Source organism: Erythranthe guttata, chromosome 11 (assembly GCF_056151865.1).
Source record: "Erythranthe guttata isolate IM_541 chromosome 11, IM_541, whole genome shotgun sequence".
NCBI classification, from domain to species: domain Eukaryota; kingdom Viridiplantae; phylum Streptophyta; class Magnoliopsida; order Lamiales; family Phrymaceae; genus Erythranthe; species Erythranthe guttata.
In genome coordinates, this window is record NC_142543.1 from 3,417,396 (window position 1) to 3,696,413 (window position 279,018).

Consider the following 279,018-nt stretch of genomic DNA (forward strand, 5'->3'; position numbering starts at 1 on the left):
CATAAATAGTTCAACTTTCGTTTCGTGCTCTCTAGCGGGATTTGCTCGATGCAAATTCCGCTCGCAACTTTCGCATTGCAAATAGTTCAACTTTCGTTTCGTGCTCTCTAGCGGGATTTGCTCGATGCAAATTCTGCCCGCAACTTTCATATTGTAAATAGTTCAACTTTCATTTCGTGCTCTCTAGTGGGATTTGCTCGATGCAAATTCCGCTCGCAACTTTCGCATTGCAAATAATTCTAACTTTCGTATCGTTCTTTGTAGCGGAATTTGCTCGATGCAAATTCTGCCCGCAATTTTCATATAAAACTTTCATGTTTTTCCAAAAAGAGGCCGCTTCATACTTATACTCGTAAATTCAAACAGCATTCCTACTTCTATTGGTATGACAGCTTCCGATCCGTACACCAACGAGAACGGACTTTCTTCGGTCGCCTCTTTTGGCGATGCTCGATACCCCCAAAGTACCACGTGTAACTCCTCAACCCAATTTCCCTTTGCCCCATCCAGACGCTTCTTGATTCCCTCTAATAGTACTCGATTAATCACCTCGACTCGCCCGTTCGCCAGCGGGTGAGCCACGGTTGCAAACCTCTGCTTGATACCCAGTCCTGCGCACAAGTAATCTGCAACAACTATTAAGAATTTTCGCTGCCCCTTGGCCAGCGGCATGGGGCCCACGATATCTATCCCCCATTGTGCAAAAGGACAAGGGGAAGTTATTATCATCATATCCTCTCCTGGCGTGTGAATCAGCGGGCCATGCCTCTGGCATTTATCACATGTCCTGACAAATTGGCCCGCGTATTTTCTCAAGGTGGGCCAAAAGTATCCTGCCCTCTACACTCGCGAGACCAACGCTCTACCTCATGCATGATCCCCGCAGCATCCTTGGTGTATCTCGCGTAACACGTAGCGGCCTTCCTCTTGAGATAGGCATCTTAGATGCGACCTAGTGTATCCTCTTTTATGAAGTATGTCCCCGATTAAGCAAAAATTGCTTGCTCGTTGTTCCACGATCTTCTGCGCGCGGCCACTTGCTAACATTTTTCCTTGCAGACACGCCCTTATCTCCGCACGCCAATCTTCCCTGCTTGTCACTGTTGAAACCCGCTCCTCGCCCAGACGGCACGGCTCCCCCATTAGCAACTCTATTTTTCTTGACTCGTATCCTACCGCCATGCTTCCTACTTTCGCCAGCAAATCGGCATGCTGGTTCTCCTCTCGGGGTATTTGAGCTAGCTCGCAGAATTCGAGCTCGCTCATGATCGATCGCACTGTCTCGCAACAAGCCATCATCCGCTCAATTTTTATCTCGAATTCACCTTTTACTTGTTGTACTACTAGCTGTGAATCCGAAAATATGCTTATACTTCTGCCCCCGGCCGAAGATACCAGCTTCATCCCATGTATAACGGCTTCATATCCTGCTTCATTATTTGAAGCTCTGAAAGGCAACTTGATCGCGTACTCCAATCCTTGTTTGTCGGATATCTCCTGCTCGTCGGCGAGATCCTGTTCGTCGAAGGTATGCTGCTCGTCGGAGAGATCCTGCTCGCGGATATCTCTTGCTCGTCGGCGATATGCTGCTCGTCGGATATCTCCAGCTCGTCAGGGAGATCCTGCTCGTTGGCGAGATCTTACTCGTCGGCGAGATCCTGCTCGTCGGCGAGATCCTTCTCGTCGGATATCTTTTGCTCGTCGGAGAGATCCTGTTCGTCGGATATCTCCTGCTCGTCGGCGAGATCCTGCTCGTCGAAGGTATGCTGCTCGTCGGAGAGATCCTGCTCGCGGATATCTCTGCTCGTCGGAGAGATCTCGTTCGTCGGATATCTCCTGCTCGTCGGCGAGATCCTGCTCGTCGAGATATGCTGCTCGTCGGAGAGATCCTGCTCGCGGATATCTCTTGCTCGTCGGCGAGATCCTGCTCGTCGGATATCTCCAGCTCGTCTGGGAGATCCTGCTCGTCGGAGAGATCCTGATCGTCGAAGGTATGCTGCTCGTCGGAGAGATCCTGCTCGTGGATATCTTCTACTCGTCGGAGAGATCCTGTTCGTCGAAGGTATGCTGCTCGTCGGAGAGATCCTTCTCGCGGATATCTCTTGCACGTCGGCGAGATCCTGCTCGTCGGATATCTCCAGCTCGTCCGGGAGATCCTGCTCGTCGGCGAGATCTTACTCGTCGGCGAGATCCTGCTCGTCGGATATCTTCTGCTCGTCGGAGAGATCCTGCTCGTTGGCGAGATCTTACTCGTCGGCGAGATCCTGCTCGTCGGCGAGATCTTGCTCGTCGGATATCTTCTGCTCGTCGGCGAGATCCCGTTCGTCGAGATATGCTGCTCGTCGGAGAGATCCTGCTCGCTGATATCTCTTGCTCGTTGGGGAGATACAGCTCGTCGGCGAGATCTTGCTCGTCGGCGAGATACTGCTCGTCGGATGTCTTCAGCTCGTCTGATACCTCCTGCTCGTCGGCGAGATACTGCTCGTCAAAGAGATCCTGCTCGTCGGATATCTCTTGCTCATCGGCGGGATCATGCTCGTCGGAGGTATGTTGCTCGTCAAAGAGATCCTGTTTGTCGAATATCTCTTGCTCGTCAGGGAGATCCTGCTCGTCGGCGAGATCTTGCTCGACGGCGAGATACTGCTCGTCGGATGTCTTCAGCTCGTCTGATACCTCCTGCTCGTCGGCGAGATCTTGCTCGTCGGCGAGATACTGCTCGTCAAAGAGATCCTGCTCGTCGGATATCTCTTGCTCATCGGCGAGATCCTGCTCGTCGGCGAGATACTGCTCGTCAAAGAGATCCTGCTCGTCGGATATCTCTTGCTCATTGGCGAGATCCTGCTCGTCGGATATCCTCAGCTCGTCTGATACCTCCTGCTCATCGGCGAGATCCTGCTCGTCGGAGGTATGCTGTTCGTCAAAGAGATCCTGCTCGTCGGATATCCTCAGCTCGTCTGATACCTCCTGCTCATCGGCGAGATCCTGCTCGTCGGATATCCTCAGCTCGTCGGATATCCTCAGCTCGTCTGATACCTCATACTCATCGGCGAGATCCTACTCATCGGAGGTATGCTGTTCGTCAAAGAGATCCAGCTCGTTGGATATCCTCAGCTCGTCTGATACCTCCTGCTCATCGGCGAGATCCTGCTCGTCGGAGGTATGCTGTTCGTCAAAGAGATCCTGCCCGTCGGATATCTCTTGCTCGTCGGCAAGATCCTGCTCGTCGAATGTATGTTACTCGTCGGAGATATCCTGCTCGCCGGATATCTCCGGCTCGTCAGGGAGATCTAGCTCGTGGGCGAGGTCCTTCTCGTCGGATATCTCCAGCTCGTTAGGGAGATCCTGCTCGTCGGATATCTCCAGCTCGTTTGAGTTATTCTGCTCGTCGGAGGATTTCTGCTAGTCGGACTCCAATACATTCGCAAGTTAGCGGAATGTCCAACACTGTGAGCTTTTTCGAGAAATCCCACTAAAGCTGAGCTTATTCTGAGGAAAATCCATCTCGCCAAGTCCCTATCTTTATAGAATAATTTGCGAGTTATTCTACTCTATACCTCTAGCGAAATAAATTCAAGTCAGCCCCTGTACAAATTTAAAGTTTATCATAATTAAGCGAAAATTCAAATTACGATTATATTTTCATGTATAATCTCAGTTTAGAAAGCATTGGATCGGTGAATTTTAGCTCGACGAACATTGAGTCGGCGAGATTCGGCTCAGGAACTTCGGGTCGCGAGACTCAGCCCGGCGGACATTGAGTCGGCGAAATTCAGCTCGGCGGACATTGAGTCGGCGAAATTCAGCTCGGCGGACATTGAGTCGGCAAAACCTGGGCCAGAATCAGACAATTGAGCTCCAAGCAGTAAATATAAACTTCCGGAATTCATTTCGAGAGAATACTGCGTGCTTGAAAAGCTTCAAGCCAAAAAATAAATTTAGGAAATCAAACTCCCATGAATCAAGCTCATTAAAGCAAATCAACTTCGAGCTCTAAAGAGTCCTCCAGATCCAACATCTCTGATTGAGGTTTTGGGTCGGTTTATGTACCCAGGTCTGCCTCATATGTATTGAAATCGCACAAGTAAAACAAATATGGTGATGCAGTGGATTTTAAGGAAAGCCCAAGAAATCTCCCTCAATTCACTAACATCCACTCCCACAGGTGTTTTGCTTACAGTAGAAGTAGTTGAAAAATCGACGTCTTAACGCTCAATTTCCCACAGACGGCGCCATTTGATCCGGCTGGACTCGTGGTGGGCTGGTTTAGAAAGTTGAGTAGGCCTGAACTTGGACCGGAGCCTACGATAAACCTACAAGAAAGAAAAGAACCGGACTTAGGCCGGAGTTAGCACTCCGACGGCCAAGTCAGTAACTTCCTGAAGAAGATATTATGCTTCTGTATGTAATTGATGTATATGATTTCGTTGTGGTTTTCCTGTATTTACTGCCCCTATTTATACTAAAGAAAGGGACGGACGTCAAATATTCTTCAATTTAATTTACCTGTCCCATCGCGGTAATTATGCATCCGGACCCCAAATTACCTTCAATTCAGTTTAATCTGTCATTTCATTGGCGGCTGCAGGTGCAAAAAGTAGGGGGGCGAAACGACATTCCCCTGCTCTTGTCAGTGGATTGGACGTGCATTAAATACCCCATGTGCAGCAATGATCATCTCCGGCAGGTCTGGCGAGAAGCTTGGCGGAAGGGTGAGTTAGCGAGAGGCTTCTCGCTCTCGCGGGCTACCCGCGACCCGCTGGTCTCTCTCGCCTATCGAGTACCAATTTAATGGGTCTTCTTCTCTTAGTGGGCTTAATGGTGCCTTTTGACCTTACTTGGGCCTTTGGTCTTTACTGGGTCTATCAAGCGGTAATGGGCTGGAGCACCTTGACGAGCCTTTGCTCCTTATTGGGCCATCTGGCTGGCCATGGCCGGATCATATAGTCAACTAGGTAATTCGACTAATTAGTATGATCAACTAGGTATGTCGACTAACTGTAATTGAAACGCCTAAGTGATATTGAGGTAGAGAGGATCATTAGGCAAAGGGTTAAATTCCCTTTAATCGAGTCGACTAAATTGCCGTTCTTTTGCAAAATATTTAGGTGGTGTTTGCAAATACTTTTTGAAAGTGATTATGCGGTTTATTTTTCTCCTAATCTATTTTCAGGTTTTTGCAAATTTAACTTTTGCTTTTGCTTCTCTTAAAATAATCTGATTTAAGCTATTTTTCTAAAAACACCATTAACCCTGTTTTTTCTATTTAAGTTCATTTTCTGGAATATTTGCAAACACCCCCAACTTTTGAAAATAAGCACTTAAAACTAACTTAAATTACAATCACTAACTTCTGCTTTCAAATAATCATTTGCAAACACCACCTTAGTCATTGACCGTATTTGCCTAAATAGATAGTCTTTTTGGTTAACTAACTTCACACATTTAATTTTCAGTTGAATGGTGTGTTTAAACACCTCCATAATTTTAATGATATTTTTTTCATATATTACTTTCATAATTAAATATGTTAGATAGTTTAACCGACTGATGAATTTGAGAAAACAATTTTAATTTGATTAAAACATTCTATTAAAATTAAGTCGAAACTCAAAATTTCCAACATTTTATATCACCAATTGCTATGGTGGAGCAAATTAACTCAAACTCATTTTTTTTAGGAAATTGATTTTTCCTTGTTAGAACTAAGTTGAAATGAGAAGAGTAGTGGCAAATTCGGACAATACTTGCTCTTTTCCTTTTAGATTCCAAGCCATCCATATTTGGATGAATAAAACAAGTTCCCAACTACAATTCAAAGATAGGAACTTGTGTGTGTGTGTGTGTGTTTCACAAAAAACGTGACCAAAAGTAAAAAAGAATCGGATTCCATCCTATCAAGAAACAAAGAGAGCGACTATATAATAAACAGAGAGAGAAAGATAGATTATTTAACAAAAAAACAGAAATGGAAAAGAAAAGCAACACAAAGCACCAAGTGCGTAGGCCACGAGACCACGCGTACGAGCAATACGAACTCGAGCACATGCCACACACATTAGTAGTGCTGGACAATTCGGTTCCGATCGATCGTGCTAATAAAAAACCTAGTTCATTACACGGATCATCAAGTGGGCCCCATTGTAATAACGAGACGGTTGTGAAACAAAACATAGATGTTGAGGCGGAGGCGTTCATCGCATTGGAGCATCGGAGGTTCGATGGGGACAGATGGATGTCCATGAATGGCTAGCTTTGATCTTAATTCTACTTATTACATAATAATTCCGTAATTACTAATTAGCCCTTGTCAAGATTATTGCTAGTGTATGTATTATGTATATGTTATAAATTAATATACTGTACATTATATTCATTGGTCTAACTGTGGCATACACAACTTTTCAATTTACACACACAACACACAGTAACAAACCCAAATTTCTCCAAACACACACAGAAAATACAAAACCTTTAAGACGAAACTGCCCTTGTATTATATATGTATTTTCTGCTAAATTAATATATGAAGGGAATTAATGAACAAAAAAATAATAATTAAAACCCTCCAAAGCAGACTACATTTAATTTTTTTTTTATTTTTTTATTTTTTAAATTCAGAAAATGGAACGGCAGAGAGGGCAAGACACGCGCTGCTTATCAAACCACTTGTCGAGACAACCTTTGTGGAAGAAATGCTTGCAAGAAAGCTCACTCACTTCCTCCTCCGCCTCGAACCTATTCAAGCACACACTGCACTCCACCGTACTCGCCCACTCACCGCCGCCGCCGACGCGCCGACCTCTCTGTGCGCACCTGCACCGGTTTCTACATAGTGACTCGTAGCGCGTGATGGACACTCTTCTGGCCCTCGAGTCGTCGCCGCCGGCGTAGTAGTACTCTTCATCGGAATCTTGATCGCCGCCGCCGCGGAGGATTGACCTAATCTTGTTCTTGACGAGAGCAACTGACATCACTGTGTTCATTACTAGCATTGGTAGCACCCCTTCCGCTGGGCTTGGAAAATTCGATAGCCCCATAATTTTATTTATTTTTATATTATTTTTCTAAATGAAGAATTCTTCAAATTCAAGAAACAATTGAAAAACCTGCCACGAAGCGTATATATATATAGAGGGGTTGTAAACTGGTAATAACTAGTAAATAAAGAAAATATATTAGGGTAAATTACGAAAATCCCCTAAACTTAGGCTAAATAATTAAAAAAACCCCGTTTATGTGTAATAATCAAAATCCCCATCTGATTTAACTGTTGATCGAGTTTTTTAACAGAAAATGTGTATCGTCTATTATACCTTTTATTAAATAGGTGAGAAATAAAAGAAAATATCTGAACTTGTGTATAGTCTATTCCCTATAATATAAAAAAATCCGTGAAAAAACACTGTACGGGGTTGGTGTAAGACGGAAACAAACTTTAGGGGTTTTTCGTAATTACGAATAGGTGTAGGTGATTTTTGTAATTTAATCTAAGTTTAGGGGGTTTTTATAATTAACCCAATATAATATGCCAATGGTGGGGATGGTGTAGGCACGTGGCAACACGTGTAAGGATCCTGAGGTTGTTGGTGATTGGGTTAAACGGTAGGCCATTTTAGATTGGGGGGTGGTCGAGTTTACAGGGCCACGCGTCCACACGTGATTTATCTGCTGGCCAATGAGGTGGTGACGTGTGGCAGCGCGTGGGGCCCCATCGAAGGTTCTTTGATTTTCTGGAGCGCGTTATAAATAACCCATGATTGGTTCAAGTAAACGCGTTTATGGTGCAGATTAATTAAGTGGATGTCACCATCACACAAACAATGATGACGCACGCATTTTGACTTTCGTGGAAAATAAGGTCAACTAAAGAGTCATCAAATTTAATGACTTGAGAAAATATCAAATGCCTTGTGGGAAATCCACGCACTTGGTGATTCTTCACGCGCCTAGTAAAATTTACGTGTAAAAGTAAAAATCTATAAAACAAAGCAGACACTAGGTGACTCACCGACGATCGTCGTCTGACGCTCAAGGCATCGAGCAATAAGCCAACAAAATGTGGAAAGCTTTAAGGTCACTTAGTTTCAAATGAATGGTGAGTTTCTCTATATGTAATGATGGACTAATCTTCGTGAGCTCGTAAATGAGGTTTTTCAATCGGCCCCCTCGTTTGATAAATCATAAACGCTACGAAACGTTGCGTGGTTGCAAATAACATTGATTAAAATGTTAAAAATATAAATCTAAGCTTGTGATATTAGTTCTTTACTTGATAGATAGTAGGATATAGGGGCTAGTGTGTGTGTATATATATATAGATGGTAAATTACAACCACCCCTGAGGTATAATTAATTTACGAAAAAACCCCTTCTTATTTGGATAATTACATTTACCCCCAACTATGATTTTTTCCTACACCTCCACTCTTATGGTGTCAAATTCTAGTTTGTACTCGTTTTGTGCAAAAATACAGTTTCTGATGCATCACAATCTGATATATACAAGCCAAAGTATACAAATTATGATCATCTTGCTTCAAAATGTGGAGTTCGAACGGGATAAAACGAGTACAAAAGTGCTAATATTCCATATAATCTCGTAAATTCCACTAAATTTGAAACCGCAGGGGTGGACGTGTAAAAAGATTTATAGTTGAGGACGTGGTAGTAATTACCCAAACAAGAGGGGGGTTTTCGTAACTTTACCATACCTCAGGGGTGGTTGTAATTTATCCATAAAATAAAATAAAATAAAATGACTACGATTTTGTTTAGTGAAACAGAGAGCAGGCAGAGAAGTTTCAAGTTCTAATAATCCAAAACTAGGGTTTAAACAAAACCAGAGACAAAAAAAATTGTGATATTAATCAAAGAAACTGCCTTTTGCTAAAAGTATAATAATTAAATTGAAAAAAAAAATGTTAGCAATAATTCTATCCTAAGGCAAAAGAATTGTGGTTTTTTTTTCTACTTAAATGATATTATATATAATCTCATCTGATCCTAAAAATCTTCTATCTATGGTGAACTGTGAAATTGGAAGGATCGATTCCGATGGATTTGTAATAAGATTTTTCGGCATCCTCCATTCGAACCCTGAAAAGTTCCCACTCTCTTCTACACCTCTGTCTCACCTAAACGAACCGCAAAAAAAACAAACGCATTTCAATAACATTGTTAAATATTATAAAGTCTTGGATTCATCTTTCGATTATAAATTCCTTTTACCGGATGATGAATATAGATTAACGGAAATAAGCAAGTATTTTTTTAGAAGTTAGATTAGAGACTACATACCCCTTGCCATGGAGCCTCTCCGTTTTCTGATTTCCCCTGATTTCCGAGTGATGGAACCGTTTGATGAACAATCCATTGAGCATCTACCACTCCGATTCGTTCATGAGCAGGCTAATTACGATAAAAATAGTTGATTTTTAGCAGATTTTGTAGCATATGTGTGTGTGTGAGAGAGAGAGAGAGAGAGAGAGAGAGAGAGAGAGAGAGAGAGAGAGAGAGAGAGAGAGAGAGAGAGAGAGAGAGAGAGAGAGAGAGAGAGAGAGAGAGAGAGAGAGAGAGAGAGAGAGAGAGAGAGAGAGAGAGAGAGAGAGAGAGAGAGAGAGAGAGAGAGAGAGAGAGAGAGAGAGAGAGAGAGAGAGAGAGAGAGAGAGATACCTCGACGCATTTCTGGAGGGCTAAGTCGAGACCCCATCCATGTATCAAGTCATTCTACAAAAACATTCGTATAAAGTCAAAATAAATTAATAGACTAAAGGAAGAAAAAAATTGAAGTAATTCTTACAAATTTCTATGCTGCAAGAAAAGGGAAAAAGGAAAACGAAACACCACCTGAATCATATGCCACACGCAGCGCCATGCATCTCGAGAAAACACAGGAGCCATGATTTCGACAAACCTGCGTAATTATCCATTTTTCTTTTTTATCAAAATATAGAAAACACAAAATAGAATAATAAAAACAAAAAGAAAATTAAAAACACATAGTAAAACAAGTTCATACGCAGCACACGGGGGCAAATGTGGGTCGGAGCACCATCCCGGCCTCTCTTCCGTTTCCCTGCAATTCACAATAAAGCATAAAAAATGCAAAAATAAATAAATTGTGTATGTATATATGTATATATATATATATATATATATATATATACACTTACATGTGAACATCGCGATCGTTTCTTCTCTTTGTCATCTCCCAAGTAGTTCCTCTAGAGGGGTCCAAACCAGGCTGTGAAATTTCCAAACCATACTTCCTCACAAGCTTTATATATCTACAATTTTGCAATGTATAACACAGAATAAATTAAAGCATCGAGCAATTTCCGAAAAAAAAAAAATTAATAAAATTAATTTGACTTACTCTTCTGCGTCAAAATGCTCGACTCCAAGGTCTTCGTCCCAGATAAATATGTAGTCGTAAGGGGCAACAATGTCCGGGTGCAGAAACCTTTTCGCATACCACCTTAACAAAAAAAAAATCGAAAAAATTCACAAATGTAAAATATTCTCAACACGACTTATAGAAATAGTAACAAAAAAAAAGTTTATATCGTTTACCATTTTGTTTGTTTGATTGCGCTAACATGAATAGCTCGTTTCGACCACTCGAACTCGTCCCATTCCGATGTTCTTCCGTCGTAATGGAACAGAAGAATTGTAAAATTCCCTGAAAACTGCAGCAATTATATATACTTAGTGACAGATTATAATAATAATAAAAGTAAATAAAAATTACGGGCCTACGTGGAAGAAGCATTAGAGGGAAACGGACCTTTTTCACGGCAGCGTCGATGTTGTTTCTTTGATCATAACCAACAGTAAATGTCACCAGATAATTCGGTTTGCTCGTCAAATCCTAAAAAGTGACAAGTTAATTAGATTAAAATTTAATTTAATTTAATCTTCAAATATATATATGAAGAATGATTATATACCTCACTAGGTTTACCCCACAGTCTTCGAAGATATAAATCTGATTCGGATGCAACAATGCCTGGCGGCAATCTTTCTGCACCTTTTGGATTCGACTGAACCCAAATCTGAACAAATATACAAATTTACAAAAAATAAATACTAAATAAAAAATAAAAAAATCATTTCAGCATCCTAGAAAATATGGCGTACGTATACGCAAAATAGAAAGAGAGACGGAGGGCTCGTTCAAGATTGAAATACGAAGCAAAAAAATTCGATTATCATTGTTGAACACACATATGCCAAGAAATGCGACCGATAGCACGAAATAAATAGACTTCGAGACAAAATTAAACACAAACCTTCGATACATCGATCACGGTTTGATTTGCGGTAGAGCTTTTGTTACTACTATTATCGGTAAACTGAGCTGCGCTTTTGTTCCCGATTATCACAAAATCACGAAGAAGAGCAGAAGTAATATTTAGCTGCCAAATAACAAAGAGTCAAGAATAGGTTATTATTACCGATACAAAAAAAAAAAAGCATCAATCGGAATAAAAAAGAATATACCTTTGTAAACGGGAGGGATGGAAACGACACTCCAATGAAGAATCCAAACATTATTCCGACACAGATTGTAATAAACACCCTCATAGTTTCGTTCGGCTTTTTAGCCAGTGTGCTGAGAAAATCAAAAGTTATGCAAAATGTTATCACGTATCCGTTTTTGCTCGTGTGCATTAAATCAAGATTTACGTACCTACGGACCACGGTACCCTTTCTGTACACCATATCGGAATCCATGTTCATACTTCTAATTAGCTGCTGCTATTCATTAGCCCAATTAATTAATCCCTGTCGAAGAAATTGCACATGTGTCTTAGAAAACCGTTTTCAATGAAAAGACGAACGAGAATACGAGCTGGTTTTTACAGATTACCAAGAGAGAGAGAGAAGAGAGAGATAGTTAAAGTTTTGTTCAACAACAACAACATTATATTTTCTGTAATAAGAAACCTCTCTCCAACAACCAACACCAAGAACATTCTAGTAAGAACTAATCGAACCCGAATAGAAACGTAAATTCGTATCCCAATCGTGGATTCTAATAAGAACTAATCAAACCCGAATAGAATCGTAAATTCGTTTCCCAATCATGGATTCTAATTGTGCAATCCAAACATTTAACAGTCAAAAGATTATATACCCACAAAACACACACACACACACACACACACACACACACACACACACACACACACATCTAATTTTTTTTGTCCATAAAATCATTTTTAAACAAGGCAAAATTACAGTAGAATTTTTACACCAGATCACCTTTCATTTTTTGGTTTTTTGAATTAACTTAAGATCAATTTTAATCACAAATCAATTCAATTTCCACAGAGGCGGGCCGTGAAAACAAGAAACCGGGCCGAAAAGCAGCCAATTCGGGCCCACCACCGTCCCTACAATAGCTACGCCACCCATAAGTGATCGGAGAAATTTCCGGTCAGAGAAAAACATAAACACCCAATTAAAGCTACGCCACAAAATCGATTAAAAAAATTAAAAATCAATTTCGAGTATGATCATCAAAACGTACGTATACAAACACGTCACAACAGCGCTCAGCACAAACAAGAAAAAAAAAAAAAAAATCAATCAATCACGCTTCCATACAAAAAAGTACCTTCAAATTCGAAATGAAACAAAACCCAGAAAATAATCTTCGAGAATTGGCGACGAATTTTTTTTTTCTCTGCGAAAGTGAATTTAATAACAGAGCCGAGAAAAAAACGTGGGTAAAGTATTTAACCCTTGAGTAAATGCATGAAACTGATGCGCAGAGAGAGAGAGACAAACTTCCTCAGTAATTAAAATCGTGAACTGAAACAAAGAGATTGTGTGAAATAATTACGGAGAGAGAGAATAGAGAGAGAGAGAGAGAGAGAGAGAGAGAGAGAGAGAGGGAAAAAAGTAACGCAGGAATCAGATTTTGTGTGTGTTTTTATTTTATACCCTTCTCTTTCAAAATCTTCTTTTCATCATTTTTCTTACTATATTCCAATTTTTATGTCCAGTTAATACTTACCTTTTTTCCCATTATTATTTTTTTATTTTTCATTGATTTTGTGAATTGGGGATTTAATTAGGATTGTAATTGATTATTACTCTTTCTCAATTGGATTTTAAAAATGGAAGTGATTATTTAGTAGTTACCAAAATTTCATTTTGCCAACTGATAATACTTTTTTTTTAACGAAAGAACTCGCAGCCAAATCAGCACACTGAGTAAATATACACTGTCGTGTCTTGTAAATCGTACGAGAGACGTAAACCGGCTGACCGTGTGTGACGAATTGGAGATTTAAATGCTTACCTTACAAAAATTGATGTTGATTGGAGAATTTGTATTTTTTTTTTTTTGTCATTTTAGAATTTCAAATTAATTATTGTTTTCTAAATTTTGCACTTGTTTTTAATTAGTTCAATTTTTTTTAGTAAGAGTAAAATTGATTTTGTATTTTTATTTTTTATCATTTTAGAATTTCAAATTAATTGTTGTTTTCTAAATTTTGCACTTGTTTTTAATTAGTTCAATTTTTTTTGTTTTTTAAAGATTAATTTAATCACATCATATATTATTATATATATTTGATTTCTGTAAAATCAACACGTACTTGAATCCAAAACGAGGAGGTAGTGGGTAATTAGTGCTAATGAAGGCTTAATTATGTGTTGACTCTTTGAAAAGTTGGTACAACATTGGTGGTGTGTCTAATTTTAATTAGGGTGATTAATTATGTGGATTAATTTAATTTAATTGGATTCCTACACTTAAGAATGTCTTGTATTTTTGTCTACTGAATTTGACTATTGGATGCCGGCTTATTTGATATTTCCAAAGTCGTAACTCAATATAAACTTTTAAATTATATTATTTTATCTATATAATATATAAAAGTTGAATTGCATAGCTAATTGATTGACATTTGGCAATTACAATTGATGACATGTAATCAATTTCATCCCAAGTGGCGAATTGATTGGTGGAAATAAATCATCAAAAAACATGTCATCATTTTCCAAAATTAGAGGTAATTAAATATATTTAATTATTTTATTAATATATTTATATCCTACCATTTATAAAATGCTCTAAATATATCAACTTTCTTAGAAACCCTAAATAAATTTATTTTTTTTATTTCATTTTATAATTAATTTAATTTGAATTTAGTCAAATTCGATTTAAAATCTTCCCTTATTATAATTGCATGATTGGTGGCGTTACGAATTTTTTTAATTTTAATTCATAAAATTGGATTTATATTAAAAAAAATATTGCAGAATAAATTATTTGATATTATACATTTTACATGAGCATGACAAGAGAATATGTATTTTTTTTACTAATTTAATATTATATATTAATATTATCTGTAAAAAAGAAAGATACATGTTTGAATTTACTATCTTGCAAAAATTGACACTATTTGTTATGCCATGTGTAGAGTAATGTACTCCCAAATATGTACCATATTGAAAATCATACTACATGAGTTTCATTTTATTATTTAAATAACTATTTTTTCTTCACTGAATCCAGTGGCAATAAATTTTACGATTGATTTAACCTTTTAAATTATATACTAATTAAAATACAAATTTTATCATGATTATACTAATATATTGAATAACCTAAGTGAAGCTTAATCAAATCATAAAAAAATGAATTGATTTTATATATTTCAAAATATAATAATATATATCTATATAATATATAAAAGTTGAATTCCATAGCTAATTGATTGACATTTGGCAATTTTAATTGATGACATGTCCTCAATTTCATCCCAAGTGGCGAATTGATTGATCGAAATAAATCATAGAAAAACATGTCATCGTTTTCCAAAATTAAAGGTAATTAAATATATTTAATTATTTTATTAATATATTTATATCCTACCATTTATAAAATGCTCTTAATATATCAACTTTCTTGGAAACCCTAAATAAATTATTTTTGAATTTAATTTTATAATTAATTTAATTTGAATTTAGTTAAATTCGATTTAAAATCTCCTCTTATTATAATTGCATGATTGGTGGTGTTACGAATTATTATAATTTTAATTCATAAACTTGGATTTATATTAAAAATAATATTTCAGAATAAATTATTAGATATTATACATTTTACATGAACATGACTAGAGAATATGCATTTTTTTAATAATTTAATATTATCTATTAATATTATCTGTAAAAAAGAAAGATACGTGTTTGAATTTACTATCTTGCGAAAATTGACACTATTTGTTATGCCATGTGTCGAGTAATGTACTCCCAATTATTTACCAAATTGAAAATTATACTACATGAATTTCATGTTATAGTTTAAATAATTATTTTTTCTTCACTGAATCCAGTGACAATCAATTTTACGATTGATTTAACCTTTTAAATTATGTACTAATTACAATACAAATTTTATCATGATTATACTAATAAATTGAATAACCTGAGTTATGTTTAATCAATTGATAAAAAAAACGAATTGATTTTATATATTTCAAAATATAATAATTCTCTTTGGTATTAAATTCATTTATCCACTTTATTTAATGGCTAACATTAAGAATATCAATTGTTTTGTTTAAAATGTATAATGGTCGTATATACTATATATTGTATTCCACTAATAAGTATTTCATTATAACTCTAATAAATATAGTTAAATATCTAGAGCAACACTAACCCAAAAGTATCAAAATGAGTTTGCAAGTATTTATGTGCTATTTAATATTTTATTTTGATATTTATCTAAATGTATTTGCTCCAACCATAGGTATTAAATAGTTGTTAATTAAATATATCTAATTGCCATATGTTATTTTCTAAATGGACACTAAGATGGTTAAATTCATAACTCATGTTTGATATTTTATACTCCATGATTGCATAATGTATTTTTACATTCTGAAAGATGAAATATCAAAATACCTCATTTCATAACTCTATTAGAATTAAAAATTACTATTTTGGAGTATAAAAATGGTGGTTAAATGTTTTGATAGCTCATTTAATAATGCCACTCGAAGTGCTCTTGCCGTAAATAGTTTATATTAATAATTCCCCTAATGTTTGTTTCCGTCTTACATTGACCCCCTTATGGTATGATTTTTCAAGGAATTTTTAATCCTTATTATACCCTGCACACACGACATTTCTTTATGGTACTTTTTAAAGACAAAAATTACCCTTAGGTGAACTTTACACGAAATCTTTATTCTTCTTAAATAACACTTTCACAAATTTTTATTATTACCATAACCACCCATGAGGGTAACTTTTGAGTTTAAAATGTACGATAAAAGAAATGTCACGTCTGCAAGGGTAGACTCCATATTTTTTGGGACATTATATGGAATTAAAAAGATTCCGTAAAAAAATCAACCATAAGGGGGTCGTGTAAGACATAAACAACCATCAGGAGAATTTCGGTAATCACCGATAAGTTGGGGTGTTTTCTGTAATTTAGCCTAAGTTCAAGAGGATTTTCATAATTTATCTTATTAACAATGATTATTGTTCTTTTACGTCTTAACGTTTGCTTATACCCTTATAATATTTTAAATAATTTTAATGTCAGTTTGATAATATAATAAATATTAATTTCTAATATATTTAATATGTGTTTTTTTATGGTTCATGCAGCTACCACACATAAGAAATTTGATATAAATGTTCGAGATTGAATATAATTATTTATTTATACTAAATAATAGATCATTGCAAAAACAGATCTGTAAATTAGAATTTGTGATTAATATTAGTTTTGGAATTAAAATTATAATTAAGATTCTTTGAATTAGTAGTAGTAATACTAGAAATGGGATTCATACTGTGATTAGGATTATTATAATATTAGATTATGATTAATATTAGTATTAGAATTATAATTAAGATTATGATTATGCTTAGTACGATAATTAGTGATATATATTAGTATTAGGAATATGATTAACATTAGGATTATTGGAATTAGAATTATAATTAAGATTAGAATTAGAATTAACATTAGCATCATTAGTATTAAAATTATTAGGCTTATGATTAGTGTTAGGAATAGGATTATGATTATGATTATGATTCGAACTATGATTAGTGTTATGAATAGAATTAGGAATACGATAAGGATTTGGATAATATTAGAATTACAATCATAATTAGCATATTTAGATTATCATTAGCATCAAAATTAGTATTAGCAATAACATTAACAATATTAACATATTAGTATTAGTAACATTATTAATAATAGAATTAGTATTAATATTAGTATTAGTAATAGTATTAGTATTGGTATTAGTATTAGTATTAGTATTAGTATTGGTATTAATATTAGTATTAGTATAAATATTAGTATTAACATAAGTATAAGTATCCGTATCAATATTATTATCGATACATGTATAAGTACCACAATATGTATCAGTACCACAATATGTATCAGTACCAATATCAGTATCATTATTAGTATCGGTATCAATATCAGTATCAGTATCAGTATCAGTATCAATATCGGTATCGATATCAGTTTCTGTATATATGTATATGTATCATTAGCATTCGATCATTAGCAATAAAATTAGTTTTAGCATTTATATTAGTATTAGTAATGATATTAGTATTAATATTACTATTAGTAATAGTATTAGTATTAATATCAGTATAAGTATCCATATCAGTATTAGTATCGATATCAGTACCAATATCAGTATAAGTATCAGTATCGGTATCAGTATCAGTATCAGTATCAGTATTAGTATCGGTATCAGTATCAGTATTAGTATCAGTGTATGTATCAGTATCGGTATCAGTTTCAGTATCAATATAAGTATGAGTATCAATATTAGTATCAATTTCAGTATCAATATCAGTATTAGTATCAATATTAATATTAGTATCAATATTATTAGTATAATATTAGTATTAGTATTACTATTTTTATAGCATCAGTATCAGTATGAGTAAAAATATTAGTATCAGTATTTGTATGAGTATCAGTATTAGTAATAGTATTAGTATTAATATTAATATTAATATTACTATAAGTATGCATATGACTATCAACATCATTATCAGTATTAACATCAGTATCAATATCAATATCAGTATCAGTGTCAGTATCACTATCACTATCGGTATCAGTATCAATATCAGTAAGTATTAGTATTAGTATTATTATTAGTATTAGTAATAATATTATACTAATTATACTGATATGAATACTAATATTGATACTAATACTGATATTGATACTGAAATTGATACTAATATTGATACTCATATTAGTATTAATATTACTATTTTTATCAGCATGAGTATCAGTATGAGTAACAATATTAGTATATGTATTAATATGAGTATCATTATTAGTAATAGTATTAGTATTAATATTAATATTACTATGAGTATCAATATGACTATCAACATCATTATCAGTATTAACATCAGTATCAGTATCAATATCAGTATCAGTATCAGTATCAGCATCACTATCACTATCACTATCAGTATTTGTATCAATATCAGTAAGTATTAGTATTAGTATTAGTATTAGTTATTAGTATAAGTATTAGTATTAGTATTAGTATAAGTATTAGTATTAGTATTAGTATTAGTATTAGAATTAGTATTAGTATTAGCATTAGTATTAGTATTAGTATTAGTATTAGTATTAGTATTAGTATTAGTATTAGAATTAATATTAGACTATTAGTATTAGTATTAGTATTAGTATTAGCTTTAATATTAGTATTAGTATTAGTATTAGTATTAGTATTAGTATTAGTATTAGTATTAGTATTAGTATTAGTATTAGTATTAGTATTAGTATTAATATTAGTATTAGTATTAATATTAGTATTAGTATTAATATTAGTATTAGTATTAGTATTAGTATTAGTATTGATATCAGTATTAGTATCAGTATTAGTTAGTATCAGTATTGGTATTAGTATGTGTATCGATATTAATTAGTATCAGTATTAGTATGGATATTAATTAGTATAAGTATTAGTATCGATATTAATATCAATATTGGTATCCATATTGGTATCGGTATTGATATCAGCATTGGTATCAATAAAGGCATATACATCTTATCTCTTTTGCAATATTTATAAGTTGTATTGTTGTTTGAGTAATGTGCATCACTAATTAAACGCGGTTAGTAATAAACTTACAGGTTATTTGAATATTTATTGTGTTACTTCTCTGCTACCGTGTTTGTTGTTAAGTTAGTTATTTTGCAAAAGATTGACACTGTGTAGTAGGTTGCATTCACCTCAAAATAGAGTTATACCATATGTTTTAAGTGATTTCACTTAATCTTCATATCGTGTTTGCGCGCTTCACGTTGTCTTCGTTGTAATATTTAATTTAATTTCATATGTTAAAACTCTGAATTAAGAGATAAAGTTTATGAATTTTTTATTTCCTTCCATTTTGTTTTACTTGAATTGGTGTTGTTATAAAGAGATAGTCGTTTACATATTATTATTTTTCTCATTTTAAAACTGACCTCCGTGCAACGCACGGGTGAAGAACTAGTTAATATATATAATACAATATGAATAATAACATTAAAATTCATAAATTACTTTTTTGTAATTTTAGACAATATTGTATCAATATTGGATACCTTCATTTGACTTTCTGGTCATTGATTAAGGGATTTTATGTTGGTGGAAGCTATTAATTAATAAGAAAAAATAATTAGAAAAAACAAAAAGCATCTCTACTAAAGATAAAAAGTGAAATATTTCATTGCAGAATAATTGAAGAGAAATAGGAGATTGTGGTTGAAAGAATTTCAGGTGAATTTTGAGCTTTTAATCGCAAAATAAGATAATCTTAAAGAATTAGGCCCCGTTTGGTTGCCAAGATAAGTCATGATTAACTAAATAGTTGGACTTAATTTGATGTTTGGTATCCTCAATAACTTGTCGGGTCGACCCGCCAAAATTATATAATCATGGCTTATCTTGGCTTATCTTGCCTTTTAATGAGTTTTTTTTGTTGGACCTTTCAAGCTCCAATAAAATAATTGGTCTCATTAGATTATTTACTCTTATCTTGGCTAATCTTATCTTGTCAACCAAACGGGGCCTTAGGAGATAAAATAATTAATAAATGTGTAATTAAGGTTTTTTAGAATTTCTCTAGCGTTTGTTATTTTTATATATAAGAATCAAAATACGCATAATAGATGAATCGAATAATATGATTGGTTCAATCGCACAAACGAAAATTCAATATTTATTATTCGAACAGGGCATGTTACTTACGACGAAAATATCATAGTTTTACAAATTTAGTGCTTCGTGCCAATATTTTAGGAATAAAAATCTATTCATAAAAAAAATAGTATTTGAGTTAAGCGATTTTCTTAGAAGTTTATTGATAATTTTGGTGAAATGTATTTTCAAAAAGCATTTTTAGGGTAATTAACCTCTTGTTTAAGGCATCAAATGGCTTAAGAAAAGACCTTTTTTTTTGCGATTAATTAATTATTAGTCATTTTGAAATTGGAGTATGTACAAATTGGGGAAGATTAATTTATGAATTGACTAAGAGGGAAAACATAAAAAAACTAGTTTGACTTTGCGTCATCACAAAGTTGTTGGTACCCTCTTTGTTAACCTAATTATTCCATCACTACCTAATTAAATTTAATTATCATTAGTTGTTTTGCATGTTGTGTTATTATTATATGTTCTTGCCATGAAAATTTACAAATTCGTTGCATCTTAATCCACCATCATCTATGGAACACGTAAGCTTCAATTTCTTAATGTATAAGCGTTTCGGACACATTTTGTGTCAGATACTCGAGAATTCAAATATTTTTGTTACTTCCCTAATTATGTACATGACTTAATGGACAATCACAAATTTTATAGTTGATAATCATATTTATTTCGAATATATTTGTATGAAAAATATATAAAAAGAATTTATAGTATATAAATAAAAACTCATATATGTTCATATAACATATTTATAACTATATCTCTACAATTTTAATATTTACACGTTTCCCACAAATTTTTGTATCCCTATTTTCTGGACATACCGTTTCTCCATTTTTCCGTATTCGTTACCGTGTCCGTGCTACATAAACCGTCATCCACCCAAGAAAAGCCACGTGGAGCTAATGGGAATTCACAAAATTGTGACCAATTCAAAGAAGATTATGAAATCGTGAATAAAGCTTAATTTGGACGTAATAAGAGAAGTCAACGTCAATGGGGAAAAGTCAATGGTTTTGGGAAATTACTTAAGATGCAAACCAAAGTGGGGAAATCGACCAAATATGATTTTTTTTGTAGGCTTGATTTTGGTGAACAAATTCGAAACCAACTCTATAAAATATGTCGGTTGCAAAATTCTTGTGAATTTGGGGATTTATTTAGGCCCACAATGCCTAGGGTTTTTAATTAGATGTTGATTTGATATTTAAAATTAATTGCAAAACTTAGGAAAAAGTGGGGTCCTATTAAAATTTAGGGGAGTCATTCATTCTCTGACCCTTCACCGACTTCTCCACTGAATTTATCCTTCAAAGTTATATCTCTGGTTACGTCATTGAATTGAAACATATATTTGTTACTTCATAAAAAAATTATTTCAAAAGGTAGTCAAATATTATAGAGAAGTCAAAATAAACTTTTCAAAGATCAAACACCAAAACTTTGTTAGAAAATATTTTTAAAAAAACTAAATAACGTGACATAAATAGAAATATAATAAATAAAAATAAATAAATGGTTTAGATATTGGACTAGGCCATCAAGGCCCACATGGAACTTGTTTCTTAATTATTGTAACTTTAGAAAGCCCATTTCAAGCCCATCGTTGCGACAAAGGAATTGTTCTGATTCTAGAAACTACTTTTCGGCCAATCTCTGAGGTAATGTTAAATTATGAAAAAACTTTTTTTATTTAATAATTGCATTTATCCACTTAATTATGAATTTCCATACACATTCATTCTTACGGTGTCATTTAGACCTGGTTTGGTTGGAGAGATTAGCCATGATTAACTAAATAATTGGATTTTGTATGATGTTTGATATCCTTAATAAGGGTCGACCCACAAATATTATGTTATCATGATTTATCTTGCCTTCTAGGCATGTTTTTTATCGGATCACTAAAGATCCAATATATAATCGGGTTTCATTAGATTATTTGATCTTATATGGGCTAATCTTATCTTGGCAACCAAACGAAGCCTTAGTGGATTATATGAAATTACTCTCCAGTTTGTACCTATTTTACTCCATTCGAGCTCCACATTTTGAAACAAGATGATCATAAGATCTGTTTCTTTACTTGTAATTTAGTAAATATCATATTGCGGTGCATCAAAAACTGTATTTTTACACAAAACGAGTACAAACTTTAGAACGTTCCACATAATCTAGAAGATTATATTGAATTCGACCCCATCAGAAGAAATTAGAACATTAAAGAAAAAAGACAACATATGAATGAATCCCAAAAAAAAAAAGAAGAATCTTCAATCTAGTTCCAATCAAGAGGAAATAGATGGCGGCAGTATGGACAAACACGATTCTCACTCAGCCATCTCAAGATACAATCTTCATCAAACATATGACGGCACGGCAATTGAACAACACGCGCCCCCTCGCTAAACTCCTCCAAACATATCGAACACTCCGCCTCCACCGCCACACTCTCAATCTCTCCGGCCAAAGACCGTCCGGCGGTCTTCCTCACCGCCTCCGTCCTGCCACGTGGTTTCCCGATGGCTCTGCGGTACTCCAAGTTGAAATTCGGGCAAACCCGCCTCTGCTCATCGAACCAAGAAACCCACCACCGGAATTCCTCTTCCGGCACGAACACCGCCCTGTCGATGTCCAGCGTCGCCGCCACCGAATCCCGATCTGCATTCTCCGGCTTGCCGTCCACCAGAAGAACGAAATCCAACAGTTTCCGGGCGAGCTCGTCTTCGCCGGAGAGGGCGGCGGCGCCGCCGCCATGAAAACTGTCTTCGATCCAAACGAAAGAGTCCAACGGGAAGGGGACGAGATCTTTGTCTAGGATATCGGAAACCAATGATTCTGGGTGGTTTTTTACGTCGGATGATTTTCTTGTTGCTTTTACGGAGAAGCCGGGGAAAGGGTTGCGCCGCCGTACGTCGTTGTCGGAGAAGAAATCAACGTAGACGTGACATACGATGGAGAATTGGCGTCCGGCGGTGGCTTTTTCGTAATTAACGGGGGATGTTTCAGATTCGCGGATCTTGACGTGGGTTATACTGTTTGGATGGGAATTTAACGGCGGAAGCCACGCCGGCGGAGCCATTAAGTTAGGACTCTAATTTTTTGGTGTAGATTATTAGTGTTAATGGCGGCTTAAAGAAAAGGCATATTCTCTATTTGTTACATATAAATAACACTTTTGAAAAATATTTTTATTTCCTATTATTTTTAATTTAAAATTTCCAATTTTGCATTAAATGCATATTTTCTAAATAGTAAATTTACCGACCTTTTTATTTAAGATTTTATCATGAGTAAAAATAGTTTATTTGCAGCTATTTATCCACACACTTTAAAATTTAATTCTAAAAATAAAACGTAACAGCTTACAACTCTTAAAATAATTTGCATAAGAGACCTTATCAACTGATTAAAATAAGCTAGATATGACCACGGTTCATGTTTGAATCTGAACTGGCTCTAAACCGAACCGGGTAAAAAGGCCGGTTAACCGGAAGCTGAACACTAAGGGTTAGTTCAGATTCGCCTGTATGTGGAACCGCCAGTTCTAACCGAAACATTACAAGGGAAACAAGCAAATCTTTGATAGCCTAAACCTAAAAGATTCATGGTTTCGTTTTAAGTACACACAAAAGACCGATCCAAACTTACAAATTATTATATCCATTGTTGTCAATCCGCACTCGGAATGTTTGTAGCACAAACTTCTTTTACATCGAATACATTACATCCCGAGTAATTGTGTCGATGAAGTGAAACTTTAACATGATACACATTCCACCTACTGTAGCATACCTATGGAGCCAATGCTCACAAATGTTTAAAGCATTTCGTCGGCCATAGCTAATGAGGGAATGGTGTGTGATTATTACTATTATGTACAGAAAAAACATGCAAGCCAAAAATATAAAATTTCTAAAACTCGAAAGCTACGAGACTATATGATATCACGGATTTAACCATTTGAATTTAACGAGTATGGTTGAGAATCATTACAGCTGAAGAGAGTTGCCGTGGCGTTTCACTTTTCAGGCACAGCTCTGTGTATCTGAGGATGATGATGTAGTAGACGAGAAAGAGGGAAGCCAAATCTCTAGACGGGTCCCACCAACTCCGAAGACTCCATCTGTGTTTCTTGGAGATATAACGCGAACAACACACCCGTAATTCTCCAGTATCTCTCGAGCAACAGTCAAACCTGCAATGAAGTTCCAGGTCATGTTGTCTTCTATCCTACCTTCGCCAGATAGATCTGTCCCAAATGGTGTAAGTGCATGCATTTGCGTCTGCAGTCAATTCGGCAAATAGATTTCGATTTCACAGTCAAAAAATTAAACAGGCTAAAAATAAAAGAATATTTGCAATAAAAAAAAAAAAAAAAAAAAAACCGGTTGACTCAAACTTTGATTACCATATAGTGCATGTCAGGCCCATCATCATCAATGATGATGAGGACCCCACCTGCTGGAGCTCCAGTGGAGACAATTTCGATTCGTCCTCCGACTTCTGTTCTCAACAAAGCACCCTCGATTAAATTGCTCAGAGCTTGACGTAAAGCAGGTTCTTCAACCGCAACCTTTAAGGAACTTGAAAGATCACATAGTTCCACAACTCGTTGTTGCTTATGCGCAAGAGGTTTTATCGCTCCAACCAAATCTTGCAGTACGTCGGAAATTGCGCATGGTCTTCTGATATAAGATGGTTAGTAAGAAACGGGGCTCCACTACAGAAATATAACAATCAAACTATCTGGAAAAGTGGTACATGTACACACTAGCTATGATATACTAAATCATGTAGCAAAACAATCACAGTACAAATAATCCAATGCTTTTAAGAGGATTGGAAAACTAAGTAGAAGGAAGGAGAACAGACGAATATAACAAAGACGGGAACATCAGAAATTAGCATTTTATTACGAAAGTACCTAATTCCCTGTTCATGTGAAGGAGCAAGAGCAAGAGGCGGCATGGGAAACTCTGAATCCTTGAAAGTTGAACTAATAGACAATTGACCAGAGTCTTGCATCTTTGTGATCGAAGTTTCCATGGATAGGCGGCTACTAGATAATTGAGAACTCATTTCCGGCTTTGCGTTCGACGACTGTTGCGTGTTCTTTAACGTTTCATTGTTATAACGCATTATATTCGCCTACGAAGAAAAAGCAATATACTCAGAGACACAGTTACTAATCGAAGTGTTCGAGAAAAAAAAATGACTTAGCAAATCAAAAAATGCAAAAGGGCCTAATCCAAAGAAAAAAATTCAGAAATGAATATTTATGTGTTTGTCACGTGATAAACATGAAAACTGAGATATTCCTAACAGGTGATATGATAACCGATAAGTAAATATTTTCTTTGTATAGGAGGTAGTCAGCACCTTTGTCAAGTAGACGGCATCTTGTAGCTGCTGAAGAGTATCTCTCATATGATCACCCTGCACAAGAATGTCTTCAACAATATCGTAGGATATCTGCATGAGAAACGATAGAAGGCATTTAAAACTTGTCCATTCATTTTATTTAAAAAAAATTGATGTGGTGGACTCACCCACCTCACTTCTCTTCAAGTGAAGAGATAACATTCTGCTCAATGTTTGAATGCTGGAAAGAGGACCTCGAATCTGCAAATCAAATACAGAAAACATCATAATATGTTGCAAATCATATGGTAACAAATTGCAAAGTAGCAAACCTTACTTGCTCAACCAAATTATTCATCCTAACGTTATTTTGCCATGATGATTGCTGCAATAGCATTGCTTTCTGTAGAGTTATATAGAAGAGTTAGTTTCTAAAGATTAACAAAAGCAACACGGGTTGAAACCAAACTAGCCACCAAAAAAAGTTGATATATAAATAACATATTGAAATGTAATGATCCATGCCTACCTGATCCATGACATAAGCCATGGCTAGTGAACGGGTGATATTTATGGCATTTAATTTCTGTTCGGTGGAAAACTTTGGCATGTCGACCGAGTGATCCTCGAAAGTTTGTACATCCAGTGATTGTGGATCCATGCTACGGGGCAAGGAAAAAGATTTTGCAGTAAACGGACGCTCTTCTGCGTCACGCCATTCTCTCTCTAGACCCACCTTTGGAAGCTCAGCAACTAAGAAGCCCACAACAAATGGATGTGTTACCATGGGGAAAACTACAGCACCAAGCTCGGGAAAAACCTCTGCCTAGAAATGAAGGGAACATCTATTAGTAACTTACAAACAGAACAAACGCACCAATTTGTTTTAGTATCCAACAAACGGGGAACACAAATCCTTGCCTGTTGACTTGAAATCGCCGCTTCTGCAACTCTTAGTCCAGCTGGCATACTAAAGTTACCAACTAAAACCACAATATCAGCCGCATGTACACCAGGATAAGAAGTCACACGACGCAACTCCAATCGATCCATGACATAACTACCAGCTGGTCTGACATAGACCTGTGGTTAACTTAATCCTATTAGAACCTACTATATGTATCGGGCCTAATTCAATATTGTGGCAAATAAGCTCTCCTCAAATTGACAGCAGAAACAAACTAAAATTTTGACAGCAGTAAAATAACAAATTTAACAAACCTAATTTGTAAAATCACTTGTTTGTAATCAATGTAACCTCAATCATGATAATACATCTTCAATTCACGAATTGCATGATAAAATTTAAGATAACGAGCCTTCAGAAGAAGAACATGATCTCAACATAGTATAATCAAATCAACTATACCGAGAGAAGAGCATCGCGGTCAACGATGCGGCGGAAGAGATCGAGCTGCTCGAGACAAAGCCGCTGAAAATCCTGACTCGGCAGCACCAAAGCTTTATTTTCAGCGGCGCCGCCGCGGCTGCCGCCTTTCTCAATCCTCTGGACGAACTCCACCGGAGAAGTGGACGCGGCGCGTATGGCCGCCGCCAAAGCAGCTGCAGATGGCACCATGGAGTCCTCATCCTGCGATTTCTCGTCGTCGTCGTCGTCGGAAGTGAAGCTGACTTGTCGGAGGGAGGTGGATGCGGTGGCGGCGAGGAAGAGGGGGCGATGAGCGGAGGTGTTGGCGGTGGCGCGGCAGGAGCAGGGAGAGTGAGGGTGGGGTTTGGTGTAATTGGGTGGGAAGAGAGGGGCAAAAGTGTAATTGGAAAGGGTAGTTGGGAATGGAGTTTGTGGAGGGAATGTAAAGAGCAGCATTTGGTTGGGTGATAGTGATAAATGGAGTTTTTCTATTTTTCTTTGGTTTTTTCACACTAATATAAATAAAGCAGCTTCCATATAAATAAATGGAGTTGAGCTCAAATTTCCAGAAGCTATTGGGCTTTAGTGGTTTTATCTATCCTACACCCGGTGAAGGTTACACCCGGTGATTTTCTACCGTTGATCTACACATACCAATGTGGGTGTGTGTGTGTTTGTGTGTATATGAATGGTAAAGATCTACCCGGTGTATTTCACCCGGTGTAGGATCTCAAAAGCCGGCTTTAGTGGAGTGGATTTTAGGAGGGAAATATTTTCTTCAATTAAGTTCTCAAAATGAGAGCTTCATTATTTAAAGATTAAAAAATAATATAAATAAATAAAAAAGGAGGTATCCAACAAAAAAATAGATGTTACACCGGATGATTATTAATAGTAGATCTGCACATAATCAAACACACACACTCATGTATATGTTTGTTTAGTGGACGGTTATTTAATTTTATTTACTTATAGTTAACAATCACCTGTGTAAGTAGTCCATCCGGTGCAACATCTAACTCCCCGCTTACGGCGGCATAATTTTGTGTTGTGATCTTTTACCTATTTCATTACTTGTACAAGGAACCAATGGTCCTACTAATTAGTTAGTCGTTAGAGGATTCATATAATCCAATCTAATTCAATCTATGTAACTCAACAAGACTTAAGGCATTGTTTGCTTACCTATATCGGATTAGATAAGATTGGATTAATTCTCTTTCGATTAATAATATGCTTGGTTTGCTAGATAACATGTTGTATTAAATTTGTTACACTCTGTTATTATATGTGAATTGTGTATAAAGACTTGTATTTAACAAAAGCAAGTTATTGTTTTAAGGACAAAATTGTAAAATTTTCATTTCAATTACCATCTACAAATTAATTGCAGAGGGGTGTTACTAATTTCATGACATAGTAGCACTTAAATTGTGGACTTGAGTAATGTTGAATCTTATCAACTAAACAACTTATTAATTCCTACTATTTAGTCAATCGAACTTAATAGTAGCAAGCAAACGCAGAACTAAGTAGATTAAAAGAGATCCATTCTTTTGTCACGCAAATTATTGCATGTAATTATTATTTTGTTGAGAATTTTTTTCACCACAAAGTAAAAAAAAAATTAAAAAAGAAAAGAAAAAAAGCCCTAATAATTAGTTAGTGCATGTGACAGGCCTTATTCAATGGAATTGGAGGGTCCGAATAAGCACCACTAACAATTTGATCAAAAACCCATTTATTAGCAGCCTCGGTGTAATGCACCCCATCCCAATTAATCGCAACCGTTGGATCCTTGCATGATTTTCCCACCATGATTTCTTTACCATGTACTTTGATCTTGCTCCCACAACCATGGTGCATGTTGAAGTTGTACTTTCCTCCATGCCCACAACATGCTTTTAGTGGGTGCACAAAACCTGCCATTCAAAATCACAAACACTTCAACAAGACAACCGAAACGAGATTTATATTATGCTATATCGGGTGAAATACATTGAGTAGATTTTTATTATTGATATACACACAAACATATATATACCAACGTTAGTGTGTGTAAAAATTCACTCACTGTAGTATAGAAATAACCCCAAAAAGATCAGCAAAAACTACATTGCATTTTGTCCGGAATAACTTATAACACCGGTCTTTCCTTGAAGTTTGGTCTAATTACGCTCCCTAATATTCAAATACCTAATCGAATCATCTCCAGTCAACACTTAACTTTCATCTGATCTTTGACTTTCTGGAAATCGACAATCTTACCAAAGAGAAACTGACTAGAATTCTTTTTCTTTTTTGCACTTAATAAAGTCCAGCGTTTAATACGACAGCAGAAAATTCTTTTAAGTTTCTCAAATTATCTTGTTTTTTGTGAGAAATATGATTTTTTTTCCAAACACAATGCAATATAAGTGTACGTAATTAGACCTAATTAACACTATTTTTACCCTTTTGTCACCGTCACGCCCTAAAAACTCGAAAATTTTGAAGAAAAAGGATATTATTAATTACCATGTTTTTTGGCTTGGCTAATAAGCTCATACTTGACCGAGTAAACATCAACGTATGTAAAAGCTGCAGAAGGAAGATCCTTCCTCAACTGGACAACAGCTTCCTTTAATTTGAGGTTGTAATATCGAGCAACCTCGTTGAAAGGAGTCGCGCATCCAACCTTATCCACTTGTCCGGCTGTGATCGGAACGCGGTCCATCACGTACGGCAAACAACCTACCGGCCCTGTATTGTGTATCCAAAATGACCTTCCTCCGTGATCATATATATACTGCACACAAGCTAATTAATTAACGTGCAAAAAAAAAAATTACGAGACATTAACTAATATTTATAATTAACCAAATTTGTGTTGTTGTGACGTTTAATTTTTTCTTTTTTACCTTAACAACGGTCTTGAATTGGTCAAGTACATCGGGAACGTATTCTCTAACTTGGTCGGTTGTCATGTTGAAGAAATAGCCTGCTGTAAGATCGTTTTGACCGATATCGAATGTGTATAAAGCGTGCGAGAAATCTTCTGCATTTGGCAATAGTCGTGCGAAAACTCCCCCTATTTACGAAAATGGTTCAAAATTCGAAAATTAGGCTTGTAGTCTTGATTTGCTTAGATAAATGAACGAGTTATTGTTATTAATTAAATATACCTTGGTTGCGTATGTATTGAGATCTTCGTTGGAAATCGTTGAATTGATAGTATTGTACGTTTAGAGAAAAGGGGCTGAAGCCGCTCTGATGTAGAGTCATGTTTTGGGGTCGGATCGTCGATCCGGCGGTCGCGAAATTGGCTCCATTAGTGAAGTTGGAGCCTAACGCGTCAAGGTACGCACTTAGATACGGTAGCCCCAAGCTTTCGGCTGTATTTTTATTAAGAATTGTTATAAATATGCATGGATTATAGAAAAAATAAAAGATAAAATAAAATAAGACTATGTCATTCTCACTAATTTTATTTTTTTTGAGACCTAATGTTTGAAATAATTTATGAGTAAAATAATAAATTTATTACTAAAATTCTAAAGTGACAGATAATCATGAAGATCGTCTTTTATGACTGCATTTGTACTACTACTATATACCATAGTAGCAATAAACATGTCAAAATTGAATATATATATTAGAAACACTATTTTCCTACTAGTGAAAATATATCTTACCAATAAAATCAATGACTAGTCGGCCATCAGAGTACCGACCGGCCGGTCCGTGGAAGTAGGACTCGCCGTTGGGGGGAGGAGCCTGGCCGAAAGCGGCCGACAAGCCGCCAGTGTCGGAATTTGAGTCGCCGAAGTTGAATATGGCCGGAAAATGACAAGGACCACCACCACCACCGCCTGTAGCATATGCTAGCTGGGGTACTACTGAAAAGCAGCTTAGTGAAAATAGTGAGAAGCAAATAGTGAATAGTAATTTTGTGTAGCAATTAGGAAATTCCATTGCAGAGAAAGTGGAAGAGAAGATAATTCTAAGCTAAGGGGATTTATAAAAAGAAAAAATAAAAATAAAAATGGAGGAGTAGAAGGCATATTTATGCTTGTCCGATTCACGTGTTTGGCTAATAAGCATGGTCCACTACAAAAAATGAAAATTATAATTTAAAAAAAAATGTAAATTACGGCCACCCCTTAGGTAAAAAAAAACCCCTCGTGTTTGGGTAATTACAACCTCCAATCATCTATGAATCTTCTTACACGTTTACCCTTGCGGTGTCAAATTTAGTGGAATCTTTTAGATTATGTGAAATATTCTCTAGTTTGTACCTGTTTTTATGTCAATTTTTGAAACAAGATGATCATAAGATCTTGGCTTGTACATATCACATTGTGGTGCATCAGAAACTTCATTTTTGCACAAAGCGAACACAAACTAGAGAACATTCCACATAATCTAGAAGATTCTGTTGAATTTGAAACCGTAGGAGTAAATATTAAGAAAATTTATAGTTGGGTCATTGTAATTATTCAAACATGAAGGATTTTTTTGTAATTTAATATTATCTCGGAAAGTGGTCGTTCAAACTAATTTTATGATAAGCCTTATCATCATGTTGTGAATGCTTCAACGATTTCAGTTATCAGATGACTTATATATAACGCAAGTTGTAGTGTAACTATATATATTCTAATTGTAAGAAAATACAATTAAAAGTGACTACATTTGCCTTTTTCCGCTATAAATAACAATTAAAAATGCGGCTTTTTTTCCCAAGAAGTGATTATTTATTTGTGTGTAACTGATTAAAGTTAGTAGTCATTGGGCGACAGGTGGCATTGTGGGTTGGTTTGTACTTTTGTTTCTTATCATTGTCTCTTTCTATTTTTGGAGATTCTAAAGATAGCTAACCATTTTTTGTAAAGGATTTTGAGTATGGGTGTTCGTTCGGTGAAACCGTACTGCAATTTCGGTAAACCAAAAATTTGTGAGGTTTATCGAAACGAACTATTCGATTCGGTTCGGTTCTTACAGTTTTTTGCCGAATTAATTTGGTTTTTTCAGTTCGGTACGAGTAAAATCGAAAATATATTTTCTTATTTTTAAAAAGTTAAAAAAAAAAAAGTGACATGCATATTTCAATAGTCGGCCCTAAAAACAAAAGGTGATTACCGATAGAGGCTAATTTGTAAATAATGGAAAAACTTATCAATCTTTAAGTATTTTATAATTCCTTATAATTTAAAGGATTTAAAATAAAATAAAATAAAAAGATAAATATATATTCAATATTTTGGTATTATGTACGGTATAGCATGCATCAATATCATATACCGTACCGAATACCGAAATTCCAAAAAGAATATCAAAATTTCGGTTCGATACGATTTGGTCGGTTTACCGATCGAGTGAACACCCCACCCCCTCCACTACTCATTCAGTGCCAAAATAATTTTCGCATAATATCTTTTCACTTTAGAATAACGTATGTTTCTCGATTTTGCTATATTTGTCATTTGAAAGAGAATTAGCTCATGCATAATTACTGACAATCTTAATATACGGGCGTCAATAACTCAAAGCGACAGATAATTTGGCACAGAAGGAATAAAAAATAGAGCATAGCTATAAATATATGTAAATCCATGTATAATAATACCACACCATATCTCTTGAGATCCGAATTGGTATAAAGTTTGTAAGATAACCAAACAAAGGGCAAAATCACTTTTAGACAATGATTTGAATCACTAGCATGCGTTGAAAACTTTATCCGTGTCCCCAAATTGTATTTCCACAAAATCAAATCAATTAAATAAGTGGATACAAAGACAACCACTTTTGATGCTATGTAATAATCTCACATGAAAAGAAATTAATACACAACAGAAATTAATGCAGTAAGTCAAAACAAAAAATAAAGATTTAAGACAATGTGTGCATTGCATTACATTGAAGTACCTAATTAGAACAAACAATACAAAAATATAAGATCCTAGTGAGAGAAACAATTTTTACAAATTATGATCAATATGCAACAATTAAGGCAAAGAGTATTCCTTTATGCCAGCAGGCAGCATTCAACAAATGCTAGTAGATTTTATATATCCCCTCCTCACACCAAAATTATAACAAAACAAAATACAAGGAGATGCCGGTGCGTTATTGTAGTCTCTAACTACGTGGACGAAAAACAAAAAGAGAACTCGAAGAATCCACAGTTGTCAGTCAATGCTGTTGTTCACCACCTTGAACCCGACCTGCCAATTCACAATTCAAATCAATCAATATATATATATACACACAAACAATGCCACAAACTTAAAATGATTTTATTACTGATCTTCAACAGTGGAATAGCTAGAAGGAGGGCAATTTTAAAGATTAGAGCAGAACGATCAAGATTTTCGTCCGTTAACCTCAAGAAGAAACAACAACCAAGAAACCCATCCCATAACTCGTAAGATACTCGTAAGATTTTAAGGCTATATATTTATACAAAAAAAAAAAAAAAAAAAAAACCCGAAACTAATAAAGGATGAAAAAGAAAGAAAAAAGAGTACCTATCGACATCTCTGCTGCCAAAAAATCCTCTTCCACCACCACCTTGAGTAGCCCTTGTGTCGTCACTGGGTCTTGCCCATGAATTAACAGTGCCACGCGAACGAGGCCTCTCAACAAAGTCAACACCTCTGTTAGGATCTTGATATGCTCCAGTAGTGAAAGAAGAAGATCTTTGAGGGAAGTTACCTCCTCTAGACTCATCATAGGCTGATCCAGGCCTGGAACGGGGCCTATCACGAGAGCCGGGCCGAGAGTGAGGGTCTTCATAAGCTCCATGTCGAGACGGAGGCCTTTCACCCTGTGATGGAGGTCGATCCAAAGCGGCTCTAGGATTCTCGTATGCTCCACCTGCAGCAGAACCTTGTCTCTCGAAATTTTTCTGAGTGTATCGGATTTTGTCGTCCAATTGAAGGACCAATAGTTCCAATTCTCGCTCCTTTTGGAGTATAAGATCGTTTATAGTGGTTTGGTCGTCGTCAGATTTAAGCAGGAGTTCCTTTTTCAACTGTTCGATTTCTTCCTTCAACTTTCTTTCTTCCTCTGTCTCAGACCTGATACAAATTATTACTTTTGGCAGTCAGAAATAATATATCACCAATTGGCTGTATAACACAGTTCAAATGCATTGACTCAAACACTCAGACAGAAAATTTATAAACAAACAGTAGAAATTTGATCATGAATTTGTAACTGTTTGCTTATGTATCTAGCAATCTACTTCTCTTGTAGCCTGTACACAACTAAGTGGCCAGCGCGTCAAAAAGGGTAAGTTTCCAAAGGGCAATTTACCATGTTACTTAAGATATAACCGAAGATGCAAACATATCGACATGAATAACTGTTGACCAGAAGAATATGGCTACCTTTTTTCCATCCCTGCTCGATATTGTTTAACCTATATGCAATATAGTGATTCAATCTTGGCATGATTTTCTTCTAAGCTACTCATGCAACTTCTAACCAAAATATGTAGGCAGCTACAACAATCTCAACAAAAAGATTTGTATCGACTGTGAGGACGAGTCAAAACATCAACTAGGGAGGGCTGCGTTGGGAGCATTTGGTCAAAAGTGTATTTCAAATACCTCTTGGTTCAACTATGAGATAGTACAAACATTCTTAGATCTACCAAGTCTCAATTAGGATTTGTAAACTTTGTTACAGTAACAATAGACCTAGTTTGCTCCCAACATTATCACAAGGTTTAAAAATGTATTTTACTCCTTATTTCAGACAATGTTATCAAGCACTGTATATCTCTGTCCTTGGATATGGTGGTGGGACCATTGGCAAATATTAGGTAGGTTATCTCTCTCTCTCTCTCTTCTCACCCTCCATCTTCCTTCCATTTCTGCAATCCTTTTCATTTTGCTTTTGAAGCCTCAACAAACCCCAATTGGAGACTAGTAACTCTTATCTTGAAACTTTTTATAGGTATCTCTTTATGGTATATCACCTCCAGCATACAAAGTCAACATACTAGGCTATGTTTGTTTACGTTTTCAAATTCTTTTTTCATTGGAGAATACATAAATTAGTGTTTCTTTACCATTTCAAAACTCCTCCCAGTTTTACTTACTCGCCAAACCGTAAACCAAAATCATCGAACATTTTAGACATGATTTGGCTGTGACACTAAAAAATGTCTCCTACTTTATTTCAATTTCTTCTCACTATGAACCTTCTTCTATCACAACTTTTCAGACATAAAGACCGCTACAGCTACAGTAATAACTTTATTCTCCCAACACATAAACAAACGTTACTTTCATTGTCAAAAGAAAACAAGAAAAATAAAAAATCAAAACAGAAAGACTTGAAAGAACAATGTTGAAGGACTCGGCAAATAATTAAATGAAAATCTATCTAACCCTAAAATGTAACCAAACATATCTTAGAATTTCACAACCCATATAGTTCGAAACACATAAATCAACATCACTCACACCCAACAAATGTAACAATGGAACTGGGTCCAACTATATCTCGCATCCGAACTACATCAACTTCCTATGTACATATTGCTGAAAGAGCACTAGTCAACGAACCTAACACAATTTGACACCTGTATTTCTACATCCAACGCATCCTGCATACATTCCCTTCTTAATGCTCGCACAAGTAAGATTCCTTTGAGAAAATGATGCTCATTCTCACTAACGCTATTGACATCTAACATTTTTGTTAACCACTCGTTACAATTTCTTAACACAAAATATACCAGCAACGCTAACTGCAGTGAAGACTAGTTGTTCCTATTCCTTCAATTACACATCCCTTTCCAAAAATGAAAAGAGGATGGCAACATAGTATGACATTAATGGAAATATTGTATGAAGATATGCTAAAGAAAATATTTAAAGTCGGTGGACGAGGAAGAGCAACCCAAAAACCAAAACAGTTATAGCATCTCAACTAAATGACTTCTCAATCCCAATATTCAGCCGAAAGATCTTTGCCTGATCTTTAAACATATTTACTACAAATAGTACTTGATTAATTGATAGAATTAGTCAAGAAGGTATACCCATTAATGATACACTTCTGATACAGAAAAGTCCCTAATTAGCAGGTAAAAATGTAAAGCGGATAATATAAACGCTGACGTGATGAGGTATGATACTTCAACCCTCTGCCTTATGGAAACCGAATGAAACCATCTAAAATTTTTCCAATCTTAATTAAAGCACATAATTAATCTCACATAAACTCATTTGTTTAGAACTTCTCGAATTTGTTTATAATCTAAAGAAACAAACTGAAGAAACTTCATAACTGCCAATTCTAGACATGTCATATTAAAAGCAACCAGTTGTACATTTATTTAATCAAGAGAATACTCATCATGTGTCCAAATTTTCAATGACATCTATATAAACAACCAACTCATCTGCATACTTCTCCTGGCCCTCCTCCTTCATCAAAGACTTACAAGGACCTCAACAACCAAGACCACCCCCCCCCCTCCCCACCCCCACACCCCCAGTTGCCACTTTATCCAACAGATAGTCAACAGTCTAAACAACCAACACTGCAACACATTTGCTCCAGTGTCCTTTACCAAAAACTCCCAAGCACCTCACTCTCATCCCCACCCCAACAAAAGAAACGGGTAGCTACATTTATCATTCCACGCACAGCCTATTTGAATAATGCTAAACACACTTCCTACTAACCACTTTCAGTTAGAACTTACATCACAGCAACAGGCATCGTGACAGTTTTCAGTAGCAGTATGGAAGCTAAATTCCCGTCTTACACTCACCCAAATCATCAGACACAATGCAGTTGTAAATGTGACACGACTATAATGCTTCTACTCCAAAACTCAGAGATGGCTGGCTACACTCAGAAATGCAACTCTTTCTTTCATGGCGAAAATGGTAAATAAAAGATGTGTTAACATCATAGAGTAATAGGAGCACAGTCAAAAGATTACCTCTCAACTCGACGATGCTCCAATTCAAGATCAATCTTCTTCCAATCCAAGCCTTTCTCCTGAAGCAAAACTTCCCTAGGTTTAGCATCTCCAAATGGATTCACCTTCGGTTTTTGCTTCACTGCAACTTCACCCTCTCCTGCCGTCAAAACTGGACTCTCCGGCCTACTCGACTGCGAACTGGCGGGCTTCTTCCCTTCAGTCTCCAAATCCATCTTCTTCCAATCCAATCCCTTCTCCGCCAACACCTCCTCCCTCGGCCTAGCAGCCCCAAACGGATTAGGCTTGTTAACTTTCACCACCACATCAGCTTCTATTTTAGGAGAATCCAAAACCGATCTTTGTTCGTTTCGAGTCCAACGATCAGACTCGGGCCTGGAGTAGCCCGAACCGAAGCTTGACGACCTACTGCCTTGTTGGTGTGGTTGAGGAATTGGTTTCTTAGCAGACGCCCAGCTGTCCACCTCATCGGCCCGTGAACCAGCTCCAGGGCTTCCCCCTGCGCCGAGTGAGCTGTACTTACCCCCGGGTCGGGCTTGACCCGAATTGAACTCGGGTACGATTGGTTTCTTCATGGAAGCCCAATTATCAACCTCATCGGCACGCGAGGGTTGATTCATTTCCGGAATCCTAGGTTGAGGCGGGCCACCACGGCGTTCATCTTCCTGAAATCCGTAAGATCTCCGACCATCGTACTGCTGCTGGTCGCGGCCCTGGTTGGGGCCTGCGGATCGGGTTCCGTAATTTGAAAACCCGCCGCCCAATCTGCCGTGCTGCATTTCGTCGGGGGAGCGCTCCTTAGGGCGGGTGGGGAGCCGGAACATTTCGTCGGGCGTGAGGCCGCGGCTCGGAGCCGAGCCGGAATAGGGGGAATCCTGGGTCCGGAACTCGTGAAGGGTCATTTTGGTCTTTTTCTTCTGCTTCGTGGCGGTGGTGACGGCTTCCTTCAGGCTGGGGAAGCTGGGCGTCGATTGGGCGGCGGCGGCGGCGGCGGCCTCCTTCTCGGCGGCTTCGCGCTCCTCGGCCTCGGCGCGCTCCGCCTCGGCGGCCCAGTTCCCGACGTTTCCCCATGGCGATTTCGACATTTTTTTTCGCGAAAAATGAAATCTGTAATTTCACAGCAAATAGCAATAACTGTTTGCCCCAATTTTTCACGAATTGAAGATATTTAATTAATTAATTTAATTAATTAAATATAGAAAGAGCAAATTAATTTCTCTGTAGACGAACTGCTCCGAAATTGGAGCCGTAGGGGGTAAACTCGGGATGGCATAAAACACGAGTGTGTTTGTGTGTGTGTGTGTGTGTGTGTGTGTGTGTGTGTGTGTGTGTGTGTGAGAGAGAGAGAGAGAGAGAAGGGCATAAAAGACTAAAAGAGTAAAAGACGACCGCAAATGCAATAAATTTTCTATTAAATTCTTCTCTCTTTTTCTTGAAAAAAGAAAAGGGGAATATCACAAACTCGATAAAAGAAAATCTAAACTATTTTTAATTTATATCGCACCCCTATTACTATACGATACTAATTAATTGCCCTCAAACTAATTAAATCGTCAAGCACCACCCTAAACTATATACCTTTTCGATTAAGTACCCACTTAAATTGTTAAAAATATTTAATATCACTTAACCTCAATAAATTAATTGAATGAACAAAAATGGCCTTGTACATATCTTTTGTTATATATAATTTTATTATTAGTTAAATTAAATGAAATTGATGGGCGTCAGTTCGTCACTTTTGGGCCGAGCTGCCCGTACTCAAGACTAGTGGGCTGAAGCCCAACGGAGAATTAAAGATAAATCTGTAATCGAGGTGACCCGTATATCGAATAAGCCAAATCCTAGCGAATAAGGAAAATCGAGATAAGCCAAGGTATTCGTCGGAAAGTGAGCACATAGATACGGAGGCCAAAAAGCTCGCACAACTGGAAAATCATTATTACACTTCACCTCATAAGATGTCAGCTCGCAAGATAGAAGCGAGAGTGGTGGCGAGCTCAACAGCAAGCATTATGTGGAGAAGATTGGAGTGTATTTTCTATAAACAAATAAGAAAAATGCAAATTAACGACTGATGATTGATTGATCGATAGATAATGTAAATTAAGGTCGGATAAAAAGGTCCTAGATCAGGAAAACAATCGTATACACTTCCCTACATAAATAAACGTACAAAACCCCTATTAGGGTTACGCATACAATTAATAATACAACATATACTTTCTCTTGTGGAAAAAGTGCATGCAGCAAAGGCAAAACGAATACAAATATTCATAGCTAACGACGAAAATTCGTTCGTCGCGAAATTAATTGTAGGAAAATATCACATAAGACAGTGAAATTACATAATTTAGGAATATAAAAAGTATAACATAATATTTTCTTAGGTTATAATTAAGTGCAGTTTAGGACAAAGAGAGCACATCCGTGGGTTTCGATTTGTGCGGAGACGGAATCTTTTACATCTCCGAAATCTTTCCGACTCCATTCTTCTCTGCTTTTGCACGAAGCCTTGTCGAAATTCTTACCCGGAATTGCCTTGCCCAAATCTGCTATCTTTATCGATATATCGGCCTTCTGATCATTCAAATTGAATATCGCGACATAAATTTCTCCTGATAAATGAAAAAATCGATCGTTACGTATAAATCTGCATATTCGAATTACTTTAAATTCCCAAGAAGTAGTTGAAGATTATTAGTAAAATAACACCGAATTTTAGAAAAAAAATAAACCTTTTCTTCCGGTTGCAATCCAAGCCCGAACACCGGTGGAGACGGAATTAGCTGCATTGTAGTGAAACTTTTAGCAATTATATGTAACAAAATAACTACTAAATAATCAATATATATATATATATATATATATATATATATATATATATATATATATATATATATATATATATATATATATATATATATATATATATATATATATATATATATATATATATATATATATGTATGAAATGACCACCTTTGACTGTCTTCATAGATGCACATAAACCCGAGTAGCTATTCATCAAGGTGCCGTTGTGAGTCAACTCCCACATCTGTCGCAACCGAAATAATTTCGTTTTCGAAGTATTAAAGAAACGCGATCCACAATTTAACGAGCGAGAAAAATGCAATCCTCGAAATTAATTACCTGGTTGGCATGAAATCCGCATGGCGAAAACGGACCCCTTTTCGATTCTTTAGAAGTAAGCTTTCGATTTGGAGACGCACCTAAACAATCCGACTTCTCCCTCTCCAGTAAATGAACTTTATCTCTGCATCCAAAATTAAAAAATATAAATAAAATTCCTCAATATAAAAAATATAAAAAAATAAAATTATTACGATGTCGGAATAGGCTTTCGTTTGTATAGGCAAAAAGGCTCTTTAAGCCCGTTTCTCGATTTCTCATTCCAGCACACTTGTCCTAAATCACTAATCGACCACCCTCTCGCATCGACATCGTTGCAGCTAGTGAGTCCCGGTGTAGTACTACTCCCTATGTTCGAAATTCTCGATTGGGAATTTCTTATTCGACCCTTTTTCGTACTCGAAATATACGGAAACTGCGATGTTGTTTTTTTAAGACAAGAATTAGAATGAAAAAAATTACGTTAACGAACATTCGATAAAAATTAAAGTCAAGAAACACGCCTCTTTATTGTTTGAGCTGAATGAGTTGATCTCCAAGAGAGTAGGATTAGTGATTAGACTCAGTGTCGACTCGTCCAGCTGTCTCATATCTCCTCCGAACATGAAAGGCGACTTCGCCATGGCCCACAACGTCACCTGTAATATTAAGCACTCACATCATATATATATACATATATAACATACTCGCACACGACTAACAAATATACCTGAGATCTTTGTTCATCGAGAGTAAGATTGCCTTTCCGATGAGGGCCTTCATTCGAACCTAATCAATATATCACATCAATTATTAACTAATTCGATACCGATCTTAAGAATAATATAATTTTCGATATATATATATATATATACCTGCATTAGAAAGCCATCCGAGTGGAAGCATATCTAAATCGGGCCACGATTTTCCGCGCAGTCCCCTAGCACCGATCATATTAGCAGCGGCAAAATCCCTAGTGTAGAAAAATGCGTGCAAGAAATATAGAAACATTCGAGTTAAACGAAGAACATTGTAATAATTCAAATATAAAAAAAAATATTCCAAATAAAATCAACTAATTTTAATTTACCGAGAAACGTCGAAATGGGCAGCTACATCTTTCCAATTATCCCAATCATCCCCCGTAATTCTGTACATGTTGACAAGGGCACTAACGTCTTTTGCCATGGATGGAGTCGCACTAGTTCCGGGCGATAACGAATACAGGATCGTGTGATTAAGCTCCGTTAAGACCTGCATCATTTTTACAAAGATGATTAAATTAAATAATAAATTAAAAAAAAAAAAAGGGATACGAATAAGTTGTACCTTCGACACGTAGGTTATCTCATCTAGATCAAAATCCTCGCCAAATACACAGTCGTGTTTAACTGTTTACAAACGAGAAAGTTAGCTAGTGGAATATTTATTTTCGTATACGAACAACTATTTAACTACGCGAAATGCGTAATATTATCTTTTAATTCATATATATACATTCTTCGACTGTTTGAATCAAAAATCAAAAATACCGAAATCAACTCCCCAATCAGCATATTGTTGATAAAGCGACCGAAGGAAAGCTAAACCAGCTCCCGATTTCGTATTCACACTCATAAAACCGTTTTTCATCCACGCGCAAGCCCTCTCCTTTATTCCTACGTCTTTCGCTCTCCACGTTCGACCCGATTCTTCGTAAGCTTTTCCCTATACACACACAGGCAATCAATATATTTCGATTTTAACCCCAAATTCTTAAAAAAAAAAAATCAAGAAAATACGATAATTAGCAGCATTAAATATATGTACCGTGGTAACGTCGAGGATAGGGGTGTTTGCGTTGAATGCTTGTGTGCTAATGCCTCTCATTACATGAATACCGAATTTCAAACCCATGCTATGAACTTTCTTGGCCACTTCGGCGAACCCTTTTCCGTTCCGGGTCGAAGGCCAACGAACCGGGTCGGGTACCATCCTGCCCCATTCATCGATAACATCGAACCCGAGAGAATTGGTATTAGCACCTTCCACTTTTCTTCTGTACCAAAGAAAATCCACCACCACATACTGTTTTTGCACACACAAAAAAAAAACATTAAAAATTTTCACTAAATAATTAATTAATTAAATTAAAATTAAATTAAATAACCTCGTATCCATGATTTTTCAGGCGCTGAGAAACAAGTTGGGCGTTTTGGAGGAATTCTTCTTCAGAAATAATCCAGCTGTACGAATCGTACGAGTTCCAACCACGGGGTGGTGAGCTGGCATGCTCTGCTTCTCCTCTGATCAGGCTAACACATTATTCCAAAGATTCAATTTTTAATTTTCTTTTTCCTTTTTCTTGAAATTAAAAATAAATAAATAAATAAATTAAATAAATTCAGGAGATTATTGTTGTTACCCCAGAATAAAGGAATCTTTTCTCAATGTGTATAAGCAGATCAAACCCAATTATAGAAGTAATTCTTGAAATAAGTGCCGGAGTGTAAACATTTTGCCTCTAAATTTAGTAATTATAAATAATTCTGTTGGTTTCTTGATTCCAGAAATGAGTTGGGTTATCAAGAAATTAATTGAATTTTTAATTACCAATTAAAAAAAAAAAAAAAAAAAAAAAAAAACTGAATTTCAAGAACTGGGTCTCCATTAAACACACACAATACTACAGAGTGTCTAATTTCACACACATGCAGAAGAGAGAAAAAAATATTCTAGAGAGAGAAATATTCTAGAGAGAGAGAGAGAGTACCTTTGAAGGAAAAGAGTGGAGAGGAAAGTGAGGATGAGGAAGGTAAGAGAAAAGGCTCTCATCGTATATATCAAAATCACTACTATTACAATATTACAAATTCAAGAAACAAATTATTTTTTCTTTCTTGCAGTACATATATATATATATATATAATATTATATATGCATATATTTGTGCGTGGAGTGTTGTATTAATGAGGACGATCCTTCCAATATATATATGTATTTATGTGTGTGTGTGTTTTGAGCGTGGAGTAGTGTTGGAATATCTGATACTGGGATCTTTATCACTTTTCTTTTTTTTTTTTTTTTTCTTTTTTTAATTATGATTTATGATGACGGTGGTGCATGTAGTTTCGACGGCGGCGGTTTAGCATTAATATTAGAGAGATCGCCTTTCCGGTCAACGAATTTTTTTCTCCGGGAGTATATATTATATTAATATCAATTAATAAAAGGCTTAATTCCATTTTGCGCCCTTGAAATATAGCATTTTTGGCACTTTGCACCCTTGAAAAAAGTTAATAGCACTTTGTACCATCGAAACACAATAAATCATTTATAGTGCAGTCTAGATTAAATATTAAAAACTTAATGAGAGCAATTTTATATTTTGTTGGTCTTTTTATTTATAGGGTGCAAAATAATAAATTAAATTATTATTTTCTTCTACATCCACCTAATTTTGAGGGTGCAAAGTGCAAGAAGAAAAAAAATTCAATTATTAGAAAATATAATATATTTTCTCACTAAATTATTCGTTTGATGAATCTTCTATTGTAACTAGTAAATATATTTGGTACAAATCTTTGAAGAAAAAAGATAATTTTTTTATAACAAAATAGCTGAAGGAATTTATTATTTTTTTTTTAATATCTTTTTGTGATAAAAGATCTAATTTTTAAATATGTTGATGTAAAAAATATTTCATTTTTTTTCGATTTGTAGTTTCGAAAGAATTGACGAATACAAAAGTTTTTGATTTGAGATTTGGCATCCTAAAAAATACCACTAAAAATATTAAATTATTTTTTTAGATTTAAATATTCATTCGGTGCATTATGCATGATTTATTGTGTTTTTAGGATTCAAAGTGCTATTACTTTTTTTCGAGGGTGCAAAATGTCAAACGTCTATATTTCAAGGGTGCAAAGTGAAATTAAGCCATTAATAAAACGTGTCTTAAAAACGACGACGTGACATGGTGTAAAGGTTGTTGACGTAACATTTATTACTCGATTGTTTAAGGAAGACACGTAACAAACATTAAACATATATGCCTGGTTGCATGTCTCTATATATATCGTAATAATATTTCGAAAAATAAATAAATAAATAAAAAGCGTGAATTATATGGTTAAGCCTAAGAAAATATAGTTAAATCAAATTGAGTAAATTGTGAGCATTAATTTGACATTAATGTGGTATAAATAAGATAACAGTAGTGCTAATTAAATTGGTATGACTGGTAGAGATGACCAAAATAGTAGTAGCACTATATCCTCTTGTTAAATGGCACGCTACCCAAATATTTTATTTTATTAAATAAAATAATTAATATATATAGAGAGAGTGTTTTTTATTGAAATATTTTTTTATAATTAATGATGTATATTATTTATTATAAATGAAATGTTAATTGTAATATAATAATTATTCATTCTCTTTATTTATAATAATATCTATAAATATTTTCATCATGTTTTAACATATCTACAACTATTTGTGGTATTGTAATTGTCTAATAACCATAGTTCGAGGGATGTGGAGACAAGTTATTATAATAACAATAACAATAATAATAATAATTATTATTATTATTGGAAAAAAAAATATTTTCACAAATCAATTTCAATTCAAGCAACTACGAAAAAACGAAATACAATAAAAAAAAAAGTTATTCTAAAATTGAAAATTATCAAATCAAAATAAACAAATTTTAGACATTCGATTGCAAATTTACAAATTCCCAATTCGCATAAGGTTGAAGGATAGAAAAGGCCAAAATAGGGGTGTAGCGCCAGTTTTGAAGAGCTCGAGCTCAAGTTAGAACCTCGAACTTTTCGAGTATTGTTTTTTTGGACTTGAGCGAGCCAATGTTGTCGAGCTCGAGTCTGAGCCAATTTTGTATTTTTTTTAATAATAGTTTAATTAGAATTTTATTATTATATATTACAATTAAAAAAATTTGAAATTAAAATGACTTGTAATTTTTTTTTAATTATTTATATGAATTTATTACTTAATTTTATATTAATTATATTTGAATAAAATAATAAAATAAATTGAAAAAAAATATTCGCGAGCTCACGATCAACTAAAAATGAAGTCGAACTTGACTCAAGCCAGTAAAGGGCTTACCGAACTCACGAGCCGACTCGGCTCAATTACACACTTGGGGCCCTAGGCCAAAGGCCGAGCGCGTGAAACACACATCCACCAAAACCCTTGAAAATTGAAACCCCCATTCGAAATCCTGAATCTCAATAGAAACGCAAAAATCCCTACAGAGAAATGATTCAAGCGGCGGCGAAGAGAGGCGCCTCCCTCCTAGGGTTAGGGTTAGGCTCACTGAGTTGTCAGCTGCAACAATGGCGCGGCATCCGGGTCAAAGTTCGGAACAACAATTTGGATCACGCGCTGCTTATTATGCAGAGGAAGATGCAGTCAAGCGGGATCGAGCGGATGATTAAGATCGAGCAAACCACCCACATTAAGAAGTCCGAGAAGCGCGTTTTGGCTAAGAAGACTCTTCAGTGCAAGCTTCGCTCTCAAGACCTCGCTCGCAAGCTCAAAGCCATTCTCGTTCAGAAAGTCAGGTAATTTGAATTAACCCAAAAAAAAATATATATATATTTCAGTAATTGTTTGAAAAATGTTGTTATGGTGGATTGAAATAAGCTTGATTTGGGGTAAATTCATGTGATAAAGATGATTTTTTTATGGCGGAATCGGAAGTCGGAACTGTGGGCTTTTCGTAAACAAAGAAATAATATTAGGAATGGGGCCATTGTGTATTTGTGTTACAGATATTGAGTTCATCCTTTTGCTAATTTGAATAGAAATGGAGGATGTAACCGGTGGCGAGTCGAGAAATTTGGTACGGGGGCTTAAATTTTTGTGACAAAATCAAAAAATAGGAACAGTAAAGGAAGAAAAAGAAGAAAAAATTAGAGTTCTTTTTTTGCATTAATTTGAATTTTTGGGTGGGCTAATTAACAATAATTGGGGCTTCTTTTGTATTAATTTGGATTTTGGGTGGGCTAATTAATAAATATTGGATTGAATTAATTGATATATATATATATGTATAATATAGGGAAAATTTAGAAATTGAGGGTGGGCTTGAGTCCACCCTGCCAAAGGGGTGGACTCGCCCCTGGATGTAACTAGGTGAGGTGAGCTGTGATTGAAAGAGTCGAACACGGGTTTGATATGATTGAGAAAATGTGTCTTTTTTTTTTTAACGTTGTGGAAAATTGGCGACGTTGTTACATCGTATGAATGGTGAATTAGATTGCGTGTGAGTGTTTCCGAGGGGAGGAAGTTAGATTGTTGTCTGGATTTAGTGGAAACTAATTAAAGAGTCTGGGTTGCAATTAAACGTGATGATATTCAAACTATAATCGATCGTTGTAGCTTCGAGTTTGAGTTCTCAATATATGATTTTGAAAGTGTTGGTGTCTATAAACAGAAAAAGAGAATGAAAGAACCCCTGGATTTGTTGATCGACCCCTTTCATTTTCGTTTGTTTTTGGGTATATGCTATTTGGTTTGGGGAGCTTGTACTATTTGTGGAAAATTTAAGGAAGTTTGACTGAGATTCTTTTATATTTACGCATTGTCTACTTATTTGACATTTAATTTCGTATTTTTTTCTATTTGATTGTTGAATCTGTCTCTCCTGCTGAGTGACGAAAGGAGTCGATTGTTGTATCCTGTTGTTGATCGTTGGTTTATTGTAGTTGATTTGGATTTTGGAACTGTGCTATAAGCCCTGCTCGTAAAATCGGGAAGTAGACACAAACAATTTTTTTTTTTTTTTTTTTACTTTTCAAATGAAGAAATAAGGACGTGAAGAATGAACACAAATACCAAGAAAATTATTTGTGAATATCAAGTGTCCTACAGATAATGGATGGCGAACAATCTCCTCTGTCGAGCAACTAGAGGGGGCTACAGTCATCCATATATTTATTTTTATTTTCTTCATTATTTTGTCACGGATACATACTGTTACTTAACTTCGATGAAGGGGAAGATGCAATAAAGTAGCCATTCTTGATTAGGTCTCATCTTTCGTCTTCTTATTTTATTTTCTGTTTGACGAGCCTGTGTGATGTGCTGCGATTTGCTTATATTCTCTCATGAGATGGATTAGAGGAGGCCATTTCCTTCGGAATTCGCAAAATAAGCACATCTTAAAGCAAACGATTTATCGTTCTTAAGATTATTTTGATCTTCAGTAAAAAAAAATTCTCTTTCTTTTACTAAAGCAAACCAAGTAAGGAATCGTGGCCGTCTCCATCTTGATAGTCGTTGCAGAATCTTCTTTAAGATTGTCTATCTGTAAAGACACTGTCTGCGAAATCTTTCTTTGTTGATTGGCTTGCATATACCTATATTCTCTTTAGCTTCGTTTTTTGTCGTGTTTTATTTCCACTCTGTCGTTAGTTTCGACCAAAAAAAAAATGGTTTCTTCATAAACTGACATATTCATCATTGCATTTCTTGCAGGGGTCTATGAGATTCTATTTTGAAAGACGGTGCGCCCTGTTGGTTAAAGTTTCGCTCTACGTCGAAACAAACCTCGTGAAAATAGACAATGGATCATTTCTAAAGGTTTGTAACCGTATAATAATATCGTACTCTTTGTTTGTTTTTCAAGCTAGCAGAAGGCAATCTATCAGACGATTGTAGTTCTTCTTCGACATCGATTTTTCTGCTCCCATTGTGAAGGATTTTTTTATTTTCTTTTCTTCCCAGAGTTTCACTCTCTATTATCATGTACAGAGTTTTTGGGAAATTTAATTTTGTTCTCAGTTATTGAAGATTGCAAGAGAGCATCTGATAGTACAATATGAAATCAAACAAGTACAAATTGTAAAAAAGAAAAGAAAAACTTAGCCTAATTCATTTAGGCTATCTTTAGTGCATTCATCATCGAATGGTTCATATAAATCATAAATAAACAAATTAATATATAAAATAAATAAAATGAAATTCTCGTGCCTTTAAAATCCGATATTCTGGAATATATTATTTCTCATATTAAATATTTTACGACATTTTATTTTCGGTATTCGTTCGCATATTTAATGTTAAAAAAAAATCAAATCAGATCAAACATTTTCTTATATAATTTTCGTCAAATCAAATTCGAGTAACTCTAATTGCATTACTTCATTTTGGTCATTGTCTCATTGATACAATAATTATATTTTTTTGGGTAAATTACAAACACCCCCTGAGGTATGATCAAATTACAAAACCCCCCCTCTTGTTTGGATAATTATATCTACCTCCCTCAACTATGATTTTTTCTTAGACCTCCACCTTTATGGTGCCAAATTCAACATAGTCATCTAGATTCCGTGAAATGTGCTCTAGTTTGTACTCTTTTTGTGTAAAAAATACAGTTTCCGATGCACCACAAACTGATATATACAAGCTAAAAATCACATATTATGGTCATCTTGCTTCATAATGTAGAGTTTGAATGGGATAAAACGGGTACAAAAGTGATAATATTCCATATAATCTCGAAGATTCTACTAAATTTGATGAGTTGAGGGGGGGGTTGTAATTATCCAAACAAGAGGAGTGTTTTTGTAATTTGTCCATACCTCAGGGGGGTGTTTGTAATTTACCCTATGTTTTTTAATAACATGTTATTACGTTGTAAAGTCTACAAAAAATATAGTATAAAATACCCTTCACTTTCTCCAATTCCATAGCATTCTTACTCAACACATTTTTTTTTACTTTCACAAGAAAGTTCTTGTTGCACATTGTCATGTTTTTTTTTTTAATGTAATAATTGTGTGATATTGTTTGTAAAAAAAATCATTTAATTTGTTCTATGGATGTTGTTTGTTTTATAGTTTTGGCTTATGTTTTATTGGCATATTTGATTATATAACTTGAATCTAATGTTACTTACTCTTTTTTTTTTTTTTTTTTTTTTTTTTTTTTTTAAGATTCATGGATAACATCGTAAGTGTGTTATGTGCCGACATATCGGCAACATAAAAACCCTGCAACATTGGGTATCATGCAACCAGCAACCATATGATACCCGATAGATTTTTACAAAATTTCACTTCTGCTTAGACTCGACATGCAATTAAGGCAGTTGTTATTAAACACATTTTCAATAATTGATTTTTGTCATATGAAGAATTTGAATTAACTGAGTATGATGTTTGTGCACATTAGGACCAAAGATGTACTCGTTTTTTGTATAAATTTTTATTTTTCGATATTCATCCTTTCTCACCTATTTTCGCTTAATTAATTACTTCCCCCAAATATAATCCTTTAAAAAAAAAAAGCACTTTTTTCTACTACTTTGTATTGCAGATCAACTTTTTAATTTTTTCAATAAATTTCAATTTTTATGACCAGTATCCATTAAATTTTAGTTTTCCCTCTAATCTGAATACCAAACACGCCCTAAGCGGACAGTAAAGAGGTTTTGGAGTCCACCTGTCCGTCTCTCTTTCCCGGAGGGTTTAAGAATCCCACCTTCACACACACACACACACACACACACACACACACACACACACACACACTCTCTCTCTCTCTCTAAAACCACACCTAGCTAGAGAGAGAATTGGGAAAATAATTGCATGCGCGATGGAAGAGAAGAGCAGCAAGAGGATCCGGCTGGTATTCAGAGATGACGACATTTTGACCGAAACCCAGAAATCGGATGGCCTGAATCGGAGCTGGGTTCTGCTGAAACCCTACCAAAACGACACCGTTTCCGACGTAGCCTCTCATCTACTTCACGCTTTCCAACTCCACCAATCCTGCCCCCACGGCCTTCTCCTCTCTGTACGTCAAAAAAAAAAAAAAAAAGAAACCCACTTTCTTTTTTGTTTCGTTTTTATGTTAATGGGTTTATTTATAGCCACATTTTATCTCCTTTTGATGGTCTTCTGTTTGGGTTTCTGCTCTTTTTTTTAAAAAAATATATTGATTTTGTAGTTTATTTACGACAGGTATCGGGCTTTGTGTTGCCGCCATTTGAATCCACTGGCATTTTAAAGGATGATGAAGTTATAAGGTTAGTTTTTAGATTGTTGATATTGTTGTGAGCATAATGTGTGGGGAAGGGTATGATTGACATTTTAAATTTTGTTGTGGAATCAGAGTACGGAAGAGAAGAGAAGTTCTATCTATAACAGGAAACAATGCCGTTGCTGACGAAGTCGAGAAATTGAGAGCTGCAGAGAAGCAGCCTGTAAATAACGGTGTGTTGCTTTTAGCCAACGACGAGTTTGAGAAAGAAAAAGGTGGTTACGAGAGTGATGAACCCGAAGAGGAGCTTGAAGAGGATGTTGAAGCTCCGAAGAAACGAAAACGAAAAGCAGAAGAGAAAATTGAAGGCTCTAAGTATGGGCTTTTTCTGCCTTTATTTTACGCGGTTTTTATTCGAGTATGTGTGATGTAGTTGTGCTGACTTCTTTAATGCGTTTTGGATTTCAAATGTTGTTTCTTTTAGGAAGAAGAAGCGACGTTCTGAGGCTACTCGAACCGTTGAGGACAATGCTCCTACAGAAGAAAAGATTGAGAACTCTCATCATGCGGGAGAGCATTCAAAGAAGAAGAAGAAACGTTCTCGTAAGGAGATAAAAGATGGTTCTGATGCAGAAGATAGAGTGGAGGAAAACGAGAAAACGGATAAATTAAGTGACGAGAATGACATGTATGTTTTCTTTCTGGAAACTTTGTTTTGCCCAATGGTTAGAATACTAGGTTTACGAGAAGTCTAGAACTAGAAAACCTAGTATGGATTTTAGCATGTCAAGGACAGAAATTATTTCCAAACGAAGAAGCCCGCTTAGGGTTGTGCCCTTAGGTTGAGGAATAAGGAACATTCTTTAGAAAAAAATATACGAATTGTTTTTATTTTGTAATTGCTGCCTGAAATGCTGGCATTTCTAACCAGTCAGTACGAATCTCAGGCTGTTTGTTTAGTATTCGGTTTGCCATTTAATTGTGCTGACTGCTAATCAATGCCTGTATCGGTTCCTTCTTGTTCTTGTTCTTATTTTCCTCTATTCAGACAACATGCTTTCTGTATTTCAGCGTTTCTTTCTATGGGTATATTATATATTTCACGACCATTCTTTTTTACAAATATTTGTCGTGCACGCATATCTGTAGAAATGTCGAAGTTCAAGAGAATGGGAAAGCGACTGAGAATGGCGACGTTGCTCCTAAAGAAACAAAAAAGGTATATCCATGACACCGTCGATGGAAAACATAGTGGTTGTTGTTTCTTGATCTCTTCTCGATAAGTAATCCCGAAAAACTTTATGGATTTACCTCGAACTTCTTCAGGGTCCAAGTAGAAGCGCAAGGCGAAAGTACGCCAAGAGGAAGTGGTTGCGGGAAATGGCGAAGATTCAGAAGCAAAATGAAACCTGCGAATCGGAGGGTCTTGTAAGCTATCAAATACTTATATCAATGTGAACAATGAACTAAATCTAATCTTACATCGAATTTTGCAGCGGAACTGGAAAGAGGATCAAGCTAAGAAGGCTGGAAGAAAAAACGTGGATGGCCAATTGAAAGTACAGGTTAGTTATCGTACTTTCCTTAATCCCTACAACTTGTGAAATAATAAAACTGAATAACAGATTCTTACAGCAGAAGTGGAAGAAACAACAAGTTGACGCTGAAATAAACGAGGTGGATGACCAACCAAAAGGACTGGTGAGTTATCTTGTTTGTCCGTAGAAAGTCTTTCTTCGTTCTTGATTTTTCTAGTCTGCTATGATTTTGAGGTTCAAAATTTCTCTTATTTCCAGCTGCACGTCAAAATATCTCCTCAAAACAATCGGTTTGTTAAGGGAAAAAGGCATCAAGAACGAAATAAACGTGACCACTTTCTTACACGCCCAACTTATGTGCATGAATTGAGAAAGCGAAATGGCAATGAACACGAGCATCCAACTCAAAACGTTGATGGAGTTGAGCAGCCAAATGAAAAACAGGGTGATGTACAAGAACAACCAGGTCAAAAAAGTGATGTCGTAAAAGAACTTCCGAAGCAAAATTTTGATGCACCGAAACAGTTAAATGAAGAAAGTGACGAGGAGGGTGAAATTGTTCCCGTTGTAATCAGGCCTGGACACATCCGCTTTGAGCCTATGGGGAAAGGTCCTGCTTTTTTCTCTGTATGCATATCTATGTTTGCTGATCTACGTGAATCTGATATTACGACGCTTTTAGTTAAATTGAATCTTTATTTATCCAGTTTGGTGAATGACAGATATACGATTCGCAAAAATCAATTCTTTAGATTTAAAATTTAGAAAAAAGTTTTGCTGTCCTTCTGATTTATTCCTAGGAGGACTGGCATTCTTTCGAATTTTTTTCTTCACCCTTTGTTCCTAAAGTTCATATTGTAGAACACATAGTGAATTATATTTTCATATTTCTTTACTTCGGGAAGCCCAAATTTGCCTGCGGACAGGAGTTAATCGACATTTTATTTGTGCATCAACTTCAGCCATCTGAGCAATTTGTGAGTAAAAACAACCACGAATAAACCGCTACTACTTTTAAGATGATTTTCCATATTTTTTTTAACATCGTGTCGTTTCTCTTTCTAAATTTGGGAGTAAAGTTGCCCTTTCAGTCTTGGATTTGCGTTATTGCACTGTGTGATATTGCAGATTTCTCACCTATGAAATCTTTTTTATTTGATGCAGAACAAGCAGCCGTCCAGCAAAATGACGTACCTTCAGTAAGTTTTATTGGTTTTATTGCATATTTGGATGTTGGTTACGACAATATATTTACACTGTTTTGTCTCTTTCTCGAGTTAGGATCATATTATGAAGTTTTTTGTTTGTTTGAGTACATTAGTATGTATTTTGCCTTAAAAGTCGACCCTTCGTAAAAGTGTGCATAGTTGGTCAAACTTTTTGTCATCTCACAAGGTTAAGAATTTTTTTTTTAATAATTTAATCTGACATCGTTTATCCACCTCTTGTATCATTCTTTTGTAATTACGGCTTGGGGGTTTGAACGAGTAAGAAAACGATTATTGAAAGACTTGTATAATTTAAAAGTCCCCTCGTTTCCTGTTTGCCTTAGTGATGTTTCTCAATTAAGTTGGGGTCACGTTTCCTCTCTGATGACACTGTGTTTCTCCATCAGGAAAACTTCCAGTGGAACGGAATAACCAGCAAGAAAAAAGGCCAACAATGGGGGAAGGAAAATCGTTCATTCACTCCTCGGAACGAGTACAAACTTCCAACCAAAGAGTACTCTCAAATATCAAGCTTCGAAAAACCGAAACAAACCGATGAAGTAACCGACTTTGATAAGCTCCCACCTCTTCCAAGCATACCTAAGGTAGTTCCTCGTTTTCTTTCTCAAACTGGCATTTATGAAGTTATTCGATGATTTTTTTTCGTATTACGAATGTTAAATGTCAAATTTTTGTCGTTATTTTGCAGGAAGGAGATGTCATTGCTTATCGTCTTCTTGAATTATCATCATCCTGGACCCCGGAGCTTTCTGCCCATCGAGTATTAAATCAATTATATTCGTCTATAAATTAAATCTTATTTTTTCGGTGCAATATAAGTTATGCCTTTGATATATCTTCTTTTGACTCAGGTTGGAAAAGTATTCTCTTTCAACCCTGAATCGAATCAAACGATGTTGGTGCCTGTACCAGAATACCCCATTGTTGCCAAGATTTCTGACGAGGATGCTGACGAGGATGAAGACGTACAACCAGATAACTCCCTTTATAAAGAAGATGGTTCATTGGAGGTATAAAGCACTGTTCTGTTGAAATCATGAAATTAATGATTTACATCTGTGTTAGAAAAGGCTTGATTATAATAATTATCTGCTGCTTAATCGTATTTGCAGATTGATTTTTCGTTGCTTATTGATGTTCGTATACTCAACAATGAGGATTCGGAACAAGGAAACAAATCCGTTAGTTTGGTGAGTGAAGGTTCTGTACCCAATGAAATCGTTCCAGAAACATTCTTGCCTAGCGGCAGTGACAAACAGGCAGTTGTACCCAGCCCAGGTACTATCGATTTCCCGGGATTTACTTTTAAATTTATTTCGGTTAATTTTACTTCTAGTCCTGTAAGTTGGTCTAGTTAGGGATTTTTAGTCCTAAAAAATGCTCCCGAAATTTTGAATTTTCTTCGTTGATCACCGACACGCCAAACAAACTCCTCCGATTTAGTTTACGTAGATACTTGCAAAATCGTGGCATTTTGAGGTACCAAACTAACTTTGCAAGATTGAACTAAACGTACAATCTTAGAGAGAATAAATAATTTTTTAAGTTTTTATACAATTAAAAATCTGCGATTTTGACAAAAGAGGACTAAAAACGCTAAATTTGCAAAGTTACTGCATGTAAAATTAATACGATACAATCTAAAGGATTAAACTCCTAAATACAACCCCCACTTCTGCAGGTGGTTAAAATGTTTCTTCACATAACATAGTTCATTATTTTCATTTGTTTGGATTACGTTTGACACTATTTATTGTTGTTGTTGTAGAAACCGGTGGCGCGAGCATCTGGGACGAATTCAGCGAGGCTCTAAATGCAAAGAAGGAACAGCTATCGAAGGAGAATGGTTGGGGCATAACTCCAAAGAAGGTACAACCATCTCAGGATAATGGTTGGGGTAGTAACGCCAAAAAGGTACAACCACCATCACCGGAAAATAATAGCTGGGGCAAGAATGTACGAAAGGTACAACCACCATCACAGGGCAATAATAATAATAATCGGGATAAGCAGAGTTCAGGTGGTGGTAGATCATGGTCGTATAAAGGTCTTAGAGGCGGTGGTCTTGCCTCAACAATGGCTATGATAAGATCGAAAAAGGATGTGTGGGGTTAGAAATTAGTTTTTACTCGACCGTGTATTCGTTCGTGTTAAGCTTTTTATGTTTCTAAGTCGAAACTTCTTTGTTTGGTTGTCTTTCTTTTTGTAGTCAAGCTTTTTGAAGTATGTAAAATGGTGAATCTTTAGGTTTCTTGTAAATTGCAGAACGGGAAGCTGACGAAAATTTGTAATCTTATGCTTCGTTTGGTTGGTAAGACGAGTCACGGATAACTACAAATGAGGTCTTGTTTGGTGAATAACTTATTATGAAATTTTATCTTGACTAATTTTATTTAGGGAATCAAACGAGCCATAAGGATTTTAATTGTATAGTTGGATTATTAGGAGTTTTTTTGGTTATCCATATTTGATTAGATTGAATTAGATTAGTAAGAAGTTCGGTTTCTTAGATTATATCTTCTATTAAATTTGTTAAATTCAGTTATTTTATATGAACTGTCTATAGAGTCACTTTGTTAACAATAATAATATATAAAATTTAAGGATGAAATTGTTGTTTTCTTGTTTAGTCACCCACTAATCACAAGCGGAGGGGTGCTACTAAATTAATAAAATAGTAACATATAGTAGCGTACTTTAGTTTTTATAGTGGTTTTGAATAAGTACAAATCTTATCAATTTAACATGTTATCAACCCTTGCTATTTAGTCAATAGAACCTAATTGTGGTAACCGAACGACCCCTTAATCAATTTTCTCGTTCTTTGTTACTGATTAAACCCTTTTATGTTTTCTCATTTATTCGTGTGTTGGTTCGGAAAAAAAAAACTCCCAAGGATACGTATATAAGTCAAATTCATCCTTAGTTCCGAAGATACGTGAAACAGCTGCCAATCGGGATCTCCAGTATTCGTCCATGGTCAACCAACCGGTCAACCGGTCTAGTTCAGGACTAGTGACTTTACTACATATATCAACACAAGCTAAACTACTCAAGAATCAGAAACTAGTAGTAGTAGCCAGCATTTTATTTATCAAATCACATCCTATTTTCATCACAATTTCTGTGTTCAACAGGAAATTAAAGCTGGATTATAGGTGATCTTAATCTCTTCAATTCAAGAATATTACACGTATACGGGAAAAAAAGAGTTTAGAAACTGCGAAGTAACAAAACGGCAGTTAATATTCCTTTGCAGAAAGGCGCTGAGTCCCGATCCACTCTTCGTTCGGATACAAAGTGATTTCAGTCTCCACAGCAGCTGCCTCAACACAAACCATCTGCTTATACTCTTGATCTCCTAAATCAGCTATTGAACTTGCATCAACTTCCCATGGATTCCACACAACTACAAAACAAAAAAATATATATATAATGCACGTTTTATTAAATAATTCGTTGCATATAAATACGACACTATCAAGTATATATATAAAAAAAACCTTACCAATTTCAGGAAGAGTTGCATCTTTGTGAATGGTAATAGTTCTTCTAAGTTCAACGTCCCTAATACAGATCTCATGAGGAGTGTTCAGATATACCCTGTCCAACTAAAACCGATATTAAAGTCAGGTTCATCAAAAGATTATAGCTAATTAATTACACAAACATAATAATTTATTAAACTTAGGTAATTAAAATACATCTTTATATTTATATATATACTTCGTCTCCAAAAGTGATTGCATCAGCCTCGTCAGTGAATTGATTGTGATCATTCAGGTAGTCCCGATAATCCAACCCCTGCAATCCTTCAATCTGAGTTGCACTGGAAAATGGATTATTAATTTAGTTAATTCACTGTTGCTATTATATATTTAAAAAACACATTTATAGAATAATGTCATTAGTATATATTAATTTACCGGATATTTGAGACGGAGAAGTAGGAGTGATAGGCAAATTTGAACGTGAAAGGCTCCCCATTAGTGTTGACATTTTTTACACGAGTTGTCATAGTCAGATCTCCAGTGGGTCCCAGGATAACACGTAAACGGAGCTCAAATCTACAACATTAATTAAGACAGAGGAGATACATATAATTTCGATTATGATATAGTTGTATATATACCAAAATTATTAATTAAAGATTAATTGTAAAGTACTTATGATTAGGCCAGTCTTGGAAGTCGTCGGGTTTATGATCGAGAAGAAAATCAACGTATGCATTATCGGGTGTTGGAGGGGGAAAGGCTGTATCACGTGCCAAATTCTCGACTCTCCATGATCCGATTCTAGCAAATCCATGTCCCTCCATGTGTTCTTTGTCGAAAAACTGATCATGCATGATTAATTATACAACATTTTATATATGAAACCGAATAAACGCAATTTGGCAAATGGATTCACAACGAATAAAAAGAAGCAAATTAACCTTTGGGAAGCAAATTGGGATGCCTCCACGAATCGGCTTTGGAGGTCTGTAAACGGCCTGGAATGCAAATAAAAATATGTTATTCGTTATCATTTACGAGAGTACTAAAGAAGAAAACATCCATCATTTTCGACAGTTCAAGATAATCTTTTAATTAATGGAAGAATGAAACAGGCAAATCAAGAATAATTTGATGTACATATCAATCTTTGCAGAATCATAATTAAATTACTCTTTGACATCAATTAATTAATTCCCTTACTTAAATATATATATATATATATATATATATATATATATATATATATATATATATATATATATATATATATATATATATATATATATATATATATATATATTCATGCATGATTATATATATACAGTTAAGAATAGTAAAACAGAACCCGAATTTAATTAGGCCGGTGATTAATTACGGAATATATAACAAGTTCGATCATCTCACACTAATTAATAGCATAATGCATTAATACAATTCGGAAAATAATTTATGTCACAGAAAATTAAACGACTGGTAATTAATTAAATCAGAGGAATTAAAAAGTACCTGTTTACTGAGAAAAAGTAACTCTTGTTTATGTTCATTCTTCCACGATACTACTTGAGCTCCATAAAACAGAATCTACAATTGGATCAAATTCAAAACACAATCAATACAGTGAAACCCTAAGCCCGCACCATTTCCGTAATTACTAAAAAAAATCAAATTAAAATAAACTGCGTTAATCAATTAATTACGTCGGAGCAAATCGGAGAAATCTGAAAATATATATACCTCGGCGGAGTAGCCACCAGGTTGGCTGAGAATGACGGAAAGGCCGCCGCGGTTGGCTCGGTTTGACATTTTACACGTAGGTCCCCGCACCGGCGGCGGCGGAGGAGCCCTGGACGAAGATACCGTTTCCGCTGACATGTTCACCACTGCCAATTGCGCAATCACACAGCAGAATGTGTGTGTGTGTGTAATGGATGGAAGAAGAAGCAGTGGGATGATTTATGTAACCGCTACAGATCAGAAAATTGAAAATGGTGTTTTTCCGCCTTCTTCACACCTTTTATACTAAAATAATAACAGAATCTAGTTTTGGCTCTAACTGAAATCGATAGAGACAGCTTTCCGGCGTGAAATTACCTCAATACCCCCGTATACTCTATTCGTGTTCTTATTTCTTTTAGTTAATTGTAAATTTATTTATTTTTCTAAAATTTTCAGGACCTCAATTTTGGTAAAATTGACATAATTTGATTAAATCTTGATATATTGTTTTGTATTTATTTTATTTAGATAGAAAAATGAGACAATTTTTATATACCAAAAGAGATATATTTACACACACACATATACACATACAGAATATATTTATTTATAATTAATCAAATACATAGTTCATCTAAAACGTGTTTCACTATTCTTTAATGGCTAAACAAAATAAAAAAAAAACGTATATTATAGCACATTTTTTTTAAATAGCTGATATAGTCAATATTTTATTGATATTTTTTAACAATAAAATATATAGTATAAATAAACATTTGTCAAAAAATAATTTATCTAAATTAGTACATTTAATAATTCTAGTTGTTTATTATTAATTTATCGAGGTTCTACCGTAGTAAGAATCTCACACAAAACCCAAAAGACAACCCATGCTCAATCTCACTAACACTTCATAGAGCGAGTACACGACGTATTCATCATTCTCTTTCCGAACTCTGAATCAGTAAAAAACATAATTTGTTTGATTTTTATCTATCATCAATGTGATTATTATACGTCGTCTCCGGTAAAGAAGCTATAGTAACCGAAATAAGAAGCCTCGTAGTTTCATCTTAACTAAAAGCATAAGCTATAGTACTCAAGAATCAGAAACTGCAGTTAATCTTCAATTCAAGAATATTACATGTAAAGGGGGAAAAAGAAAAGGAGTTTAGAAACTACATTTAATATTCCTCGGCAGAAAGGCGCTGAGTCCCGATCCACTCTTCGTTCGGATTCAAAGTGATTTCACTATCCATAGCAGCTGCCTCAACACAAATCATCTCCTTATACTCTTCATCTCCAAAATCAGGTATCAAACTTGCATCATCTTCCCATGGATTCCACACAACTACAAAAATATACGTATATAATACACGTTTTATTAAATAATCCGTTGCATTTATATATAAATACGACACTATGAAGTATATATATATATATATATATATAAAAAAAAAACCTTACCAATTTCAGGAAGACTATCATCTTTGTAAATGGTAATAGTTCTTCTAAGCTCAGTGTCCCTAATACAGATCTCATTGGGAGTCTTCAGGTATGCCCTGTCCAACTAAAACCGAAATTAAAAAGTGATAATTAATTGCACCAAACATAATTAATTAAACTTACGTAATTAAAATACATCTTTATATTTATATATATATATATATATATACACACACACACATACTTCTTCTTCGAAAGTGAGTACATCAGCCTCTTCAGTGAATTGATCGTGATTCAGATAGTCCCGATAATCCAACCCATGCAATCCTTCAATCCGAGTTGCACTGGAAAAGGGATTATTTATTTAGTTAATTCACTGTTGCTACTATATATTTTTTTAAAGACATTAATATAATAATGTCATTAGTATATATATATTAATTTACCGGATATTTGAGACGGAGAAGTAGGAGTGATAGGCGAATTTGAACGTGAAAGGCTCCCCATTAGTGTTGACATTTTTTACACGAGTTGTCATAGTCAGATCTCCGGTGGGTCCCAGGACAACACGTAAACGGAGCTCAAATCTGCAACATTAATTAAAACAGAGGAAATATATATAGTTTACCAAAATTATATATATATATATATATATATATATATAATTTTGGTATATATAGTTGAATATATATACCAAAATTATTAATTAAAGAAATAACTGTAAAGTACTTATGATTAGGCCAGTCTTGGAAGTCATCGGGTTTATGATCGAGAAGAAAATCAACATATGCATGATCGGGTGTCGGAGGGGGAAAAGCTGTATCACTTGTCAAAATCCATACTTCGGTTCTAGCAAATCCATGTTTCTCCAGGAATTCATCGTCGAAAAACTGATCATGCATGATAAATTATAATACAACATGTTATTTTCTTCTACTTAGTCAATAATCAATATACACACACGTATATGAAACCGAATAAACGCAATTAGGCAAATGGATTCACAACGAATAAAAAGAAGCAAATTAACCTTTGGGAAGCAAATTGGGATGCCTCCACGAATCGGCTTTGGAGGTCTGTAAACGGCCTGGAAATTAAATAAAAATATGTTATTCGTTATCATTTACGAGAGTACTAAATAAGAAAACATCCATCATTTTCGACAGCAAATCAAGAATTAAGTTGATGTACATATCAACCTTTTTGCAGAATCATGATTAAATCACTCCTTTTCATCAAACTATAGAACAATTAAAAAAAAAAAACAATTAATTAATTCCCTTACTTAAATATATTCAAGCATGATTATATATATATATATACAGTTAAGAACAGTAAAACAGAGCTCGATTTTAATTAGGCCGGCAATTAATTATGGGAATATACAACATGATCGATCATCTCACACTAATTAATAACATAATGTATTAATCACAGAAAATTAAAATTAAACGACTGGTAATTAATTAAATCAGAGGAATTAAAAAGTACCTGTTTACTGAGAAAAAGTAACTCTTGTTTATGTTCATTCTTCCACGATACTACTTGAGCTCCATAAAACAGAATCTACAATTGGATCAAAACACAATCAATACAGTGAAACCCTAAGCCCGCACTATTTCCGTAATTAATTACTAAAAAAAATAAAATTAAAATATACTGCGTTAATCAATTAATATATATACCTCGGCGGAGTAGCCACCAGGTTGCCTGAGAATGACGGAACGGCCGCCGCGGTTGTCTCGGCCTGTAAATCTACGCGTAGGCCCCTGCACTGGCGGCGGAGGAGGAGCCGTGGACGAAGATGCCGATTCCGCTGACATGTTCACCACTGCCAATTGCGCAATCACACAGCAGAATGTGTGTGTGTGTGTGTGTGTGTGTGTGTGTGTTTATGTAACTGCTGCAGATCAGAAAATTGAAAATGGTGTTTTCCGCCTTCTTCTTCACACCTTTTATACTAACTGAATCTAGTTTTGGCTCTAACTGAAATCGATAGGTACAGCTTTCCGGCGTGAAATTACTTCAATACCCCTGTATTCTCTATTCGTGTTCTTGTTTCTGTTAGTTACTTAATTGTAAATTTATTTCTTTTTCTAATATTTCCGGGACCACAATTTTGGTAAAATTGAACATAATTGATTAAATCTTGATATTTATTTTCTGTATTTCTTTTATTTAGATAGAAAAATGAGGCAATTTTTATATACCAAAAGAGAGATATATATATATATATATATATATATATATATATATATATATATATATAGAGAGAGAGAGAGAGAGAGAGAGAGACACACGTACTAATACAAAATATATTTATTATGGTAAATTAAAACCATCCCTGAAATATGGTTAAATTATGAAAAAACCTCTAATGTTTGGATAATTACAACTATCTCCCTCAACTATAAATCTTCTTACACGTCTACCCTTATGGTGTCAAATTCAACATAATCTTCTAAATTCCATGGAATGTTCTCTAGCTTGTACTTGTTTTGTGAAAAAATGCAGTTTCTGATGCATCCCAATCTGATATATACAAGCCAAAAAACACATCTTATGATCATCTTGCTTTAAAATGTGGAGCTCGAACGGGATAAAACGGGTACAAAATTGAGAATATTCCACTAAATTTGACACCACAAGGATAGACATTTAAGAAAATTATAGTTGAAGGATCTTTTCGTAATTTAACCGTACCTCAAGGGTGGTTGTAATTTACCGTTATTTATAAGTAATCAAATACATGGTTCATCTTCCATCAAAAGAAAAATACATAGTTCATCTAAAATGTGTTTCACTATTCATTAATGGTTAAATAAAATCATAAAAAAATCGAATATTATAGCACATTTTTTTTAAATAGCTGATATACTCTAATAATTATTGATATTTTATAACAAATAAAATATATAGTATAAATAAACATTTGTCAATAAGTACTTTATCTAAAATTTATTTTACTAATTTTTTTAATAGTCAATCAAAATAATAGAAAAAAACATCATATAATATCGGAGATGATATGAGAAGCTCAAATAGTAAGAATTTCACACAAAATTCGAAAGACAACTCATGCTCAATCTCAGCTTACCCACTAACATTTTATAAAGCCAATATTCGTTTTTTTGTTCATAATTTGTTTGATATTTATCTATCGTCAAAAAACCCCAATTTCTTTGCGTAGTGATGGTGAAGGGGTGGATTGAATAGCAGATTTTCGAGATCGAACTAGTAGAAATGGGGGATGGATTGAAATTGGTTCGGTGGTGGTGGTAGTGCGGCGTACGGATCAGAAGCTGTGGTGGGTGGTTGTCTGATTTGTGTGTGGTGGTGTGTCTGTGACGAAGATGATGGGTATTCAGTATTCCCCTTTTTTTTTTTTTTTTTTTTTTTTTCTTTTCTTCTTTCTTTCTTTTTTCCTTTTTTAATTACTTATATTTATTAAAAAGAAAATGAAGAAAATGGGTGTAAAAGGAAAATACTAATTTACCCCAGCAATATTCACGTGATTTGAATTCCGATCAATTTTGGCCAAAAATGGACATTTTGGACGCCAGTGCTAAGAAAAATAATGAAGTTCAGGTATGTTCGTGCGGATTCCTCCTTTTGCTCCTCAGCCTACGGGGTATTAGCAGCCGTTTCCAGCTGTTGTTCCCCTCCCAAGGGCAGGTTCTTACGCGTTACTCACCCGTCCGCCACTGGAAACACCACTTTCCGTCCGACTTGCATGTGTTAAGCATGCCTTTTTTCCGTTCAGAGGGTAAAGCGCAAAAACGTCCAAAGTTTAGGGGAGTTTTTGCAGTTAACCCTTAATATTATACGTCGACTCCGACAAGAAGCTATTTTTCTCTACAGGGTGATTATTAGGATAGCAGCTCCGCTTTCTTTTCGGTCGTTTACTCAGATAAACTACCACTGCCCTAAGCTAATATAGCTTGCTTCTCACTAGCCCTACGTAGATAGATATAGATGGTGGATGTGACCATATATTCGGCTCAATATCAGAAATAAAGGTGGAACGCCTGCAACATGGCATGAATCGAGGAGAGGCCCACTTGCGCGAGAGCTAGGAACGATTGCACGAGCGGATTATCTCCATTTAACTGATTCAAATTGCACGGAGCAAGATAGCCTGACTCAAACACAACAGACAAACACAATTCGTAGCAGTCACACCACTTTCACGTGTTCTGAAAAAAGATAGGACAGTGGACCCACCACCCCATCCCTACATGTATAAATACAATCTTGAAGCACAAGGGAAAGACGACAGCCATATTTCGACACAACAATGTCGATTTTTACCGAATAAAAATTAGTGTTGATTTCTCAACATTGGCGACAACATGTCGTCGATTTTTGTAGAAAATATTGATTTTGTTTGTAAAATAAAAAATCTACAGGAGTCGTAATTAAACACCATTAAATAATATATTGCAACTATAAAATAGAACCAGATTTTTATTAGGTGATTAATTAGGGAATTAATAACATAATGTATTGATAATTCGGAAAGTAATATATGTCACAGAAAATTAAAATGAAACCACTGATAATTAATTAAATTAGAGGAATTAAAAAGTACCTGTTTACTGAGAAAAAGAAAATCGTGTCCATGTTCATTTTTCCACGATATTACTTGAGCTCCATTAAACAGAATCTACAATTGGATCAAATTCAAATCACAATCAATACAGTGAAACCCTAACCCCGCACCATTTCCGTAATTACTAAAAAAAAAAATCAAATTAAAATAAACTGCGTTAATCAATTAATTACGTCGTCGGAGCAAATCGGTAGAAATCTGAAAATATATATACCTCGGGAAGCCCAAATTTGCCTGCGGACAGGAGTTAATCGACATTTTATTTGTGCATCAACTTCAGCCATCTGAGCAATTTGTGAGTAAAAATTTCCATTTTTAAGATGATTTTCCATTTTATTTTTCAACGTCGTGTCTTTTCTCTTTCTAAATTTGGGATTTGCGTTATTGCACTTTGTGATATTGCAGATTTCTCACCTATGAAATCTTTTTTATTTGATGCAGAATAAAAAAGACAATTAGTTTTATTGCAAAATGACGTACCTTCAGTAAGTTTTATTGCATATTTGGATGTTGGTTACGACAATATATATCTACACTGTTTTGTCTCCTTCTCGAGTTAGGATTATATTATGAAGTTTTTTGTTTGTTTGAGTACATTAGTTTGTATTTTTCCTTAAAAGTCGACCCATCGTAAAAGTGTGCATAGTTTGTCAAACTTTTTGTCATCTCACTAGATTAAGAAAAAATATTTTATAATTTAATCTGACATCGTTTATCCACCTCTTGTATCATTCTTTAGTAATCACGGCTTGGGGGTGTTACGTTTCAGATTGTGAAATTGGAATTATATTGAATGGGTGATCTCCAATGAAAAATTACAAAGGATTTAATCCCCAAAATATCTAGCATGGCCCACATGAATTCAGCTCAGCTTCTATTTATTGATTTCAGCTGGATTTAACAAGCTAACGGCTACGCCACGTGTCGTCCTCTGATTGGTGAGTTTTAATCCTCCGTAGCCTCCACAAGCGCGTTTCTCTCCTCAGCGTTTCTTTAAGTGAATCTCCATTTTCTCCCTACAACGTTGTTTCTCTCTCTCTCTTCTTCATGCACGTAACAATCCACCCCCCTTGAAAAACATGTCCTCATGTTTGAAAGCTAGGGAATCTCCTAATCATTTCCTCAGCATCCTCCCACGTAGCCTCATCGGCCGGCAGATGGGCCCACTGGACCAACATCTGCCCCACCGCAGCATTGTTCCTCTTCACTATTCTTCGAGATAGTAGCTTCACCGGTTGCAGAAAGAGCTCCCCATTATCAGTCAAGGGAGGAAAATCATGCACCACCCGGTCTTGCTGCCCACTTGCTTCTTAAGCAGTGAAACGTGAAAAACTGGATGAACCTTAGCATCCTGTGGCAATTTCAACTCATAAGCTACCTCCCCCACTCGCTTAACTACTTCAGAGGGGCCACAATACTTAGGCATAAACTTCCATATGGGGCTCTTCTTAAGACTCAACTGTTTATACAACTTAAGTTTGAGATAGACCCAATCTCCTACTCCAAATGCCCTTTCACTCCTGTGCTTGTCAGCTAGCACCTTCATACGGTTACTGGCTTCTTGCAACATATCCTTGAGGTGTTGAATCATCTTGGTATGGTTAGTTAGCCTTTGTTCCACTCCAGCTGTTCTTATCTCTAACCAAGGGTCATACCCTAATTGAGGGGGCTGATACTCATAGAGAGCTTGGAATGGAGACATCTGTATAGCTGAATGATAGCATGTGTTGTACCACCACTCAGCTAAAGACAACCACAAACTTCATTGCTTGGGAAATTTGCCACACATACACATCAAATAACTTTCCAAGCACTGATTGACCCTCTCACTTTGCCCATCTGTCTGTGGATGGTATGCTGTACTCATCTGCTGCTGGATCCCCAATGAAACCATCAACTCTTTCCAAAACACACTTGTGAATATCTTGTCCCTGTCTGACACCACATAAGTAGGTAGTCCATGCAATTTGTACACAGTATCCACAAAGACTTGAGCTAAGGAAGAAGCTGTCATAGGGTGACTTAGGCTAATAAAATGGCTATACTTAGTAAATCTATCCACAATGACCCAAATAGTATCCTTCCCTTTAGACACTGGTAATATCTCTATGAAATCCATAGTAATGTATGCCCAAGCTTGCTCTGGTATGGGTAGTGGTTGTAGCAACCCAGGTATTCTATTAGTCTCATGCTTGTTGAGCTGGCAAATTCCACAAGAACTAACCAACTCTTTCACTTGTGCCTTCAGCTGAGGCTAGAGGAATACACTTTGCACCCTTCTCAAAGAATTCTGGACCCCAGAATGACCCCCCACAGCTGATTCATGCATGAAAATGAGGATTTGGTGCCTTAAAGTGCCAGTACTGCCCACATAGATTCTGCCTCTAAATTTGAGTAAACCATCTAGATATTCAAATTCAGACACATCCCATGGTCTGGTTGTTAAGTGTGCAATAGCCTCTTGCACTGCAGGATCACCTTCATAACTCAGCATCACTTCATCTATCCACATAGGTTGCGAAACACTGATGGCAGACAATTTCCCTTGGAGTAATCCCTCAGAATCTCTTCTAGAGAGAGCATCTGCAGCTTTGTTTTCATATCCCTTTTTGTATTCAATCCTATAGCTGAATCCCATCAGCTTGGCCAAGTACTTTTGCGGATTGGAGTAGTAATCTTCTGCTCCAACAAATATTTCAGGCTTTTCTGATCAATTCTGATTAGAAAAGTGGTGTGCAGCAAGTAATCTCTCCACTTCTGAATAGCTAAGAGGATTGCTAGAAATTCCTTTTCATAGACTGATAAGCCCATACTCTTTGGGCCCAGAGCTTTGCTCAAATAGGCTAGGGGGTGCCCTTGCTGCATAAGTACAACTCCAATTCCAGTGGCACAAGCATCAGACTCTAGCACAAAGGGAAGAGAGAAAACTGGCAATTGTAACACTGGAGTACTACCCATGGCTTGCTTCAGTTGATCAAAGGCTTCAGTGGCAGAAGCACTCCACTCAAACTTACCTTTCCTAAGTAACTCAGTAAGTGGTTTAGCAATGATCCCATAATGCTTGACAAACTTTCTATAGTATCCAGTGAGACCCAAGAAACCCCTCAATGCCTTCACATTACTAGGGATAGGCCAGTCCATGACTCCCCTAATCTTTTCTGGATCAACTTCCACACCAGCTGCAGAAATGATGTGGCCCAAGTAGTCAATCCTAGGTTGACCAAAGCTGCACTTAGAAGCCTTGGCATAGAGCTCATGTTTCCTCAGAATAGATAGGGTGATCTGCAGATGTTCTTGGTGGAGTGTTGCAGTAGTGCTGTAGACCAAGATATCATCAAAGAAGACAAGGATGAATTCCCTCAAATGAGCTTTAAAAATCTGATTCATCAAGGCTTGAAACGTGGCTGGAGCATTAGTTAAGCCAAATGGCATCACCTTAAACTCATAATGACCTGAGGCTGTAACAAATGCAGTCTTATTGATGTCCTCCTTCTTAACTCTGATTTGGTGATAACCAGCTCTAAGGTCAATCTTTGAAAATATCTGAGCTCCATGTAATTCATCCAGTAGGTCATTTATGATAGGAATAGGGTAACCATCTTTAACTGTGATAGAGTTCAATTTCCTATAATCAATGCAAAACCTCCAAGTTCCATCTTTCTTCTTCACCAAAAGCACTGGTGAAGAGAATGGGCTGACACTAGATTGTATAATACCACTTTGCAGCATCTCATCCACCATCTTCTCAATCTCTCTTCTTTGTATATATGGATACCTATAAGGTTGCAGCTTAAAAGGAGCCATACATGCCTTAATGGTGATTGAGTGTTCAGTTCCTCTCTCAGGTGGGAGAGAGGTAGGTGTGGCAAACACATTTGCATAATCCTCTGGGATAGAGGAGAGGTAAGAAGGTGTTGTTGTGGTGCTGGGTGATCCCTCTGTACCAGAAACCATGCACACACATCCAATCATAATCTTGTTTCTACTGATGAGCCCCTCCATCTTTTCTTCTGTGATGGCTTGAATGGACACACTAGGTGCAGGACCTTGTAAGGTAATCTTTTGCCCTTGTAAATAGCCAGTCACTATTTGCTGAGTAAAGTGAAAAGTAACTGGTTCCAATTGCCTCAACAGATCTACTCCAATGACTAGGTCACACCCTCCCCCAATTCCAAGATCCTGACCTCAGTGACAAAGGAGTACTTGCCTATTTGCCACTGAAAAGAAGAGCATTTGGCATTGCTCACAATTTTTCTACCATCTGCTACAGTAACTCTCATCAACGTTGTGGGTTCTAGGAGACACTGAACTCTTTTGGCTGTACCAGGATCAAGGAAAGTATGAGTGCTACCTGTATCTACAAGGATGGATATGGGGTGTTTATTAACCCCTCCCATGAGTTTAATGGTTTTGTCACTTACTTGACCTGCTAAAGCATACACAGAGATTATTTTATAGACCTCCACTTTCTCTCCACTTCCACTTCCTCTAACTCTTCCTCTCCCTCACTGATCTCCTTTCCCAAAATCATGAACAATCTCTTACACTTATGGCCATAAGTAAACTTCTCATCACAATTAAAGCACAATCCCTTCTTCTTTCTTTCTTCCCAATCCGCATTTGATAACCGTTTAACAGGTGTAGGTTTGTCTTCAATAAGAAGAGGAATCTGTTTGTTAGAAGACTCACCAAAGGTGTCTTTGAAGCTCTTAGCATGTGATGCATTCATCGATGGCTTGGGGTAACTCCTCATGCTCTTGTGCAGTTGATCCACAACTCTCTCTTGAAGTTTAGCTTGATACATAGCTTCTTTCAATGTCCTCGGTTTTAGCAATTTCACCATGCTCTTGATTTCTTCCTTCAGTCCACTAATGAAGCTGTTTATGAAATAGGATTCAGATAGTGTTCGATTCATGTTTAGCATGAATGCCTTGAGTTCCTCAAATTAAATTTGTCCCTGTACACTTCCACTGTACCCTCCTGTTTCAGTTTATTGAATGTTTCCACCACACTATCATCATTGTCTTCTCCAAAACGCTCCATCACCATGTCAACAAACCCTACCCAATCAATTGCCTCACGTCCTTCCACATAATCCGAATACCAGTGGTCGGCCTTGCCCTCCATATACATTGATGCATAGCCCACCCTCTCGTGATCTATCATCCGTGTAATAATAAAGTATTTCTGGCATTTACGCAGCCATCCACGAGGATTATCGCCATTAAATCGTGGAAAATCCAGCTTCGGAGCTCTGTGACCCCCATTTCCCCCATACTGATTCTCAGTTTATCGATGCATGGGAATCGTATAGGGCACATTCCCTTCCGATCGTGCACGCGCCGTCGGCGGTGGTGGATTTGCCATGGATCCACCGCTTTGCAACTGCTCCTTTCCTCGATTCGTTGTCAACATCCGCCCTAATTCATCAAATCGTTTGAACACCTCTTCAAACTTCATATTTGTACTTTTCTGAGCTGCTGCAATCTTCTCTTCCAGATCGCCCTGCAACTCCGATCTTAGGGTTTGCTGTCCGCCGAACAAGCTCGCCACATTCTGCTCCATTGATTTCATCTGCTCGTCCATCGCCACCAATTGCTGCTCCACTGCCTCTACCCGAGTACTGTTAACCTTTGCCATAACCAATTCGATCGTGCGTGGTTGTTAGGATCAATGCCCTGATGGCCAATTGTTACGTTTCAGATTGTGAAATTGGAATTATATTGAATGGGTGATCTCGAATGAAAAATTACAAAGGATTTAATCCCCAAAATATCTAGCATGGGCCACATGAATTCAGCTCAGCTTCTATTTATAGATTTCAGCTGGATTTAACAAACTAACGGCTACGCCACATGTCGTCCTCTGATTGGTGAGTTTTAAACCTCCGTAGCCTCCAAAAGCGTGTTTCTCTCCTCAGCGGTTCTTTAAGTAAACTCGCACCGACCGTTAAATATGCGGTCTAACTTCACTTCCTATTAGAGTTATAGGGGAAGCAGCCTTGTCTTAATCCTCTTCAACCCTACGACGTTACGATTGTTTCTCTCTCTCTCTCTTCTTCATGCACGTAACATGGGGTTTGAACGAGTAAGAAAACGATTATTGAAAGACTTGTATAATTTAAAAGTCCCCTCGTTTCCTTTTTGCCTTAGTGATGTTTCTAAATTAAATTGGGGTTTGATGACACTGTGTTTCTCCATCAGGAAAACTGATACGATATATTATTTAATATACCGTTTAATTATTAGTTTAGTTAATAGTTTATTATTAATTAATTATATTAGTATATTTATGATATATATATATATGGCCGTGAGTTAGGGTTAGGAGAATTATTAAGTATTTTCTTAGTTTAGGTAATTATCTTTTCTAGTTAGATTAGGATTCTAGGGTTTTCTTATATTTAAATAGTCGTCTTGTGCTATGGTTTTAGAATGAAGAGAAATAATAAAGAAGAGTTTTCTTACGTTTCGTAAAGAAATCTTATGATACACAAGAGATCGCATCAATTGGTATCAGAGCGAAGTTGCGATTAACACCAACGCTTCGTTAGCAAGGCAGCGATTATATCAAAGCTACGCTGGAGCAAAGTTGAGATCACATCAAAACTTTGTGAAAATTATGATGTCAGAAACAAGACGGTTGGAGCGATTGGAGAAATCCGTTGAGAAATTACGGATTGATTTTCAGAAATTGCTCGAACAAAGTCACAGACGACGTCAACGCCATCACAAAAGCCGAAGGGACCGCCGCCCATCACCGCCAACGCCACCGCTGCCGCTGCCGAGCCTATTGCCAGAGGAAGAGGAAGAGGACGACGATGATTTTTTCAAAGAGCCACCGCCGCCGCCGCTACCGAGCCTATCGCCGGAGGGAGAGGAAGAGGACGACGATGACTTTTTCGAAGAACCTCAATTTTTTGTGAGTTCGCCGAAAGATGAATTATCAGATTCACTTGAGGTAATTTGGGACGAAGGTGAGGAATTAACTAAGGAAGAGAACGAAGAACTGCAGTGGATATTAGAAGAGTCCCGCGATATTCAAAAGAAAGGAGACGAACAAGATTTGGTGACTGTGAATGAGCCCGGATCTGTAAAGATGACCGAGAAAAATAAAAGCATGATATTGATTGTGAAGGAGATGAAATTTGAAAAGACAATTGAGAAGGTTGATTTGTCGGAAAAAAGATTGAATATTTCCGCTAAAGTAGCCTTTGGAATTTCATTGGATCAATATGAGCAATGTGTTAAAAACCTTGGTCGTTCATCGTGTTTTTCGAAGTCGGAGTCAATCGGGAAGCAAGTCGATGATGTCAAACATAGGTGGAAACGCAAAGGAGAGGGATCAAATTGACACGAACCTTGAGGACAAGGTTCATTTCAAGAGGGGTGGTTTGATACGATATATTATTTAATATACCGTTTAATTATTAGTTTAGTTAATAGTTTATTATTAATTAATTATATTAGTATATTTATGATATATATATATGGCCGTGAGTTAGGGTTAGGAGAATTATTAAGTATTTTCTTAGTTTAGGTAATTATCTTTTCTAGTTAGATTAGGATTCTAGGGTTTTCTTATATTTAAATAGTCGTCTTGTGCTATGGTTTTAGAATGAAGAGAAATAATAAAGAAGAGTTTTCTTACGTTTCGTAAAGAAATCTTATGATACACAAGAGATCGCATCAATTGGTATCAGAGCGAAGTTGCGATTAACACCAACGCTTCGTTAGCAAGGCAGCGATTATATCAAAGCTACGCTGGAGCAAAGTTGAGATTACATCAACACTTTGCGAAATTATGCCGTCCGAGAGAAAACGTTTAGAGCGATTGGAGAAATCCGTGGAGAAGATACGGATTGGTGTCCAAAATTTGCTCGAACAAAGCCAAGGACGACGCCATTATAAGAGTCGAAGCGACCGCCACCGCCGGCCAACAACGCCACTGCCGCGGCCGCCGAGCCTATTGTCGGAGGAAGAGGAAGAGGACGAAGATGACTTTTTTGAAGATCCGCCGCCGCCACCAATGCCAAGACTACCGCAAGAGGCTGAGGAAGATGACGACGATGAATTTTTTGAAGAGGCTCAAATTTTCGTTAATGCTGCGAAAGAAGAATCACCGGATTCGGTAGAAGTAATTTGGGACGAAGATGAAAATTTATCTAGGGAAGAAACCGAAGAATTCCAATTGATAGTTGAGGAATGTTGTGACGCGGAAAAGAAGGACCGTGTACATGATGAAGCTGCATCGAATCAAAATATCAAATTAGAAATTTTCTATGGTGATGATATTGCTGTGAAGAAATTAGACCAGTGCGGAGATCAAAATATTAGGTCGGATTTTATGGTCAAAGATCTGACCTTTGATATGGCGAACCATGGAAATTCAATTAAATTAATTCATTATTCTATTAAGAAAAATCACAAGTTCTTGGTTCATAACTTCGTGGCTGTAAATTTTGTGGAGCACCATTTAAATGCCAGTCAACCCAATAGGAAAAGGAGTTTGGATTGGAATACGAAGACACCATTCATGTACCAGGAGTTAAGGTGTTCAAGTATACATGCATTCAAACATAGGTGGAAACGCAAAGGAGAGGGACCAAATTGACTCGAACCTTGAGGACAAGGTTCATTTCAAGAGGGGTGGTTTGATACGAAATATTATTTTAATATATTATTTAATTATTAATTAGTTAGTATTTTATTATTAATTATTTAGTATAGTATATTTATATTGAAATAGTCGTATATTAGTTTAGGGTTAGGAGATTAGAATAGATATTAAATAATTTATTAGTATAAGTAATTATCTTTCCTAGTGAGATTAGGATTCTAGGGTTTTATTCTCTTTAAATAGCCGTTTTGTGCTAGGGTTTTGATAATGCAGAGAAATAATAAAGAAGAGTTTTCTTACGTTCAGTAAAGAAATCTTATGATACTCAAGAGATCGCATCAAAAACTTCCAGTGGAACGGAACGGAATTACTAGCAAGCATACCTAAGGTAGTTCCTCGTTTTCTGTGTTAGAAAAAGCTTAATTAATTATAATAATTTATCTGCTGCTTAATCGTATTTGCAGATTGATTTTTCATTGCTTATTGATGTTCGTATAATCAACAATGAGGATTCGGGACAAGGAAACAAATCCGTTAGTTTGGTGAGTGAAGGTTCTGTACCCAATCAAATCGCTCCAGAAACATTCTTGCCTAGCAGCAGTGACAAGCAGACAGTTGTACCGATTTTCCGGGATTTACTTTGAATTAATTAGGTTATTTGGGTAAATTTTAATTCTAGTCGTGTTAGTTGTCTAGTTAGGGATTGTTAGTCCTCCAAAATGCTCCCGAAATTTTGAATATTCTCCGTTGATCACCGACGCGCCAAACAAACCCCTCTGATACTTGAAAAATTGTGGGATTTTGAGGTACCAAACTAACTTCGCAAGATTGAATCTTTTCATACAATTAAGATTCTGCGATTTTAAACAAAAGAGGACTAAAAACACTACATTTGCAAAGTTACTGAATGTAAAATTAATACGAGACAATCTAAAGGATTAAACTCCTAAATACACCCCCCACTTCTGCAGGTCTTAAAATCTTTATTCACATAATAGAGTTTATTATTTTCATTTGTTTGGATTATGACAGTAATTAACGTTGTTGTAGAAACCGGTGGCGCGAGCATCTGGGACGAATTCAGCGAGGCTCTAAATGCAAAGAAGGAACAGCTATCGAAGGAGAATGGTTGGGGTAGTAATGCCAAAAAGGTACAAATCACCATCCACGGAAAATAACAGCTGGGGCAAGAATGTACGAAAGGTACAACCACCATCACAGGACAATAATAATAATAATCGGGATAAGCAGAGTTCAGGTGGTGGTAGATCATGGTCGTATAAAGGTCTAAGAGGCGGTGGTCTTGCCTCAACAATGGCTATGATAAGATCGAAAAAGGATGTGTGGGGTTAGAAATTAGTTTTTACTCGACCGTGTATTCGTTCGTGTTAAGCTTTTTTATGTTTCTAAGTCGAAACTTCTCTGTTTGGTTTTTTTTCTTTTTGTGGTCAAGCTTTTTGGAGTATGTAAAATGATGAATCTTTAGGTTTCTTGTAAATTGCAGAACGGGAAGCTGACGAAAATATGTAATCTTATGCTTCGTTTGGTTGGTAAGACGAGTCACGGTTAACCACAAATGAGCTCTTGTTTGGTGAATAACTTATTATGAAATTTTATCTTGACTAGTTTTATTTAGGGAATCAAACGAGCCCTAAGGATTTAATTTTAGTAGGAGTTTTTTTGGTTATCTATATATGATTAGATTGAATTAAATAAGATTCGAGTAACTCCACTAATTAATTATTTAATTAGTAAGAAGTTCGATTTTTTAGATTAGATCTATTAAATTTGTTAAATTCGGTTATTTTATATGAATTGTCTATACAACCACTTTGGGTGCTACTACATTAATAAAATAGTAACATATATTTTTATAGCGGTTTTGAATAAGTATAAATTTTCAAGAACATGTAATCAACCCCTACTATTTAGTCAATAGAACCTAATTGTGGTAACCGAACGGCCCCTTACTCAATTTTCTCGTTCTTTGTTACTGATTAAACCCTTTTATGTTTTCTCATTTATTCGTGTGTTGGTTCGGAAAAAAAAAACTCCCAAGGATACGTATATAAGTCAAATTCATCCTTAGTTCCGAAGATACGTGAAACAGCTGCCAATCGGGATCTCCAGTATTCGTCCATGGTCAACCAACCGGTCAACCGGTCTAGTTCAGGACTAGTGACTTTACTACATATATCAACACAAGCTAAACTACTCAAGAATCAGAAACTAGTAGTAGTAGCCAGCATTTTATTTATCAAATCACATCCTATTTTCATCACAATTTCTGTGTTCAACAGGAAATTAAAGCTGGATTATAGGTGATCTTAATCTCTTCAATTCAAGAATATTACACGTATACGGGAAAAAAAGAGTTTAGAAACTGCGAAGTAACAAAACGGCAGTTAATATTCCTTTGCAGAAAGGCGCTGAGTCCCGATCCACTCTTCGTTCGGATACAAAGTGATTTCAGTCTCCACAGCAGCTGCCTCAACACAAACCATCTGCTTATACTCTTGATCTCCTAAATCAGCTATTGAACTTGCATCAACTTCCCATGGATTCCACACAACTACAAAACAAAAAAATATATAATTATATATATATATAATGCACGTTTTATTAAATAATTCGTTGCATATAAATACGACACTATCAAGTATATATATAAAAAAAACCTTACCAATTTCAGGAAGAGTTGCATCTTTGTGAATGGTAATAGTTCTTCTAAGTTCAACGTCCCTAATACAGATCTCATGAGGAGTGTTCAGATATACCCTGTCCAACTAAAACCGATATTAAAGTCAGGTTCATCAAAAGATTATAGCTAATTAATTACACAAACATAATAATTTATTAAACTTAGGTAATTAAAATACATCTTTATATTTATATATATACTTCGTCTCCAAAAGTGATTGCATCAGCCTCGTCAGTGAATTGATTGTGATCCTTCAGGTAGTCCCGATAATCCAACCCCTGCAATCCTTCAATCTGAGTTGCACTGGAAAATGGATTATTAATTTAGTTAATTCACTGTTGCTATTATATATTTAAAAAAAAACATTAATATAATAATGTCATTAGTATATATTACCGGATATTTGAGACGGAGAAGTAGGAGTGGTAGGCGAATTTGAAAGTGAAAGGCTCCCCATTAGTGTTGACGTTTTTTACACGAGTTGTCATAGTCAGATCTCCGGTGGGTCCCAGGTTAACACGTAAACGGAGCACAAATCTGAAACATTAATTAAAACAGAGGAAATATATATAATTTGGATTTTGATATAGTTGTATATATATATCAAAATTATTAATTAAAGATTAATTGTGAAGTACTTATGATTAGGCCAGTCTTGGAAGTCGTCCGGTTTATGTCTGAGAACAAGATCAACGTATGCCTTATCGGGTGTTGGAGGGTAAAAGGCTGTATCAGGTGAAAAAATCCACTCTGCGATTCTAGCAAATCCATGTCCCTCCATGTTTTCTTCGTCGAAAAACTGATCATGCATGATTAATTATACAACAGTTTATATATGAAACTGAATAAACGAATAAAAAAATTAACCTTTGGGAAGCAAATTGGGATGCCTCCACGAATCGGGTGTGGAGGTCCGTAAACGGCCTGGAAATTAAATAAAAATATGTTATTCGTTATCATTTACGAGAGTACTAAAGAAGAAAACATCGATCATTTTCGACAGTTCAAGATAATCTTTTAATTAATGGAAGAATGAAACAGGCAAATCAGGAATAACTTGATTTACATATCAATCTTTGAAGAATCATGATTAAATTACTCTTTGACATCAATTAATTAATTCCCTTACTATATACAGTTAAGAACAGTAAAACAGAACCCGATTTTAATTAGGCCGGTGATTAATTATCGGAATATATAACAAGATCGATCATCTCACACTAATTAATAACATAATTAAAATTAAATCAGAGGAATTAAAAGTACCTTTTCACTGAGAAAAAGTAACTCTTGTTCATGTTCAGTCTTCCACGATACTACTTGAGCTCCATAAAACAGAATCTACAAATGGATCAAATTCAAAACATTTATCAATCAATACAGTGAAACCCTAACCCCGCACCATTACCGTAATTACTAAAAAAAAAATCAAATTAAAATAAACTGCGTTAATCAATTAATTACGTCGGAGCAAATCGGAGAAATCTGAAAATATATATACCTCGGCGGAGTAGCCACCAGGTTGGCTGAGAATGACGGAACGGCCGCCGCGGTTGTCTGGGGCTGTAAATCTAATCGTAGGACTCCGCACTGGCGGCGGAGGAGCAGCCGTGGACGAAGATACCGATTCCGCTGACATGTTCACTTCCCGATTAAGTGTGTGTGTGTGTGTGTGTGTGTGTGTGTGTGTGTGTAATGGATGGAAGAAGAAGCACTGGGATGATTTATATAACTGCTACAGATCAGAAAATTGAAAATGGTGCTTCCGCCTTCTTCTTCACACCTTTTATACTAACAGAATCTAATTTGCGCTCTAACTGAAATCGATAGATACAGCTTTTTTCACGTGAAATTACTTCATTACCCCTGTATTCTGTATTCGTGTTCTTGTTTCTGTTAGTTAATTAATTGTAAATTTATTTCTTTTTTCTAATATTTCCGGGACCACAATTTTGGTAAAATTGAACTGATTAAATCTTGATATTTATTTTCTGTATTTCTTTTATTTAGATAGAAAAATTAGGCCATTTTTATATACCAAAAGATATAGATAGACACACAGGCGGTAATACATAATGTATTTATTTATAAGATAAATTACAATCACCCCTGGAGTATGATCAAATTATGAAAAAATCCATAATATTTGGATAATTACAACTATCTCCCTCAATTATAAATATTCTTACACGTCCATCCTTATCGTGTCAAATTCAACATAATCTTCTAGATTATGTGGAATATTCTCTAGTTTGTACTCGTTTTGTGAAAAAAATGCAGTTTCTGATGCACCACAATCTGATATATATAAGCCAAAAAACACATCTTATATTCATCTTATATAAAACGAGTACAAAATTGAGAATATTCTATATAATCTAGAAGATTCCACCAAATTTGACACCGTAAAAATAGACATGTAAAACAATTTATAATTAAGAGGTCTTTTCATAATTTGTTCATACCTCATGTGTGGTTGTAATTTTGCCCTTATTTATAAGTAATCAAAAATACATAGTTCATCTTCCATCAAAAGAAAAATACATAGTTCATCTAAAATGTGTTTCACTATTCATTAATGGTTAAATAAAATCATAAAAAAACCGTATATTATCATTTTCTTTAAATACTGATATACTCTAATATTTTATTGATATTTTATAACAAATAAAATATATAGTATAAATAAACATTTGTCAAAAAGTACTTTATATTAAAATTATTTTACTAATTTTTTAATAGTCAATCAAAATAATAGAAAAAAACATCATATAATTTAGGAGATGATACGAGGAGCTCAATTGCCGTGAAGCCAAATAGTAAGAATCTCACACAAAACCCGAAAGACAACTCATGCTCAATCTTACCTTACCCACTAATTTCGTAATTTCGTCAATGTTAATATTATGTGTCGGTACCTCACTTTTCATTAGGAAAGCAGCTCCGCTTTCTTTTCAACCGCTTACTAAGATAGACTATCACTGCCCTAAGCTAATAGCTTGCTTCTCACCTAGATAGATATAGATGGTAGATGTCACTATATTCGGCTCAATACAGAAACAAAGGCAGAAAGCTTGCAACATGGCATACACCGAGGAAAGGCCCACTTGCGGCAGAGCTAGGAGCGACCGCACGAACAGATTTTCTCCATTTAATTGATTCAGATTGCATGGAGCAAGATAGCTGGCCCTAAGCAGACAAGCACAACTCATAGTAGTCACACCATTTCCAGTGTGATCTGAACAAAGACAGAACAAAGGACCCACCATCCCATCCCACGACATGTATAAATATTAAATATAATCTTGAAGTTCAAGGGAAAGACTACAACCGTATTTCGACACAACAATGTCGATTTTTACCGGAAAGAAATTAGTCTCGATTTTTCAACATTTGTCGATAGCCTGACATTTTTGCGGAAAATATTGATTTTTTTTTTTTTGTAAATTATGCCACTACAATGTTGTTTTTAGTGACATAAATCAACCTGTACACGTCGACTATTTTGTGCGGGATTTTTTTTTTAAAAACGACCACCAAGCTAAGAAAGTACAATATTCCATACCTTATTGTGTTATTCGACCTTCGAATCCTCCATTTTGATGTTTGGTAAGTTCAAAATGTTCTCCTTTACAAGTTTTGGTACGATTTGAGGGCTTTGTGAGCTGATAATTTATGGAGAAGGTGAAATATATTTTTTAGGAGAAAATGTGTGTGATGGCTTTGTGAAGAAGATAGAGTGGGTTTTGTTGGTGCGCTCTTGCACAAACGAATTTGTGGAATTTTGTGATTGTGTATTTTTTTAATTTTAGTAAAGGTATAATAGTCTTTTAATAATTCAATTGGTGGAAGATTAGATATAATCTTTATTTCAAATAGTCGCCGCCTTAATTAGCACAATCCATAACAGAGAATAACAAAATTTTGAGTTGAAATTTGAGGAACTATTGATTATATAACAACAGATGAACCAAAATAACATACTGAAATGCAGCCACATATCACAGCATTTAATTAGGGTTTTTTCACTTGTAATATTTCTAAATCCTCAATATACAGAAACTTATGCCCTGTACAGTTGCTCTCGTCTACAATTGAAAACGGGGTTCTTGTTTTTCCTTACATCTCACGAGCAAGCAGAATCGCGTGTATGGCCAATGAAACTCATTAGAGCTACTACGGCCGTAAGTTCAAAAATCGAAACATCCTCAAATTCAATCCATGTATGTACATTCTCAAGTATTTTTCACATCACATCCTATTTTATGAAATATTACATGTTTAGAAACTGCAAAGTAACAAAACTGCATTCAGTTAATAATATTTCATTAAATCATATCAGAATATTCCTCGGCAGAAAGGCGCTGAGTCGCGGTCCACTCTTCGTTCGGATTCAAAGTGATTTCATTCTCCATAGCAGCTGCCTGAACGCAAACCATCTCCTTATACTCTTCATCTCCTAAATCATCTATTATACTTGCATCAAATTCCCATGGATTCCACACAGCTACAAAATAAATAATATAATGCACGTTTTATTAAATAATTCGTCGCATATAAATACAGACACTAATATTTTTGAACCTTAATTACCAATATCAGGAAGACCAGCATCTTTATGAATGGTAATAACTCTTCTAAGCTCAAGGTCCCTAATACGGATCTCATCGGGAGTGTTCATATATACCCTGTCCACCTAAAACCGAAATTAAAATAAAAAGTGATTATAGTTAATTAATTACACCAAACTTAATATTAATTAAACTTAGGTAGTTAAAATACTCTGTCTTTGAAAGTGATTGCATCAGCCTCTTCAGTGAATTGGTTGTTGTCCACCCCCTCCACATAGTCCCGATAATCCAACGTCTGCAATCCTTCAATCCGAGTTAAACTGGAAAAAGGGATTATTAATTTAGTTAATTCACAGTTGCTATTATATATATATATATATATATATATATATATATATATATATTTTAAAAACATTAATATGATAGTGTCATTAGTATATATATTAATTTACCGGATATTTGAGACGGAGAAGTAGGTGTGATAGGCGAATTTGAACGTGAAAGGCTCCCCATTAGTGTTGACGTTTTTTATACGAGTTGTCATAGTCAGATCTCCGGTGGGTCCCAGGATAACACGTAAACGGAGCTCTAATCTGCAACGTTAATCAAAACAGAGGAAATATATATGTAGTTTCGATTTTTTATACAGTTGTATGTATATCAAAATTATTAATTAAAGATTAATTGTAAAGTACCTATGGTCAGGCCAGTCTGGGAATTTGTCGGGCGTAAGATTGAGCAAAAAATCAGCGTATGCATTATCGGGTGTTGGAGGGGGAAAGGCTGTATCATGTTTCAAATTCTCGATTCCCCATAATCTGATTCTAGCAAATCCATACTGATCATGCATTTTATTTTTTCTTTTAATTAATCAATATATTTACATACGAAACCGAATAAACGTAATTAGGCAATTGGAGTCGAAACGAACAAAAGAAGCAAATTAACCTTCGGGAAGCAAAATGGGATGCCTCCACGAACCGATTGTGGAGGTTTGTAAATGGCCTGAAAATATAAATATGTTGTTCGTTATTATTTACGAGAGTACTAAAGAAGAAAACATCGATCATTTTCGACATTTCAAGATAATCTTGTAATTAATGGAAGAATGAAACAGGCAAATCAAGAATAATTTGAGATGATTATTAAATGACTCTTTGACATCAAATTATAGAACAATTAAAAAATAATTCTTACGTTAAATAATGTATTGCAACTATAAAATAGAACAAGATTTTTATTAGGTGATTAATTACGGAATTAATAACATAATGTATTGATAATTCGGAAAGTAATATATGTCACAGAAAATTAAAATTAAACGACTGGTAATTAATTAAATCAGAGGAATTAAAAAGTACCTGTTTACTGAGAAAAAGTAACTCTTGTTTATGTTCATTCTTCCACGATACTACTTGAGCTCCATAAAACAGAATCTACAATTGGATCAAAACACAATCAATACAGTGAAACCCTAAGCCCGCACTATTTCCGTAATTAATTACTAAAAAAAATAAAATTAAAATATACTGCGTTAATCAATTAATATATATACCTCGGCGGAGTAGCCACCAGGTTGCCTGAGAATGACGGAACGGCCGCCGCGGTTGTCTCGGCCTGTAAATCTACGCGTAGGCCCCTGCACTGGCGGCGGAGGAGGAGCCGTGGACGAAGATGCCGATTCCGCTGACATGTTCACCACTGCCAATTGCGCAATCACACAGCAGAATGTGTGTGTGTGTGTGTGTGTGTGTGTGTGTGTGTGTGTTTAATGGATGGAAGAAGAAGCAGTGGGATGATTTATGTAACTGCTGCAGATCAGAAAATTGAAAATGGTGTTTTCCGCCTTCTTCTTCACACTTTTTATACTAACGGAATCTAATTTTCGCTCTAACTGAAATCGATAGATACAGCTTTCCGGCGTGAATTTACTTCAATACCCCTGTATTCTCTATTCTTATTTCTTTTAGTTCATTGTAAATTTATTTCCTTTTCTAATATTTCCGGGACCTCAATTTTGTTAAAATTGACATAATTTGATTAATTTTTTTTTTTTGGTATTTCTTTTATTTAGATAGAAAAATAAGGCAATCTTTATGTACCAAAATAGTTGCTAGGCATGTGATCCTTCAGAAAACAGTTGCGTTGATGACTTTGGCTTCCGGTGACCTGAAAAAGAGAAAGCCGGACTGATGCCGGAGTTAGCACTCCGACGATCAAGTCAGTGATAGCGTGATTACTGTATTTCTTTAGGATTTGAGATTTTTTGTATTCCATTAAGTAAAAGAAAAACTCCCTTTATATACCCTTCGACCCGGGACTCGAAGGGCCCGGGAATTCCGCGCTAATTGCAGATGGCAGTCGTCCTTCCCCGAGCGGCCCGGGCGGCCGGGGTCATGATGACTACCCCAATAGGTCTGCTGACCTCGTTCGGTACTTAGCCGTTGAGCCACGCCTGGTCATTCTGCCATAAATGCCACTGTCAGAATATTAAATGCGCCGTCCCGCATTTATGACCCTCCGACCTGTGAAAGCCCCTCGGGAGAGAAACCAGTTCCTCCGTGGATGGGCCCTTATGCCAACGGGTTGGGTGATCCCTTGGGCCGTTGGTACTGAAGAGCCCACCTTTTGATGGGCCTTGATAATTGGGCCCTTGGCCCTGGATCGGGCTAGGATAGTTCGGGTCCGGATCAACTAGTCCCCCGGGTTCTATCTCCGAGTTTAGGACCCGGAGTTTACTCGGTTTTATTTTACCTAACTTGGGCGACGTTCAATCAGCCGCGTCTTTCAAGTTAGCCGCCTGGTCTTCTGCGCCTTTCACACACAATCCTAGGTCCCTACAGCCCACGCGGGGCTCCTCGTTTTCCGTGCGCCATTACTGCCGGCGGCTCTTCGACTTTATACCCTGCTTTATTTTTTGAGAGGCGTCTTCTCTTCCCCACTTCTAATCTTCACACATCCCCTTCACTCTCCCTCTTAACACCCTTCTTCCATTTATCGAGTGACTCCGCCAGGTACATCCTTATCCATTTCCTTTGTTTATACTGCGTTTGCTCCTCCTCTGACTGGTTCGACCATGGTTTCTCAAAACACATCCACTTCCTCTTCTTCGGAGAGGACGGGTTCCGCCGTCCCCTCCCCGGTTCCCCGGCGCGGTCGCCGGCGACCGGCTCCCCGTAAAACGGTAGCTCCTTCCTCCTCTAGGGCGGGGAAGAAGAAAGTAGCGGAGAAACCCACCCACTCCTTGGTCGATAAATTCGACCTTGAGGCCCTTTATGTTACCCAAGGGATGGATCCCTCTTTCCACCTCATTGTGCCTTCCCGTGATCAGACCCCTTCGAACCCCCCTCCGGGGTACCTCACGTGGTATCTCGACCAATTCAAAGCTGGCCTTTCGTTCCCTTTACATCCCTTTTTTGTCGATGTAAGTCGCGTTTATAAAGTTCCTCTTCACTTATTTCACCCCAACGCCATAAAATTCATGTCCTGCTTTTACATTGTCTGTGTGGGTACTGGTGTTGACCCACGCCCCGAGCTCTTCTTTTCCCTATTTACCCACAACCGATCACCCTCAGGCTATTTCCATCTCTCGACCCGAATCGGCCGTCTTTTCGCTGGTCTGGTCACGAAGATCGATTCGTGGCAACGGCGTTTCTTTTTTGCCCGTCCGCCCTCTCCGTGGCCATTCGATCCTTCTCCCCCCGCCAAGTCCCCCAAGCGTGCTGCCTTGGACGTAAATTTCGACGAGGAGACAGCCCGTCTCCTCGCTCGTGTTCGTCCTCGCGCTTGGAATGTGGAGAAGGTCGTTAGCACCACTCCCCTTTTTTCCCGTGCCGGTCTGTGGCGCACCCCCTCCTTCGACCGCCGGCCTTGGGGTATATACCAATTTTGCCTCCCTTATTCATCTTTACTTGTGCAGTGTTCCCCCCCCCCCCTTTCTCTTTTGTTTTTTGTTTGCAACGAGTATTAACATTTCCGTTTTGTCAGCCGAGATGATGCTTGACATGTTGATGGAGATGGCGGAGGCCGAAAAGAAAAATACCGGAGGTCCGTCAGCACTTCCTCAGGAGACCGGCACTTCCGTTGCTCCCGAGGCATCTCCCCGTGGAGCTGAGCTTCCGTCGCACAGTTCCAACTCTCCCTCTCGCGCCGCACCACCCTTTCCTGACTTGCGGCTGACTGCCCCTGATGTCGTGATCGACCTCTTGGACAGTGAGGCCGAGGCACGCGACCCGGTGGTTTCTCCGGGCGGCGACCCCGGGTTTGAAGAGGCTCAAGGGGAGTCGGCGGGGGCTAGCTCGAAACGACCCCTGCCGAGCGACTCCACCCCGCCGCCCAAGAGAGCCCGTCTTGACTTGCCTTCCCTCTTCTCTGCCGATGACTCCGAGGAGTCTGTGGACTTTGCTCTCCGTCAGCTGGCCAAGGTCCAGGCCGCCGGGGATTCATCCTTTCTGAGCAATCTGCCTCACTCAACCCGCCGTGCAAAGTTGGCTCTTTGTCTGGCTCAGGTATGTATTTACCTTCCTCTTCCTTATTATCTTACCTTATCAATGGTATGCATTATTTAATTTTAATTTATTTATTATTATTATATACATTTTTTTTTTTTTTTTAAGGCGAGTTCTATCGTGGCTTCGGGTTTTGGTGAAGATGACCCCTCGGTTCATGATCAGGCGATTCGTGAGCTGTCTTCGCAGGCCGCCAATGCTCGGACTGCTCTCGAGCGAGCATCTTCCCGGATATATGCCTTGATGGCCGAGAACGGGTCATTATCCAGGCAGTGCGAGCTTGCCGAGGAGAAGCTTCAGGACGTCCAGTCAAAGTTAAGCGAGACGAAGAGTGCCTTGGAGGGGCAGATTGCGCGGGCGCATGAGGAGAGGGACTCCGTCGTTCGGCAGCTGGAGGCGAAGGAGCAAGCATTTGAAGAAGAACTCTCACGCCGACTCGCTGCTGAACGGGGGAAGTCCCTAGGAGAGCTTTTGGCGACTGCAGAGGGTTTGTCGGTTCTTGACCAGTACCGGGTCAAGTTATTCCAGAGGTACCCGCACACAAAGCTTTTCTTGAAGGATGCATGTCCCATTGGCATGTATTACGTGAAGCAGACCATTGCTGCGTGTGAAACCTTGGCCTCCGAGCAGCAGGCAGTCGTTCGATACGAGCCCACAGCTGTCTTGGGCAAGATTAGCAGGACGTTTCCTTTGTGGAAAGGCGACCCTCGTGAGCCAATCGATTACGCCTGGTGGCAATCCATTACGGACGATCTGATCTCATCAATCGGCTCGTCTTCCGCTCCTCAGCTTCCGGAGCCATTAGTCACCGATCCGGCGGGTGCGGCGTCGTCGGCCACCGCTGGTCCCCACCCAGCTCTTTCTCTGCCACCTATCCCCGCAACTAATCCTGTTTCCGCCTCCTCTGCTCCTCTGTCCGCTCCGTCCGTTGCCGCTGTAGTCGTTCACCGTTCTTCATCTTCTTAATTTTAAACTTTTGAGAAAACTTTCCTTTGTTATTTCCTTTCCTATTACTACTCATTGTATGTTTGAACTATCTTGATTATTCCCGTATTACCTTTTTGTTATGTATGTCTATTATTTACTTCGTGTTTTATCCTGATTATTCCGTATTACCTTTTTCTTTCTTTGACCCGAAGCTCGAGCTCTCGGGTTTTCTATCGGTGAGGTCGAGCTCGATTTCGTTCCGAGGAACATACTTGGAAAATTTTCAATTTTTCCTTAGCGTTCCTCGCGATCGTATATTTCTTTGACCCGGAGCTCGAGCTCTCGGGCTTTCTGTCGGTGAGGTCGAGCTCGATTTCGTTCCGAGGAATATACTTGGAAATTTTTTAATTTTTCCTTAGCGTTCCTCGCGATCATATCTTTCTTTGACCCGGAGCTCGAGCTCTCGGGCTTTCTGTCGGTGAGCTCGAGCTCGATTTCGTTCCGAGGAACATACTTGGAAAATTTTCAATTTTTCCTTAGCGTTCCTCGCGATCGTATCTTTCCTTGACCCGGAGCTCGAGCTCTCGGGCTTTCTGTCGGTGAGCTCGAGCTCGATTTCGTTCCGAGGAACATACTTGGAAAATTTTCAATTTTTCCTTAGCGTTCCTCGCGATCGTATCTTTCCTTGACCCGGAGCTCGAGCTCTCGGGCTTTCTGTCGGTGAGCTCGAGCTCGATTTCGTTCCGAGGAACATACTTGGAAAATTTTCAATTTTTCCTTAGCGTTCCTTTACTTTCATAAGTTCTTAAGAAAGGGAGAGTAGTTCTCATTCATTAGGGGAAACACATCAAAATGAAAAAGGGAAAATATCAAAATGGAAAGTGGAAAGCATGCATCTCTTAGGCGAAATACTTCTTCAAGTGCCCTATGTTCCATGGTCGAGGTAGTTTATCCCCCTCGGCTGTAGCCAGCTCGTACGCTCCTCCTTTTAATATCTTCTTGACAACGTAAGGTCCTTCCCAATTGGGTTCCATTTTCCCGGTGGCTTTCAAAGCGTCCGCCTGCATAAGCACCAGGTCGCCGACTTGGAAATGTCTCTTCCTTACCTTTCTGTCGTAGGCGTTTTTCATTCTCGCCTTACTTGCCTCCATCCTGATCGCAGCTTGCTCTCTTAGCTCCTCTGCTAGGTCCAGGTCCGTTCTCAGCTGTTCTTCGTTATCCACTTCGTTGAAGTTCTTAGTTCGCCTCGAAGGTATTCCAACCTCTAGCGGTATTACTGCCTCTGAGCCATGCACAAGAGAGAAGGGGGACGTCCGGTATGCCCACAGGACCGAGTGTAACTCATCCACCCAATTGCCCTTCGCTCGATCTAGTCGCTTTTTGATTCCTTCGATTATGACTCGGTTCACTACCTCGACTTGGCCATTTGCTTGCGGGTGCGCTACCGCCGCGTACCTCTGTCTTATGCCCAAACCCTTACACCACTTGGTGATCCGTGCTGAGTTAAATTGTGTGCCGTTGTCTGATACGAGGTCCCTCGGCAACCCGTACCTGCAGCATATGTTCTGCCATATGAATTTCATTATTTCCGTATCCGTGATCCTCGCCACTGCTTCTACTTCGACCCATTTAGAGAAATAGTCTACAGCGACCACTAGAAACTTCCTTTGGCCTGTTGCGAGAGGCAGAGGGCCTACTATGTCGATTCCCCACTGGGCGAACGGGCAAGGGGCGTCCACGATTGTCATCTCCTCCCCGGGCTTATGTATGCGGGGGCCGTACCTTTGGCACTTATCGCAGCTCTTCACAAATTGCGCTGCGTCCTTTCTCATAGTGGGCCAAAAATAACCGGCTCTTAGTAGTCGCATCGTGAGCGCTCGCCCACCAGCGTGGTCTGCGCAGCAACCGCCGTGGACCTCTCTGATCGCGTTTTCTCCCTCCGTTTCGCTGAGGCATCTCAGGTGGGGCCTTGTGAATCCCCTCTTATATAGTGTCCCTTTATCCAAACAAAAATTTCTCGCTTTCGCTTCCAATTTGCTCTGCTCCCTCCTACAGGGCAGCATTTCTCCTTTCAGACATCTTATGATTTTCTGGCGTCAATCTTGTGCTAGGCTTGTTGTCGCTACCTCCAGGTGCTCTCTTGGCTGCCCTTCGAGAATCGTTATCTGTCTTGAGGAGCAGTCCGCGGACATACTTCCCACCCTTGCTAGGAAGTCCGCTCTTTCATTTTCCTCCCTCGGGATTTGCCTAAGTGCCACCTTGTGAAAGCTCTCAGCTAGCTTTCTTGCCTTACTGCAATATTCCTCCATTCGCCCATCCTTCGTTTCAAATATCCCATTGAACTGCTGGACGACCAACTGCGAATCAGAGAATATCTCCAAAATCTGGGCTCCCGCGTCGGCAGCCAACTGTAAGGCGTGCAGCAGGGCCTCGTACTCGGCCTCGTTGTTTGACGCTCGGAAGGTTAATCAGATCGCATACTCATATTCCTCCTCCGCAGGGCTGACTAGCAATACCCCCGCTCCGCTCCCCGATTGGGTGGCGGACCCGTCGATGAAGACTCTCCATTCCCCGCTCTCTTCCTCTTTTGTCATCCCTTGCAAAAAGTCCGCTAATACCTGCCCTTTAATGGCGGCCTGTGCCTCGTATTCGATGTCGAACTGTCCCAGTTCCACTGCCCATTTAACCATTCGGCCAGATACGTCCATCTTTCCCAACGTTCCTTTCAAAGGAAGGTTAGTTCGCACTATTACCTCGTGCGTCAAAAAGTAGGGCCTCAGTTTCCGTGCTGTGATCACAAGGGCCAATCCTGCCTTCTCAATCTCGGGATAACTCTTTTCAGCTCCTCTAAGCATTCGGCTCACGTAATAAACGGGATGCTGGGCCCCCTTTCTCTCGCTCAGCAGTACCGTGCTTACCGCTTGGCGACCCACCGCCAAGTACACATACAGCCTCTCCCCGACCTCGGGTTTCACTAGCAGGGGTAGGCGGGTGAGGGACTCTTTCAACTGCTTGAATGCACGGTCGGCATCTTCATCCCATTGGAAGCGATGGCCCTTGCGCAGGATCCTAAAGAACGGGTAGTTGGTGTCGGCTGCTCGTGAGATAAAACGGCTTAATGCCGTGATCCTACCGGCCAATATCTGCACTTCTTTTACACTTCTCGGGGGTAGCATTTCTATTATAGCCCGCACCTTTTCTGGGTTAGCTTCCACTCCTTGCTTAGTCACCACATACCCTAGGAATTTTCCGGTCTCCACACCAAACGCGCATTTGGCGGGGTTGAGCTTCATTCCATACTTTCGTAGTGTTGCGAACGTCTCCTGCAGGTCGCTGATGTGTTCATTGACCTCCCTACTTTTGACCAACATATCATCTACGTACACTTCCATATTCCGCCCTAATTGGGCTCGGAACATATTGTCTACCAACTTCTGGTACGTTGCTCCCGCGTTCTTTAAACCGAACGGCATTGCTACGTAGCAATACGTTCCTGTGGAAGTCACAAAACTGACTTTGGGCTGATCCTCCTCGGCCAGGCGAATCTGATGGTATCCTTGCGAGGCGTCCATCATGCTAAGCATCGCGCACCCGGCAGTCGAGTCCACGAGCTGGTCGATCCTTGGCAACGGGTAGTGATCCTTCGGGCAAGCTTGATTCAAGTCACGGAAGTCTATGCACATTCTCCATTTTCCTTCCGCCTTCTTTACTAGCACGGCGTTTGACAACCAAGTTGGGAACTGGATTTCCCTGATATGACCCGCCTCTAATAGCTTTTTTACTTCCTCGCCGATGATCTTGTCTTTCTCTGCCCCAAAATGCCTCCTCTTCTGTTTCACAGGGCGAGCGTCAGGTCTTAGGTTCAGCTTGTGGACTGCTACCGAGGGATCTATTCCGACCAGGTCTATGGGAGACCAGGCAAACACGTCCTGATGGTCTCGCGGACATGCTATCAGCTCCTCGGCCGTTTTGCTATTCATCCTTGTTCCTATTTTAGTGACCCTCGTAGGGTCACTCTCGCTGAGGTTAACCACTCGCAACTCTTCCATGGGCTGGATGTGACCCTCCCTCTCGTCGTCCGGGTCCTCGCGGGCCCTTTTCTCCCTTGCTCTATCCGAGCGCTCCTCCCATCCGACGGGATTGATGCGCCGTTGTCCCCGTAGCGCTTGATTATAGCATCGTCTGGATGTCTCCTGGTCGCCCCGGACCTCTCCTACTCGGTCTAGTATTGGGAATTTCATTTTCATGTGGAAAGTGGAGACGACAGCTTCAAACGAATTCATCGAAGGTCGCCCCATTATCATGTTGTACGTCGATGGTGCGTCTATGATCAGGAATCTGACAGCCCTCGTGGCTCGCAGGGGCTCCGTTCCCAAAGACACAGGCAGTGTTACTTCGCCCATGGGTTGTACTACCTCTCCGGCGAAGCCAATGAGCGCCGTGTCCACCCTCCTGACTTCGAAGTTCAGTCTCATCTGCTTAAAACAGTCGTAGTAGATGATGTCTGCCGAGCTACCTGTATCCACTAATATTCTGGCCACATCATAGTTGGCCACCATGGCCGTGATGACCAACGCGTCGTTGTGCGGCTGTTGTATTCCAGTCTCGTCTTGCACTCCGAACATGATCGGTGGAGCTATCGATACCCGGTACATCATGGCGAGTTCTCCCCTTAGCTCCTGCAACTCTCGCATGTGCGCCCGTCGGGACCTGTTCGAGTCTCCACCGATGGGGCCACCGAAAATCGTGTGAATGTAACTATTAGGCGGGCGGGCCTCTGTAGTTCCACTCGCGTTGGTCGGAGGCCGGTTCGAGCTATCTCCCTTCTTGGCCTGCCTTATCCCACTGGGATTACCGCCAACGAATTCCGAAAGATTCTTGCTCCTGATCAGTCTCTTGATTTCATCTCTTAAGTGCTGGCATTCGTCCGTGGAATGACCATGCTCATTGTGGAACCTACAATAGGGCCCGGAGTTAGCGGGCTTTCTTGGAACCTCCGCGTAAGTTCGGGGCCACTTGAGCTTGGGGTGGTTGGCGATGGCAACCAGTATCTCCGAAGGGGCCGACGAGAGAGGTGCGTAGTTCTCAAAACGAGGACCTCCCCTCCTCTCCAAGCCCGGCTCTCGTCGATAGGTCGGCTCTTGCTTCCTCATATCCTCACGGGTCTTATCCTTTCGTCTTTCCACCGGCAAGGTGCTCTCTATAGTTCTGCTTCTTCGGGCTTCCTCCGCGTTTATGTACTTCTCTGCCCTCCCGAGCAAGTCGTTGAAAGAGACAGGGGCCTTTTTGGAGAGGGAATCAAAGAACTCACCCATGCGCAACCCCTGGGCCAGTGCATTGATGAGCACTTCCTCACTGGTGGCAGGGACCTCTAAAGTTGCCGCATTAAACCTCTGCACATAGCTTCTCAAAGGCTCATTCTCTTTCTGTCGTACTGCAAATAAGGTAAGGGTGCTCCTCTTTTGTTTTTTCGAGCTGGCAAAATGGTTTAGGAACACCTCACCGAACTGTGCGAAGCTGTGGACCGAGCAGCGCGGAAGCTGGCTGAACCACCTTTGCGCTGGCCCCGCCAACGTGGTTGCAAACACACGGCATTTTACGCCGTCTGTCAGCCGATGGAGGGAGGCCGAGGTGATGAACCTCGACAAATGTTCCCAGGGGTCCGTGGTCCCCGTGTACTCATAAGTGACATGTTTGAACGTGGCGGGAAGCTCACCATGCTGCAGTCTTTCGGTGAACGGCGTTCCCGCCATTCCTTCTTCCTCCTCGAGAGGAGAGGCCTCTAGCTCGTCTAGACATGGTCCCGCTTCGCCTCCGCCCGATGCCTTTCTCTTGGCAGCAGGATCCTCCATCCTCTCCTGGGGCGACCGGCCCCTAGCCGCAGCGGCGATCAAGGCCTGCAGGTTCTCCAGGGTGAGCGTTATGGTAGAGTTTTCGCGTCCGGTGGGAGAACCACCAGCCGCCGGGGTTGGTTCCTCTCTTCGTGGATCCGAAGAAGGCTCGCCTCCGATGACTTGTAGCGGGGGTGGGGTTGATTCTTCATTCAGCTGCTCCGTTAGGTTTCGGACTACATCCACGGGTGTAGACATTGGTAGCATCCCTTACGTGCGTCAGTAGTGCCAGATGGTGAAGAGCTAGCCTGGCTTTACTTGCAAAACTATTCCCACAGACGGCGCCAATTGATCCTTCAGAAAACAGTTGCGTTGATGACTTTGGCTTCCGGTGACCTGAAAAAGAGAAAGCCGGACTGATGCCGGAGTTAGCACTCCGACGATCAAGTCAGTGATAGCGTGATTACTGTATTTCTTTAGGATTTGAGATTTTTTGTATTCCATTAAGTAAAAGAAAAACTCCCTTTATATACCCTTCGACCCGGGACTCGAAGGGCCCGGGAATTCCGCGCTAATTGCAGATGGCAGTCGTCCTTCCCCGAGCGGCCCGGGCGGCCGGGGTCATGATGACTACCCCAATAGGTCTGCTGACCTCGTTCGGTACTTAGCTGTTGAGCCGCGCCTGGTCATTCTGCCATAAATGCCACTGTCAGAATATTAAATGCGCCGTCCCGCATTTATGACCCTCCGACCTGTGAAAGCCCCTCGGGAGAGAAACCAGTTCCTCCGTGGATGGGCCCTTATGCCAACGGGTTGGGTGATCCCTTGGGCCGTTGGTACTGAAGAGCCCACCCTTTGATGGGCCTTGATAATTGGGCCCTTGATAATTGGGCCCTTGGCCCTGGATCGGGCTAGGATAGTTCGGGTCCGGATCAGCATGTCATCCAGAATTGCTTTTATCATTTACTAGCATTTTTTCCCCGAACGATGCACGGGATATTATTTTAAAAGTGAAAAAGAATAATAAATTTAATATATAATAAGAAAATAAAGCACACTAACATAGTAAAATTTAATATTGTAGCATTATAAATGTTACATATTAAAATTTAACAAATCGAATTTCTATCTTTATCTCTTAAGATTAGAGATATACCGATGAAAATTAGGAGATTGATAATTGTTGAAAATTATAGTTAGAAAATTAGTAGAGAAAAAATATTAAAAGTAAATAATTATAGATGTACCATTAGGGTAGGATTCTTCACGGTTTAATGTCAATTCTGATAATTATTGAAAATTATAGTTAGAAATTAGTAAAGAAAAAATATTAAAAATAAATAATTACAAAACTACCAGTAAGATTTTCAGGGTTACCCAGCGTTTCTTTCTTTTATATATAAAATATTTTACTAAAAAAAAGGAAGTAGAGCTAATTATTTTGAATGCGTATATATCTCAAATATCAATATACATTTATCTTGGTCCCAAAATAAAAATATATATATTTCTAACATATTTAGTTATTTACATATACACATATGTAAATATGTACTGAGATCAGTGGCGGAATCAGAAATGCTTGCAGGGCGAGAATTAAAGAAGTATAGATGATACGATAAATATACCAAAAATATTGGCTTTAATTAAAATAATATAAATTATATTAAAAATATGTATTTCAAACTCCTTAAATTTAGATATTAGACCATGCAATGATTTATTATGTGAATGCCTTAGATTGTTTAAAAGATCAAATAGATAAATATTCGATGATTGAGAACCAAAATATATTATTCAATGAAGAGCAAATACTCTTCTTTATATAATAATTTTGTCTTTAATTGTTATAATATTAATTATATTGAGGTAACATGGGGGGCCATGGCCTCCCCTAGTATCCCCATTAACTTAGATGCAAACTCGACGTTAAAGATGGAAGTTGGAATGAGATTTCCGATATCCGTCAATTTCGATCCGATTTTTTTCTTTTTCTTTTTCCAATTTTAGAAGACTATTTTCCATGTCATGTTTTTATTTCTCATTATCAACATTGGAATATAGAAGATTTTTATTACAAGTAATCGAATACATAGTTCGTCTTCCATCAAAAGAAAAATACATTACAAATTTGTGGGCTGAGGGACAAACGAATTTGTGGAGTTTCATGATTGTGTTTTTATTTTTATTTTAGTAAGGGTATAATAGTCTTTTAGTAATTTATTTGATGGAAAAATTAAATTTGTGGGATTTCGAATAGTCGCCGCCTTAATTACCACATCCATAACAGAGAATAGCAAAATTTTGAGTTGAAATAGAAGCTATTAATTATATAACAGATGAACCAAAATAAATGAACATATTGAAATGCAGTCACATATCACAGCATTTGATTCGGATTTTTTTACTCGTAAAATATTTCTATATCCTCAATATACAGAAACTTATTCCCTGTACAGTTCCTCTCGTCTACAATCGAAAACGGGGTTCTTCATTTTCCTTACAATCTCACAAGCAGAATCGCGTGTACTCGCACTCTGCTTTTGGGATGCCAATGCAACTCATTAGAGCTACTACGGCCGTAAGTTCAAAAATCGAACATCCTCAAATTCAATTCATGTACGTATATCTCGAGCGTTTGTACTTAGATTCCACCATATAGATGCTTGCCTAACTCCTTGTTTAACGAGTAAGGGGCTAGAAGCTTGACGAGATTCACCGGTTCTTCACCTTCCTTGACTATCTGGAACAATAAGAAGTCGCAAAACACATGAAACTTAGCTATTGAAATTTGAAACCCTCACGTAAATGAATAAAGTTTTAAGTATCGACAACCGAGAGCTAATAAATTTAATTAATCGACCTACATCACTTAATCGTGTCAATATACATACCCATTACCCATGATAGGAAACGGCACCTATTATTTTTATATGTGTGCAAGTGTTAATACATTCATAGCTTCACCGAAAGGGACTACTTATAAACTCATATTACACAATTATTTAGTCACACATAAAATTTGTAGATTAGGCATGTATATAAAAGTCAATAATAGTCACACATATATGATATGCTGTTATAAAGAGAAGGATTAAGTACCTTAATTTGAGCATCTGCGCTAAAACCCTTCTCGACAAGGATATTACGGTCGATTGCCTCTGCATAATCTTCGCATCTGCTGTCATTCCTGATCAACTGACTATAGCTTCGCTTTGATGACACATCACGGCCTATCCATATGTATAAAACATCACCAACTTCTGCGCCAATATTTCCTGCCGGCATAAGTATAATATACACAGATCTCGAGTCAAAGATGCCGCAGTGCATCTCCAATTTATGCATAGAGGGCCACTGGTACAATACTAGGTTAGTTGGGTCAGTTTCTTTATTAGTAATATCATAATTCTTTTCACTGTATGGTCTTCTTCTTACAACTTCATCATCGGCCAAATAGCTATGCGTACATTCCTCTGCAGAGCCAACACTTTCCTCTAGAAGGTCACTCTTACCAAGATCAATATCACTCGATTCAAGTCCGCTAGGTGATGGCTGAGCAGACACAAAAGATATGTCGGACCAGTTAGACGACGAGGGCGAAAAGGTAAATGAACTCGAGTAATCGGAGTTTGAAGGTGACAGTGACGGCGATGTTGAGTTGGACTTTGGTTTATTGACGAGAAAAGAAGAAAATGAATCCACTAAACTGAACGCCGGTGAATGCGACAGCGAAGTATCCTGAAAAGGACCTGCACGATCCACTTCTTTTGAGATTACGTACGAAGCAAGTGAATCCGGTGAGTCGCATTGATCACTTGAAGACACCGAATGATTAGCAGGCGAGACAAAGCCTTCAACTTCATCACAAGTATCGATTGCCTTTGCCTCCAGTCCACCACATATCTTCAACGCACTCGGGATCAACTTAGAAGAGGTGATGAATTCTTTCATAACACCGTTGACAAATTTCTTTCTCAATTTATTCCAACCATTCTCTCTGGCGGGCAGACGTGTCTCGGATCCTGCTCCTGGTAGTGGAAAAGGAGGTACGACCCCACCAGCAAGTGCTCCGTGAAAGATTTCGAAATCTATATCATACTCAGCGAGCTTCCTTTGATCGAGACATGGGTGAATGGTCTCAGACAAGCTATTTTCCTTCTCAGCCTTCACTTTACTGCAATCTACCGAACTTCTATTACAGCTAAGAGCATCCCAGAACTCAAATGTCTCCTCATCTTCTTTGACATTTACAACTGGACCTTGTGCTCTTTCATAACGAATAACTTGGGAGGCAGCTACCCTGGCATTATCAGACATCACTGTGGAGCAATGCTTCCCTGTCCACACATACAAAGCCGAAGGGATGTGAACAACGAATGCTCCACGAGAGTCGAGTTTATCCGCATCTGGTTCAGACAACATTTTTGGTACAAGGTGAAGGGGGTCATATGGAGAGTGGGGTGCCATTCGATACATCCTAAGAACGGAAGTTGGGCTTGCAGGCATAGCATGCACTCGTTTCTGGCACTGCAAAAGTTGGCAAGCAAATCCCACGTTTGGATTCGTCACTCCTCTGGCTGCTTTGACGTGCTGGAATGCGTCATCGAAGCTTTGCCGCTCCTTCCACATAAGATATGCGATAACCAACGAGGTCGATCGAGATACACCCTGACAACAGTGAACAAAGACACGCCCACCTTGTTCAAGAACATCCTCAAAATAATCGAAAACATCATAGAGAATACTCGTTATATCCTCAGACGGGCAGTCCTGCAGCCAAAGGGTCTTGTACACGAGGTCATTCTTGAAATATTCCGGGCAAACGAACCCCACACAGTTGAGCACGTGTGTGATCCGATTCTGTCGCAGGATTTCGCGATCCTTGGCAATTGCATCACTTCCCAAATAGACGTGATCTAAGATCCTCGAGCATTCTTTGTTGAAAAAGGCAAGTTTGTCTTTCTTGAATTCGAATTCTCGTGGTGGAGGTTGATCCGAAGTTGAACTTTCACGGGGTGTTACTGATCCAGACCTTGCACCAGGAGTAGGAGGATTTGGCCACACGCCAAGATCATCGGACCCAGCTCTGGGCCATTCCTCGATGCTTGGTCGGATTATAGACAGAGGCTGAAGTGGCGGCAAACACGCCCGCGCTTTGCTGTTCCATTTTGGCGTAGAAGCAGACTTTCTCGGCGGACGTTCAGTCCACGACACTGACCGTAAGTACGTCTTCCAATTTGCGCCTGATGCCTGATCAGTTTCCTCTTCCCTTATCATTTCAGAAGTTTAAGCTGCCACTCTGCAAACCAAAATTACAACCATTTGAGTATAATACTAAACGAATCCAAGTTGAAAAATAATAATTACAATAACAAAACCGAAAAAACTGATCATGCCAAATTTTCGAACTTTCAACAACTAACGTTCAAATAAAATTTCCCATGAGAATCACAGGAAGCATCAGAAACCCAAAACAGGTTGATTTTTTCAACATAATTTACCAAAATTCCAAGTTCTCTCTACCTGACAATTCTTCAAAGTGAACCGCGTTAACCTTAAAAAATTATGATTCAAGGGTATGAAACAAAAAATTCATAAATCATCAATTTTTTCCCCCAAAAACCCTTGACTCGTGGAATCGTTCGCCCAATTGACCGACCGAGTGACGAAAAATCAAACACACGACTGAGACCCGAGTAAATTAAAAACACTAAACCTAGCTATCAAGTGGACACAAATTTCAACCTAATCTACAGAAAAAATCAATCATAAAAATTCAATTGCAAATAAAAGCGATTCGAACCAAAAAAAAAGGAGAGTACGAAGAAGAACACTTACACAAACTAATTTATTAGTTGCTGAAGCATATGCAGCAGATAATTTGATTAGCGTAGACGGAGCATGTGCATATATTATTATTTATTAATTTATTATTATAATTGAGGAAAATGAAAACGAAAAAGGGGAGAAGAGATCCGTTCAACGAAAGTGTCCTGGTTTTAGAGAGAGAAAGAAGAGGAGAGAGAGAGAGAGAGGGCTTGGGGTGGGGTGGGGTGGGTGGGTGGCGGGGGTAGGGTGGGGTGGGGGGGTGTCAACTCGCAGCAGGTAAGGAAACAAAAAAGTGAAGAAGACAGGTTGGCAGTTTTATAGATCTTGAACAGAATTGGTCAAACTGCCACATCATCATTTTGTTGACCCAGCCCGTTAATTACTAATTAGTGTTTTTTAAAACGATCTTTGCATGGCAATTTTTTTATTATTTGGAGGAATTTTTATTTAAAGTTTATATTTTGTGTAGTTTTAATTATTTCGAGATTAAGCATATTTGTACTTCTCTAAATTAAGTGTAGAAAAGTATCAAAAAAAAAAAAAGAAAAGAAAAGAAACATTAAGTGTAGAAATCGTGTAGCATTATATTTCCTTACATTCGATTTCTTTATATTCAAGCTCGGTTTTGCAAAGCTTATCTCGTGTCTACATAAGCCTATGTCTACACAAAAGTTATACTTGTAAATTCTAGCCTACTACTGTCCTAACAAATAAATATTTGCAGCTAAATAAGATTGATTTCTATAGTATTTAGCTTAATTTCTATAGATATATAAATCAACAAAAACTAATCAACATCTGTAATAGTTCTGAATCAAAATACAACAAATATACAATACCATCAAATTTGATTTATTTTCGTCTCAAAATAAAATCCTGACTTCACCATTTAACGAAAAAATATAGTTGTATAAATTTCTTAAATAATCTTTATTTTAGTAAAGCGCGAAAACCTTATTATATCCCGGTTAAAAATGCAAGATGAAGAATCGGTAAAACATGCTCTAATGATATATATACTATTAATAAACCTAACAAGGCATCCCACATATTAATTTCATGAATTAATTAAGGTAATTTAATTGTTTGGGAGCTAACTCTTAAGACTAATCATAAGAATTAATTATTGGAAGATTGTTGTTAATGAATGACTTTTGGACAGTTGGATTTTGATTAAATTAAACCATTGAGTCATATTTTTGTTAGAAGTAATATTAATAACTACTTTTACTCATTCACCTACTATAATCGTTATACTAGACAATAAATTACAAATATTACACAATCTAATGTTAATATAATCCTAAATTACAAATGAAATGATCTCATACTATTATGTCTCGTTTGATTGGGGAGATTAAACCATTTTAATTAAATAATTGAACTTTATTTGATGTTTGGTATCCCAACAACTTACCGATCGATCCATAAATAGTTTTTTGTTAGACTTCCTCGTATCAATAAAATAATGAGATTTTTATTTGATTATTTACTCTTATCTTACAACCAAACAGGACCTTATATTATAATAAATAAATGCAATTCTTCCCAATCTTATCAATATATTCTAGAAGTAATTGCATTTATTAGCACTCACTCTTGTCACAATTTTGTGGTGATAGTAATAACTAATAATAAGTAAGAATAGTGGATAGGAAAAGGGTTTGTAGGTCACATTTATACCATGGGGGTTGGTTCTTGAACTTGTGATTTATTTATTTATTATTATTTTTTTTAAATAAATCAAATTTTGTGATGACATTCAAATGGTTTGTGTTCAAGGATAACAAGGTCTTGAAGATGTGATGGTGGTGAAGTTCATAAAGCAATTTCATTGGATGCAACACAAAATAAACTCCATGGCAAATTGTGAATTTCAAATCGAACTGAGACTCGTTTCATTAACATATTTAAGATCAACATATCGGGGTCACCTCAAATCAAGACTCGAAGACTTTGAATCCATTAAACCGATTTTATAATTCCGGAAATATTTAAAAAATATGCAAATTATGAAGATGCAACTAGTTAGATTGGGATCAAAGAGATGTGACAAACTTGTCTCAAAGTGCTAATTAAAGTCAATCAAAGTGGGCTATAAGTGTAAAAAAATTATTTAATCAATGGTCCCCTATATTTATTCCATATTGCTTTTAAGCTTTTTGAATAATGCACAAGAGTTGATCACTACACACTAGATAATACAAGACAAAATAAAAGCATTATCATTTACTTCCTAATATTTTTTCATTTTTATATATAGTCACCCATTCATATAATTCATGGGGGGCCAATCCAACAAGTGCTCAAATTTTTGGTCTTGGTAGTAAATACATATACTTCCTCAAATTTATATTTTAAATGTGAAATTAGAAATTAATCGAAACGACACACGAACACACTCTTATTCGTTTATTTCCCTAAAGAAAGAAACAATATACTTGATAAAAACTGGACAAATTACATCCACGTCCCTGAGTTAAGGTATAATTACAAAAAAAAAGTTCTTTTTGAGAAATTACATCCAACCCCTGCAGTTTCAAAAATTCACATCCACCCCCTACAAAAGGACGTTAATGTAAGAAATCTACAAATTGAGGGGTGGATGTAATTATGTAAAAAAGAAGAGTTTTTTCATAAATATTTTTGCAGCACAAATTTTGCTCGGCCCATATAAATAAAAGCCCGTTATGTAAAGAGTAACAAAGCCTAGTATAAGAAGTTCAAAAATCACAAATTCTCAAAACCCCCCAAAAAAAAAGTGGACTTGGTTTTGGGCCCCCAAGTTCACCCTTCGTCTTCTTTTCGCCGTCTTCCGCCATCGCCGAACACCCACAGAAACACGCATTCACACAAAGTCGCGCCCATACATTGTTCAAACCTACGGCACTACATTTGTTCGTTTTGATTTCATTTTTAGTATTGAAAATATTGAATTTCTTTTTTTCCTTTCTCGGGGTCGGTTCTCATTATCCGAGGTGGGAGCTCAAATGCATACGCTGGCCACTTCGATAAATGTATAAAGCGCTTGGCAAGCAACGACTCATATATCGTTCTCGCATCGCCAGCTACGTGAAAGCCGGCCTCATCGATCAGGCAATCCAAGTGTTCGACGAAATGTCTCAATCAGACTGCAGAATGTTTTCGGTCGACTACAATAGGTTTCTCGGCGTTTTGATTAAGAACCAGCGTTTCGGGCTGTCTGAATACTATTACGAGTCGTTGAATTCAAAAGGGTTCTCTTTGAATTCGTTTACTTACTCAAGATTCATTTCCGGGTTGTGTGAACTTAGAAACTTTGAGCTTATTTCTCGACTTTTTGCGGATATGGATAGTCTAGGGATCGTGCCTGATATTTGGGCTTTTAATATTTATATGTATCTCTTGTGTAGTGAGAGTTTAGTGGACGATGCTTTGAAAATTTTGGGATTAATGGGAGAAAAGGGGCGGGAGCCCGATGTAGTGAGCTACACGATTATGATTAGCGGATTCTGTAGGATTAAACTTTATGATGAGGCAATTGAACTGTGGAAAGTGATGATCAAGAAGGGATTAAACCCGGATAATGAGGCATGCAGGGCACTTGTGCTTGGGTTATGTGACAGTGGTAAAGTTGATTTGGCTTATGAGCTCACCGTAGGGGACATGAGGGAAAAGGTTAGCTTTAATGTAGTAATATATAATGCACTTATATGCGGGTTTTGTCGAGTAGGTAGGATTGATAAGGCACTAGCAATTAAGAATTTTATGAGGAGAAATGGTTGTGAGCCTGACTTGGTAACACACAATGTGTTGTTGAACTATTGCTGTAATGCACTAATGCTGGAGGAGGCACATAAATTGATCGCGAAGATGGAGAGGAGTGGGATGGAACCTGATATATATAGCTATAACGAACTTCTAAAAGGTCTCTGCAAAGCTAGTAGAGTAGACAAGGCGTATTTGCTGCTGGTTGACAAGATGGAGGCGAAAGGGTTTGTGGATGTTGTATCCTACAACACAATTGTTAGTGCTCTTTGCAAAGCTGGTCGCTCGGGTGAGGCGTATAAGCTCTTGGGGGAGATGGGTAGGAAAGGAGTTGCTCCAGATGTGATTACGTTTACCATTCTCATAGATGCTTTCTTGAAAAAGGGCAACTCCGTTATAGCCAAGGACCTTCTTGACCAAATGACAAAGATGAATCTATTTCCAAGTCTTGAATTGTATACAACCATTGTTGACCATCTATGTAAGACTGGCAGAATTAAAGCAGCTCGTGGTATTTTCCATGATATGGTGGAGCAGGGAATTCGGCCCGATGTGGTGTCGTATAATGCACTTATTTGTGGATGCTGTAGGGCCTTTGAAGTCAGTGAAGCCCTGCATCTATTTGAGCAGATGCAGAGTAGTGGTGTACATCCAGATGAAGTGACTTTCAAATTGATCATTAGAGGTCTTATAAAGGAAAAAAAGCTTCCGTTGGCTTGTGGAATGTGGGATCAAATGATGGAGAAGGGATTTACCCTTGATAGTTATTCGTCGGAGACTCTGATAGATGCCATCAATTCAAAAGAAGTATCCTGAGGTAACTACCCTTAACTATTTGTATGTATGCATGTTATACTCCTTTATTTTTTCCCTCGTTAAACAGTACAGTGCATCCAAATGTGTTATGTGGCAATCAGTTTTTTATTTACCACCTGCATTGCAAACTGGTAGGTGCATATTTGACTCAGTGAACAGTGAAATCGAATTAGAAATAGTGATTTAAAAAAAAAATTGCAAGTTAATGGTTCTTTATAACAGGATCTAAATGCTGAAGTAATGAGTTCTCTAACTTTGTCTACTACAGTTCTTTTACAATGAGGTGTAATATCACTTGCCTAGTTAAAATGTTATGTCATGATCTTCTTGTGTTTCCTGGACTTATTTTTTCCTTTCATTTTGGTGAATACAGAAAGAAGTCTTTATCCGTTTCTTGATGAATAGCAATTGGTACGACCGAAAAACCAGGCCGTTTTGGTCATTAGGAGTGGCCTAACACTTGCTTAGATAGTGCCAGAGTTGGATGCAGCAGGGACATCTTTTTGCGTCCTTGCCTTAAATTGAAGGTGAAGCTGTTCTCGATTTTATTCTCACCCCCCATGTTTCTTTCACTTTTTTTTGTGATTAATGATCTTCTTGTTCTCTATCACTTAGTGGAATGTCAGCTCAATTGAATAATATATATTGTTCAACATTTCTACTTTTTGCCTTTGATCTAAATTCAATGTTACCGTACTATATATGTGCTGTAGTCAGCTCACTTATCGGGAACTCCAACTATTGAGTTTATCACTTATGTTTTCGTTTTATGTTTGTTTGTTTAGTATTCTTCCTTGTATTAGCTCCAAAGCACAAAATTTGAACCAGGAAATACGAGAGCAAACATTGAGGTTTTGGTTGTTTCTTTATATTTAAATTTGATCTGCTATAATTTCATAATCTTCGTAGCAGCTTCATGGTGCATCCGTGCATGTACTTTGTTGAGAATCGTTTTTGACAATCAGTTTTATCTGCTCACATACATTTTACGAACTCATTTTAAGTGCATTTCTGGACATTATTTATTACAATTTCCCACTATAATGAAATAATTCTATTTTTCTGCAGCTAATTTATGTGGGATTAGGAGCTCTGCATTCGATAGAGAGCAAAAGGTTCAACGTGGTTCAAACTTGCGGAAAGTCAATACTCGAGGAAAAGCAAAAATCACTAGCAACAAATATGATAGTCGGATTGGTACGTTTATTTTTTATTACTTCTATAAAATGTATGGTTCTATCTACATTCTTGTTCAACTAGTGAAGTTCTATTCTTTTCTTTTTGCCAACTCAGATATCGGTGGTATATTGAGAACCATGAGCATTGATTGGTCAAGCTGTACATAGCAGTGATGTCGCTATAGATGAATGAAATGTCGGAGAAACTTTCAGAAGACACTATCAAAATAGCAAGGCAAATGAAATTACAAACGAAACATGTTTGAAGAACACGGAGACCATAGGTAAGTTTGTTAAGGCGTCCGGGACACTCACACTGGAGACGATTTTAGGGCAATACTCTAAGCAACGTGTGTGTGTGTGTGTATATATATATATACTACATACCTACGTACGTGCATGAACGGTAGTTAATTAGCGTTCTTATTTCCGATAATAAATATTGCATTCTTGAGGCTGCCGAAAAGTTCTTTTCTTGCAGCAACTGTTGATCTGAGAAATAAGCTGTCTTTTCTTGAATTGGCATCACTTGTGTTACTTGCCTTGCATGCTTAACTAAAGTCTCTGATTCTTTTCCTCTCCAGGAATACTAACTGCCACTTTTTTCTTTATTCTTTTTTGTCCAAATAAAAATCAATTTACACTCTTTTAGCAGTCCATTTTTTTCAGTCTTTTATTTTTTTCCGACTCCAAAATGTTCCGCCAGAGAGAATCGAACCCCCACTTTCTTCCGCGCCACAACGACCCAATCATTGAATTCCCCTCGCTAACACATCCACCACCCCCACCGCCACCACGTTCAAAGCCGCCGAAGCCACACCGCCAAGGCCGAACATCGGTGGAGCCACCCTATGCCCCCACGCCTCAGCCACCGCATCAATCAGACCCACCACCTCAACCCAGCCAAGAATTTCAGCCACTGGCCTCCTCTGGAAGAAGTCACCATCTGGCTCAACATGGCGGTCAAACAGGCGGCAACCACCACCACCACCCGTCTCAACATGGCGCCCAAACGGGCGGCAACAACCCCCGCCACCCTTCTCAACATGGAAGCCAAACGGGCGGCAACCACCACCACCACCACCACCACCCATCGTTCCTGCGGGCCCCGGCCAACCGCCAGACGAGGCCCATCGCCTGGCTAATCGCAGCATTCTGCGCGCTCTTCTGGGTGATCATAATAGTAGGGGGGCTCATAATCCTAATAGTCTACCTCGTTTTCCGGCCGAGAAACCCTAGATTCGAAATCTCCACCGCCACACTCAACGCCGCCTACCTGGACATGGGCTACCTCCTCAACGCCGATGTCACCGTCCTCGCCAACTTCACGAATCCCAACACCAAAGTCACCGTTGACTTTAGTTACGTCATATTGGATCTTTACCACGACAGAAACTTCATCGCCACGCGTTATATCGAGCCCTTTTCGGTGGTGAAGGGAGAGTCGAGATTTGCTGACGTGCATTTGATGGCTAGCCAGGTCAGGCTATCGAACGAGCATAGCCTTGAGCTCAAGAAACAGATGGATGGTGGAAGAGTTGAGTTTGAGATTAGGGGCTTGTTTAGGGCTAGGTCTAAATTGGGGGGAATATTCCGGTACTCTTATTGGTTGAATGCACATTGCCAGATGGTGGTCGGTGGCCCTCCCGCCGGAGTTTTGATCGGAAATAAATGTGTCACAAAGAGGTGATGTTAATGAGATTAGTATTATTATTATTAGTTATTATATTTGATCTTGGATTGAACATTCCTTTTTGTTGTTTTTTTTTTTTTTTTGTTTTTTTTTGTTTTTGTTTTTGTTTTTGTTTTATTGTGAATTAGTGGAAATGAATTCTATCTTTTTAGTCCATTATTCAATCTTTCAGGCCGAAAAGAGAATCCAATGGTTTTTAATATTATGATATAGAATTAAAAAATATATAGACATAAAATTCAAAAAATAAATATAATGCTATTAATTAGGGTAAATTGTTTTAGGAACAATGTAATGATTTATTGTGGCATAGCATGTTTCTAGGAGTGTATTGCAAACCTCACTTGTATTAATCGTACGTAATAAATGTTGTTTCAGTTTTAATAGTGCCGTTTCAACTTCATACGTGGTTTTAACCCTTTTCGAGCTTGAATTTGACGAAATTCATAGTACGGAATTTGTAGTTATTTGAGTTAACTTTATAATCCAACTTGAGTCACCAAAATTAAATGTTGGATAAGAAAGATATGCATGAATCAAGTAACACTCTCCACAACTTCGACGTTTTGAGTTTACTAAAATACAAAAGGTAACTTATTTATCCATAACTTTATCACCGGACATCGAATCTATCTGATTTAAGTTGGATTACTAACGCAAATGACAAATAGTTTTCAGTTGCTGAAAATTTTACATATTTTAATCATCATTTGATTTTGAAAGCACCTTATCGCATATCATTATTCGTGCTTAATATATAAATTTATAATACCAATCAACAAACATGCATAAAAACACTCGCTAAAAAAAACATGCACAAACGTACACGTACAAAACCAGACGCAAGAGTGCATTCGCAATAACGCTCGGGAAAACACGAACTACAAACTAGGACTTGAATACGCATCAACACACATATGAAAAAACACTTGCTCAAAAAGATATTGTTGAATGCAGAAATAACACTCAATACATTTATATTTACATGGATTTTTGTTTAGATTAATTTATATAATTTATATTCTAATACCAGGTTAACTAAAGCACATAAAACAATATACAGTTAAATTTCTAAAATTAAAGGGGTCTTAAGATATAGGTCACTGGTGACAAAACTTATTAAAACTAAATGACAAGTACTCCAACTAAACATTTCCTTCATATCCTTCATAAAATTCATTCCAAAAATGTCATTTCACTCACCAATTCGAAATTTACATGTAGTAAATTCAAACTGCATTTATCATTTTATTTGTACTGCATTTAATAGTTTCATATTACATCTAACATTTTTTACAGAATATATTTTTGTAATTTTCTTTTCTTTCTTCATTTTAGCATTTATACATTTTTATAAAATAAAAATAAAAATCTTTTTTCCCATTTTTTTCTACATAATATTGAAAATTACAATAACAAAAGCATGCTATTTTCTTTTTCATTTTTTAATCCATTTTTTTCAATTTTTGTGTAGTAGACTATTGTATACTATACGGTATACTATAGCGTACTATATAGTATAGTATAGCGTACTATATAGTATATTACGATGTACTATGGTGTACTATTAAACCTAGCCGCCAACAACTTCCAGCCTTTGTCAACCCTAGTGGCTAACGCAGCCGTCAACAAACCCTAGCGGTCAACAGTCACAACCACCGCAACCATAGTCACCTACCAACTTTGAGAAAACCTAGATGTGCCATTTTGAACTCAAACCAAGTAAAATCTCTTAAAAGATAAGATAATCAGATGCAATTTGTCAAAAAAATGCTTTCAATATCCCCACCATAACAGCCGACTCTTCGATTCACAGTGACATCAGACACCGTAGACAACTATAGTCATTTTGAAAATCCTAGTTTTGCTATTTTGAACCATAGCACTGCTAGTAAAGATAGACCAGTCACCGTCCTCACCGTGTACGCAACTAAGCCCACACATACCATGAATTAATCCCCACAACCAGCCCTAGCCACCGCTCAAAAAGCAACGAAAAGATCTATATCGGCACACATCTCGCCAACCCTTCCCTGATGCAATCGCCACTTCCCCCGTCTAAGGCGAGTCAGGGATATCGGCGCCGCCGCGCAATGGTGTTTGAATTAGCCACCACCATCGGTTGCAAATCTGTTGTTCTGCTGCAAACTTTTTAAAAATCAGATCTACTAAGGAAAGAGAAAAAAAAGAAAGAAAAAGAGGGAAAAATGATAAAGAAAGAGAGAGAGAAGAGGAGTCGGACGGCCGAAAGAATAGAGAGAAATGGGAAAAGTAAGAAATAATAGAATGAAAGAATAACGTGATTTTTTATTAGTTACATTAAGAATAGAGTTTCTTTCGTAATTTAACCTTACCTCAGAATCCATAAGGTGGCCGAAATTTACCCTATTAATTAATTAAGCTAAAATTTGAAATGAGAGATTAGAACAGACAAATGATCTTATTTATCATTGGAAATATTTCAAATGGTATTTGAACATAAATTTAGTAAAACTGAGAAATCAATTAAAGCAAAAAACCACAACAAAAACTTGTGTACAAAACCCCATCAAGTGTAGTCCTTTCCTCACTCAGAACAATTAACTAAGAATATGATTATATGGTGGTGGTATAATGTACAACTAATTTAAACCGACTCGGGGAGGAACGATTGTGGTATTAACTATGGTTGTACAGATTTTCAAGACCTCAAAAAAAAAAAAAAAAAAAAAAAAAAGAGAGAGAGAGAGAGACTCGAGGAATAAAAAAGAATCAAATAAGCGGTTCGGAAAGTTCCATCTCGTTGGCCGTTTGTTGAGGCAATTCAGAGCGTTGAGAGCCAACATAATCCAAGCCAAGCCACTGCCAAGGCCAACAGACGTACCTATGCCTGTTTAGTGCAGTTGTTATCGTTGTTGCTGAGGATGATTCGCGTGTATCGAGTTCGTCGAGTTGACGAGTCAACTCTTCGACTCGATCCCTCAGCCTCGAAGATCTCATGTCAGCTAATCTCAACGACTTTTCGGCTGCATCTCTTGCTCCCATTGCAGCTTCTGCTGTTTCTTCTTTGAACTTCAGCTTCTTTTCCGACTCCATTACAGCTTGCCTTGCTTCTTCAAGCTCCTGCCTTACTGATGCCAACTACACAGAAAGAATCGCAAAAATCGAAATTTATTCAAAATGGTAAATAAACAGAGGACGATTAATTTGTACTGTCTTTCGTTAGGTCGCCTTTGGATGGAAGAGCTAACAATTGCAACTTCATAATAAAAAAATCAATCGAGTTTGTTCAGATGAATTCATTTCGTAATGAATTTCGGATTCTATAGCGATCAATTCTCAATACGACATTTAAAATCGTCCCATCCAAATGCAACACAGGTGAAAAAGTAATTTGGGTCTTAATTCACTGGAGCAGTAAGTTAATCTCATTATCTACGTACGACTTTTCAGTTTTCAGTTCCAATGTAAAAAGTCGGAAGATTATATACGATATCCAAAATCTTTCTCACCTTAGTAATAATCAAGGTCAAAAAACTATTTTGATACAGCAGTGCGATAAGCAATACTCGTGCGAATTCGTGATCATAATCTCGGAAGCTACCATATAATTTTATTACCTATATATTCGGTTGCAGATAGATTCACAGAATAAAAGAGACATCGAGCAGATAAAATCAGTCAAATCCACGAAGATGAAAATACGAGTGATAACTGATGAGTCGAAAGATAGCATCTGAAGTATTTTAATTAAATAATACCTGTGCAACATAGTCTTGTTCAACTGCTTTCCCCGCATCAGCTTCTTGCTGCGCTGCTACTTTCCACCGCATGATTTCTTCTTCAGCAGCAGAAATATCCATCATAAGCCCTTCAACCTTTATAACAAAATAATTATCAAACTATATAGTATACGTAATTCCAGACCATAGAAATCGATAGGAAATTTCAAATGGCTGATAAGAAAATTGAATTCTCGAAACCTACATTTTCATTAGCCACTCTTTCCTTCTCCTCGAGCTCTTCTACACGTTGTTTCCACTGATTAAGTTCCTTAGCTTGAGCATCCGTTCGCTCCTTATATAAATTTGACTCTGCCCTGATTAGAAAAAGGTTTATTACGTGTAACTATAGCTTCGGAGAAAGGTGCAACTTAGTCACGTGAGCAAGTCAACTTATCGCCACTCGTGATTTCAATTTCAACAAAACTAATTTGAAGACAACAAGTCAACTTACTTTGTGTTACTTAACAGATATGTAGCAAATTTGAGTGCTCAAATCAATATTATGAAGATTCTAGTTTTCGAGCATTCATAAATAGAAGCTAAAAACGGGAGCTCGAAGATTCGAAATCCATCGCACGGAATTATTCAATTATGCTCAACATAATTTGTGTTACGGGTTTGAAATCCTTAGATCCAAATCCTTCAACGAAATACAACCTTACGATTTTTGCTCAATCAATTAGTCATAAGAAACATCGGTAGAGAGTCCTACTACACGAGTTCTCTAAAACATTTGATACCACAGCGCAATAAAAATTTGAAAAAGAGGTACCTTAGTTCCTCCACCGAATGCTTTAGCTCGATGATCTCAAGCTGAGACTGCTTAATTATGTTCTCGAGCGCACTTGCCTAACATCAATAACATAGATTAACAACTGCACAAGTGAAAAATCAGCACGTTAATTAATGTTCCGTAATTCACATACCAGAGCATATACTTCGTCTTCGTCTCTCTCTTTAGAACCCACTTCTCCCTTAGAAGCCTCGATTTTGCTAAACTTATATTCGATTCCAGCCTCTTTCAAACCATTTTCTGCAGCTTTAAACAATTTATTGGTCTTGGACGACATATCAACCGACATTCGTTGGGACAAAGTACTTCTTAATAACGACCCAATTTGTTCTTTCTCGTTCGTTAATTGGGAAACAGTTTCATTTAGCCGTTTCACTTCATGACTTCTCTCATCCACCAAATTCCTTATTTTTTCAACAACGTTTTTACTCAACTCATACAGAGACTCCATTCCCGCTAAAGACGCCTTAATATTTTCCTCCATATTCGTTTCTTGAGCAAGGAACAAAGATTCCGACAATTCCGAGAACTTATTAACATCAACGATTTTCATAACTTCACACATTTCTTCGTGCACTTTCGACACATAACTAAGTTGATCAACCAACAAGGGCCTTTGCATCTCCATCTTCGACTCGTAGTCACTCACAGTTAGCCTCAACCTCGAAAGTTCGCTCTCCATTACGTCTTGCTTCTCACAAGACCCTCTTTCCAATTCAGCTAATTTCTCATTACTCTCGTTCAACGACCGCTTCAAACTCTCGATTTCCTTGCCATTCTTCGCCACCTCATCTCTCAGCCCACTAATCGTGGCCTCGAGCTGCGAAACCTCGATGGCAATCTCGTAATTCCTCTGGTCAACCAACTCACGAGCCTCGTTCCTCGACTTGACGCTCGATTCCATCTGTCTAAGAAGCTCCTCCACGATCTCGTTTGTCCTCTTAATCACACCGTAAGCCACTGCAGGCAATCCCGAGTACTTACTAGACTTCGGCAAACCGTTCCCTCCGAAATCCTTGTAACTACTCACTTTTCTCGAAATCTTCTCAATCCCACTCACTAACATTGAAGACCCCGTCTCCATTTCAACCCTAGTCGACTCCCTCGCTTTCCGAATCTCCTCTAGCTGCCTAAAAACCTCGTCCTTCTGCCTCACTGCATCCTCTTTCAACTTAATTTCCTCACTCAACTCCCCACCGACGCTCTCCAATTTCTTCGAAACCTCCTCCTTTCCGCGCAGCGCCTCGTCGCGCTGGCGCGTGCACTCGTCCCGTTTCTTAATCGCCTCATGGCACAGCACTTTGAGCCGATTAAATGAAACTTGGAGATCGTTCTTCCCATTCTCCGCCGCCTCACGAGCCGCTCTCTCACGGTCGAGCTCCGCCAGAATCTCCCTGAACTTCTCGACGGTTATATTCTCCGGGGTTTTGATATCAATAGGCACCGGATCATCAGCCTCGACATCGCTCAATACGGCGTCGTTTTCCTCATCACCGGCGCTAGACATGGTTTCAGGATTACGTAAAATACACGCGCTATAGTTGCCCCCCGAATTGTGAACTCCCCACTACAGAATACAGAAGATCTTCGACTAAGAACTCAAAACCCCGCCATAAAAAAAAAAGCAAAATCGATCGCCCAAAAAAATGAATTGAACGAAACTGGGGCTCTTCTCGATTGGTTTCTTGTCAATTAGGGGAGGAATTAATTTAATTGGAACCCAGAAAAGCGAGAATTGAAATTGACCCAGGATTAAGGATTAAGGAAGAAGATGAATTCAGGTTAAGGAATAAAGGTGCGAGAGCAGGAGATCGTACCCGCAGAGAAATAGGAAAAATAAAACCCAGTAGAATATTAAATAATATATATATATATATTTACAGATCAGATTTCAGATCGACCGTCTCACATTTTGTCATGCTTTTATTACATTAGTAAAATTGAAACGACATTTAACATTTCAGTATGGGATGTGATAGACGTCGTTTGAACTTTAATACGACTGTTTCGACTTCAAACGTGATTTTGTTCATTTTTTACTCCAAATTTTGCAAAACCTGAAAGATAGGATTTGTAGTATTCTGAGTTAGTTTTTTAATCCAACTTGAATCACCAAAATTAGATATCGGACGAGAAAGATATACATGAATCAATGGATACTGCCCACAACTTTGATGTATTGAGGTATCTAAAATTCAAACTGTGTCACACGACATCCAATCTAGCGGATTTAAGTTGCATTAGAAAATTAACCCAAATGACTACAGATTTCGTGTTTCGAATTTTGCCAAATCAAAATAGAAATATGTCAAAATCAGGTTCGAAGTCAAGACGACATTTAACATTTCAGTATATAGGTATATATAGTTTTAAATTTATCTAGGAGCAAAATTATTGAATTATAACTTTATACGTACTTGCATTTTATTACAATATAGTAGAACCTCGATAAATTAATAACATTGTTTACATAACTTTTTTTTTCCTGATCGGACTTGAGTCCGAACGCAACATGCTAAAAATATTTCATTAAATTAATATTTCGCTAGATTAATATAATTTTGTCTGATCCCAACTATATTAATTTATAGAGGTTTAACTGTATATTATTTTATGTGCTTTAGTTAATATAAATTATAAATTTATATATATTAAGCACAAATAATGACGTGCGGGGGTGCCTTCAAAATCAAAAGATAATTAAAATTATGTAAAATTTTCAACACGAAAAATTGTTCGTCCTCTGAGTTAAACTTCTAATCCAACTTAAATCAGATAGATTGGATGCATTGTGACAAAGTTATAACTACAAATTCCGAATTTGGAGTTTCGCCAAATTCAAGCTCGAAAATGCTATGCCACAATAAATCATTACATTGTTCCAAAAATAAATTAAATACTAACAACAAATAAATTGAATTAGCCATACATACATTTGGCTAAAAGTCTAAATATTCACTCACTCGGACAACAATACCAATAATAAACTGTTGTCCATCAGTAACAACCACTTGATTCAAGATAGTCCCTCAGTCGCAATCCTTCCGGTTCTTTCTGGAACTTTCGAGACTCGATGTAATTCCGTATAGACGTTTTGACCATGCTCATCTTCGCATTCCGAGAATCCGAACCGCCTTCTTTTAACGCGACGAAAAAATCACGAGCAATTATGTTCATTAATTTCTCAAACTGATTTTTGTACCTTCGGTACAGCGCAAATCCGGCCATCTGTAGCACCAAAAAATCTCTTCGTATCATTGTTGACAAAATAGATGATATTTATTTGGGTAAATTACAACCACCCCTGAGGTGTGGTCAATTTACGAAAAAAACCCCTCTTGTTTGGATAATTACATCTACCCCTCAATTATGATTTTTTTTTTACACCACCACCCTTCTGGTGTCAAATTCAACATAATCATCTAGATTTCGTGGAATGTGCTCTAGTTTGTACTCGTTTGGTGTAAAAATACAGTTTTTAATGCAATATATACAAGACAAAAAACACATCTTATGATCATCTTACTTCAAAATGTGGAGCTCGAATGGGATAAAACGGGTACAAAAGTGATAATATTGCATATAATCTAGAAGATTCCACTAAATTTGAAACCGCAAGGGTGGACGTGTAAGAAGATTTATAGTTGAGGGGTGGTTGTAATTACCCAAATAGGAGGGGGGGTTTTCGTAATTTGACCATAGCTCAGGGGTGGTTGTAATTTACCTTATTTATTTTAATGTAAGAGAAAATAAGTTCGGCATTTAACTTACTTCAAGAAATGAATTTAGCGCAACTGCAGTAAACAAATTTGCCGGAAGATTATTCAAGAATCTCGCAAGCCATGCCCAGCCTTCTGCTAGTCCGTGCATGTTCTGAAAGCCTCCGACCTCAGCCTGCCAATTAAAAATAAAAAAAAAAACACAAAAAATTAAATAACGAACGTAAAATCTTGGATCAAGCGAGTAAAAATATAGCCAATACCTGAACTATAGCTCCATAGAGTTTCATATAACAACTCAATTTGTCTACGTACTCGTCGGTACTCTCAATTTTCCCATCATTTTCTTCATAACCAATTGCTTTGAAGTAAGCGTCTTTGGTTTTAAATGCTTCCTGTACGAGTTGAGACAGTTTGGTATATGGACCAGCAGAATATAAATAAGAGACATTTATACGAAAGTTAGGACAATGTACCGATGAGTAACTTATGTGCTTCGGAACTGTGTATATACAAACTCCGTTCAACTTAGCAATGAGAATATCCATGGCAAGTGGGATCTGTATTCAGAAAAATAAAAAGAAAAATAAAGTTAGCGAAGTTTAAATTCAGGATTAAATCAGCAGAGAATAATTACGGAGTTCTGCAAATATTAATTAATCATTGCAATTGTGTTTGGAGATAGAAAAGTTGCCGTAGAGGACTGACTATTTCAGGCTAAAAGCAATCAAACAAACACCTGTTGAAGTTAAAATGTGCATGTAGAAACATGATCGTAAAATTATAAAGATTATGTAAAATTTCAATTAGCCTTGCATCTTTTCGTAGAAATAAGTATATAGCCATTGTCGCAATTTTTCTTCAAAATTTGTAATATTTAAGGAGTACTCTTCCTTATTAGGGCAAACAAGGATTTAACGAGGCCCCTCCGTTGGTAATTCAATAAAATATTTTTTGGCCAAACGACAAAAAAAAAAAAAAAAAAAAAAAAAAAAAGAAGGTTCTGTTGAAAAAGTGCTCCGAGACTGAAGTATATAAAACAACGTAACGATCAGAGCTGCACTTTATTCACTTAGGCCCCGTTTGGTTGGCAAGATAAGATTAGCCAAGATAAGATTAAATAATCTAATGAAACCCCATTATTTTATTGGAGCTTGCAACGTCCAACAAAAAAAACTCATTAGAAGGCAAGATAAGCCATGATTATATAATTTTGGCGGGTCGACCCGGCAATTTATTGGGGATACCAAACATCAAATTAAGTCCAACTATTTAGTTAATCTTGGTTTATCTTGGCAACCAAACGGGGCCTTATGATACTAAATTAAATAGTTAAAACAACTAGCAGCTGGAGAACTGTTTGGAATATGTATTACCTGAGATGTAACGAGAACAATGACACGACTAGTAGCAAATAGGGCATTGGAGGTCTTTTCATTGGTGCAGCAGTTGGAGATAATCTGCAATTATAAGCGCATCGACACCAGCTTTATTGAGAATGATATAATGTTTCCATATAAATAAAACAACAAATACAAATAATTTTTTTTCGAGCAAATAAAACATAAAATACGAAACATTTTCGTAGTGGTAGATGAAATTACCTTTTCTGCAAATAACTGGATACTGATTGGCTGAGGACACCCTGGGCCATTAATTAGGCTCACTAGTTCTTCTGCTTTTGTCCTGGAAAAGGAATCTCTAATTTACAGACAATATAGAAATAAGTCTTATATAAACCGGATAAAAGAAAAGCTAGTTTTTTTTTTACTGTAAACAGTGACTTGGCAAATCGAACTACCTTATATTTTCTACAGTAGCTGAGATTGTTTTAATTTGTCGACCAATATTCAGTCCATGTCTGTGATAATCCTGAACAGAATAAAGCAAGCGAGTTAGGCTCGTTGCAATAATCGAAACTATCCCAATCTACAAATTCATTCCGACATAAACACACACACACACACACGTGCGTGCAAACTTAGATAATTCATATAGGGTGCTGCTTGATTTTGGCAGAATAAAAGCAACTCTGGAGTTTCAGAAAATTCAACACCGTTCTCTTTACAATGGTTTAGCTGATTAGTACTCACTTGCAGGGCATTGTTTTTTGCCGATAGTTCTTCGTAAATTTGCCGCCTTCTCTTTTCTAATTCAAGAGCATTTTCTGAAGCTCTAATCAAATTTCTTGCTGCCACAAAGTTGACAATATTACGTGTGAGAATGAAATCAACTATATAAAAATATAACTCTTAGATGCAGAGAACTTTAACAAACCTGGTGATTGGAGTTCTTTCTCGACATTGACTGCAGAACTGGATGGTCCAAGAGGTTCCTTAGGAACTCCAACTGCATTATGTGCTGTTTCGTTATCAAGTCTTGATGCAGCTTCTTCTGCAGCTGCAGCTTTCTTCTCAGCTTCTACTGCAGCTGCTTTCGCTCTGTCAGCCTTTTCAGCTTTTAGTCTGGCCTGCATATCACGAAATAAATTCAGTTAAAACAGGTTGAATATTGCAAAAGCTTCAAACTACAATAAGCATGTATTATGTGGCGAAAAGCAAAAAGGTTAAATCAAATTAAGATACACGAAAAAAGAACCTCCTCTTCTGCTTTGATCCTTTCTTGTCGTATTTTTTCTTCCTGAAGAGCCTTTTCCTTTCTTTTAGCATCCTCACGAGCAGCATCATCTCTTATTTTTCTCTCTTCGAGTTGGGATATGTGCTCGTGATCTCTCTGTACAGCTGTAAGGTGATTATCGAGTGCCTCTGCACTGACATAGTTATGGAGAAATATCAGAACAACGTTCTCTTAAGTTCATATATTTTAAAACAATGTATACGAAGCAAATTGGTCCACAGAGCACATGATCTCATTCAAAATTTGTTCAGCTCTTGCAATTAATTGCATTTGTGGGACACTTCAAACATGCGTGTCGAAATAAAATCTCGATCAACTTACTTCAATATTTGATGGATAAATCAAAATAACTTAAAAAAAATTACCAAATTACGGAATATCCTTACATTGTGCGTCGATACTGCAAATCAATTTTTCTCTCCCTCTCTTGTTGCAGTTCTCTATGTTTGTCGACTTTAATTGTTAAAGATGCAAATCTATCATTTTCGTTAACAAGCTCAGTCTCCAAAGACAATATTTTGGATCTCACTTCCTCCTGTTACGAAGGCAACAATAGAAACTAACATCAGGTAACTACAGGATGCGATTTCAGCATACACTTCGTCAAGTGATATAAACAAAAAATATGTGAAAATTAACGATCGCAGAATGCCCAGAATCCAAGGATAACACAAGCCTTACATATAATGAAATGAAAAAAAAATCACGACCTTTGAAAACCGTAGGTTTTAATCTCAAAAGCAAATATCGAGTTGACCAAATCATTCAGAAAACACTTGGAAGAACTTTAGATTCATTAAGCATGAGTTTGGTTTCTCAATATAACAGAGGTTTAGTACACAAAAGCCCATTTGGAGAAGTCAGAATCAATAATCTGCTGCAGTCACAATGTCGTTCTTCAACAAAATTAGCAAGAAAGAAACAGAATTGTTATGGTTTAAGCATCAATGCTTCTACAAAATTCAAAATTCAAATAAGTACTTTTACCTACCGTTACACTAAGTTGAAGCTCGTGTGTTAGCTCGTGGAGTGCACCTTCTGCTAATCCCACTTTATCCATCAGATGACATTGCACTCCAAGAGATATCTCGCTTTCAGAATCATCGCTGCCAATAAAAAGGATAATAATTTCAACAAAATCTTCACAGATTAGAAAACAAATGTCCGACTACAAAAAACATATATATATATATATATATATATATATATATATATATATATATATATATATATACACACACAGAGAGAGAGAGAGAGAGATAGAGAGAGAGAGAGAGAGAGAGAGAGAGAGAGAGAGAGAGAGAGAGAGAGAGAGAGAGAGAGAGACGTGGATTAATTGCCGGGTAGCAACTAATTATCACAACATTGCACTTTTTCTCGCTCACGTAGTCTGAAAATGATCACGCAGTGAAACACAAACCTTATATCGAGCTCATCACAAACAAATCTTCTGCCAGAAACCATGGATGAATTATCAGCCTCCTCTTCACTATCACCATCACTGTAGTCACTTTCATAATCCGGTACATGCATCGAAAAGCCCCTTGCAGAACCATACTTGTTCTTTGGGGCTCTTATTTCCCTGTAAATAATTTATGTTTGTCATAAATTACCACAAACGAGATACATACTAACAAGAAAAGTCGGAGATTTTTACCTAGGTTGCTTTTTGGTGAAAGCTGAAGGAAAATTTGAAGTTACATTGAGCTTATTGTCTATTGATTCGAGCTCCAATAATAAATTGTCGAAACTCCAATCTGGTTGCGGATCAGCCGCAATGCCGTTGACATTTTGCGAAGAACGAAGTTCCAATTTGATGGCTCCCCTGATGATTTTAACAAGGAAACGCATATTGAGTTTCTTTCCCTCGTGTATTTCCCAATACAGAAAATATAAAAATTAAACAATTCTACATAAAGCCAATGCGAATAATCGTGCAAAACTGATGCTCTCTGGTGTAAACAAAACTTAAGCTAAGAACGAAATCAAATTATAGTGAACAAAATTAATGTACTTCAAACAAGGAGATAAAGGGAAAAAACTTACATCTTTTTCTCACAGAGATTGCTCTTTTTTCTCTCTCTTAAACTCTCTGCTGGAGAATGTAAAATCAACAAAACATCAGCTTTTTCATAAAGGGTTAGATTATTTTGCTAATACTATTTTTCCTATACACACTCCAAAAATTGCATTTAAAAAATATATCTTAATCAAAAATTCAAATTTACCATCCAACAATTTTGATTACAAAAATCAACATTAAACAATTTGGATACTCCTAAACTCACAACACTACACTACACAAAAACTTCGATTTCAAATTCAATTCAAACAAATTTTCCAATGCTCTTCAGAATCCAATTTCCAAGTTTTAGGTTTTGAAATTCGATTTACACACAAAAAGAAATCAACACATGTACAAGATTCAATTTCAAAAGCAAAAAAAATATAAATTTCGATCTTAGAATCAAACCTGTTAACTTCAATTGAAAATTTAATTTGCTTTCTGGTAGTTCTTGTTACAGACACGGACGGACGGTCGGCGAGGTGATGAGCTTTCGACGGCGGACGGCTGTGACAGGCGGCGGTGTTGGAGTGTGAATAATTAGGGGAATCAATCAAATAAGATATATACAACAAGGAATTTAGGGTCCTGCCTGAATTGCAGTCGCGTGGAACTGCAGCGGTTCGAGTAGAGAAGAAGGGTGGCGCGTACAAGGCAAGCGCTAAAAGGTGTTTTGATACGTTGTTGGAAATTTGAATGGGCGAGTAAATTTTTAATTAATTACATTTAGGTCACTTCTTTTTTTATTATTATCATTTCTCCTCTTAATTGTTTTTTGAAAGCCCAAATATTGTACAAGGTATAGAAAGGTCAAAAATATCCTCAATGATAGTAATAATATTAATAATTATAATAAATAAATAAGAAAAATGATAAAATATAATACAAATAAATAAAGGCTACGATTATTGTAGTCTTGATTTAACAAATTAAATTTAAAACAATTCCCTCCAATTCTACAAATTAAGCCTATGTTCAAGTATTTTCCAAATACTACCCCTATATTGTCTATTTTTGTAGAAAAAAAATTAATATGCATATAATTAATGACCATACAATTAATAATTAAGCATATTATAATTAATTTTCAATATACTACCCTTATAGTGTCTAAGTTTCTAGAAAAAAATGAACATATATTAATATATGCATACGAGATTTTGATACCACTTGCTGCAGGTCGAAACCCCATCTCAAAAATTACACATATATATAATTAATATGCATTGAGTACATCGATCATTTGACATCGCGTTTATTTAAAAAACAAACAAATAAAAACCATTAATCTAATTGAGATTAATTAACCCTAATCGAACCAAGTCAAAAGATCGTAATTAAATGAAGTGGGATTAGAGACATCGTTTTGGGATGGGAAGAAATTGGGATTGATATTATTATAATCAGCTTGTTGGTGTTCTTCTTCTTCATTATTAATATTGTTAATAATCCGAGCTTGAATTACTGCGATTCGAGCTCGAATTCTTGCGAGTTGGCACTCTGCATTTTGTATCTGCTGGTGCAACATAGTTATCTGTCCAACGCAACCATACACGGGATATTTTATTCTGTAAGAAGCTTCCTTGAACAACGACTCCGCTGCTTCCGCTCTAAGATTCACCGGGAGATCCTATTTTTTTTTTTAAACAAAAAAAAATCCCATAAAAAATAAAATATTTAGAGGAGAAATGAAATTAGAATAATAATAATAATTAATAATTACGTGGAGAATCTTTCCGACGTTACTAGCACCGTAGATCTTGTGAACATAAGCGAATCGTCGAGGATCGTTCGATGGGAAATAGGGAGAGAATATGCAATCGGATGGGCATCTTCTTCTTAAATGTTTGCATGCTGCACAACGGCTTGAATTCATATTAATTAATTAAATTATTTAATTAATTAATATATATTTATATTGTTGCAAAGATTAATTCAAGAATTGTTGGAGAAAATCTAATGGGAGATTCTTGGTTTTTCATGCATGGTGGACTATTTATATGAAAATTCAAGAATTTGTAACGGCTAGGAATTATTAAATTTGAAATCTAGGAGTAGTTTAATTAGGAATGTGGGGTGCAAATTTGGTTGATTAATTGCTCCAATTCATGCAATTGGTTTGGCAAACAATGTATGTTTTATTTGGAAAATAATTAGTTTCTTGTGATTGGCTATGGAAATTAATTATGATTTATGAAGTCATGGAAAATTCATATTTACAAACAAAATTTTAAAAAAAATGAAAAGTTAAAACTCAATTTCTTCCTACGAATTTAATGAGATGTTGGCCTTGTAGTGTTTTATGTTAATTGAATTGATTTAAATCCAATTAGCAGAAATCCAGTTTATTACTCTAATTCTTTTAATTGCACATATTTATATCAAAGATTATATGAGATTGGATTAATTCCATACTGACTAATTAATTAATTAGTTAGTATGATGTTTCGTATGCAAGTTAGATTTTGTATTAATCTGTTAAATTCTGCTATCATATGTGATTTGTCTATAAAACATTTTATTTAATAAAATTAACATGTAGTTTGAAGGATAAAATATTTTTTACTTGTTTAGTCATCCCAATTAAATTAATTCTATGGGGGAGGGTTGCTACTAATTTAATGAAATAATAGCATATAATAGCCGACTTTGATTTTAGTAGCGGATTTCGAAAAAATATGAATCTTGTCAGCTGAATGTGTTACTAGCCCCTACTATTTAGTCAATAGAACATTATAACAGTAATCAAACGAGCCATAAATTAAAAGGATATTGAGAACCCCAACTCATTTGGTATAATAAGGGCGAATCACACTCTTTTGTTTTATTAATGAAACTCCCTTTAATTATTAATAATTATCATATTACTACTTAATATACCTAATCTACCCTCAAACATCAGTACACTATCTCTTTTCTCTATATAGATTGCCGCCATCGGAAAAGTAGCTCCAACTATAATTAGATCTAATTAAATACATCCCATGCATTAAAAAAAAAAATATATCAGACCTCCTCTAAATCTTAATATTAACTAATAATTAATTTCAACTCATCAAACAATATTTTATTTTTGTTAAAATAATATTAGAAAGTAATTTTACTATTTTAATTTGTGTTTAAAAATCTTTACAAAGGCAACCGTTACTGTATCTATCAAAAGGTAGTCTTATATAGAGAAATTGCATTATATATATACATATATATATATATATATATATATATATTGGCTTGCAAGTCATCCAATCATAAACACACTATTCCTTGCAAGAAAAGTGATATATAGTTAATACTTTTTTTTTTTTCTTTTTTCCTAATCCTCTAAAGATAATTTCTACTCCAAGTTTTTTCCACACCTTTAGGCTTTGCTTATATTATTATAGTAAAAATTAGATTAATTAATGCATAATCATTTTCATATTATTAATATATATTATTATCTTAAAATTCATTTCTATATAAATAACAGATTATTACATCACAAGACCAGTCCTATAATAGAACAAAACATGGGAAAGTTCATATGTTTCTTGTCTTGTTTTCTCTCACCTCTGTTCGCGGCCTTACACGCCGCCGGAGTTTCCACGGCGGCGCAGCCAGTGGTGCTCTCCACGGACTCGCGGTGGATTGTGGACGAGTCGTCGGGGCGGCGCGTGAAGCAGGCGTGCGTGAACTGGCCGTCGCATCTGGATGCGGTGGTGGCTGAGGGGCTGAGCAAGCAGCCGGTGGATGAGATTTCTGAGGAGATTATAAACATGGGGTTCAACTGTGTCAGGCTGACGTGGCCGCTTTTCTTGTTCACGAATGACACGTTGGCTTCTCTCACTGTGAGGCAGTCTTTCACAAACCTAGGACTTTCCGAATCTGTCGCAGGTTTTCAGACAAACAACCCTTCCATCATTGATCTCTCTCTCATCGATGCTTACCAGGTATAACCAACTTTCTTCACTCATCAATATATATTATATATATGTTCTTTAGTTTCTTGATTTATATTATATATATATATATATATATATATATATATATATATATATATATATATATATATATATATATATATATTACGACGTGAAAAGATTGATGAAAGAATCACAAGAATGAGTATCCAACAAGTTGCTTGCACAAAGAAAAGAACACTTTTTTAGTTTTTTATTTTCTTTTTCTTTTTTTTCGCCATATCTTTTTGATCACCAATTGTCTTTTTCGAATTTTATTGCACAAGCTTCAGTGGCGGAGCCAGCATAGGGGCAGAGGGGGTCATGGCCCCCGACAATTCTCGAATTCTTATTTTTATGTAAAGATTAAAAAAAAATAGTATATAATTAACATTATTTGTCAATTGTCACTCTAATAAAAGTTTTAATGCATTATGTCCCAAGAACTTAAAGTCTTGGCTCCGCTAGTACCAAGCTTTATAGTTATTTTGTGATTTTTCAAGAAGAATCGGAAATTAAAATTTTCGAACTTGGAATAGAAAAAAATATTCCAAAATTGGAATTTTAAAGAATTGTGATCGATGGTAATAAAAAAATTATATTTTTCTTATTGACATATACTATGCATATAGTATTAGTGGTATTAATTATAAGTAAGTTTTTCGGAATTTGTTTATGGAATTATTTTTGTAAATTAAAATCAGATTGTAAATCAAAATTTTGTTTACATTCTAATTTTGATCCCACAAAACATAAGAAAAATCGAAAATTGGAATCTTCGAATTCATAATTAAGACATAATTCGGATTTTTCTAAATTGAAATCGACGGAATTCGGAAAGTTTGATCTATTCCCATACACTACAACTACTTAATAATTAATATTGTTGTGGCATAAATAATTGTGGGGAACAAGTTGATTCAATATATCATTAGATTGAGTCAAAAGCATTTATATATACAATTCTTGATCTAGATAAATACATAAAATACACTTTCCAAATACATAAAATAAAATAACACTCAATATCTAGCACCCCACTTTGTTTTCTCTCTACTAAACTAAACAACTCTCAAAGGTATATTATTTTGTTGTCTTGGTAGATGCTCAAGACAACCTATATAAAAATAAATGAAACAAAATAAAAGTCAAAATTGAGGAGAATAAATTTCATAGCTTTGGTCATTACAATTTCGAAATTATCGAATGGGTCATATCGAAATCAGCACTTTTGGGAAAAAAGAAATTCTGAAAGTGAAAAATTAATTCCGATTTCGTTACACAAACAAACCAGAAATCGGAAATTCAAAAATTGGAATTGAAAACTTGTTCCATGATCGAAATTTTGGGATACAAAATATGTATATGTATATTCAATGTAGCTAATTTGTAACCCATTGGATCACATATCGAAATCAGCACTTTTGCAAAAAAATCAATTTTTTTGGAAGTGAAAAAATAATTATGTTCGATTTTGTTCCAAAAACAAATACAAAAAATGACAAATTGGAGTTGAAAAACTTGTTCCACAATCAATTTTTTTGGGATACAAAACATGTGTGTGTGTATATATATATATATATATATATATATATATATATATATATATATATATATTGCTAAATTAGAGAGCATGTTTAATTTATTAACTAATTAATCAATTTAGGAAGTGGTGGCTAGTCTTGGAAGAAAAAAAGTGATGATAATACTTGACAACCACACAAGTAAGCCAGGTTGGTGCTGCAGTAATTCTGATGGGAATGGCTTTTTTGGAGATGAGTATTTTAACCCACAACTATGGTTAAAGGGCTTAACCAGGGTTGCCACCACTTTCAACAACACCAAAAATGTCGTCGCCATGAGCTTGAGGAACGAACTCCGTGGCCGTCGACAAAACGTCAACGATTGGTACAGGTAATCGTAATTATAACCTAATACGTATCTACCAACCAAAAGAGACCTAATCGGGTCGCGAATATCTTATATCAACCAAACGAAACCTATTACAGGTCTCGTTTGGTTGGTATATAAGACATAACTAGTTAATAAATCGGCCTTTTTTTTTTCCTTCACATAAATGCAACAAACACATATATTCTCTACTTCAGGTACATGCAAAAAGGAGCCGAAACGGTACATGCAGCGAACCCTAATCTTCTTGTAATTTTATCGGGATTAAAATTCGACCGAGATCTCTCGTTTCTTCTAAAAAGACCAGTGAGCTTGAGTTTCTCAAACAAGTTAGTATTCGAGCTGCACTGGTACGGTTTCTCTGACGGGCTGGCATGGCAGTCGGGCAACCTGAACCAAGTGTGCGGGCGGTTAGTGGGCGAGACAACCAAAAAAGCCGGTTTCCTACTTGACCAAGGCTACCCCTTGTTCCTGAGTGAGTTTGGGGTGGACATGAGGGGTAGTAATGTCAATGACAACAGGTTCTTGAATTGCTTCATGGGATGGGCAGCTGAACAAGATGTGGATTGGGCGCTGTGGGCTCTCACGGGGAGTTACTACATACGAGAAGGCGTCGTTGGACTTGACGAAACCTACGGAGTTTATAACTGGAATTGGGGTGAAATCCGAAACCAAACCACCTTGCAAAAGATATCTGCTCTACAATATCCGTTCCGAGGTAAGATAACTAGATTTTGAAAGTCGTATTTGCGTCATCGATACATGCATAGGGGCGGAAATCAAAGGAATCAGATCGAAATTATAACTTTCGGAAAAAAAAAATCGATTTTTTTTCCGAAAGTAAAAAAATAATTCCAATTTCATTAAAAGAAAATATCGGAAAATGGTAATCAGAATTTCGGAAACTAACCCAAACATTCATGCATAAAAATGTGCAGGACCAGGTTATTCAGAAACACGAACACACAAAGTACTTTTCCATCCCGAAACAGGACTCTGTGTAAAGCGGATGTCATTACTCGAGCCCTTGGTTTTAGGACCATGCTCCGAGGCTGAAGCATGGAGTTATAGTACTGTACAAAAAACCTTAACAATAGTGGGCACATATTTCTGTCTTGAAGCAGATGAATCAGGTCAACCTGCAAAGCTAGGTATATTCTGCAGCGATGCCACTACGAAATGGGAAGCTATTTCCGAATCTAAGAATCATCTCTCTTCGAAACTTGGCGACGGTACCAAAGTTTGTTTGGACATAGATTCGGACAACAACATTGTCACAAACAACTGCAAATGCTTGAATAGGAACAGCAAGTGCGATCCAGGAAGCCAGTGGTTCAAAATTATCGACAGCACAAGATCTGCTACAACTGATAACAACTTACTCCACCGTGTGATCGGATCAATCGTGAAGCTTATTGCAAAGATCTTCCTAGGTAGTTTTAGCTTATAGGTAGACAAACACATGTTCTAGAAGCATTATACAGTTCAAAGCATACCGGTAATTATGCAAGATTCTAATTCGAAATAAAACACTGCCTGCACAGCAATTTATAGTTTTGACTAAAGACCGAAACATTAGCAATTTTCGTAGATATGGATGAGACTCAATGCATGATAACGTTATTTGCACGATAAAGGAGTATCATAAATTAGCAAATCCATCATGCTCAAATGGCCAAAAAAAGAAAAGGTAAATGTATTCGGAGTGAAGTATTACAATCTTAAACAAGCTGACAAATGGAGACAAGTTTTAACCAGATAGATCTTCGAGCACTTAGGCTAGACATAAGGAAAACAGTTCATCTGATGCATATAATGAATGAGGAAAGATAAAAAAGTATCGATACTTCACTCTTCCATTGCGTCGCCACCTTCGATCACTTCCACCAGTTCTTTCAGCGGTGTAATTTTTGTAAGCAACACCTCTGCAGACAAACGAAAGAATTAAAAAATATATATATGTATATATCAAAGCAATTATATCGGATTGAACTTGGATTAAAGTTTGTGCAAAACATCAATAATCTCCAAGAATAGCTAGTGAACGATGATACTAACCAGTCTTCTTGGAGAAAGTGTAACCCTTTGCACTGACATAGGTACGAGGGTTTGGCGACATGTAGTTTCTCAAGTACTCTTGCTTCCCCTGAAATAAAACATTTACCAAGGTTTCCAATTTGTTACAATATAAGTACGAGAGAAAAAATAGGTGGAATTTATCAAGAATTACAAATCCAGACCTTTGTTATGACACAAACATCTACGTTGCTTCCACTTCCCAAGTCATTGAATATTCCAGAGCATATTGCTTCAGCAACTAATTTCACTCCTTCATCCCTCTGCAAAATACCTCGTATAGTCAACAAAAAAAATTAATTTTAACATTATTAAGTGATTAATACTGTGAAATAAACTTACAGTCATCCCTTCGCGGTATTGCGATTCAAATATAGCCATTGCAGCAAGGGATCCAGAACCCATGGTGGCAAATGGTAGTGTGTCAGTTGAACCATGTGGATATATCTAAGAAAGAGTCATTTAACATATTAATTATTACACCTCAACAAATTTAAAATAAAACATAATCCTTGGGCCAAAAGAAACTCACAGTATGCAAGTGGGGACCCGTCACATCAACTCCACCAAGCACCAAAGCAGCTGATACATGGCCTTGATAGCTGATTCAGAAATAAAATTAAGGTATTTTAGATTATAGTCTTCTCATACAAAATAAAATTATTGCTATCAGGATAAAAGGTCACCTGAAAAGATGAGATTTTAGAAGGGACAGAGCAGTCACAACCCTCGACTCACGACCAGTATGGAAGCGATGCAGCTTCAGTTGAGAGCTAACCATGTCTAGTGAAAGAATAACAACATAAAACAAGTAAAAAAAAGTTAGATGCATGCATAAAATATTATGGAAAAGCAGATCTATTCATAACCAATATAATAAGGCCTTGTTTGGTTCCTAATATAAGATTAGCCAAGATTAGATTAAATGATCTAATGAAAACCCAATTATATTATTGAACCATGGGAGGTCCGATAAATAATCTCTCAAAAAGTCAAGATAGGCCATGATAAAATCATATTTCCAGGTCGAACCGGAAAAATTATTTGGTTTACCAAACATCAACCAAAGTCCAATTCTTTAATTAATCATGGCCAATATCCACAACCAAACGAAGCCTGAGAGGAATGGCTACAATCTAGTATAAACAGATCAGATGTAGAATTAAGTTGATAGTACCTGTAACAGCTTCTGTATCTGCAGCAGTTCCAGCTCCACAACAATAAATATTTGGAGCCATGTAATGGATCTTCTCACAGTTCTTATCAGCAACAATGGGGCCTTCAGTGGCTCGTGTGTCTGCTCCGAGAATTACACCATCCTAAATATGGACATTTATTAGTCACCCGTTTCATTACTTACTCATACTCCCACAAAAATCAAGGGTAAGCTACAACACTTAGAAACTGTTAAAACAAATCCTGGAAGCGAATTACGTTCTTAATCGCTTCATATTAATTTACGTAAATTCAGATTCTAATAGGCTACAATTCAGAATACGACAATACTTAGAAAGTGTGAATCCTGAAAGAATTAGACTCCTAAATCATTGTCTTCGTTCACGTGATGGAGATTTTGTAGACTTACGTTTCAGAAGGTTAAATAAATTACTAGATCTACTACCAAGTATCTCACATAACACATACATTCACATATGTTTTTTTTCTAAGAATGCTATTATATAAATCACAAGGCAAAGGGGCTGGGTACTTAACAAATTAAGTATCGTCTCGTATCTTTGCATGTAAAGAAATAAAAATGTCTGTCTTTACTGCCTCAAATTGCACAAAATTCTTCATAAGCTTCCGGGATAAGCAATAAAACTACCAAATAAGCACAACTTAAAACTCAACTTAACAAAACTATTATGAGTCAAGTCATTTTAAAGTACAATGACCAACAGTCCCGACATTGTTAAAGATACGAAATTAGAAACTGTAACATGTTCTTTGTAAAATAGAGAAACCTATATAATTGTGTTATAATCTCCTACTAAAATTATACAGTAACCTATAATGCCCAATGGTCATGTACATAGATGTTTAAAATCGAAAAACGTCGAAACAAAACTTTTTGCGCTATATTAACAGCAAGTCACCTTTTTACAAATGCAATGTAACAGAAATCCCAGGAGTTCAATAATATGATAAAATACAGAGGACTATTGCATAAATCAAGTGGCAACACTATATAGTCATGTCAGAAAATCAAGTGAACTAAGTAAGAAAACTAATTATTTTAAGACACGTGTTATCCATTCAGGAATTCAGAGGCACGAGCTTATTTACGCTGCTGTACCTCAAGCAAGGAATACAGTACGACACTTAGTAGCTGCCGACCTTTATATCTTAACTACCCAATACAATAATCCACAGAGGCCCGAATAAAACGTGCATATTCTTGACACGCAAAAAAATATAAACAAAAAAACTCAACCATTCATAATACAAGCACTTCAATACAGATATAATATTCCGCAAACTATACCTTCTGAACACACCCTACACTATGTCTCGTTGTCATTACAGATCAACTAGTGGGCAAAGTGGCCACTGATGCCAAATATGCTAGATTGTCTCTTAGAAGGACGAATAGCAATACATACATAAACCCTAGTTCAAGCAAAGAAACTAAAGAGATTAAAAAAATCATAGGCTTGCAGAAAAATCATTTTAGCAGCAAACCACTAATTTTCAAGCACATCAATCCTGAACGAAACTAATTCAGAGCACAGAAGCATCACAAATTTAATAAATGTAAATCAATTACTATTATTATAATATTACGAAAAAAATAAAGAAAATACCCAATGCCCCCAAACTATTAAAACCTAATGCGCAATGAAGCAAAATCCATCAAAATCAGCAAAATCATCGAAATCAATCGCAACAAATGTACCTTAAAAACCAATCCAACGATAGTAGTCCCGGTTTTCAGAAAACCGGGTTGCTTCAAACCCTTCTGCGCAAGCATCTCGTTCCTCTTGCAAAGATCGAAAGAAAACCCACCCTTCGGCGGCATCGATTCTGCTACTTTCGTCATTTCCCCGCTAAAATTATCAAATCGAAACCGTAATTCGGAGTAAAATCGTAAACTAGTTAGAGAATCTGTGGAGATTTAGAAGAGAGAGAGAGAGAAGCAAGAGTTGTCAAAAGAGGTTCAGTGAGCTTGGGGAAGAAGAAAAGGGACTAAAGAGGCAGTCGGTCGGGTTAAGTTTGATTGGATACGGGTTTGGGCTTCAACCCGAATTCGAATCTTAAATGGAAAGCAGAAAAAAGGAAAAAAAAAAAATCAAATTAGAGTTTGACTGCACATTAGTCCCTCAAAAGACTTTCTTGTGACAAATTCACCCAAATACAGTTTTGTTGTATTTTTAAGGGAAAATTGCGGCCACCCTAAGGTAAGGTATAATTACGAAAAAACTATCTTGTTTGCATAATTACAACTACCCCTTAACTATGTATTATTTTACAGGTCCACTCGTACAATGTAAAATTTACCTAGGGGTGTTCATTCGGTCGGTGAACCGATCGAATTGAACGAAACGAAAATTAGTACATTGTTGAGGGGGGTGCTTATAATTATGCAAAGAGGAGCGGTATTTTAATTATTTAACCTTACATTAGGGATGGTCGTAAATTGCCTTATTTTGTTACACATATCTTAGAAGTTAGAACTTTGTTGGCAAAGTAGTATGATAATATTTTGTAAAGGCTATCAAGCTATGTGTTTATTAATAGTATTTTACATAAAGTTTAAACATTAATAGTTTGGCCAAATCTCTTTTCTAGTCCCTCAAATATACGTTTAATCTTACAAAGTCCCTCGTCTTTAAAATGCATCAATCTCATCCTTCATCTTTTGCATTTTCATTTTTCTTATTTCAAAAACTAATCCAATCAAAGCCCAAATCGAACTGCTAGAAGCCTTAGTGGGCCATCTAATCTACTTGGGCCCGAGCCTCAAAGAAACACTTTTACATATAACCTGCTCTACAGAAAGCCCGAAAATTACAGTTTCGTTTTGAAGTTTTTTAAACTATAATATAATTAAGTATATAAGATAAAATTTAAACAAAAGCCCTTATAGCTCAGTGGTAGAGCGTCAGTCTTGTAAACTGAAGGTCCGCAGTTCGATCCTGCGTGAGGGCATTTGTTATTTATTATTTATTATTTGTTATGAATTGTTTATTTTTTACTTTTATTTGTTTTCTTATTTTTTATTATTTTTTTTGGAAGAAATATCATGTTAATTAATTTTGTCTGTAATACTCGTCGCACAGCCCTTATAGCTCAGTGGTAGAGCGTCAGTCTTGTAAACTGAAGGTCCGCAGTTCGATCCTGCGTGAGGGCATTTTCCTAAATTAATTACTTTCTATTTATTAATAATTTTTTTATTTTTTTTTTATTTTTTTGGGGGCAATTCTGATTTCGGAGCTTAAAATAAAGGTTTTTTTTTTCTGTACTGCAAATCCGAAACCCTCAATTCTTCTGCAAAGATGGCTTCAACAATGCACAAGCTCCTCCAGAAACCCCTGCAACAAGCCATATCTCCACACCTCAAACTTCACAACCCGCTCAATTTGCTCCCTTCTCTTCTCCACCGCCGCCCAAATCTCGATCCTCCACCACAAGTACACCACGATTTCAACGCCGAAAAATCCGCCGTGGGTAATGGATTCCATGTTTTCCCCAGTTTCTCACTTGGGTTTTTCCTGGATCCCAAATTCTCATCTGGGCTGCATCAGATTGAATCGCCGGCGGCGGCAGCGGAGAAATCGGGTTCCGATGAACCCGAGGAGGGTATGTGGGCTGACAGTGTGAAGAAGAAGAGGAAGAAGAAGATGAACAAGCATAAGTTGAGGAAGCTCCGCAAACGCATTCGCGGCTACGCTTAATTTTGCAAAGGTTCCTTTTTTTTTTTCTTTCCCCCTTTGTTTAAACCTTTTACTTAATTTCAAGGCACTTTGATTTTTACGTGTCGAATTTGTTTATGTTGAAAAGGGGTTTGTCGGATTGTATAGTTTATCGCCTCCTATGGGTAAAAATCGAAATGCATCAATTGCTCGCGGTTGTGGTTGCTCACATTAATTTAGGGCTTCATAATTAGAATTTAGGAACGATTTGGATTTGGGTCGGGCGAAGAGTTCGTTGCATTCTTTCAGCCTCTACTTAGATAGTAATATAACCGTTCGAAGAATTCAATCTCGTAGTAACAACTTTGTGTGGTTTCAATTAACGAGACGATAAGAAAAAGAATGCACTTGCATGTGTAAGTTAGTGAACGGAGACCAAATTGTTGAGTTGGTCGAGATCGTAACTGTATTTCCAACTGCCATCACGAGAGTGATTAAGGAGTTGAAAACTTGCTCGATGTATTCTCTCACCCGATAGTTTGGTTCAACAAATTGTCTTGATAATGTCAGATAACTGATAAAGTGATGTCTTTTTTGAGTGTTTCAGCCTTAAATTTTAGGTCCATGAACTTTGCGACTTATGTTCGTATCTCGTCGAGATTTTTTACATTTGTCTTCCATCAAATTCATTTACAGCTCAACCTTATTGTTGTGTCCGTACGTGTTGTTTTATTCATGATATATTTGCAAATCTCAGTGATATTATATAGCACGAAAATGCAGTCGATTTAAAGTGTACAACTTACAAGCAGTAGATTTGAATATGGTATTGACTTACGTTAGCCTGTCAGCGAAGTTTTTATGAACTTTTTTCTAAAATTTGAACTTACTTGTTCATTTTATCTTTTCTTACCCGTTTCTTGGTAATTCCTCGATCGTATATTTAAATTTCGAGGAGTCAAGTTCACCATTAGGTTTTTCGTCCATGACCCAACAATTGTATCATATGGCTGTTAATAATCCAAAACGGAATAAAGAGGAAATAGATGATGTTAAGTAAATGAAAATTACGTTCTAATAAGCATTTCTTGACAATTTTATACTTGTATTGCACTCGGGCCGAGCTCTCTTACTATGAATACACTAGAAAACGGCCTATTGCATTTACGTGGAAGAAGTTTGTTTGAGTAAACATTGTAGATGTTGATCTGTATTAGTTTGAAGCATCTTTACTAAATAATTTCTCGCAATCGTCGTATTAATGCTATCTTATCTTGACGTAACTAATGCAATGATTTGTATAAGATGACTAAACAAAGATAGATATCACAATATAAAATTTGGCTATGCTCTATATATTACGATCGGGAAAGTAAAATGTATATATGAACATTTCATGCTTCGGAATTCTTGTTTTATTTGCATTTGTTATTTTCTATCATCCGGAAACTCATTTTTTTTTTATATATACTTACATATATGTGCCGATGGGTATTTAAAAAACGATTCAGTTTGTAAGATTAGATAAGATTGAAGATTGGACTTCATTTTTGTAAGATTGAACAAGGGAAACTTCATGTAGGAGATTCAATATTGTGTTCCGGAATTTGCTTAATTTTTATTTATTTTCATACCCTCATATTGTTTCAATATTTTAACAGGGACCCCCGAGCTTTTTTCTTGCAAGATTTGTGAACTTGGACGAACTAATGAACAGTAATATCGAACAACGAAATGGGTCGAAGAATGAGGTGTCTCAACCAAGACTTGCTAATCTTTTAGAAATAGCATCCTACTTTATAGTTGCGTTTGTTTCACCCCCTAATTTGTTTTTCGCCCCCTTCGATATGAATAATATCGAACCGTGAACAAAGAAATGCATGAGAGAAAAGTCTACTTGCGAACATTTCTGGTCAGTTGAACTCGATTGAATGCTTATGCCGATTTGATTTTTCAAATGCTAATAAATATTTTCTTGAGATTTATTTGCAATTTGCAAATACATAATCATAAGTTGCAATTAAATGTATGAGTTATGAATTTAGGTGGATTCGTAAGTGAAATTTGAAGAGGCAACGATGTAGTTTAATCATACGCATCGCGTCAACATTTTCGAATTGTACATGGTGTGTAATATTCAACTCGGGAGCGACGGGATTCGGACCCCCTTTGATTTTGAAACTTAAAAGTTGCAGATGAAGTTGAAATGCCTAAATAAAAATAACACTAATAATAATTAAAACATTACATTGCTTATAAAAAACTGTACTATGTATATATTACATCATTCTTTACAGACAAACCTGCATGTTCCAATAATCACCACCCTCCTAAGAAGAATGTCCATTTTGTAGGTTGATCAACGAATAGTACGAACCTCGATTTCCGATATCAAGAAGTTGCGAATGCGACCCTTTCTCCACGACCCTCCCATTCTTGATAACCGCAATGCAATCGGCTTTCTGTATAGTCGATAATCGATGAGCAACAATCACGCAAGTTCTCCCAATCATCATCCTCTCCAAAGCCTCTTGAACTAAACCTTCCGAAACACTGTCGAGTGCACTCGTTGCCTCGTCCAATAAAAGGATAGATGGATTCTTGAGAATCGCACGTGCAAGTGCGATCCGTTGTTTTTGCCCTCCGGAAAGTTGGACCCCTCTTTCTCCACAGTAAGTTTCGTATCCGTTTTTCAGCGAACTGCCATTGTTAGAATAGAATTATAAAAAAAAAAAAAAAATTAAAAAAAAAATCATTTGAATTGTTACTATATTGATGAATAATTGTCTAATGGTAGAAGAGTGTCGTTTCAATTTTATCGATACTGTTTCGACTTCAAATGTGATTTTGATCATTTTTCAGATCGAATTTGACAAAACTCAAAACACCATGTTTGTAGTCTTTTGAGTTGGCTTTCCGATCCAACTTGAATCAACTCTAACTAACTAATGCATAACTCTCTCACCCGACATCTAATCTAGGTGATTCAGGGTGGATTAGAAAGACAACTAAAAGGACTGCAAATTTGGTTCTTAGGATTCCGCCAAATTCAATTTGGAAAAGGGTCAAAATCACATTTGAAGTCGAAACAGTAACGAGAAAATTGAAACGACATTTAACTAACTCACATTTATTTATTACCTTATGAATTCGTGCGCATTAGCAAGCAATGCAGCTCTCTTGATTTCCGATTCCGTCGCGTTCTCATTACCGTAGACTATGTTCTCAACTACGGTCCCGGCGAAAAGCGTCGGCTCTTGACTCACTAAAGCAATATGAGATCTCAAATCTCTCAAATTGTAGCTTTTGACATATTTTCCATCTATTAGAACACTCCCTTTTATCGGATCATAAAATCGTTCAATCAAGCCTATAACCGTCGATTTTCCCGACCCGCTCTGGCCCACAAGCGCCACCGTTCTTCCACCTTCAATCTCCAGACTCAATCCTTGTAAAATCATCTGCTCCGGCCTCGACGGATACGAAAAGAAAACCCGATTCAAATCGATCCTCCCTTTTAAACCTTTCTTTATTTTAAACCCGTCACGATTATCCGGGTCGATCTCGCTTTTCCTGCCCAAAATCGCGAAAACTGATCCGACGGCGCTGCTTCCTCTCGCAAGATCCGACGACATTCCGCCCGCGTCAGCAATGTTTTTTCCGGTGCTCATCAAAATAAAGAAAGCTTGAAAAAGATGCTTCGAGCTAACCAAACCCTTGTTCATCAATCTCCCTCCGTACCAATAAGTCAGAGCAATGCTAGCTGTCGTTAGAAACTGCGATACAAACAAACCGATCGCGGAAAACCACGACTGTTTCACACTCTCCTTTCTAGGGTTTTTTAGGGTTTCCCCGAATAGAGAAAGGATTTTCTTCTGCGAAGAAAATGCAGTGATTGTTCGATGATTAATTACGGCTTCGCTCGCCAGCTGGCTCCCTTCGTTTTGCGCCTTTTGTGCTTTAGCCGACATTTTCTTCATCAGAACCCCCTTCGAGTAGAAGCTTGCGATTATCAAAGGCTGTATGGCGATCACGACTACGGAAACTCTCCACGTGAGGATCAATCCGAGGGTAAAAGCGACGAAAGCGCTCGTGAACACCTGGACCAATAGGGACATCCGATCCCCCACGAGGCACCGCACAACGTTTGCCTCCGTGGAGAGACGCGCGCAGATAGCCGCGCTCGTGTTTTCTTCCCGATCGAACCACCCGATTTCGAAAGTTAGAATATTTTCGAGCACGCTCTCTCGTATCCTCTTTGTCAACCTTTCTCCCATGACCGAGAAATTGTAGTGCTGGAGTAGGTTTGCGAAGAAGCTTACTACGGCTATGGACACGAAAATCACGCAGTAGAACGCGGTTTCCGATTTTATTTTCGAAGTGTCGTTGTTGAAGTATATAGAAACAACCGATCCCAAGCAATAAGCGTTCAAAGGCTGAATTCCTCCAAAGGTACAAGCTCCAACGCATCCGAGCAAACCCCTCTTCCATTCCGGCGCATTCATCCGAATCAACTGCCACTGCGAAAGGGCGGGCGATGACGTGGCGGGAGATGATTGGTCGTCGTCGTTTTCGTAGTAAGAAACCATGTTGATAGAAGGGAGGACACTCATAGTTATAGACGGGCTAAATGGAGAAGCCGGGCTTTTTTGCCAACTACTTTCGTATGTTACGCTCTTTTGGTTTCTCCGTCTCGTCTTTTTAGGGTTAACGGGGGTACGATGAGAAGGGGCTTCGTTTGATGAATTTTGCTGCATTTTGACCATTTTCGAGTAGGCCCCGTTTTCTTGCATGAGTGTGTTGTGGGACCCGGTTTCGATGACCTGTCCGGAGTCGACGACAGCGATGATGTCAGCATTTCGGATTGTGGTGAGACGATGGGCGATTACGATGGTTGTTCTTCCTTGTGAGGCGAGATCGATTGCGTCTTGGACAAGTCTTTCGGATTGTGAATCGAGAGCGCTCGTCGCTTCGTCGAGTAGGAGGATTTTCGGGTCTTTGATCAATGCTCTTGCTATTGCTATTCTTTGCTTCTGCCCTCCTGATAATTGGAACCCAAATTGCCCCACCTATATAATACATAATTTGAAATGACCATTTAACCCCCCAAAATTTATTCGAAAAGACCTTTTTACCGTTCAAAAATAACGTGCAGATCGCGTGAAAACAAGTATTCTAAATCAAGTTCGAGCAAACTTTCTAAATACGAATAAAAATCCAAACAAACTTGAACAATCATGGACTCGACTCGACTATTCAGAACGATTAGTGCACGGATTAATTACCTGAGTTTCATAACCTCCTGGCAATTGAACAATGAAGTCATGTGCATTAGCAGCCTTAGCAGCATTCACAATCTCTTCCATCGAACCATCCTCTTTCCCGAACGATATATTATCCCTTATCGAAGTTGCAAACAAAATCGGTTCTTGATTCACTAACCCCATCTTCGATCTCAACCATTTCAGTTTCAACCGGTTTATTCTATACCCATCGAGCAATATATCTCCTTTCAAAGGGTCGTAAAATCTTTCGAGCAACGAAACAATTGTGGATTTCCCGGACCCACTTCCGCCCACGAGGCCCACCGTTTTACCCGGTTTCACTTTTAAATTGAACCCTTTAAGTACTTGCGTGTCCATTCTCGATGGATAACTGAAATAAACATCCTTGAACTCGATTTCTCCATGCACGTACGATAAAACTTTTCCCTTTTCGCCCTCCGAGTCTATTTCGGGAACGCGGTCGATCGTCTCGAAAATTCGAGTGGCTGCGGACGAAGCGTCCACGATGAACGAGAGGTTTGGTAGAGCGCTCATACACGACCTACGGTCACGAGAAACACGCGTCAAAATTTTATTTTGTTATAAATATTAGCAAAAAAAAATAATAATCAAGAAAACGAAAAAATAATTATTTAGAAAAGAAAAAAAAAAGAGCTCACAATCCACCGAGGACAACACAAACAGCTGCAATAAAAACACGGCCCCCGCTTTCGCCCCTCTCGATAACGAGCACGCTTCCGACCCAAGATTCGAAAGCCCACGACGCGAAAACCATCCCCATGCTACCTATCATGAGCCCCTTTGCAAAGCCTTGCCGTATGCCGAGCTTCGTACTTTCTCGAAGAGCGCGGCTGAATCGATCGAGCGTCTGGGATTCGCCCACGTAGGAGTACACGGTTCTGATCGACGATATGGATTGTTCGACCACACCGCCCGCAACTTCGTATGCGTCTTTGCTTTTCGATCCTAGGTTCATCATTAGCTTCCCGAAACCTAGGCCGGGTGCGATAAAACACACCGCGCATGGCAGTGAAGCCAACGCTAGGCGCCAAGAGAGTAAGAAGGCGACAACTAGGCCGAATACGAACGCGGAGAGGTCGACCAGACAGTTTGGAATCTACACAAGATAAATCATATTCTTAAAAAATGAACAAAAAAAATAATAATAATAATGAAAATTGTTGCATATGTGTTATTGTTAAGGGTGGAAATTGGAACGAAATTTCAGAAATTCAAAATCCAAAATTATTTGGATCATATATGGAATATATATATAAGGTTTCGATTTTCGATCCGATGTTAATTTCCGAAAATTCCAATGTTCTTTTTCTAATATATATTACACCTTATAATTTTTGAATTATTATGTATTTTATATTTTCGGTGACTAAAAATTGGAAATTTCTGAATTTTGCCGGTTCCGATTTTGAAACAAGTGTTCTTATTCCAATTTTCGATTTATTTTTGGAATGAAATTGGAATTAGTTTCTCTTCCGAAAAAAACGACTTTTTTTCGAAAGTGTTAATTTCAATCCGATTCGTCCAATTTCCACCGCTCGTGTGTGTGAGAGAGAGAGAGAGAGAGAGAGAGAGAGAGAGAGAGAGAGAGAGAGAGAGAGAGAGAGAGAGAGAGAGAGAGAGAGAGAGAGAGAGAGAGAGAGAGAGAGAGAGAGAGAAACCTTCTCAGCAATAACATCTTGAATTAGATGAGCATCTGCCGAGATGCTCGAGACAACTTTGAAGGTGGTGGTGGAAGAAGCGCTTTGTTCGTCGAAGAAACCGACTTCTTGTCTTAGTACAGATCTCAAGTACTCCATCCTTATACGCGACGTTTGTCTCTCCGCGGTTCTTGTCCAACACAATCCTTCTGCATAATCGAAAAATGGACAGTATAACGTCACAATGTTAGATTAATCAATGCACGAAAACGTAATTATTCTTCTTCACCCTATATATCAAAGTTACAACAAACTCGCGACGCGAGCAAAAGCAGAGGTTTTGCGTACCAAAAAACGCAGATACTCCAACTCCAAGTGCAACATAAAGCAACCTAAGTGCATACTGCAAAAAAAATCATCGGAAAAAAATATTGCTACAATACACGAAAAATTAATAAATTTACATAGAATATAATGGGGGCCGTGGCCCCTCTTGGCCTTATATACGCAATAAATTTACCTTGTTGACCACATTGTCGGAGATTGAGCCGTTACTCGAAGTAGCGTATTCGTCTATGACGCCACTTAGAACAAACATGTTAAGTGGCGACATTAAGCCGTCTCCTACGCTTCCCAAAGTACCGAGCGCCATTAGCAACTTGTCAACCCCATCGGCATACCTGAAAAGCCCACCTTTACTACTACTACTGCTACTGCTACTCATTTTTTCTTTCGAATCGGCCTTAATTAGTTTTTTTTTTTTTAACACAAAAAAACTTCATGTGTGGTGAAAATTTGCTATTTAATGTTATCAAACAGCTATTTATAATTAGTGATTTAAATCAACATATGGAAGTTACATCAAGAGTTTATTATATATTTAATATTTATATGCTTATTGACATTATTAGCCGGCCTCTTTGTTTATATATATATGTTGTTTTCATAACTTCCAATGTGTCCTTGTTCTGATCTTTTGGAGGGATTGTTCAGTCTTTTTGGAAGGTGGTGAATCAAGTACCGACTAACTAGATAATTGTGTTTTAGCATGAGGCCATAATCTAAGTTTGCGAATATTCCCGCCAAATGTGTGACGGTATTAATTTACAGAGATCAAAGCCCGATTGTTGAGATGCTACACCATGTGATAATTAATAATTGATGTGGTTAAGTGTAGGGGTGAGAAAAAAAAAAAAAACCGAGGAACCAAACCGAAAACCGACAAAATTGAACCGAAGCATAAACCGCATTCTCGGTTTTCAATTTTCTGTGAACCGAAAATTTCAGTTCATATTCGGTTTTTCAACTAGGAAACCGAACCAAGGAACTGAACCGACACCAATACGACGTCGTTTCATTAAGTATATATATTATATATTTTTTTACATGAATGAATTTCAATTGATTTCCGGGCCTACGTTTGGGCTGATTTTTGATTGATTTTTTTTATTTCTGAATTTCGAGCTGATTTATTGACAATTTTTGGCTGATTTTCCGGCCAACATGAGACCAAAACCGAACCATTATTGAAATCGAATCGAGAAGGAACCAAAACCGATAAAAAACCGAACCGAAACCGATCGGAACCAGACCGCAAGAAACCGATGAGTTTGGTTTTTGGTTCTTTAGGAACCGAACACTTCAGTTCCGGTTCCGATTTGTGGCTAAAACAGAACTGAACCGAACCGACTCATTCTCACTCCTAGTTAAATGACTACCCACTAAATGTACATACGCATGGGTGAGCGTGTGTGATTATGTCCGGACCAACAATTAATAATTATTCATTTTTCTTTTTGAATTTCATATCTCAATAGGAGCTTCGAAAAAGACCGATATAAATATTCAGGGATGATCCAGCCAAGAACAAATCAAATGTTACTTGGGGCGGCACTTCATTTTATAATTTAAAAATAGTAAGAGTGATTCATTGGGGTTTGTTTTATTCTACACACGAGATGATATTAACGGGCTGATCTGCACACAATTATACATACATCTATGTGCATAGGCGGAACTTAGTAGGGGCTGGGGCTGTTGACCCCCCAAGATTAAAAAAAAAAACTTTTTTTAGGTATTTTGCCAATGTAATTTTTTGAATATTATTTTTGGCCCTCTTAAAGTTTTTGTAAATATGTATCTTAGTCCTCAATTTTTTGTTTCTTCTCCATAATTTTGATATATATATATAATATAAAAATATAAAATAAAATGGTGAAAACTTGTTTTATTTGAAATAAAATTTATGAATATTTAAATATTTTTGAATTTTTTTAATCAATAACTCTAAAAATTAATATGAGACGATGCCATGAATCCCCAAAATATCAAGTACGATACATTATTAGAATAATTTGAATTAATTTGGATTTTTTTTATCATGCTTAAAATACGAAAAATTATAATATATATGACATTTTAATTAAAACATATCAATATAAACTTATTTTTGCAATGTCTTGTGAACCTAAAAAAAAATTTCGGGGCGCTGCCCTGAACCCCAAAATTTTAGCCAGCCCCCCCTACATTTTCATCCTGGTTCCGCCCCTGCCTATGTACACGTGTTTTTAGTAAAAAGTTATTTTACCACATCAATGGTTAATAATTACCTATTATATTTCACTAGGTGTAGCATCTCAAATACCCAAATATTGGAAATGTATAATTTATATATGGCAAATTACGGCCACCCCTGAGATATGGCCAAACTACGAAAAAACTCCTATTGTTTGGGTACTTATAGTCACCCCTAATTTTAAATATTTTTACATACAGTTCGTAAACGTACCGAAATTTTGGTTCGATTTTACCGAATTAACATCCCTAAATTTACATTTGGAGGAAGTTTTTTCGTAAAATAATGCATAGTTGACTATGTAACTGTAATAATCCAAACAGGAGAGGACTTTTTGTTATTTGCGCATTGATAAAAAAGAAAATATAATACAAAACGAAATAGAAGGTTTAAATTTAGATAGTGGAGACTAGGGGTTGAAATTGGAACGGAATTTCCGAATTCCGCCAATTCCTATTTGAAAATATCCGAATTTGGAACACTTTTTTTCATTCCGATTTCCGATATTCCAATTTCAGATTTTTCCGATTATTTTTGGAACGGAATTGGAATTACATATAAAATTATTGGAAATTCCGATTTCCGATTGTATTTCCGAAATATAATATATATATATATATATATATATATATATATATATATATATATATATATATATATATATATATATATATATATATATTGTATTTTGAATTGTTTTTCTATTCATGTTTTGTAAGAACTAAGTTTACGTTTTCTTTTTTTTTTTTGAAAATTTGCAAGAGCTATGGTTGCTTTCATAAACCGATTATGTTGTTCTTACAAGTGTTTACATTTCATCTTATTGACTTTTGCTTTGGATTCTTGCCTTTTGTCGGAAAATTACGAAAATATTAAAAAAAATACTAAAATTTACGATTATTTTCGATTTTGGAACAAAAAATTAAGAATTAATGCAATTTCCGAAAATTCCGAAATTCCGCCGATTCCGAGGTATTCCGAAATTGGAATGGGTTTTGAAATTCCGATTTTTTTGGAACGAAAAATTGGAAACTATTTTTAACTTCCGAGAAAATTTGAAAAATTTTCGAAAAATGCATCTGCGATCCATTCCCTCCTATTTCCACCCCTTGTGGAGACTGGAGATAGGAAATCAAAGATGATTGTAATTTGTAAATAGTAAATAGTAGAAGCCTAAAAGTGAAATATTCGCAAGTAATTTATCCTTAGTATGGGGAGGAATGTACAATTAAGCTTTTAATATCTGAAACGATATAAATCCGCAAAACGGCGTCGTTTGGCGTTGTATCTCAACAATCTGAACTGCATAATTTTGTCCCAAAATACACACACACACACACAATTTGAGAGCTTTGCGTTTTGGATCTTGCTGAAATTATTGAAAATGGTGAAAGTGGCGACCTTCTTCGGAATGACCTTTGGCGCATTTCTCTTCTGGCAAACCATGGATAAAGTCCACGTCTGGATTGCCCTTCACCAGGACGAAAAGGTAATTTATTTATATTACGTCTTTGATTTTCCGCTTCACGATACCTAGATTCCGCTCTGATTTTTTATTTTCGCGTGTTTTAATTTAATGGGTTAATTTCTTGCGAGTGGAAAGGAATTGCTGCTGGTGATTTTGCTTTGTTAATTGTTTTTTATTTGGATCCGATTGTGTGCGTGCCAGTTTTCTGTATCTGTTTTCTATTGATTTTGGGTTTTATCTGTTTATCGTAGCTAAGATCGTTGTGGATTTCTGTTTATTTTTTTAATTGAGTTGATTTTGGAGATTTAGGTTACGGATTTGGGGATTTTTTTTTTTTCTGGTTATGTTTTGGGCCAATAGATGATATTGTGGTTTCTTCTGTCTTGTGAATGGATTTGGAATTGGAATTCGGTATATTTCCGATGAAAAATTTGCTGCAATTTTTCGCCAACCCGTATTTCGTGGCAACTGCAACTACGTTCCCGAGGTGCGGGTTGAGTTATACGTGCGTGCATACAAATCACGAAGATTTTTTGTTGCACTCTCAAAGCGGCTTTAATTTATTCCCGTATCGATACTACTCTATAGTGATTGGTAGTGCTTTGCTTGGATCTGCATTTTACGTATGTACTATTTTACTTTGGATTTTCATCTGCGCGATGAAATGTATATGTTTCAATGTCAAACCATGGATAAATTTTATCGTGAAAAAGTGATTAGTTTATTGCTAAATTAGCTCTTTTCTCACTTAATGTTCGTGTTTCGTGCAGAAGGAGAGAATGGAGAAAGAGATCGAGATAAGGAGAATGAGAGAAGAACTATACCGAGAACAGAAAGAAAAGGACTCTCTCGCCTAAGCTGCTAGCGCATCGGATCGGTATTGCAAAACCTCAATGGCCTTTTCTTGTTTATGTCTTGTTTTTGAATTGTAACCAACATGATTTTGATTCGCATAAAGTATGAATCTTCTGCCGAGCATAAGATTGCCATTGATGTACTTTGTGTTGACTTCTCTAGTAATTGATAAGCTTATGCAGTTGGGAGTCAAACTCGACAATTTCTTTTATGAGGAATAATACAGTTTCTTGGTTTGATTGATGCATGTACTACATAATCTCCGATCATGTTTACTATGTGCTTCGTATTGAAAAAAATGTATATCTCATATGCATAATACAATTCAGTTTTTCTTCTATGGAATTCGTGTCAGCTTGTAAGGTACGTAATAATGTTTTGTAAGCCTAATGCATTGTGGCTGCATTTTTAAATCACTTTAGGTATATATTATGATTACTTGTATATAAAGCCTCTTCTCGCCTTTGTGATGAGATAATTTGAACCTTGGCAATTTTTTACGAAACTAATCTTGAGGTTTGGATGCAACTCTCGATAATAGTTACGTTAAAATTGCTATAGGTGGTAAGAATAGCTTGAGCACGGAATTGTAACAAAACGTTTTAGAATTTGTTGACGTAGTTGCTCGTACGCGTGTGTTGACGAAGTTTGTGTTTTCTTTAGTTATGCATCATAATTTTGCCAAACATTCTTTTCGAAAGTAAAATTTTACGTTTATTCTCTAGTGCATTTCGGGTTATTGTTGCATGATTCTATCTCTACAAGGTTTACTTGATTTTGTATTTTGAAGTGTTGATTGTTTTCAAAAACAAAAGTCATTCACTTTTATTTTTATTTTTCTTTGAAACTTCATAATCAAGAGTGATAAGATTGATTAGCATTGATTATGATTACATTGTTATTAGCTATTAAGGTAAAGATTGTAGAGGTCTCACAATTGGTTGGGTTCGGGCCGGAACATACTTGGGCCCAATACATCCTTCTAGTTTAGAAACATATTAACATAAATATATTGTTAATAATTAGTTATCAAGAAAACAGTATTTCCCCAATTCATGCTTATAGAAAGCCCAGTTGGCCAGAATGGCATTTTGAGAATATTATTATAGACATTCATAAATATTAAAAAAAATTATTGAAAAACGGGAGGTCTCGTAAATAAAACTTTACTTCAGAGGGTTGATCGTAATTTACCCTTGAATTTTACCATAAAGTTATAAAATTTTCCAATGGGTGGCCTAGTTAGTTGCATAATCGGGTGCGGTATTACATAATACGAATATGATGAGGTTTACCCGTTACACGTATATAACAGATTATGAGTTCTTTCACACAAAAAAAATAAGTAAAATATTTTTTTTTAAAGAATCCATGAGTCCAAATTTCGGCAAACAAAATAAATTATTTTTTTCTTTTTGTAAAATAGAAAAACTAAATAAATATATATTTAGACTAAGCTCGACTGTATACTATTATAGTACTATATAGTATATAGTATTTAATGGGGAAATAAATAAATAAATAAATAGGCAACCGTGTGTTCTTGAAATATTGAATTTATTATCTCCAGAAAAAAAAAAAGAAAAAAAGCAGAGCATGCCACAGTCTCCATGCGTGTCTCATACTTTGACCCATAACTTCTATACCTGCCAAATTTTCCATTTATTATTTATCCTTTTCTCTCTCAAAATTAATTATATATTTTATTTATCCAAAAATAAATATTTAAATAGGGTTTCTGTATTTGTTTTTCTTGTATGTGCATTTCAAGAAAAATATTCTAAAATATAATTTTTATGTCTTAAAATCATTTGAAATATATATATATTTTAGTTTCTTATTATTTTTTTCCTCCTATTTTTATATGTATATATTAGGGAGAAAAAAATATGCAGTAGTGACAAAACCTCCAAAAGTAGTCATAATTTTATAACCAAGAACCTCGTTTTCTTCAACTGTTTCAAGAATCTCTTGCAGACCACTTTTTCTTATTCTTGGGTTTCCATATTCATATATTAATAATACTCCCACTACACCTCAATTTTATTTATTCATTTCAATTTATTATGATTTAAATATTATACTTAAAAATAACATTTTTTTTTTAATTGATCATGTTCATTATTTGAAACCAATTAATTATTTGTGCATGTCTCCACTAAAAAAAATGTGTACTTTAAATTTAGATGTATCTATCGATAGGCATATTAATGAATTTAACAATTAATTATAGTGGGTGATTGTGGGATGGAACAACCATCACTTCAATCAAATATATACTAATTAATAGTTTTCTTGGGAAAGAAATAAAAATAAATGTTGTGGAAGACATGCATAAAGCTGATCTTTTTCGTGTCATACAAACAAGTAGGGTTTTCTTGTCTCTCCCCCATACCCTTTAATTAAACATGAAACAGAAAGAAAAAAAACATAATTAATTCCATCTGTATACAATTGAATGTTTTCAATTTTAATAAATTATAATAATACTTTCGAATTCATAACAAAGATCTTTGTTCAGTTATGATAAAATAAATATAATATTCCTTCACAATAATAGTAGAAGTATGCATGCATGCATGCAGTCCCTTAAATAGTACTGATTTGCGATTCTCGTATGGTTTGCAATCCAATATACGAGAATGTATGTTTTTATAAGTGAGTTTTGTAATAACAAAAATATTTTTGCATATACTATAATAAAAGGAAATAGGAGATAAAAAATTAAAAATAGAGATTAAGAAATTAAAAAATATATATTTTAGTGGATTAGGATTTTGCTTGGATTTACAAATTAATTTTAGGGTGGAAAATAGGAGATTAAAAATAAATAATAAACCTATTTTAAAATTTATAAATACGACATTAGAATATTTTAGGTTAACCCACTCGTTTTATATATAAGATTTATCTCTTGTTTGTAAAATAACAACTAACACATCAACACTAAAACATATTTTTTTTCTTAGGAATATTCTTTCAAATATATAAACTTTGAGTAATTCAATTATTGCCTAAAAAGAATTACAAGAAAACAATCATATACTCATTTTTCAGAAAACTCTTTAATATAATTACAACAACTTGTTTGGCGTGAATAAATAGAGAACTGTTGTAAGCAACAGCAAATATCCGATTGCTACTATTGAAATCTTTATTTTATTTTTTAATTTTATTTTTTTTATCAAACACAGAAACAGTAGGTACTAGGTTAATTAAGCTGTTATATATGAGAAGTAAGAACATCAAACCGGGACCTATATATATATATCTGACATAAGATATATTACAACTGTTACAATATATTAATCGTAAAATATATATATATATATATATATATATATATATATATATAATATAATTATTTATTTATTTATTAAAACATGTTACTAATTAATTGTAAAAACAGTATTGACAGTACATAATCATATGAATTCATCAAACGTTAAATACATATATATGTTCCCTCCCGTTACAAAATTACAGTGTTTAAGTTTCTGTTCCCGAATATTGAGAAAATTAATAATTTATATTAATTTTCGGAAAAGAAATGTTAATTATGTACTAGGATTAAAATACCCTTTAAATAAATTATTTGTTTATTAATTATTCTCTTCACTTGTAAGAATTACTGTTTGATAGAATTAAAGAGTAATAAGGGGGTATATATGAGGGGGGGATTAAATAATGCATCATTAGAAAAGAAATCAGCTAAACTATAGTTAATTCAAAACGAATGAGGTACGTAACGTGATAGCAGCCCGTTTGGCTTAATTTGTTTTAAACATCTAGAAAGTTCGTAAATATACGTAATTTCTAACATAAATTTCATTATAGTGAAGGAAATTATCTATAAATATTTATAAGAATTTTATTTTGTTTAACTCAGTCAACAATTTAGTAGGGAAAAAGTCTTCCTTCTTTTTGTGTACAATATATTGTTTCGATAAAAATACATTGTATTAGGGATAAGAGTTGGAACGAAAATTTCAATTTTCGAATAATTTTTGAAATTCCAATTTTTGAAATTCCGATTTCCGAAGATCTCCGGTGTTTTTCGATTGGAATTGGAATTATATATTCCAAAAATGGAATTTCCGTGTAGTATTGAGGAAATAAATATAGTCGAATATTTGAGTGAATTTTTGTAATTGTACACTAAGATTAAAAAAAAAAAAAAAACTTACTTTTTTTATAAAATTAAGATATTAAATAGAAAAAAAGGAAAAAGAAAAGTTTAGAATCAAAGGTGGGCCCTACTAAACAAAACACAGCTTATGACGTGGCAGAAATCGCGTGTGTAAACCCCAGAAGAAGATCAAGAGAGATATGAAAAATGGGAAAAAGACAAGACTGACAAAATAAAAAAGGAAGAACTGCGCTTTCTGCAATCGGTGAAAGTAGCCATTTAATATTTGGAGGGGGATAGCTGAAATTGCAGGAAACTGTTGTCTTTCTACTGTAGAGAGAAAGCTATTGCTCAATGGGGCCCGCCCTCCTCTTTCACACACCTGTAGCGCTGGTGTATAGTTGTACCTCTCGCTAGAGCGTTGTTTGGATACACCACAAAATCAAACAATTTTCTTTCATTTGAAAAAAACGAAATTTCAAATTTCACTCCTTGTACCAAACACGTCCCTCTATTCTATACCGAATTTTGGATGCATTGATTTTGGGATGTTTAAAATTCAGTCAATTCCAAATAAAATGAACATGAAATGAAAAATTGTGAGGTGAAAATTTGACGGGTATAATCGGAATTAGTTGTCAAAATTCGGAGAAATCGGAATAAAAAATTGGGAATATTAGTTTCGGAAATTAGAACGGTTATCTTGTTCCAAAATAAATAAATAAAACAGAACAAAACATTATAATTTGTTAGTTACATAAAATTTAAACAACGTATTAATCCCTCCTCATTTTATTTGTCCATTTAGGCGAATGTACACGTATTAAAAAAACTAATAAAGACTAATAAAGTGACTAAAATAACCTATCTCATTAATTGTTTCACTGTTAATTTTTCTTAAAGAATTAATAGTAAGGGCAAATTACGTGCTTCTTTCAAATACTAAAATGACAACTATTTTGCAATGAAAATTTTCTCCAACACAACAAATAAAAAAATATTGGGGAAAGATTCCAGAGGAAAAAATCACGTTGAATTGACTAAAATACCCCTCCCATTAAATTTTTGCCAGTAATTATTTCTAAATAAATTAAGATTAGTAAGGGTAGAATTAAGAAAAGTATAGTGAGTGCTTAATTGTAATTAAAGTGAGTTTCATATAATGGTGAAAAGAAAATTCTAAAAATTCACCAATAGTAGAAAATCGAATATTTCAAGACCTAATTAAACCCGAAACCTGAAACTGAACCCAAAATTCGAAATCCGGAACCCTAAACGTGCTTCAGCAGCCAAAAGTCGTTTAACTTTAGAGAAAAACTTGATTGGCATTATATATAATGGATATATAGAATCAAGAATACAATAGTTACAACGTGTTAAAAAAAACTAGGCAATGGTCTTTTCCCCTAAACCAACCTACATTTTTTTGTACCTTTTTCATGCTAACCTTTCGTTTTGCAGTTGCCATATCTAATATCATGCAATATATATATATATATATATATATATATATCAGTGTTCTAAAAATCGGTCGAGGCGGCCGATTAATCGGCCGCCGAGGCGGAGGCGGTCCAAAACCTTTACGATTTTAGTGTAAAGGTTTGAAAAATCGGTTTTTTGCCTGTGAGGCGGTTTGAGGCGGTCCGAGGCGGTCTGAGGCGGTCCGAGGCGGTTTGAGGCGGTCAAACCTTTAAGGCGGGTCAAACTTCGGTGGCAAAAATCGGCAAAAAATCGGTCAAAAATCGGTTTTTTTTTTTTTTTTTTTTTTTTTTTTTTTTTATAAATCAAAATAAAAGTTGGGATTTTAATAAAAAAAAAATGAGTTTATACTTTATTTTGTTTATGTTAATTATTATTGTTAAAGAACTAATGATGTATGCCAAGAATGTATGTAAATTCAAAAAAAATTGCCTTTTTATTTATATTTTATAAGGATATTCATGTATTATGATCTTATTATTATTAAACGTTTATTATGTTATTAGAATATATAAATGATCGAGATATAACTATGTTTAAATATTTTTTATCTATGTTTTGAGTATTTATAAATAATATCTACAAATATATTATATTAAATTTTAAACACCGATTTATTTTCGATTTATCACCGATTAATCACCGCCGCACCGATTAATCGTGAGTCGGTGCCTGACCGACTCGGACCCGATTACCGATTTTTACAACCTTGATATATATATATATATATATATATATATATATATATATATATATATATATACACACGAAAAATTACAGTTTACGTTCCTCAAGTTTTCACCGATTTCACATTTGGCTCCTCATATTCACAAAAAATACATTTGATCCCACATATTATAATAATTTAACATTTTTGCTCATTTCCGTCCATTAACAGTTAATTTGTCAATTAAGGCAATGATGGACGCATGCTTGATTATGTTAGTACCAACGGGAATCGAAAAATTGACTGAAATGACTATAAATATTGGAACTTTGAAACATATAAGGGAGCAGATGTAATTTTTATGAACATTGATGACCAAATGTGAAATCAGTGCAAACTTAAGGGATGAAAAATGTATATTTCCCTAAATATTTATATCTAGACTGGAGATGATGATGTATTTTACTCACTATTTGATTAGGGATAAAAATATATTTAGACTTAAAATCACATGGAGTCTAATTGAAATTACGTTTAAGTTTAGATCGACTCGCAGGTTTGATAATCTTAGTACCTTTGTGATTTCAAATGTGATTTTGATTTTAGGGGTCTTAAGAGATAGGTCCCTGGTGACAAAACTAAATAGAACTAAATGACAACATCAACTAAACATTTGTTTCACATCCTTTATTAAATTCATTCCAAAAATGCCCTTTTACTCATCTTTATTTTATTGTTTTTTACTTTATCATTTTTTACATTATTATAAACAAATTATTCTTTTCTGTTATTTTTTATTTGAAAATTACGATTTTTTTTTTCGTTTTTATTAAAAAATAAAGTAGATTTTAAAAACTACTATGGTGTACTATGATATACTAAGGTACACTGTTGTATTATACATTAAATTATTATTAAAAAAATCATTTTTTTCTACATAATATTGAAAATTACAAAAACAACGTGTTTTTCGTTTTTTTAAAATTCAAATTACATTTTTTTAATTTTTTTAATTTAATCTATTTTTTTCAATATTGTATTAGACTAAAGTATACTGCGGTGTACTATAATCTACTACGGTGTACTACAAAACCCTAGCAGCCAACAACACAAATCTCACCAACCCTAGCCGTCAAACCCTAGCCGCCAAACCCTAGCCGCCTACCTTCGTAGCCGTGGCAACCATAGTCAACTACCAACATTGAGAAAACCTAGATTTACCATTTTTAACCCAAATCAAACAAAATCTCTTGAAGATCAAGAAAATCAGAAGCAATTAGTAAAGAATATACTTTCAATTAAATTTCCACCATAACCACATCCCTCACCGCTCATCGACCTCCACAACCCCCACCACGGCCGCCACAACCACCATAGCGGGACAACCCCCATCGCCATCGACCTCCACAGCCCCCACCACGGCCGCTACAACCACCATAGCGCGGAACAGCCCCCGTCGCCGCCTCGACCACTATGGCGGGACAGCCCCCGACTCGCATCGACTATCAAAGCCCCCTGCCGCCACCTCCACCACCACGACCCCCCGCTGCCGCCTCGTGCACCACGGCCCTTTGCCTTGTGCTACAATTGGAGAAGAAAGCAAGAGAGATATAGAGATGGAGAGAGATACAAAGATGGAAATGTGAGGAAAAAAACGAGAGAGAACGTGTGAGAGAGAGAGAAAACGTGTGAGAGAGAGAACGGAGAGAATACCGAAAGAATAAAATAAATCTGAATAAAAGAAACGTGAATATAAGTAGGTTAGAGAATTTAGGGTATAAGAGCAAGATTGGGATATAAAAAAAATTAGGGATGTGACTCATATATTATTTCAAATTAATGATTTAATTAAAAGAATGAATTTGGACTTGTCATTTAGTTCAAATTAAGTTTAGTTTGAGGGACTCCTAGCATATTACCCCTTGATTTTATTGTTGTCTTAATTTAGCAAAACTCAAAGCATCAAATTTGTGGTTCTTTGAATTGATTTTTCTAATCCAATTTGAATCAACTAAAATTAATGCTGGATGAGAGATATATGCATGAATGAATAAATAAACATTGTCTACTACTTTAAGTCTTCAATGTTATGTCTTTGAGTTTTGTTAGACTCACAATGTAACTAATTTATGCATAACTTTTTCATCCGATATCAAATCATTGTTGTAAATAAGATTAGAATTGGCAACAGGTCAAAATCACATTTAAAGCTAGAACGACACTGATAAATTTGAATGACAATTCGATCAATTTCAAATAACAACAATCACTATGAAAAATATAAAAAAGAAAAAAAAAATGGAAACATAGTTATCGACCAAAATTTCTCCTATGATACATTTTTTGAGCATAAAACACCCTAAAGAGGGGTACAAATTGCTAAAAAAAAAAATATTAGGAATGTTTGTAAATAAAATAACATAGATTAGTTTTTTAGAAATTAATTGAATATCTTCTTGTTTCATTTTTTATTTATTTATTAATGGATTGAATTGAAACAACACCTGGGGAGGCGGCCTCCACTCCGCTTTTCACTCCTTACATCGATATTCCAACCTTCAAACTGCCGAACAAACAGATACTTCATCGTTTCCAACACATGACCATTTCTTTTTAATTATTTTAATTAGGGTAAATTACAAAAACTCCCTAAACCTATGCTAAATTACTAAATTATCCCGTTGTTTGTTTCCGTTTCACACCGACTATCTTATCATGTGTGATATGCCTAATTGGGCCAACCCAATGGGCCTACAATTTCCTTACTTACTGGGCACGAGCCCAATATCGAAGATCATTATCACCGATGCCCAATCACCTTCAAGTAAGGTTTGAACCCGACAATCTCAACTAAGCTATAAATAAAGGTTTGAACTCATTCCTTAAGGTACGTCCTAGTAACTGAGCAATAATACAAAATGTATATTCTCTGGACTATTTCTATGATCAGCACGTGTGACTTGAGCGTCGGAGGGGTTTCCGCCGGATCAACCCCCGGCCTAGTTCACGTGTTCTATGTTCGCAGGTATCTCAAGGTCATCAAGCTCGTGAGCCAGTGATCCACTCTGCTCTTCCAGCTCATCCTACTTCAACTCTCTGAGGTGATCTATATTTAGCATCATCATTTTGGCGCCGTCTGTGGGGAGGCAAACACAATCACGTAGCGCACATGATGCCCTTGAGACATCTGCTCAGGGAGTGTGACACTGCTAACAACCTCCCACCTCGTGGAGGCTCTGGCTTGTCACATCCTCATCCCCATGCTTGGGATCCACTACGAGGCATTCCTCGGATGTCCCACTAGATCCTCAACAGGATTCACTTCTTCCCACCCCTCGATCGGTTCAGACAACCGAGGAGGCCCTTCAACGCTAGTAAGGGTTATCGACTCCCTGGGGGTTTATAGTGCCCCCAAAATATTTCGTTCGCCAAGGGTTATCGACTCCCTAGGGGTTTATAGCGCCCCCAAAATATTTCGTTCGCCAAGGGTTATCGATTCCCTGGGGGCTTACATCTGCCCCCAAAATATTTCGTTCGCCAAGGGTTATCGACTCCCTGGGGGTTTACAGTACCCCCAAAACATTTCGTTCGCCATGGGTCATCGACTCTCTGGGGGCCTACTTCTGCCCCCCCCTCGAACGGTTCAGATAACCGAAGAAGACCTTCAGCGTATGATCGCCGAACATTCAACAAGATCAACTTCAACTTGCTCCTCTAACGGTTCAGATAACCGATAAGGACCTTCAGCGTACGACCGCAAAAGTTTCAACTCGTGTTGTCACAGAAGCAATGGCACAACCGTGCGCATCCATCTCAGACCATAGGTCTCGAGCGCCTCATCCTAAAGTGGGAGGCTATCCCATCCCAACGTTGGCATCACCCTTACCTTTCAACCCCAAGTGGGTGTACATCCCATCTCAAGAAACGAGTATAATCTCCCTACTCAAAAAATAGAACATCCCCAAAGGGGTGAACATCAACCACCTAAAAAAAAAAAACGAGAAGAAAGAAAAAGAAGAAAGAAGAAACGCGCGTGCACAGCACGCGCGCGTCAACCACAAAAAAGAAAAAGAAAAAAAAGAAAAAAAAATAAAAGGGGCCAAATAGCGCGCGCGAGACCCAAGAACAAGAAGAAGAAAAAAGAGAGTAAAAGAAGAAGAATTAGAAGAAGAAAGAAAGAAAGAAAAAAGAAGATGAAGAAAAAAGAAACAAGAACAAGAACAAGAAAAAAAAAGAGTAAAAGAAGAAGAATTAGAAGAAGAAACAAAAAAGAAAGAAGAAAAAAAAAAAAGGCGCACGTGCACAGCACGAGCACGTGCGTCAGCACAAGAAAAAAAAAAAAAAAAAAAAAAAAAAAAAAAAAAAAAAAAAAAAGCTGCACAGACCGGGCGGCGCCCACACGCCAACTCGCGCGTGCGCGCCACGCGCTTACTCTAAAAGTTTTCTCCCCGCATGCAAGGCACGCGCCCGCGTGTAACCTACCGCGCGGCCACCCCTTCCCAGCATCAATGCGGCCCCCCCAACCCACCCACCCGCGCGCTCTCCCTTGCAGTCCAATCGCGCGCGCGCCCCCCTAGGCACATTAAATTGCGCGCGCGCACTCCTAGATACGTGAAATCACGTGCACCACCCATCCAATCAAATCGGGCATCAATCCTCACATAATTGAGCGTACATTTTACCGCGTTCCACCAAATTGCGCGCGAATTTTAACTCGTTTCACCAAATTGCGTGAGAATTTCAGGGCGCTCCACCAAATTGCGCGAGCTCTCCAGCGCACCTCACCATATCGCGCACGCTCCCAAACGGATAAATAAAAATTATTATATCTCCACACCACGCCAGCAATTAATGGTACACCACAGTACCGATCTACTCTCGACATGATCCGGTATCCTTTTCGACTTGGCTCCCACATTGAATCGAGAGTGGGGAGCTTGCAAGACTCCCACTAGGAGATAACTCGCTCGGTCATATAAGCCGTTGCGAGGCAACTCCCACGAGGAGCCAACTCCCTCAGGTCTACGAAACCACATCGAGATAACTCCCACGAGGAGAGAACTCACTCCGTCCAACAACCCTTGCGAGACAACTCCCACGAGGAGCAAACTCGCTCTGTCCTACATCCCACAGCGAGACAACTCCCACGAGGAGACAACTCGCTCGGTCCTGCAACACGCAGCGAGACAACTCCCACGAGGAGACAACTAGCTCGGTCCTACAACCCCTTGCGAGGCAAATCCCACGAGGAGCAAACTCGTTTTGTCCTACATCCCGCAGCGAGACAACTCCCACAAGGAGACAACTCGCTCAGTCCTACAACCAGCAGCGAGACAACTCCCAAGAGGAGACAACTCGCTCGGTCCTACAACCCCTTGCGAGGCAAATCCCACGAGGAGTCAACTCCCTCGGTTCTACGAACCCGCAGCGAGAGAACTCCCACGAGGAGACAACTCGTTCGGCACTACGAACCCGTTGCAATGCGACTCACAAGTGCAGCCACCTCGCTCGATAATAACTCGCTGCGAGACAACTCGCTCAGAGCAACCTCAATCCGCACGCTCCTCAGTCGCGCGTCATCTAATGCTCCAACAACTTCGCTGCAAGACAACTCCCACGAGGAGACAACTCGCCCGAAATTCACTATATAATCGCAAGCTCAAGTTAGCACGATTACAACCCTAGAAACACTTAGAGATAATATGGGAATCCATATAGCCTGGCCAGCTTGATTACTCAAAATTTATCTACTTATTTTCGATGGGTCCTTCATTAAAACGTGGCCATGGTCCAAACATACTTACAACCCACGAGGTCTAACAAGGGGTATGATCCCCATAAAAAAAATCTTGAGAGCCTGATCCCCTCCTCAAGTACATCACGCACAAGGCTATATGTAAACACATACAAGCAACGCGTCAAAACATTGACAATATCGATAAATAATAACTCCCACGAGGAGAATACTAGCTCCGTGCTACTACATTATCGCGAGACAACTCTCACGAGGAGATAACTCGATCAACTCTATTACCCCACGGCGAGACAACTCCCACGAGGAGATAACTTGATATGCGCTACCACATCGTCGTGGGACAACACCGACGACTCAAGTCACTTACATCGCGACAACTTGGTCGCGCTACGCGCCAACGCGCCTTCACGCCCCTCCGACACACGCTCCAACGCGTTTTCGCACACCATCGACAACTACAATTTTTACTTTCGACACGATATGTCACCCATTTCAACATGGCCCCCACATCGACTTGAGAGTGCGGGGCTTAATGATATGCCTAATTGGGCCAACCCAATGGGCCTACAATTTCCTTACATACTGGGCCACGAGCCCAATATCGAAGATCATTATCACCGATGCCCAATCACCTTCAAGTAAGGTTTGGGCCCGACAATCTCAACAAAGTTATAAATAAAGGTTTGAACACATTCTTTAAGGTACGTCATATTAACTGAGCAATAATACAAAATGTATATTCTCTGGACGATTTCTATGATCAGCACGTCTGACTTGAGCGTCGGAGGGGTTTCCGCCAGATCAACCCCCGGCCTAGTTCACGTGTTCTATGTTCGCAGGCATCTCAAGGTCATCAAGCTCGTGAGCCAGTGATCCACTCTGCTCTTCCAGCTCATCCTGCTTCAACTCTCTGAGGTAATCTATATTTACCATCATCAATGTGATTATTCATATAATCTTTTTTCATCATAGAATATTCCCCAAAATGTTGATTCTATACCCCTAAAAAAGTCTCTTAAATGTAAGTGACCACCGAAACTTCAATATCATATTATAGTTTCACTGCACTTCCTGGATTGCTAATATGAACCACCATAGCACTACATTGGCAGTTTTTGAACATATGTGCATGCCGTCAATATGTTCCATCACTGCAGGATAGAATCAACATTTTTCATAGAATATTTCCTCAAATTAAAAATATATATATATATATATATATATATATATATATATATATATATATATATATATATATATATATATATATATATATATATTCATGAAAAATTACACCATAAAGAAGTCGGTGTACGACGAAAACTAACATCGGGGTGATTCTAATAATTACGGATAAACGAGAGTGGTTTTGGTAATTTAGCGTAAGCTGATGGAGTTTTCATAATTTACCCTATATTAGTTAATACTTCAAAATGATCAATTAAAACACACAAAAAAAATTAGGGTAAATTCCACTTTACCCCCTCGTACTCTGCCTGGGAGTCACTTTACCCCCTCGTACTCTCAATTTTATCGATTTACCCCTTGTACTTGTACAATTTCCCAATACAGCCATTTCCTTCAATTTTTGTCAATTTTGACTCTAACGCCATTTGGTCAACTCTGTAAATTACAAAATTGCCACCGCCTATAACGCGTCGTTTCTCCTCCGTCAATATTGTCATTTCTTCTTCTCCCACCACTTCCCCTTCCAAGATATCCCCAAATTGAACCCCTAACTTAGTAAAAATCAAGACCCAAAAATTGATCGATTCCACCCAGTGCAAAGAAAAAAATATATGAATGTGTGAAACTTTCTCTTTTCTAATCTCGAGAGTCAAAATCGAAAAAACTCAATATTTACGTCAATATTTTGACTCTTGACCAAATGGCGTCAGAGTCAAAATCGAAAAAAGTTGACGAAGAGGGTTGTATTGGAAAATTGTACAAGTACAAGGAGGTAAATCGACGAAATTAAGAGTACGAGGGGTAAAGTGATTCTTGGGCAGAATACACAAAAATTTAAAATAAGAAACATCACAAACACTTTGGAAAAACAGAAAATGAATTAAATAAAATTCAAAATATTTGTGTTCACTAAACTTGGCAAAACCAACCACTAATCACATCTTTCTACTACAGGAGAGAGAAAAGACAAACAAAATAAACACAAGTAATAAACCAGATAATAAAGCTATAAAAGCCCTATTAATAATTACCTAGCTATAATGCCAATTAAAAACATTCTTAATTATACGTAACTAAATAAATATATGATACAAATTAAACAAACATAGACGACGCCTTTGGCTATGGAACTGTAAAGAACTGTAGGGTTGGGAGTGAGTAGGTAAGTTATAAGTTCTTGTTCACTCTTCTTGCATGGCATGGATGAAAGCTCGGAGCTCAACAAACCCCATTGGTGGTAGAGCTAGCTAGAGAGAGAAAGTAGAGAGAGAAACTGAAATATCCATTAGTTGATTCAGTTCACATTTTCATCATCGACGGCGCCGGCGCCGCCGCCCTCATCATCATGGCCATCATGGCTGCTGCCATTGTCAGAACTATGGCCGTTGAGTCCCTCAACGACCAATGGCGGTTCCGACGAAGACTGAGTTTCCTTCGATGAACTTCCGGAAGGAGACGGGCTGCCTCCGCCGATAACCGAACGGCCGCCAACTATCGGAACGGGATCCGGAACCGCCACGCCATCTCGCGGCGGAGAGAAAGTCACCGGCATGTACTCCTCGGCTTCTCCGGCGGGGAACTTTGAGTTCTTGAAATGCTCTCTCAGTGCTTCCAATCCCTTTAAAATTTAATTCATTATTAATTATTCATGAGTCATATTTCATATAATATGCAAATAAATATACATATATACATATATATATATACATACCTGGAGTCTTGCATAGGTGACGTGGCAGATTTTTTTGGAGTTGAATACTTCCCAGTTTTGATGGTGAAAGGCTTTGTAGAGTCTAATAGTTGCCTCGGGTGAAGTCATGTTCACAAACCCATATCCCACATTGCACTTGTTTCTAGTTAATTACCATTTAATTAATAATTAGCAAATTAATTACGGAATTAAATAATAGATAATTAATTAAATTAATCACTCACATGAAATCAATAGGAAGGTAGACGAAATCGTAAGAGGACAAAGGCTGGTCATTCTCGCCGCCGCCGCCGCCGGCGGCCAACTGCTCGTTACAGTGGATGCAGTGGTTGTCCAGCATGTTCAGCAGCAGCTTCTGACTGCACCATTATATATATATATATATATACAATATATATATATAAATAAATATATATTCAAAGAATATTATAAATATGAATATTCCAAATGTTTTTTTTTTTGGCTGGAGGCAGAATATTTTGGACAACCCAGCAAGCAAGCTAAAATGAATGGCTATATATATATATATATATATATATATACATTACCTGTACTTGTTGGGGATGTTCTTGATCATGACAGTGGTTCTTGAATCCCTAATACTGCAATCAGATTCCACAATCGCATCTTCTTCGTTTATCAGAAACCGCGGATCGTGTTCCATCTTCCCTCGTCTTCCTCCGCCTCCGCCTCCGCCCTTCCACGGCTTGCAACCGCCACCGTGGCTCTGCGGCTTCGAACTCCCACCACCACCACCACCATCAGAATTGTTATTATTCCCTTTCTTGAAATAACAATGATTCTTCTTACGCGCATCACCCGGCCTAGTACTACTACTATCCGAACACCTCTCGTCCTCGTTACAATTATTCTTAACGCATAAATTCGCAATCGATTCGCGAAGCGAAGACGAACCACTACTCCAGCTCTTGCTCCCGTCGCTCCCACCAGTGTCGTTTCCTCTACGTTCATAATCCCGCCGCATATTTTCCGGGGACGACGACGACAACGGAGGCCGTTTATTCAAGTTCCGTCTATTATAATTAGTAGCTCCGTTGTCGAAAGGGCCGCCTTTCCAGAATTTCTTGACTTGGCCACCAGGCCGACTGAATTCGATCACGATGGCTTTCCCGTAAATAACACGACCGTTCATCTCCGCCATTGCCCTAGCTGCATTTCTTACATCATAGAACTCCACAAATCTCTGGTGTCTTTTGTTCGGTGTCTCTCTCAATTCCTTCACCGGCCCTATTTTTTTTTCAAATTTTGCAATTAAATAAAAAAAGCATTAATTAGAAAACATATAAACGCAATATATAAGAACAGCTACCAAGAATATATTACACATAAATGTTGGTCAAGACAACGACACATCACTCTGAAAACATATCTGAAAAAACACACACACACACACACACACAGAGAGAACTCAGAAGAACCATTCACATGGCGACTGAACTTAAAAACACTTACCAAAGGCTTCAAAGATATGTCTGAGATAAGGAGGAGAAACCCTTGTGTCCAAATTGAATAGGATCAGGGTTCCTTGATTATTTCCATCGGGGAGGCCAGAAGTTACCGGAACGGTGAACTGGGCCCACACCACGCGTCCTGTGATTAGCCCACGCGCCGTCTGCGGCGGCGGTATGAAAGGATGGGGGGGACCGTTATTCATCAGGACGGCGTCGTAGTGGCGGCCGATGCGGTACTGCTGCTGCATGTGCTGCTCCTGAATCGCCGCCAGCGCCGCCTCCGCGTCCCGGACGTCGTAGAAATGGACCGTCACCAAACCCTCGCGCCGCCGCTCCATCTGCACCGCCCTCACGTCGCCGAACACCTCCAGCTCGCGGCGGACCGTGGATTCGCTCACGGAGTTCGGGACCATGCTGAGGAGCAGGGTCCGAGACGGCGTCAGCGACGACGGAGGAACGGAAACCGGCAGCGGCGGCGGGGGATCCGCGGCGGCGCTTAGAAACGCCGGCCGCGCGTAAACACCCATCATGTTGTCGTACGGCGGTGGAGGGTACGGATGGAAAATTTGAGGTGGGAGGACTGATGAGGGGAAGAATTCCTGAGCACCGGGGTCTAGATGGTTGTTGGACGACGGTCGCCGCGAAAATCCCGGTCCGTTCATCGCCGGAAAATTGCTTTTTTTTTTCAATAAATAGATGGATTAAAATTTTTTTTTTTCCGAGAAGGGTTTTTATCCGAGGGTGAAGTTAAACGACGACGCTTCAGTGATCTTGTTATATGCAGTTTCAGTAACATATCTTTTCTTCTCTCTCTAGGCTTTCTTTCATGCTACAGTATCTCTCTTTCTCTCTCTCTCTAGACTCTACCTTGAATCTTCTACTACCTATGGCTATGAGAGTGGGAGTATGATAATTGTGTGATTTCTCTGTGTGTGTGTGTTATTGTGTGTGTGTTTGTGAGAGAGAAAGATGAGAGAGAAAGTGAGAGGCGAGAGAATGACAGAGAGGTACAGACGAGAAACGATACGATATATACTATTTAATGTAAAGAAGAGACGATTTTTGCCTATGATATTAAAACACGACTTTCTCTCTCTCTCTTTTAAAAAGTTTCCTAAATAGTGTTCATCGTTAAATTACCAAAATACCCTTCTCACTTAATTATTATGTCATCAAGCGGCAAATAATTATTTTTCCAGGGGCTCTTCGACAATAATAGAGAAAACTCCAATCTCATTTTTTTCAATTAAACAATAGTCATAATTTTGGAGCACTTCTAATATTACATTGTTCTTCACTCTCGATTCTCACGATAATCTCATCCTCGTATGGACATCAAACACCTCCGTATTTCTTCTTCCATTCGTCTGATACACTTTGGTTTTTCTTTCTTCGATTTTACTATTGTTATGTGATAGTTTACGTAAGCGTCTATATATAGTCAAATATTAAATCAACTATGGTTCTTCATGGTCAATATATTGTTTTTAGATCCAATATACGCTTTAATATTTTGAATCAACTATAGTAATCTATTCAAATTTAGTTTAATTCAGAATTTCGAAAAAATATAAGATAATCTAGAATTTCACAAATAAAAAATTGGAATTGGGTTATCACTAATTATATTTCGAAAGTGTGGATTTGTCTCAATGCAATTTCAAAATGGAGTTTTCACTTATTATCCCTATTTTATATCCACAAATTTAAATATTTTTCACAAGTACAAACTGTTGGTGGTATTAAACTCTTTGAGAAATTGAACAATATATGTCCCTAATACAAAATTAATTTATAAGATAACAATGTTACTTACACATTGATAAACATTTACATAATTCAACAATCTAGAGATTAAACTTCAGGTAAGGTATTATATGAAGATAAAAAAAAAAACCCTCTTATTTGTAATTATAATTTTTCCTTTTTATATATTGTCTTACACATCCACCACCTTTACAATCTCAAATTTACCTGAGAGTGTTCATCCGGTCAGTAAACCAATCGAATCGAACTGAACGGAAATTAGTATGTCGATTACCGAACCGTTAATTCGGTTTTGTATTCAGTTTTATTTTATTTTATATATGTAATATTAGTCTTTAAACTCAAATTAATTTTAAAAAATCAAGATCAAAATCAAATTTTAAATATTTTTATAAAATGTTGTTAATTCAGTTATTTATCGAACCAAATGCTAAACGATATTAAATTTTTGGCGTACTGCAATTTATGTAAAATTTTACCAAATGAAAGCCCCTAGATTTATCGACTCCAAGGATTTTTCGTAAGATAATACATAGTTGAGGGATGCTTGTAATTATGCAAACAAGAAGGGGTTTTTCGTAATTTAACCTTATCTTCAGGGCGGTCGTAATTAGCAGTTTTATTTTTATAATTGACTTGTCACAAAAAGGGACAGTCAAACCCTGGCCCTACACGTGTCGAGATCTTTACAAAAGGTACAATATCTCTATATATACCAGATATGTGATTTCTTTTATTTCTATTTTGTGAAAACACTAGGAAAATTTGCAGCTGAGTGGTGCATGTTTATGTACTCTCTCATGTGGGTATTTTGACCACTCCTAAAAGGGTCCAAATTTCAAAATGCAACTGCAAATTTTTTTGTCTTTATATATTCTCTACATTAATATTGAACAAGAATTAAAATACATCTACTAGCGTTAATCTAGTGTGGTTTATACTATGATAAAAGTATCTTTTGGCAAGAGCGGGCAACAGTTCACTCTGAATTTTAAAAAAAATATACTATATATTATACTTATATATAATTAGCCCTAGTTTAATTTAGCCCATTCAAATAATTTTAGTTTAGCATATCCACCAAAAAAAAATATGTTATATTAGTTCAAGTTTATAAATTTATAGTTATTTTGTACTATTTTATGTGAATGTATCAAAAAAAAATAAAAAAATCTTACCCTATCTCAAATTCCTAGCTCCGTCACTACTCGTATGGTTTGTAACTACTACACGAGAGTATGGGTTTAAACTGTGCACCTATACGGTTGGTTGTAGATTCCTTCATTTCCAAAAAAAAAGTATTAAAATACATAGTATGATAATGTTTAGATTCATTTGGGAGTTATTTTCATTTTATTTTGAGAAAATATGTTTTGAAGATATAATTTGAGATGAGACAAAGTCAGATCATGTTTAATGGTGTTGGAAAGATGCATTATAAAAGAAGATTTTGAAAAATAAAATGATATTTATTTCAGTTTTAGTAAAAACATATTTTTACTGTAGCAGTCAAATAAAATTTGAAAGCGAGATAAACTTTTTAAGTTATTTTTTGAAATCTTTTTTGGAAACCTTAAAAAACACGAATTTGTTTCGGAAAAATAATTAAAGTGAAATAAAAATAGAACCAAACCTTTTTTATTTCATGCAAGTGAATTATAATCATATTAATTGTATGTATGTTCGTATATACATTTAATACATATCAAAATCAAGTAATATCACATTCTAATATTAATTGTGTGAAATCATATATTAGAAATATACCACTAAATGTTACTTTATATAATTCATCCAATATAGCATCTACAATATTTTTCACTCGTCAATTCTAGGCCAAAAAAAGAACTTTTATTATATGAGGAGAAGCATCGTTAAAACCTTGTTTTGACAAACTATTTATTGAGTACATTGTATTCGTATTCAATACTTTTCTCATATTATTTGTTATATATATATATATATATATATATATATATATATATATATATATATATATATATTGTGAAAATTACTCGGACTAGGGTTTCTGCACGTGTTTGTGAAAATTCACTTCAACCCTTGAACCTAATTTCAAAGGCAGTGTAACAACACCCGCAAGGGTGGCCTAGCGGTTGGAGCAAGGGAGCTTGGGTCAATTGACCCAAGTTCGAATCCCCTTGCCAACGGTCGCTAGGTCGAGCTTGTCACACATGGTTAGCCTAGTGTGGTTTACATCTCTCGTATGGTTTGCAAGCTATTATACGAGAGTGTAGGTTTACCCAGTGCACCTATATGGTTGGCTGCGGGTTCCTGCATTACCAAAAAAAAAAAAAAAAAAAAAAAGGCAGTGTAACAACAAAATATTTTTACCAATTTCAATAAACGACCAGCTAATTAAATAACTTGGTGAAAAATTAAGTGAAGAGATTCTTTCGTGTAAGAAAAATACATTTTCAAGACATCATACATAAATATATGGGATAATTAGTGAAAACCCCCCAGCATATTAAGATATATTAGGATGGATCTACACCCTTTTCCAATATTAGTGAGACCCCCCTTAGTTATTTAATTAAATTAATATTAATATAATTATTAAATATTATACCTATATTACCCCTAATTATCAGATCTTATAATCACAAACCCTAGCCATATATTTTATATTCAAAACCGCCATGGATCTACACCCTTTTCCAATATTAGTGAGACCCCCCTTAGTTATTTAATTAAATTAATATTAATATAATTATTAAATATTATACCTATATTACCCCTAATTATCAGATCTTATAATCACAAACCCTAGCCATATATTTTATATTCAAAACCGCCGTTCTATCATCCCGATTCACGTTTTCTCTTCTTTATCGATCTGAAATCCACTTCTCTTCTTTCTCAATCTGGGAATCCCGGTAATGGCGGTGGAGGCGGCGGCTACGGAGGACGAAGGTGGCGCCACGTCTCAACAACGACGAAGGAGTCGTTCTCAAATCTCCGGCACCGTGAAGAAAATTAAAGAACAAATGCCGCTATGGAGTCGATTCTCGCTTAGTTCGCTTCGTTCTCAGCCGCTACGGAGTCGATTCTCGCTTAGTTCGCTTTGTTCGTTATATTCGGTGGCCACCAAAGGCGTTGGAATCGAATATGGGAGACCCTTCGTTTTTTTTTTTTTTGGTAATGGTTAACCCCTCTCTACCTCCACCCTCGTCTGCATCGTCAGATCTGGTAACATCGCTCTGCTCCACCGCAACCATAATTTAAAAAAAAAAAATCGGAGATGTTTTTATTGATGGGTATCTTTTGCAGCAATATAGTTGTTTTCGTTATTCTACTATTTTTAGTATAGTTGTTTTCGTTATTCTACTATTTTGTATAGTTGTTGATGGGTATCTTTTGCAGCAATATAGTTTTTTAATTAGTTGTTTTCGTTATTCTAATTAGTTAATCTTATAATGGAAATAATATAATATATAATTAATTTAATAAATTGTGAAACTGATGTATCATTGTTTTAATACCAATAACCGGAAATTCTCCTGATCGATGAGATGTTTGCTGTAGAAAGCAAGGATGGTGGTATATTGGTGTTCTTTTATTTGCTTTGTTTGTTTTGATATGCTAATTATTGTTTAATTATGGAGTAGTTTCTATTGTCCATGCTTTAAAAATCATGGTGGTTTGAAATTAGAAAATCAAGATTTGACGAGAATGCTCGAAGCAAACTATTTGATATGTCTGGATGTGTTGCGATGTTCATGTTGTTTCAATTTCGGAGAAATAGTTGTTTGTATCATTTTTGTAGTTGTATTTTCTTTTCTTTTTTATAGTTGTTTTGTTAATTTTTGTAGTTGTATTTTCTGCTTTTTTATAGTTGTTTTGTTAATTTTGTAGTTGTTTATGTTACTTTTATAGTTGAATACTTGTTACCATTGTATTTTTTTTTTTTTATTACTTTTTGTAATTGATTTGTGATATTTGTCGGTATTTTAAATTTGTAGGTGGTGAACTTTTGTCAACAATTGCTCCCATTCTTTGGATTGTTGTTGGAGGTGGACCTGGAGAAGAAATACGTAAAAACCCCCTAATTCATTTACTTACGCGTAATAGCGTGTCGTTTTTGTTGGAATTTTGGTGTGTTTTTTTGCTTTTGCTTTTGCTTTTGTGGATTTCAATAATTTGTAGTTGAGTCAATATAGTTGTTTTCGTATAGTAATATAGTTGTTTTTGCACAACAATATTATTGTTTTCATTACTTTTTAGTTTGTTTGAATAAATAGTTCATTTAACAAATAGTTGTTTTGGAGATGTTTTAATTAAATAATTAGTTAATCTTATAATGGAAATAATATAATATATAATTAATTTAATAAATTGTGAAACTGATGTATCATTGTTTTAATACCAATTGTTTTAATAATAGTCGTTTTATAATAGTCGTTTTAATAATAGTCGTTTTATTGGCATATAGTTGTTTTAACTGAAAACTAAAATAATATAGAAAAGTAATATTTAAAGAAAAATATTAAAATAAATATAAAAAAAGTTTTTTTTAAAAAAAAAATTATTTTTTAAAGAAGAAATAAATAAAAAAACGAAAATTAAAATTAAAATTAAAATATAAAAAATAAAAAAAAAAATATATCAAACTAATGGATAATGAGTAGTGAATAGTGGGAGGGTAAATTTGAGAATACAAAAAGAATGGGTTTCTCACTAATAAAGGAAAATGAGCTGGACCCATCCTTATTAAAATAATGTTAGAGGGGGTTCTCACTAATAGTCCCTAAATATATATATTTTTGCACTTTGTATCCTCGAAAATAGATTGAAGATTGGAGGAAATAAAATTTGAATGCTGCAAAATGGAATTATAATTATAAAAAAAAATTCTCAATAGTTTAATTAATTAAATTAATTTAGCTAAATACTTATAATTAAAATGCTGCCTTTTTGTCAACTCAATGGTCAATCCTACAACTGATCTATTTACAGCATATTTTCGGACATACAAATGGGGTCAGATATGCCAGCATCCATGACAGGACTATACATACATGCAAAATCATTTTGACCTTTATTTATTTATTTATTTATTTTTAATATCTATTAGTTATGCGATAAAATACAAATAAATATAATTATGGGAATAATCAAATAGTGGTGCACGTGCACCGGACAAACATGAGGTTTCCAATGCTTACACCATATTTATATATATTATTAATTAAACCAAATCCCATGTTTGTTTTTGTTGCTTCGCATGCTCTTGTCGTCCAACTTATTTCTTTTCTTTTTTCCACTATTAATAATTAATTAATTAATTAATTAATAAATATTGTTTTCCAACTAGTTATGTTCTTAGATATGACATTCCATATTTTGAGCGAATTGTAGGAAAAATATGTTTCAAATTACTAAAATTAAATTGAAATAATAATTTTTTTTTTGTGTATTGACTTTACATGCATTTTTTATACTGGTTTCCCAATTTCTCCCGGATATCAAATAGTTCTTAGATGCGATGTACTTATCAAAAGGCTACCTTGTCAGTCGAACAAACTTAAATCTCAGAAAACAAATCTGAGTTTAATTATCGATACACAATAACACACCAAAAACAATATTTTGTAAAAGTTAGTAAAACAATTTGTAAAAATGTTAAATAGAAATTAAAATTTGTATTTGCCGAGATTCAAATGGTACAAACGACAAAGTTTAAAAAACATTTCTATTGAACTTAAACAATCATGTACCTTCACTTCACAGTTTATATTTTTACTAATTTGTACGTTATTTCCACTAATATATATATATATATATATATATATATATATATATATATATATATATATATATATATATATATATATATATATATATATTAATTAATGACATGAATTCCATAACTTAGACCAAGACTTTGCAATTCCAGATGCAGTGCGGAATATGAAATTATAGAGCACATATTCATCGGTTTATTATTAGAAGAATCTTTATGATGTGTTAGTTGTTTGTCAAAGAACAAATGCAATATGGTTGGAAATATGAATGCAATTTCCGAATTCCGCTGATTTAAATCGAAAGTTTTTTTTTTTTTTTTAAACGATGTTTTTCTTTCCAAATTATAAAAGATGATTTTTAATTATTTTTTTTTCAATTTCTTGTATCAGAATTGGGATATATACGAGATTTTCGAATTCTGGTTTCGGATTCGATTTCAATTTCCAAACTGTAAGTATAAAAATCACGTGCGCCCTTATTTGCAAGATTTCACCATCTTCCAAGGGTTAATTCTATGCTACACATAGTGATGATATCTCTAAATGTTTTTTTACTACAGTACACACCAGTATTTATGTGTATATGTTTGGGTGTATACAATAGAAAAGATATATCCAATATATTCCACCCGATGCAGCATAGTATAAACCGTCTTCCAAGTATGGTTGTGAAATTTCACCATGCCAATTTTATTAATGGGTGAAATAGTGTTAAAAATTAGTGGTTTCTTTTTAGCAATTATTGACAATCTAGTGGTTGTCTTATTTGTCTTTGACTAGTAAATATAAATATTTTATGGTGGTGTAGGTATGTAGGCTATGTTCCCCATCTTATTCACAATAAAATTATGGTATACTATGTGAACTTCATTGAATTATATTTTATTATACATTTGTGTAAATACATACATAATTTACACAAATTTAATGAATACAGTTTACTATACATTTATATAAATACCAAAATATACATTATAATTTATAATTGTCTAATTGTTCTTGAAAAGTTGAACTGTGAAAAAGGATGTCTGCTATAATCCCTTCCATATATCCCTATTTTAAGATGGTTAGAATGTTAGGTTTGAAGCACACAAAAACAAACAACATTCCTTTTATATATATATATATAGGTAATTAAATAAATTAGAGGAGAAAAGGATGTCAGTTAAAAAGACAGTCTCAACTCTTCTTTTAACAAAAATAAACAGTCCCAGTTTGCCCCATAACTCTCTTGGCTTGCTACACTTATATTACATTTTCCACAAAACCAAATAAAAATAAAATATAAATAAATAAATATATAATAATAATAATAATTAAAAAAAACACACACACACACACACACACACACACACACACAAGGCAAAGGTTCGAAAGGACCATCCTTGTTTGCCTCCCTTGTAACAAGGAATGCTGCATGCCACCACCATCCCTCCTCCTCCTCTCACCACCGTTACTTGCAGCCATAATGGGTGGCTGCTGCAGTGCTGCCACCACCACCACCACTTACTAGCTGCTCCACTAGGTCTTTTCTTCTTTCTTTTTTTTCATTTTACTTGTTTATTGACAATCAACTGAATATCGGGACTCTTTGTCGTGTCGTGGCGAATCGTGCATAGAAAACGAAACACGTACGTGGAGAAGGTCTCGTAGCCAGACACAAGCTTATATTTTAATTATTAATAAATAAATAAATAAATAACTACATTAATAGTTTTTGGTTGGAGTGTGTACTATACTAGGAGGGGTTTCATTATATTTTAATTATCTTTTTTCCTTGTGTATTAATTTAATTTACAAGTTCACCATTGCCAAGAATGTTCATGCATAACAATTTTATTTTACTTGCAATAGGGCTATAAACCCAATGCACTCAGTCATCCCTACTTTTCTTACTTCCAAGATACAATTTTGGATAGATTACGGCTGACACCCCTGAGGTAAGGTCAAATTACGAGGAAGTCCTTCATATTTGGGTGATTGTAACCATTTGCATTCTTATGGTGTCAAATTCAACGTAATCTTCTAGTATATGTGAAATGTTCTCTAGTTTGTACTCATTTTTTGCAAAAATGCAGTTTCTAATGTACCACAATCTGATATTTATAAGCCAAAAGACACATTTTAATATTATCTTGTTACAAATTGTAGAGCTCGAATGAGATAAAATGGGGTATAAACTGGAGAATATTCCATATAATCTAAAAGATTCCACTATATTTGACACCGCAAGGGTGGACGTGTAAAAAGATTCATAATTTAGGGAATGATAGTAGTTACCCAAATACGAAGAGTTTTTTCGTAATTTAATCTTAACTCTTAACTCAGGGTGAGGTAAGGCCGTAATTTACCCTACAATTTGATATATCTCTTTTAGAGGAATTTAAATATTTAATAGCTGATTATCAATCAGAAACCAAAAAATTATTCATCTTCTATTTTGAGCTATATTTAATAAAAAATAAAATAAAAAAGAATATACACACACACACACACACACACACACACACACACACACACACACAGAGTTTATCATGGCATCAATGTTAAAAATAAATAAATAAATTATATCACTAATTATATTTCAACACCATCTTCAGGATTTCGAAAGTAAGACCGATACCTCTGGGCCAATCCGAACATGCCAAGTGTCCCACCGGTGTGAAGCATCACCACTTTGGTACGTTCTTCCCCGTTTTCGCTGAGGTCAGCAGCAAGATTCCAAGCAGCCAAAGTATATATCGGATCGACAAGAATGCCCGTTTGCTGTGCTATTCTTCGGCATTCTTCGACTTCGCCTTTCAATATATTGCCAAATCTGCAATACGAGAACTCAAATAATATTAATCCTATATATATTACGAAAATAATATTTATCAAACCGCAAAGTATACATATGATCAACTATTCGACATTACTTTCTTGGTACTCTACGCTCCACCCATTGCACAAGTCCGTCGTTTTTTTCTCCGATCGGAGCTTTTCCAAAAGCCGAAGCGGTCGAATTTAGAAATTCGGAAATTAGATTTTGTTCCTTCTTTTTGTAGCCATCGATTTTGTCTGCCAGCATTACTGCATTCACCTCCCACGGAAGCCTGATTTTCCAAAAATTAACCTCACGAAAAAAAAAAAAAATATATATATATATATATATATATATATATATATATATATATATATATATCTCACCCTAAAGATAAAACTCCGAGAGCCAAACCAACAGCTGTCGTACCAGTGCCAGCATCTACAACGATTTTTAGGGCCTCGTTTTTTCCAAACAAATGGCCCTCGGACAAGTGTTTTATCAAGCGAATCATACCTGTCATAAAGATCGAGTCAATCATGTCTCGATAAAAGAATGAAATGTAAAAAAAAAAAACGCGGCATCTTTATTACATACCTAACAAGGCAACTCCGTCTCCCGCACCTTCATTTACAATAACAACCTTCCTCGATTTTTCAGGAGATTCCAAAGGATCGGACTGAAGAAAATTACGATATTGCCCATGTGCGTGATTTTTTAAGGAAGATTCCATTAAATCGTTGAGCCAAATAATGGATCCGTCGCACCCTATAACTGATTCTGCATGCCTTGCAAGCATTTCTTCTCTTTTGGCGTATATGGATCGAGGTACGTAAACGACGTTTCCGTATAATTTTGAGACGAGATTGTATCCAGTCGGGATATCGGGTTCTTCTCCTCGAAGAACGAAGTGTGATTTTAATCCCCTCTCAGCACAAGACACGGCTGCATTATTACAACGGGCAAAATTATATAAATAATAATTAGAAACTGCATTAAAAATTTATTATAAATCCAAGAATTAAAGAAGCGTCGTTATTTGTTAATTAACTGTGACGTGGCATTACCGACCGCAGCAGTGTGTGCACTTTGGCAGCCTCCACAAGTTACCTAGAAATGTTCGAATACGATAATTATTTTGTTTTACAGCAGCGAAAAGGGTACATAATTGGAAGTGGAAAACAAAATTCCAATTCCGTTCCATAAAAATTCGAGAATTTGGAATTTCGGAAATTAGAATGAAAACACTTTTTTCCAATATCGAAAATTTTTGGATCAAAATGCATAAATTGATATTTTAAGTGTCATGTTTAGGAAGAAAAAAAAGTCGGAATTTTCGGAATTGAAACCGGACCCGATATCAGAATCTAATGTCGATTCCAATTCCGTTAAAAATAATCGGGAATCGGAATGAGAAATATAGTTCCAAAATCGGAAATTGTTGGATCGGAATCGGCAGAATTCGGAATTCACGTTCCAATTTCTATCCCTAATTCCTCCAAACTGAAATTGCACGAAAAAAAGTTCAAACTCGAAAGCGAAATTTCAGTAGTAGAATTAATCCACATTATACAAAAAGCCACCGGAAAAACGAGACGTGGAAGCAAAATCTCACCACGTCTGTGACGGCATTATCTTCGAGGAGGGGAAGCAGAGCATCTAATTTCCTCGCCTTGTTACCATTTACGAGAGGATGCAATAAGTCGTCTCTAACCACATAGAACGATGGAAAAGATTGGTTCTTTTTCACTTCATCGAGGCATGGTTGGGTAATATTCCGAAAAGAGATATTCCCGTTTAGATTCAATCGACCTCCATTGGAATCCAAGATTTTTATCTGGTTAATTTTGGCATCTGGGCTGCTCAATGCCGACCTTCTATTGAGTAATTTCGACACGAAATCATCGTTTAGCGGACTGAAATTCAAGAACCTCTGTCAAGCCCAAAATAGTGATGGGGACTATTAGCTCAGGAAAAACTAATACATACATAGATATATACATAAACACACACACACACACACACATACACACACATACATTTATACATATACAAAACTAACAATTAGTTAATGGGTTATGGGAATGGGAGGTTAAAGCTTCGACTTTGTCAATTCATAGGTGCTTCTGTACATTATCTCCCCAGAAAAAAAGAAAAAAAATCCAATCTTTATTGAAAAAGATATACTAATTCACCAACTACAATTCAAGAACCCCTCTCAACCCAAACTGATAGGGATTACTCTCTCTCTCTCTCTCTCACACACACACACACACACTTGATAGAAAGAGGTGTACTTATTCACCAACTACAATTCAAGAACCCCCAACCTCTCTCTCTCTCTCTCTTACACACACACATACACACAGAGACACACACTTGATAGAAAGAAGTGTACTAATTCACCAATTACAATTCAAGAACCCCCAACCTTTCTCTCTCTCTCTCTCTCACACACACACACACACGCACACACACACGCAGAGACACACTTGATAGAAAGAGGTGTACTAATTCACCAAAACAAAGCACAAGAACAATCATTAAAACAAGCAAGTATTTTAGTAATTAAATACAAAATTAAAAGAGAAATACCTGGTGGGATATAATTATATGACAAGAACAAATTTTGACGGCAGAATGTTGGGGCAATTTTTGGAGTCTCATTGCTGTACTCAAATTATCCGGTGTAGTAGAAAGAAATGAAAGATGGGTTTTTTTTTTGCCATGAAATTTTATTATACACTTAATTCTTTATTTTGTTTTTGGGAAATTTACAGTTTTTACCCCTTAAGTTTGTACTAATTCCACATTTGCTCCCCTATGTCCATAAAAAACACATTTGATCCTTCATGTTTCAATAATTTGACACTTTTGGTCATTTTAGTCAATTTACCCTTAGTCCGTTAGCTACGTTAGTGATGGACACACACTTGATTCCTTTAGTTTTAATAAAAGAATTGATAAAAATGACAACAAATGTTGAATTTTTGAAATATGAGGGATTAAATGTGTTTTTTTTTGTGAATATGGGGACCAAATATGAAATTAGTGCAAATAGATTTACTTCTAGGGTAAATTACAACCACCCCTGAGTACGGTCAATTTACGAAAAACTCCTCTTGTTTGGATAATTACAGCTACCCCCAACTATGATTTTTTCTTACACCTCCACCCTTATGGTGTCAAATTCAACATAATCATCTAGATTTCATGAAATGTACTATAGTTTGTACTCGTTTTGTGTAAAATATAGTTTCTGATGCACCAGAATCTGATATATACAAGCTAAAAAACACATATTATGCTCATCTTGCTTCAAAATATAGAGTTCGAATGGGATAAAACGGGTACAAAAGTGATAATATTTCATATAATCTCGAAGATTGCACTAACTTTGAAACCGCAAGGGTGAACGTTTAAGAAGATTTATAGTTGATGGATGGTTGTAATTACCCAAACAGGAGGGGGTTTTTGTAATTTAACCATACATGAGGGGCGGTTGTAATTTACCCTAAACGATGATAATTAATAAAATAATAAATCCGGGTGTAGTATCATCTAACCGGGACTGTATAACCCGGCCCACCCGGATATCATCGATCCGACCAGTCAATTTTACCGCTTAGCCGTTTTCTGCTTCATATGAGGGTTTAGGGTTTTGCAGTTTGAAGCAAACTTTCAATTCACTCATCGCCGTCGCCGCCTATCGCCGTCGCGTCTCTGCCTTGTAAGTATCTTCTTTTTCTTTGATTGCTTCTACACCGGCAACGATTCGCCGTCGTTACATTACTAATCAATTGTCTTTTACGTAAAAAAAAAAATGTTTTCTCAAAACGACGTCGCAACCTTTTTTCTAGGGTTTTCACCAAAACTTAGCGATGGCGTCGCCGCTGGAGATGGACTTGATGTCCGCATCGGGTCGGAGCTCCGAGAAGCTCAGCCTTCCTACCCTGCAATCCAAAATGAAAGCCGACCCGGAAGGCTATAACTCGGAGTTGAGCCTTATCTACAACCAATTCAAGTCGTCTCTCGAGCTTTTTCTACAGCAAGCGGCGTTGAATTTCACCTCTGTCAGTGGAATTGCCTCCGACTCTACTGTGGCTAAGGATTTGGGTGACCGCACCATGTTTCTAGCCCACGTTACTCCGTTTTATCCGAAAGAATTGGCCCTATTCCCAAATGAATTGGTTCGGTTTCTCGAATCCTCGGCCAAAAACCTGCCGTCGGGTCTTCGAGTGCACGTGACACAAGCTCTGATCCTTTTGATTAACCGAAATGTACGTTCTTTTTTTCCTTTCTTCTGCACTTCTTTATTTAGCTTTTCTTTTATATGTCAGTTTACTACATGTGGACATTTTCCTGTTAATTGTCTACAACTGCATTGATACATATAGTGGAATATCGTAATTGATAGTATAATATGTATGAATAGTGGACTATCGTAGTCGATAGCAGAAAACTGAGTGGATGATAGATAGTGGTTGCATTGATTTATTGGAGTACTGTAATTGATAGTATAATATGTATGAATAGTGGAATATCGTAGTCGATAGTATAAAACTGAGTGGAAGATAGATAGTGGTTGCATTGATTTATTGTATTCTAGATCTACATGTATTAGCAAGACGTAAGAATTGTTGGTATTGATTTGAACTAGTTATGGATCCAGACGTATTGTTAAGAAGTAATGATTGTTGGTATTGGTTTATTGTATTATAGATCATTGATATTAAGGAGACGCTCGAGGTATTCATGGTGCTCCAGACGGTAGGGGACAGGGTGTTGAAAACTTTGGCTTTCTCTCACGTTATTCATAGCATTAAGAGAATGAACCAGAAGCATAAGAATGATCCGAAGAATAGAGCACTGCAAAATATTTTGTTCAAGATGTTGCAGGTATTTTGATTTTACTAGGTAAACTTCCGATTTTGTTTTTTTGAGCTATCTAATTTTAATTTGTGGCAAATTAGCAAGAGGATGAAGCGAAAGCAAAAAGAGCACTTATTACCTTGTGTGATCTTCATCGGAGGAAAGTCTGGTTCGAAGATAGGACTGCAAATGCTATATGTATGGCGTGTTTTCATCCATCGCCAAGGTTGTGATAAATGTAGTTTATTTTTTATGTGTTCTGTATCTCGTATTAACTTCAACTTATGCTGGCCTCTAAATGTATTTTGATTTGATTTTTCAGGATCATGATTGCTTCCTTGTCGTTTCTTCTTGATTTTGAAAAGACAGAATATGGCGATGATAGTGACGATTCTGGCGAAGATGAGCCAACAACCCCACAACCTCAAGTAGTATTGAATAAAGAAGCTGTTTACAAGGTTGAATACTTTATTTATTTATTTATTATTTTTTTTTACGGAAAATCAATATTTTTATTGGGCATACTATGCCAAGTTAACACGAAGAGATTCACCTTCCAGTTACAAGGTTGATTACTGAACTCACATGACCAACTTACTTTGACCTTAACAGAATAGCAGAAAGACACACAAAATGTCGAGCGCTTAATTTGTATTTTGTCTAATCCTGAATATTTTGTTGAAAATGATTATTGAAGCAATTGTGCATACTTTGTCAAAACGATTATTGGAAACAATTGTGTTGTTTCTGATTTGTTTATGCATAGTAAAGGCAACTATGGAAAACATATTATTTTTGTTATTGTAGATGTTTATAGCTCAGTATCTAAAATATAAGTTTGCTGATGTAGGCAACCCATAAAGGCACATCAGCAAGCAAAAAGAAAAAGAAGGCAAAACTGGAGCGGGTTGTCCGTAGCATGAAGAAGAAGCAGCGAATATCATCTGCTGAGGGAACTAACTCAAACTACCTCTCACCACTAACCCATTTGAATGATGCACAGGTTCGTGTAGTACTTTATACTGTTGTTTCTGTGATATAATCTGTTTTGATTTGTGGAAGACTGAACTACAATTCTGTGTACAGGGGTTTGCAGAAAAGCTGTTTTCTCGGCTGCAATCTAGCAAAGAAAGGTTTGAGGTAATTATTGTTCATTTATATTACTTTGACATCACTTCCTGTTGTGTAAAAAATATTGTCGTCTAATCACCCGTTCCCTTTTTTTTCCTTCCTTTCAGGTGAAAATGATGATGCTTAAAGTAGTTGCCAGAACCGTTGGTCTTCACCACTTGATTTTGTTGAACTTCTATCCTCACCTTCAGAATTATGTCCAGGTTTGTCAGTGTACTACTTATTGCATTCAGAAGGCAATGTTTGATGTTTACTAAATTCTTGTTACATGAATTGCAGCCACATCAGCGAGATGTCACAAATCTGCTTGCATCAGTCGTTCAGGCTTGTCATGAAATGGTATATTCTATTTGTTTAAGAACTTTAACCAACTTTTGATCTCCTGGAGTTGTTTTTGTGATGAATTATCGTATTAGGTTGCCATTCTTTGGAAGAGTTATTCTTACTCAATCATTTGGATTGTTTTGTACCAGGTACCACCTGATGCAGTTGAACCATTGTTTAAGCAAATAGTTAATCAATTTGTACATGATCGATCACGCCCTGAGGTATTTTTAATCTTGTGTTTGTTAAGGAATTAATTCTGTGTTGATTGTATCTTGATCACCCCAATAATCTTTCTCAGGCAATCACCGTCGGACTGAATGTAGTGCGGGAAATATGTCTTCGCATGCCTTTGGTATAGTCCATATTAATCCTGAAGTATGTTTTAGGACTTTTTTTTGTGTTTCGTTCTTTTTTCACAGCATCTGACGTTTGTATGTCATTTTCTCATTCTCTTTTATCTTCAGTTGATGACTGAAGATTTGTTGCAAGACCTTGTGCTATATAGAAAGTCAAATGAGAAACCAGTTTCTTCAGCTGCTCGTGCCCTTCTTGCTTTATTTAGGGAGGTAAATCTCTATCTCTCTCTCTCTCTCTCTGACACACACACACACACACACAAACGTCTCCCACTTCCACTTTCGGAATAATATGAGATCTTTTATTCAAAAAGACTGACAGGAGGTTTTTGCAGATTTGCCCTTCACTACTGGTCAAAAAGGATAGAGGGAGGCCATCCAATCCAAAGGCTAGACCTAAAGCCTTTGGTGAGGTGCACGTTGATAGCAATATCCCAGACGCTGAGTTATTGGAAGAAGATGACGGTGCTAGCAGTGATGATGACATAGATGGGCAGAGAGATGATGTCACTACAGACGGAGACAATCAAGACGATGATGATGTTGATCATATTGAAGAGGATGGCAGTGATGAAATCGACGGTGATGATTCTGACCTAGAAATGGACGGTGGTGATGGAAGCACCGAAGAAGATGAAGCGTCTGATGAAGATGATTACAACAGTGATGTTAGTGCTGCAGAAGAGAATGAAGAAGGTTCTGAGGAAAAGGAAATCCTTGAATCGAAAACAAAGAAAAGGAAGTTCTCTACTTTCGAGGGACAACTTAATGCTGCTGATAATAGTCTTCGTGCTTTGAAGAAATTGGCTGGAGAAAATGGGAACGTTTCATCGAGCGCAGGTGATGGCATTCTTTCTAACGAGGACTTCCAAAGAATAAAAGAGCTAAAGGTTTGGATTTTCTTGATTCTGAATTAATCATGCATTAGCTGTTGATTTCGATTATGGGTTCTTTTAATCTTGTATGAGCGATGTCTTAAACAATGATGCTTCCTAGTATAGTCGTATTCTTATACGGATGTAATTGACCTTTGGTTGTTAGGCTAAGAGGGATGCCAGGTCAGTGTTAGCTCAGCATGGATTCAAGGTTCCTAGCGCCGAAAAACTTAGCATGAAGAGGGTTGATGCTTCCACACTTGAGGTATATTTTGGTAGCTATGAGAATTTGTTTATAAAACTATGGCTGGTCATGTCGAAGCATGAAACTTATGGCATTATCTTAAAATCGTACATTACTATGATCTTGGAGATTCCTTTTTTTTTTTTTTTTTTTTTCTTTTTTCTCTTTCTTTAGCTTTTTTTTAAATGGCATTATTGACCCTCTGGTATCTTTTATCAGGCTCACATAAAGAGGAAGTACACAAAGGAAGAAAGATTGGCGTTGATAAGAGAAGGGAGGGAGGAGACAGGGAAGTACCGTTCTAGGACTGCTGTAAAACAGAAGAAGGTATGTACGGAATTTTGTTTTAATCATTATAGCCTGAGTTTTATCGTTTTTCTCATATCGTTTAAAATGTATGCAACTTCACATTAAATCGTAAATGTTGAGAGTGCGAAATTGTGTTTACGAGTCTTATATTGTTTCTAATGTGTGGTTGATGTTTCCTTGTTGGACAAAGACTGGCGGTTCCAGCAATCGAGAAAAGGAACACAAGAAAGCTATGCCGCTTGTTGCAAAGAGAAAGAAGATTGCTCAAGCACGCGTGGAGAAGAAGAAACAAAAACGGAGAGCCAGCACACAGTTCCGAGGAAGGAAAGCTTGGAAATAGTCTCTGCTCCCATTCATCCATTTTTGACCATATATTCATATTATATTTTTTCTCTTTTCAAAATTGACTATGTATCCCTCTCTGGTTCGATGTGCTGGTGTTTTATGTGTTGTATTTTTCTTTTCTCAATTACTAATATTTATTATAAAAAAGAAATCCCGAAACTTGATGAAAATTTGTCGGATATTTATTACTTTAAGGCCAACTTGTCTTTCAGGTTATAAGTTATGTCGATTAAGGCTAAGCAAGACCAATGTTTCCTTCCAGCTAATGTTGTCAAATTCTGTATTTTGATTAAAGTTCATTAAATTTGCTCCGAAAGTGCATTCGTATTCTTCACTGTAGATGAATGAGTGAAGATCATTTGCCACTATAATTAGTTAGATGATTTTTGAAATGCTGAGTTACAAGTGAAATTTCAACAAATTTACATTTGAATGTGTGAAATGTTATTTGATGAGAGGATTTACTATAAGTTTCAAATAATTTGAATTATAAGTTCGCAATTCGTCAAATAAAAGGTTAAACCAAAATTCCATTTACAGTGTCATGGAATTATCCTTCAGAAATCATATTTGGTATCTCGAGTCCACATTGCTGATGATGCAACCCGAACTCGAATTGTCGAAAAGGAAGTAAGACTCAGGACTTCCCGGTTTTCTGTGCATCTACATTTATCGAGAGGACGAAATTGCAAAAGTTTTCGCTTTGTAATTGGAAGAACATTGTATCAAGTACATACACACTTCTTCCCATATGTCTTTTGCCACAGAAAAGTACAAACATATTACTAGGATATATAGTCAATTAACTAACAACTACCTCTGGGCTTAATTTGTCCTTTTTCTCAAGTGGCGAAATTTTGGTGGTCAACAACATCATTCCTTTATATTTTTTCTTCAAAGGACAAATGTTTCTCGATTCCGTAAAATTGTGGAAATTGAGTGAGCTTCTTCACTCCTCGGATACACAGGCTGGGAAATCACAAGGCTGTCCAAATATATCGGGAATTTCTTCCCAGTTATGCTTCTCTCTTGCCTCCCAATATCCACCCTTGTAACTGTAACAACCTTCCTCATCCTTCCGGAACCATCTTGGCTGCCACCCTCTATCTTGCAACTTCCGGGCCTGCCGAATAAATCACACGTCCATTAAACCAAATTTAAAATTAACAAAAAAATAATAAATACACAAACTTGGATAAAGTGTGAAACATAGGAGAGAATATGAACTTGCATGAGCAGTAGATAAGTTAGTTGGGGGTATCGAACATGTAAGGAGTGCAGAACAGAAAAATTTTAGTGACTGCTTATCGTCAACTTTTGGGTGGAAAACCTAAACGAAATATACGGCAAAGTATATTTTATACTTAAGGCAATACTTTTGTATTTATGAACCAAGTCAACCTAATAAACTGTGAGAAGAAGGTGAAAGCATGTAATACCTACCAAATGCAAAAGAGACAGCATATTTGATCAGAAAGTGCAAGATCACACAATTACGCAATGAAAAGGTGAAGCCACATGTACAAAATGTTAATAGATGACATTATTTACTAAAATATGCACCTGTCTCTGCAATTGTTCAAGTCTTAGCTTCTCTGCATTTGCCAGCTCATATTCTCCATTCTCCAAATGCCTTTGATCGGGTCTCAATCTAGAGTCGGTTGGTGGCAGCTTATCCCGTAAACCAGGTGTCAATTCATTTAAAGATATTGCAAATGGTGTGAGATTATATCTTGTCTTGGTGACCGATTTATCTCTTTCCCACAGCAGCACAGCTTCTGTCATTGGATCGTATCCCTTCGGTTTTGTAGTTGGATCACCCATCACATAATACATTGCTTCATCCCACTTCCCTAACAAAACTGCGACTTTCTCCCCAGTTCTATTGTCTTGCACAAATCCATGTACCTGTTGTTTGACACATTGGATTAATGTGTTATATGTGTAGAGAGACAATATTTAACTAAAAATATCGTACACTCGATGGAAGAGAACATTACCAAAAATAACACAATATGGTACAAACAGTAGTACAATGGGGATTGGCAAGCTCATTTAAGTTACCGAGTTACTGCACTTCGTCAGAAAAGGTAGCAGGAGATGATGAAGCGAAAAATAAATTTACGAACAATGACTGTAGAAGTACTAATGTAACAATAAATCTTGCCAAATCCAGTGAGACTAACTAATTAAATAAATGACCCTCCTGGGGCTTCCCAGAGGCATGACATTGCCATTTGGTTTCGGTGAAAATGAGGAGTGTCAGTTTAATGGTGAAAAGCGATTACAATTGGGGCATATATCATGTGAACTCATCTTGACGTACCAACTTTTTTTATGTTTTTTTTTTCCAGAAGACCTGAAGATAACTCGAATAATTTTTAAGAATTAAGATCAGGGGAATTGTCTAGAAAAAATAACTCGAATAACTTTTAAGAATTAAGATCAGAAATTTACCTGATGAGGGTTTCGGTCTATAATAGACTGCTCCTTGAATTTAAGCTTGCAAGAGTAAGTACCACTGCCTTTTATGCGCATGGTGCCATAATGATCACAATAGATTTTACCAATAATGATATTGTATATAGAAGTAGTGACCTTGCTCCACTGAAATGTCTCCCCATCTTCAAACTGAAGAGTAAGAACCCCCACAGGATCAAGCTGAATGGAACGGCCCCAGAACTTGCCTTTAAGGTTAGAATCTGCCCAAAAATTCCAACCTCTGCCCTCACAATGGCAGGCAACAACCATTGGATGATGACTAACCTGAAACACCAAAAGAAATTATTGAACAAACACTCCAAAATCAAGATTTGTTATCTCTCGTATAAAAGAAACAAATTAGAAGACACATTTATAAGCTAATCACATAAAGGCTGGGATTAGGAATAGAAATCAAAAGATATGCTTTATACTGTCTGAGGAAAAGAATAATGAGTAATCCAAATCCAAATCCCTGACATATAGAAGTTTCGTTGAAATCAGAACCTTTTCAGAGAAGAATCGTAAACCCTTATCCGGATAATCAGCCTCGTAGGTTTCACCTAGGAGAGGATTGAAGGGTTTACATTGCCGGCCTTCTGTTGATGCGTAACCAGACACTGCAAAAGCTGCTACGTTAAGAATTCTCATCAAATCATTTCCCTGCACAAACAAAGGAGATTTTTTATAAGTCAACAAATCAAAGGTCTAAAAAATCAATTGATATGTGATCCATTCTAGGCAGCAAGTCCTATGACTGTAAATAAAAAATGTGAAACAACAATGGAAAAGGTTGCAGGGTATGAGAAGCGAGAAGGGACTCCATACGCCTCTCAGTAGGATAAGGAAGAATTGTATTACCAGTTCAATTGTCAAAAGACTCAAAACAAAATACGTGGACTTTTCAAACTGAAGCCTTGCATGTGGCACTTTTGCATGAATGGGTAGCAGTAAGATTAAATGTAGGACCTTTTGCTTGATTTTGCCTTTTACCACATTAAATGAACTCGTCATCTAAAAGGCTTAGGTCATTAGAGACAAGCATCATTCTGCCGTTTATCTACTCTAAGAAACAAACTTCAAAGTAGCCATCTGTTTATTTTCAAAAGTTTCTGGAGGACTAGGTTACCCAGGCCTCATCACAGCTACATCACATTTGTTTACAAGATCAGGCATAAGATTATAAAATCATTAAATGAAAGCCTGGAAACCTAGTGCAGCAGGAGCATATTAGTGTCATGACCTGAAAGTTTCAGCGAGATAATCTATGTGCAGTGTCTAGCCTTCCCAAGTTTGCTTAACATAATTGGTAAACTGATATAGCTTGCTACTGAGTTCTCATTATTGTTGCCATTTAAAATGTACATCTAATACACTACGCATTCGACCATTGGACTTAGATAACTGAGATGTTGTCTAGCCAATTACAGAGTGTGAATTATAGATTATAACATTCCGAGCTCGTTGGTAACCTTTTACTCCACTCTAATCAACTGGTTAACAATCAGTTTGTCTCACGCTGCATTTGTAAGGTCACAAATCACTATATCTAAAAAAACAACATTTACTAAGACTGCTATAGATGCAAAAAACTAAAGAAATGATCAATAAGATAACTACAATCAGCACAAATACTACAACAATCAATGTATTTGCCCAGAAAATCAACTGTCAATAAGATGTAGTTAGAAAATCATCCTTTTAAGAAACTACTTTTTTTCCTCGAAGAAGTAAGCGTAGATGCTAAGCTAACCTGTTTTCCCCATTCTAAGGCTCCGTCAACAAGATTTGAGTACTCCAAGTCTTCAAAGCATTTCTGCAGAGAGGACAGAGGCTCATTGAAGTAGACAGGAAGACAAACACCTGACAAGTCCTTGCCAATGTTATCCTTAATAATTGACCAAAGCCCAACTGGCTTCTCTTTCTCCTTAGGTTCTGGTAAATTGTCCCTTCTATTGATGTATGGAAATTCAATTGCATTTACATCGATTCCAACTTCTCTTAAATGACCAGAAAAAGAAGATTCTTTTTCATTAGTCCAGGGGATATAAGCATACATTGGATTATCTCTACTTCGATAGGAAGCACTTCTCAGAGATTCGGCAGATAAAAAGTCATTTGTATCAAAAAAGATTCCATCCTCATCATCTGTTTCAACATCTACTCCATATCGACTTCCATTATCTCCATCCGAGTCACTGGCACTACCTTCAGACATGACTGAATAGAAATCTGCAACAGTTTTCAATAACAAAAATCAGCCAATCAAATTTTATGTGAACATTATTATTTGGAGAACAGTTTGATTATTAAATAAGCATGATAGTATGGGATCTGAACTGACCACTGAACCTTCTATTTCCCTGTCCACAGCAAGAATCTCGTCCCTTTGTTTCATCAACTACAGTTGTTTCCAATTCTATCTTCTCTGTCTGTCATAACAAAATAACTGGTGTCAAAACCCTTAAACACTCCAGGATCTCAATGAGGAAAAAAACGAGTAAATAGATGTTTGACGGATCCAACACCTGATGTAGTAAAATGAATATCATGTTTGGAAAATTAGAATGGCCACTAAAGTTTAGGAGACACTTGCATCAGTTGCATGTGCAGAGTAGGACTAAGCAATGGCGTATAATGTGACTGATTATAGCAACAAGACAAAGAGGCATCTCGTGTTCATTAGAAAAAAAAATGACTGAGATTCAAATTCTTCGTCATATCCGAGTGCATTGCAACTAAAATATCATAGTTATTAAGTAGGAACATCAAAGTTGGTTTCAATCACTACAACACAAGTCTCTGTGTTTGTAAGTTAAGTTATAGAACACTTTTATCTCAACAAAATGACTTCAGAAGCAAAAGGATGAAGCGCGAACCTCCAGTCTTCTTAATGTGTCCAGCAGCAAGATGTGTTTGAGTTGAATAGTCTTCAATTGGTTCTGCATTTCAGCAAATTCACCTATAACTATAGACTCACAGTCTTTTACTATAGTCTCACTGATGCCTTCCTGCATTAACCGCGACCTTAGCTTCTCTGTAGAAACAACAAAGTCTTCAGAAGGTGCTAAGTCACTGCTTGTCAATAATCTAGGGAATTTATCTTTAGCAACCAAAAGAGCCTCTATCCAGGAAGCTCTGTCCTCTTTGGACTGACAACGCAAGTGGAGAGTTTTTGTTCCTGTGAATATGGAAAGTCTTTTATCATCTGACTTGCTGGCCCGTACTGAAGAAACCTGTTATACATATCCGGTGTTTAATGCCTAGACAAATAGAGTATATTATGACGATAGTTTGAATCTTTTTTCATCTAATGAAGCCACGGATGCAAATATATTCCATAAACAATCCACATGACAAAAGCTTAAAACCCAGCTTTAAAGCAACTATTTCAACCAGATATTGTTCAAGAATAAATAATGAAGAAAAAGTGAATGCAGGCATAATTAAAAAAAAACATAAATAGCAACATCTATATGCCATAATTCCATTTGCAGTTTCACAGGCGCACATATGCCATGCAGATCTCTGACTCGATCCACATTTATTTGAAGACAGCAACCATTCCTAAAGGAAACTGAAATTTGGCTTGCACTGCTATAGTATTCATAACAAGGAAAAAGGGTCTCTATAACTCAAACGGTGTAGACCGAAAAATTATTAGTTTTCCCAATTTTAAGCTGTTGCATTGGACGTATTTACAGAACTATAAATCGAAAAAAAAAGACTGCAAGATTGAGAATATAAGCTTGATTGGTCAGTGCCATACAGTCATTGTACTTGGCAGATCTATAATTCCCCATCACAAGCCACTTCGTGTGAACCACGTCGTCCCAACTCATTACTTTATTAATGTCGTAAGATCATGAACGCAAAATCATATAGATTCTAAGAATAAAATATCCATCTTCTTAGCAAAAGTACGCCTATTGCACTAACCACGCATCATCAAAACGCTTAATGACTACCATATTTACTCAATATCTTTTCGCCAAATAATTACGTGCGGTCCATATCCAACCACAATCCTATAAACCAACAAGCAAAGTTCTCTAATACATGCATAGAAATAAATCTTTTGTTTAGTCAAACATACACAACATTTTGATTACATTGCCTCTTTACAAGACATGAATCAACTGCAACGACAAAATCCCTCCTATCTGTAATAGGCCATACAAGGTAACAAACAGCAATTACAGATCAAATTCCAAATACGAACAAAATAAATCCACTCACCTTCAAGTGTATCTTCCCAAATGGCTTCCACTGCTTCCCGAGACCACCGCCATTAACCCTAAGAGCATTCCCACAACCGCTGCCATTCCCACTACTACCCTTCCTCATATATCTCCAGCTTTCTTGCCCAATCACCCTCACCCCCTTCTCCCTACCCGAGCTCACGACAATTTTATCGGGGCCGTGCACCTTATAATACGACAGCACGCCGTCTTCCAGCACGAACCACCTCTCCCTCCATCCCTTCCCATAATTAACCCATTTATACAAAATCCCAACCACAGTTTTCACATCATCGCTCTCCTCGCATTTCTCACCCTGCAAATCACCTCCTCCTCCGCCGCCGCCACCGGCGTTTGTCGACGAACTCTTCCTCGAATTGAAACTCACTGGCCTCAGAATCACATTGCTACCGCTATTAAACCCCACGCTCTCCTCACAGAAACCACCACCGAACACAAGCTCCTGACTGTGCGTTTCCGACCTCACCACAGCTCGATCCTTCTCCGCCGACACCGGAGCAATGCAGCACAGCGGATTCATGCTTCACTGAGAGAAAATGCGGCCGGAATTCGACTCCGATCTCCGAAACGACGGCGTATTTAAGCCGGAAAACCCTAGGATTTCCAAACCCAATCGGTTATCGATCGGGCGATAATTCTGAAGATGTTTCATATGATAACTCCCAGCGCCAGTTAATTAGAGTGTATGTATATATATAATTATATATATATCTATATATAATAATGAACAGTCACGGATCGGGTATAGATACAGAATGGGGGTGTATGTATAGGCGAGTTGTAGAGTTGCAGATCCAATTAATGGTAGTGGTGTCAGAGTGAGAGAGAGAGAGAGAGAGAGAGGAGGGGGTGGCGTAGGTTAAGCAGAGGGGGGATTTAAATGCACGGTAACAAAAGGCGTAATGATTGCGCAGACAGGCTAACGTGCGCGGTGCTGGTGCTGTTTAGCAAAGGTGGAGTGAATCACACTGGAATTTTTGCTAGTGTGGCTATGGAAAATGACATAAATGGGTTTGCAGGTGGCTGACAGTGTTCGTTTTCATGAAAGTTGACTTGTGATGTTGACTTGGAGGGTGTTTTGGGAAATTTGGAAAATTTACTTTTGGGTTTTTATTTTATTTTTTATTTATTATTTATTACTATTAACAATGTGAAAATTATTGGGAATTGCATTGGATTCTTGAAGTTGTTGTATATAAGGAATTGAGGATAGTAATGTAGTGAAGTACTTGAATTTTTTTTTGTTATCTAACTTGGTGAAACTTAGAAAGTAATATATTGTACACTTTTGTTTTAATAGTCAAAAAAATAAAAGATTAGTAATTAGTATTGCATATTATTTATAGCATCATGAATAAATGTATCAATAAAGTAGTAGGGCACCCTTTTAAAAAAATTGTGGTAGGGGACTAGTTGTTAAGGAAAAATTGATATCGATTTTTCAGTGCAGTTTATATATTTCATGTAATTTGTGTGTTGTTGTATATTACTGAAGTTGTCCGGTGCATATATGTAATTGCGGGGATAACAATAACAACATCAGCAATAGCAACAAAACAGAGTCACTTTCGATCAAGTTTTGACTTCAATTTTCTTTAAATTTATTACATTTATTTTGTTTATACATTTGGAAAGAGTATTTATTTCAATTTGTAATTCTTTAAAATACAATAGTTTTATTTATTTCATAACAAACACAAATTGTTTGCCTCCAAATATAATTGGTCAAACTTAGTAATAAAAATGTGCAATAGAAACGGCCACTTCCTTATTTGACTCGTATGGTCAATATGAAAGTGCAATCAATTTGAACATGTTTAATCCTTATACATAAATATGGTCAAAACAATTAGTTTGGATTTAGAAAATGAACTAAACAAACTCTTACTCTATTGATATAATTAATTGGTCCATTCCAATGGGACCAAAAGTCCAAAATAATGCCCCAACCCAATTGAAAACAAAAAACAAAAAACAAAAAAAAAAATATGAACCAAAACCATGGAAGTGTCATGTCGCTCATTAAGAATTACGTGCATAAATATAAATTGGAAGCGTATCTTAATCTGTAGCTTGATGCCGAACGATCATGGATTTTCTAGATTTTTCCGCACATTCAAAGCTGGATAATAATCTAATGGGCCGACTATCTTGTATAATTTTATTTTAATACATCATTATAATAAAATTACTCTTATGTCTCTACGCATTAAAGGCACACACTTGATTAGACCACATTTAAAGCTCAATCTAAATAAATTCTAATAGAATAATTTAATTGGTTTAACCTTATATGATATTTTTGCAACATATAATATTTCACATATAAGTTCAATGTTGGATTAGTGATCCAGTAAATACGCTTTCAAACAGATCACTTACTTCAAGTAAGTGATCCCACATCATTTGGGTTAGATTGAAGTAGAATAAACATCTAAACGTATATTCGAATTCAAACACAATTTGAACAATGTCTTCAATTCGTGTATTGAAAGATCTTTGGTTGTTGGTATGAAAATTGAGGAAATACCAAGAATTGTATCCACGTTGTTAGGCACCGAGAGAATAGCACAAACTCCACATTGGTATGATATTGTCAAATTGGGCCGGACCCAATTGGTTTTGCTCTTGGATTTCCCCAAAAGGGAAACAATCCCTCCCGAACACAAATGACCACATAGGTCTGACCACCCAGCCTCCCCTCAAATTGCGCCCGAGACTCAGCACCATCTTTGTTCGCGCACCAAGCCTCGAACAAAGGACCACATAGGTCGGACCACACAAAGGATCACTAAGTCTCCCACCTGGAGCTCGTCAAGCCGCCCGCCATTTGCGCACCGGGATCTCACCATATTTGTTCGGCTCCGAGGATTCGAAAATTTCACAAAGATTCCGGCAATTTCCACCACATGGTTAGATCTGGGTCATAATTCTGGTAATACCCGAAATATTTTCTATGGGTATTCACAAATAAATAATTATCATATCAAGATGTGTTAATATCGAAGATAATTCCAATCTTAAGTAATAACAAGTCAATTAAAGAGATAAATCTAATAAAGAATTTCCTAATTTTTTTCTTGAATTAAAAAGAGAGAAATGATAAATCAAATGATGATTTATTTTGCAACTTTGTACCCCACTAGGGTTAGACCTAGTCTAGGTACTAATAGAATAAGGTAGTCTGCCTCTACCCCTCCTATTGGTCGGTTCTCATTAGATTATCCATTGAAAATTCCATAGGGACCAAAATGATTAAAATTGGGGCGAATTTTGAATAACTAATTAAATTCTAACAAAACAATTAATTATTATTTCAACTACTAAATGACTATTGCACTCGTTCATTTTTTATATACTATTTAATATTTATATATTATAACATACTTTATATATTTTTATAAATAATTGACCAAATCTAATTTACTGTCCAATGTTGACATTTAGTCCCAATTTAGTTCATCACATATCAATTATCTTATTTGTATCCTTCATCTCTATAATTCATTTAATTATCATTGCTCGGTGTATAAACTTATTAATTTTAACTGAGTCTTTTTAAGAACAAATGGAATATTTCATTGGTATAATTTTTTTTTATAAATATCATTTTTGCAACCAATAAATATATAAATTACAAAAATATAACATAAAGAAACTACTATTTTTACGAAATATCACTACAAGAAAATGCACTTCTGGCGAGAAAACTATTTGTCACAATAGATACTTATTGTATCACTAAAACCTTTAGTAACGACAAATTTGTAACCTTTGTATTGTCCTCTAAAGCTCGACGCTAAAAGTTTTGGCGACAAGTTTTTTGTAATCGTTACCAATATATTGGTAAATAAAGTTGGTTCGTTACAATATCTTAATCTATGGTAACAACATGATCGTTACCAATACTATTTTATGTCGTTACAAAAACAACGTTCGTTACCAATAGTCAAATTTTGAATATTATTTTATATATATTTTTAATAATAAAATTTGTCACAAATACTTAGTATGACAAACTAGTCCTCGCAAATGCCCATAATTATTATTTTATTTTAGCCTTATATAATTTTTTCACAAATACTATGACAATAAGTAATAATTATTATTAATATTATGATATTTATATTTTCATATAGTTTTCGATAATGGCTTGTAAACCTGAAATAAATTAATTGCCTCAAAAATCATATTTACAATTAAAAAGTATATATCCCAACTAGCAAAAAAAAAATAAAAAAAATACATCCTTTAACAGAAAATATATAAGTTTCAAAAGTAAAATAAGATAACATGTTGCAATATATTTCAAAGTTTATGGCCAATACGATCAAAATCCAAGCTAAGTTGTAAAACTTCATACCGTATTGTCTATCGTATTTACTCCAATAATCTGTAAATACAAGAGGGTTTAGTGTTGTTAAATCATCAAGACACATAAACAATATTAAGAATAAACGCTATACATAGAACAAATTAAAAATTAGGAAAATATGTATATTATCATGAGATCATATAATTGAATGTCAATATTTACTTACATTATAATCAACTCTTTCGTCTCTTCTCGTACACCTTGTATTTCTTCACATCAACTCCGTTTTATATATATGTTCTGTAATGAATGCTAATAGAAATAATAAGTGACTGCAGATGAAAAATAATAGATTCCAGGTAATTGCACCAACACGATAAACTATTTTTTCTCATTCAAGTCAAACTCACGGAATGCCTAATGATTCCATTTAGGCTAAGATTTATTTAAAGACAATTTCTTCTACTTTTCACACAGTAATATTTCATGCAAGCAAATAAAAACTAGAACTACATTAGCACAAAGTGTAATTTCGTACTATATCAATATTTAGGAACTGCCATCAACAAAGTAACACAATTTTACCATAATTAGAAGCAACAAGCGTAACCAAAATTCAGGAATATATAACTAAAAGCAGCAAGTGTAAGCCCCAATTCAAGGAGATCAACCGAGAGAATACTTAAGAGAAAAGTCGATATCAATATAACCTGAAATCAATGGTAGTAGTACCTTGAATTTTTTACTTGTTGCAACTTCATATTGCACCATCCACCATTGTATTTATTCCAAAGGCCTGCATACACAAGTGTAATTCAAATTTTATTTCATGTAGAATGTAATACTGTTACTAATGGACAAACATGGAAATTAACAAATATAATTATGAGAACTAAAATTATTGCTAAAAGAGCAGAAGTTTCAATACTAATTGCATATGGATTATCTATAAAAGCTAACACGATAACAGTTATTGAAGCACCAAGTTCAACACTGTATTCCAGAACTTCAAATTAAGTAACCACACATGCACAGACATACATAGGCTATCATTATGGTTTTTCCTTTGCCTATCTACTCCTATTGAAAAAAAATAGTTATTCCAACTACAAAATCATATATAATTCGTAAGAAAACACATATACTATAAATAAAAAAGCATTGTGACAAGGCACAAACAATCATAAAAATCGAATCTGTTTATCCAACCCGGTCATCGTAAAGCAAGTGATGTATAACAAATTTAAGTGGCACGAGGGAGTTAAAACTTCAAGTTCTTAAGAAACCAACTAACAGTAAGACATAACACAGCAAATTGCACATTGTGAGTTTAAGATCAGCTATAAGAATTAAATTGAGAGCAACTGTTATTCCACACTAACCATGCTCCACTAATCATAACAAGTCTTCTAATACATAAAACACCACTGTAATTTGTAAACTAATCATAAATTGATAGCACAAAGTGAGAAAAAAAAATCAACTACATCAAGCAAGAGTAAAAAGTAAGATAAACAAACTGAGTACAAACACTTACTTCTTGACGCGTCGATATTCAAATTTAACTTAGTCCAAGTTCAACCTGCTTCTAGTTATCTCCTTGCATTTCTCAAAATAGCTTCTAAAGAGAAGGCATGGAAATTGGTATGAAAATCACCAAAATTATAGGGTAAATTGCACTTTACCCCCCTGTGGTTTCAGGATTTGGCACTTCACCCCCCTGTCATATCAATTTAAGCACTTTACCCCCCTGGGGTTGACAAATTGTAGCGGCCGTCTATTTGAGTAACGGAAACTGGCTAATGTCTGAAATACCTTTTTATTTTCTGACTTTTTACAGGTGAAAACCACGATCCCCATTTACCCTATTCATTTTATTTCTCCCCAAATACAATTCTCAATTTCGTTCCCCTAAAATTCAGAATATTTTCGACAAATCTTGGACTGATTTGAACCAGTAGTTCACATAATTAGGATTCAAAGAGGATTACGACAATAGATGAACCAAGGCTTCGCATAAACTGGTTGTAGAGGAAGGGCGAAATTGCTATGGAAGATCCCATGTAAGTTTTTCACTTTAATCCTTTGTTTGTTGATTGTTCATTTGATTTATTTTGTTATTTCGTTAAATCTGGGGGATGCCAAAGTCTTCTTGTCCGAAATTTTACATTTTTTTGTAATATGGCTCAAAGCCCTAATTTTCAAAATAATCCAGTAAGATTTTGCCCTTATTTTATTGTTTCAATTGTTTCTTTCAATGTGTTTGGTTTGGTTTCTTTATTGTGTATTGTGGTCCCCTATTCAATTTTTTATTGATTATGAGAATGGTCCCCCATTTCTTATTCCTAAATTGTGACTTACTGTTCCCTAAAACAACAGTCTTTTGTTTCTTATTGTTCCATAAAATAATATTTTTATCTATTCTTTATTGATTGCAGAACCCCTGTTACTATAGAATTCCATTATGGGGGAAAATTTATGTGGAAACCTAGCATTAAGTATGTTGGAGGGAAAGTGGAGTTTGTAGAAGTTGAAGACAGAGGCATCTTGTGTTATTTGTATTTTCAGCAGCTATACCAAGCTCAATTGGGATTCAGGCATGAATGTTTGTTATACTACAGAGTGGCTGGGGAAACTTTGGATACAGGTTTATGTACATTGAAGGAGGATGCAGATGTTGCTGCTACGGTTAATGCTTATGAAGGACTGGATGTCATCTGTATGTTACAGAACAAGTTGAAAAAAAAGCTGAGCCAAATATTGAAGTGCAAGTGCAACCAGTTGTTGAACCAGTTCTTGAACCTTGGATAGAATTTGAAGACCTTATTGATGAAGTTTATGAAGAGCTTACTAGTGAGAAAGCAAAGTCTAGTCAAGTTGAAGAAAATCAGCAAACAGTGGGTGTAGAAAGTGAAGATGAAGAGTTGGAAGATGAAGATGATGAAGATAGACCACCATCTGTACACAATTCTGTTCCTAGCTGGTTTGTGATGGTTTAGAGATGCCAAATGATGACATCTTTGTGACAGAAAAAGCTCCAGCAGTTGAAAGTAAAGGTCCTGATGTGAATGTAGAAGAGTTGTGGTCTGATTGTGAAGATCCTGAAAATCCAGAAGAGTTGAGGAGTACTGATTCTGAAGGTGAAAAGTCTGATGAATTTAATGAGGTTACTGGTATGAAGAATCCAAATTTGTTTGTTGGACTAAAGTTTTCTACACCACAAGTATTTAGAAGAGCCATGATTAGATGGAATGTACTGAGAGGCCATGACATCACATACATAAAGAATGAGAACAAGAAGATTACTGCCAAGTGTAAGGAAGATTATGGATGGAGAATACATGCATCTCCTATTGGCAATACATCCACATTCCAGATCAAGACCTTCATATCAGAACACAAATGTAGGAGAAAACATGATAATCATCTAGTGAATTCCAGATACTTAGTTGAGGAGTATCTGGATGATTTGAGAGACAATGGAGAGATGAAAGTCAACTCAATGAAAAGAAAAGTAAGAAAGGATTTGAATGTAGAAGTTAGTAGGTGGCAGTGCTACAGAGCAAAGAACAAAGCAAAGAAGATTGTGAAGGGAGACATACAGAAACAATTTGCATTATTGAGAGATTACTGTGCAACTGTGCTTCACCATAATCCAAGAAGTTGCTTCAAGATTCAAACTACTGGTGAAGATGGTACTCAGCCTAGATTCTTAAGACTCTATGCTAGATTGGCTGCACAAAAGAGTGGATATCTGGCAGCATGTAGACCAATAGTAGGGTTGGATGGCTGTTTTCTCAAAGGAGCAGTTGGAGGTCAGCTTCTAAGTGCTATTTGCAGGGATGGAAATGACAATTTGTTTCCCCTTGCAGTAGTTGTGGTAGAATCTGAGTGCAAACAGACTTGGACATGGTTTCTAATTCAATTTCTTAGAGACATGGGGGAAGTTCAAGAAAGAGGATGGGTCTTCATTTCTGGCAGACAAAAAGGCCTAGTTGAGACCATGAATGAACTGATGCCAGGTGTTGAGCATAGATACTGCATTAGGCATATGTATGCCAACTTCAAACAGAAATACAAAGGGAAAGAGCTGAAAGATTTATTCTGGAAAGCAGCCTCCACAGCAAATTTGAATGACTGGAAGTACTATATGGATGAAATCAAGAAAGTTGATCCACCAACAGTTGTGAATGGTGAGGAAAGCAGCTGTGCATTTCAGTGGTTAATGAAAGCTAATCCTGAAAATTGGGCCAGATCACATTTCAGCCCAAGCGCAAAATGTGATATTCTTGTCAACAACATGAATGAAAGCTGGAACAACTACATTATTGATGCCAGAGATATGCACATCATCTCAATGCTGGAGTGGATCAGAAAATCTTTAATGGTCAGGTTTCAAGTTAAGAGAACTGGTATGCTGAAGCATGAGGGAAAAATTGGTCCAAATATTTTCAAGAAATTGGAGAGAATTAAACAAGCAAGTGCTAATTGCTTTCCCACTTGGTCTGGAGGAATGGTGTTTGAGGTGGAGTGTCATGAGGGGCCTAATATTAGGCAATGCTCTGTCAATCTTGAAACAAGAACATGTACATGTAGGATGTGGGATGTGAGTGGGATTCCTTGCAAGCATGCAGTTATTGCTATCTATCTTAACAAGCATCAACCAGAGGATTATGTGCATTCTTGTTACACTAGAGATGCTTACCTGGCCACTTACAACTTTCAAGTCTTTCCAGTTCCAGGGGAGCATGACTATTTGAAGTCTGGGCTGCCACAACTACTGCCTCCAGTTATCAAAAAACAAGCTCGAAGGCCAAAAAAGAAAAGAAACAAGACAGCTGATGAACAAGAAACTAGAAAAGCTGATCCAACCAATGTTTCAAGAAGGAATTTGCCAGTGACATGTGCTAGGTGCTTGAAGGTTGGTCACAATAAAAGAGGATGCAAGGGAGAAATGCATCCTAATTCTAAGCTGCATAAGGTAATTTTTCTATTATTTCTATTTTATTTTATTTATTTATTTTAGTTCTATATTACTTTTATATGTTTAATTGAGTTTTGTATTCATTGATTGCAGCCAAAAAATACACAGACTCCTAGAGTTAATAAGATGTCAGTTCCTAGAAAAGCACCCCCTCAAAAGGGAGAAATTTTTCAGACTCCTTTTCAGGTATTTTATGTTAATTTTTCCAGCATTTAAATTTCAGCTACTATCTTTGACCAATTTAATGTGTTTGTTGTATTTTATGTTAGCATTTAAATCTCAGCTACTATCTTTGACCAATTTAATTTGTTTGTTTTAGAATTCATTTGCACCAAGTCCTTCAATGCAACAGTCATCTGTACCTAATTCAAGTTCCTCTCAACAACCTCATGTTTCTCAATCCACTTTTGAGGTTAGTTTACTCAGTTTTTTGAATACTTGCATTTTTTTGAATTAAATCTGACTTTAACTTCTTTTCTTTCATAGAATCCATTCTCTCAAAAGCCTGCTTCACAGCCAGCACTATTACATGGCCCTAATGGTGCATTATTCCAAAGATCAAAGACAACTAGAGTTGGTGGAAGCAAAAGAACAGCTGTTGGTGGAAAAAAAAAGAAAAACACAAGAGACAGTGAAGAAGAGACCAGTTTGGATGCCCTGATTTTTTTATGAAGCTTTTTTGGTGATTTTTTTGGGTTTTTTTTTTTGTCTAAAACAGAGCTAGTTTTATTTTTGAATAATGCATTTTCTCTTTTTTGTGGTCTGTATTGGCTAAAACAGAGCCATTATTTTTCAACAGTGCATTTCTCTTTTTTGTGGTATGTATTGGCTAAAACATAGCCATTCTTTTGAACTTGCATTTGCACTGTTATTTTGTGTTATGTATTTAAAACAGAGCAATTTCAAGCCTATATGTTCACATTTCACAGCATATATATTTCAAAGCATTTCATTGATAAAAATTGGTACTACTTGCCATTAATAATAGTTTACATTTCAAAGCTTACAAACAAGAATACCAACTGTAATGAAAAACAAAAAAAGACATCCAAACAACACTTGCTTCATCATTTCTTGTTTAGCTTCAACAACTTCAACCCTTGTCTTTATGGCAACAATCATTTGCTCAAATTCATCTCCTGCCCTTGATGTTGTTGTTGCAGTTGGGTTGCCAATGATAATTGGGTTGCCACTGAGTGCATAGAGATTGCATCATCCTTGAAAACCACAAGTTACATTAGGGCATACAAAATACAATCGCCCCTTAGAGGGCTTACCCTCTGTTTCCACAATTTTTATGAGTGTTTTTTGGCCACACCTAAAACATACCTTCCCGTTGTAGCGAATATCAATATTTTGAGGCTCTCCAAACCTGCTGCTGCTTGAAGAAGACATGGGGAAACAAAAATAAAAATAAGGGTAAATTACAAACACCCCCCTGAGGTATGGTCAAATCACAAAAATCCCCCTCTTGTTTGGATAATTACATCTACCCCCCTCAACTATGATTTTTTCTTAGACCTCCACCTCTATGGTGCCAAATTCAACATAGTCATCTAGATTCCGTGAAATGTGATCTAGTTTGTACTCTTTTTGTGTAAAAAATACAGTTTCCGATGCACCACAAACTGATATATACAAGCTAAAAATCACATATTATGATCATCTTGCTTCATAATGTAGAGTTTGAATGGGATAAAACGGGTACAAAAGTGATAATATTCCATATAATCTCGAAGATTCCACTAAATTTGATGAGTTGATGGGGGTGGTTGTAATTATTCAAACAAGAGGGGTATTTTTGTAATTTGACCATACCTCAGGGGGTGTTTGTAATTTACCCTAAAAATAAAGAAAGAAGTGGAGAAGAAGGCTTTGGAAATGAGGAAGTGGAAGGGGTTTATATTAAATGAAAAAGGGGTAAGATGGGTATATACAAAAAAAATCAGCTGAGAAAATCTCAACCACGCCATTTTAGGGCGAGTGAAGCACACTTGCGGTTAACTTTAACGGAATAACAGACGGCCGCTACAATTTGTCAACCCCAGGGGGGTAAAGTGCTTAAATTGATATGACAGGGGGTGAAGTGCCAAACCCTGAAACCACAGGGGGGTAAAGTGCAATTTACCCAAAATTATACTCTAAGTTTCTGCCCTAATCTACTCCTCTCAGAATTCACACACATTCTAATTCATACAACCAAAATTGAAAGGGAAAATAATAGGCATCTAGATCAGAGTTTTTTCAAGGTAATATTTTTTTTAATCACCCAGGGGAGTTGATTGAGAGAAAAAAAAAAAAAAAAAAAAACTAGCTATACCTTAAATAGCCGATTTTCCCAATTGTTCTTGATGTTTGCCCAATCGTCGATGCCGCTTCTTCAAATTGCAGCTGCCCATTTGCTCTATCTTCGATGTTGCTACCGCTTCATCAAATTGCTGTTGTCCATTTGCCCAATCGTTGTTACCGCTGTTGCTTCGCCAAATTATCTTTGCAAAACTGGTGGTCGACATGATGCTGCAAACCTTTTCGGTATGCGGTAGTGGAAATTGGAAAGGACGATGGTGTGTGAAAATTGAAAACCCTAATAGCCCTGTTCTTTTGTTCTCCTTTCCCAATTGAAATGCCCAGGTTTTAAATCTTAAGTTTGCCTAAATTAATGTAAAAACAAAAATAGAAAAATCTTGTAACAAGTTTATATTTGTCACAAAAGTATATTCTTTTTGTGACAATATTATATTATTAGTAATGAATGTTATTTTTTGTCACGAAAAAGAATTCTTTTGGTAACGATTATTCATTTTATGTAACTACGCTTGCTTGTTGTTACCGAAAACTGGACCTTTTGTAACGAAAATACTCTTTTTGTAACAAATATCTCGCTTCGTTAGCAGAAATTGAATTTTGCGTGACAATATCCGGCTTTCGTTACAAGAAATCATTTCTTGTGACAAATAATCCAATCGTAGCTTTGTTTTATTATTTAAAACATTTTTTTTGTAGTGGATTAATTTATATTAATAAAAAGAGAATCATTTATTTTGTGGATATAACTTGAATTTATAAATATATTTAAATAATCATAATCTACATGCATTCTCTATCAAAAAAATTATTTATATTTTTTATGATCTCAAGTTAATAGTTAAAGAACTAATTCAATTATATACATTTTTCTAGTATTTGCTAATTTATTTATAGATTATTACAAATAATTATAAAAATATAATGTTTCATCTAACAATAAGTCAATAATAGATTCCGTTAAAGTTAACTAAAACTATATATCGAGGGACTATACTGAGATAAATCGTAGAGTTGAAGGATTATAATGAGACAACAGAGACACGAGGGACTAAATACTAAAATGAGGGATTAATAGTGAAATTAGGCTTACAAAATATAAAATAATTTTATTAAACATATTATTTTTTATTTGTTCAGTATAACTAGATCGGAAAAATTCAGTTTTCACCCTTCAAGTTTGAATTAATTTCACAATTGGTACCTCATGTATACAAAAAAACATATTTGGTCCCTCGTATTTGAATAATTTAACACGTTTGGTCATTTCCGTCAATTTACCGTTAGTTCTTCAATTAAAACAGCGATGGGCACACACATGATTCCGCTAGTACTAACGGAAAATTGAAAGAAATGACTAAAAATGTTAAATTTTGGAAACATCATTACATCAGGGACCAATTTTTCATTTTTTTTGTGAACATGGGGTAAAATTAAAATTAGTGCAAATTTGAGAGGCACAAATTGTAATTTTCCCTAATTAGATCTATTGTCTCTTGTTCAGCTAGTCACCCCTGCAATCAGATCCAATTGCCGAACTTCAAAGAGCGTTGAACTGATTATCTGTTTCTTTCCCCAAACCTAAATAAACAAAAATTAGTACATTAAAAAAAATTGAAAAAAAAACCCACACCAAATTCAATCAACATTGAAGCTTTTCCTTGTTTGATTGCTGAGAAGAGAATAAGAATCAAGAAAACAACCCCACCCTGGAATCATCGTCGTCTATACTTAGTTTCAGTTTGGGTGATGACGAAGTTGACGACTCAACGGTGAAATGGGTGGAATCAAACCCTTCACCACCACCGTTGATTGGTCAGCCTCACCTTCCCCGGAACGCCGTCGTATGAATTTCAACGAACATGATCGCCGTTTTTCTTAAAACCCTCGAAAAATCTCAGCTGCGGATTTATCTTCTTCTTTCTTACTCATGGACCCTACCACTTCTCGCCCCGCCGTAGTAATCGATAACGGCACTGGGTAATTGCTCTCCCTTTTCTGATATTTGATATTTGCAGTTAAAGTGTTTGATTAAATGCTTCACTGAAGTTTTGTTTGTATGTCTGAATTTGTATGTGCGCTTGTTGGGATGGGTTTTGTGAAAGGTTTAATTTTTTTAATCTGGGTTTCTAGGTATACGAAGATGGGTTTTGCTGGAAATGTCGAACCTTGTTTTATAGTCCCCACTGTAGTAGCAGTAAACGAATCATTTGTCAACCAGCCGCGATCAAGTTCTTCGAAAGGCAGCAATTGGTTGTCCCAGCATAGTGCGGGGGTGATGGCGGATCTGGATTTTTATATAGGAGAAGAGGCATTGGCTAGATCTAAATCTAGTAGCACATATAACTTGAGCTATCCAATTAAACATGGCCAGGTCGATAATTGGGATGCAATGGAGCGATTCTGGCAGCAGTGCATATTTAATTACCTGCGCTGTGATCCGGAGGATCATTACTTTTTGTTGACTGAGAGTCCATTGACCCCACCTGAGAGCCGAGAGTATACCGGCGAGATAATGTTTGAGACGTTTAATGTTCCAGGGCTTTATATTGGTGTGCAGCCTGTTCTTGCTTTGGCTGCTGGGTACACAACATCCAAGGTTGGTATTTGATTCAGTAGTTCTCTCGTATAAAACATTTTGGCTTATTTCCTGAAATCTTGTGATTGGTTTCTGGGAATTCTCAATACCTATTTGATAAGTCAATTGAGTCATTTTTACAGATTTGTGGTGTAATTTGATCCGATGAATGCTTTCAGAGTGCCCTGTAGTTGTTAATTGTTGACAATTTCTCTTGGAAATTTGTTGTATGTGGATTACAGAAGGGATTTTTTAAACTGGATTCTGGATTTACCTGCAGCTGCAAGCGATGCAGTTCGCTATATCAATTGAGTCTGTGTTTTGCAATTGAAAAAAGTAGTGCCCAATGAACTTCCTGAGTGTTTTGGTCTTCTAACTGGTCCAATTTCTAAGAACAGAGGTGGGTAAGTGGTTATGTGAAATTAGAATTGATGAATTTTGACATGGATAATGTTTAGATGGAAGATAGATGTAATGAGTTGGATAATGCATAGTTAAAGAGGGTGGTTATCAGTCAAGTGGTATTATGTTGTAGCAATTCAGAAAGATTGACACTGGTAACTGAAAAAGATAATATTTATCAAATCAAAATAGTGCTAAAGAAATGTAGAACTGATTTCAACTCCTCCCGGTCTGTCTCCTCATTTTTCTCAGATAAAACCTAGAAGATCCCTTTTACCTAGTTAATTGGAAATAGACTACTTATGGATTTATATGTGTTGGCGTGTGTACAATGTATAAGTTTGAATTTTTGCACTGTCCACCTACTTGTTTATTTGGAGATACCGCCTAATCTGCAAGATTCGAGTCTTTAAACTCTCACATTTGGTTTGATGTTTCTCATAATTCTAGCTTCTTGAGAAGTGAGATGAAGCGATATAAGTGAATTCTTCGTTGAGGAGCTGAAATTATAATATATTGGCTATTGCAACGCTAAATGTCCAGTTGATGTAGAGTTAGATAAGCATGGGAGATAATAAAATGAACTACTTATCATTCACCTAGACATAACTGCTCCAAAAAATAACTGAATGTTGATTAACTCTTCTTTTTCATGTATTTCCCAACACTTCTTCATAGTGTGAGATGACAGGAGTTGTTGTGGACGTGGGGGATGGAGCTACTCATGTCGTGCCCGTTGCCGAGGGTTATGTTATCGGGAGCAGCATTAAGTCAATTCCAATTGCAGGAGAAGATGTCACTCTCTTCATCCAGCAGCTCATGCGAGTATGTTTTCTTCAATATTTGATTCCTTCTAGGCCCTGCTTCTTGTCAAATAAATTTTCTTGGTGATCCTGGAGAAGAGAAGATCATTTATCTTTTGTTGAATATTATATTTTTTCCGTTTCCTCATAGTTCATGATGTGGGCAGATGATGTGTTGTGCGTATTCTTTTTATCATGGTACCAGAACTTGGATCATTGCTTAGCTGCCTAATTTTCAGGCTTTCTGTTCTGTGAATGTTTAAAATGTTGAACCCAAAGTCTTTTAGGCCGCATTATATATGTTAATAAGTTTGAAGCCAAACAGGGAATAATCCATGTTATGAATAGTGTAAATAATGCCCTTCTGTTGTTATTCCTTAATTAGCTCCGTTTGGTTACTTCTTAGGAACTATCTTGAAGAATATGGGGACCTCGTATTTTACGGACTTTATGGGTGTTTGTTCTCCCTTATTCTTTAATATGAAGGTTGTGTTGTTGTAATAGTACTAAGCACCAAGTTGGCTGGTTAAGCTGGGATATAGTGGTTTTCTTTTGTTCTGTTGAGAATGCTGTCTGAATTAGTTATCCTTACACCATACCCTTTTTTGTAGTGTTTATATTGCTGTCCTTCTGATATTGTTACGTGCAGGAAAGAGGAGAGCTTGTTCCACCTGAGGACTCCTTTGAAGTAGCCCGGAAAGTGAAGGAAATGTATTGCTACACATGCTCTGACATTGTAAAGGTATAGTATAGACAGACAGCTGCCTTCAGATTTATTCCCACTTAACCCCATAAAGGATACGATTTGGTCCTTGCTAATCGTGCGTTGGCAATTTCCGAAATAGCAAAAATAGCAGAAGTTTGCATTTCTCTTTCCAAATAAATGAGAACATATAAAAGTTCACTTGATTGTATCTCTGCTGTTCGCATCTCTTAAAGATAAGATAATTTTCTCGCATTAACTTGTGTATATTCTTCGACAAGTTCAGGAGTTCAATAAGCATGACAAAGAGCCTTCAAAGTATGTTAAGCAGTGGAGAGGTACTAAGCCAAAGACAGGAGCACCGTATTCTTGTGATATAGGCTACGAACGGTTCCTTGGCCCCGAGGTTTGCTTCGGTCACTGCCTTAAAGCTCGACTAACCTAGCACGCAAACATATTTTAGTATACGTTGCTATTTCAGTATGCCTGATAATCACTATTGCCAGAGTAGTAAACCAGTGCAAAAGATTTCATCGAGATAACTTGAACATATCTGAAAAGGTTCCTTCACCTGCTTGTGCAGGTCTTCTTCAACCCTGAAATATATAGTACCGATTTTAGTACCCCTTTACCTGATGTGATCGACAAATGTATTCAATCGGCACCAATAGATACAAGAAGAGCGTTGTACAAGGTGACACACACTATCTGTTTGAGTCGAGTGTTTTTTTTTTCATTTTTTTTATTAACAATTCCATTCTTAGTTTTATTGCTTTACGATAACAGAAGTAGTGATGATCTGATATTTTGCAGAATGTTGTCTTATCTGGAGGATCAACCATGTTCAAAGACTTCCATAGAAGGTTACAACGGGATGTAAAAAAGATTGTTGATGCTCGAGTTCTTGCTTCAGAGACTCGGCTTGGAGGAGAAGTAAAAGTAAGCTATTAATTAGGCTACTTTATTATTATCATACTTTATTAACAATTGACGTAGTTATCCACCTGTTATAAATATTGACCGCTGCAAGTAATCTCTTCAGTCCCAACCCGTGGAAGTAAATGTAGTCAGCCATCCAATCCAGAGATATGCTGTTTGGTTCGGCGGCTCGGTGCTTGCATCCACTCCCGAGTTTTTTACGGTATATGATTGCTACTTAAACTATGATATTTCAAAGTTAACTTTTTGTAAACTGCAATATTATAAAATGTGGTATTGTGTAATATGTTTTTATTACGCATTATCGATGATTATTAAATCGTATTTGACAAGAAAAGCCCGTATTAGTTAATATTTTATTGAAATTAACAAGGACACAAATATATATTTATAATTTCCCTACATTTAAATAATTGTGATACACTGCACATCCCACATTTTGTGACCTTTCTTGTTTATTAATGAAATTCGGTTTGGGAGTTCAATAAATAGAAAAAGTGTTATTATAAATTTGGTATCGGACTTCGTTACTCTTTGTATGCAACTCTTTATTAATTAATTTTTTTTTTGTTGCTCCATTCAGGCATGCCATACAAAAGCCGAGTACGAGGAATGTGGAGCAAGTATATGCCGCACAAACCCGGTTTTCAAAGGGATGTATTGATTTGAAGGACAATCGAACTAATAAGAAAAAAAAGAAAGTATTTTTTTCACAACGGCGAGCATTGAAAGCGGTGATTTTTCTCATGTATTCATTACAGGTTCGGGTCACAATGTAATGTACATTTTCAGACAATAGTGTAACAAATGGAGGTGTTCTTGTATTCTTTCACTAGGAAGTAACAATTCTTTTTTGAGGAAAAAAAATGTCTGGAAAAGGTAATCTCAGTTTATAGATTTTTAGTATTTGTTTGGATTTGATGCAACTACAACAAAATTACCATACCTTCTTATAATGTTGATTTGTTCCTATTCTTTTTTTTTCTCTAGAATTTCTTTTTTATTTTTCGAACGCCATTCGCAATTCTTAATTTTCTTAATTAGAGTTTTTGGTTGAATTCCGTTATTGGAGGCTAATTTTTGTTTAATCAATAGTAGAATAATGGATGTTCGTTTGATGAAATTGCGTTTGTGTTATTTATAGAAATATAGTTGGTTTCGTTAATGTTGTAGTTGATTTTATTAATCAACTAGATTTTATAGTTGTTTTTGATATTTTATAGTTGATTTTAATTTTTTTATAACTAATTCTGTTAATTTATATTTTTCATTTTTGTGATCATGCTATTGTAAAATGATGGCTATGTTTGGTAAGCTTTTGGGCTTACATTTCCATTTTATTCTGGAGAAAGATGTTTTGAGAGAAGAATTTGGAAATAAAATAAAGTTTGTTTGTGTTTTGAGAGGAGACAATTTGTACTGTAGCAAGTCAAATCATGTCTGAAAGGTGTTGGGAAAATGTATTTTGGAAGAAAAATTTGAAAAATAAAGTGATTTTAGTTTGTATTTTAGTGAAGACAATTTTCACTGTAGCGGTCAAATCATGTTTGTTAGAGAGAGAAATATTTGAATTGTTTTTGGGAAAAGTTTTTTAAAATATTGTAGAAAGATAATTTTCATTTTGAAAAAAATGTGAAAAGAATTCGAATAGCTTACCAAACATAGCCGATGTTTTTTTGTAGTTGTCTTGTGAACATGCTATTTATAAGTAATTATTTTAAAAAATATAATAATTGTTTTCAATAATTTTGTAGTTAATTATGGAAACAATACGAAATGTGAATAGTCACACACAATAGTCCACAAATTAGAAAATAAGAAAATTGAATTTGACATTTGGACGAGTAGTGATGTGTTATTTTTTCACATAGAATTATAAAATGTTCTTAACTTCATCTTTATATTCTTGTGTTATATTTTTTGGTGGACCTTCAATTATTTTATGCATATACATATATTTAGGCATAATATTACATTTACATTATAATTTATGAAGTGCATATTAAAAAGAAAACTTTTCAATTGTTTTCGGTAATTACCACGGTGAGCATAAATTTCATACCAAAATTTCAGTACGAACTGATATAGTTTTAACGAAAGAATACAATAGATTTGGGGTTGACAATTGATATACAATCTTGATTTTTACAGTAAAGATTTTTAAGGTTCAAATCGTGTTAATCTTTGATGAATCTTTGTTTACACCAAAATTCAATTTATAAAACTCCCAAAAAATGAAAAAAAAAAAGAAAAAATAACCAACCACCATTATTTTATCCAACATAATTATCGAGTGACTATTATTTGCTCTAAAAAATATTTTTGTTTACATGGTCTATTATTTATACATAATAATACATATTTTGAATTATTATTCACAATAAAATAATAATATAATAATTAATAATTAATAAGAAGTTGGAAACAAACAAAAGAAAGGGAAATATACATCATCAGATAAACCCCGATCCCACATCGAAATCAATCTCGGTAAAAATCTAAAACCCAAAAAAAAAAAAAATCAAAAAGGAAAAACGAAAACCTAGGGCAGATAAAATACCCAATAGCAATTCAGCCGGAGAAGAACGTCGATCAATTCTGCTGCCCTAATTGTTAACCCTAGCCGCCTGAAATCCGTCGCCGCCGATCGCAGCCCAGCCGATCGAACTCCAGGCACAATTTCGCCTATTACGTCTTTTATAGAAGTGATTCAATTTTCCGGGAAAGGAGAAATTAATGCTGTTATTACATATATATGAATGAGAATCTGTTCAAAACTTTAGTTGCCACTTGGGTTATTGTTTCTTCATCTTTTTGAATTATTATTATTATTTTTTTTATGGCGTAGGTTTGCTTTATTTATTTGTTTCGTTGTTGTCTGTTTTTAACTATTGTTGATTTATTCTTTTTTTGGGGTTTATTTATGTATGGTTGCTTTTACTTCATTATCGTTTTTTGTAGAGTTGTGATGTGGGTCTAGGACATTCGTCCAATTTTGGTGATTCTATGGTATGATATGGGTTCATCGAAACGCCGTCTCTTTTTTCTTCGGGTGCAAGTTTTTGATGTTTTGATTTGATGCAAATCTTGTGAGAGATGGATATTTATTGGTGAAAAAAAATCTGAATGTTGTGTTTCGTTTGCCTCGCATTATCTTCTTTAGATCTGTATAGGAATTAATAGTTTTCTATCTTTGATGAGTTAATTACAACCGATACGCTATTTAACGACTTAACTTTTAGGAACTAGCAATAAATTTCAGATTGCCGACTAGTGGGTAGATATTCTTTTTATGTTTATTGATGTAATGGATTTGTTATTGATTGCTTGTTGTTGCTAAAATCAGGGGGAGAAGCGTATCTTTGTGAGGGATAACGTGCTCTAATGGATCCAGTAACCGACGAGCAATTAGATTATGGAGATGAGGAATATGGAGGAAACCAGAAGATGCAATATCATCACGGTGGAGCGATACCTGCGCTTGCTGAGGATGAAATGATTGGTGATGACGATGAATATGATGACCTGTACAATGATGTTAATGTTGGGGAGGGTTTCATGCAAATGCAGCGGTCTGAGGCACCACCGCCTTCTGCTGTTGGAAATAATAGTTTCTCGATTTCCAAAAACACTGCTCCCGGAACTAGAGCTGAAGCAATAGCCTCGCAAGAGGTGAACAATGGCAGAGTTGGTAACGAGGGGAGTTATGCACCTAATGGCGTTCAACTCTCTGATCAGAAGAATAACTTGACGGCTGTCGGTGGACCTGCGCAACCTGTGGATGCTTCTCAAAGGGTGAGGCTCCCTGAAGTTGCAAATAGTTCTCAAGCAGCGCATTTGGGATATCAAGGATCAGAAATAATGCTTCATAAGACTGCTACAGATCGGATGAACAATTCAGAAAATATAGTCGGTGAACCTGCATCCTTGGTGTATCCTAACACGGGCAGCTCGAAAGGTGTTCCACAGGCTCCATCCAATCTGATGAACTCAAATGCAAATGTCAATGTCAATGTAAACCGTTCGATGGATGATGAATACCTGATACGGCCATCCGGAGGAGAAAACGGAAATCCTATGATCTATGTAGGAGAGTTGCACTGGTGGACAACGGATGCTGAGGTTGAGAGTGTGCTCATACAGTATGGGAGAGTCAAGGAGATTAAGTTTTTCGATGAAAGGGCTAGTGGCAAGTCCAAAGGTTATTGCCAGGTTGAGTTTTACGATCCCGCTGCTGCCACCGCTTGCAAGGACGGTATGCAGGGTCACATCTTCAATGGACGAGCTTGTGTAGTGACGTATGCCAATCCACAAACCTCGAAGCAAATGGGCGCCTCTTACAACAAGAACCAAGGCCAGTCTCAGTCGCAGCTGCAAGGAAGGAATCCAATGAATGACGGAGCAGGAAGAGGTAACGGAACGAATTATCCTAGTGGAGATGCAGGGAGGAATTTCGGACGAGGCGGCGGCTGGGGAAGAGGAAATCAAGCCCCTAACAGGGGTCCAGGGGCTGGACCTATCAGAGGAAGAGGGGGTATGGGAAACAAGAATATGATTGGGAATGCACCCGGTGCTGGCGGTGGAGGAGCTTATGGACAAGGCCTTAATGGCCCTGGTTTTGGTGGGCCCCCTGGTATGATGCATCCTCAGGGCATGATGGGTCCTGGTTTTGACCTAGCATTTATGGGTCGGGGAGGTGGTTACGGAGGCTTTTCGGGTCCTCCTTTCCAAGGTATGCTTCCTCCGTTTCAAGGTGTTAATTCAATGGGGCTTCCCGGAGTGGCTCCTCATGTCAATCCAGCTTTTTTCGGTCGAGGAATGAATCCCAATGGAATGGGTATGATGGGGAATCCGGGGATGGTTGGCCCCCATTCTGGAATGTGGAATGACCCGAACATGGGTGGGTGGGGAGGGGAAGAACATGGTCGAGAGTCTAGCTATGGTGGTGAAGATAATGCATCTGAGTATGGATATGGTGAGGGAAGTCATGACAAAAGTGTGAGGTCTAGTGCTGCTCCCCGAGAAAAGGAGAGGACTTCTGAGCGTGAGTACCCTGAGAGGAAGCATCGTGAGGAGAGAGAAAATGATGGAGAGAGAAACGATAGGGACTCCAAGTACAGGGAAGAGAAGGATCGTTATCGAGAGCATCGCCATAAAGAACGTGAATCAGGCTATGATGATGACTGGGACAGGGGACAGTCTTCAAGATCTCGGAGTAGATCAGGCGCAGTGCAGGAAGAAGATCACAGGTCTCGATCTAGGGATGCGGATTACGGGAAGCGCAGACGCATGCCGTCTGAGTGATTATATTAAGAACAGCTCGTGCAGGGGAATGAATCATTTTGAACTGTCGGATCTGGATAATTTCAAGGATTGCAGCTCTTTCTTTTTTTATATGTTGGCACCGCATGCTGTGCTGTCTCGGACTTCGAGGAAGTAAGTGTCTTTTACTAGAGGTTGCTGGGAAGAACACTTTTTGCTTTGCTTTGCTTCTAAGTTGAACTTAATTTGATGCTACACTAAATATTATTGTGCTATAAATTTTCTGAACTTAAACGTAGTGTAATATTGTGGATTTGCTTGATACGGTGAGGCTTGTCCTTACTGGCTTGTTATGTTTATTTTTTTCGGTCTTGACACACTATTTGACCTATGAATTCTTAACACTTATACTGATACATCGTCTCATTGTGCTCGTGTCATCCTCGAAGAAAATCTACTTGCAAAAATAGGGTGCTTTCTTAACTGCGAGGAGTCATTCTTAATACACGTATGTCATATTGTAGATTTTACGTGCATGTTAATTAAAGAATCAGGTAGGTATATCACTTATTTGCCCGTTCATGTGTGCGTGCTGTCAAGTATGTAGTTATTTAAGTAAAGTTTGAGTTGCTATAGGTTTGTTCCGTGAATTGTGTGTACTAATCTGTGATTATAACGGTTTTTCGTCCTATTTCTCCGTGGTGTGTGTGCTTATTATTATAATATTCATATGGCTTCTCACTGGTCATCTATTGTTATTGACAACGGGATTTTTTCTTCGACTATCGTACTCAGGAGCAGAGAAACCATTAATTGGTGCGCTCTTCGGTATGCTTAGTACTATGAATGCAAAGAAGCCTTAATTCATATATGCAATTGCTTACCAAATTCTCTGAAGAATATTTTTGAGCAAAAACATGGATGATGCCCCATCATATTCCCAATACTTGAAGAGAATACTTTCGTGAGCTGTGTTTAGTGTGTATGTATATATATTCCATGTAATAGGGCTTCACACATGTAATAGGTTTTTTTTTAATTTATTTCCCATGTGCACGCACACCTTCATCTCATGTAAGAAGTAACGTGCGAGTCTTGAGACCACTGTTTTGGTCGTTTTTTGTGATGATTTGGTTCCGAAATCGGAACTCGGTAAAGCTTTAGGAGTCGTGCTTACCGGTGTAAATGTAATTCCTGTAAGGTTAAACTGCTGTGTGGTATGGTCTGTAGATTGAATTCCGTGTAGTGGGGTTTCGCACATGTAATAGATTTTTATTTTCACATGTGCACACCTTCATTTCATGTAAAACGTAATGTACGAGTCTTGAGACCACTGTTTTGGTCGTTTTAATTGTGGGGTTTTGGTTCCGATTTGGGACTTGTAATCTTTAGGGGTCGTGCTTTTTTCCTGTTGTAATGTAATTCCGGTAAGCTTAAATTGCTTTATGATATGGTTGTAGAATAGAGCGAAGGAGTCTCGTTTAATTTTTGTAAATTGATGCTCTCGTTGTAATCGTTAGTTCTCTGAAGAAGTTGTTAGTTGTAAATTCTCCATCGTGCATCGTGTTGTAGCTTGGTTTTGTGAATTTTTTTTGGTCTGGTGCCCTTGGAACAAGTTGTTAGCAGATTGTAACGTACCAATTTTCGAGTTGTAAGTTGTATGTTGTAAAATATCAGGTTAGCCTTGCCGTTTTCTTGATAGAATCTCGATCGATTATTCTGCATTTGTTGTTGTTAGATATATTGAGCTGCGCGCGTTTTGAGTTGCGAGTTAGGTATCTGATATGAATTCTCGACTTGTGTGCTTAGTAATGCTTGTTTGAGATACTTTGTGTTTACGCTTCGTTTTTCTACAACTAGGTATATTTTTTCAGGTATTCTAAGTGTTCTTCAAAATTAGTATACATCTAGTAGATATGCACAATAATTCGTGTGTGCTGCAGTTGTGTACATTCACTGTTTAGTTACACACGTACATACATCGATAAATGGTTTGTTTTATGCTGCGTCATACACGTGTATGCGTCATACACGTGTATAGATTTATACATATTGTAAATACGTCGGAGCCCATTGTTTGCAAATCTTACATGCGACATTTTTGCTTGATTCTTATTTACCGACCATTTGGAGCCAATATTCCGAAAAAATAGTTCCGAGCATTAATGCTGTCGTAAATAGCAGTCTCACTACAATGTACGGAGATTTTACACAAATAATTATATAACCGAAATATAGAAACACAACATGAGATACAACATCGACGAAAATATACAAACTACAATTTTTTTTTATAAATACCACATTTGTGAATGTTGAAAATAGCAAAATATATTAAATTTTTAATTAAGTAAAATATGTGATATAATAATACTAGAAAAAAAATTAAGTAAAATATGTGATATAATAATACTAGAAAAAAAAAAAAAAAATCGGACTTTTTTTTTTTTTGGAAATTAAAACCGTATTGTAAATAGGTAATTCCAAATTTCTACATATATCTCCAATTTCAATAAAAAAAAATATTCGGAAAAATAAAAAATCGGAATAAGAAAAAGTGTTCGGAAATTGTATAACTTTGGATCGGAATAGCGGGAAATCGAAATTTTGTCGGCATCACCTTACGTTTAGGGGACTCATAGTGAAGGTCTTGGTGCGGAAGAACATGCTTTTGTTTGGAAGCTGGATAGATCTAATATTAATTTTAACGAAATTTAAATAGGAAATCAATTTTAGATCATTTGGAGGGTGTTTGGCTAAAATTATAAGATGTTAAAATGAGCTTATAAGATGTTTAAGAACTTATAAGATCTTCCAAAGTGTTTGGTAAATTAAAAAAAAAAGATCTTAATTTTTTAAAAAATAAGCTGTTGGAGAGCAAATAAGATCTTTTTAAAAAAATACCTATACCCCACCTTTTTATTTAAGATCTTATTATGAATAAACATATGAAATATGCTTGTTATCCAAACATTCTAAAAGTTAATCCTAAAAATAAGATGCAACAGCCAGTGGCGTATCTAGTGTGGTCCAAGGGTGTGCAGCTGCACACCTAGGGATGGCAAAAAAACCCGAACCGTTAGCTATCCGCGGGCATCCGCTCCGTTTAAAACCCGTTACCGAAACCATTAGGGTTTGGTAATGGTTTTGGTAAAAGAAAAGAAAACCGTCATGGTTTTGGTATTGTTCTGGTTTTACCTTTGCGGTCATGGGTACCCGACCATTTAATATATATATATATATATATATATATATATATATATATATATATATATATATATATATATATATATATATTATTTCAACAATATGAATAAAGAAATGGCAAAATTTTAAATATAGTATTAAATAATTTAGGGAGGGTATATTTGTATAATTTACTTTTTTTTCTTTTCCGTTTTTCTTCCTCTTTTCTGAGAGTTACTTAAACGTTATCGGATCTAAAGTTATTTTTTATTACCGTAATTTAAATGGTAAATGGGTACCCGTGGATACCCGGATATTCGTGGTAATGGTTGTGGTATTTTCATCAACTTTTTAAAAGGGTTTGGTACGGTCATGGTTTGAGCTATATTAAATGGTAATGGTTCTGGTATTGCATTTTTTCGAGGGTACCCGCTCCGCTGCCATCCCTATGCACACCCTTGATTTTAAAAAAAAAAAAATTCCTATATATGTGCCTTTATATAACTGTAAATCTGTAACTTGAACATGTTAAGCTGTAGCTGAGTTGGTAGAGTTCTTCCTTCAATTCCAAGGAGGTCCGGAGTTCGAGACCTTCTTGTGACAGTATTCTCTATTTAGTTGTTTTTTGATTTCTAATTTTTTTTATTTCTAATTTTTCTGTATATTACTCTATTTAGTTGTTTTTTTATTTCTGAGTTTTCTGTATATATTCCTTTTTAAATTCTAATTTTTCTGTATATTATTTAAAATTTAACTTTAAAAATTGGTTTGTAGTTTGTTGGTAGAAATTTTTTACCCGTGCAAGATTTAATTTCCATTACATACAATATTTCAATTGTTTTCAATTTTTTTGAGTATGCATGAGGGTATTTTTTCATATTTCAAAAAATCAAAATCTCCTAATAAAACGTATTTTTTGCTATTTGCAACTCTAATTTATTTATAATTCCTTTAATATTTTATATTATCTAAATTATTCCAAAATTTTGAATGTTATATATTTGTTTTTTTATTTCTGAGTTTTCTGTATATATTCCTTTTTAAATTCTAATTTTTTTGTATATTATTTAAAATTTAACTTTAAAAATTGGTTTGTAGTTTGTTGGTATAAATTTTTTACCCGTGCAAGATTTAATTTCCATTACATACAATATTTCAATTGTTTTCAATTTTTTTAAGTATGCATGAGGGTATTTTTTCATATTTCAAAAAATCAAAATCTCCTAATAAAACGTATTTTTTGCTATTTGCAACTCTAATTTATTTATAATTCCTTTAATATTTTATATTATCTAAATTATTCCAAAATTTTGAATGTTATATATATATATATATATATATATATATATATATATATATATATATATATATATATATATATATATATATAAATTATTTCAATTGTTTTCTAAATTTACGTCTGTGAGTATTTTTTTATATTTTGAAAACTCAGAATATGCTAATGAAATACACATTTTGTCACTTGCAACTTTAATATGTTTACCACTCATTTAATATTTTCACCAATTTTATGTCTAAATATTTCATAAATTAGCTCAAAATTTGTAAAATAATCCCTTTAAATTTGAAAATATTACATATTTTTATTATTTAATGTGTATAGTATTAAAAAAAATAGGGGGCGCTGCCCCCGAACCCCCGTAAACTTTTACCCAACCATTATATTTTTTATTATATTTAATTCCGAACACCCTTGGCAAAAATTCTGGATTCGCCACTGGCAACAACTTATCAGGTCTTAAAACAACTTATCAGACGTAAGTGCTTATCAGCTGTTTAAAATAAACTTAGCCAAACACCCTTTTAATTGTGGGTTGGAAAATTCAAATAATAGCAAAAAAACTATAAATTAAATTAAATCAAATAATATTAAAAAAAAAAAAAACCATACATTCGAATTGTAGAAAACTTGATACATTTAACAGGAGAGAATCATTGGCAGAGGGTTTTACTAAACCACGTTTGAGTAGTACAGTATTACGGTACTCCCACTCTCACTAGGGCAACTTCTCCGCCCTCGAACCCACTCTCAGGCACTCTCTCACTTACATTTCCCAGTCGGATCCAGTTGAGGATCCGATTAACCCGACCCGTATTCGGCCCGATGGCGTTGGCTTTCGATGAATATGGCCGGCCGTTCATCATACTGAGGGAGCAGGACCAGAAAACCAGATTGCGGGGCCTCGATGCGCAGAAGGAGAACATTGCCGCCGGTAAAGCGGTGGCTCGGATCCTCCGGACCTCGCTCGGACCCAAAGGCATGGATAAGATGCTTCAGAGCCCCGACGGCGACGTCACCATCAGTAAGCTCTGCGTTTTTTTACCTGATCGTGCTCATTTTTTTGATGCGCATTGTTTCAATTGTTGAAGTTTTGTGATTTTTTGTTTTGTCTGGTTTTGAGTTGAGTAGGGCTTTGTAGGCTAGGGTTTTGGACCGTTTCGATTCAGTCATTTTGGTGTGGTTTGCATTGTCTGGATTGAAGATTTGATACAGGGAGATATCTGCTTCTAGATTTTTGTTGTTGTAGAGTTGATGGTGAATTTGTGTGAACCCGAAGTAGGAGGTGTCTCTTTTATGTCTTCCCCAAGTAGAATGTGTAAAGATGAAAAGTATTTGGGCAAGGGATGGACTTGTATGTATCTTTTCGCCAAGTAGATTGTGTAAAGATGAATTTTTTTATTTAGTTGCCTCTGGCGTCATCTTATGTTCTGTTAGCTAAAGAATTCTAAAGAGGATTAATTGAATTTTTAGTGGTTAAGAGGTTAGTTGTGGAAGCCTAAATCTAGGTTAAAGTTGCCCGTTAGAAGTGGTTGACGAAATTCTTGTGAGAGCTGTTAAAAATTGTAATTAAACATCTCCATAGTATCACGTATCAACAAAGAAGTGAGAGTTGGTTTTCTGGGTGTGTTAAAGAAAAAAAATGCGTGTTTAGTTTGGCTTTATCTGTTGTCTTAACTAGCTCCCCTGATGTAGTAAAGTGGACATCCTGTTTATTTTCTTATGTTACCTTGGATGCATAACATGTGGATATGGTTTGAACTTATTTCTGTCCTAAAAGTACTTAACGCTTTTGTAGTTCTGTATAAATACTATGTTTAAGCATCTCCATTGTAGTAACTATGAAACTACTATACCTGACCTGGTATTTTGGGGTGTTGCAGATAATTGATGTGCTTGTTCTCTGATTCTGTTATTTAATCAAGATTACCTGCTTCTTGTTGTTTTTATAAAACAAGATTTGATGAGCATTCTAATTTTTAATACTGCAGTGTCTTTTTATTATATTCTCTTGTATGCATAAACTGTGTTTGAATTTGTTGATCTTTCAGAAATTGTATATAATTTTTATATTAATGAATCAGTTTGAAAGTCTTGCCCATTGTTGTTTAAAACTTGATAAAGTTGATTTTTAAGATTTTTTAATCTAACTGTCTATATGACTGAATCAATTGAAATGCTTAATTGTCAAGGGAATGGTTGTTTTCTTTTCCATTATTCAACTAGAATATTGTGATCGTTCGTAACTTTTCTTTATTGTAGAAACTAAACTCAGTTTTGAAATTGTAGAATATTACTAGTTTGAAAGTGCTTATTGAAGTAACTAATAAAGACTTTGTTAGATAAAACTTATATATTTTTGTTATGCTGCAGCAAATGATGGTGCAACGATCTTGGAGCTGATGGATGTTGACAATCAGATTGGTAAACTCATGGTTGAACTTTCACGGAGTCAAGATTATGAAATTGGTGATGGAACAACTGGAGTTGTTGTCATGGCTGGTTCACTTCTAGAACAAGCAGAAAAGCTATTAGAACGTGGAATTCACCCTATTCGAATTGCAGAAGGATATGAGATGGCTTCCAGGATAGCTTTTGAGCATTTGGAGCGTATATCACATAAGTTTGAGTTTACTGAAGCAGACATGGAACCTCTGATTCAGCCTTGTATGACTACTTTATCATCCAAGATGTAAGTATTGTTTCTTGTGCTACGTTGTGGACATGCTATTGTTACATCAAGCCATTATGTTTTTATCCCCTGTTTTGGCATATTATAGTAGCCAAACACCAACTAACTCTTATTTCTAGACAACTTTTTGCCTTCTACATTCTGTTTATTGCACTGCCAGTTGTGGATCATAAAGTGTATTTCAAAGTCTTTTGCAGATTTGTTGTAGCGTGTGTTTGAATGGCTCTTTTAGTCCAGCAATCATGGCTTCTATTTGAGTTATAACGGTCCTAAGGGATCTAGGCAAAAAAATATTGGGTGGTAGACTATGTCTATCCTTTTATCTTTCTCATATTCAAACAATTGAGATGAAGGTAATTTCATATTTGTGTATTTTGTAGTCTTTATGTAATTGTGCTTTATTGTATGCAAATCGTGCAGAATGCTGCTGTCAAATTTCCATGAATTATCAAGCTTACCATTCATTCTGTTTTCTACTCCTCGTTCTCATTTCAAACGTGAAGTGAGACATGTATTTGAACATTTTGTTTGTCCTCTGCTGACTTGTTATCTGTTCCCTCTTTCGTTCCATGTAGGTTGTGCGTTGTGCATGATTTTTTTTGGGTGCTTCTAAATTTCTACTAGTTTTATGAAATTTAGAACAAGTGCCTTCATAAGTTGCCCTTTTGCCTCTGGTATCGGCAACTATCTCTTACTTCCCCGCATGTTTTGAACTTGTTGTGTACTCTTTGCAGTGTGAATAGGTGCAAGCGTGCTATGGCTGAGATTGCAGTTAAAGCGGTCCTTGCTGTTGCAGATTTAGAGAGAAAGGATGTTAATCTTGACCTAATTAAAGTAGAGGGAAAAGTAGGAGGAAAGTTGGAGGATACTGAACTAATTTATGGTATTGTGGTTGACAAAGATATGAGTCACCCACAGATGCCAAAGCAAATCGAGGATGCCAAAATTGCCATTTTGACTTGTCCCTTTGAGCCTCCGAAGCCAAAGACTAAACATAAGGTTGACATTGATACAGTGGAAAAATTCCAAACATTACGTGAACAAGAGAGGAAATACTTTGATGATATGGTACAAAAATGCAAGGTAATCTTCTTTGTTTATTAATGTGTTGGAATTGAGGCGACATAAAGGAGCTCATTTAGGATAAAGATATATGGTGGTCATCAGTTTGGATATACCTGATCGTTTCTTTATGCATTTCCCATTTCAATCAGCTTTTGGAAGAGCTTGAATTTGATTGTTGATGAATTTTGCACACATATATACTTAACCATGTTTCCATTCTTGATGGGTTGATAGTTGATACATTTATAGTGCTTCTCTTTTCGAAAATTTAAAGACCTTGATGTAGCTCACAAGCCTCACTCTATTGCAGGATGTTGGGGCTACCTTGGTTATCTGCCAATGGGGTTTCGATGATGAGGCGAACCACTTATTAATGCATAGAGAGTTACCTGCTGTTCGATGGGTTGGAGGCGTGGAGCTAGAACTGATAGCCATAGCTACAGGTTTGTGTAAATCCTGCAGTTTATTGATTTGTGTTTTGTTACTTCAGTTACTATTTTCCACTTTTATTTTTGTTGACACGTGCCTGTTGAAATCTGGTGTTAGGAGGGAGAATCGTGCCAAGGTTTCAAGAGTTGACGACTGATAAACTAGGCAAGGTAAATTGTCGCACCGATGAATTATCAGCTTATGTAGCAATGCTGGTTTATATTTATTCCGCATTTGTGCCTTTGATGATTTTGTGTGTTCTTATGCAATCTATTAGCATTCATCTAACAATTTCTTTTGCATACTAGGCTGGAATAGTACGAGAAAAAGCATTTGGAACCACTAAAGATCGGATGATATATATTGAGCACTGTGCAAATTCAAGGGCTGTGACTATATTTATACGGGGCGGTTGGTCAATTTTGTCCTCTTCCTTTTTTTTTTTTTTTTTTTTCTTTGGGTTTTTGTACCATCTCCAATATTAATTAATTTCATGCCTTTTTTTTTTTTTTTAATAAAGCTTCTCATTGCTAATTGGTCTTAGCTTTATATTGTATGAATTGTGATTTATGCCATTATTTTCCATCAGAAGTTTAAACAGTTTGAAACTTGTGCGCCTTCAGTCTTCTCCCCTCCAGTTTCAAATACCTACTTTGATAATTTTGTACAACTCAAATCTTAGGATCGTCGACTGTGAAATTGGATTCTAGTGCTATAAGCTTTGTAAAGAAAACCACGTGATTTTCAATTTGAAGCTTTGTGAGGGATCTTCCCATGTATCTTAAATATAAAAAATTCTGTTTTTGTACTTTCTATTTTTACATTCTCTCACGCTTTTTGCATTTCTCGATAAATTTTTTGCACATAATGGGTCGGTTTTCATTCATAATTTCAAGACTAATATTGTTTTGGATGCTTTTAGGGAACAAGATGATGATAGAGGAAACCAAGCGCAGCATACATGATGCTTTATGCGTTGCTAGGAATCTTATTCGCAACAATTCCATAGTATACGGTGGTGGCTCTGCTGAAATTTCTTGCTCAATCGCTGTCGAAGCAGCTGCAGATAAACACCCAGGAGTTGAGCAGGTGAGAAGCCAATATTGCCCTTTTTTATAATCTATTTGTTCGACTTTTCTTGAGCTAATAATATATTTACATGTTTGTCTTGGCAGTATGCAATTAGGGCATTTGCAGATGCATTAGATGCTATTCCAATGGCTCTGGCAGAAAATAGTGGTCTCCAGCCGATCGAAACTTTATCTGCCGTTAAAGCTCAACAAATTAAGGTAATCTCAACCCCTATTTTTTTGGATAGCTCGTGAAAATAACATGTGGTGATTTGTCTGAAAAGCAATTTATATGATTTTTCTCTCAGGAAAATAACTCGTGCTGCGGCATAGACTGCAACGACGTCGGCACAAATGACATGCGTGAGCAGAATGTTTTCGAGACTTTGATAGGAAAACAGCAGCAGATTCTGCTAGCAACGCAAGTTGTGAAGATGATTCTAAAAATCGACGACGTCATCTCACCCTCTGATTATTGAGTTTTTTTGTTTTGTTTTCGATAATCAGACGCTTGATTGAAACAATTTTTGCTGTCTAGAATTGTGCCGACTATCTATATCATTTTCTTTTGCTGAAATGGTAGACTCTTAATATTTTTGAGCTTATGTGGTGCTACTCCCTACTAAGTTTATTTGTAATGGCTTCATTGATTGTGTGTTTGATAGATTTTGATAGCATTATTTTTCATTCTGGTAACAACTCTCTCTCTCTCTCTCTCAAACAAACACACATGTACAGTATGGCCTCGTTTGGTTGGCAAGATAAGATTAGCCAAGATAAGATTAAATAATCTAATGAGACCCAATTATTTTATTGGAGCTTGAAAGGTGCAACAAAAAAAACTCAATAAAAGCCAAGATAAGCCAAGATAAGGCAAGATAAGCCATGATTATATAATTTTGGCGGGTCGACCCGGCAAGTTATTGAGGATACCAAACATCAAATTAAGTCCAACTATTTAGTTAATCTTAGCTTATCTTGGCAACCAAACGGGGCCTATTTGTATTAAAGTGTCGGCTGGCTATATTAGTTAGCAAGAGTTGATAGATTTGCTGCCACTTGTTTTATTTTCATGTGCCGCTGCCCTTTTCCTTTTAACATTGTACAGTTCCATCCACTCCTGCCTCCTCTTCAATCCCAAATGAATCAAAAATTAAAGGCAACAATTATATTAGATTTCCTTTTTCTTTTTTATTTTTTTATTATTAGGGTAAATTAAAATCACACCCCTGAGGTATGCTTAAATAACTTTAATGTCCATGTGGTATCGATAATTACACTCACCCCCTGAAACGTAGTTAAAACCTCTTATGGGATAATTACATTATTCCGATAGGGTTCTACCGGACTATTACTTTTGGCTAGTGGTGGAGATAACATAGAGTTATGGGAGGATATGTGGTGACATGGCTCCCCCAACATTTCTTAAATCACTCATAACTCTTTGTTGTCTCCACCACTTCCTGAAACTAATAGTCCGTTAGAACTCTATTGTAATAACGTATCCAATGCATTATCCCATTAGAGTTTATAACTACGTTTCAGGGGGTGAGTGTAATTATCGATACCACAGGGACCTTAAAGTTATTTAAGCATACCTCAGGAGTGTGGGTGTAATTAACCCTTATTATTATTGTTTTATTTCACTTGACCTAGCGACCGTTGGTAAAAATATTTGAACTTGAGTCAATTGATACAAGCTCACTTGCTCCAACTGCTAGGACATTTCGTAAAACGGACATGGTGGTATTATTGCATATAACGTAGTATGCCGACACATTGGTCATAGACACTCAAAAGGCACACAAGAACAAGATGGGGAGTGGCAGTGTTGATATGCTATTTACGGCCAAGTGTTGAATTGACTGAGTTTCATTGGGCTGTACTGTAATAAATATGAAGAACAAATGGTTGGTGAACAAAATTAATTCAATTGCTTCTTTCTTCATCTGCAGACACTAGCTTTTAATACCACCATGTTACTTCTTCTTCTCTTTCCTTCTTTCGTTTACAAGGTAAAGATGCCTTGGCATATATACATATATATATATATACATATATATATATATACATATATATATATATACATATATATATATATACATATATATATATACATATATATATATATATATATATATATATATATATATATATATATATATATATATATATATATATATATATATACATTTAATTGTACTGTGCAAATGAGATAGCAATCTATGACTTTCTCTCACTTGAGTCCCTACTAGGATTTTCAAGATGGTGCTCTCTTCCATTATTAACTTTTTTTCCCCCCTAATAGATTGTATTTGAGTTGAATGATTCATGTTTGAAAATAGGAATTAAATCAAGAATAGGTTTAGTTGATTGACTAATAAAATTGCAGCATTCAATGTTATTTTGTTAATTTACAGCTCCCAATTTATTATTAATTAAAATTATGCATCACTATCAAATATTTAATACCAAATTTCATTTAGCAACATGGTCCTCCTGAGACAGAGCCTTATGTGATTTCTGCTTTCATTTTTTAAATCATTGAGCCCTCCCAAACCATCCCATGTGAGGGAAGACCCCCCTCTGGGCCCCACAAAAGACACCCCCACCCCCACCCCCCACCTCTAATAATGTTCAAGATATACTAGAAGTAAATAAATGATAAATGTAAACAACTGTATTGTATAGATATGTATGTATGTCTTATTAATACAGGGCAGAAAGAAGCGGGAAGTTTGATGCTACACGTGATTATTTACTGCAAGTGGATTTCAATTGTAGATCGGATTGTATAACAATCTGCTAAACACATGTACATATGGATGTGTGTGTGATTATGTTTAAATCTACGGTTGAAGTTCGTTCAGTGTAAATAACGAAGTGTTGCATCTAATTATTCCGAAATAAGTTACTCCTTATGTGCCCAAAAAATGTTTGTCATTTCAAAATGATGAGGGTGTATAAATTGCAATTTTGACATTTTATCACTCTTAACTAATTGGAATATAATTAATGTAGAAATAATTAATTATAATGCTATTTTTTTTGGCTATAATCCTTATATTTGTTGATTTTTTTAATACACGCGCAACGACCGAAAACAACAATTCAAACAATTGGAGGGAAAAAAACCTCCATTAATTCATAGTTAAAATACTGCAAAAGGAAGAAGTTACATTTTAATCAACTCACCGGCCCATGTTTTCCGATCTCATTCCCGTTAGGAATTTTCACATTTTCCGACGGTAACAAGTCCGAGGTTGTTGCAAGAAATAGTAAGGTTTTTTTTTTTTTTTTTTCTTTTTTTGCTTTTACTTATAATAAAAGTGACACTTATAAAAATGTGTACATTAATTATAAAAATTCTTGTGCAGAAGGGTTAATTAATCAACACCTCCTGCCTTTCTTGCACCCGAGTGAACCGGCTCCAACCGTAATGGTCCCCACTAGAGAAGACGGTCTAGCGCTCAAACTCGACGCCTTTGCGTAATTAGACGATGAACCCGCACCCGACCTCGTGAAGAATGCCCCGTTCAATAGCAAATCTCCTTCCGATCTCCAATTCCAGTTCTTCCATTTGCTCTGCGGTGCATCCTCGTGTTTCGTTACCTTCAAAATAATAAAAACAAAAAAATACAAATAAATTTTCGGTTTCGTTTTTTGTTCGATAAACATATATATATCTGAAAATATACAATTGGAGTACTCTAACATGATTGCAAAAGTATCGAAATCTCAACGAAATGAGAATTTATTCGTTCAAATATTAAAAAAGGTCAATTAATACGTAGGAAAACTATATATTCTTAGACTAAAATACCCTTTTCCAAAAGAAAGAGTGCTGGAAAGAGTTCATAAGGATAAAATCTAAAACTATATTATTAGACTATTAGTGCAGCACTAGAAAATTCTAAAGCAACAGATAAAATCGAAACAAAACAAATTCTCTAAATTAACAGATAATATGGAAACATAATATATAGAGTTACTACATATGGCATTTAATTAACTAATTAAATAAATAATAAATAAAAAAATAAAATAATTACCTCTTTGTTGTTTGCTCTGTCAGGAGCAAGAAACCTATTCCCTTGACTATTGATTGTGGGGGAAGCACTTCCTCCAATTGCATACATTTCCCAATGTGTGTAGTCATTATTCACCACATGGAAATACCCATGCCTACACCTGCACCAACATTAAATTCATCATTATTTTTCACATTTTCTTCAAATTAATTAAATCCCAATTTTTTTTTTTTTATAAAACTTAAAAAAAAAAAATTAAAAAAATTACCTAGGCATCCTCTGCACAAGGCCTTCACCAAAATGGTTAAAGGCAATAGTAACCTGCATATTCTTATCCTGAGTATAACTATCACTATGCCCTAGCAGCATAACCTTGTTGTGGTGTGTGAAGTAGTTGTTCGATATCGTAATCGCCGTCGACCCGTGTATGGCGTCGATCAGCCCGTCTCTGCAGTTCGACAGCGAGCAGTGGTCCACCCACACGTGGGACCCACCGAAGATCGACACGCCGTCCCCATCGGACAGCGTCCGCCACCCGTAGTGGTCCGGGGAGTCCCGGACGTACGCGTTCCCTCCCTGCTTGCAGTCGTGGATGTTCAGCCCGTGCACTATCACGTTCGTCACGTACTGGATGGTTATACATGGCCCCCCGGCGATGTGGACGCTGGCCCCCCGCCCGTCGATCGTCTTGAACGAGTTGAGCATCAACTCCTGCTTGAGCTTGATCACCATGTCCCGGGCGAACGTGATCCAGAGCGGCTCGCTCTGGATCACGCCGTACCGGAGTGTCCCGGGCTTCGGGTTGACCGCGTCGTCCCCGGAGTCCGTGACCGTGTAGAATTTACCGTCCCGGCCGCCGATGGCGTGCTTGCCGAACCCGATCGCGCAGTCGGCCAGGCGCTTGCGGTTCTTCTCCCAGTCCGGGTCGCACCGCCAGCAGTCGTCTATCGGGTTGCCGGTGTTGCACGACAGGAATCCTAAGCTCCGTCGTGAAACGTTTATTTGCCTGAAATTTAATTTATTAAAATTAACATTTAAACAAAATATATATATAATTTATATTTAGTAATTTAATTTGAATTAAACTTACTCATTAACTTGTTGTACTACAAGTTCAGGGTGTGGGAGTGGGGAAGAGAATGTGGGAGTAATAAGATGAATTAATATTGGAAGTAGCATGAGAATGAAAAAATGATTATTCATTTTTTTTTTCTTTATGTCTCCTATATTTTGAAAAAAAAATTGAGAGGAGAGAGAAACAATTTGGAGTTTGTGTTTTATGGTTAGAGTGAGAGAGTTGTTATCTATATATATATATAGAGGGGAAAATGAAGAAGAATTGGTCCCACCTTCTTTCCATGATCTAAGGTTTTTGCATTTTTCTATGTATGGTGAAACTTTGAATTATTAAGAGTTATATAATAATTTACCAATAAAAAGTAATATAATATTTGAGATTTTTTTTAATGACGAATGAATCCGCAGCCAAGCATATATGTGCACTAGGTAAACCTACATCTCATATAGAAACTTGCAAATCATACGAAAGATGTCAACCACACTAAACTAATCATATGTGACAAATTCGACCTAGTGATCGTTGGCAAGGGAATTCGAGCTGACACAAGCTCATTTGATCCAACCGTTAAGATTGAGATTTCTCAACTATAGATGTATTTTCTTTTTCTTTTTGCTCTTTTAATCTTTGTGTGTAATCGATTTTGTCTGATTAATTAACCATGGTTGACGGTCCAAAATAAAATTACGAATGTCTTCTGAGTTCTAAGTAGAGTTCGTCTTTCTAATTTTAAAGATAAATTATGTATTTCAGGACGCGCAGTAATTAAGTTCGAACGAATGGTACTCTTGTTAACATTTTTTTGACCTTTTAACCATTTGAAATAATTACCTTAGAATATTTAGATAAGATTTTAGGTGGTATATCATATTAATTGTAATGCATGTGAGGGTCGAATAAATCTAAGTAATGGAATTGTTGTAGAATGAGAGATTTGTCGTCTAGTTTTATTTATTTACTTATTTTCATTTTTGTTGGAAGAGTTGTCAATGTCGTTTATATAATTTATATTCGATTTGGCTAAGTTTATAAACAGTTAAAAATAGCTTATTATTTAAAAGTTTACAAGTAACAACTTATCATACATTAGAGTTTATCAGCTATTTAAAGTAAATTTGGCCCAACAAGCCCAAAATTCAATTAAGTTGTTGAGATTAAATAATTATGAAACACCAAAAATAAAGTGAAAATTAGGTGAGGTATTTATTTATAAGTCATTCAAGAGATTCTAAATTTTGCATATGAATTATTATGATAGGGTGACTATTTTTACAAGGGTTCACATGTGTGCATGGTAAAACTTAAATGGCTACCTCACCGACACTAGAATATGCTTTATTTTAATGAATTTATAAGTTGTAATTTAATCCAATTAATTTTATAGATGAAATTCATTTTTAAAAGTGAAAATTAGCAAAAACTAATTATTTAATTAGTTTTAATTTTAGGTATGCTAACATCCATGGTTTAAATACTAGTTTTAGGCATTTTTTTAAATATATTTATGCCTTGAACTGTTTTAACATGAAAAATATATATTCAATTTTGATCCAAATAGTCATCAACGTAAATTGGTAATGACATAAAAATACTAACCGATTGATAGAGAAAGTCGAACTTAAGCATTATAAGTTACAGTTAAAAAAAAGATGATTATCTCACGATACATATATACATAGCGTTTGCAAAAACTTTTCGAAAAATATATTTTGAGTTTTTTTTGTTCATAATCTGTTTTAAAGTGTTTGCAAACTCAGACTTTGACTTCTGGTTGGTTCTCTTAAAATAAGCTGTAATTTTATAAAGCAGTCACGAATATGTTTTTTTTTTCTTCAATTTTAGCTGATTTTCAAACGTATTTCAAACACTCTCAATTTTGATAAATAAGCACTTAAAACTAACTTGTGTGTCTGACGACTTCTATTTTCAAATAAGTTTTTCCCAAGATTAAATATTGACTATGGCTATATTAATCTATTCTTGAACAACAATTATGGAACAATCATTGTAACACTATTATTCGAATTTAAATTATTACCAAGACTTTTTATATAACTGACTTTTTTCATAATTAAATAATTAAAAAAAATCCGATTGTTGAAGGATTCATGCCTACTGAATTAATTTATATTCCACATGCAAATAAATAAATAATTAAATAATTAGATAAATTCCATGATCATGTGAGCTCCCTGCCCAGTTTAGGGCTCCAAAAGTCGTACCCAAATGATTTTTTGTACACTTTGATAAGTGCAAAAATTCAACACTACAGTTTCATGCATGTGACCGACATTTTCTACACCCCACTATTATAACTATAACTATATATGTGAAGTTGGTGTGGGGCCAGAGGGGGCCATGGCCCCCGCATATTTTAATTTTTTTTTACTACTATTTATTTATTTATAAATAATTTATTTTATCTGATAATGTGTTCCTATAATTTTTAATAATTTAATTTGATATAAAAAGTGAAATTAAGTATTTGAATTGAGGACTACTCAAGCAAACCCTCAATTAAAAAATAGGGCAAATTACGGCCACCCCTGAGGTATGGCCAAATTATGAAAAGACCCCTCTTGTATGGGTAATTACAGCCACCCCCTCCTTTTAAATATTTTTACATAAAATTTATGTAATTAGGTTATTTACCGAAACAAATCGTATATTTAGTTCGGTAAACGGTATGAAATGTTGGCGTACTGAAATTTCGATTCGGTTTTACCGAATAAACATCCATAAATTTACCTCCGGAGGGGTCTTTTCGTAAGATAATACATAGTTGGGGGGGGTGGCTGTAATTACCCAAACATGAGGGGGGTTTTCGTAATTTGACAATAACTCAGGGGGTTGGCCGTAATTTGCCCTAAAAAATACAATCACTAGAATTATACCTATATATTTATTTAATCAACCCAATGTTTATTATTTAGTTCACACAAAGTTTAAATTAATGAAAAAACAGTCCTAAAAGTTTTTATTTTTCTATCATCTAGTTTTATCAAAAAAAAAAATTATAATTTTTTTTTCGGGGCAGCAGTTCGAAAAATCATAGAGTCGTCACCCTTAGTCATTAATTTCCTTACATTATCTTTTACTTTAAGGTATATTCGCTCCATAATTATAAAATCATAATTATAAAATCCTGCCTTCGTCACTAATTATGAATATTAACATTCATTTTAATAGTCAATGCCAAATATCAACTTTTGTAATTATGTAAGTTTGTGATACATGATATATGATATATATATCTCTATTTATTTATTTAGAGAGTTTCTAATGATTGAGAAATAAATAAAAAAAAAAAGAATGTTTTAGTACTTTAATCGTGCTTAGATATGAAAGAATTAATTAGTAACTGATTACTAATTAATTAAGAAATTAGAAGAAAGAAGCAAAAGCTCACATGGTTTATAACTGTCACAACCGGATAACCCGCTGGATTTGTTTTTTCTAAATAAAAATTAAAGAGTCGTAATACAATTTAGGGTAAATTCCACTTTACTCCCTCGTACTCTGCCTGAGAGTCACTTTGCCCCCTCGTACTCTCAATTTTATCGATTTACCCCCTTGTACTTGTACAATTTCTCAATACAGCCTTTTTCTTCATTTTTTGTCAATTTTGACTGTAACGCCATTTGGTCAACTCTGTAAATTACAAAATTGCCACTGTCTATAACGCGTCGTTTCTCATCCGTCAATATTGTCATTTCTTCTTCTCCCACCAGTTCCCCTTCCAAGATATCCCCAAATTGAACTCCTAACTTAGTAAAAATCAAGACCCAAAAATTGATCGATTCCACCCAGTGCAAAGAAAAAAATATATGAATGTGTGAAACTTTCTCTTTTCTAATCTCGAGAGTCAAAATCGAAAAAATTCAAGATTTACGTCAATATTTTGACTCTTGACCAAATGGCGTCAGAGTCAAAATCGAAAAAAAGTTGATGAAGAGGGTTGTATTGGGAAATTGTACAAGTACAAGGGGGAATCGACAAAATTAAAAGTACGAGGGGGTAAAGTGGTTCTTAGTCAGAGTACAAGGGGGTAAAGTGGAATTTACCCTACAATTTATTCCGTAGGGTCCGTACTAAGGTCAATTAGATGACGTGGCACTTAACTGGGCCCTGCCACGTTACGCCCATGTGGCCTGTTTGCCATTTACCATATTTAATGGGCCAAAATTTGAACAAATTCTAACCACACAACTCTCGTTGTAAAACTCTTACCCATTGATTATTTACCCAATTTTTTTTATTTAAAAAAAAAAGAGTTTTTGATTTAGGGAATTCTTACCTCCTTTCATTCTTTGCTTACAATTAAATATGAAAATTGGTGTTCCATTCTCGAATCATGTCGATTTCGATTAATTTTTTTTCAAAATGTGGGACACCTAACTCCAAAAATATTGTTTCCTGAATTTTCCTTCGAATTGGAATACATACTAGATTTTGATTTTCAGTTCGATTTTAGTTTTTGATAAATAACTTCAAAAAAAATTCTAATTTTTTATTTAAAATGTTTGCATTTATAAGATCAATATGATTATCTATTTGAAATTATGATGAGTACAATAGAATGAAATTCCCGAATTCTTTTTCTGATAAAAAAAAAACATTCTGATTTTGGAACATGTTTTTTCTTAGCAATTTCTTGGAATGGAATTGAATTAGTTATTCACTTAAAAACAAAGAGGAATTCTTTCCGTCTGATTTCCATCGATATGCTTGAATGCTGAAATGGTTTTTACTCATACATGCACATAAAACACACCATTTCATAGTAAGTTTGATTTTTGAAATGTAAAAATTCCCAATTTTCAATTTTTACACTTATTTCTATAGATGTAGAAATTCTATTTTTGAACTTAAAAGTTGTGTTTGTTCAAAGATAAAATCAACAATGATCTCAAAATTTAATATCTAATTATACATTGTCAATTTTATCATAATAGTAATAGTTTTATCTAAAAGTCTTTAGGATAAATGAATTATGGGGAATCTATTACATTGCATGTGCGTAAGGCAATCATAGAGGAAATCAAATAATGCCCTAAATCAAACATGCCAATTGAATTAAAATAAGTGCACTTTGATTGGCTGTCTTTGCTTGTAAGTTGTACCTTCCATTTACAAAAACATGGTACGGTGTATACGGTGCATCACCACGTGATCCCATTTTTCAGGTCATTGGGGAAATCCTAATTACTTGTTTTGTGGCGGCTCAAATTCAATTAGTTTGAGCACTTATCATTATATTTAATTAATGGGGAAATGTGCAATATCCCCATAATTTGGAAAATATTTGAAACTAGACACCATTGATTTCAAGGTAAATTCCACTTTTTTCTCCTGTATTTTGATTAAATACCACTTTAACACCTTCTACTCTCGATTGTATTGATTCATCTCCTGCATTTAAAAAAATTATCTCAATGTGGCTCTCGCTGTTAGTTGTCAGCTATTTAACCTTAACACCGTTTAGTCTAAGCTCTAAAATTATAAAAACGTCACCCCTTACAGTTTAAATAATTATTAAAAAAAGAAAAGAAAATAATAATAATAAAAAATTCCAAGACAACGAGAAAGCATATTCCACGACAGTTACCACAATTTTTTTTTAATTTTTTTTTTTTTAAACTGAGACGGGTGGTTTTTTTGTAATGTTTAGACTTAGATCAAACAAAGCTAAGGTTAAAGATCTGAAAACTAACGGCGAGAGCCACATTGAAACAGTTTTTCAAGTACTGTGGGCTAATCGATGCAATCAAGAGTAGAAGGGTGTAAAATGATATAGAAAGTAAAGGGGGGAAAAGTGGAATGTACCCTTCATTTATTGACCTTATTATACACCCAAATCCTAGTTTTAATTAGTGAGACCCCATGACTCAGTATGAATAGACATAATTACCCTTGTTTTATATACGTAGATTCAGTTTTAAAACAACACGATTGTTTGTTTATTCATTCTCTCTTACATCCACCACCCAAACTATGTAATTGAAAATATACAATTTTAAATTGGAAATGTAATAAATGATAATATAATGAAAGAATATGACTACAGCTAATCATATGTAGTCATATTCGACGTAGTAGTAAAATTAAAATTATTGGAATAAAAAAAAATTTAGGTGTTTTTTATTAAAAATAAAAATAAAAATAAATAAATATATCAAAAATACTAAATGCATTATAAATAATGTTATACATTGAGTTACGTTAAGGAATGGATATTTTCGGTACAAAAAGTGCTACGGAGTTTTCATTTCACAGAAAATGAATTTTGGAGTGGACTTATTGCTAAAGTCCCATTACTTAATTTATTCGACAACTAACATCAATATTCTTTGGCTTAAAACATTGTTAATTCTAATCCAATCTGTAATTCAGCATAAATTACGTACAACATTGTTAATTATAATTCAATATGTAATTCAGCATAAATTACGTACATTATCGTCTTTGATGAAAAATATTCAACTGATTTTGTAGTCGTTGACATTTGTTTTTACAAATAAATTTATACATGCTGATATTCAATTATTTAAATAGAGACAGATCTCATAAGGTAGTATAAACTATAAAGAGCTATTTATTGTAACAATATTAATAATATTAATCTACAATAGTATTGATAATTTTGCAAGAAAAATAGCCTACTTGAGAAAACAATGTGGTGAATTCCATGACCTATGCTTCTCAGGAACAGCCACGAAATGACGAAACTAACCCTGTGGAACTTTTGCGACGTATGATCTGAGAGATACTATAACTCACTCGGTTTCTATTTTTGCGTAAATCTCTACTCTCTCCTGCTTTTCCGATGCATAATACAATCCAAGTTGTCTTGAATTTCTCCTCGTAATAAAATTTAGTCCTGCAGAATCGAAAAACAAGTTGAACGAACCGAAAATGATACTTATTGTTATTAATAAATAAAAGGCAAATTATGGTCAAATTACGAAAACCCCTCTTCTGTTTGGGTAATTACAGCCACCCCCTCAACTATGTATTATCTTAATAAAATACCCCTCTAGTGGTAAATTTAGGGATGTTAAATCGGTAACATAGAACCGAATTTCGGTACGCCAATATTTCATACCGTTTACCGAACTGAATATACGATTTGGTTCGGTAAATAACCGAATTACATAAATTTTATGTAAAAATATTTAAAAGGAGGGGGGTGGCTGTAATTACCAAAACAAGAGGGGTTTTTTAGTAAATTGGCAATACCTCAAGGGGGTGGCTGTAATTTGCCCATAAATAAATGCAAAAAAATAGTACCTTGTCGATATTTTTTTCCAGACGCAGACTACTTCTTCCATTACTTCGATTATCTGAAGTTTCATGGTTTTCTTCTGAATTAGCACTATTACCATTTACAGCAAATCCACTAATATCGGAACTCGATTCTTCATCCACTTCTCGATTTATTATTCCTTCTAATTCCGCTACAGCTTTCCTTTCCTCTTCCTCTCTTTGCTTTCTTTTTCGAGCTTCTTGCTCCTTTAGTTGCTTAAACCTTGACAAAAGAAAAAAAAAAACGACTACCATAAAAATACGATCTTTACCATAAATTAATTAGGAACAAAATACTCTCCGCCCAAGTGCTTAATTAATATAACCTTTCACCGGGACGAGGCCCTTCTGTAGTTAATTTCTCGTCTTTTTTATTAGCCGATACTTTGGCTGCTTTTGGTGCTTCAGAAACTGACTCGAGAATTTGGGGTTTCTCTTTCTTGATAATAATATCATCGTCGCTCAATTTCTTGATCGGACTCTTTGCACCGCCTAATTTCCGAAGCCACACTTGTTGAGCTGTACTTAGTATGTTGTTAGTAAACCTGCAATAAAAATGTACCCGGACAATCAAGAATCCCGCAAGATTAATAAATCATAACCTAATTGGTTGGTAAAGAAAAAAAAAGACGAGTTAATTGACGGGCTTTTTTACCAGTAAATGCTTAAACCCGAAGGAACCGATAAAGCGAAATAACCGATCATCAACGGTAGCAATTTGGTAATGGCCTGTGAAGTCTTCACATTTGGATCATTACTCTGCTACAAAACGAATCGAGCAAACGATTTAGAAAAATCCGTAGCTCTCGATTTGAGATTATTTTATATGAGTTATTTACGGAATTATTTGAAAGTCGAGACATAAGAAAGAGAGAAACCTGTGGGGGTTGCATGATCTGTATAGAGACGTACTGACTGATAACAAGAAGCACCGGCAAGACAAGGTATGCCAAAGTATCGGACCATCCAAGTGGAGGATGACCATCCTAAAACGACAAAAAACGAAGACAACAAAAGTGCGAATCAAAAATACAAGATAGGATTCAAAAGGTCTTAATGAGTGTAATTATGCTCAATGATCGAAACTTTGCTTGTTGATTAATTTATACAATCACATTAGCAATTATAGACGGAATGGAGAAGGGTAAAAAAGTAAAAAATTCTTACGATGAATGGGAAAAGCCAAGAGGTACCACTGCCGGTTTGTCGAGCGGCGATAGTTGTGGGACCCGATAGCGAGGGTATCCAGAAAAAGCCTTCGGTCAAAAGTCCCTTCGTGTTCAAACGAGAAGCCGAATTAGATATTAAATATATTTTTGAAAAATATATATATAAGGGAAGTGTGGACGGTAGTAAGGTACGCGTGTTTACCTCATCGGCCACATTTGAAAGAGCTCTGTAAAGCCCGATCCATATGGGAATGGTGGCGAGTGTAGGAAGACATCCTGGTACAGAACAAAAACGCGTCGATGGAAATAAAGATTCATTATTTTCTCAATTATAAGGAATACTGAAAATCATAAGGAAGTCAGCTTTGACATAATCGAAATATTTCAAATCGTATGAATACGACCGTTTCCCTACTCAAAATTTATGTTTCCTTCAAAAAATTCGGCAAACGAAAGGGATTTGATACCTGCCAGTGGATTTATGCCAGCTAGTTTGTACAACCGAGCCGTTTCGAGTTGAATTCTCTCCTGTAAAGAACAGTCGTATTTAAGAAACGGAATGCGGAACGTAAAAGGCTGAAATATTACAAATTTTCTAAGGTCTCGTTTGGTTGCCAAGATAAGATTAGCCAAGATAATAAATATTAAATAATCTAATGAAACCCAATTATATTATGGGACCTTCGACGACCCAATAAAAAAATGCCTAGAAGACAAGATAAGCCATAATAACATAATATTTGCGAGTCGACTCGGTAAGTTATTGGGAATACCAAACATCAAACAAAGTCGAATTATTTAGTTAATCATAGCTAACCTCCCCAACCAAACGAGGCCTAAATAGATAATCAATACGATGAGATATGATTAACTAATAAAATGGTCCAGTAGATTCCCGATTCTCCGCAAGAAAATCGAATATCGGATATTTAAATGAGAAAACAAGAATAGTTAGATGGAGAAAAGAGTGACCTGATCGCCCGCATAACGTTCCTGGATAGCTTTAATTTGAGGTGTCAAAGATTGCATCGACATTGCCGATTCCACCTAATATCGTAACTTATGAGACACTTATTTAAATCACTACGATAAAGACTTAAACTATACGCATACGCAAAGTTAAATACCTGTTTCTTTGTCAACGGAAAAGTGGCAGCTTTAACAAGTATAGTCAGTAATATGATTGCGAAACCGTACGAATAGGGTACGTGCAGCGTGGAAAGTCCGTCTTTTAGAACCTGAAAACAGCAGAGTTTTTTTAAAACAATCCAGCTGAACGAATCGTCTTCTTGAAATTAAAATTTACGTTTCTCTGTTCTCTAATCCTCGAGGATGCAAAGTTAAACAAAACACTAGAAGAACATCAATGAAAATGTAATCTATGACGACATTTTGCACACACGAAACTTATGTGCCATCGATCATCGTAATCCGTACATCAATTCGTACATCAAGGTCATGTTAGCCAAGTACTTATTCATATCCGTAATCAAATTTCGGACTTCCATAAGTTGTTCTAATGTCGATACTTTTACTAAAACAGTTACCTAAAAATCCTCAAGAAAGATCATTTCGGACAATTCACATCCAAACATCAAACAACACAAGACAAATATATATATTAAAAAATAAATAAATAAAAAATACATCTTCCCACTTGTATAGATTCTTGAAATAAAAAATAAAAATTAAATCTTTAAAAAAGAACAGACCTTGAGAACAGCTTCCATGGCGTTAGTAATCCCAGAAAGCCAATCACTGTTCTGCTTAGTTGTACCAACTGCATCAACTGTGTCCGAAGAAGTGACTGCCGCGTCAGCAATAGTGTAGAGAAACCCTTCGACCCGGCCGAACAAATCTCGAATTACCAGCTCGGCATTTTCCGGGTCGGGTATTGGAACCTGGTTCAAACCGAACCTAGCCACACCAAGATTGCCCCTCCTCAAAAGGGGTGTCTGAATCTTGAAATTGGTGTAATGGGTTCTGTCTGAAATTGGGTTTAGAGTTGTTCTTGTTCTGCTTGGGAATGGAGATACCACTGTATTTGGTCCGATTGAATAAATAAAAGTTGACATCTTTTTCTTCTTCTTCTTCTTCTTCTTCTTCTTCCTCCTATTTTGTATGTATTTACAAAGCTGGGAATTGTGGTTAGGTTTAAGAGTTGTTGTGTTTATCGTTTTGGGGGTTTACAATAAGCAGAGAGGAAATTAAAATTGAAATTGAAAAGGGCTTTTTCCTTTATAAATATCTGCTTACCAAATTGTTGAAGAAAATATATATTTGGATTTTTTTTTTAATTTTATTTTACAAGATGGAGCCTTTTTGCAGCAAAGTCCTAATGAAATCAACCGTATATTTCGAAAATGAGAATACAAGATGTTGGAGGAAATACCTAAATACTAAAAGTGTAGTAGTATATTTATAAATATGCGAAATATAAGTATTTATTTATATTTAAATTATTTATATATATATTTTCCTAATTCCAGAATAATTTTTTTATATAAACAATCAGTTCACAATCGATCAATAAACCATGTAAATAATTATGGAATCAATAAAAATATTTGAATTTGAAAATTTGCTATTCAAACATGTTTCTAATTTTTCAGAAATTACAAAATAGTCTATAATATGTCCTCGAGAGTCGGACATGAAACGTGTCCCGAACGTGGAAACCTTATGAAGTTAAAGTTCCGTGGACATCGCACAAGTCCCGTTCAAATGACAGAGTTTTACAATTTACAAGTATATGTACAACTGTGACTGAAAAATCGAAAGAATCGAATCAAAATTAAGAAGTAACACTTTTGAATAAATTTTTTTTTGGAAGTGGCAAATGATACAGATTTCATCCAAAGAAAATTGAAAAATAGAATATCGGAATTTTCAAAATTCGGAATAAAGACATTATTCTGCAATCGTATTTTTTTAGATCCGCGAAACTCAAAACCATCGTTTCAATTTCACCTTTACCGGATATAAGTAGACTTTTAGGGCTTTATTGTGAGTTCATTTGGTCATCTTTTTACATATAGAACAAAATATATATATCCAACAATTAATCTTTATCGAAAATATTTTTTCATTTTTTCGAGTCTTGTATAAATATGACCATTCAATTTGATCAGTTGTTTTCTTTCAAATTAAAAGTGTCCATGTAGTTGCAATTTTACTAGAGAAAAAATAAATTAAAATTAAATATACTCTAAAAACAAATTCAATTAAGAAATCATCAATATTTACACTGCTTCTTAAATTCTCTTAACCTTTTATTTTCTATAATTGATTTGTGCGTGGCATGATTTTTACTATACAGATTGCTCATATAGAAAAAAAAAAGTCAAGAAGTGTGATGAAAGAATTGTAAAACGTGATATGGGTACCAATCGTCACATGGAGAAATTTATGCGTGACATAGGTGTTCCGGCTGGGTTTGCCATTGCGAGCCCTCGCGAGGATGAGCGAGCTCATATCTCTGCCGCCAATTATGTTACCTTCCACCTAGGCCAGTTCTTCGCTGGTCTCGCCTTCCATATCCATCATTTCTTTACTGCCGTTTCAATAAGTATGGCATCCCTATCAATCAATTTCTTCCCAACTCCATTCAATTCATGTGGGTGTTCTCGTGGCAAAACCTAGAACCCACGGCCGATCGCCTATTAGCTTGCTTCATAGCCACAAAATATTCTCCGTACATGTTTTACATTGGTGCTCACGGAGGCACTATTATGTTCATGGACAAGTACCCCAATAAGGCGCACCACTGGGATCGGTACTATATCTTCGTGTCTTCCATTGTCCTTTTTGCCTTTCCTACGAATATGATCAATGAGACCCCTGATTTTGATAAGCCTCGCATGGACCCCGAACTGCGAGCGTTTGTGAACCTTGTTCGCCCTGATTGGTTTCACGTCTTCTGACTCATTTTGATTTTAAGTGGCTAAGTGCGACAACCACCCCTTACAAGAATATAAGTAAAAAAAAAAATCTACCTATCTCTATTCGCTTCTCTCTAATATACGTTATATGTAATCGTGCTCTTTTATGTAATTGTAGGAATGGAGTTTAACAAGATTTTTTATGGCGAGGAGGCGACCTTCGATACCCTCCTAGAGGGTCGCACTGCCTCGGTTCTCCCTGAGCATATCGGTGACCTCGCCGCTCATACTGCTTCTCTGCCCCCTCTAGCGGACAATGCGGAAGTCGTTGCTGAGATGGATATCTTCGAGAAGAGGAAGAAGAAAGAGGTCGGTGCTGGCGCACCCACTCGCAAGAAAAGCAAATCGGCTTCCATTGCCCGGCCCTCCAGATTCAGCACACAGGCGCAACTGAGATTGGGGTCCGTGCGAGAAGGATTCAACTTTGTTGAATGCGAGGATGCCGCCGAGATCGGGCAATAATTGCAGGAAGAGGTGACCCCTACAGATCGCGAAGTTTGGGGCAAGATGAAGCTGAATGAGCGCATCGATCATTCTAATTATCACATAACCAAGGTGGGTCATGTAACGTTGATCTTATCAGGCTGACTTTCTTCTTCTTGTTCTCTAAACGTCTCTTTCCTTTTTTTCTTTTTTTAAAAAACAGCCGAAGGCCCTATTGGCGACTTGCCCTTTTCAGCAGAGCGATACCCTACGAGAGGCCTACGATCGTCTAAAGAGGGAGCATCAGCAGCTACGTGAGGAGAATACCGCGTTGGAGAAGCAGAATGAAAATCTTCACGATGATGTGGGAGACCTTCGAGCGGAGAACAATTCCTTGAAAGAGAAGATCGCCTTGATGGAAGAAGAGCACAAACATACCCTTAGTCAACTATCAGAGGCCATGGACAACTGCTCGTTGCGCTATGAAGAGGGTCGCCGCATCGGTTAGCTAGAATTCCTTCACACCACGTGAGCGGAATTTTGAGAGAGTTCGATGGAATCCTAATGGAATCACCGCGAAGGCCCCGCCATTGTCAAAATTTGTTAGGGGGCAGGTTGTGGAGGTTTCAGTGGCGAAAGACAATCAAAATATTCACATGGTGTGTATGCTTTAACTTGCTCCAGAGTTAGGATACTTTAAGGAAATGAAAAATATTGTTAGAATATAAGTGTGCAGCGTGTGCGATAGGTAATGAACATTTATCCCATTGTTTAGCCCTTTGTTCTTTCACGATAAGTTTGGGCTATTAGTAATGTTCCGATAAAGAAATATAAATGGACGTGAACAAAAGTGATGGAATAATTTAAATATATGAGGAGACATGCACATGATGTTCAATTCCACAAGTGTATTTTGATTGGCTGGGCTCTTTGGTCTTTTCACAATAAACAAATACATGAATGGTAATGGAAGCTATGAAAGTTGTAACCTTTGTATTGAACTATTTGGAAATGTTGCATAATCATACAACGAAAATTGTTCATGTTATAAGAGCCAATACGATCGCTGATGGAGACGCTCAGAGCCAAAAGTTGTGAAGTTGAATGTTGATGCAACGTTTAGCGACGCCTTGTGAAGTGTGGGCGATATCAAAATAATTGCAAGGAGTCATATTGAAGAATGTGTAGATTGGTCATTGAGTTGCCTAAAGGAGAGTCTAGATCTTACATTGGCCGAAGCTAAAGCTGCATATATGGCTATGATTTTTGTTTGTTAGGAAGGTTGGCGTAACATCATTATTGAAAGTGACTCTAGTATTGTAATATCAGCGATAAATGGTTACAAATAGGATCTATCAATGCATGAGACGATTATTACAAATACTCTTGCTGTTAGAAGCCAGCTCGATTTTTTCATTGCTCGTCATATTAATAAGAAATGAAATCAAGCGACGCATGGAGTGGCTCGACTTATTTTAAGGGTCAATGCATTTTGACAACCCGCCCTTCATCGATTCAGAATATTGTAAAGTATGAAACTGAAACTTAATGAATTCCAAATTTAATTAGCGAATAGAGTGATAAGGAACGTCAAATTGGATTCGAATTGCAAAATAACTATTTAATTCGGAGAAGAGTTATTTATGGGCATTGGTGGAAATATCGAAAGAAATTATGGAAAAATAAGGATTTTCTACGAACTCAAATTGTATTTGAGTACGAACCGAACTCTATCTCAAGTGAAACGGCGCAAGGAACAAAACTCATGAGCAAAGCTCATGAATCACGTCAAATTTCAGCAATCCAACGTCATTTAGACTCCTAAAAGTTTGTTTTTGCTATTTTAGGCAAGTATTAGAAAATTAGTATCAAATCATAGAAAAATCGGATTAGGATTCCGTAAATTGGGTTGTTCCCAAAATTACGAGATCTACTAGAATCAGACTCTAACTCATTTTTGCCGTTTCTGGTATTTTTAGTATTTTCTTAGTTTAATTAGGGTTTTCAGTTTTATTAGTATAAATAGTTGCCTTATGACTTTATTTTGAGAAGAATTTTGAATTTTAATAAAATCTTTAGAGTTTTCTCTATTTTCTTGTGGATTCCAGAGTTTTTCGGTGGATTCCGAAATGTTATTTTGTTCTATATGATTAATTCGTAGAAATTAATTCTTTACCGTGCTTCCGTTTTACGTCATCGAGATTCAAATTTTGATTTGGATTTGGATGCCGATGCGTCTGCGGATGCGGAGCCGGATTCGGATTGAATGCGGATGCAGAGCCGTATTCAAATACAGATGCGGATGCGGAGTCAGAATCGAATGCGGATTTGGCGTAGTTATGTGTGTGCCAACTTCTACATTATTATTTGTTTAAACTCTTATTTGTAGACTCTTATTTAATTTATGAAATCCATGTCTTGATTTAATTTATTAGTTGTTGTTTATTGTTATTTTAAGTTGTGAAACTCTTGTCTTAATTTAATTTACAAGTTGTTGTTTATTTTTGTTACAATGATATTGCTGAAAAGTTCGAGAATAATAGCAAAAATATCAAAATATATTTAGTAGAAATAATTGAAAAAATGCAAACATCAATGGCCCTTTTTGGGGCACAAATTTAATATTACAATTAAAAAAATTATAGAGCAGAAATTTAAGAAATGTTGAGTGACGTAAAAAAATATAACTTAAAAGGATATAAATATGTGCATAACCAAATTAATGTTTGAACGAATAAATTAGGTACTCCAATATCTTCAACCAATAGAAAAAACACTAGTAAAAAATACAACAAATATTGTCTTGTCAAACTAAAATCTTGAAAATTCAATAGTTAACTTTTTTGACAAGATTTTTACAAAAAAAAAAAATAAATAAATAAAATCATACACCAAAATTCGTATATATGTACAAATGTGCACACAAAGTGATGATGTTCCCATTCTTACACATCACAACTACATTTTAGATAGCTATCTACTAACTAGGTTCACGCAGGGGCGGTACATGCAAGGGGCAAGGGGGGCCAAGAAAAAAAAAAAAAAAAAAATTTTAGGTATTTGGTATTGTATTTTTTGAATATTACTTTTGGCCCCCCCAAAATTTTTGTAAATATGTGTTTTAATCCATTATTTTTTTTGTTTCTTCTCCATAATCTTATATAAATTATAGATAAATATATCATATTTAATATAAAATATAAACTAAGATGCTTAAAACTTGTATTATTTTAAATAAAATTTATGAATATTACTTATTTTTGAATTTTTTTTATCAATGCCTTGAGATCGTGCCATGAATCCCCGAAATATTAAGTGCAATACATTATTAGAATAATTTAAATTAATTTAGAATTTTGTGTAATGATTAAAATATGATATAATTATAATATATATGATATTTTAATTAAAAATTAGTAATATAAACTTATTTTTGCAATGTTTTGTGAACCTAAATTTTTTTTCGGGACGCTGCCCCGAACCCCAAAATTTTAGTTAGCCCCCTACATTTTCATCCTAGTTCCGCCCCTGGGTTCACGATACTTGTTAAAAAATCGTTGTACAATTGGATGCTATAGTCAATATTGAATGTTATACAGCTGAAATATAAGTATAAAGCTTTCAATTTGAAACATCACATAAAGGTAAGAAAAATGAATTTAAATTAGCCATCAAATATGGTACATACTACACAAGCTAAGCCATAGTTGTAATCAATCCATCGGAGGAAACAAATGAAGATGATGGCCACTTTGGTCTGGAATAAAATTAATTCATTAATGAAAAGTGTTGGCTCCATGAAGTGCGGAATCCAAGTTCATTAAGATTTAATCATAATTCTAAAGGCAAATTATTATTGATGTGATTTGATCATGGTGGGAATTCTATTAACGTTGGACCAATAAATTCTTATTTGCGATTTAAACAAACAAGAAAAACTTACACAAAGATAATTTATTGAATTAAAATAAATATTGCAGATTACAAACTCTAATTAATCCTCTGATTCTTCTGTAAGAACAATATATGTTTGACTTGATCCTCTCCGGATTTGATTTTGAACTTGAATAACGTTTTTCCGTTGACAAGCTTTCACTTGAAGATCTTGGAGTTTTTGATGAATTTGAACATTCAATCTTGATTTGTTGGAGAACGCCCTCGATTTGATGAAGAACGCTTGAGATGTTGTAGAGAGAAATTTCTCCTACATTTTTTCTCCTTATTAAGAATTGTGTATGGAGTGCCCTGTTTATGTTGGTAGAACAAGAGTTCTTGATAACCATGTTTGGTGATGTGGCGTGATTTGATTGACTTCTATTTAATTATTATTTATCTCTTTATAACTTAAAAGAGAAGAAATAATTTATTATGTGATGGTTTAATGGAGATTTTTGTTGGAGTTAAAGGAAACATACAATAGACCAATTGATTGCAAATTGATTTTTTTCTTAATTCTAAGTAATTTATTTTTTTATAAATACTAATATTTTGATTTTCTAGGCAACCTGCAAGGATACTAGAGGAAATTTAGGAAGCCATAAAGATAGCCGCCACAATGATGGCTATGGCGATAGTTTCGACGAGAACTTGGGCGACGGGGCATCCTTTACGACCTCTAGAGAGGAGGAGAAATGTGGGAGTGACTCGAGCAGCCAATCTGCCCAATACGACCTCTAGAGAGGAGGAGAAATACGGAAGTGACTCGAGCAGCCAATGTAGTATTGGGCAGATTGGCTGCTCGAGTCACTTCCGTATTTCTCCTGCTCTTACCTCTAGAGAGGAGGAGAACTACGGGAGTGACTCGAGCAGCCAATCTGCCCAATCAATAAAGGCGAAAAATGCCAATTCAAAGTAGTCGATAAACTGATGGACGACCCAAAAAATTCAACGCACCGATTCTCTCTTTCTAATAAACTTCATAACAATATTATTTTTGCGAGTCCCACGCTAAACTTCTACTTATGCATGACCCACCGCAGTTAAATAGCTCCGATTGAACTCCATTTTTCTATTGTTTACTATTCTCCCTCCATGTTCTCACTATGTCGAAAAATTTCGGGTTTCGAGCTTTTGCAAAAGCACTTAGATCAGTTGGTAAATTATTTTGACCTCGTCGCTGGCGCCGTCATTTATTCCAATGTCAACACCGTTACCATTTTTTGGCCAAAATTTTGCGATATCCTCCATCACACCAGTCGCTTTCAAAAGAATTTCCGATTTCGACGTACAAATCCCCATTGTCATACCCAATACCTATGACCCAACATCCGTGTTTCGATCTTCTTTCCTCTCTTCTGTAAACACCCTACAAAAATGATAAATGATATGTATACATGGATAATATATTAATTGTAATCATTATGAATATAAAAAATCATGAATTTACCTATCCTATATGATTTTCAAAGTTTTCAGACACGTAAATTGAACCTGTAATCACATTTATCCAGGGCCGGAACCAGGTTCACAAGACATTGCAAAAATAAGTATATATTGATAATTTTTAATTAAAATGACATATATATTATAATTTATCATATTTTAAGCATGACAAAAGATTCTAAATTAATCGTGTACTGTACTTAATAATTTGGGGGTTCATGGCATTGTCTCGTATTATTTTTTAGACTAATTGATAAAAAAATTCAAAAATAGGTAAATATTCATGAATTTATTTAAAATGATACAAGTTTTAACCAATATATATATATATATATATATATATATATATATATATATATATATATATATATATATATATATATATATATATATATATATATATAATATTAAGGGTTCATACACATATCTTTAGGGAGCCAAAAGTAATATTCAAAAAATACAATGTAACAGTACCTAAAAAAAAAAAAAAAAACTAATCTTGGAGGGTCAACAACCCCCTTGCTCCTTGTAAGTTCCGCCAATAGCTTTATACATATATTATCCCCCTTTGCATATTGAAGGATATTATTATAGGGGATCGATTAAGTATTGGCCGGTTACGAACAGTTCGAAGGAAGTTCTTTTTCTTAATGAGCTCGAGGAAGTCTTGAAAGCCACACAGGGACCGAAGTTTCAGCAGATTTTTCGTAGCTTGAACATTATGCATTTCCAGGTACTTAAAAGATGTTTTTACCCTTTCAAGTGCTTTTGATTTACTACTATGTCCTTGATAATGGACCTTAATATTTCCCGTGCATTGTGCATTTTGATTGATTCGCTAAACTCGAAGAACGTTAAATATTGATTAAGAATGTTGGGGTCGACCTTTTATAGGGCATTTGGGATAAAAAATGTGATTCTGATAATTGTTCAGTTTATCCAATCCTGTGTCGGAGTTGAAATAATCAGAGCACTAAACATTTCTTCCAAAATTAATATGGACTGTATTACTATTTTAATCCATGGTAGTGTTGTCGTTAATGTGAGTAATAATTTGAGTAAATTGTGACCACCCCTGAGGTAAGACCTCAGGTTAAATTACGAAAAAACCCCTCATGTTTGGGTAATTACAACCACCCATCCTTCAACTATGAATATTCTTCCACGTCCACTATTACGCTGTCAAATTTAGTGAAATCTTCTAGATTGTGTGGAATATTCTTTAGTTTTTACCTGTTTTACCCCAATCGGCTCCACATTTTTAAACAAGATGATCATAAAATGTGTCTATGGCTTGTAAATATCATATTGTAGTGCATCAGAAATTGCATCTTTGCACAAAACGAATACAAACTAGAGAACATTTCACGGAATCTAGAAGATTATGTTGAATTTGACACCATAATGGTGGACGTGTAAGAAGATTCATAGTTAAGGGGTGGTTATAATTACCCAAACATGAGGGCTTTTTTCGTAATTTGACCTTACCTTAGGGGGTGGCCGTAATTTACCCTAATAATTTTGAACTATTTCTTGAAACGAGTTTGTGACTTAATTAGTTTTGTTTATTGAGGAAATAATAAATTTGTATAAATGATGCGCTCTCTATTATGGACAAACACTTGTCAAAAGTAATTTCATGCTCAAAAGACGATGATCTTATATCCAAATTTGATAGCTTTGATGTCGTGTAAATATAATAGCTTTAATGGCAACCCTTAATTTCTCTACTCAATTACTAAGACGGTGTTTATAAAAGTTGTCGTAAAAGTAGATGTTGGTGATTCTAAGTAAAGTTTGAGATAATTACTTATTTTTAAAATTTGCGGGTGTCTGTAAATGTCTTGAAAATTTGAATTTATGCAACTAATTTATAGTTTTCAACTTTAAGCAACTATTTAAAAAGTGCTTTTGGACTAGAAAAGCTGCGCATAAATGCTATACTTTGGAGATTGAAATTATAGTTTAAAATAACTTATTTTGGACAAGCAAAAGCAGAAGCTGTATTTGCAAACACTAAAAAAAAATAGATCATGTGCTAAAACAAAGCTTGTAGACTGATTTCTAGCCGAGTTTCCTTGCTGTCATTGCGACCACGGATTCGGAGCAGTAGTTTATGTGTTTGTTAACTACTCTAGTATGTGTGATTTGTTACTTTAATATTTATGAAACTCTTGTCTGTAGAATCAATTTGTTTGTCTATAGAACTAATTTATGATGCTGAAAATTCATATTTCCGCTTGCTAACTTTATACTTTAGGAAATTTGCACCCTTGAACTATGGAATTTGTATCAAAACTTCCCTTAGATTACAAAATGGCCCTCCGTTCTAAATTCATTTGTTAGGTGATGTTGTGTCAAGTTGACTTTCTGAATTATTTTATTTTGACACCCAAATTTGCTACGTCTATGTATAAAGATATAAAATCCCGCACTGTTATATTTTAATGGTGCCCACTAAAACCCACAAATAAAAAAAATGAAATCCAAACACGATCAGTACCTCTTCATTTGTGAAGCCAGAGCTGATTTTGACTATAGGCGAGAGAGGCCATTGTCCCCGGGCCTCCGATTTTTTGAAAAAATTAGGTGCCCCAAATAATGTCTTGTACTTTTTATATCTACTAGTCATTGTATTAAATGATATTTTAAATATATAAATAATTCAACAATTTAAATAAGCATAACTATATTTTTGGGGTCTTAAGATATAGGTCCCTAGTGATAAAACTAATTAGAACTAAATGACAAGCTCAACTAAACATTTGCTTCACATCCTTTATAAAATTTATTCCGAAAATGCCCTTTCACTCATCTTTATTTTTTCAATTTTCACTCTAACAGTTTCTACATTATTATAAACAGTTTTTTTCCTTATTTTTTTATATTTTATTGGAAATTACGGGAAAAAAAATTGTTAAATAATTCAGCAAATTTTAAAAAATACTATGGTGCACTATGGTATACTATGGTGTACTATAATTTTACACTATTATTAAAAAACAAATCCTACATGATATTGAAAATTACGAAAAAAAATTATTTTTCTTTTTTGTTAATTCAAGCTACATATATTTTAATTTTTTTTTTTAATTTATTTGTTGTCAATACTGTAGTATACCATGTAGACTATGGTATACTACAGTGTACTATAGTCTACTACGGGGTACTACCAAACCCTAGCAGCCAACAACACCCAATCTCGCCAACCCTAGTCGTAAACACAGCAGCCGTCAAACCCTAGGAGCCAACACCGCCGACCACCACAGCCCCCCAACACCGCCGACCACCGCAGCCCCCAACACCACCGACCACCGCAGCCCCCAACACCGCCGACCACCACAACCCCCCAACACCGCCGACCACCACAGCCCCCCAAAACCGCCGACCACCGCAGCCCCCAACACCGCCGACCACCGCAGCCCCCAACACCGCCGACCACCGCAGCCCTCCAACACCGCCTCGACCACCACAAACCCCCAACACCGCCTCGACCACCACAACGCCTTGCCGGAAGATAAAAAGCCGAGAGGGAGAGGGAGAAGAAGAGGCGAGATAGAAAACAAAAAAAAATCTGAGAGGAAGAGGCGAGAGGGAGAGGGAGCGGCGAGATGCGAGAGAGAAAACAAAAAAAAATATGATTAGTTGAATAAACGTGGGATATTATATTTAGGGTATAATGGCAAACTAGGGATAAAATAAAAATTAGGGATGTGGGTCATATATTATTTCAAAATAGGGATTTAATTACAAGATTGAATTTAAGGTTGTCATTTAGTTCAAATTAGGTTTCATTTAAGGGACTCTTAGCATATTAACCCATATTTTTTACATTATTTGAGTATTTGTTGGAGTTTTTTACACTTATTCTTGCATTTTATGTAAATGAAATGTCATAATTGGTTAGATATTGAGTTCTTCAAATTTTTTTCTGTTTCAAGTTTTAAACTTTTTTTTCCAGCAATCTTTGTAATTTTTTAATAATCGACAATGCCTATCTCTAACTTCAAAGAGTTTTGGCAAGTTGAAATATAATATATATTTTTTTCATATTTAATTAAATGTTACAACTTACATATATTTACTCGTTCAATAATATTTCTATGACTATTTGCAAAAAAAGCTTCAGGGCTACGCCCCGAACCACGTAAACTTTTGATTCGTCTTAACTTCGTCAATATTTTTCATATTTTCTCAAAAAATTATTAACTACTAATCAAAAAATCTTGTCCAATCGTGCTCGTTAGAATAAATTAATGTGTACATTATACAATACAAAATATAGCCTCATTTTTTAAAATTCGCCTAGGGTCCCTTATTTCTCGGGCACGGCCAGTGTGAAGCAATCTTTTTAAACCATTTTCTTCAGGATGAGTCCGGCTCAGATGATCCGCTCCTCTACTCATCCCAACTCCGCCGCATTGCCGCCGTGTCGAAGGCAACCAAATCCTACAAAAATTCTCTTTCTCCCGAGGGTGGGAATTGACGGGAAAGGTGAAATATAAAGTATAATCAAAGTGGAAGAAGACGAATATTTGATTTGAAACAAATAATAAATAATAAGAAAATTAAAGTTATTAGCACAGACCCCCTGTGTAATCTATAATTGTCGAAAAAATTCCTATATTAAAAAAATTAGCAATAACCCCCTATGTTATGTTTTACAAAGCAAACAACTCCTTACATTAAAATTTGTTTTTGACTTAAATAAAATAACAAAATTACCCCTAATAATTTTAAAAAAAGATCAATTCAAAGAAACAAAATGAATTTTTTTATACATAAAATGTAAAAGAAAATTATGAAACTTTTATTTTGGGTCTTACAAAAATTATGGGGTGAATTTATAATTTTCTAAATTTATGTTTTAAAGGGTATTTTGGCCTTTTCAAGTTAAAAAACATACCCAAGTCGCGAAAATTTTTATAGCGAGGTTTTGCTAATATTTTGCACGAGTGCTTTTTCAGCAATTCGAGATTAGACATATGATGTTTTTGCAAAAACCCAAGAATAATAATACTATATGATAGGAAGCATATTTGATCTTTAGCAATACCTTATAATAAGAGTAAATAGAACCAACGAGACTCATTAATTTAGAAAACACACAACATTCTGAACAGATCCCCTGTTTTTTGAGATAAATGGATCCCATTCAGCCAATGACACGTGGATAATCTAATAATTGGTAAAATATAACTTTACTATTAATCTTATCTCTCAATTAATGATTTAATTTTAAAGATTATTTAGAGAATAACAAACAATTGTCTTCTGGTGGTAAATTATATTTGTTAATTGTTTTTTATTTTTTTTTTTATTTCTTTTTTAACTTATCTAGTGAACTGTTTGGGCAATAGTTTAATACGCAAAAGCCATAGTGTTAAATCTTTACATTAGAAGAAAAATATTATTAAAATCTGAATTCAAGAATTTAACATTCATTTAAATTGTATGTTTATTCTTTATTGTTATTTTGGGTGTGTGAATTCTTTACTATAATTTATTATTCTCGTATATGATATTTTATTCGAGTTTATTAAAAAAAATCCAAAATAAACATGTTCCGAAAGGGTTTCTAGGAACATACTCCTTGTGTTACCCAAAATAACCATAGGGTTTAATAATTTAACTTAGGGTTTTTAGAAAAATAAAAAAAATAATTCGAAAACTAATTAAAACGTAAATACCACATGGTAATGGTAGAGTTACCCGATATTTATCACCAGGAATAGGATCATATGAACCTTCTGAATAACTGTGTTAAAAGGAAAAGAAAAATTGTTATTTAGAAAAGAAAGAAAAATAAAAGAAAAAATAATGGAAAAAAGTTAGAGCAACTCCAGTGGAGGAATTAAATGGGGAATTAAATGGAATAACTTCTATTTTGATGCTCCAAAACATAAATTTTCATCTCCAATGGGGGAATTAAGTTGGTAGTTATTTTGATATTCAACTTCCCGAGATGCAAAAATGCATCCTAGAAAGAGAGGTATCAAAACATTAACTACCCAACAAACCAATTAAAAATTGACACGTGTCAATATTAAATATAGTTATGCTTATATTTAAAATTAGATGATTCATTTAATGCTTGCGATTTGAATAAATGAGTATCAAAATAATAAAACGAGTATCAAATTAATATTTGATGATCGATTTTGATACTTTACCATTAGAGTTGCTCTTATATGCGCCTAAGGAAGTTGCATGCACTTGCAATTCTTAACTAAGGAGTTTTTAATTTATAATACCTATAAATTAAGAAACATAAATAATCAAGTTTCTTAATTAAATGTCCACGTGTCACTCAATGAGTTGGAATCCGTTTTTCTTATATAAATGGGGATCCGTTCCAAATTTGCTCCCTAAGAGAAGGCATTCCCATTAGTAATTTTATGCCTATGTTTGCTTAGTGCTATTAAGCTCTATTAACTAAATAGTAGGGGTTATTAAGATATTTGGTTGATGAGATTCGTATTTAGTAAAGTCCGCTATCACACTTAAAGTCCGTAATTAAATGTTATTATTTTGTTAAATTAGTAGCACTCCCCCCCGCAATTAATTTTGAAGGGGTAATTAAAAGAGAAAAATCAATTTTATCCTTTAAAAATAATATCTTAATTTTATTAATTAAAATACTTTTTAAACAAATCACATTTAACACCAGAATTTAACAAATTTAATACAAAATTTTATCTAACGAATCAAACATCCTATTGACTAAATAATTAATTAGTCACTGAAATATTAATCCAATCACATCTAATCCAGTGCAATTCGATATAGATAATCAAACGAGACCTTAGCAAATTAACGCAGGTATAAATTATAATCGCATACTATACTACTAATGTACACTCACTCACACATGTAAAACATGCATCTTTATTTCTCTCCACCTGTTCTATGATCCTGAGCAGCACACAATCCATCAAATTCTCTCTCTCTCTCTCTCTCTCTCTCTCTCTCTCTCTCTCTCTCACACACACAAACACACGTCGTGTATGCGAGAGAGAGAGAGTGTGACGAAAGTTACTCACAGTACACACTTTCCCTTCAAAATTAATTTAGATGCGCGCAGGCACACACATATATACATACATTATACATACCGTATATATACATACAACTTAATTACAAGCCATGCATGCATGCAGCAGCATATAAAGATATATATATGATCAAACCACCATACATGAAATCCAAAAGCTTCATCGCTTTCTTCATCCTCTCCACAACACTCCTCTTCCTCTACATCTCCCACAAAACAACTCTCACAACCACCCCACCGTCATCCATCCCGGATCTGAAGATCCGACCCGGATACACCACCTACGAGTCCTACATCCACCACCAGCTCAACAAAACCCTCAACCCGAAGCTCCGACAAATATGGAAAACCCGAGACTGGGACCGGAAAATCCGGGTCTTCGCCGGGTTCTTCGCCGATCTCAAGAAGAAGAACCTTCTCTCCAACTCCTCCAAAGCTCTCAGCGTCGGGGCGAGAATGGGGCAGGAAGTGGAGGCTCTGAAACGGGTCGGAGTGTCCGATTCGATCGGGTTGGATCTGGTGCCATCTCCGCCGTTGGTTGTGCGTGGGGACTTCCATCACCAGCCGTTCGATGACGGGAGTTTCGACTTCGAGTTCTCGAACGTGTTCGACCACGCGCTGTACCCGGAGAAGTTTGTGGGGGAGATCGAACGGACGCTGAGGCCTGGTGGGGTGTGTGTGTTACACGTGGCGCTGAAGAGACGGTCGGATAAGTACTCGGCTAATGACTTGTTCAGCGTTGAGCCGCTTAAGAAGCTGTTTAAGAGATCCGAGCTGGTTCACGTTCGGGCCGTTGATGGGTTCGGGTTGGATACTGAGGTTGTTTTTCGGAAAAAACCGGTCACACGTGCGCTATGAACAATATTTGTTAATTCTTCACCTTTACTTTATTTAATTTTTTTTACTGATTTTTTTTTTTTAAATACTTGATTTTATTTGCCTTCAATTCTTTTGTCCAATGCCAAATCTATATGAGAACTGCAGTCCAAGATCAAATTAAATGTTCTTTTTCCCCCATTATATATATGAGCAAATGGCAAAAAGGCCCATCACATGGTACTTAAATGCATTTTAGTCCACAAAAAAAACAGTCTCTCAATTAAGCCCATCCACATGTCTTTAGTCTAAAATACCCTCAATAATATAATTATTAACAATTCCAACCATTATGCTCCAACTTCTTTAATATTACACATTGACCCCGGATTTAAACAAATATATCACATTAACCCCCAAAACTTCTTTTTTTTCAGAAAATAATTTTTTTTCTGAACTGTTTTTTTTCCGGCCAGATTCCGGCGGAGACCGCCGGTCTCCGGCGTTGACTTTTTTTTTTTTTTTTGTTTTGAAATTCTTTTTTCCTGATTTTTTTTTCCGGCCGGTCAACCACCGTTAGCCGCCGGTCTCCGGCGTTGACTTTTTTTTTTTTTTTTTTTTTTTGAATTGTTTTTTCTTACAAAAAAAATATTTTAATTAATATTACTGTCTTGACTACTAAATTACTGTCTCAGACAGTAATATTACTGTTTGGGACAGTAATATTATGAATATTATTTTTTCGAACAGTAATATTATTAATATTATTGTCTAAGACAGTTAAATTACTGTTGGAGACAGTAATTTAACATCCAAGACAGTAATATTAATTAAAATAAATTTTTTTTAAGGAAAAAAATTATAAAAAAATAAAATAAAATCAATTAACAGTTAAGTTACTGTCTCCGACAGTTAAATAACTGCTGGAGACAGTAATTTAGCAACGAATACAGTAATTTTAATTAAAAATATTTTTTTTAAGAATAAAAAAGTCAATTAACAGTTAAATTACTGTCTCCGACAGTTAAATAACTGCTGGAGACAGTAATTTAGCAACGAATACAGTAATATTAATTAAAAATATTTTTTTTAAGAATAAAAAAGTCAATTAACAGTTAAATTACTGTCTCCGACAGTTAAATAACTGCTGGAGACAGTAATTTAGCAACGAATACAGTAATATTAATTAAAATATTTTTGAAGAAAAAAAAAAAAGTCAATTAACAGTTAAATTACTGTCTCCGACAATTAAATAGCTGCCGGAGACAGTAATTTAGCAGTCAAGACAGTAAAATTAATTAAAATATTATTTTTAAGAAAAAAAAAAAAAAAAAGTCAACGCCGGAGACCCGGCGGTCAACGGCCGTTGACCGGCCGGAAAAAAATTTCAGGAAAACAAAATTCAAAAAAAAAAAAAAAAAAGTCAACGCGGGAGACCGGCGGTCTCCGGCGGTCAACGCCGGAATCTGGCCGAAAAAACAATATTTCAGAAAAAAAATTATTTTCTGAAAAAAAAAAGTTTTGGGGGTTAATGTGATATATTTGTTAAAATCTGGGGTCAATGTGTAGTATTGGAGACGAGGGTGGCGGTACAAGTGAAGGCAATAACGACGGGCCTTATGTTTACAAGGTGGGGGTGCCACCTAAGTAAGGGCTGTTGAATGAGATCAAGTTTGCATTGAACGAAACTTTCTTCCATGATGAACCTCTTAAACATTTCAAGGACCAATCGAAATTGAGAAAATTGTTGCTTGCTATACAAGGCGTTTTCCCGATTCTCGATTGGGCTAAACGCTACAAAGTCCACTTGTTCCGAGGCGATCTTATTGCCGGTCTCACAATCGCAAGTCTATGCATACCTCGGTAATATTCGGAAAGTTATTTAATTAGAAAAAAATTGGTTAGTTACGTTCGATATATAGTTTCTAACGATACTCGATTATCTTGTTGTCTTTGCTATAATGCATTCGGATACATATGCAAAGCTTGCAAACATGGATCCCCAGTTTGGCCTATGTAAGTTTCATTAAAAATAAGACAAATATGGATCATCATTTGTTTTACTGTCTTGAAGAAAAAAAAATAATAATAATACATATTTTTTTTTGGATAATTTTGCAGACAGTAGTTTTGTTCCGCTATTGATTTATGCAGCAATGGGAAGCTCGAGAGATATCGCCATTGGACCGGTGGCTGTCGTTTCACTCTTGCTTGGAAGTTTGCTTCAAAAGGAAATCGATCCCAAACACAAAGTCGAGTATCAGAAACTTGCCTTTACGGCGACTTTCTTTGCTGGGATCATTCAGTTTACTCTCGGTTTCTTCAGGTATATATTTTTCCTCTTTTTGTATAAACAAAAGAAAAAGATTCTTTTAATATCCTCAAAGATTTAACAACAATGGACTTTTTTGTCTTTTTTTTTGTTTTAAGGTTGGGTTTCTTGATTGACTTCCTTTCTCACGCAGCGATTGTGGGATTTACGGCGGGAGCAGCCATAACTATCGGTCTTCAACAGCTGAAGGGGTTGCTCGGTGTAAAGACTTTTACCAAGAAAACCGACGTAGTTTCTGTTATGCGTTCGGTTTGGAGTAATGTGCACCACGGGGTAATTAAATCAACTAATTACAATTAATGCTTACATCATTAGCAAAACTAATAAGATTATGAAGCTAATTAGTTAAATGTTTCTCTTATGTATCATTATTATTACAGTGGAATTGGGAGACTTGTGTCATTGGAATCACATTCTTGGCTTTTCTGCTCCTGACCAAGTATATTGTAAGAAGCCTAACTAACTTGTCTTATATATATATATATATATATATATATATATATATATATATATATATATATATATATATATATATATATATATATATATATATATATATATATATATATATACTAATAAGTTTTGTTGGATCAGGGAAAACGGAACAAGAAACTATTTTGGGTTCCTGCAATAGCTCCGTTGATTTCTGTTATCGTTGCAACGTTCTGCGTTTTCATCACCCATGCAGACAAGAAAGGAGTCCAAATCGTACGTATTTTCCTAACTTTTTTCTTCTTCAAAACTAGTGATTAAAATTAAAAATAAACTAATTTAAAAAGTTTCGTATTATCTCATCCGAAGGTCCGTCATATTGAAAGAGGCCTACCCCCTCCGTCTCTCGATCAAATCCACTTCACCGGCAGCTATCTCCTCACCGGTTTCAGAATTGACGCTATCTCAGGCTTAATTGCACTAACCGTAAGCCAAGAAAAGATTTTTTTTTTTTTTTTTAAATATGCTCATATTTGAATTAGTATAATTTTTTGAGTACTTATAGCAACATATTATATAAAGATATATTATGTAAAACAGGAAGCAGTAGCAATTGGGAGAACATTTGCAGCAATGAAAGACTATCACTTGGATGGGAATAAAGAAATGGTTGCATTAGGCACAATGAACATTGTTGGCTCGATGACTTCTTGTTATGTTGCCACAGGTTTGATTCTTATTTGTCTGACACATTAATTATTATATTTATAATCCTCGATTTTTATTTTTTTCTTTGCGACAGGATCTTTCTCGAGATCGGCTGTGAACTACATGGCGGGATGCAACACAGCTGTGTCGAACATAGTAATGTCGATAGTTGTCTTACTAACATTGCTGGTGATCACACCCTTGTTCAAATACACACCCAACGCTATTCTTGCTGCCATCATTATATCTGCCGTTGTGGGTTTATTCGATTACAAAGCCATGAAACTTATATGGAAGATCGATAAATTCGACTTTGTTGCTTGTATGGGTGCCTTCTTTGGTGTCGTTTTCATCTCTATCGAAATTGGCCTTCTTATCGCTGTAAGAAACAAAAAAAAAATTAATTTTATGCAAATTCATTATTAATTTTTTTTTTGGAAAAATGATTCTTGAAATAAATAAATGACAGGTGGCAATATCGTTTGCAAAGATTCTTCTGCAAGTGACTCGACCAAGAACTGCGGTTCTTGGTAAAATTCCGAGAACTTCGGTTTATAGAAACACACAACAATATCCGGAAGCAACTAAAGTTCCTGGTGTTCTCATTGTCAGAGTTGACTCTGCTATCTATTTTTCCAACTCCAATTACATTAGAGAGAGGTATTTATTTATACATGTTATTTTAATTTAATTTGATTTGTTAACTTCATTTAAATCCCAATATATAACAAATATTACAATTAATTATTGATCTCTTACAATAATTGTTATTTCAAGGTTACTGCGGTTGCTGAGTGATGAAGAGGAAACCCATAAAGAGAATGACCAGTCAAGAATCCAGTATATACTGATTGATTTGTTGGAACATTTTCAACAGGTACTTGGTGGTATGAGGGTCATGACATGATTATTGTGAGAAACCTCACTGCTTGATGCAAAAGAGGTACACACCCTTTGGCATACTTTAGGAGTGTAAATACACATGCAGATTACGGTTACATACTCCATGACAGACTTTAAATATAGTTACTTCTCTCTGTCATTGAACTTGTTTTCTTAGGGTATTCGCTTCCGGGGTTTATCTATTCCGGAGTGTCAAAAGTTGTTACCAACAACAAAGCCTGCTGCAGAACCACGATCGACGTGCCTGCTTCAGAATTTTGATTTTCATTTATCCGTTCTCGATTTATCTTCCCCCTTGCCTTCTCTTTCTTCTGCGGCCGCAATTGTTGACCTCCGTACCGCAGCGCTCTTCTTCTCCCACTCACAGGCCTGCTTTATTTCTCCTTTAATTCTTTTGCACCAGGTAATTATCCATCAAAACTTGCACTTCCTCTCTCTGCCACTTGCGTCTCTCTCAATTTGTGTTCTCATATTTTCCGATTTCCTATGCGCAGATTGGTGCTTTAGGGAAGTGGATGAATTGCTACTCGATCTCAAAAGGCCTTCCCTCTCTCTTTCTTCTACGGTTGTTTCTTTTCGTGGGCAAATGCTACTATGAAAGCGGAATTCCCCTGTTTTTGTTTTCAAAATCATCCAGGTAATTAATAAGGTCTTACGTTGCCCTGTTTTCTGACTACTCTGTTCTGCTATCTGTTTTTTGTGTTTGCAGCTTTTCGTAATTATTTTGATAATGATGAGTCTGTTTTTCCAGACAACAATGCATCATAATACTCTCTCAACTATTTAGTTCAGGGTATTCTTGTGATGCAAAATGATTGATTTTTCTGTTATTGTGTTTTTTATTTTTCAGTTACTGGCTGCATAATAATATGGATTGAATAGAAGATGTGTTGTTACATCAAAAGCTTCTTTCTATGGCAAAGGATCCTGAAAATCACCCCGTTTTCTTCATCCGTTTTCTCGAGGTACATTTTTTGTCTTTCTATACTAAATACAAGACCTTATTCTTGAGATGTTCATTGCAAAATCAAGATTTGTTTCAATTTATTAATTCGTTTTGTTTTTCGTTTTCATCTATGTATACCTTATCCGATTCCTTCTGATTTTTTTCTATTGTTTGTATCTTGTTCAGAATGTTTGTACTAGAGATGATGATTTTGATGGCGAACAAGTTTCGAGTGTCCTCCTATCTCCCCCCACATGGTAGTGTCAATAACGGTGTCCAATCATTAAATGACAGGTACTCGTTATATTCATTTAATACTTATTACATTGATTCCAGAATTTATCGCCTCCTTAAAATTGGATTCTTTGATTGTAATTGGAAAACAGGAATTCTGGACGCGACTTGGAGACTTGTTCTAAGCTCGAGGATCTTAATTTGGATGTTAGGAGGAATTCCAATGACATAAACAGAGTGGATTCTGCTGAAGATTCCAGAAGGTATTTTTGGTGCAGTTTCTGTTGTCATTTTCTCACTCTGTTACTTTTATTTTTATTTAGGCTTCTTAAATTTGATGCAAAATATAAATATAGTATGTGGATGCATATTGCAGGCAGGATTCATTACACACACCGATTCATGAAATAATATTTTCTGCTTTCGTGTTATTACATTTGAGGTCGACACACTTAAAAACTACACATTTAGTTCCCAAGACTTCTTGTTTTTTTTCCGTCATACATAAAAAAATAGCGCATGCATTGTACACTTTCATGCCAAATTTCAGAAAAGTTGCTATTGATTCTTTTCTTACCCCTTATTTTGTTAACCTATTTTCTCTTTGTTTGTAATCTTTCTTACTTCCCCCTTTGCTTCGTCAAATTTGGCATTTTTCACAATTTTAGAAACGGAATATTCATCTCCAGGTTATCAAATTGAACTGCAATATTTTTTATTTTTTTTTATTTCGCAGCTTTCTGCTTTGCTCTCAGACGTAGTACTGAATATTCGTGAAGCACATGTGTTTTCAACATGTGATGGCTACTCTTTAGACTTGTTTGTTGTTGATGGATGGCATTCTGAGGTACTTTATTTATTTTTATTATTTTATTTTTATATTTATTATTTATTGATTATGAGGTATCTTTGTTTATTCTATCAACTTATTTAACCAATATGCTCTGTTTTAGAATCTCGGATTTCGACATTTACACGTGCAATTAGAATGAGAATGTTGCATTTGCGAATGTAGGATTTAAATTTTAAATAGTTGATTCAAGTAATGTTCAAGTTACCCGATTTATTATTTACAATTTAGTCGAATTCATCATATCTGACTGTAACTGTATGTAAATTGTTACTTCTAATGTATACTGCGCAACCAGTTGTCATTTGTCACAATTAACTTCTTTTGTGATGATTAATAACTTCGGCTAATTAAATTGTAGGTTGTATTATATGGAAGTGAGATTAGGAGCTCCACCATAGGAGTTCAATCTACGAATTTTGTTTGGGAGCGGCATCTTGGCTGCCAGGTGCAATATTTCAATAAAAAAAAATTACCTCTCTATTTTCCATTTAAATGAAACTATGCATTTGTGAATCATTATTTGCTATGTATGTTCAGGCTCAAATTTCTATGGAAAAGGCACACATAGATTTTGCTGGTGGACTCAAAGGTAGGTGCTTACGAAATAGATAGATAGATAGATAGATAGATATAGTGTTAAGTGTAACAGACAATAGATTGGGATGCTATCTTTTTCGAAGCGTAGAAATGGACTGATGAACCAAAATTATAAATTATGTGATGTTGATGTGGCGGTAAATATTTTACGCATTCCAACACTTACTTGTAAGAGTTCGTCAATTTATATATATACACCGAACATTGTACATATTGCCATCTCGTTAGTAAGGATGTCATCTTGAGATTTCTATGGAAACCGAAACATAACCTGCATTTTGCACTTGATCGATCGTAATTAAGACCAAAGGTGAGTTACTTCCATCACATCAGCTCTAGATTGTTCAACGCAACTTTTTTCTGTAATTATTGGTGCAAAACACCTCCTCGTGAGGCTTGCCCTCATTATCCGATGGCTACTACAAAAAAAGAGGTACATGGCCATAAAATCAGACGCTATAAATGAAATATAACTATTTTTTTTAATGCAGAGGATTACAGCCTTTGCGAATAAATAGGTTCTAACATGAACGTTAACTTGTGATAATTATAGTTTGATCCCTATATTATATACCATTTTTAATTTTGGTCCTTAAACCAGAAATGCCTCCCAGGTGGGGGTCAGTTTGTTATTTCTGAAAATCAACCTCCCTGGCTGAAACAGTTCTGAAAATTGCAGAATCACCACTATACTTACTCCATCTTCCTCGCCGCTTCACCCAAATTGCAAATTTGACCCCAAAGTGGATCTCTCTTTCAATATCCAAAATAGCTGCCACATTTACGAAAATTCGCAATACCGAGCATAAAATCTTATGATTTACGATTCAAAACCGACAATTCCCCACGAGTGGGGGTCAATTAGTAATTTACGAAAATCCACCTCCTTGGCTAAAACATTTCTGAAAATTGCAGAATCACCCCTATACTTACTCCATCTTCCCATCCACTCCACACAAATAGCAAATTTGACCCCAAAGTGGATCTCTCTTGCAATACCCAAAATATCCGTCACCAACGCAGCGTGCCTCGACTCATACTCACTGTCATCGCGTGTGACTCCCTTAGGAAGTTTCGCAATACCGAGCTTAAAATCCTATGATTTACTATTCAATTCATTTATATCTAAGGTGATTCAAATGTTAAAATAAATCTTAAATACCAGAAAATCGATCAATTTTTACAATTTACGATTTAAGAAACATTTTATATATTATATTATTTATCATAAACTTGGGATATTTACAGTTTTGGTCCCTGTATTATATACCATTTTTTTATTTTGGTTCTTAAACCAGAAATGCACCCCATGTGGGGTCAATTTGTAATTTCTAGAAATCCACCACTCTACCTGAAAAAGTTATGATAATTGCAGAATCACCCATATACTTACTCCATCTTCCCTGCCGCTCTACCCACATTACAAATTTGACCCCAAAGTGTATCTCTCTTGCAATATCCGAAATATCCGCCACCAACGCAGCCGGCTTCGACTCCTCCTCGGCTGTAACAATGTCTGACTCATTTACAAAAAATCGCAATACCGAGCCTAAAATCTTATGATTTAAGATTCAAATCGTACGATTTATTTCATTCATACCTCGGTCGAGTCAAATATTGAAACAAATCTTCAATACCAACAAATCTATCAAATTTTACGATTTACGATTTAAGTAAACTTTAATTTATTATATTATTTATAATAAATTTCGGACTTTTACAGTTTCGGCCCCTGTATTATATACCATTTGTAATTTTTGTCCCTAAACTGGTAATGCCCCCCAAGTGGGGGTCAATTTATAATTTCTTGAAACCCACCTCACTGACTGAAACAGTTCTGAAATTTGCAAAATTACCTCTATACTTATTCCATCTTCCCACCAGCACCACCAAAATTGCAAATTTAACCCCAAAGTGGATCTCTCTTGCAATATCGGAAATATCCGCCACGAAAGCAACATGCTTCAACTCCTCCTCGACTGTAATCACGTGTGACTCATATACGAAAATTCGCAATACCGAGCCTATAATCTTATAATTTAAGATTTAAATCGTACGATTCATTTCATTCATACCTAAGTCGATTCAAATGATAAAATAAATCTTCAATAGCACAAATCGATCAAATTTTACAATTTAAGAAAACTTTAATTTATTATAATATTTATAATAAACTTGGGATGATTATTCTTTGTGTCCATATATTATACACCAGTTTTAATTATGGTCCTTAAACCGGAAATGCCCCCCAAGTGGGGGTCAATTAGTAATTTATGGAAATCCACTTCCCTTCCTGAAACAGTTCTGAAAATTGCAGAATCACCCCTATATATACTTACTCCATCTTCATAGCCGCTCCACCCAAATTGCAAATTTGACCCCAAAGTGGATCCCTCTTGTAATATTCGAAATATCCTCCACCAACGCAGCCGACTTCGACTCCTCCTCGGCTGTAACAATGTGTGACTCATTTACGAAAAATCACAATACCGAGCCTAAAATCTTATGATTTAAGATTCAAATCGTACGATTTATTTCATTCATACCTAGGCCGATTCAAATATAGAAATAAATCTTCAATACCAACAAATCTATCAAATTTTACGATTTACGATTTAAGAAAACTTTAATTTATTATATTATTTATAATAAACTTTGGATATTTACAGTTTTGGCCCCTGTATTATATACCATTTGTAATATTTGTCTCTAAACCGGTAATGCCCCCCAGTGGGGGTCAATTTGTAATTTCTCGAAACCCACCTCCCTGACTAAAACAATTCTGAAATTTGCAGAATCACCCCTATACTTACTCCATCTTCCCACCAGCTCCACCCAAATTGCAAATTTAATCCCAAAGTGGATCTCACTTGCAATATCCGAAATATCCGCCACAAAAGCAACATGCTTCGACTCCTCCTCGGCTGTAATCAAGTGTGACTCATTTACCAAAATTCGCTATACTAATTTAAGCTTCAAATCGTACGATTCAATTCATTCATACCTAAGTCGATTCAAATGCTAAAATAAATCTTCAATAGCACAAATCGATCAAATTTTACGATTGATGATTTAAGAAAACTTTAATCTATTATAATATTTATAATAAACTTGGGATGATTACTGATTGGGTCCCTATATTATACACCAGTTTTAATTCTGGTCCTTAAAGCGGAAATGCCCCCCAAGTGGGGGTCAATCAGTAATTTATGGAAATCCACTTCCCTTGCTGAAACAATTCAGAAAATTGCAGAATCACCCTATACTTACTCCATCTTCCGCTCCACCCAAATTGCAAATTTGGCCCCAAAGTGGATCTATCTTGAATTATTCGAAATATCCGTCAGCAACGCAGCATGCTTCGAATCCTCCTCAGTTGTAATCACATGTGACCCGTTTGCGAAAATTCGCAATACCGAGCTTAAAATCTTATGATTTACGATACAAATCTTACGATTCAATTCATTTATACCTAAGTCGATACAAAAGTTAAAATCAATCTTAAATATCAACAACTCAATCAAATTTTACGATCTACGATTTAAGCAAACTGTAATTTATTATTTATTTTTAATAAAGTTGGGATAATTGTAGTTTTGGTCCCTATACTATATACAATTTTTAATTTTGGTCCTTAAACCGGCAATTCCCCACAAATGGGGGTCAATTTGTAATTTACGAAAATCCACCTCATTGGCTGAAATATTACTGAAAATTGCAGAATCACCCCTATACTTACTCCATCTTCCCATCCGCTCCACACAAATAGCAAACTTGACCCCAAAGTGGATCTCTCTTGCAATACCCAAAATATCCGCGGCCAACGCAGCATGCTTCGACTCCTCCTCGGCTGTAATCGCGTGTGACTCCTTCTGGAAATTTCACAATCCCGAGCTTAAAATCTTATGATTCACGATTCAATTCATTATTACATAAGGTGATTCAAATGTTAAAATAAATCTTAAATACCAGCAAATCGATCAATTTGTACGATTTACAATCTAAGAAACATTTTATTTATTATATTATTTATCATAAACTTGCGATAATTATAGTTTTGGTCCCTATATTATATACCATTTTGTATTTTTGTTCTTAAACCAGAAATGCGCCCCATATCGGGGTCAATTTGTAATTTCTAAAAATCCACCTATATGCACGAAAAGTTCTGAAAACTGCTGAATCATCCCTATACGCACTCCATCTTCCCGGACGCTCTACCCAAATTGCAAATTTGACCCCAAAGTGGATCTCTCTTGCAATATCCGAAATATCCGCCACCAACGCGGCATGCTTCGACTCCTCGGCTATAACCATGTGTGACTCATTTACAAAAAAATGCAATACGGAGCCTAAAATCTTATGATTTAAGATTCAAATTGTACGATTTATTTCATTCATACCTAGGTCGATTCAAATGTTAAAATAAATCTTCAATACCAACAAATCTATCAAATTTTACGATTTTCGATTTAAGAAAACTTTAATTTACTATATTAGTTATAATAAACTTCAGATATTTACATATTTGACCCATGTATTATATAAAATTTTTAATTTTTGTCCCTAAACCTGTAATGCCCCCCAAGTGGGGGTTAATTTTTAATTTCTCGAAACCCACCTCATTGACTGAAATAGTTCTAAAAATTGCAAAATCACCCCTATACTTACTCCATCTTCCCACTAGCTCCACCGAAATTGCAAATTTAACCCCAGAGTGGATCTCTCTTGTAATATCCGAAATATCCGCCACCAAAGCAACCGACTCCTCCTCGGCTGTAATCGCGTGCGACTCATTTACGAAAATTCGCAACACCGAGCTAAAAATCTTATGATTTACGATTCAATTTATCCATACCTATGTCGATTCAAATGTTCATATAAATCTTAAATATCAACAAATCGATCAAATTTTACGATTTACGATTGAAGAAAACTTTAATTTATTAAATTATTTATAATAAACTTGGTATAAATCAGTATCATCCATTGAAACAATGAGTCCAACAATGATCATGTACGGACATTCTATCCTTTACATATCATAGAATACTAACTTGTATAACATCAGCTCTATATCATTAACTATAATTTTTGGTCTTTTACCTTTTTACATATCAATCGTATCTCTTATTTCATAGCCCGTCTCAAATATACAATGCTATGTTTTAATATGATCCTTATATTAAGTCTTCTAATATTGAAATGGGAGAAACTTCGACGTAGCATCTCGTTATCCCCTTCAAACTCACGCTTGCATAAAAAAACACATTTTACAAAAATATGTAAACAGGTCACCGGCACCGCGCATTGCGCGGTGCTCTAACCTAGTATATATATATATATATATATATATATATATATATATATATATATATATATATATATATATATATATATATATATATTCATGTTTTTTTCACTAACTAGACAACACATTCTTCTACAATATTTTGTGATTTAATTTAATTTATTTTTAAATATTCAGTATTATCGAATAATATTTCCAACAAATACACAAACCGTGCGTCGCACGGATAATTTTTGTTTTTTGTCCAAAAAAAAAATAAAAAATCGACACACAGCTTGTGTATTTCTAGGGAATATTATTCGATAATGCCGTATATTAACATGGATTGACTTAGCATTCAAACTAAGATATATGCAAAGCATAGCAAACATCACTAAAAAAAAAGCGCTTTCCCTTTTACGCCCTCTCAAAACGGCACAAAATCGATAATCGTTCCACAAAATGAGGAAAAAACAAACAGACAAGCTTTCTCGTTTTCGAACCAGGAATAGACTCGCATTGCATCAACCTCTAAGGAACAAGACAAAAAATATGAAAGATAAGATTACATTTGTGGACACAGGAGGTTCTCGAATTTAACTCACAACTTAGCTTAAATAAAAAAAGGGGTTACGTGGGGCAAGACAAAATGACCTCTGAGGAGTTATCAGGAACAAATTCGAGCTCGACTTATTTTGAGAGACCTATATCTGCTGCTTTACCTTCTTCTTGAACCTCTTCGAGATTCTCAGAATCATCATATCCATTGTCATAGGCATTGAGCTTTGCCTTTTTGAACCGCTTAGAGCTTCTCAATATCAAATCCATTGTCATATTCTTCGAGGCAGAGATGCTGTTGCAATAAGAATTTCATAAGTATAAGTTTCATTACCGGAAAAAAAAAATCATGAATGTTAGTAAATACAATCTTAGTTCTCGTTTGTTTCCCAAGATAAGATTCATTGTAAGATTTGAGCTCTAACACAGTATTCATTCTCCCAATAAGCCAAGAAAACAGCTCAATTTTCCATAGTTCCGGATTGGCCCGAAAAGTTATTTCAGTAACCAAACTTCAAATAACACCTAATAATTTGCAAATAGTTTCGTGATTTTCATAAAGTGATGTCACAAGAGAAATGTCCACAAGACTCAAAAAAGATTTAGCGTTGGACAGAAACGAGTAGTAAAGGCTGGAAATATATGATCAACTTACTCCACTTCTGAAATGCTTTTTCGACCAGTAGATCTCCCTTCAACATCATTTGATCCTGTGATCAATATAAATATACTTATATTAATTGCGGAGGCCAAGAAAAAAAACAACACAAAAAACAAGACGTCATTAGCAATTATGTAAATATATAGAAGTGACGCAAGCACCCCATTACACAACTATGACACCTAGTTACATTCACAAAAACGAACCAATTATTTGCATCAGCTGAGATATCAAGATACTAATTTATTAGCATAATATGTAAGTGAAGCGCTCACTTCTAGCAAATACAAATAATCTTAATGCTGATGAAAAAATGCGAAGTATGAACACGGGATAAATTCTTGAAACTTGAAAGCGAAGGAATATCATGCAGTAGTGAAATCATGAAAAAGTTTCCCCAACATATATATAAAGAGACACGCACACACACACACACGTATATTAGTTAGAAATTCACCTTTCTCTATCGCGTTGTCTGACTCGGATGAGCTGTCTGGTGGACTGGCAATACTACCTTTCAAATGCACATTTCCATTATCATCAGCAGAACTTTCACCACTATTATCCTGAAAAATTGCTCCTGGTATGGTTAACATACTCTTTTTCTTCGAAGTCTTCATCACCAATTTATCAGTTACATTCAGACTCGAATGTAATCTCTTATTTCCTCTCCTTTCGTGAAATGTCTCGGTCTTTTTCGAGCTTGATTTATCCAAAGATGGGTTCTTTTCGTTCACCCTACTTTTAGAAGATCTTTTGGAGGGTTTAGAGATTACTTCATCAAAAGCACGATTCTGTGCGGAGTCTCCCTGCCTACTCCCACTATCCTTTGTTACACGAGTTTTTTTCTCACTTCTCTTACTCTTAGTTTTCTTGATTGAGTTATGTAAGTCAGTTGAGACGCCAACAGAAGGTAAAACGTCATCTCTAACGTTTTTCGAAGTTCTCATTTCTTCAGTTTTATCGCCAGAATCAGTTATCTCTTTGTTTTGGCCAGGCAAAAAGTATTCCTTGAAGTTAATGCCTACACCTCCATTTTCGGAAGTTTTAGCTGGATCATCAGTAATCACAGGAGCCGTATGTATCTCCTCAAGCTTCTCTTCACCTTTACTGGATAGAACTTGCAAGGAGGCTTCATGACCTCCCTTCTGTTCGGAATTTACAAAACCATTTAAATTTTCCTCTGTTGTTAATGCTTCAATATCAACCTTTTGATCCTTGGATGGCAAATTCTCTTGGACATCTGATTCAGCGTGTTTTCTCTTCTTTCTTCGTTTGGATTTTTCAATCTTACCCTCTGAAGTCTTGATATCCTTCTCCACATCAGTAAACTCTACTACAGCAGGCAAATGTGCGTGAGCAGCAGAAAGTTGGGTCTTCTCCTCTACCGTTTTGTTCCCAGTGTCCACACCGTCCAAAGCTTGCTTAGTTTGAGTCAATATAGAAAACTCTGCCTCTTTTTTATCAGTATCTTTGACTTCCTCATTAGGATCTTGAGTGGAACTATCCAATAATGCCATGTTGACATCCATTTCTTTATGGTACAATATGCTTTCTTCCTTGTGAGTTTCTTCTGGGATAGGATCAGTTGGAGCACAAAGCAACTCCGACGAGCCAATGCCACCATTATCAGTTTGTTCAATGCCTGACTTTTCTATGTTACTGTTGGCAGATTTCTTTTCCTTCTTTCCCTTCCTTTTCGACTTCTTCCTACCGCCACTAGAGATTTCAGGTTTGGCCATTTTCTGGGCTTTCTTTTTCTTCTTCTTACTTTCATCAGAACTGACATGTCCCATTGCACCACTAGAATCCGGTTCCACAATGACATTTGCATGGCAAACATGTGACGACAAACTTGCTTCATTTGGCATTAAATCTGGATCAGCATGGTCTGAATCTTTGCTGTTCAACAGCGTTGAAATTTCACAATCACAATTTAGAGACAATCCCTTTTCTACTTCCATTTTATCAACTTCGTGATTTTCAGTACATGGATTAATGCTATCATCTTTTGCTGTCTGCTCCATATCTGTGGTATCCTGGATTTGCTGGGCTTCCATTTTATTCGCCTGACTTCCATCAGAAATAACATCATCTTCCATTGCACCACTAGAATCTGGAACTCTAACAGAGACACCCCCTGAATGTTCGATAATAACATCTTGGCCAAGTTCATACTCCAGTTTGCTGGCCATCAAATCTTCAGGAACTGTACCCTCTAACAAAGTGTTTTCTTTCCTTGTGTCAGAATCTAGAATATTCTGAGATTCCATAATGCTCCCTAACTTACTCTCTTCTGCTGTATCAGGTGCTGTATCAGGTGCAGATTTACCCTCCAACCCAACCCCGCTCTCAATATCACATTGATCATTCCTCGAACCTGAAACCTCATCGGTTGCATTAGACGTATTAGGTTTTTCATTTTGCTGGTATAGTACAATATCTCCAGTAGCTTCTTTTACTGCATCAACCGTTGAATTTCCACTGCCCACAGTCTCGGTTAGTGATACATCATTACCGGATAAATGAGACAAGGCGAACGTATCTTTCAAACTAGGATCACAACATACATCTTCTGTGTGGCTTATTTTCCGCTTCTTCTTTGCACGAGACTCACCAGTTCCGATACAATCTTCCTCTGAATAACTGTTGCTCGGAATTTCAGTTGCCTTTTCCAAAGATTTATCGACCTCACATGCAGGAATCATTTCTGAAGCTAAATTCTTTTCACTAACACCATCTGGCAAGGGCATTGGAAGGGCTTGCAACACATTTACAACAGGCAACAAATCTCTGGAATTATTATCATCAATATTCTTTGCGTCCATCTTAACACCGTAGCTTGGATCAAGCTGTACGGAATTTCGATTTAACTGATGCGCGGGAGTGGCGGAAGCATCAGCTGAAAGAAACCAACTACTATTTCCCGCTTGAAGGGCACTCCTAACAAGCATAGTTTCAGGCAGGTGGTAAAAGACCGCTCTACGTTTTACCTACCCAAGTGACAAACAAACTCAACATAAGACACTAAACTCTACTTCTACTTATAATACACTTCTAAAAGAACATACGTATGTACCTTTAAAGAATGGATATGTATCTCCCCGATTTCCGGGAAGCACCGCATATGTTCCGACACCGTCTTCCCTGCACGCACAAAATATATAAAAAACTTTTGTGTATGAAAGGGGGAAAAAAAGCCTGATCTACCATCACTTAATTAAAGTTTAGGGCACAAACATTTCGTCCGAAAATTCAATTAGGCCATTCAAACATCCAGCTTAACCAAAATTCGAAAGTCAATTCTCGAAGCTCCCTCTACGCGCAAATATTATAATTATTATTATTACTTTTTTTTTTCAAATAAGCAACAGCATTCCATGGCTGCATACCAAATTCCACATAACTTACAATTTCAAAGGATCAACATTTTGCACTAATGTGCATATATATACACATGTATATATCTGGAGACCACCATTTCAATCACATAAATGCAGAAAAATATATACATAGGAATAAAATAGCGAATAAGAGAATGCATACTTTTGAAATCGGATACTGTATCGGAGTTGGATACGGTGACGGCGAGGTGGGTATCGAGGCTGGTGTCGACAAACACCGTGCGATTATCCGCCGTTTCTGTATTGGCGCCATTGAAATCCGGCTCGCGACGTCGTTTCACCATTGATGATCAATCTGTCAGAGGATTGAGCTTCCGCAGAAGCTGCGCTCGTCGAGGGTTTTGGGGGTTCTACGAATATACTATGAAAAGAGTTGAATGGATCCAGATACATAAACGGGCTTGGGTTTGGGTAACTGGGCTGGGTTTTAAACAAATGGTTCAGAAAATATTGTTGTAAATTTATGGGCTTAGTTGTACTCTGCACCCTTGAAATATAGGTTTTTTGCATTTTACACCCTAAAAAGCAATTTATAGCATTTTGTACCCTAGAAACACGATGAATAATGCTTCATGCACTCCGTGTGAATTTTTAAAGGTAATTTAATATTTTAGGTGGTATTTTTTATGATATCATTTCTTTTATTCATCAATCATTTCGAAATTGCAAAGTGTAAAAATAAAAATACATCTCATCAACATATTAATTTATTTTTTCACAATAAAATGTTTTACGAAAAAAAATATAGTTTTCTTAGCACATGGTACATTGTGAATGATTTATTGTGTTTCGATGGTTCAAAATGCTATTAAGTTTGTTCAAGGGTGCAAAGTGCAAAAATACCACATTTTAAGGGTACAAAATGGGATTAACCCAAAATTATGTGTTTATTGTAAGAATATTGTGGTCTATATATATTACGTATATAATATTATATATTATATTAAGTTATTTAATGGATAAATTATTTATAATTTTATTGGCTATTTTATTGTGGTAATTAAAAGAGTTATAACTATTGAATAAAAGGACATGTCTCTAGAGTTATTTTGAAGGGTTGTAACTTTAGTGAAATGTTAATTAAAGAGTTGTGACTCTATCGTAAGAGTTGTTTCCTTGATGCATGCATGTGCACCTCTTTCTGATTGTCTAAGTCTTGGTCCTTTTGCAGCAAGCCGCCCTCGTGCTTAATGCTTCGTGATGTTTCCGCTACACGTTAGACCTGAAAAAAGACGAAGAACAAGAAAAGAGAAGACGGATGATCAGAGCACATGCTCAGGTCATAAGGGTAATATTAAAACACATTAGTCTTCATTCCGTACTTTTATTAATTCGATTCTTGATATTCTGGTGTCGGTGGTTGTAGGCTGCACTGCTCTTTAAGTTGGCTAGACAACGAGCAATAGGTATTTTTCGAGCGTTGCTTCTTTTTAAGCGGGTTTTCCTATTTCCATCTCTGCTACAAACCTGATTTGATTTTCGTCAAATCAGTATTAGGCACGACAGTAGCTCCACCATCTCCTAACGGTGATTATGAAATCGGACTCGAGCAACTTGCTTCGATGAACATGGATCATAATATTACAGCACTGCAACAATATGGAGGGGTAACACTTCCTTTTTCCCTTCACCATCTCTCTAGGAAGTTTGCTAACATATGCTATATGCATAAATATTAATCTCGACCGTCATTTTATTCAGGTTAAAGGGTTGGCAGATATGATAAAAACAGACGTCGAAACAGGGATATACGGTGACGAAAATGAGTTATCACGAAGAAAGAATGCTTTCGGCTCAAACACGTATCCCGTGAAAAAAGGAAGGGGTTTCTTGGTAAGACTTGTCTAGAGTGTTATATTTGTTTGATAGGATGTTCTTACTTATACATTTCCACCATTTACTTATTCGACGTTTGTTTTTGCGCAGAGATTCCTATGGGAGGCTTGGCAGGATCTAACTCTCATTATTTTAATAATAGCCGCCGTGGCCTCTTTGGCTCTCGGAATAAAAACTGAGGTTGGCTTGAAATACAACAATACCATAGTATTAAAAGAATTTATATAATTTCCTTCATATATAAATTTAAGAATTGCTCGTGTTTTCCAGGGCCTGGAGGAAGGATGGTACGACGGAGGAAGCATCACCTTTGTTGTTCTTCTGGTTATTTTTGTTACAGGTTATAAAATTCAGATTGGTTATTTATAACCTTAGGAGAGAAGTAATATAATTTTCACTTTTTATCATTGCATCTGTTGTTCAGCAACTAGTGATTATCGGCAGTCCCTCCAGTTTCAAAATTTAAACGAAGAAAAACGGAACATCAAATTGGAGGTAATATTCCAGTCACGAACTTATTCAAGCTTTTTACCTTCTTGTTATTGTTCTCTTTAGAGTACTCTCATGGACAAACATATGTACAGATGATCAGAGGTGGCAGAAGAAACAAGGTTTCGCTATACGAGATTGTGGTTGGAGATGTCATACCTCTCCAGATTGGTGATCAGGTGATAACAGATCCGATTTTACTCGATATACTTTCTTGGACCACGCATCATTGTCTAAAAGAGTCTCCTAATGTATTTTACACAGGTTCCTGCCGATGGAATCTTGATAAGCGGACATTCTCTCGCCATTGACGCATCCAACATGACTGGAGAAAGCAAGATTGTGAGCTGCTTAGACTTTATTTTGAAGGTTCTATAATATTAGATAATTATATTTTTATTTCTCACACACAATGCCATTATTGCAGGTCCACAAATCTCCATTTTTGATGTCTGGTTGCAAAGTAGCAGCTGGTGCCGGAACAATGATGGTAAGATATAAAACTTTCCCACCTCCAGTAAACGAATTTTCGACCACGCTTAATTTCTGTTCCAATTTCAGATGTTGAATTATTATAACAAGTTCAAATTTCTGTTTCAGGTAACTGGTGTCGGAATCAACACCGAATGGGGATTGTTGATGGCCTGTATCTCAGAAGATACCGGTGAAGAAACTCCTTTGCAGGTACTTATTGGATATAACGGTTCATCTTTTCATTGTTTACTTACTACATGAAAATAAATAAAACCAATTATGGATCCTGTTGATACATTACAGGTGCGCCTGAATGGTGTTGCAACGTTTATAGGCATCGTTGGGCTCACCGTGGCTCTCTTCGTGCTGATTATTCTCTTAATCAGGTAATTTGGGCAGTGTTTCGTGTTATCTTATTCTACGACCACTTTCTGAGTATCAGTAACATTGACAAATTAATTACCTCAGATTTTTCACGGGGACGTAAAAAAATCCCGATGGATCTGTTCAGTTCGTCCATGGAGAGACCAGTGTTGGCGAAATAGTTGATGGGGTTATACACATATCATAACTGCTGCTGTAAGTTTCTACATTTTGATACGTAATTGCGAATACGTTAGATAACCTTCCTTTTTCTGTTCATTGACTGAAGTCCTTCGTTTAGGTCATGATAGTGGTGGTTGCAGTCCCGGAAGGGCTCCCGTTGGCTGTAACCTTGTCTTGAGTATCATAACTTGTCTTTTGTGTACATCAATTGTTGCCGTTTTGTCCTTATTTTGATTTCGATTTATCTTGAATTTATAACAGCCTAGCATACTCCATGAAAAAGATGATGGCTGACAAGGCCTTGGTATGTCGACTTTACTTCATCTTTCCCAGAATATTTAGTTTATTCAATTGTATTACAGCTTTATTATTAACTCAACATATCTTTCAGGTGCGTAGACTTTCCGCCTGTGAAACCATGGGATCTGCAACAACCATTTGCAGTGACAAGACTGCAACATTGACACTGAATCAGGTTATTTTACTTTCTCTGTCCTTTTTTTTTTCCGACTTTGGTGTAACTAACTTTGACAAACCACGCAAGACAGATGACTGTAGTTGAGGCTTATGTTGGGAAACAGAAGATGGATCCTCCTGAAGACGGTGCTCAGTTGCATGCAACAATTTCCTCTCTTCTAGACGAGGGACTTGCACAGAACACTTCCGGCAGTGTTTTTCTATCTAATGTATTCTTTTCATCAGTACGTGAGTGCACGTGAGCATGGATTTTTCAAGTCTTTTCGTAAATAAATGTCTGTGCTTCGGAAGGGAGTGTGATCATTAACCGAGTTTTTATCTCTTGTAGTGTTTAGGAGGGTGCAATGGAGGTTTCGGGATCTCCAACCGAAAAAGCTGTCCTTCAATGGGATGTTAAGGTACTTTTAAGTCGTACGAAATAGTGTATCTATATTTCCAACTTTTAACATAACGAAATCAGAATCCGTATTAGTTCTCCATGTCTCTCCTTTCAATTCCATTAAGAAGCGAGGGGGTGTTGCAGTAAGAGGAAAGGTAACGATTCATTTATTCGATGCTTTTATGCTCATGTTTATAGTGGTTCTTCTTCTTTGTAGGTGAAGTAAAAATAGGTGTTTCAGTTTTGCACAAAAATAAACACATAGGTGCCTCGAGCAAATTATTCCTGCATTAAGAGAAGATTTAATTGTTTACTGATCTCGTTATAGATCTGATTTTGGGGAATAGAATATTTTCGATGCCCTTTTTGTTCGACAGGAGAGAGAGCTACTAAACTATTTCCGATGCACTGTCGTTCTAACTTCCGTTAAAGGCTACCGGAATAAAGGCATGCGGTACGAAATAAGCGATGGCTGCAGTGTGCAACTGCCTCGGCCCAAGACCTGTTTGAAGGTAATTTTTGTGGGGTTAATTGCAAATTCCACCCTTGTGAAATCTCTAATTGCCAAATAACCCCCTGTGAAAAAACAATTCACTCATGCCCCCCTATGTTAACAAAGTCAATGCATTAAGGCCCCTGGAGGCAACTCGTGTCTCTCACTCGCCAATTTTGCGATTATTCAAGCTATTTTTTGGAAGGAAATGGCATAAATACCCCTTCATAAAGAAAGAAAAAATCAGATTGATTTAATTATAAATAACCTAAATTTATAGGACCAAATTGTAATTTCCAAAGTTCACACCTTCTTCCCCATTTCCGTCGGCCCACCTCCGAGCCACTAATAAATTCTGCACCGCCGCCGTCTGGCCCCACCGACACCCACCCACTCCTTCAAATTTCTCTCCCTGGACACCGCCGCCGTCTCGCATCACCGCCGCCCAGCCCTCCTTCAAACTCCTCTCCCTCGACACCGCCTATTTCCTCCGCCACACCTTACCCCAACTCCTGCAACTTTGTTGCGTCTGCCATGGATGTCACCTCCATGGCAGCACACTCCCCCTTCCATCGCCGGCCAATCATCATAGGCTACTCCGAGCAGCGACCCTACCTCACTGGAGAGTGGAGACACTCTATCGGCGACCCTACCTCACTGGAGATCTCTCCGCCGCCGATTAATAAATACGCCGCCGCTGTCTCTGTATATTTCGTTTTGTTGTTTGTTTAGGTGGCGGATTTATGTGGTTGTAGGTGGCGGATTTAGGTGGTGAATTTGAAGAAGGTTGTGGTGGTGACTGGTGCAGGAAGGAGGCGTGATTTTTTTATTTTTTTTCTTTTGATTTTTTTATTCATGATTATCATTATTTTAATATAAAATATAAAATACAAAATTACAACACATATAAAAACTTTTAATTTACAATATATTTTAATTCTTTGTTTATATATTTTTTACTTTTTGTAATTACAAAATAATTTTATTTTATATAATATTACATAATTATGATATAAAATTTGGTGTAATTAAAATCAATTATCCTATACTAATTGTTGAAAAAGCCCAAGGACATTTCAGTCTTTTTACCTTTAGTCAAAGCCTAAAAATAAAAACGGTGCAGTCTGCTTCGAAAATGTTAACACAGGGGGGCATACGCGAATTTTTTTTTTACAGGGGGGTATTTGGCAATTATAGATTACACAGGGGTGGTATTTGCAATTAACTCAATTTTTGTGCTTCTCGTATTTTATTCGATGTTAGGAACAGTAAAAGTAAATTATGCCATTTTACCTGTCTATGGCTCTGATAGGAAAAATGAACTTCAAGGGCAAGCTGAGGGAGCTCCCGGTAATGGTTATGTCGCCGGAGAACGTTTTGCTCGCACTGATAGGTATTAGCCTATATCAAGATTTTATTATTACTATTATTATTATGAAATATATATTCCTGTTTTCAGTATCTAGATTCTTGTATAATGGGAGATGGTTAGTCTAATGACAATGCGGATGAAGGTTTTTCAAATGGTTTAGAGAGGTATAAATAAATTTCAAGTAGCAGTTATATGTTCCTTGAATTTCTCATTATGTTGAGTTTGCGATTTTCTTTATTTATTCTTTTGGTGCTGGGAAATTATATGACATTGGATTATGATTTATGATTCAAATCTTGCGATTCAATTCATTCATACCTGACTCGATTCAAATGTCAAAATAAATTTTTAAATATAATCAAATCGATCAAATTTTACGGTTTACGATTACCAATTTGGTTTTGGGAGAAAATGAATGAATTTACGAAAAATTTAATTTATTATATTATTTATATCATAAACTTGGGATAATTACATATTTGGTCCCTATATTACATACATTTTTTTGAAATTTTGGTCCATAAATAAGAAATGCAACCCAAGTGGGGGTCAATTTAAAATTTCTGGAAATCCACTCCCCTGACTGAAACAGTTTTCCTTTTCCTTTTGGTCCTTAAACCATAAATGCACCACTCAATTTGAAATTTATGGAAATCTAACTGCCTGGCTGAAATGTTTTTGAAAATTACAGAATCATCCCTATACTAACTCCCATCTTCCCAACTGCTCCACCTAAATTGCAAATTTAACCCCAAAGTGCATCTCTCTTGCAATATCAGAAATATCCGCCACCAACGCAGTATGCTTCTATTCCTCCTCAGCTATAATCGCGCGTGACTCATTTACGAAAATTCCCAATACCGAGTTTAAAATCTTATGATTTACGATTCAAATCTTACTATTCAAACAGTTCATACCTAAGTCGATTCAAAAGTTAAAATAAATCTTAAATATCAACAAAACAATCAAATTTTACAATTTACGATTTAGGAAAACTATAATTTATTATATTATTTATAATAAATTTGTGAAAATTACAATTTTTGTCCCTATATTATATACAGTTTTTTATTTTGATCCTTAAACCGGAAATGCCCCCAAGTTGAGGTCAATTAGTAATTTCTGAAAATCCACCTCTCTGAAATAGCTTTGAAAATTGCAGAATCACCCCTATACTTACTCCATCTTCCTAGCCGCTCCACCCAAATTGCAAATTTGCCCCAAAGTGGATCTCTCTTTCAACATCCAAAATGTCCGCCACATTTATGAAAGTTCGCATTTCCGAGCATAAAATCTTATGATTTACGATTCAATTCATCTATATCTATGTCGATTCAAATGTTAAAATAAATCTCAAATATCAACAAATCGATCAAATTTTACGAATTTTGGTCCCTATACAATATACCTTTTTATTTTTATTTTTTGGTCCTTAAACCAGAAATGCACCACAAGTGGGGGTGAATTTGTAATTTCTGGAAATCCACCTCCCTGGGTGAATTTTTTTTGAAAATTGCAGAATCACCCCTATACTTATTCCATATTCCCAGCCGTTCCACCCAAATTGCAAATTTAACCCCAAAGTGGATCTCTCTTGCAATATCCGAATTATCCGCCACCAATGCATTATGCTTTTACTACTCCTCAGCTATAAACATGTGTGACTCATTTACGAAAATTCGCAATACCAAGTATAAAATCTTATGATTCACGATTCAAATCTTACAATTTAATTCGTTCATACCTAAGTCAATTCAAAAGTAAAAATAAATCTAAATATCAACAAAACGATCAAATTTTACGATTTAAGAAAACTATAATTTATTATATTATTTATAATAAACTTGCGATAGTTACAGCTTCTGTCCCTATATTATATACATTTTTTAATATCGGTCCTTAAATCGGAAATGCGAGTTCAATTTTTAATTTCCGCAAACCCACCTCCCTAGCTGAAAAAGTTCTGAAAATTGCAGAATCACCCCTATACTTGCTCCATCTTCTTAGCCGCTCCACCCAAATTGCAAATTTGATCCCAAAGTGGATCTCTCTTTCACTATCCAAAATATCCGCCACATTTACGAAAATTCGCAATACCTAGCACAAAATCTTATGACTTACGATTCAAATCTTACGATTCAATTCAGTCATATCTATGTCGATTGAAATGTTAAAATAAATCTTCAATATCAATTAATCGGTCAAATTTACGATTTTTGGTCCCTATATTATTATACCTTTTTTTTTTTCTAATTTTGTTCCTTAAACCAGAAATGCACCCTAGTGGGGGTCAGTTTGTAATTTCTGAAAATCCACCTCGCTGATTTAAACAGTTTTGAAAATTGCCGAATCACCCGTATACTTGCTCCATCTTCCCACCAGCTCCACCCAAATTGCAAATTTAACCCCAAAATGGATCTCTCTTGCAATATCCAAAATATCCGCCACCAAAGCTGTATACTTTTACTACTCCTCACCTATAAACGCGTGCGACTCATTTACGAAAATTCGCAATACCGAGTATAAAATCTTATGATTTACGATTCAAGTCTTACAATTTAATTCGTTCATACCGAAGTCATTTCAAAAGTAAAAATAAATCTTAAATATCAACAAAACGATCAAATTTTACGATTTACGATTTAAGAAAACTTTAATTTATTATATTATTATAATAAACTTATGATAATTACAGATTTGGTCCCTATATTATATATCATTTTTAATATCAGTCCTTAAACCGGAAATGCCCCCAAGTGGAGTTCAATTTGTAATTTCCGAAAATCCACCTCCCTAGCTGAAATAGTTCTGAAAATTGCAGAATCACCCCTGTATTGCCTATACTTGCTCCATCTTCTTAGCCGTTCTACCCAAATTGCAAATTTGACCCAAAAGGGGATCTCTCTTTGACTATTCAAAATATCTGTCACATTTACGAAAATCCGCAATACCGAGCACAAAAATTTATGATTTCAAGTCTTACGATTCAATTCATTCATATTTGTGTCGAATGAAATGTTTAAATAAATCTTAAATATCAACTAATCGATACAAAATTACGATTTTTAATCCCTATATTATTATACCTTTTTTTAATATTGTTCCTTAAACCAGAAATGCACCCCAGTGGGAGTCAATTTGTAATTTCTGGACATTTACCTCGCTGACTGAAACAGTTTTAAAAATTGCAGAATCACCCCTGTACTTACTCCATCTTCCCACCCGCTCCACCCAAATTGCAAATTTAACCCCAAAGTGGATCTCTCTTGAAATATCCGAAATATCCGACACCAACGCAGTATCCTTTGACTCCTCCTCATCTATAATCGCGTGTGACTCAGTTACGAAAATTCGCAATACGAAAATTCGCAATACCGAGTTTAAATCCTTATGATTTAAGATTCAACTCTAACGATTCAAATCGTTCATATTGAAAAATTAAAACAAATCTTAAATATCAACAAAACAATAAAATTTTACGATTTACGATTTAAGAAAACTTTAATTTATTATATTATTTATAATAAACTTATGATAATTACAGATTTGGTCCCTATATTATATACCATTTTTAATATCGGTCCTTAAACCGAAAATGCTCCCAAATGGAGGTAAATTTGTAATTTTCGAAAATCCACCTCCCTAGCTGAATCTGCTCTGAAAATTGCAGAATCACCCCTATACTTACTCCATCTTCTTAGCCGCTCCACCCAAATTGCAAATTTGACCCCAAGTGGATATCTCTATCACTATCCAAAATGTCCGCCACATTTAGGAAATTTCGCAATACCGAGCAAAAAATCTTATGATTTACGATTAAAATCTTACGATTCAATTCATTCATATCTATGTCGATAGGAATGTTAAAATAAATCTTAAATATCAACTAATAGATCAAATCTTACGATTTTTGGTCCCTATATTATTGTACCTTTTTTTTTTTTGTTCCTTCAACCAGAAATGCACCCAGTGGGGGTCAATTTGTAATTTCTGGAAATCCACCTCCCTGGCTGAAATAGTTTTTAAAATTGAAGAAACAACCCTATCTTTACTCCATCTTCCCAGCCGCTCCACCCAAATTGCAAATTTAACCCCAAAGTGGATATCTCTTGCAATATCCGAAATATCCGCCACCAACACAGTATGCTTCTACTCCTCCGCGATTATATCAACTATAATCGCGTGTGATTCATTTACGAAAATTCGTAATGCCGAGTTTAAATTCTTATGATTTAGAACTGAAATCTTACAATTCAATTCGTTCATACCTAAGTCGATTCAAAAGTAAAAGTAAATCTTAAATATCAACAAAACGATTACATTTTACGATTTAAGATTTAACAACTTTAATTTATTATATTTTTTTTAATAAACTTATGATAACTACTGATTTAGTCCATGTATTATATACCCTTTTTAATATCAGTTCTTCAACTGGAAATGCCCCCCAAGTGGAGGTCAATTTGTAATTTCCGAAAATCCACCTCTCTCGCTAAAACAATTATGAAAATTGCATAATTACCCCTATACTTACTCCATCTTCCTAGCCGCTCCACCCAAATTGCAAATTTGACCCCTAAGTGGATTTCTCTTTCTCCATCCAAAATATCCGCCACATTTATGAGAATTCGTAATACCGAGCACAAAATCTTATGATTTACGATTCAAATCTTACGATTCAATTCACTCATATCTGTGTCGATTGAAATGTTAAAATATATCTTAAATATCACTTAATCGGTCAAATTTTACGATTTTTAATCCCTATATTATTATACTTTTTTAATATTGTTCCTTAAACCATAAATGCACCCCAGTGGGGGTCAATTTGTCATTTCTGGAAATTTACCTCGCTGACTGAAACAGTTTTAAAAATTGCAGAATCACCCCTATACTTACTCCATCTTCCCACCCGCTCCACCCAAATTGCAAATTTAACCCCAAAGTGTATCTCTCTTGCAATATCCGACACCAACCCAGTATGCTTTGACTCCTCCTCATCTATAATCGTGTGTGACTTATTTACGAAAATTCGCAATACCAAGTTTAAAATCTTATGATTTAAGATTCAATTCGTTCATACCCAAGTCGATTCAAAAGTTAAAATAAATCTTAAATATCAACAAAACAATAAAATTTTACAATTTACGATTTAGGAAAACTTTAGTTTATTATATTATTTATAATAAACTTGCGATAATTACAGTTTTTGTCCCTATATTATGTACAGTTTTTAATATCGGTCCTTAAATCGGAAATGCCCCCAAGTGGAGCTCAATTTGTAATTTCCGAAAATCCACCTCCCTGGCTGAAACAGTTCTGAAAATTACAGAATCACCCCTATACTTACTCCATCTTCCTAGCCGTTCCACCCAAATTGCAAATTTGACCGCAAAGTGGATCTCTCTTTCACTATCCAAAATATCCGCCACAATTACGAAAATTAGCAATACCGAGCACAAAATCTTATGATGTACGATTCAAATCTTACGATTTAATTCAGTCATATCTGTGTCGATTGAAATGTTAAAATAAATCTTCTATATCAATTAATCGGTCAAATTTTACGATTTTTGATCCTTATATTATTATACTTTTTTTTTTGTTATTTTGTTCCTTAAACCAGAAATGCACCCTAGTGGGGGTCAATTCGTAATTTCTGGAAATCCACCTTGCCGACTTAAACAATTTTGAAAATTGCAGAATCACCTGTATACTTGCTCCATCTTCCCACCAGCTCCACCCAAAATTGCAAATTTTAACCCCAATGTGGATCTCTCTTGCAATATCCAAAATATCCGACACCAACGCAGTATGCTTTGACTCCTCCTCATCTATAATCGCGTGTGACTCATTTTAAAAAATTCGCAATACCAAGTTTAAAATCTTATGATTTAAGATTCAATTCGTTCATACCTAAGTCGATTCAAATGTTAGAATAAATATTAAATATCAACAAAACAATCAAATTTTACAATTTACGATTTAAGAAAACTTTAGTTTATTATATTATTTATATCATTGTCGAAAATTCGCATTACTGAGTTTAGAATCTTATGGTTTACGATTCAAATCTTATGATTCAATCCGTTTATACCTAAGTCGATTCAAAAGTTAAAATAAATCTTAATTGTCAACAAGACGATCAAATTGTACAATTTACAATTGAAGACAACTTTAATTTATTATATTTTATAATAAAATTGTGATAATTACAGATTTGGTTCATATATTATAGACGAATTTTAATTTTGGTCTTTCAACCGGAAGTGCCCCCAAGTGGAGGTCAATTTGTAATTTCCGAAAATCCACCTCCCTTGTTGAAATAGTTGTGAAGATTGCACAATCAACCCTATACTTACTCTATCTACCTAAATGCTCCACCCAAATTGCAAATTTGACCCTAAAAAGTGGATCTCTCTCTCACTATCCAAAATATCCGCCACATTTACGAAAATTCGCAATAACGAGCATACAATCTTATGATTTACGATTCAAATCTTACGATTCAATTCATTCTTATCTATGTCGATTCAAATGTTAAAATAAATCTTAAATATAAACTAATGGATCAAATTTTACGATTTTTGGTCCATATATTACATACATTTTTTTTTAATTTGGTCCTTAAACAAGAAATGTACCCCAAGTGGGGGTCAATTTGTAATTTCTGGAAATCCACTTCCTTGACTGAATCAGTTTTGAAAATTGTAGAATCACCGTTATATATACTTACTCCATCTTCCTAGTCGTTCCACCCAAATAGCAAATTTAACACCAAAGTGGATCTCTCTTGCAATATCCGAAATATCCGCCTCCAACGCAGTATGCTTCGACTCCTCAACTATAATCGCGTGTCACTCATTTACGAAAATTCGCAAAACCGAGTTTAAAATCTTATGATTCACGATTCAATTCTTACGAATCAATTATTCATGCCTAAGTCGATTCAAATGTTAAAATAAATCTTAAATATCGACAAAACGATCAAATTTTACGATTTACGATTTAAGAAACGAATAATTTATTATATTATTTATAATTAACGCGATATAATTACTATTTTGGTCCCTAACCCAAATTGCAAATTTGACCCCAAAGTGGATCTCTCTTTAAATATCCAAAATATCCGCCACATTTATTATCACAAGTTTATCATAAATAATATAATAACTTAAAGTTTTCCTAAATCGTTAATCGTAAAATTTGATCGATTTGTTGATATTTAAGAAAACAAATCCACCTCCCCGTCCGACAAAGTTTTGAAAATTGCATAATCACCTCTATACTTACTCCATCTTCCCAGCCGCGCTACCCAAATTGCAAATTTAACTCCAAAGTGGATCTCTCTTGCAATATTTGAAACATCCGCCACCAACGCAGTATGCTTCGACTCCTCAGCTATAATCGTGTGTGACTCATTTACGAAAATTCGCAATACCGAGTTTAAAATCTTATGATTTACGATTCAAATCTTACGATTCAATTCATTCATACCTAAGTCGATTCAAAAGTTAAAATAAATCTTAAATATCAACAAATTTTACGATTTACGATTTAGGAAAACTTTAATTTATTATATTATTTATAATAAACTTGTGATAATTACAGTTTTTGTCTCTATATTATATACCATTTTTAATTTAATAATACACCATTTTTCTATTTAGTCCTTAAACCGGAAATGCCCCCAAGTGGGGGTCAATCTGTGATTTCTGGAAATCCACCTCCCTGACTGAAACAGTTTGAAAATTGCAGAATTACCCCTATACTTACTCCATCTTCCCAGTCGCACTACCCAAATTGCAAATTTGTCCCCAAATTGGATCTCTCTTGCAATATTCGAAATATATGTCACCAACGCAGTATGCATTGACTCCTCCTCAGTTATAATCGTGTGTGACTCGTTTACGAAAATTCGCAATACCGAGTATAAAATCATATGATTTACGATTCAAAACTTGATTCAATTCGTTCATGCCTAAGTCGATTCAAAAGTTAAAATAAGTCTTAAATATCAACAAATGGATCAAATTTGACGATTTAGGAAAACTTTAATTCATTATATAATTTATAATAAACTTGTGATAATTACGGTTTTTGTCCCCATGTTATATACAATTTTTAATTTTGGTCCTTAAACCGGAAATGCCCCCAAGTGGAGGTCAATTTGTAATTTCTGAAAATCCACCTCCCTGGCTCAAACAGTTCTGAAAATTGCAGAATCACCCTTATACTTACTCCATCTTCCTACCCGCTCCATCCAAATTGCAAATTTGACCCCAAAGTGGATCTCTCTTTCAATATTCAAAATACCCGTCTCATTTACGAGAATTTTCAATACCTAGCATAAAAACTTATGATATACGATTTAAATCTTACGATTCAATTCATTCATATCTATGTGATTCAAATGTTAAAATAAATCTTAACAAATCAATCAAATTTTACGATTTATATATATATATATATATATATATATATATATATATATATATATATATATATATATATATATATATATATAATTTTGTCCCTTAAACCAGAAATGCCCCAAGTGGGGGTTAATTTGTAATTTCTGAAAATCCATCTCCCTTACTGAAAGAGTTTTGAAAATTACAGAATCACCCTATTTACTCTATCTTCCCAGCCACTCCACCCAATTTGCAAATTTAACTCCAAAGCGGATCTCTCTTGAAATATCCGAAATATCCACCACCAACGCAGTATGCT

The 279,018-nt window shown here is 35.9% G+C and overlaps 39 protein-coding genes, 3 long non-coding RNA genes, 2 other non-coding genes and 1 pseudogene across 56 annotated transcripts; 19 read left to right on the forward strand and 26 right to left on the reverse strand.

Moving 5' to 3' along the window:
• Positions 1-312: 312 nt before the first annotated feature.
• On the reverse strand, positions 313-732 carry LOC148766795 (uncharacterized). The gene has a single exon (XM_088825548.1). The coding sequence runs from the start codon at positions 730-732 to the stop codon at positions 313-315; it is 420 nt and encodes a 139-aa protein (XP_088681674.1).
• A 5,738-nt stretch (positions 733-6,470) lies between these two features.
• On the reverse strand, positions 6,471-7,105 carry LOC105965437 (RING/U-box superfamily protein). The gene has a single exon (XM_012989978.2). The coding sequence runs from the start codon at positions 7,035-7,037 to the stop codon at positions 6,615-6,617; it is 423 nt and encodes a 140-aa protein (XP_012845432.2). The 5' UTR covers positions 7,038-7,105; the 3' UTR covers positions 6,471-6,614.
• A 1,684-nt stretch (positions 7,106-8,789) lies between these two features.
• On the reverse strand, positions 8,790-12,989 carry LOC105965563 (uncharacterized). The gene is made up of 14 exons (XM_012990125.2): positions 12,623-12,989; positions 11,693-11,787; positions 11,503-11,614; positions 11,292-11,417; positions 10,950-11,054; positions 10,787-10,870; positions 10,573-10,688; positions 10,376-10,477; positions 10,173-10,286; positions 10,019-10,075; positions 9,847-9,913; positions 9,673-9,726; positions 9,298-9,408; positions 8,790-9,134 (listed from the first exon to the last, which is right to left on the reverse strand). Exons 2-14 carry the CDS (start codon positions 11,740-11,742, stop codon positions 9,015-9,017), a joined length of 1,218 nt encoding a protein of 405 aa, XP_012845579.1. The 5' UTR covers positions 11,743-11,787; positions 12,623-12,989; the 3' UTR covers positions 8,790-9,014.
• A 9,343-nt stretch (positions 12,990-22,332) lies between these two features.
• Positions 22,333-23,445, reverse strand: LOC105965407 (uncharacterized). The gene has a single exon (XM_012989949.2). The coding sequence runs from the start codon at positions 23,335-23,337 to the stop codon at positions 22,534-22,536; it is 804 nt and encodes a 267-aa protein (XP_012845403.2). The 5' UTR covers positions 23,338-23,445; the 3' UTR covers positions 22,333-22,533.
• A 448-nt stretch (positions 23,446-23,893) lies between these two features.
• On the reverse strand, positions 23,894-27,577 carry CSK (chloroplast sensor kinase). 2 transcript variants are annotated; one of them, XM_012990056.2, is made up of 9 exons: positions 26,989-27,577; positions 26,541-26,702; positions 26,149-26,445; positions 25,957-26,022; positions 25,812-25,880; positions 25,638-25,730; positions 25,183-25,406; positions 24,667-24,943; positions 23,894-24,541 (listed from the first exon to the last, which is right to left on the reverse strand). In XM_012990056.2, exons 1-9 carry the CDS (start codon positions 27,442-27,444, stop codon positions 24,284-24,286), a joined length of 1,902 nt encoding a protein of 633 aa, XP_012845510.2. In that variant the 5' UTR covers positions 27,445-27,577; the 3' UTR covers positions 23,894-24,283. The 2 variants fall into 2 exon arrangements, with proteins under 2 accessions (XP_012845510.2, XP_012845511.2); XM_012990057.2 differs by having other exon boundaries at positions 24,667-24,940; positions 26,989-27,519.
• Positions 27,578-28,542: 965 nt separating this feature from the next.
• LOC105965540 (GDSL esterase/lipase At3g26430) lies at positions 28,543-31,017 on the reverse strand. Its single transcript, XM_012990100.2, has 5 exons — positions 30,663-31,017; positions 30,153-30,362; positions 29,889-30,058; positions 29,506-29,776; positions 28,543-28,910 (listed from the first exon to the last, which is right to left on the reverse strand). Exons 1-5 carry the CDS (start codon positions 30,940-30,942, stop codon positions 28,651-28,653), a joined length of 1,191 nt encoding a protein of 396 aa, XP_012845554.2. The 5' UTR covers positions 30,943-31,017; the 3' UTR covers positions 28,543-28,650.
• Positions 31,018-32,829: 1,812 nt separating this feature from the next.
• LOC105965503 (eukaryotic translation initiation factor 4B2) lies at positions 32,830-38,423 on the reverse strand. Its single transcript, XM_012990055.2, has 3 exons — positions 36,941-38,423; positions 33,501-34,052; positions 32,830-33,197 (listed from the first exon to the last, which is right to left on the reverse strand). Exons 1-3 carry the CDS (start codon positions 38,023-38,025, stop codon positions 33,179-33,181), a joined length of 1,656 nt encoding a protein of 551 aa, XP_012845509.2. The 5' UTR covers positions 38,026-38,423; the 3' UTR covers positions 32,830-33,178.
• A 626-nt stretch (positions 38,424-39,049) lies between these two features.
• LOC105965532 (Melibiase family protein) lies at positions 39,050-43,243 on the reverse strand. Its single transcript, XM_012990090.2, has 14 exons — positions 42,825-43,243; positions 42,222-42,366; positions 41,882-42,139; positions 41,605-41,779; positions 41,402-41,463; positions 41,163-41,326; positions 40,948-41,045; positions 40,803-40,861; positions 40,597-40,731; positions 40,288-40,508; positions 40,094-40,217; positions 39,923-39,998; positions 39,679-39,729; positions 39,050-39,558 (listed from the first exon to the last, which is right to left on the reverse strand). The coding sequence occupies exons 1-14, from the start codon at positions 42,884-42,886 to the stop codon at positions 39,338-39,340; spliced, it is 1,851 nt and encodes a 616-aa protein (XP_012845544.2). The 5' UTR covers positions 42,887-43,243; the 3' UTR covers positions 39,050-39,337.
• Positions 43,244-45,220: 1,977 nt separating this feature from the next.
• Positions 45,221-47,872, forward strand: LOC105965557 (Ribosomal protein S21 family protein). The gene is made up of 2 exons (XM_012990120.2): positions 45,221-45,645; positions 47,564-47,872. Exons 1-2 carry the CDS (start codon positions 45,341-45,343, stop codon positions 47,571-47,573), a joined length of 315 nt encoding a protein of 104 aa, XP_012845574.2. The 5' UTR covers positions 45,221-45,340; the 3' UTR covers positions 47,574-47,872.
• A 1,427-nt stretch (positions 47,873-49,299) lies between these two features.
• On the forward strand, positions 49,300-55,213 carry LOC105965518 (sphere organelles protein-like protein). 2 transcript variants are annotated; one of them, XM_012990074.2, is made up of 15 exons: positions 49,300-49,888; positions 50,056-50,120; positions 50,207-50,449; positions 50,559-50,762; positions 51,224-51,293; positions 51,401-51,502; positions 51,571-51,639; positions 51,713-51,775; positions 51,871-52,222; positions 52,777-52,811; positions 53,228-53,425; positions 53,530-53,601; positions 53,693-53,851; positions 53,954-54,119; positions 54,610-55,213. In XM_012990074.2, the coding sequence occupies exons 1-15, from the start codon at positions 49,688-49,690 to the stop codon at positions 54,954-54,956; spliced, it is 2,346 nt and encodes a 781-aa protein (XP_012845528.2). In that variant the 5' UTR covers positions 49,300-49,687; the 3' UTR covers positions 54,957-55,213. The 2 variants fall into 2 exon arrangements, with proteins under 2 accessions (XP_012845528.2, XP_012845526.2); XM_012990072.2 differs by having other exon boundaries at positions 49,462-49,888; positions 51,710-51,775.
• Positions 55,214-55,903: 690 nt separating this feature from the next.
• On the reverse strand, positions 55,904-58,325 carry LOC105965509 (putative glucose-6-phosphate 1-epimerase). Its single transcript, XM_012990060.2, has 8 exons — positions 58,073-58,325; positions 57,845-57,919; positions 57,277-57,333; positions 57,008-57,177; positions 56,768-56,908; positions 56,568-56,670; positions 56,350-56,452; positions 55,904-56,250 (listed from the first exon to the last, which is right to left on the reverse strand). Exons 1-8 carry the CDS (start codon positions 58,208-58,210, stop codon positions 56,084-56,086), a joined length of 954 nt encoding a protein of 317 aa, XP_012845514.2. The 5' UTR covers positions 58,211-58,325; the 3' UTR covers positions 55,904-56,083.
• A 772-nt stretch (positions 58,326-59,097) lies between these two features.
• LOC148766796 (putative glucose-6-phosphate 1-epimerase) lies at positions 59,098-61,429 on the reverse strand. The gene is made up of 8 exons (XM_088825798.1): positions 61,186-61,429; positions 60,992-61,066; positions 60,531-60,587; positions 60,230-60,390; positions 59,947-60,087; positions 59,745-59,844; positions 59,522-59,624; positions 59,098-59,405 (listed from the first exon to the last, which is right to left on the reverse strand). Exons 1-8 carry the CDS (start codon positions 61,321-61,323, stop codon positions 59,239-59,241), a joined length of 942 nt encoding a protein of 313 aa, XP_088681924.1. The 5' UTR covers positions 61,324-61,429; the 3' UTR covers positions 59,098-59,238.
• A 4,937-nt stretch (positions 61,430-66,366) lies between these two features.
• LOC148766797 (uncharacterized) lies at positions 66,367-69,752 on the reverse strand. Its single transcript, XM_088825549.1, has 6 exons — positions 69,477-69,752; positions 69,076-69,389; positions 68,658-68,989; positions 68,297-68,538; positions 66,926-68,204; positions 66,367-66,818 (listed from the first exon to the last, which is right to left on the reverse strand). Exons 1-6 carry the CDS (start codon positions 69,750-69,752, stop codon positions 66,367-66,369), a joined length of 2,895 nt encoding a protein of 964 aa, XP_088681675.1.
• Positions 69,753-74,956: 5,204 nt separating this feature from the next.
• On the reverse strand, positions 74,957-77,228 carry LOC105965510 (putative glucose-6-phosphate 1-epimerase). The gene is made up of 8 exons (XM_012990061.2): positions 76,934-77,228; positions 76,699-76,773; positions 76,300-76,356; positions 76,071-76,231; positions 75,829-75,969; positions 75,633-75,735; positions 75,415-75,517; positions 74,957-75,303 (listed from the first exon to the last, which is right to left on the reverse strand). The coding sequence occupies exons 1-8, from the start codon at positions 77,069-77,071 to the stop codon at positions 75,137-75,139; spliced, it is 945 nt and encodes a 314-aa protein (XP_012845515.1). The 5' UTR covers positions 77,072-77,228; the 3' UTR covers positions 74,957-75,136.
• Positions 77,229-79,421: 2,193 nt separating this feature from the next.
• On the reverse strand, positions 79,422-81,834 carry LOC105965511 (putative glucose-6-phosphate 1-epimerase). The gene is made up of 8 exons (XM_012990063.2): positions 81,559-81,834; positions 81,365-81,439; positions 80,952-81,008; positions 80,699-80,841; positions 80,456-80,596; positions 80,215-80,323; positions 80,026-80,128; positions 79,422-79,939 (listed from the first exon to the last, which is right to left on the reverse strand). Exons 1-8 carry the CDS (start codon positions 81,694-81,696, stop codon positions 79,761-79,763), a joined length of 945 nt encoding a protein of 314 aa, XP_012845517.2. The 5' UTR covers positions 81,697-81,834; the 3' UTR covers positions 79,422-79,760.
• Positions 81,835-87,906: 6,072 nt separating this feature from the next.
• On the reverse strand, positions 87,907-91,527 carry LOC148766798 (uncharacterized). Its single transcript, XM_088825550.1, has one exon. The coding sequence runs from the start codon at positions 91,525-91,527 to the stop codon at positions 87,907-87,909; it is 3,621 nt and encodes a 1,206-aa protein (XP_088681676.1).
• A 2,044-nt stretch (positions 91,528-93,571) lies between these two features.
• LOC105965461 (protein-tyrosine-phosphatase MKP1) lies at positions 93,572-97,393 on the reverse strand. 2 transcript variants are annotated; one of them, XM_012990004.2, is made up of 3 exons: positions 97,111-97,393; positions 94,372-96,571; positions 93,572-94,012 (listed from the first exon to the last, which is right to left on the reverse strand). In XM_012990004.2, exons 2-3 carry the CDS (start codon positions 96,547-96,549, stop codon positions 93,914-93,916), a joined length of 2,277 nt encoding a protein of 758 aa, XP_012845458.1. In that variant the 5' UTR covers positions 96,550-96,571; positions 97,111-97,393; the 3' UTR covers positions 93,572-93,913. The 2 variants fall into 2 exon arrangements, with proteins under 2 accessions (XP_012845458.1, XP_088681158.1); XM_088825032.1 differs by having other exon boundaries at positions 96,796-97,122.
• Positions 97,394-100,116: 2,723 nt separating this feature from the next.
• On the forward strand, positions 100,117-103,361 carry LOC105965463 (Pentatricopeptide repeat (PPR-like) superfamily protein). The gene is made up of 4 exons (XM_012990006.2): positions 100,117-101,665; positions 102,038-102,191; positions 102,733-102,861; positions 102,958-103,361. Exon 1 carries the CDS (start codon positions 100,117-100,119, stop codon positions 101,662-101,664), a length of 1,548 nt encoding a protein of 515 aa, XP_012845460.1. The 3' UTR covers position 101,665; positions 102,038-102,191; positions 102,733-102,861; positions 102,958-103,361.
• Positions 103,362-103,501: 140 nt separating this feature from the next.
• LOC105965406 (uncharacterized) lies at positions 103,502-104,691 on the forward strand. The gene has a single exon (XM_012989947.2). The coding sequence runs from the start codon at positions 103,537-103,539 to the stop codon at positions 104,530-104,532; it is 996 nt and encodes a 331-aa protein (XP_012845401.2). The 5' UTR covers positions 103,502-103,536; the 3' UTR covers positions 104,533-104,691.
• A 2,327-nt stretch (positions 104,692-107,018) lies between these two features.
• Positions 107,019-111,034, reverse strand: LOC105965505 (paramyosin). 2 transcript variants are annotated; one of them, XR_016034219.1, is made up of 5 exons: positions 109,226-110,985; positions 109,072-109,148; positions 108,502-108,613; positions 108,119-108,392; positions 107,019-108,026 (listed from the first exon to the last, which is right to left on the reverse strand). XR_016034219.1 is itself a non-coding variant. In XM_012990058.2 (5 exons), exons 1-5 carry the CDS (start codon positions 110,597-110,599, stop codon positions 107,287-107,289), a joined length of 2,049 nt encoding a protein of 682 aa, XP_012845512.1. In that variant the 5' UTR covers positions 110,600-111,034; the 3' UTR covers positions 107,019-107,286. The 2 variants fall into 2 exon arrangements, 1 of the variants encoding a protein (XP_012845512.1); XM_012990058.2 differs by having other exon boundaries at positions 107,019-107,655; positions 108,276-108,392; positions 109,226-111,034.
• An 824-nt stretch (positions 111,035-111,858) lies between these two features.
• On the reverse strand, positions 111,859-118,254 carry GLE1 (nucleoporin GLE1-like protein). Of its 4 annotated transcripts, none has more exons than XM_012990092.2 (16): positions 117,922-118,254; positions 117,495-117,543; positions 117,106-117,273; positions 116,869-117,030; positions 116,440-116,554; positions 115,835-115,983; positions 115,410-115,581; positions 115,089-115,281; positions 114,905-115,002; positions 114,613-114,683; positions 114,416-114,512; positions 114,188-114,271; positions 113,288-113,371; positions 113,075-113,206; positions 112,864-112,986; positions 111,859-112,320 (listed from the first exon to the last, which is right to left on the reverse strand). In XM_012990092.2, coding segments are annotated over exons 2-16 (1,881 nt in total). In that variant the 5' UTR covers positions 117,497-117,543; positions 117,922-118,254; the 3' UTR covers positions 111,859-112,089. The 4 variants fall into 4 exon arrangements, with proteins under 4 accessions (XP_012845546.1, XP_012845547.1, XP_088681303.1 ...); XM_012990093.2 differs by having other exon boundaries at positions 114,416-114,497; positions 117,922-118,251; XM_088825177.1 differs by having other exon boundaries at positions 114,416-114,497; positions 117,495-117,540; positions 117,922-118,212.
• Positions 118,255-118,795: 541 nt separating this feature from the next.
• LOC148766799 (LOB domain-containing protein 23-like) lies at positions 118,796-119,389 on the reverse strand. Its single transcript, XM_088825687.1, has 2 exons — positions 119,237-119,389; positions 118,796-119,143 (listed from the first exon to the last, which is right to left on the reverse strand). Exons 1-2 carry the CDS (start codon positions 119,387-119,389, stop codon positions 118,823-118,825), a joined length of 474 nt encoding a protein of 157 aa, XP_088681813.1. The 3' UTR covers positions 118,796-118,822.
• A 1,526-nt stretch (positions 119,390-120,915) lies between these two features.
• Positions 120,916-124,919, forward strand: LOC105965465 (Cellulase (glycosyl hydrolase family 5) protein). Its single transcript, XM_012990008.2, has 4 exons — positions 120,916-121,442; positions 123,118-123,365; positions 123,560-124,080; positions 124,301-124,919. The coding sequence occupies exons 1-4, from the start codon at positions 121,023-121,025 to the stop codon at positions 124,810-124,812; spliced, it is 1,701 nt and encodes a 566-aa protein (XP_012845462.2). The 5' UTR covers positions 120,916-121,022; the 3' UTR covers positions 124,813-124,919.
• Positions 124,920-124,985: 66 nt separating this feature from the next.
• On the reverse strand, positions 124,986-128,687 carry LOC105965466 (proteasome subunit beta type-7-A). The gene is made up of 8 exons (XM_012990010.2): positions 128,335-128,687; positions 126,616-126,757; positions 126,125-126,221; positions 125,971-126,040; positions 125,781-125,885; positions 125,603-125,701; positions 125,421-125,508; positions 124,986-125,287 (listed from the first exon to the last, which is right to left on the reverse strand). The coding sequence occupies exons 1-8, from the start codon at positions 128,476-128,478 to the stop codon at positions 125,211-125,213; spliced, it is 822 nt and encodes a 273-aa protein (XP_012845464.1). The 5' UTR covers positions 128,479-128,687; the 3' UTR covers positions 124,986-125,210.
• Positions 128,688-129,515: 828 nt separating this feature from the next.
• TRNAT-UGU (transfer RNA threonine (anticodon UGU)) lies at positions 129,516-129,587 on the forward strand. Its single transcript has one exon. It is a non-coding gene; the product is annotated as a tRNA-Thr (tRNA).
• Positions 129,588-129,717: 130 nt separating this feature from the next.
• Positions 129,718-129,789, forward strand: TRNAT-UGU (transfer RNA threonine (anticodon UGU)). The gene has a single exon. It is a non-coding gene; the product is annotated as a tRNA-Thr (tRNA).
• Positions 129,790-129,801: 12 nt separating this feature from the next.
• LOC105965553 (uncharacterized) lies at positions 129,802-132,276 on the forward strand. Its single transcript, XR_001173457.2, has 2 exons — positions 129,802-130,343; positions 131,953-132,276. It is a non-coding gene; the product is annotated as an uncharacterized LOC105965553 (long non-coding RNA).
• Positions 132,277-132,530: 254 nt separating this feature from the next.
• Positions 132,531-137,958, reverse strand: LOC105965405 (putative multidrug resistance protein). The gene is made up of 7 exons (XM_088825551.1): positions 137,755-137,958; positions 137,583-137,637; positions 137,256-137,443; positions 136,236-136,693; positions 135,577-136,117; positions 133,433-135,360; positions 132,531-132,991 (listed from the first exon to the last, which is right to left on the reverse strand). The coding sequence occupies exons 1-7, from the start codon at positions 137,956-137,958 to the stop codon at positions 132,622-132,624; spliced, it is 3,744 nt and encodes a 1,247-aa protein (XP_088681677.1). The 3' UTR covers positions 132,531-132,621.
• A 3,118-nt stretch (positions 137,959-141,076) lies between these two features.
• Positions 141,077-142,371, forward strand: LOC105965554 (uncharacterized). The gene is made up of 2 exons (XM_088825638.1): positions 141,077-141,298; positions 142,048-142,371. Exons 1-2 carry the CDS (start codon positions 141,194-141,196, stop codon positions 142,132-142,134), a joined length of 192 nt encoding a protein of 63 aa, XP_088681764.1. The 5' UTR covers positions 141,077-141,193; the 3' UTR covers positions 142,135-142,371.
• A 13,838-nt stretch (positions 142,372-156,209) lies between these two features.
• Positions 156,210-159,620, reverse strand: LOC105965438 (protein terminal ear1). Its single transcript, XM_088825631.1, has 5 exons — positions 158,535-159,620; positions 157,610-158,309; positions 157,286-157,420; positions 157,062-157,203; positions 156,210-156,968 (listed from the first exon to the last, which is right to left on the reverse strand). Exons 1-5 carry the CDS (start codon positions 159,193-159,195, stop codon positions 156,645-156,647), a joined length of 1,962 nt encoding a protein of 653 aa, XP_088681757.1. The 5' UTR covers positions 159,196-159,620; the 3' UTR covers positions 156,210-156,644.
• Positions 159,621-168,436: 8,816 nt separating this feature from the next.
• On the reverse strand, positions 168,437-171,608 carry LOC105965562 (Pyridoxal-5'-phosphate-dependent enzyme family protein). The gene is made up of 7 exons (XM_088825592.1): positions 171,464-171,608; positions 170,484-170,801; positions 169,936-169,978; positions 169,466-169,813; positions 169,255-169,384; positions 168,984-169,160; positions 168,437-168,883 (listed from the first exon to the last, which is right to left on the reverse strand). Exons 1-7 carry the CDS (start codon positions 171,533-171,535, stop codon positions 168,643-168,645), a joined length of 1,329 nt encoding a protein of 442 aa, XP_088681718.1. The 5' UTR covers positions 171,536-171,608; the 3' UTR covers positions 168,437-168,642.
• Positions 171,609-172,383: 775 nt separating this feature from the next.
• On the forward strand, positions 172,384-177,505 carry LOC105965487 (ARM repeat superfamily protein). 2 transcript variants are annotated; one of them, XM_012990034.2, is made up of 16 exons: positions 172,384-172,598; positions 172,729-173,148; positions 173,591-173,767; positions 173,842-173,966; positions 174,063-174,198; positions 174,591-174,743; positions 174,827-174,880; positions 174,979-175,074; positions 175,151-175,210; positions 175,345-175,419; positions 175,497-175,550; positions 175,663-175,764; positions 175,890-176,444; positions 176,596-176,694; positions 176,893-177,000; positions 177,173-177,505. In XM_012990034.2, exons 2-16 carry the CDS (start codon positions 172,750-172,752, stop codon positions 177,320-177,322), a joined length of 2,343 nt encoding a protein of 780 aa, XP_012845488.2. In that variant the 5' UTR covers positions 172,384-172,598; positions 172,729-172,749; the 3' UTR covers positions 177,323-177,505. The 2 variants fall into 2 exon arrangements, with proteins under 2 accessions (XP_012845488.2, XP_088681656.1); XM_088825530.1 differs by having other exon boundaries at positions 172,416-172,587; positions 172,748-173,148.
• Positions 177,506-178,013: 508 nt separating this feature from the next.
• On the reverse strand, positions 178,014-184,921 carry ORP1D (OSBP(oxysterol binding protein)-related protein 1D). The gene is made up of 8 exons (XM_012990003.2): positions 184,048-184,921; positions 182,688-183,044; positions 182,153-182,240; positions 181,562-182,040; positions 180,316-180,471; positions 179,785-180,093; positions 178,891-179,235; positions 178,014-178,450 (listed from the first exon to the last, which is right to left on the reverse strand). The coding sequence occupies exons 1-8, from the start codon at positions 184,588-184,590 to the stop codon at positions 178,277-178,279; spliced, it is 2,451 nt and encodes an 816-aa protein (XP_012845457.2). The 5' UTR covers positions 184,591-184,921; the 3' UTR covers positions 178,014-178,276.
• A 6,465-nt stretch (positions 184,922-191,386) lies between these two features.
• Positions 191,387-193,665, forward strand: LOC105965402 (uncharacterized). Its single transcript, XM_088825552.1, has 3 exons — positions 191,387-193,366; positions 193,463-193,555; positions 193,639-193,665. Exons 1-3 carry the CDS (start codon positions 191,387-191,389, stop codon positions 193,663-193,665), a joined length of 2,100 nt encoding a protein of 699 aa, XP_088681678.1.
• A 3,499-nt stretch (positions 193,666-197,164) lies between these two features.
• DIS1 (Actin-like ATPase superfamily protein) lies at positions 197,165-202,084 on the forward strand. Its single transcript, XM_012990079.2, has 9 exons — positions 197,165-197,653; positions 197,807-198,272; positions 199,332-199,478; positions 200,106-200,198; positions 200,446-200,565; positions 200,743-200,853; positions 200,973-201,098; positions 201,202-201,300; positions 201,682-202,084. Exons 1-9 carry the CDS (start codon positions 197,604-197,606, stop codon positions 201,760-201,762), a joined length of 1,293 nt encoding a protein of 430 aa, XP_012845533.1. The 5' UTR covers positions 197,165-197,603; the 3' UTR covers positions 201,763-202,084.
• Positions 202,085-203,543: 1,459 nt separating this feature from the next.
• LOC105965459 (RNA-binding (RRM/RBD/RNP motifs) family protein) lies at positions 203,544-207,745 on the forward strand. 3 transcript variants are annotated; one of them, XR_001173453.2, is made up of 3 exons: positions 203,544-203,771; positions 204,445-206,534; positions 207,156-207,745. XR_001173453.2 is itself a non-coding variant. In XM_012990002.2 (2 exons), the coding sequence occupies exon 2, from the start codon at positions 204,483-204,485 to the stop codon at positions 206,400-206,402; it is 1,920 nt and encodes a 639-aa protein (XP_012845456.1). In that variant the 5' UTR covers positions 203,554-203,771; positions 204,445-204,482; the 3' UTR covers positions 206,403-206,673. The 3 variants fall into 3 exon arrangements, 1 of the variants encoding a protein (XP_012845456.1); XR_016034198.1 differs by having other exon boundaries at positions 203,622-204,107; XM_012990002.2 differs by lacking the exon at positions 207,156-207,745 and having other exon boundaries at positions 203,554-203,771; positions 204,445-206,673.
• Positions 207,746-211,378: 3,633 nt separating this feature from the next.
• Positions 211,379-216,801, forward strand: LOC105965495 (T-complex protein 1 subunit epsilon). Its single transcript, XM_012990047.2, has 9 exons — positions 211,379-211,870; positions 213,220-213,538; positions 214,273-214,621; positions 214,914-215,046; positions 215,150-215,202; positions 215,341-215,443; positions 215,955-216,121; positions 216,208-216,321; positions 216,411-216,801. Exons 1-9 carry the CDS (start codon positions 211,672-211,674, stop codon positions 216,579-216,581), a joined length of 1,608 nt encoding a protein of 535 aa, XP_012845501.1. The 5' UTR covers positions 211,379-211,671; the 3' UTR covers positions 216,582-216,801.
• A 2,411-nt stretch (positions 216,802-219,212) lies between these two features.
• Positions 219,213-221,418, reverse strand: LOC105965458 (Pectate lyase family protein). The gene is made up of 4 exons (XM_012990001.2): positions 221,224-221,418; positions 220,402-221,139; positions 220,155-220,293; positions 219,213-219,714 (listed from the first exon to the last, which is right to left on the reverse strand). The coding sequence occupies exons 1-4, from the start codon at positions 221,334-221,336 to the stop codon at positions 219,493-219,495; spliced, it is 1,212 nt and encodes a 403-aa protein (XP_012845455.1). The 5' UTR covers positions 221,337-221,418; the 3' UTR covers positions 219,213-219,492.
• Positions 221,419-227,675: 6,257 nt separating this feature from the next.
• On the reverse strand, positions 227,676-231,993 carry LOC105965457 (ALBINO3-like protein 1, chloroplastic). Of its 2 annotated transcripts, none has more exons than XM_012989999.2 (11): positions 231,398-231,993; positions 230,813-230,923; positions 230,658-230,732; positions 230,153-230,213; positions 229,888-229,961; positions 229,684-229,788; positions 229,395-229,502; positions 229,172-229,278; positions 228,843-229,061; positions 228,502-228,739; positions 227,676-228,091 (listed from the first exon to the last, which is right to left on the reverse strand). In XM_012989999.2, the coding sequence occupies exons 1-11, from the start codon at positions 231,758-231,760 to the stop codon at positions 228,086-228,088; spliced, it is 1,467 nt and encodes a 488-aa protein (XP_012845453.2). In that variant the 5' UTR covers positions 231,761-231,993; the 3' UTR covers positions 227,676-228,085. The 2 variants fall into 2 exon arrangements, with proteins under 2 accessions (XP_012845453.2, XP_012845454.2); XM_012990000.2 differs by having other exon boundaries at positions 229,172-229,275; positions 231,398-231,977.
• A 14,379-nt stretch (positions 231,994-246,372) lies between these two features.
• On the forward strand, positions 246,373-247,375 carry LOC105965446 (S-adenosyl-L-methionine-dependent methyltransferases superfamily protein). The gene has a single exon (XM_012989984.2). It carries the CDS (start codon positions 246,582-246,584, stop codon positions 247,341-247,343), a length of 762 nt encoding a protein of 253 aa, XP_012845438.2. The 5' UTR covers positions 246,373-246,581; the 3' UTR covers positions 247,344-247,375.
• A 1,906-nt stretch (positions 247,376-249,281) lies between these two features.
• On the forward strand, positions 249,282-252,395 carry LOC148766802 (sulfate transporter 1.3-like). Its single transcript, XM_088825554.1, has 13 exons — positions 249,282-249,317; positions 249,423-249,627; positions 249,732-249,906; positions 250,014-250,079; positions 250,228-250,341; positions 250,435-250,551; positions 250,666-250,792; positions 250,868-251,154; positions 251,243-251,433; positions 251,551-251,650; positions 251,834-252,079; positions 252,171-252,313; positions 252,386-252,395. The coding sequence occupies exons 1-13, from the start codon at positions 249,296-249,298 to the stop codon at positions 252,393-252,395; spliced, it is 1,803 nt and encodes a 600-aa protein (XP_088681680.1). The 5' UTR covers positions 249,282-249,295.
• Positions 252,396-252,520: 125 nt separating this feature from the next.
• Positions 252,521-254,530, forward strand: LOC148766803 (uncharacterized). The gene is made up of 6 exons (XR_016034328.1): positions 252,521-252,641; positions 252,809-252,916; positions 253,069-253,119; positions 253,593-253,703; positions 254,068-254,154; positions 254,247-254,530. It is a non-coding gene; the product is annotated as an uncharacterized LOC148766803 (long non-coding RNA).
• A 5,461-nt stretch (positions 254,531-259,991) lies between these two features.
• Positions 259,992-264,641, reverse strand: LOC105965464 (uncharacterized). Its single transcript, XM_012990007.2, has 5 exons — positions 264,362-264,641; positions 263,895-263,962; positions 261,273-263,808; positions 260,810-260,864; positions 259,992-260,449 (listed from the first exon to the last, which is right to left on the reverse strand). Exons 1-5 carry the CDS (start codon positions 264,501-264,503, stop codon positions 260,287-260,289), a joined length of 2,964 nt encoding a protein of 987 aa, XP_012845461.2. The 5' UTR covers positions 264,504-264,641; the 3' UTR covers positions 259,992-260,286.
• Positions 264,642-264,777: 136 nt separating this feature from the next.
• LOC105965391 (calcium-transporting ATPase 9, plasma membrane-type-like) lies at positions 264,778-268,449 on the forward strand (annotated as a pseudogene). Its single transcript, XR_016034357.1, has 19 exons — positions 264,778-264,816; positions 265,391-265,507; positions 265,586-265,625; positions 265,711-265,826; positions 265,921-266,052; positions 266,146-266,235; positions 266,326-266,395; positions 266,480-266,550; positions 266,640-266,723; positions 266,809-266,886; positions 266,972-267,034; positions 267,145-267,228; positions 267,322-267,404; positions 267,487-267,597; positions 267,683-267,738; positions 267,826-267,868; positions 267,956-268,039; positions 268,113-268,279; positions 268,377-268,449. The product of XR_016034357.1 is annotated as a calcium-transporting ATPase 9, plasma membrane-type-like (transcript).
• Positions 268,450-268,516: 67 nt separating this feature from the next.
• LOC148766804 (uncharacterized) lies at positions 268,517-270,538 on the forward strand. The gene is made up of 2 exons (XR_016034177.1): positions 268,517-268,932; positions 270,226-270,538. It is a non-coding gene; the product is annotated as an uncharacterized LOC148766804 (long non-coding RNA).
• Positions 270,539-279,018: the final 8,480 nt, after the last annotated feature.

Bases quoted from the DNA above. Each gene is read 5' to 3' on its own strand.
- GLE1 (XM_012990092.2), bottom strand. The intron at 117,031-117,105 runs GTAAAAATCTCC...AATTATTTACAG, and splicing joins TTCACCAAAAAGCAACCTAG to GGAAATAAGAGCCCCAAAGA. The intron at 116,555-116,868 runs GTTTGTGTTTCA...TTTTATTGGCAG, and splicing joins TGTGATGAGCTCGATATAAG to CGATGATTCTGAAAGCGAGA.
- LOC105965495 (XM_012990047.2), top strand. From the start codon at position 211,672: ATGGCGTTGGCTTTCGATGAATATGGCCGGCCGTTCATCATACTGAGG. The intron at 213,539-214,272 runs GTAAGTATTGTT...TACTCTTTGCAG, and splicing joins ACTACTTTATCATCCAAGAT to TGTGAATAGGTGCAAGCGTG. The intron at 215,203-215,340 runs GTAAATTGTCGC...TTTGCATACTAG, and splicing joins CGACTGATAAACTAGGCAAG to GCTGGAATAGTACGAGAAAA.
- LOC105965532 (XM_012990090.2), bottom strand. From the start codon at position 42,886: ATGAGAGCCTTTTCTCTTACCTTCCTCATCCTCACTTTCCTCTCCACT. The intron at 40,218-40,287 runs GTAATAATTTTA...TTTTGGATGCAG, and splicing joins CGAAAGCCTATTCCGACATC to AGATAAAGTTCATTTACTGG. The intron at 39,999-40,093 runs GTAATTAATTTC...CGGTTGCGACAG, and splicing joins GCGGATTTCATGCCAACCAG to ATGTGGGAGTTGACTCACAA.
- LOC148766802 (XM_088825554.1), top strand. From the start codon at position 249,296: ATGGATCCCCAGTTTGGCCTAT. The intron at 250,080-250,227 runs GTAAGAAGCCTA...TTGTTGGATCAG, and splicing joins TGCTCCTGACCAAGTATATT to GGAAAACGGAACAAGAAACT. The intron at 250,793-250,867 runs GTTTGATTCTTA...TCTTTGCGACAG, and splicing joins TTCTTGTTATGTTGCCACAG to GATCTTTCTCGAGATCGGCT.
- LOC105965406 (XM_012989947.2), top strand. From the start codon at position 103,537: ATGTTCCGCCAGAGAGAATCGAACCCCCACTTTCTTCCGCGCCACAAC.
- LOC148766796 (XM_088825798.1), bottom strand. From the start codon at position 61,323: ATGTCAGCGGAATCGGCATCTTCGTCCACGGCTCCTCCTCCGCCGCCA. The intron at 60,588-60,991 runs GTACTTTTTAAT...TTTAATTTCCAG, and splicing joins TACTTTTTCTCAGTAAACAG to GCCGTTTACAGACCTCCAAA. The intron at 60,088-60,229 runs GTACTTTACAGT...TTAATGTTGCAG, and splicing joins CAAGACTGGCCTAATCATAA to ATTTGAGCTCCGTTTACGTG.
- LOC105965510 (XM_012990061.2), bottom strand. From the start codon at position 77,071: ATGTCAGCGGAATCGGTATCTTCGTCCACGGCTGCTCCTCCGCCGCCA. The intron at 76,357-76,698 runs GTACTTTTAATT...TTTAATTTCCAG, and splicing joins TACTTTTTCTCAGTGAAAAG to GCCGTTTACGGACCTCCACA. The intron at 75,736-75,828 runs GTAATATATACT...TCCATTTTCCAG, and splicing joins TTCTCCGTCTCAAATATCCG to TGCAACTCAGATTGAAGGAT.
- LOC105965458 (XM_012990001.2), bottom strand. From the start codon at position 221,336: ATGAATAATCATTTTTTCATTCTCATGCTACTTCCAATATTAATTCAT. The intron at 221,140-221,223 runs GTAAGTTTAATT...ATTAAATTTCAG, and splicing joins GTAGTACAACAAGTTAATGA to GCAAATAAACGTTTCACGAC. The intron at 219,715-220,154 runs GTAATTATTTTA...ATTATTTTGAAG, and splicing joins ACAGAGCAAACAACAAAGAG to GTAACGAAACACGAGGATGC.
- LOC105965563 (XM_012990125.2), bottom strand. From the start codon at position 11,742: ATGAACATGGATTCCGATATGGTGTACAGAAAGGGTACCGTGGTCCGT. The intron at 10,689-10,786 runs GTCCGTTTCCCT...TAATTGCTGCAG, and splicing joins TCGACGCTGCCGTGAAAAAG to TTTTCAGGGAATTTTACAAT. The intron at 9,409-9,672 runs GTATCTCTCTCT...TATCGTAATTAG, and splicing joins CCCTCCAGAAATGCGTCGAG to CCTGCTCATGAACGAATCGG.
- LOC105965518 (XM_012990072.2), top strand. From the start codon at position 49,688: ATGGAAGAGAAGAGCAGCAAGAGGATCCGGCTGGTATTCAGAGATGAC. The intron at 51,776-51,870 runs GTGAGTTATCTT...TCTTATTTCCAG, and splicing joins ATGACCAACCAAAAGGACTG to CTGCACGTCAAAATATCTCC. The intron at 54,120-54,609 runs GTACTATCGATT...TTGTTGTTGTAG, and splicing joins GGCAGTTGTACCCAGCCCAG to AAACCGGTGGCGCGAGCATC.
- LOC105965464 (XM_012990007.2), bottom strand. From the start codon at position 264,503: ATGGTGAAACGACGTCGCGAGCCGGATTTCAATGGCGCCAATACAGAA. The intron at 263,963-264,361 runs GTATGCATTCTC...TTGTGCGTGCAG, and splicing joins TACAGTATCCGATTTCAAAA to GGAAGACGGTGTCGGAACAT. The intron at 260,865-261,272 runs GTGAATTTCTAA...TATTGATCACAG, and splicing joins AGACAACGCGATAGAGAAAG to GATCAAATGATGTTGAAGGG.
- LOC105965503 (XM_012990055.2), bottom strand. From the start codon at position 38,025: ATGTCGAAATCGCCATGGGGAAACGTCGGGAACTGGGCCGCCGAGGCG. The intron at 34,053-36,940 runs GTAATCTTTTGA...AATTTGTATCAG, and splicing joins GAGCATCGTCGAGTTGAGAG to GTCTGAGACAGAGGAAGAAA.
- LOC105965457 (XM_012989999.2), bottom strand. From the start codon at position 231,760: ATGTCAACTTTTATTTATTCAATCGGACCAAATACAGTGGTATCTCCA. The intron at 229,279-229,394 runs GTTTCTCTCTTT...TTCGTTTTGTAG, and splicing joins AGATCATGCAACCCCCACAG to CAGAGTAATGATCCAAATGT. The intron at 229,062-229,171 runs GTAAAAAAGCCC...TTTTTATTGCAG, and splicing joins TCGGGTTTAAGCATTTACTG to GTTTACTAACAACATACTAA.
- LOC105965407 (XM_012989949.2), bottom strand. From the start codon at position 23,337: ATGGCTCCGCCGGCGTGGCTTCCGCCGTTAAATTCCCATCCAAACAGT.
- LOC105965562 (XM_088825592.1), bottom strand. From the start codon at position 171,535: ATGAGACTCCAAAAATTGCCCCAACATTCTGCCGTCAAAATTTGTTCT. The intron at 169,979-170,483 runs GTGAGATTTTGC...GAACATTTCTAG, and splicing joins ATAATGCCGTCACAGACGTG to GTAACTTGTGGAGGCTGCCA. The intron at 168,884-168,983 runs GTAATGTCGAAT...CTCGTATTGCAG, and splicing joins GAGCGTAGAGTACCAAGAAA to ATTTGGCAATATATTGAAAG.
- LOC105965487 (XM_012990034.2), top strand. From the start codon at position 172,750: ATGGCGTCGCCGCTGGAGATGGACTTGATGTCCGCATCGGGTCGGAGC. The intron at 174,881-174,978 runs GTAATTATTGTT...CCTTCCTTTCAG, and splicing joins CTAGCAAAGAAAGGTTTGAG to GTGAAAATGATGATGCTTAA. The intron at 175,765-175,889 runs GTAAATCTCTAT...AGGTTTTTGCAG, and splicing joins TTCTTGCTTTATTTAGGGAG to ATTTGCCCTTCACTACTGGT.
- LOC105965446 (XM_012989984.2), top strand. From the start codon at position 246,582: ATGCATGCAGCAGCATATAAAGATATATATATGATCAAACCACCATAC.
- LOC105965511 (XM_012990063.2), bottom strand. From the start codon at position 81,696: ATGTCAGCGGAATCGGCATCTTCGTCCACGGCTCCTCCTCCGCCGCCA. The intron at 80,842-80,951 runs GTTAATTTGCTT...ATGCATGATCAG, and splicing joins TCCCATTTTGCTTCCCGAAG to TATGGATTTGCTAGAATCAG. The intron at 79,940-80,025 runs GTAATTAAGGTT...TTTATTTTGTAG, and splicing joins TGCTGGTCTTCCTGATATTG to CTGTGTGGAATCCATGGGAA.
- LOC105965466 (XM_012990010.2), bottom strand. From the start codon at position 128,478: ATGACGAAAGTAGCAGAATCGATGCCGCCGAAGGGTGGGTTTTCTTTC. The intron at 126,758-128,334 runs GTACATTTGTTG...GTCCATATTTAG, and splicing joins TCGTTGGATTGGTTTTTAAG to GATGGTGTAATTCTCGGAGC. The intron at 125,702-125,780 runs GTAAGTTTATTT...GGTATTTTGCAG, and splicing joins AATACCGCGAAGGGATGACT to AGGGATGAAGGAGTGAAATT.
- LOC105965557 (XM_012990120.2), top strand. From the start codon at position 45,341: ATGATTCAAGCGGCGGCGAAGAGAGGCGCCTCCCTCCTAGGGTTAGGG.
- LOC105965461 (XM_012990004.2), bottom strand. From the start codon at position 96,549: ATGATAAGGGAAGAGGAAACTGATCAGGCATCAGGCGCAAATTGGAAG. The intron at 94,013-94,371 runs GTACTTAATCCT...TTATTGTTCCAG, and splicing joins GCGCAGATGCTCAAATTAAG to ATAGTCAAGGAAGGTGAAGA.
- ORP1D (XM_012990003.2), bottom strand. From the start codon at position 184,590: ATGAATCCGCTGTGCTGCATTGCTCCGGTGTCGGCGGAGAAGGATCGA. The intron at 180,094-180,315 runs GTTCTGATTTCA...TTGGTGTTTCAG, and splicing joins TACGATTCTTCTCTGAAAAG to GTTAGTCATCATCCAATGGT. The intron at 178,451-178,890 runs GTGCATATTTTA...TTTATTCGGCAG, and splicing joins TTGAACAATTGCAGAGACAG to GCCCGGAAGTTGCAAGATAG.
- LOC105965540 (XM_012990100.2), bottom strand. From the start codon at position 30,942: ATGGAATTTCCTAATTGCTACACAAAATTACTATTCACTATTTGCTTC. The intron at 30,059-30,152 runs GTATATTTAATT...TTTCGTAAATAG, and splicing joins TCAATACATACGCAACCAAG to GGGGAGTTTTCGCACGACTA. The intron at 29,777-29,888 runs GTAAAAAAGAAA...GCTTGTGTGCAG, and splicing joins AATTCAAGACCGTTGTTAAG to TATATATATGATCACGGAGG.
- LOC105965509 (XM_012990060.2), bottom strand. From the start codon at position 58,210: ATGTCAGCGGAAACGGTATCTTCGTCCAGGGCTCCTCCGCCGCCGCCG. The intron at 57,334-57,844 runs GTACTTTTTAAT...TTTGCATTCCAG, and splicing joins TACTTTTTCTCAGTAAACAG to GCCGTTTACAGACCTCCAAA. The intron at 56,909-57,007 runs GTACTTTACAAT...TTAATGTTGTAG, and splicing joins CAAGACTGGCCTAATCATAA to ATTTGAGCTCCGTTTACGTG.
- LOC105965554 (XM_088825638.1), top strand. From the start codon at position 141,194: ATGGTGAAAGTGGCGACCTTCTTCGGAATGACCTTTGGCGCATTTCTC. The intron at 141,299-142,047 runs GTAATTTATTTA...TGTTTCGTGCAG, and splicing joins CCCTTCACCAGGACGAAAAG to AAGGAGAGAATGGAGAAAGA.
- LOC148766795 (XM_088825548.1), bottom strand. From the start codon at position 732: ATGATGATAATAACTTCCCCTTGTCCTTTTGCACAATGGGGGATAGAT.
- LOC148766797 (XM_088825549.1), bottom strand. From the start codon at position 69,752: ATGGCAAAGGTTAACAGTACTCGGGTAGAGGCAGTGGAGCAGCAATTG. The intron at 68,539-68,657 runs GTAAGAGATTGT...ATGCTTTAGCAG, and splicing joins GTTTACTTATGGCCATAAGT to GTCAAGTAAGTGACAAAACC. The intron at 68,205-68,296 runs GTCAGGATCTTG...CACTTTACTCAG, and splicing joins AGTACTCCTTTGTCACTGAG to CAAATAGTGACTGGCTATTT.
- LOC105965505 (XM_012990058.2), bottom strand. From the start codon at position 110,599: ATGTCTAGCGCCGGTGATGAGGAAAACGACGCCGTATTGAGCGATGTC. The intron at 109,149-109,225 runs GTATGTGAATTA...TATTGATGTTAG, and splicing joins AAGACGAAGTATATGCTCTG to GCAAGTGCGCTCGAGAACAT. The intron at 108,393-108,501 runs GTAGGTTTCGAG...TTTGTTATAAAG, and splicing joins AAAGAGTGGCTAATGAAAAT to GTTGAAGGGCTTATGATGGA.
- LOC105965402 (XM_088825552.1), top strand. From the start codon at position 191,387: ATGCCAAATGATGACATCTTTGTGACAGAAAAAGCTCCAGCAGTTGAA. The intron at 193,367-193,462 runs GTAATTTTTCTA...CATTGATTGCAG, and splicing joins CTAATTCTAAGCTGCATAAG to CCAAAAAATACACAGACTCC. The intron at 193,556-193,638 runs GTATTTTATGTT...ATTTTATGTTAG, and splicing joins TTTTTCAGACTCCTTTTCAG to CATTTAAATCTCAGCTACTA.
- LOC105965463 (XM_012990006.2), top strand. From the start codon at position 100,117: ATGTATAAAGCGCTTGGCAAGCAACGACTCATATATCGTTCTCGCATC.
- LOC148766798 (XM_088825550.1), bottom strand. From the start codon at position 91,527: ATGTCTACACCCGTGGATGTAGTCCGAAACCTAACGGAGCAGCTGAAT.
- LOC105965437 (XM_012989978.2), bottom strand. From the start codon at position 7,037: ATGGGGCTATCGAATTTTCCAAGCCCAGCGGAAGGGGTGCTACCAATG.
- DIS1 (XM_012990079.2), top strand. From the start codon at position 197,604: ATGGACCCTACCACTTCTCGCCCCGCCGTAGTAATCGATAACGGCACT. The intron at 199,479-200,105 runs GTATGTTTTCTT...TGTTACGTGCAG, and splicing joins TCATCCAGCAGCTCATGCGA to GAAAGAGGAGAGCTTGTTCC. The intron at 201,099-201,201 runs GTAAGCTATTAA...TAATCTCTTCAG, and splicing joins GGCTTGGAGGAGAAGTAAAA to TCCCAACCCGTGGAAGTAAA.
- LOC105965438 (XM_088825631.1), bottom strand. From the start codon at position 159,195: ATGAACGGACCGGGATTTTCGCGGCGACCGTCGTCCAACAACCATCTA. The intron at 158,310-158,534 runs GTAAGTGTTTTT...AAAAAAAAATAG, and splicing joins ACATATCTTTGAAGCCTTTG to GGCCGGTGAAGGAATTGAGA. The intron at 157,204-157,285 runs GTGAGTGATTAA...GTAATTAACTAG, and splicing joins TACCTTCCTATTGATTTCAT to AAACAAGTGCAATGTGGGAT.
- LOC105965459 (XM_012990002.2), top strand. From the start codon at position 204,483: ATGGATCCAGTAACCGACGAGCAATTAGATTATGGAGATGAGGAATAT.
- LOC148766799 (XM_088825687.1), bottom strand. From the start codon at position 119,389: ATGAATTCAAGCCGTTGTGCAGCATGCAAACATTTAAGAAGAAGATGC. The intron at 119,144-119,236 runs GTAATTATTAAT...AAAAAAAAATAG, and splicing joins ACGTCGGAAAGATTCTCCAC to GATCTCCCGGTGAATCTTAG.
- CSK (XM_012990056.2), bottom strand. From the start codon at position 27,444: ATGCTGCTCTTTACATTCCCTCCACAAACTCCATTCCCAACTACCCTT. The intron at 24,944-25,182 runs GTACTTTCGTAA...ATCTTATATCAG, and splicing joins TCACATGAACAGGGAATTAG to AAGACCATGCGCAATTTCCG. The intron at 24,542-24,666 runs GTAATCAAAGTT...AATTGACTGCAG, and splicing joins GGCCTGACATGCACTATATG to ACGCAAATGCATGCACTTAC.
- LOC105965405 (XM_088825551.1), bottom strand. From the start codon at position 137,958: ATGAGTAGCAGTAGCAGTAGTAGTAGTAAAGGTGGGCTTTTCAGGTAT. The intron at 137,638-137,754 runs GTAAATTTATTG...TTTTTTTTGCAG, and splicing joins CCGACAATGTGGTCAACAAG to TATGCACTTAGGTTGCTTTA. The intron at 135,361-135,576 runs GTAATTAATCCG...TGTATTATATAG, and splicing joins CAGGAGGTTATGAAACTCAG to GTGGGGCAATTTGGGTTCCA.
- LOC105965465 (XM_012990008.2), top strand. From the start codon at position 121,023: ATGGGAAAGTTCATATGTTTCTTGTCTTGTTTTCTCTCACCTCTGTTC. The intron at 121,443-123,117 runs GTATAACCAACT...TAATCAATTTAG, and splicing joins CTCTCATCGATGCTTACCAG to GAAGTGGTGGCTAGTCTTGG. The intron at 123,366-123,559 runs GTAATCGTAATT...TCTCTACTTCAG, and splicing joins AACGTCAACGATTGGTACAG to GTACATGCAAAAAGGAGCCG.